The sequence below is a fragment of the Salvia miltiorrhiza genome, chromosome 8 (assembly GCF_028751815.1).
Source record: "Salvia miltiorrhiza cultivar Shanhuang (shh) chromosome 8, IMPLAD_Smil_shh, whole genome shotgun sequence".
NCBI lineage: Eukaryota > Viridiplantae > Streptophyta > Magnoliopsida > Lamiales > Lamiaceae > Salvia > Salvia miltiorrhiza.
The window spans coordinates 50,812,203-51,059,977 of NC_080394.1; the positions used below are offsets into that span (position 1 = coordinate 50,812,203).

Below are 247,775 nucleotides of genomic sequence, written 5' to 3' on the forward strand. Positions count from 1 at the left end.
AGGTGTATGGTATTAGTCTCTGCAGATTTTATATATGGCATAGATTAGAAGTCAATTGTGAAGAGAATTGAAAGATACAGAAAATTCGATCCTTGTGGTTATTACCTTACAATCTCCTGTTCGAAAATGGCTGCCAGAGGAGTGAGAAATGATGAAAGGAAAGTGAAGTTCTGGTGTTGTTTTAAAGAGATGGAAAGGGCTTGTTGGATGAATTGTGATCCATGTATTGCTTAATCACACTTAGCAAAATATCTAAAGATTAAAGAAATATCTAAAGACTAACACATTAATAATTATCCACATAAAATCCATTTGGGCTTGCCATTAACATAAATTAAATAACTCATGGGCTCAAGTAAACAATCGATAAAAGATTCATATTTAACACTTCAGTGTTATATCCCCGATAATAAATTAATGGACTCAAAATATATTTTGAGTGCATCATCCATTGAAAATAAAACTAAATCATCACATATATAAATCATCAAATTCATATAAGTCCGTATTTTATTAATGGATGCTGAACCCTAATTATCATAATAAATCCTTAATCAGTCATTAGAAGATTTTAATCCTCAATTAAAAGTCGGGTCATTACAACACAGGTGACATTTTGTCCATTCACTATTCTTTGCTATCTTAAATCATTTATCCCACATTGAAAACATATTAAACTTTAGCAATTCATTATCTAAATAAAAGGTCATTCATCATTCCTACATTAGACATTCATTATTCCCACATTGATATTATATTAAACTTTATCATGAAAAAATTTTAATTACTATAAAATATAAATTTTTGTATCCACCAAGTGAGTTAAAATTGTATGTTTGTCACATAACTATGACTTTCATTATAATACATCCATAACATAAAATATGAGAAAATAAATTAAATTGCTACAAAATATAAATTTAATAACTAAAAATGACACATTTAAAATATACTCCATCCGTCCATAAAAGAACTTCCTAGGAGGGAGTGACACGGGTTTTAAGAAACAATGTTGTTGAGTGTATTGAGAGTGAATTAAAGGTAGTTGAGTGTATTGGGAGTGGTGAAAAAGTATTATTATTAATATTGAGAGTTGTGAAAAGTGAAAAGTGAAAAGTAAGAGTAATTATAAGTGGTGGTGTATAGTTCAAAAATAGGTAGGAAGTTTTTTTGTGGATGTCCCAAAAAGGAAAGATATGAAGTTCTTTCATGGACGGAGGGAGTATATAATAAAAAATACTCCCTCCGTCCACCAATCAACTACCCATTTGGTGGTCGGCACGGAAACTAAGAAAGCTGAAAAAGGTGGTGTAAAAGTGGTGTAAAAGACCAAAAGGGTAGAGTGTTAGTGTAGTGTAATTACTTTTACTAATCTTTCCTTTATAAGTTGAGTTCTTTAACATTATTTTTATTCCTTTATTTAAATTACTCATTTTTTTAATAAGCTTTATTTGTGATTTATTCTTAAGTAAACCCATTCATAATTTTATTAGTGATGCCTATATTACTCGAGTGTGAATATGGCAGAAGCTATTCATGCAATATTTAAAAAAATGGCACAAGTTTCGGTACTTAAAAAAAACTGCATTGATTAAATAAGCCAAAAATATGGCAGATTACACTAACTACAGAATGGCGCCAGTTTCTGCCAAATTACACAAAATATTTGGAGGGAATAGTTCAAATCTACCTACCAACTTAATGAGTCAATAAATACACAAAAGGGGAGGTTGATGAACTCATTAATTTCAGCCAACTCCACAACATGCCACAAGAAAGAGAGAGTACTAAACTATCTAATGAAAAAAGAAATCAAATTGCGCAGTAGCTTTTGCAACGTAGTTCCAACATTGAAGTACGGCGCCAAGAAAGAAGCAACCAACGTCTTCAATACAAGCTTGAAGACTATTTGGGCAATATGGAAAGAGGCAGCCGCGCAGCAAGCTATCGGGATACCTATACAGTTGAAGAACATGAAAAAGGGATCAACACATAAAGACAAGATGAAAATTGATGTAGAAAAGGTAAAAAACCTAAGTGTACTACAAAGATCCTCACTTAGAGTGATGGCATGTTCTTTAGGAGTTAGTAAGTCACTAGTTCATAAGTGGGTGAAAGAAAAGGAACTTAGACCACATACCAATTCCATCAAGCCCTTTTTAACACCTCAAAACAAAGTAAGAAGGCTGCAATGGAGCCTATCTTAGCTTAGTAGTGTAAGTGAGATGGGAATGAGGAAATTTCAAACAATGTTTAACACTATACGTCAGAGACGAGGCCACCGACAGCAAGCCATGCCTGGTACTCACTATCATCACCGATGAACTCCGAAATACCAACGTATTTCGTGTATTTTTCATCTTCGAACTGAGCAAAGTTGTAAAACAATGCTTCCTCAGCAGATCCGGGTACCGGCGGCGCTAAAGGTGTAGTGAGAGTCGGCGGTGACCACGGCTCTACAGATCCAGGTGCCGGCGTCGAATCTACGAAAGATTCAGTCTCCGGCACCATGGATTCAGTCTCCGGCACCATGGATTCCGTCTCCACCACGAACGACTCAGATTCTGGCACCATGGATTCAGTCTCCGGCACCATGGATTCCATCTCCACCACGAACGATTCAGATTCAGGCACCATGGATTCCGCCTCCACCACGAATGAATCAGATTTTGGCACCAAAGATTGAGATTCCGGCGCCACCCCGTCAAGAGAAGACACATACTTGTCGACGACTTCTTGAAGGAATATTAAATTGAATTAATACTCTAATGCCCGATGATCGTTTCTTGGATTATTATTAATTCATCATACAACGATTAATCTCTAACATGCTCCTATGAATTTAACAGCTGCACCTTGGTGTTAGGAATACTTACTTGAAAAGTGTATGCAGAGGCTGTCGATGATCGAATCGAATGACTCCAGTTCTGATCTTCTGAACTGTATCCCGCTCAGCTTTCACCGTTGGATGGACAACGAACTATGAAAGTCCTAAGCTAGAAAACTCCCACTCGTTTCCTGCGCCTCTACAGCTCTCTCAAAACCCTAATTTTATCAGTGTGTATTTTCTGAGAGCTGACAGCTGTATTTAAATAAGAAATACAGAGAGGGGGCGCAGGTTTAGGGTGTGGGGCGATTTCTAGCCCTTCTTGGGCTAGGAGACTTTGGGCCAGTCCAGGGACCAAATACAAGGAATAAAGATAGGTCTCAAATAAATTAATTATCTATGGTCAGCCTACACCATAATTAATTTATAAATATTAGTTCATTCCACTAGAGAACCAATATTGACTTACCCCTTTATTGTCGGTGATGAGTCGGGGCTTGTATTTAGACTTATTAAATCCCCGTATTTAAAATATCCGACATCCATTAATTAATTAGAGCTCTGACAGCTTTAATTAATTAATCTCTTTGTAATCCTTAAGCAGTACCACTCAAACCTTATTATTGCGCCTGAACTTACTCAACCTGCAGGGTTTAACGCAATAAACATCATTGAGCTCCTTAAGGGGATGTCATTATCCTCTATCGGATACGAGTACTAATACAGATAATCAAATATCATATATTAACCGCTATCACCCAAGATACAGAGTACTCAAGTTACTATATAACTCTCACTCATAGTAAATCAAAGTGATACACGAATTAACATATATATTCGAAATCTTATTAATATTAAGATTTTATTAAGTCACCGAGATCTTGATTCTTCACTTAAGTCAGATAGAAGAATACATCTCACTGTGGTCCTATCAATACGTTATGACGTACCAGTATAGATAAGTAGTCAAGACAAAGTACTTCCATCTATACCGCAACCTAAAACGATGACTCGTCCTAAAGTCATCTCGGCTGTGATTATATTATATCTCTTAAGGTTAATCCAATTATATGGTCTTCTGTGATCTACAACACACCATATAATCTACTTATATAGATATAGAGAACATACATATGCAATCATGAACACAAACAGATAGGAGATTAAAACAGTGAACACATGAATCATTGTATACAAGCATAAAAGGTTCTTGCTTTCAGTATACAAATCCAACACTTCTTTCATGGAGGGGTGGCGGAAAAACCCTCTATTTTCGCCGATTCGACTTTCCATTCGGTGGGAGGAGTGGGATGAGCAGTCGGAAGGTCAGCCATGAAAGTTAATCGGTGGGAGGATCACCTTAATCGGAGAAGGTGAAGAGAGAATCGGCGGAATTTCGAGAGGCTAGGGTTTGAGAAACTTGGGGCTGCTGGATTATTCCCTTTTTAGGGAAAGAATGGTTCAAGTAGCCCTAGATAATATGGGCCGAAAAAGGAAACACAAATATGAAATCAGCCCCAATTAATTAGAGGATATGACCCATTTGTTTAATTAGTTAATTAGGCGATTAACTAATTTAAAGGTAAGAGAATGGTGGGCCATGTAGGTAAAGTGTAGTAATTTAAAAAGTAAGGGAGGCTATATAAGTCCAAAAAGCAGAGTGGGAAGTTAATTGGTGGACAAAATTTTAGAGGCAAATGGGAAGTTGATTGGTGGACGGAGGGAGTAATTACAAAAATAGTAAAAACTGACAAGCCGACTACAAAAACTGATCGTACAGAAACTGATGCTCAAGTTTCTGACGCACATATGGCTGATCCAGAGAAGCAATCTCCACAAGATGAAGCAGCTGCTGAAGAACATACTGAAGAAGAAGCAGAAAAAGCAGCCGAAGAAGAAGAAGGTATCGAAAAGATCGACACGGAACCAATTGCTGATATTGACTCGGATCTTGATATCACTGCTGCCTTAAAGAAATGGAAGCAGGAACCTCAAGGCCCCATCCATTTACCATCACTGGATCTGCTGAGGGTAAACAAGAACAGCTTGAGAAGCTGGTTGCAGTGCAACAGACTGAGATTGAAAATCTCAAACATCAATTGAATGGGAACCACCTCTTTTGAATGAAAATGTGCGAAAACTTCAGGTTCTGGAGCAACTGATAATGGATATCCATGGTGATCAGGTCCTGTACCAGCACACCATCAGCGCCAGTTTCAACATTGTAAAGACAGAATTCTTCAAACTCGCCAGAGAAGCGACTCCAGCTATTGCAAGCTACAACTCCTTGAAGAAGAAACTGGAGTTTCAGAACATCGAGCGCCAGCTTGCTAATACTGATGTCAAGAACAAGTATCTCGATGTAATGACTCAAATCAGCAACCTTTGCAATGACATCCTCACCAAGGTTGATGTTCAAACAATGATCAATGATGCAATTAAACTATTTGCAAATGAGAAACTTCAACCACTTAGAGCAAAGGTGGAGTCGCTGGAAATTGAACTGCGGGAAATCAGAGGATCTGTCAACCTAGTGCAACTCGCGAGAATTGAGCATGACATCGAGCACTTATTTTTCAAAATGGACCTCATCCCTGATTGTGCCAAAAAGGGGGAAAGATACACTGGAAGGAGTCTAGAATTCTCCGCCGGGTCAATTGGCCATCCTCCACGTGAAGAAGGCAAAGGGAAAGTTGCTGCCCTTCCTACACCTCAATATAAAATATCCTCAAAGGATTTGCTAAAGAAGAGGCCGCGCATCGAAGAGAATGATCCTCCATTGAAGAAGAAACTGAAGCTTGGTGATCCCACTCCAACTTCTGTCAATATATTGAAACTGAAGGCCGCCCAATAATTGGCTCCCTATGGAAATGCATGAATTCTGAAGTCCCACGCCACCGGAAACAAATTTGAGCACTGAGACAAGTGGGTGCCCAGTGAATTGAACGATTAGTGGGAATGGCTGAAAGAGATCTACACCAAGTGGTCTCTTGTATGTGCCAATCTTCAAAGGACACCAACACTCAAAGACAAGTGTGGAGATATTTTCTCAACAACTGGAATGAGCAGGATAAAATTAAGAAACTCACTGATGCTGCTGCTGCTGCTGCTGCCAGAATTCAGATGATCCTATATCCATTGTTGATCAAACTGACACCAACCAAGTCCGATGGACTAAGGGTGGAAAGATAGGGTTCGAGTATAGGGTACCCGATTACCCGACCCAAAAAAATCGAATATCGAGTACCCTATACCCGAAAAATTAAGGTTCGAGATCGGGTTCGGGTATTTAGGGTATTAGTTTATCGACAAGTTCCTCACACTGAAGTTAAACAGACTGACTCATTATCAATCTCAGCCTTGAACCATATTATAAACTGATTCTTCCACACATTGAACATCAGTTTCAGTTTGCGAAAATAGCGTACTGGTGTATTATCCCCTATACACCAATTCAGTACCCCACCAGTGTTGGATTTGTATACTGAAAACAAGAACGTTTTATGCTTGTATACAATATTTCCTAAGTTCACTATTCAATCTCCTATCTGATTGTGTTCATGATTGCATATGTATGTCATTTGTCTCTATATAAGTAGATTATATGGTGTGTTGTAGATCATAGAAGATCATATAATTGGAATAACCTTAAGAGATATAAACTGATCACAGCCTAGATGACTCTAGGATGAGTCGTTGGTTTAGGCTGCAGTATAGATGAAAGGAGTTTGTCTTGACTACTTGTCTATACTGGTACGTCGTAACGTATTGATAGGATCAAAGTGAGATGTTTTCTTCTGTCTGACATATGTGAAGGATCAAGATCTCGGTGACTTAATAAGATCTTAATACTAATAAGGTTTCAAATATATATGTTGATTCGTGTATCACTTTGATTTACTATGGGTGAGAGTTATATATTAACTTGAGTACTCTGTATCTTGGGTGATAGCGGTTAATATATGATATTTGGTTATCTATATTAGTACCCGTATCCGGTATAGGATAATGACATCCCCTTAAGGAGCTCAAAAGGTTTATTGCGTTAAACCCTGCAGGTTGATTAAGTTCAGACGCAATAATAAGGGTTGAGTGGTACTACTTAAGGATTACAAAGAGATTAATTAATATAAGCTGTCAGAGCTTAAATTAATTAATGGATATCGGATATTTTAAATACGGAGGTCTAATAAGTCTAAATACAAGCCCGACTCATCATCGGTAATAAAGGGGTAAGTCAATATTGATTCTCTAGTGGAATGAATTAATATTTATGAATTAATTGTGATCTGTGCTGATCATAAGAATTAATTCATTTGAGGCCCATCTTTATTCTTTGTATCTGATCCCTGGACTGGCCCAAAGTCTCCTGAGCCCAGTAGGAGTCGCCTACTACAGTTATTAAGGCCTAGGTCTGTGTTTATCTTTAAATACAGATATCTGCTCTCAGAATAAGACACACAAAGATTAGGATTTTAGAGAGCAGAGCAATAAAGAGGCGTTAATTGTATGGCTCAAATTCTCTAGGAGTTCTCATAGTTCGTTGTCCATCCAACGTTGGGAACTGAGCGGGATACAGTTCAGAAGATCTGAGCTGGAGTCAGATTTTCGCAGGAAACCAAGTTCTAGCAGTCTCCGAAAAAGAGCCATACTTCCTCGACAGAACTCCGATTGAGGTGAAACAGATGGCCACGGAAAGCTCTTTCGAAGACGAAGAAGTCGTATTTCTGCAAAAAATACGATTGGAGGTCGTTTGAGGGGTAAAACGGAACGCTGAAGTTGGCTGACATGTTCAGTGACGAATTGGGTCAGAACTGGAGTCTTTTGATTCAATCGTCAACAGTCTTTGCGTTCAATTCACAAGTAAGTGACTCTAACTCCAAGGTGCAGCACTTAAATTAATAGGAGCATGCTAGGTTTAATCGATGTATGGTGAATTAATATAATCCAAGAGACGATCCTCGGGCAAATCGAGTATTAATTAAATTTAATAACCTTCAAACGGGACCCAACAAAAACCATAATAATTATCTAAAGTTTCAACAATCATTCGAAAATAAATTAATACATCAGCATTCATAAAAAAATATATAAGAATATTTAAAGTTTCAACAATCATTCGAAAATAAATTAATACATCAACATCCATAAAAAAATACAAGAATATTTAAAGTTTCAACAATTATTCGAAAATAAATTAATACACCAGCATCCATAAATATTCAGATTGTGGAAGGATGGGAAGAAAACAAGTCTTGGTTTCCAAGAGAGAGAATAGACGAGGTACTCTCTTAACATCTATCTAAAAAACATGAACACACAATAGCCGAATATTAATGTCATGATGGGCATCATCTTGATGTCTGTGGTTTTATAGGTCTCACGTGGCACTGATAAGTTAAAGACTTGGTTGAGTGACAAGGAAGCTATTCAGGAAAAGTAAGTTTGACCAGTTCTTTCATGTCCATTGGCTCACAACCTTACTTCTTTGAAAAGTAAGCTCTTTTCATTTTAAGGTTTCTACAAAAAAATATTGGAACACAAGAAGTTTTGTTATTTCTCGTTGTATCATTCTTTTCGAAACCTTTCCATGTGTTAAGGCATTATGTCTCCTCTAATAGAACTACCACATTTAGCAAACCAGCTTTCACATCTGATGAAGTTTACGAAAAGATTTTAGATCTCCCAGACAAGGTACTCATCTACAAAGACTACATGTGCACGAATATTTTACATTGATTTTATCTTTATTGGTGCCTAGTTTGTTATTTTGGTTCCAAGCCAATCAATTCATGACGGGCAAGGCTTAGGCTTGGAATTGTAATAATAAAAAAAGATTTTTGAAGTCATTAGTAGGGGCGTTTACTTTCATGTTTGATATGATATATGATTGAGTATTACTTGGTTCCAATCCCGATCTTTAAATGGAATATGAATCAAGCAAAAATGAGCTCAAACATAGAAATTATCATGGGCATTGGGATATGTCAAAGTTCGAATCCACTTTAGCAAACAATGGATTAACCTATATTATGTTTATCTATCTAGGCTAATCCCTTCAAAACTGAATGTGCAAGTATACAATCATTTTTAATCCTTGCTACTTGCCATGGATTTTATAATTCAAGTTACTCATTGATTTTTATTTCTATTTGTGTCCTCATTTATAGGTTGCGAGTGTGAACAGAATCCCCAAAGCCAAAACTAAAAGTTGAGAAACTCGTGGAGGCAGAAGCAGAATGGTGACGATAAAGCAAACAACACAGGCTCTGCATCTTAAGAGAACCTGTCAAGACTGATGCTAAGTCCAACGGTCACAAGCAAAATGGTGACGATAAAGCAAACAACACAGGCTCTGCATCTGAAGAGAACCACTTCAAAAGACCAGACGATGTCAAGGCTGTGAAGCTAAGTCCAACAATCACGATGAGCTGTAATAATCACTTAGGGAAGACGAACAAAATCAAAAGTGCATGTAACAATCATTTAGGGGACACACAAAACCAAAGGTGCTGATGTTCCTGCAAATGCAATACAAGGCATGTTATTATAAAAAAAGCCTTGTATGTCTGTTCCCTTTTCCTTTTCTTATCCATCTCCTTACTATACCAGAACCTCACACAGAAATGTTGACGGGCATATTATTGATGAGGCATTTTGATTTATTTAGAAATTTTATTTGGTCTGCACTACTATTTATATGATTTCGTAGGTTATCTCATGTTTGTCAAATCATGCATTTGCATACTATTTCAAAATAAGAGTACTTTCTGATCAATTCGATACAAGTTCGTTCGAGCTCATTTAATAAACTTTGTAAGCTAAATGAATCAAGCTTAGCTTGACATTGCTTTGCTCTTCAGCTCGTGATTTAGGTATAAAATGTAGAATTGTTGATCAACTACGAACTTATATTTTTATACTATGATTAATAGTAACAAAATATTGATACTTCAATATTGAATAACAAAATATTGAATAAAATAAGTCTCTAATCATTTGATTTGTTATAACAAAATATTGAATAAAATAATCTACTTTTCAAAGAAAATAATTCATACTTCAAATAATAATTCAAATTTAGAGAGTTCGTCTGGACTATAAATTAAGCTCGAATAAGCTTGTAACCATCAAAATATTTTTGTAAATAATCATTATAAATAGTCTCATTTTCCGGCAGCTATATTTAACCTTGTATCATACATTACCTACCAAAGAGCCTAAAGAAATAAAGAGAAACTTGCAATATCAAGATAGGTTAATTGACATTGTTCTCTAGAAACAACAAAACCAAAACAAATTAAATACACTAAAAAATATATAGAAGTTGTAGAAATAACCTGTATGGCAGCGCTAGATTCAAAACCAATAAGTAATGGGGTTTAATGCATTCAGCCATTTTACGGTTTTGTCTATGTTTTTATCTCAAATCAAATCATTAAGTACATGATAAAATTAAGTATGATAACAAAACTGATAGATGTACGTGGAAAAAAACTATAGACAACAGATCAAGAAACTAAGTGATATTACTGCTTGTGCCCAACCGTAGCAGCCTCTTTCGAGGTTAGTGTGGATAAATGGGTAGCTCCATCTTCATTGATGGTAAGTCGGTAAAGATGGTGACGACTCATTGTAAAAATCTCTCCATTAGTCATACTGCATATTTGATCGGTCTCCAACTGAGTTCTTGAAGCAGACACAACTATAGTAAATTTCAGATCGAATCCTTTGAAATTTTCCTTTTGGCTATGGATTCGGATGATCGATGCTACATCAGCCATGTCAACGAGCTTCACAAACTTAGATTTGTGAAGTCGCACTCCGTCCTGAAAGATTTAATTTAGCAGCATGGTTCAGATCGAATCCTTTGAAATTTTCCTTTTGGCTATGGATTCGGATGATCGATGCTACATCAACCATGTCAACGAGCTTCACAAACTTAGATTTGTGAAGTCGCACTCCGTCCTGAAAGATTTAATTTAGCAGCATGGTTGCTTCTTCACATTTGTTGAGTGCTTCTGTGAACAAGTTCACACAGTCCTTGCCCAAATCTAAGTTGCTCTGAATCCATCCAAATTTTTCATCCAAAACTTCTAGATTTGACTTTAGTGATAACTCTCATATCATCTCTTCTATTGCAGTCTCCTTTTTAGTAAGTCCGTCTCCTTTATCTTTCATTCCCAAATACAACTTTTCATCACCATCTTCTTCCTCCAGCTTAAAAGGGATTGCCGTGAGATGAATTTTACCCTTCCTTATTTCTTCTCGAACAAATTCGAGTTCATTTTGGAGGCTCAATTCCATCTTTTTTAACCCAGAAATCCACTGCCTCCTCAACTATTGTCAGCTTCTTTATGATTGTCAAGTAGTGCGAAGATTGCAACAACAGTTTCTGACTCTCCACCCTAATCATCGTCTATGAGTTGTCTGTGTCTACACAATACAGATAGTGAGAAATCAATAAAAAAGCTAAAACTAACAAAAAAAAACAACAACAAACATTCACCTGCTTCTCCAATGATTGTGTGTTTGTTTACCCTTGTTGCTGCATCCCTTGCGTCATTCGTCATCCTTAAAAGCCATCTGATGCATCTGCCTCGACTTGTTCGTGTGTCACCAAGTCCGACATAGCTACGATAGGGAGAAAGGCATAACCAGATTATCATTAATTGAGGTTAGTATGTGCATTTTCAATCAAGAAAACAAAATAATATAATGAAAGATGGGTGCCCCTATCAAAAGATTGTGCACCCATCCTTCTCATCACAAATATTACATGGATTCAAATCAACAACATCACTAGCAATAGAGGTAGAAAGAGGTAAGGAAAATCATTTTTTTGTTTAGCTAAAGAACAATCCCAGTTTCATGCATCAACTATTAATCAAGTTAACACAATCTCTCACACATACACACATGCATCCAAAAAGAATACACTCATTTTCCACACATTATATAAATTTGTACAAACATAACCACTATAGTTTTCAGTTTTTAACCACTTCATAAATCCCAATTTATATTCATGTTCACCAATCATCCTCAAACATAATGTTTTAGGAGTAGTAGTGTATGAAAATAAATAAGGATCGAGAGCCTAACCTTGAACGATTTACTTATGATGGAACCGCAAGTACCACCTGCATCGTAGAGATAAAAGTAAAAAAATACAAATAGCAGAGTTCGAACTGAAAAATATCATAGAAAAGCCCCAACAACACATACAAAACCACCATAGACCCTTCAAATTTCGCACAAGTAACGAAAATCATGTGGATTTCAGGAGAAAAGATAAAAAAAATCCAACAATCATAATATCAAGATCCGACCCGGTGGGGTGTTATTATTTCAAAAAATGGCGGTAAGTAATTATCTGGTTTGCAAGTTCACCCTTGAGCTATTCTCTTTTTGCAATTCGCAGCCTTTAAATTGCTAAAATAATACTTCATCCGTTCCATTAAAAATGTCCCATTACTTTTGAGCACATAAATTAAGAAATGTGTAGAAAGAGATCGAACGTGGCTTCGGAGATCGAACGCCTCGACATCTGGATGTCTAGCTTTCCACAAACACTAATACGATCCAAAACCATGATACAAACACAAACCTGCCAATCAAAGCTTGAAGATTGGGCAAATGGGGAGGGCAATGGGCCGGATCTGAATCGGATCCTACTTTGTCTAGATCCACAGAGTTTCAGGTCTAAACCCGGATCCATATTTCTTTCCCTCCTAAAATAAATTCTAATCTAACTAGACATCAAAATAAAAACCATAATAATTGTCTAAAGTTTCAACTGCTGAAATAGAAATTTTATTGAAAAAGAAAAGAACAAAACCCTTGAAAGCACAAACGCAGACTAAGGGCCGAGCCTCCAAAAGGAGAGCTCAAACGAAAGAAAACGACAAAGCAACAAAAAAACCAAAACAACACTAAGAGAAGAATTGATCGTCCTCATAGAGCGAGTCGTCGTCATCCAGCATATCTCCCCATCTCTTAGAAACTACAGCTGACATAGCTCTAGCTGCGTCTGAAGCAGAAGAACGAACCACAAGCGCTCCTCCAGACTGAGCCTTTGGCACTCTATTCAAGAACTCCACTGGCAACGGAGTGTCAAGAACGGCGCCCTTATTCCTGAGCCGATTTTTGATACTGTCAATCGGATTCGGCGGATCTTGCGTACGTTCCATACCCTTTTTAGGTCGACCCGGTCGACGCTTAGGGTTGTCAACGAGTATTTGCATCCCCTGACTGACCTGCTCCTCTAATTTGCTAATACGACTAGCCAACTCCTCCGGAACAGAATGTGTAGGCTCAATGACCGACCGAGATGCAGAAACATCTACCATGTCCATGGACGGAACGACGGCGGACTGTAAATCCTCAGACCCGGCCGTGTCCTCCCTCTGTGGTCGCTTTGCCGAGCTAGCGGCCTCGCGATCGTCAGCAATGATCTCCTCATCCACGGATCTGTCAGAATCCTCCAAAACAATCGTGTCCTCCTTGCAGGCTTGAGCGACAGCTTCCAAGGGCCGATTCTGAACCGGTTTCATTAAGGACTCCATATTGTCTTCATTCTCTAACTCCATACCCTCTAGTACCTCAAACCGATTTCTGTTTTTCACAGAATTCTTCCCAATAGTAACGTCACGTCTGGGTGAAGACTCCTCCTGATTATCCAGCTTAGCGGCACAAAGCGCCGCGTGCTGTCGAGAACGGCTGCCAATTTTCTTCCAGTGTCGAGATCTATTGCTATGCTTCCTGCCCCGCAAACTATTATCCTGTACTTTTTGTTTAGTCGGGGAGGCAGGCTCAATGCCCGATTTCCTGCAGTCATCAGTGGCATGGCCAATCGCAGAACAAAGACTACAGAAGTATGGCAAATTCTCATATCCAAACTCAATTTCATACATATCATCATCACATTGCACATCAATAGACTCAGGAATTTCCAGGGCCACATTCATCTCAACTAACACCCTAGCAAAATAACCAACTGAAGCCCGAGCAGACATGCCATCAACGAGAATAGGAGTGCCAACATGCCTAGCTATACCAGAGAGAACTTCAGGATGCCAAAACTCATGTGGGAGATTATAGATACGGATCCAAACCTGAGCAGTAGAAGAAACTATCTTGTTCGGATTAAAATTGGGAGTCCATGCCTGAAGGAAAAGAATCCCCACACGAAGACGCCAAGCAGATTTCTCGAAAGCCAAAGCATAATCCTCAGGAGACGAGAACTTCAAAGTGAAATATCCTTTGCCTAGAGGGATAACCTGCCAAGGAGACGACGTTTTCCAGAGGATAGAGAGCTCAGTAAAAAGATCTGCCGCATATCTCGGTAAATCGCCTTTGCGAAGAAAAACCCTCTTTGTAATAGACTAGAACCTTTCGAACTCAAGTGTTGGAGTTCACCTTCTAGTTTAGCTAGTGTTCTGAAGACTGAAGACTGAAGACTGAAGACCGTAGGAATGAAGAATGAAGAACGAAGGACTAAAGACTGAAGACTGAAGAACTCGACTGATGTTCGTGATTAAAGGAGAGTTAAATACTGATTTGACTAAACAAGTTTCTCAACTGAAGAATCAGTTATGACTGATTCACTAATGCATGCCACGTGGATTTAGCAGACTGATACTAAAGTCAAGTATCAGTTAAACTTTTTCCTCGAACTGATACTCCAAAAGTTATAAGGAAGCCACGCACTCCAAGTACAACCACATTAAATGCAGAGATTTTAAGGATCGTCCTTTCTTTGCAGAGCATTCCTTTTTGGTGATTACCTTTTCAGAGACGTCTTCTCTCCTGTTGTTAGGTCCGGAGGGTCTCGAATAGGTGTATGGAGGGGGGGGAATACACCTATAGGCTATTTTTGATCTTTACAAGTGATCAAAACGAAACTTCAAAACCCCAAACTCACACAACCTGTTTACTGAAAAGAGTTTTGACCAAAACAGAGTTGACGACTGATACTGAATACTCTTCAGTAAAGAGTTATCAGTTAAGTTAAAGACCTTAAGTGATACACGTAAGGCTTCAGTCGAGTTTGATAAAAAGAGATGTTATAAATCTTACCGACTATCAGAAGGTAGATCAGTTAGACTGATAACACACACAGCAGAAAACTTTTGTTTCATTTAAAATAACTGATGAGAAATTAGTTCAAAATACAGGAAGAAGGAAGAAACAACAAAGAAGAACCAAAACTAAGAATTAAGGCTTCTGACCATACAAGTTGAAGACTGCCTTCCTGATTTTATCATAACCATCTGAACTATAGTTTGTAGGCACACTCCATATGTTGTAGATGCTCTTGACTTCTCTTTTGATAGATTCTCTGTTGACGCCGTTTCTGATTCTCGGAGGGCAAACCGTTGTCTTCAGGGAATTTGAGATTGGACTTCCAACTTTTCTTTGAGCAGACTACATTATCTCAACCATTGCTCTTTCAGGCCAGTTCACAATAAAGTATTTCCAAGCTTCATTTTGGAATTCTCTACTCTTGTTGAGATTGGCAAAGACAACCCATTTGGTGTAACTTTCTTTCAGCTTTTTCGACCATTCATTCAAGTCAGTTGGTATCCACTGATCTTGTCGCTCAAATTTATCCAAGTAGGATACCAAGAGCGCTTCGCTGATATACTGCTTCACTCTTTGTTCTTCTCGAAGCCTTTGTGGGAAGGGTTGTTGAGTATCTTCGCCTATATGGAGAACCTTCTTGGCCTTGGGCTCTGGGTCTCTAGAAGATGAGCTTTCTTCTCTTGATCTATTTCTGCTGTATTCACTTGAGGCAGAAGGAGCTTGAGCAGAGGGGTTGGTAGCGCGTGAGAAGATAGCTTAAGATTTGGCAAAAGCTTGTGCCAAATCTGCAGGAAGGTCATGCTCCAAATACTCTTCCCCCTTTTTAGCATCATCTCCAAGGAGAGAGTTGACTTTCCTTTGAAGATCTTTGATATCGCAGAGCATCGATTGAATGAACGTTGAGTTTGACGACTCGCGAACCATGTTAAGCTCACTTTCAAATTTTGCAAGGCGAGCAAAGATAGGACGGAGTTCTTTTGCGATCATAAGTTTAGCATCAGTTGCAGTCATGAAATCTTTCATGAACTTGATGCGCAGTTTTCCAATGTGATTTTGGAGATCGAGAAGTTGTTGCTTGGACTTTATTTCTGCTTCCAAGACTTGTTGTTGCAGCTCATTGATGTCTTGTTGGACCTTTTGAAATTTAGCTTGAATGGGAACTAAGTCTTGTTCGAGATTAAGATGAGCAATTTCCGCTTTTAGAACTTTTCGTCAGAGAGAAGTGATGCGAGCATCATGATTGATCATGTCATCTTTAGCCTGTTCTTCAACAGCAATGAGATACTTGAAGAACTTGGCACCATAGATGTCCTGACGTTCTCGCTCATGCTTGAGTGTCTCAATTGCGTACTGTTGGTCAGAGATAACTTCCCGCAATGCATCAATTGGATTTTCAGTGCCTTCAGGAATGATGAACTGACACTTGACATGTTCTCTCCTTTTCCATTCAGTGAGGTATTCGTCAGTGTCGTCGTCTGAGTCATATCGAAAGACTCCTGGTCTGCGAGTGAGTTCGATGAATTCAACTGGTAACTCAGGAGGAACATGAGGAGTCCTTGGTTTCCTTTGAGAAGTTGAAGCTCCATGAGTAGAAGTAGCAGCATCAGTGGCTGTGGTTGGAGCAGGAGGGATGGCGTGTTCATCATCCGTGGGAGAGAAAGGAGCAAATGTGTGTCCTTTTCTGATGTTGTGACCCTCGACTGGAGTGGGCTCATCAGTGGTGAAGACTGGTGGGGATGAAGGACGAGGAGATTCTGTGATGTCCTCAATACATCCTTCCGAAGTAGAGGGATCAGTATCTTCAACTGATGTAATTTCAGCTGCAGGAGGAGAAGTGGGATTTTCAACCTTATCAAAATCACCGGGCTGAATATCTGCAATGAAAGGAGGTATGACAGTGGAGGTTTCTGCCATTGACTGATTAATTTGATCAGTCATTAACTGATCCGGTGAATAAAAACCAGCAGCAGAGCTGTCTTGAGGAGCAGACTCAGAAGCAGGGGCTTCTTGAAGAGTAACTTCAGGCTCTGGACTTTGATGACGAGGAGGCGATAGAGCAACAGAATCATGGATTGGAGTCTCTTCAATGATTTTAGATGTGGATGTGCCAACATCTTTATTAAGACTCAGGGTGTTTCTGGTGTACCCTTGGGATTCGAGATAGTCCATGGCGAACTTGTCAAAGCCATAGATTACATCCCACACTCTGGCGAAATGAAAAATGCTGAGCATGGTGGCTTCTTCAATTTCAAACGAATCTTCAGTTTCAACACTTTGAAGATCGTTGATTTGTGGGCAGGGGGCCGTCTTCAGAATTGTGTAGGTAAGAAGTCTATGAAGGTTTTGATAGACTTCCAGGAAAGTGTCAAAATCACCAAGGAGATGCATTAAGTGATTTGATGCATCTCGTCTGGCTTCAGACTGCATAGCTGCGACTGCTTGGATTTTTGCTGATGAACCAGTGGAAGTAGGTTCTGAAGGAGGCTGTAAGACAGCTTTTTCTTTGGATTTGGGAGAGAGAGGAATTCTCGAGACAATTTTGGATTTTGGTTTGGGGGCCGTTTTGGATGAAGTTTTGGGATAGAGGAGCGAGGACGGCGAGGTACATTTGTGGTATGGGGAATGGGGTGTTCAAAAGTGGGAGGTTCAGGGAGTTCCGACTCATTAGATTCTGGGGATGAAAGAATAATTACCTTTGCCTTCTTGGAAGGCTTAGGTCCACCTTTTGCTACCTTAAAGAGTCGAAAGCTGTCAGAGAATGACTGCATCTCCAGCCAGAAAACTAGAGGGAAGTGCTTTGTCCCTTGAATGATGATTTGAGAAACCCTGTTTCCCTGTCGGAGCAAGTTTGCAGGCTTGGAGTTGCGAGGCTCGCTGAAGAGGAGATTGAGATAAGCCTGTTCCCAGTTGAAGGGTCCTTCCTTCAAGAGAGCGGCCAGGATATTCTTCTGGGGCTGAGACGCCTTGTCTGGAGTTCTCGTCGCACCTATCCAATATTTCTGAATGATTTTGCCTAGCAGAGAGTATCTAGGCTGAAGAAGATAAAGAACAAGAGTCCCTTCAGTGGACTCATTTGGCTCATTCATTGCCATTTTGAGAGCGGCGTTGGCTTCCTCATCTGAGAGGGATGAGAGTGACGGACCACTGTTCGGGAGTTTGAACAGATCTCTGACAATGTTTGTAACATTGAGAGTTTCTTCATGTTTGTCTGAGAAATCTGATGTCGTGAAAACCGTGATTGAGGAGAGGAGTTAACCAGAATCGTTGAATCGCAGATTCTGATAGAATTGTTTGACAGCATCAGTGAGAAGGTAATCTGCTTCTCTGGTAACGAAATTCATCCATCGGTGTTGATCCAGGATCTCTTCTGCTTCTTCGTGTTCCGGCTTCGTCTGAAATGAGGGAGTATCTATCGACTGTTCGTATCTGATTCCTCTGGTGGTGCAGTCGATTTCCTTGGTGCCAGACTTCTTTCCATCGGATTTGGCCATTTTTGTGAATCTGTAGAAAACAAGTTTTGGGACTGGAAAATCTCACAGATGATGGCTGTGGAGTGGAGGTTAGATTGAATGCAAGAGAGAAAGTGTAAACGTGTTGATGAGATGAGAGGCAGACGTGGTGACAAAATGTGATTGTGGAAGATGAACAGTTACTTAGGGCAATTGAAAAGACATCGGCGGTTTAAAATCTGCACGCCAAGCTGAATTTAATGAATTTTTGAAATCCGCAATAAATGCTCGTCAGAAAAATACCTTAAAATAAGAGATTTTAAATGATGAAGAATATTTGATGTAATCTCTTAATCATGAAAGAGGGGCGGAGATCAAATCATGCGAAGATCAGAATATGTTCAAAAGGTAAATTGAATAAATCTTGATTATCAAGAAAAACTTGGTCACCAGTTAACAATTAAACAAAAATCATCTCAGTTCTTATCAGTTACAATTAAGAATATTTCAGTCAAGTTCCCAACAATCAGTCAGGAAAGGTGTGTGTCTCAAATGAACAGCAACTGTAGAGAATTAATATGCAGAAGATAAAAGAACAAGGTTTCCCCTCAGTGTGATAGCCAATTAAGTAAGTGAAAGATTGACTGAAAAAGACTGTCGGTGATAAAAACAAGCAAAACAAACGATCTAACAGTTTCAAAGCAACAACAGTCAAAGTTGTAACACTGGACTAAACGAATGGAGAGCATCAATTCAGTTCAAGAACATCATTTATAAGAGTATGAATTTTAAAGACGAAAGACATTCTGGACCTTCCTTTGTCTTCAGTTGATGCGTAGTTTCTTGCTTGTTTTCTTCTCTGGACTTTCAGATGTCTCTGCAGCTTCATTCCCTTTTCTTTTCTTATATTCTTCAAGATTCTTGTAATCGTGAGACTCAGGCATTGATCCGCTTTTGGTCTGAATTCCCAATTGATGTTGAAGATTCATGACAGTTGATTCAAGGAAGGCAAGTTTGACCTTAAGATCATAGGTCTCATTTTCTTGAATGAGCAGCCTTTCATCTAGCAGTTGAATTTCCTCGTCAGAAGAAGGCTTTGCTGATTTTAGAATTTCATCAGCTGAGTCTTCATTCCTTGTATTTTCATCTGAGGGATGAGTTTGACGATTTGGAAACTTAAGGCGAGTTTCATCGTCATTGTTGAGATCTTCCTTGAAAAGGCCTGTGGAAATCAAGTACTGTCTGAAGTTAGGAGACCAGTCAGGGATTACATCCCAGAGATTTGTGACTTTAAATTTATCAAAGACACTATCTTCGAGAGCTTCCATTTCAGCATTTGAAAGAACTTCGTCAATTCCATGAAACCTAGATCTGGGCATAGTCTTGACGAAGATGAAGAAGAAGTAGCTGACGAGATCTTGAAACTCTTCAGCATGCTTGGTTGCCATGATAGAAGGAAATGTGACAGAGACACAATGTTGAGCAAGGAGCATCAGATAGTTTTTGAGAAGTGCGAGCGGTGTCACTGTGGATGATAATGCAGCATTGATATCAGCAGGCTCAGCATACTTGACCTTCTTGTTGAAGCCTTCGAGACAGAACTGGAAGAATCCTATGAGATGAGGATGGAGCTCTTCTATTGGACTTTCTTTTTTGTCAGCTGCTTGTGATTTGTTTGGTTGTTGTTCTTCTTGGCATTGAGGAGGATCAGCAGAGTTTGACGGTGGTTGATGTGAAGTTTCACCACCCGGAATCGGTACTTCCTCTGATGTCTTCTGAGCAGTTTCCTCAATGTGTTCTTTGGATTGTGGCTGAGGAGAGTCAGGAACGATCTTGACTAGAGTTGCAAAACTGTCGAGGTTCCTTTTGACTGAGCCTCGAGTTCTATAGTGAACCTCTGTTGTTGAAACAAGGGTTTCACTGATCACACTGGGAATCACTCTGGTTGTGCTCTTTTGCCCTTCAAAAAGGTGAATTGTTGAAGGAACTTTGGTGGTGTTCTTCCAGAAGCATTGAATCTGATTCGTGCTGTGCAGGATCAAGGACGACACTCTTGTCCCTTGTCGTAAGTGTCTGGAGGAGTGAGTTTCCCTCTTTTCTTCAGCAAGAATTTGAATATATGCCCTTTCCCAATTGAATGGGCCTTCTTGCAACAGTGCAATCAGCACAAGTTTGTGCGGTCTTGACAGATGATCTGGTGATCCAAGAATGCCAAACCAGCATCTCTTGATCATCTTGGCAATGGGTCTGAGATGAGGATGCAGTCTTGACATGCTCAAGACGTTCTTGATGTTCGTGTTGGAGGAGGCATCATCCATCAGGGCATCTCTCATGAGATTGGTGGCTTCTTCATCTGAGAAGAATGGAGCAGGGCCATCAGCATGGAGATTGAATAGTTCTTTTGATGCTCGAGAGATGTTGACAGTAAACTTAATCGACTCCGAGAAATCTTCGTTGGTGAAGATGTCGATTTCTGCTGAGTAGTCACCAGTCGACTTTTCAATCTGAATGATGTCATAGAACTTTTTGATGGTCTGTTCGTCGAGTAAAAAGTCTGGTGCACTGTGAAGAAACTTTGTCCATCCATGTCGGCTCAAGATCTCATTTATCTTGCATTGTTCAGGGAGCTTCTGAAGAGCCTCAGTTATGACGATGGGCTCGTAACAAACATCTTGTTGAGAGATGGATTTTGAAGATCTTGCCATGAGTAGATTTTGAGATGAAGGATTTTTGCAAAAATCTTGAAAGTTTCTCACAGAGATTGAACTGTGGACTTCACGGTGAGTCAAGAAGAAAGAAGACACTGTTTGATTTGAAGCGAATGAGTTCTCAGAGATTGAGTAAATCTTTTGCAGAAGATGAAGGGATTTTGAAGAGAATATGGAAGATCGTGCACAAGGCGGTTTCAATGATCTTTTGAAATCCGTGCAAATAGAGACGTGACACGTGTGGATCTGTCCGCTTGTTAGTATAAAGGACGGGATCGTACGAACGTGTTACAACCATATTTAGACGAAAATTCTAAACATCACAAATTAAATAAGGAAAATAAATCATCATTACAAATCAGCCTAGTAACAGTTTTCAATGGAGAGTCATAAACGAAAAATAGTTTTTGAATTTATGAACTCATTGAGAGAAACTTACACGTCAGCCAGTTTTGAATTGGATGTTAAGAGCAGTGGAAGTTCCCCTTTAATAGATGACTGATTATTCTTTAGGCATTTCAGTTTTGACTGTTACTGCACTTGCTTCTCTTGTTTCATATTTCTTCTGGTCTGCAGAGTTGCTTCATGGATCATTCCTTCAAACATTTCTGACGTCTTCTTGAAGTTTAATTCTGTATCTTCAAGACGAAGTAGAAGTTCTTACTTCTGAGACTGTAGAAGTTTCAATCTGTTGATCAGTCTGCGTTCTTGAACGTTTCTTCTGTCAGCTTCGACTTCATCTGAGATATAGTACATGACATTCCTCCGAACGTCTTGCACATAGAGAATCTCTCTGATAATTTGCCTGTGCTCCCTAAGGAGATTTTCAAATCTCATTCTCAGGTCTTGATATTCTTGTCGAGCTTGATCATATTCGCAAATTTCTCCTGGAGGTGAGTGAGTTGGACTCTGGTTTTCTTATGGAAAGATGAGTATGTCATTGAGGTCTGTGAATCCAATGGCCCAATCTCAAGTTCGTTGACTCCTCGAAAGAATGTTTTGACATAGTCGCTGGAGGAGTCCTTCTTGGTCCTGTTCATGAGGTAAACAAAAGGAAACACACAGGATAGGAGGAAAGAACATAGAGCATGCAAAATCAAGAAAAATCTTGAAAAGATTTTAAGAGGTGAAAATAACCCTCTGAAGGATCTAGTTCAAATAGAACCTGATCAAAACAGAATTGTTCAAGCGAACAACCTGCTCTGATACCAATTGTTAGGTCCGGAGGTTCTCGAATAGGTGTATGGGGGGAGAATATACCTATAGACTATTTTTTATCTTTACAAGAGATCAAAACGAAACTTCAAAACACAAACTCACACAACCTGTTTACTGAAAAGAGTTTTGACCAAAACAGAGTTGACGACTAATACTGAATACTCTTCAGTAAAGAGTTATCAGTTAAGTTAAAGACCTTAACTGATACACGTAAGGCTTCAGTCGAGTTTGATAAAAAGAGATGTTATAAATCTTACTGGCTATCAGAAGGTAGATCAGTTAGACTGATAACACACGCAATGGAAAACTTTTTTTTCAAAATAGCCTGTGAGTTAAGCACGTTGTAAGTATTAAGGTTTCTCTTCGCTATTAATCAGTTTTCAGTTTACGAAGGGAAGAACACAAGTGAGAAAGTAAATGCTGAAAGCTGTAAATAACACATAGATTTTTATGTGGTTCGGAAAACTCTTCCTACATCCACGGTTGGTTGATCAGACCAACAACTTCATTGGCAAGTGCTTACGGGTGTACTGCAAACCGATGCTCGTGCTCACTGGTGCACATCAAACCTGAATGTGTGCTTGCGGGTGCACACAACCGAAACAACTGAAGATCCAATCTTCAGTACCAACACACCTTGTTGGATTTCTCACTCCTAGCATGCACTGGGCACTAGGATCTCACGGAGATAGAACACCTTTCTAAACTCCTTTACAACACAAACACTCGATTTAGTAGGTTGAAGGGAGGTTTGAAAACTTGCCAACTAAACTTCAAAGAACAAGTTCTTTGCAGTTAGTTTGACCTAGGCTTTGGATAAACAAGGTTTGCCTAAGGTCTAAGAAAATATATGTAATCAGCAGTGACTGATTTTTGGCTTTGGGATTCTCTTCTTCGATTCAAACTTTGGGGAGGCTTGATTTTGCCGAGTAACGAATTCGACAGCGTTTCAGCTTATGTTGTTGAATCGGTGAAGATTGAAGTGATCATCGAGCGCAATTTATAGAAGACGTCTTGAATAGATCCATTGGCGGAGATGGTCTTCAAGATTTCTTCCCTTTGAGAGTAATTTGAACTTGGGTTGAGGCTTCAATCTTCGAGGTTCCTTATTTGGTGAGAACGGCTACTTTGAAGAGTAGGAGATGCGACATCTCTGAAAAGGTAATCACCAAAGAGGAATGACCTCTGCAGAGAAAGGACGATCCTGAGATCTCTGCATTTAATGCGGCTGTACTTCTGGAGTGTGTGGCTTCCTTTGAATGTTGGAGATTCAGTCCGAGGAAGAATGTTTAACTGATACTTAACTTTTGTATAAGTCCGCTGATTCCACGTGGCTCGCATTAAGTAATTAGTCAAGAACTGATTCTTCGACTGATTCTTCAGTCGGCAACTTTAGTCTTCAGAACAGCAACTAAACTAGAAAAAGAACTCTAACACTTGAGTTCAAGCAGTTCTAGTCTATTACAAAAGAAACCTATTGATTTTGGTATCATCAAAACAAGGATTATGATATTTCATTAAATTCCCAACACCTGTACCAGAGTAGCCGTTTCTCACCAAACAAGGAATCTCGAAGATTGAAGCCTCAGCCAAGTTTGAATTTCTCTCCAACGGATGAATTCTTGAAGACCATCTCCGCCAACGGATCTATTCAAGACCTCTCCTATAAAGAGAGCTCGAGGAACACTTCAATCTTCACCGATTCAAATACACAAGCTGAAACGCTGCCAAAATCGCCACTCAGCCAATCAAAGCCTTCCAAAGTTTGAATCGAAGAAGAGAATCACAAAGCCAAAATCAGTCCATTGTTGATTACATATATTCTAGAACCTTAGGCATATACTTGTTTATCCAAAGCCTACTGTTCTCTGTGATCTTGTTGGCAGTTTTCGAACCTCCTTTCAATTGACCGAAAAGAGAGTTTGAGCTGAGAGGAGTTCAGACCAGTGTTCTGGCTCCAATAGATCTTAGCAGTTGTAGAGAAGACATTGTTGTGTCTTAGCGAGCTAAGAGTGGTTGAGAAATCCAACCCAGTGTGTTGGTACTGAAAATCTGATTTTCAGTTGTAAGGTTTGCTGTGCACCCGTAAGCAAAAACCCAGAGGATTTGTCAGTGTGATTAACTGACCGTGGATGTAGGAATTGAATTTCGAACCACATAAAAATCCCTCTGTCGTTTTATCGCTTTCAGTATTTACTTTCTTATCTGTGCACACTCTCTTTGTTAAATGAAACTGATTAACTACAAAGTGAAACTAAAATCTTGATAACGTGTTAATCACAAAGACTATTTCAAAAGAAAAAGTTTTCTGCTACCAGTGTTATAAGTCTAACTGATAAATCTTCGGCTAGTCAGTAAGATTTATAAGACTCCTCTGTTTTAGAACTAAGACTGAAGCCTTGCACATATCAGTTAAAGTCTTGCACTTAACTGATATCTCTTTACTGAAGAGAGATTCAGTATGAGTCTTCAACCTTTGGAATCAAAGTTTACCTTAACTCTTTCAATAATCAAAAGGTTGTGTTTGTTTCGAAAAATAGCCTATAGGTGTATTCCCCCGCCCCCCCCATACACCTATTCTAGACCTTGCATGACCTAACAATTGGTATCAGAGCAGGTTGTTCGCAAGAACAATTTACTTTGACCCGGTTCTACTGAACTAGATCCTATTTAGAAGGGTTGTCAAAAGATTTTGAAGCTTTTCAAAAATTTTCTTTCTTCTCTGTGCTAAGTGTTATCCCTCTAATTTTCTTTCCTTTCTGCTATGCCTTCTAACCCCTGCAGTTCATCCTTACATCCACACTACGGAAAGAATGATGACAAGCAGTTCGAGAAAGGAAAAGCAAATGGTCGAAGAAGGATCTGAAGACTCAAGTTCATCATCAGAATCCACCACTTCAGAACAAGATCTTCTTGAAGTTAAAGAAGTTGATCAAGCTTTAACTGCATACGGTGATCAAATGATGATTCTTGAGAATGTCCTTGTGAAGAAACAAAGACTGGAATGGTCATCGCTAAGTCTACCTTAAGAATGAAAGAAATCTCTCTGATCCCCGCTAGAGATGAAGATGAAGAAGAACTGGCTACCAAGTACGCCAGATTGGAAGACTTGATGCAGACGAGTCAGAATGAGAGAGACCAACTCATTCATCTTCTTAGAGACGTAGATGCAAATCTCATTCGGACAAGAAGAAATCTTGACGAGGTTCTGATGAAAGTGTCAAATGTAAAAGTCAAGAAAGATCAATGGATTGAATTCGGCATGAAGAAAGACAAAATAAAGCTCTTCCCATCCATCTCACGAGAAGATTATCTCAGAATGAAAGAGATTGAAGAGAAGATTGAAAATGAAGAATCAGAAGAGTTTCTACGTCAGAAGATCAGTTAAAGTACTGAAGGTACTAATGAAGTTGCGATTCATGACTGACGCCATCAGTCAACGACTACAGAAGGACTAAACCTCTGTTCAATCGTCATCTGAAATCAACTGATTTAATTAATCAGTTGAATCGTAAGCATCCTTCTCATTCCTAAGAAACTTGATTGAAACTCTTTGGCATTTTAATAAGAATATCTTATGATATCTGCTTTATACTTATGTTGTGCTTTTATGGCTTAATAAAAAACTTCTTAGATTCTATTTTAAGCAGTTAACTCCACGATCTCACGATCCCGCTCTTTTTACTAACAAGCGGAGTCCATGACACGTGTTGATTTCCTATTTGTCCGGATCTCAAAAGATCATTGAAACCACCTAGGACACGATTTTCCATAATTTCTTAAAATCGATTCATCTTCTGCAAGGATACACTTAATCCCTCTGCTTCTAACTCTTCGTAACTCACAGCAGAAGTTATCCTTCAACTCTCTCTCTCTCCTTGATTAACCATTGAAATCCACATTTCATCTACTGTGAGAGAAAGTTCTGATTTTCTGCAGAAAAATTTCAAAAGACACTTCATCATGGTGAAAACACCCAAGCCAGTGGATCAGAAATTTGTTTGCTATGAATCCTCAATCTCTACCGAAGCACTATTGAATCTTGCCAAACACGACAAGATCAACGAGATTCTGAATCGACATGGCTGGCTCAACTTTATACATTCAGTGCCAACCTTTCTACCCGGAGATCAGACCATTAAGCAGTTCTACGATTCCATTACTCTGAATGAAGCCACTGGAGAATACACCGCAGAGATCAACATCTTCACGACTGAAGATTTCTCAACCTTAGAGAAACATACCATAAATGTCTCTCGAGTTGTAAGGGAAATATTTCATCTCCCTTCCGATGGTCCAGCTCCAATATTCTCTGACGACGAAGCTGAAGGATTTAGCCCCACGTGGATCGTTTCTCGGATATCTTAATTCACCATACAACGATTAATTCCTAACATGCTCCTATGAATTTAAGTGATGCACATTGGAGTTAGAATTACTTACTTGTGAATTGGATGCAGAGGCTATTAACGGCTGAATCGAATGACTCCAGTTCTGACCTTTTGAACTGTATCCCGCTCAATTCTCAACATTGGATGGATAACGAACTATGAGAACTCCCACAGAGAATTCGACCACCTAGAAAACGGTGCCCCCTACTGCTCTCTCTAAAACCTAATTTTTGTGTGTATTATTCTGAGAGCAGATAGCTGTATTTATAGACAAAACACAGTCCTAGGACCCCAATAACTGTAATAGGCGTCCCTTACTCTTTACTGGGCTCAGGAGACTTTGGACCAGTCCAGGGATCAGATACAAGGAATAAAGATAGGCCTCTAATGAATTAATTCTTATGATCAGCCCAGATCATAATTAATTCATAAGTATTAATTCATTCCACTAGAGAATGAATACTGACTTACCCCTTTATTACCGATGATGAGTCGGGGCTTGTATTTAGACTTATTAAATCTTCGTATTTAAAATATCCGACATCCATTAATTAATTAAAGCTCTGATAGCTTAAATTAGTTAATCTCTTTGTAATCCTTAAGCAGTACCACTCAAACCTTATTATTGCGCCTGAACTTAATCAGCCTGCAGGATTTAACGCAATAAACCTTATTGAGCTCCTTAAGGGGATGTCATTATCCTATACCGGATACGGGTACTAATACAGATAAGTAAATATCATATACTGACCGCTATCACCCAAGATACAGAGTACTCAAGTTAATATATAACTCTCACCCATAGTAAATCAAAGTGATACACGAATCAACATATATATCTGAAATCTTATTAGTATTAGGATTTTATTAAGTCACCGAGATCTTGATTCTTCACTTATGTCAGATAGAAGAATACTTCTCACTGTGATCCTATCAATACGTTATGACGTACCAGTATAGACAAATAGTCAAGACAAACTATTTCCATCTATACTGCAGCCTACACCAACGACTCGTCCTAGAGTCATCTCGGATGTGATCTATTTATATCTCTTAAGTTTATTCCAATTATATGACCTTCTGTGATCTATTAATCACCATATAATCTACTTATATAGAGATAAATGACATAGATATGCAATCATGAACACAATCAGATAGGAGATAAAATAGTGAACACATGAGTCATTGTATACAAGCGTAAAACGTTCTTGCTTTCAGTATACAAATCCAACAGAAGCAACTAGACTCATGGTGAATGCCCTGAAAGAAGAGGCCCTCTCAGGGTTAAGTATCAAAAATATCTTGAGCATGTTACTACTCTACTCCCATCTCAGACCAATTGCCAAGATAATCATGAAATGTTGGTTTGGTATTCGAGGGTCACCGAATCACATGTCGAGACCCCATAAGATTCTACTGATTGCACTTATACAAGAAGGACCCTACAATTGGGAACAAGCAAATCTACGAGTATTGGCGGAAGAGAAAGGTGAAATTCATTCCACCAAGCACCTTCGGCAAGGAACTAGAGTGTCGTCGATCATCCTTCACAGCACCAGTAAAATTCAATGCTTCTGGAAGCATACGACTGAAGTTCCTTCAACCATCTACCTGTTCGAAGGTCAGAAGAGTTCAATCAAAGCTTCTCCTATTGTGATCAGTGAAGCCCCTGTTCCAACAACTGGTGCTCACCGCGAAACACGAAGCTCATCAAGAAAGACTACAGTCAGCGTTAAAGGTCCAATTGAAATTGACCTTGTCACTCCAAGCTCTCCAATCAAAGTTTTACCCAAAACAAATCCCGAGAAATCTCCTGTTGGTTCACCTGTTCCACTTGCTGAATCATTCCAGCCACCATCACAGTCGCCAGATTTGCCTCCACCAAATCAAGAAAAACAAGCTCCTGATGAGTCACCAGTCAATCTTGCACAGAAAGATCCAAATGAGGAAGCTCTCCCTCCTCTTGTAGGATATTTTCAACATTGCGTTGAAACTTTCCAAGAAAGGGTCAGCTTCACCGACCCAGATGCACCTTCCTCCTCCACTGCTACATCGACAACAGAGCTGAGGAACCACTTCCTAAAGCTAGCCCAACATAGCGTCAATATCTCACTGCCTTCAGTCATGGCGGAAAGATATCCAGAGCTATATCAGGATCTTGTCAGATATCACTTCTACACTTTCGTCAAGACTACTCCCAAATCCCAATTTCAAGGGATTGATGAAATGATGTCTGCCTCGGAGATGGACTCTATCGAGGCTGATATTTTTGAAAAATTCAACGTCACAAATCTGTGGGATGCCATCCATGACTGGGTGCCCAACTTCAAGCAATTCTTGCTTGCTAGAGGCTTACTCAACATTCCTCAAAACGTCGAAGATCCTACCAACGATGAGGAATCTCCTACAGAGATACCTAAATCCCCTTCGAAAACTGATGGCATGAGAACTGAGGAAAAGACAGAAGATATACCAGCTGCTACAATTCAATCAACTGATGCAGAAATTCAATCTATGAAGAAGAGACTTCAAGCTCAAGAGATGGAGATAACTGATCTCAAGGCCAAGTTTGCCTTCCTTGAGTTAACTGTTATGAGTCTTCCGCATCAGAGTAGATATCAAGCAAAGGATGCAGCTGCAAATGAACCTCAAGGCCATCAGGAGGAAAGCAAAAAGAAGAAAGGGAAATGAAAGGAAGAGACAGAGACTGAAAGGAAGAAGAGTGAGGATTCAACTGAAAAGAATTCTGAAGAAAGGTCTACCAAAAAACCTCGCACTGACTAATCTAGGTGGTATGGTAAGATGAAGAGAAAAGTGTGTTTTGTTTGCTGATTTAGTATGGCAAGATAGGTGAAAGGAATTTGTTATGATTGTTTTGAAGTAGTTTGTAATTTCGCGTGTTTCTTATCGCGTTTTTAACTAGTTATGTTTGATAACTGATGTCTTATCAGTTATAGTTTTTCTTCCTTAGATGAATTGAATTCCTTTGTCTAAAGACAAACTCTCATTGTCTCTATCATGTTTAATGTTTGCTCCTGTTACCTTGCTAACGGATAGTCATGAGAAATATAAGGTTATATCTTTCAGGGGGAACTAAACTCATCTGTTCAATTGATGACGTGGAATTGACTGACTACGATGATCAGTCAACTAGTGAGTAACTCAAATTTATGCATTAAACAAGAGTTTATGAGTTAAATCAGTTATGAACATTTATGTTCAAAAATTCTTTTGTCTAACTGATGAGAAATGTTTGAAGCCTTAACTGATTATTAGGAACTGAGACTAAAACATTCTTGCTGGACAAGTTTTTTAAATTGAGTTTAAAAATATTTTAATTTGTCCCGCCTTTGATTTAGTTTATTCACTCCTTTCCATCCTAGAGACTAAACAAAATATCCTTCATCATTTAAATCTCTTATTTCTAAGAAATTTCATTGACGGGCATTTAATGCGGATCTAGAATTTCATTAAATACACCTTGGCGCGTAGATTTCAAACTGTCGGTGTCTTTTCAAAGCCCTAAGTAACTGTTCATCTTCCACGATCGTACACCATCATTAGTTTCTCTCTCATCCTCACATACGATCTTGTTTATCATCTCTCTCTTACATGCAAACTAACCCTTCATTCCACAGCAATCAACTGTGAGATTTTCTGCTTGAAACTTTTCCAATTCTAGAATTACAGATATGGCGAAATCAGAAACAGTGAAACCAGTAGATTGCAGCAACAAGGAAGTGAGATATGAACATTCGATGGATGTACCCTTCTTCCAAACAAAACCAAGGTACATGGAGGCCGAAGAAATTATGTCAAGGCACCAATGGCTTTCCTTAGTCATCAATGAAGCACCTTACCTTCTGACTTCTCTGATCAAACAGTTCTACCAAGAACTGCACTATAACGACTCCGGTGAACTCTTCACAAAATTTCATGTCTTTACCTCTCCGGACTTCGAAGTACAAGAAGAAGTACCAATCAATGTGTCAAAAGTTATTCGTGAACTATTCGCCTTATTGAATAGTGGTCCTAAACCCTCCTCTTTTACTGATGAGGAAGCGAACGAAACCTTAAAGGCGGCAATGCTCACTACTACAAAAACGCTCATAGATAACGGATAAAATCCGTTATCTATGAGACCAAAAAACCGATAAGTATAGTGGTGATATGTATGACACGGTCATACATATCGGTTTTTAAACCGTTATGTATAGTAGTATAGATAACGGTATATGCGCTCATACATAACGATATAAAACCGTTATCTTTAACACTTATACATAACGGTTTATACCGTTATGTATTAATATTTTTTACCGTTATGTATTAGAAATTTTTATTTTTTTCACCATCATAGTTATCGCATTTGTCGACTTTTTATAACGGTTTTTACCGTTATCTTTGTAATTAATAGATAACGGTAATATACCCTGATAGATAACGGATTTTATCCGTTATCTATAACAGTCATAGATAACGTTCACCACCGTTATTAAAGATCATAAAAACCGTTATGATTACATATTCAAGTTATTATAGATAACGTTCTAGTTTCCGATACATAACGGTTTGTTTACGTTATCTTTATTATACATAACAGTATTGTAATCGTTATGTATTGTTTAAATTTCGTTATCTAGTTTCATCATAAATAACGGTTTTTTGTGTTTTACATAACGGTTACTTTTCGTTATCGTTGTTTTACATTACAGTTTGCATCCGTTATGAATGGTTCAAATTGTGTTGTCTATTTTCATTATAGATAACGATTTTCTATTATAGATAACGGTTTTCCTGCAAATTCTGTATTTATTCTCAAATTTTCTTTTATTATGTCTAAAAATGAATAAATAAATTGAAATAATAAAATAACATTAACAAAATAATATTAGCATAGATAACATAGCATCCAAAGATGTAAGTGCTACATATAACCATCCAAACAAGTCTTGTCATACATGTTCTACATAAATAACAAAACGTTGCCATATATGTAGACATATTGACTAATTTACAAGAAAATCATTGAAATCGTTGCTTCTTCAAAACACGGACTGAATATCCACCTGCCATATATATGCACACCTTGAAATAAAAGAAAACCAAGATAGTAAAAAGCGTTCAAGTGAACTATGATACATTAACATATATGTGCCATACCTAAAGATCAATCAAAGGCGTGCTTTATCACACACGTTGCCCATTCCTCACGAATTTCATCGATTTCAGCTAGAGTATACGTCTTCACATTCTTAAACTATAACAGAAATATGTACATAAATATTCTTTAGTAATAAGTACAAATGTTCTGTTAGAAAATTAAATAATCAAGAGTATTACATTTACTTACCATCTATTAGAAAATTAAATAATCAAGAGTATAACGTTTACTTACCATTGATGACAGAGACGTGGGGGCATCAAGGCTATAGTGTGCGATGACATCTTTCATGAACTTCATGACATAAAATCCACATTGGTTCGAATCAGGCTGGATAGGTCCCTGCAATATACAATGAAAACATATATTTTATCCACCCAAAAAACAAACAAACTAAAGCTTAGTTAAGTTTAAAGCCCTGAGTACTAAATAGCAAATTATACATACCTTAACTACATCCCAACTTGCCGATTTCTTGAATTTTTTTCCCTTGCGTGCATTAACAAGGTTCATCGCACTTGATAGCATAGTCAATAAGGCAGTTCATATTAGCTATAAAAACCGATTATAGAGATGATTAGTTAAAGTTTAAGACTTACGTGTCAACGATGGATTTCCATGTCGTATCGCGATTCCGATGAGAAATTGGGTCCATCAAAAACACACGATCTTTCTCAAAATCAATGATTGTCAGAATCCAATGCTTACTATTTTATAAAAAAATTGAATTAGTAGGCGAAGACATGATATACTACACTAACTACTAACTTAGAAGCTTCAACATTTTACATGTTTACTTACCCTACGTTGCAAGGAACGAATACCAACTGATTTGACGTAGCCTCAAGTATCCTATCTGATAATGCACGTGCTCTAGCCTCAACTGATTTTCCACAAGATATGGTAAATGGATTCACAAACATAAACTTTCCTAGAGTTCCATCTTTCTTCATCTTTTCATACAAATGACTGCCAACAAATTTGGATATGTTTAGATAAGAAATAAACATGTTAATATAAATGAGAATAACTTAATAAGTTATTTACCAAACATATGTGATAATGCAGTTCCCCGTACTCGGTTCCAGATTACAGAAGGGAATCACATCATCCTTCTTTAGAATCCAAACTGTAATATCCTGCCCGAAGACTTCAAAGTCTATTTTCACATGTATTCCTACATCCGTGAACGACTTCTCCATCATATAGTATAGTGCTAGCAATGATCCAGGCAATGATGACAAATTCTTCACCACGGAGTCCTTGACAACATTTTTTGCAACTGCCTTCTTATTGCATTTCTAAATAAATGTACACGACATGTCAGAGGTATTAATTAATATGTCCAAGGCTGTTAGAAAAAAACTAAATTACCTCAATTGACTTTAATGGCAGGTATATATTCAAGTTATTATATATGGCAGGTGGATATTAATTACTATGTCCAAGGCTGCTAGAGAATGACTAAAATTACCTCAATTGACTTCTCCATCCTTCGTTTTTCCAGGAATATCTAGCAGTGTACCGATTAGACTTTCCAGCACATTTTTTTCAATGTGCATCACATCGAGTATATGACGAACATGTAAATGTTCCCAATACTCTAACTCATAGAAAATTGACTTCTTCTTGAAACATGAGTTCTCTACGGAAGGCACAGCTGATTCCTTCTTCTTTCTCTTTTTGGAATTGCCTTCAACTGATACTTTTATACCCTTCGTTTTTCCCCACACACATTTGCATGCTTGCATTCTTTCTAAAACCTCTCTGCCATTTAGAGGTTTTGGGGCAGCACGCAACTCTTGTACGCCGTCAAACGCTTTCTTCTGCCTTCGGTACGAATGAGATTCAGGTAAAAATTGTCTATGCCCAGTGTAAGATACTTTTCTACTGTGCGGTAGCCATTTAGAATGAGTTTTATCTGCACAAATTGGACAAGCTTTATACCCTTTAACACAACATCCCGACAAGTTCCCATAGGCAGGAAAATCATTGATTGTCCATAGTAGAACAGATTTAAGTGTGAAGCTTTGATCACGATAAGCGTCATATGCTTGGATCCCCACCTCCCATAACTCTTTCAAGTCATCAATTAGGGGTGCCAAGTATACATCAATATCATTCCCGGGTTGCTTGGGACCAGAAATCAATAGAGTTAGCATCATAAATCTTCTCTTCATACATAACCATGGAGGTAAATTGTATGTGACAAGTACGACAGGCCAACAACTATAGTTAGAACTCATCATATTGTGTGGATTCATACCATCGGCTGCTAAAGCTAATCTAAGATTTCTGGGTTCGTTCCTGAAATCGGGCCATTTGTTGTCTACTAATCTCCAAGCCGGTGCATCAGCTGGATGACGCAATTTACCGTCACGCTTTCTTTCATCCGCATGCCAAACTAGCTCTTTGGCAATTTCCCGAGTACGAAACATTCTCCGAAATCTTGGTATTGGAGGAAAATACCACAAGACTTTCGACGGCACTCCAGACATAGCCTTACCTTTCTTATTCACCTTCCATCTTGACATCCCACATGTAGGGCAATCACTTGAATCTAAATACTCCTTCCGATATAAAATGCAGTCGTTAGGGCAGGCATGAATCTTCTCATAATCTAATCCTAGCGTGCTTAAGGTTTTCTTTGCATCATACAAAGAAAAAGGCATGGAATTGGTTTCAGGGAGCATTTCTCTTATCAATTTCAATAGATCATTGAAACTAATATCACTCCAACCATGTTTCGCCTTCAAATTGTACAATTTAATGGTGGCAGATAGCTTGGTAAATTGACTACAACCGGGATATAAAGGTTTTTCAGCGTCTTCAAGCAACATCTGAAAATGGGTTGGGTTATTTTCATAGACATCATACGCATCTTGAATCATATCTATTGGCTCCTCATCAACACTACATCTCGTATCCCCTTGCCCACCCCGATTAGTATCATGTGTTGGTTGAGATGGTGTTCGTCCTTCACCATGCCATATCCACTTCTTATATGTCATGTCCATACCATTCATTATTATATGTCCTTTAATGACACTACGTTTATACTTCCTAGTATTAGCACACTTTGCACAAGGACACGTGATTAAGTTAGCATCACAACCACTTTGGATTGCAAAATTCAAGAAGGCTTCGACTCCGTCCTCATACTCTTGTGATAATCTATTCTTTGACATCCATAATTTATCCATTTTACCAATTCCTTAATTAACCACAAAATGTACCTAAATAGTTAAAATAATATCAAATAATTAATTAGTAACCATAATAAGACCTATACAATAGTGAATATCAAATAATTTATCTAGATAATGATGTAATAAATAATTATAAAATACTGTAACAAAATTAATAATTGGATACATTGATCCTGTCCAAATATTGAATTAGTTCGCTTTATTATTATTATTATTATTATTATTATTATACAGATGATAATTTTTAACAACATACGTACAGAAAAGTTCACGCCTTGGCAATGAGGGCAAAAAGTTACTGCCAAGAAGAAGGCAAAGATCTTGTAAATGTGACGCATCTAGTTAAAGTTAAATGTATATCTATCCTTTACAATTAAATGTATATCTATCCTTTACAATTTTTGCTTATATTATCACCTAAAATTTTGAATAACTTTCTTAGTTAATGATTATTTTTTTATGACTTGTAAAAGAAAGAGAGAAGCTCCTACCAATCTCCATGTGGCACTCATAATAATAACTTGTAATATGTAATATTTTTTCTATTACATAACTAGCTGACAAATATTCTAGGAAGGTATAATTGTAATATTGTTTCTATTACATTTTCTCAGTTACTAAAACCATGTTTTAAAGCTCGCGATGTACTTTTATTTTTTATTTATGATATTCTAAGGTGGGTGCTATTCCACAGTCACACACCAGGGTGCACTTTGCCGAACACATACATGATAACATAATCAAAATATTTTGAAATGTAAGCAAGGAAATACACAACACAAACACACATAGCACATATAGTCGGCTCCAAGCCATCGCCACAACAACAAATGGAATGGAACGAGCCATTCCCCAACCTACTCTCCATATCAACTACCTAGATACATGCTTATCTAGTTACAAAACCATGGCTGCCAGATGAGCCATGGTGCAAAACTAAAAGCACCTAGATACATGCTTATCTAAATATGGTATTTTCATAACCATGGCTGCTAGTTGAGCCATGGTGCAAAAGTAAAAGTAAGAGTATATAAAACTCACCTTCAAGCTTATCTTTTCTCAATTTCTCTATCACCAAAATTCTTCCAACCTGAACTGGTGCAAAAAAAAAATATTGTAACCAATCTGGTGCATTTTCAAGGTTTATTTTATCGATCATATCTCATAATTAGAGAAAGTGGATAGTCAAAGACACTCATTGCCCGTAGAGATGCTCTTTACAGCAAGCTAATCTATTTAGAGGTATTATATAGCACACATAATCTGTTTAATAAGTTGACTAACTCATTTTGACAGCAAAGATTAGCTTTTCTTGATTGAATGCATGGTTACCAATATCCAATCGAAAAATAAATGTCCACAAAATTATTTACTTATTAGTGATGGGTATTTCAAATAAGATTCATATAGACATGGTTCTTTCAATTAAAGTATTAAAAACATGAAGGAAACAACATGTCGAAGTTTGAAGGAATAAAGGATTCTTATCAGAAAAATATCTCAGCTTTGATTTTTAGATGAATATTATTATTGGATACATAAACAGTACAACTTTTCAAATTAAATCAGATCATGGCAGCACATGGTGAGCTTCTAGGAAGGTATAATTGTAATATTTTTTCTATTACATAACAAGACTATTTATTAGAAACTAAAGATAACAGAACAAGAGTTTGCATTAAAATACCACAAAATGACAAGGATGTGCCACCTATTTAAAAATGCTCACAGTACCACATCTGTTCCCAGCTATCAAACCAGAAAAAAAAATTACCTTTGCAGCTCTGCCCCTTTTTTCAGATTCGTTGCGACGGTGTGGTGCCTCTTTTTTCAGATTCACCGGTGTGAGAGCGAGAGAGACACTAACTGGTTGGGGAAGAAGAAAAATGGAGCAGGAACGACGTCGTTAGCAAGGAGGCTGCCATAGACGAAGACTTTAGAAACTCAATTAACACATATCAGAATTCAATTGAATTCAATTGAAATAATTTAGGTAGAGCGGCGAAGAGGGTGAGAAGGTGGGGCAAATAATACAACTTAGACGAACTAAAACTCAATTGAATTCGAGAACCCTAACTACAGTGGCGTACCTTCGTCGCCGGCGACAGCAGTGGGCTTCAGATGACGGAGGCGGCGGAGGTCTTGGGCGCTACGACGACGGAGGTCTTGGACAGCAGTGGGCTTCAGATGATGACGGAGGCGGCGGAGGTCTTTGACAGCAGTGGGCTTCAGATGACGATGGAGGCGGCGGAGGTCTTGGACAGCAGTGGGCTTCAGATGACGGAGGTCTTGGGCGCTACGAATTCGAGAACCCTAACTACAATTGCCGAAGGGAATGAGCCGCAGAAATTCTGACTGAAGGTTGAGCGGAAATTATGAATGAATGGCGAAAATTTTGAGAGGGAACCAAAACTTTGAGCGCGGGAGAGAACAGAGGTTTCGATTGTTGAAGAAGTCGATCTAACCTTTTTCTCTTTTCTTTGTATTTTTTTCCTTTTGTTACACTTTTATTATTTTATTTTTGGAATTTAAGTATCTAATAATGTATTTAGATTTTGTGTTATTTAAGGATTAAAAAAATGTAATGAATTTTTTTATTTCTCAAAATCTAAATCTAAGAATAGATTCAGATTTTAGAGACAATAATTTATGTATTTTTGTAAATATATAATATAATATAATAATATAATAATATTTTAAAAAAATTATTATACATAACACTTTCAGAGGCGCTGATACATAACAGTTTAATATACCGTTGTTAATGACACTTATACATAACGTTTTTCTTAACGCCGCAATAACCGTTATAAAAATATGCTCATAGATAACGGTCGGCTTAACGGTTTTGTAGTACCGTTATGTATGAAACTAATAGATAACGCTTATACATAACGGTTTAACTTAAACCGTTATCTATTTCCATGGACAACAGTACATAGATAACGGTTTTTTGTGAAAACCGTTATCTTTGCAAAAAAAAGCGCTCATACATAACGGTTTTTGAAAAAAACCGTTATGTATGAAGTGTTATGTATGATGATTTTTGTAGTAGTGGCTCAAGGCGAGTGATTCCTTTGAAGGAACTCTCAAGATCTTGCTCTTCAAGCCAGGCCACAACTTACTGGCCAAAATTATTCAGAAATGCTGGATCAGCGCCACAGGATCTCCAGACAAGGCTTCACAGCCACAGAAGAATGTGTTGGCCGCTCTGATGAAGCCCGGTCCTTTTAACTGGGAGCAAGCATACTTTAACTTGCTCTGCAGCGAGCCTCACAACACAAAACCGGTAAATATGCTCCGTCAAGGAAACAGAGTATTTCAAATCATCATTGCTGGCACCAGTCACCTCCAAGTCTACTGACCGGAGACCTTTCCAGTAACTGATCACATCCGCCTCTTCAAAGTGGCGAAGGGAGGATCTAAAACCACCAAGACAACAAAGGGTATTGTCATCTCTTCACCTCAAACAATTGAGGCTGAACCCCTTGAGTCTCCAACTAAATCTTGTCCCAGGCCTTCTTCAACCCCCACTTAAATTCCATCAAATATTCCTTTTGTCTCTACCACAAACGTGCCTCGCCGCCCACGCTCTACACCCAAAAAGACCTCTACCAAATCCATCTCAAAGTCAACATCCAAACTTACTCCCAAACACACCTCCAAGTCTCAGCCCATGTTGGATTTGTATACTGAAAGCAAGAACGTTTTATGCTTGTATACAATGTTTCCTAAGTTCACTATCTAATCTCCTATCTGATTGTGTTCATGATTGCATATGTATGTTCTTTATCTCTATATAAGTAGATTATATGGTGTGTTGTAGATCACAGAAGACCATATAATTGGAATAACCTTAAGAGATATAATATGATCACAGCCGAAATAACTCTAGGACAAGTTATTGGTTTAGGCTGCAGTATAGATGGAAGTAGTTTGTCTTGGCTACTTGTCTATACTGGTATGTCATTACGTATTGATAGGACCACAGTTGAGATGTATTCTTCTATCTGACTTAAGTGAAGAATCAAGATCTCGGTGACTTATAAGATCTTAATACTAATAAGTATTCAGATATATATGTTAATTCGTATATCACTTTGACTTACTATGGGTGAAAATTATATACTAACTCGAGTACTCTGTATCTTGGGTGATAGCGGTTAATATATGATATTTGATTATCTGTATTAGTACCCGTATCCGGTATAGGATAATGACATCCCCTTAAGGAGCTCAATAAGGTTTATTGCGCTAAACCCTGCAGGTTGATTAAGTTCAGGCGCAATAATAAAGTTTGAGTGGTACTGCTTAAGGATTTATAAAGAGATTAATTAATTTAAGCTGTCAGAGCTCTAATTAATTAATGGATGTCGGATATTTTAAATACGGAGATTTAATAAGTCTAAATACAAGCCCCCGACTCATCACCGGCAATAAAGGGGTAAGTCAGTATCGGTTCTCTAGTGGAATGAACTGATATTTATAAATTAATTATGGTCTGGGCTGACCATAGATAAATTAATTTATTTGAGGCCCATCTTTATTCCTTGTATCTGGTCCCTGGACTGGCCCAAAGTCTCCTAGCCCTAGAAGGAGAGAAGGAACGCCTATTACAGATTCCAAGCGTCCCACACGTATTTAATTCTATTAAATACAGCTGTCAGCTCTCAGGAAAACAGACTGATAAAAATTAGGGTTTTGAGAGCTGTGGGAGGCGCAAAACGTGTGGAGCATTCTCTCTTGGGACTTTCATAGATCGTTGTCCATCCAACGGTGAAAGCTGAGCGGGATACAGTCGAGAAGATCAGAGCTGGAGTTAGATTTTCGCAGGAAACCAAGTTCTGGCAGTCTCCGTAAAACGGCCATAACTTCCTCCAAAGAACTCCGATTCAGACGAATCAGACGGCCACGGAAAGCTCTCTCGAAGACGAAGAAGTCGTATTTCTGGGCGAAATACGATTTGAGGACGTTTGAGGCTTCAAAAGAAGGCGTGAAGTTGTCTAACCTGTTCAGCAACAGATTGACGAATTCTTAGGAATTCTTCAGGTATTCTCTAACTCCAACGTGCAGTTGTTAAATTCATAGGTGCATGTTAGGATTAATCGTTGTATGATAAATTAATAATATTCCAAGAAACGATCATCGGGCAATCGGAGCATTAATTCAGTTTAATATTCCTTCAATTGGTATCAGAGCCCAGGATTAATTTCTTGGCTCTATTATTAATTTATGTACGATTAATAATGTGCGTTGTTTTTACTGCTGTTGTTCTTCGTGGTCTGTTGATTCGTGGGATACGTCGTTTTGACGTTGTAATCGTTTTTCACCGCGAGAAAAATCCGCGGTTAGATTAGGATTTCAATTGTATTTGTTTTTCCATTGTAAATCTGTAAAAACTGAGGAACGAGACGAAGATGACGACGAATCAACAACGAAAGAACGGTGTGAGGAGGACACGATGGGTACGGTGCGGCACGGGCTGCCGGCGCCGAGGGCAGCGCGCGCACGAGCGCTTGCGCGCCGTGCGCCGCGTGCGCCTGGTTAGGCTGCCGGGGTGCCGCGTGCTGCTGTCACCGAGATTACCAAGCGAGGCAAAGCGAGGCGAGGCGGGCTGTGGCGAGGCGTGCGACGGGAAGTAGCCGGCAGGGGCGGTGCGCACCCGGGGCTGCGCCTGCGCGCTCTGCGCGCTGCGCGCCAGGCGGGCGGCACCCTGCCGCTGCTGCCGCTGCTGTTGCCGCATGCTGGGGCTGCTGCCACGCTGCTGTCACCGTCCGTTGCTGCTGCTGGATGCACCGGAGGCCGAGCCAGGCGAGGGCTGCCGCGCCGGGCAGCTGCTGCTCGCACAGGAGGCTGCCGCCGAGGCTGCTGGAGGTGCCACCGATGCTGCCGGGCGCTAGAGCTGCGCGCTGTGCTGCTGCCGCTGCTGCTCAGCGTGGTTCTGCGCTTGACGGAAAAGGGGCGGCAGGGCAACCGCTGCCATGTTGTTGCTGCTGCCGGAGCCGAGCACGAGGAGGAGACGGGCGGAGGGGCAGCCGCCGCCGTGAACTGCTGCTGCTGCCGTTTTTGGGTGGAGGCGGAACCTAGGATTTTCGAACCCTAGGTGTTTTTGCTTGCTCCTCAAGTTAACCCTAGGGGGCCTAAACCCTATTTTTCAAAGACGGGCCTGTTTGAAGCGTTTCGGGCCGAGTTTACGTTTTTGAGTTTTATTTCTTTTTCTTTTCTGTTCTATGTAATAGATTAGAAATTTGGGGTTCCACGAATGGGTCACGAAGAACTTTATTGTTTTAATTCTGTTCTTTGCATGTCGTGGTGTTAATCCTTTATGCTCTTTGCATGCTGTTTTTGTCTTTGCTTGTTAATATGTGTTTATTAACTGCGCTTAGACAAGCATGCTAGGTTTATCGTTTTCTTAAGCATGTTTTAGAATTCTGCGAGCATGTTTTACATGTTGCGTTCTAGAAGAGCATGTTTAGGATTATGTGTTTGAGCATGATCAAACCTTTTGAAAGTAAAAAGACTAAGCTGTATTAATAATTTTATAGATGATTAAAAATTATTTAAATTTCCACAAACGGTCTCAAGACAAAGTGTTTGAGAATATGAGTAAACGACCACACGAACGTGGCTTACTTCATATTTGATTTCACAAGTTTGTTAAGTTGAGATTTCTATTAAAAATATTTAAATCCATTTAAGTAGTGGGAGTTATACGGTAAACGTCCACACGAACGTGGCTTACTCGTGTAATTTTCATAAGTACTTTAGAGGATGGATTTTAAATAAGATAACTAAGAAATTAAATTGAATGCGGCATGGTCCTAGTGAGTTTGTCAAATTCGAGAATTTAATTTCAAAGTTAGATTGTGGTTATTACTAAATAATTTTTATTCTTAAAATTATGTAGACCTCCACATGCGGTCTCAAGACAAAGTGATTGAGAATATGAGTAAACGTCCACACGAACGTGGCTTACTTCATATTTGATTTCACAAGTTTGTTAAGTTGAGATTTCTATTAAAAATATTTAAATCCATTTAAGTAGTGGGAGTTATGCGGTAAACGTCCACACGAACGTGGCTTACTCGTATGATTTTCATAAGTACTTTAGAGGATGGATTTTAAATAAGATAACCAAGAGATTAAATTGAAAGCGGTATGGTCCTAGTGAGTATGCTAATTTCGAGAATTTAATTATCAAGGTTAAATTGTGGTCATTGCTTAGATATCATTTCAAGTACAATGTACAACTCCCCAACGGAGTCCCTTCTTGAATATGATATGGTCTAGTTAAGGTCCAACTATTAATTTCCTTTGTCAAAAGGTTAAGTTGACATGGATGGAAATTAAACGACTAGGTGAATAGTCTGGTTGAGGGGTTCATGTGTAAACGTCCACACGAACGTGGCTTACTCGTGAGATTCCTTGGGCAGTTGGAGGTTTCATTAATATTGTTTTATCAAAAGGTTACAATATTATTGTTACGAATTATGTGCTTTATGTTCGTTACTTTCAGATATGTCTATGTCTCTTATTGTTTATTTTTTCTTGCACAAAGTCTTTTAACCGGTCCACATATATAAAATGGAAACGTAGTTTTGGATTTCTATCTTTATCACAAACTAACACAATTTTTGTGTTGCTTACTACTCCACGTTCTTATGGTCCGAACAATGAGTTAACTGATGAGAAAAAGGAATTACATAAAAGGTGGCATGAGACGAATAATGTGGCTATATGCTATATTATGAGTATAATGTCACAAACCTTGTAGCTCCAACATCAGGGCATGGACGATGCTATTAGCATCATGCTGAATCTCAAGAAAAGTGTTCGGAGAGTCGGACTGAGCTGCTCATTTAAATTTGATAAGAGTAATCTTGTTATTTTTATGAGTGAGCACAGCTCAGTACACGAGCAAGTCATGCAATTTTTGACAGACTTGACTTGCTCAGTGGGAGTATCGACGGTGAGGCAAAAGTTGATATTATCCTGAACTCTCTTCCCAAGTCTTTTAATTAAGAACTTCCGCCTCAACGCTGTTGTGAGCAAGAAAGATAATACTTCTTTTGAGTTGTTGAATGCTCTAGTTACGGCTTAGGAAGTTGTGGGAAAGAGATGTACAAGCACTTGTTATTGCCAAATGAGAGCCATCTTTTTCGTCGAATGACGGGGAGAAGAAGGGTCCAAGGGGCAAGAAAGACAAGGGAAATAAGTGGGAGTAGTGGTGTGATAAGATTGAGTATTGGAGATTTTTCTTTCAATACTCAAGGCAAAGGGTTAAGGTACTTCACTTGCTATAGTAACTGAGACATATCAGCTCATTTTCTACTCAGTTGTGAGTAGTGGATAACGAGAGAAACTGATAATGATTGTTACACCTTGCATGGCCTTTTTTTTTTAAGCTGACAAGGAAGCTGAGAAGTGATGAGATGATTATCTTCATAGGCAACGTGACTAGAGTCGCAGTTGTTGCAATTGAAGCCTTGTCTTTAAGTTCTAAAGACATAGTTTAGTTTTTGAGAGTTCCTTATCATGTTCCAAAATTTTGAATAGATGGATCTTATGTCATTTTTGATAGTGGTGTTTCTATCATAAGAAATGACAAAGTTGTCTATTCTGGTATTTTGAACATCTCTCTTCATACTATAACTTGTCTACAAAATACCTTTATATTGCATTTACATCATCGAACAAAAGAAAGAGAAAAGTTAAGGCTAATCTCTCATGAGGATCTTACACATATATTGATACCCTAGATTAGGTCACATCTATCTTAACAGGATCCAAAGGCTCGTGTCTAAATAGTACATTGGATTTAATCCAGGTTGTACCATTTGGAACCTGCGAATCCTGTATAGAGGAAAAGATGTAGACCGGGTCATTCATGGCAAAGGGGATAAAGGACCAATAATGTGTTAGGAATGATCTTTTCTGATTCATTGTCAGTGTTTGGGATTCCAGCCCAGTTTACTACACCGTGTAATCCCTATATAAGATGGTGTGGTGGAGAGAAGAAATAGGTCACTCTTGGAAAAATATGTCCGATGATGAGTTATGCATCTTTGCAATTAGTCCTAAAGAATCAGAAGGTGGTTATTAGCAATGACACATGATTCTTAGAAGTGGACTATGGGAATAATCACTAATCCAAGTCAGATAGTGTGCTTCAAGAAATTGAAGACATTAGACAGGCGATTCCATCACCCAAGCCAAGTGTGTAAGAGTTTTGTACCACAAGACACTGCACGCACTGTTGACACACATGTGCCACCACAGATCCATTGTAGTGGGAGGATTGTGGGACAACCCGATCGATTTATGTTCTTGGGAAGATCTTTGGATTCAGTCCCTGGTAGTGAATATAAGAGAATCGACCCAGATATCTACTTGGAATTAGTGGAAGACGAGAATGTAGATTCCTGGCACCCCTCAATGGAGCAATCCATTAAGAATATGGTTGTATACTAGAAAATCTTGCTACCAGGAGGCAGTAAAGCCTTAGGTTGAAAGTGAGTATACAAGATAATGACAGGCCCGAATGAGCAAGGTCGTAGCTTCCGAAGCTAGACTGGTGGCGAAAGGTTATGCCCAGTGTAAGGGTATAGGTTATGATGATATTTTCGCCAGTGCCATGCTCTGAACATTCGGAGCATTTTACCCATAGCAGCTCACTTAAACCATCGAGGCCTGGCAAATGGATGTCATATACATTACCTTGGAAAAGGTAAGGACATCCATGTGCAACAACCTGAAGGTTACGTGAGGGAGGGAGAGAAGCATCTCGTGTCAATCGCTCTCGTGTCATCAGTGATGTGGTTTATCTTGCATTTTATGTAGATAATATCCTCCTAATTGGCGACAATATGGAGCTATTGTCAAGACATAAAGTAATGGTTATCCGAACAGTTTCAGATGAAAGACTAAGGAGGTATAGTATACATCTTTGTGATCAAGGTTATAAGGAATCACTAGAAAAAGATGTTGGGCTTATCTCTAGTGTCTTACACTGATACTGAGAATACTCGTTTTAGTATTCACCGCCAAGAAAGGATTGCTACCTTTTAGATATGGCGTTCCTTGATCTAAAGACTATGTCTTGAGATGCCTATTGAGGTTGAGGAAATGAAGGCAGTTTTCTACATTTCCGCAGTAGATAGCTTCATGTATGGATTGCTATATACGAGATCTTATATTTGCTATGCAGTTAGCATGATTGTAAGATATCAGTATAGTTCTAGTTAAGACTGAACTGTGGTAAAATTATATTCTCAAGTCCTTGACTAGAGAATAAGGGTAGTTTACCAGTTAGACAGTTTAGTTTCCTTTTTGGATTATACGGTTTCGGATTTCCAGGCTGACCGGAACAAAGAATAATTACCTCGAGCTATGTGTTTTCCTTGGGAGGTAAAACCTTTTGGTTTGACCACTACCTCCAGGGTCTAAGAGTGATTCCTAGTTTGCGTGAGAGCATCACCTTCGTGGTACCTCAAGTGCAGTTGCAAACTCTAAGGAATCCTAGAACCACAAGGGGTCAAACACATGGAGAGTAAGTACCAAGTTATACGATTATTCGTAAATCGAGGTTATGTGCTCAAAGAATAAATTCTCACATATTGGAGAAACCTACTGATCTTTTCACAAAAGGCTTATCGCAAATGGTCATTGAAAGATGAGAATGCGATTGATGCCAGATTGATGCCACCCACTTAGGAAACTTTAAGTATAAGTGGGAGAAGTGTTAGGTGATTGGTAAATAGACGCATTGTATACTAAAAGTTTGCTTTAGTATAAGTGGGAGATTGTTGGATTTGTATACTGAAAGCAAGAACGTTTTATGCTTGTATACAATGTTTCCTAAGTTCACTATCTAATCTCCTATCTGATTGTGTTCATGATTGCATATGTATGTTCTTTATCTCTATATAAGTAGATTATATGGTGTGTTGTAGATCACAGAAGACCATATAATTGGAATAACCTTAAGAGATATAATATGATCACAGCCGAAATAACTCTAGGACAAGTTATTGGTTTAGGCTGCAGTATAGATGGAAGTAGTTTGTCTTGGCTACTTGTCTATACTGGTATGTCATTACGTATTGATAGGACCACAGTTGAGATGTATTCTTCTATCTGACTTAAGTGAAGAATCAAGATCTCGGTGACTTATAAGATCTTAATACTAATAAGTATTCAGATATATATGTTAATTCGTATATCACTTTGACTTACTATGGGTGAAAGTTATATACTAACTCGAGTACTCTGTATCTTGGGTGATAGCGGTTAATATATGATATTTGATTATCTGTATTAGTACCCGTATCCGGTATAGGATAATGACATCCCCTTAAGGAGCTCAATAAGGTTTATTGCGCTAAACCCTGCAGGTTGATTAAGTTCAGGCGCAATAATAAAGTTTGAGTGGTACTGCTTAAGGATTTATAAAGAGATTAATTAATTTAAGCTGTCAGAGCTCTAATTAATTAATGGATGTCGGATATTTTAAATACGGAGATTTAATAAGTCTAAATACAAGCCCCCAACTCATCACCGGCAATAAAGGGGTAAGTCAGTATCGGTTTTCTAGTGGAATGAACTGATATTTATAAATTAATTATGGTCTGGGCTGACCATAGATAAATTAATTTATTTGAGGCCCATCTTTATTCCTTGTATCTGGTCCCTGGACTGGCCCAAAGTCTCCTAGCCCTAGAAGGAGAGAAGGAACGCCTATTACAGATTCCAAGCGTCCCACACGTATTTAATTCTATTAAATACAGCTGTCAGCTCTCAGGAAAACAGACTGATAAAAATTAGGGTTTTGAGAGCTGTGGGAGGCGCAGGAAAACGTGTGGAGCATTCTCTCTTGGGACTTTCATAGATCGTTGTCCATCCAACGGTGAAAGCTGAGCGGGATACAGTCGAGAAGATCAGAGCTGGAGTCAGATTTTCGCAGGAAACCAAGTTCTGGCAGTCTCCGTAAAACGGCCATAACTTCCTCCACAGAACTCCGATTCAGACGAATCAGACGGCCACGGAAAGCTCTCTCGAAGACGAAGAAGTCGTATTTCTGGGCGAAATACGATTTGAGGACGTTTGAGGCTTCAAAAGAAGGCGTGAAGTTGGCTGACCTGTTCAGCAACAGATTGACGAATTCTTAGGAATTCTTCAGGTATTCTCTAACTCCAACGTGCAGTTGTTAAATTCATAGGTGCATGTTAGGATTAATCGTTGTATGATAAATTAATAATATTCCAAGAAACGATCATCGGGCAATCGGAGCATTAATTCAGTTTAATATTCCTTCAAACCTAAAACCAAGGGAAAAGAAGTACAACCATCCTCCTCTGTGCCAGTTCATTTTGGCACTACAGAAGGCTGTCATAGTCTTGAGAGCAGAAGCCAAGTGGGATGCTACTCAACACCTGAATCTTTTGCTCCCTGGCTTTGATACCTCCCTCGAAGTCTATAAAAACCTTCATAGACTTCTCACTTTCACCTTCCTCAAAAATGTACCTTGTTATCAGATCAACGAACTCATTCTCGTTGAAAATGACGGCTCCTTTATTTTTGAAGAAGCCAGATTGTACAGTATCTTCGACTTTCCCAAATTGTGGAATGTCATCTATGGTTTTGACAAGTTTTTCTTAGACTATCTTAAGTCACAAGGCTTCACAAAAGGTCCTTTGATCACTCACACAAATGTAGGGACTTCCACCTCCAAAGCTGCCGAAGAGCCCACTGATGCTGCTCTTCAAGAAACTTATGTTTCTGCTGATCATGTTCAACAAACTCTGGTTTCTGCAGCCATTCCTCAAGAAACTCCTGCCTCAGAACCTGCTCCTCAAGAAACCTCAGTTTCTACAGCACAAGATCAACCGATGGCTGAACCCATCAATCATCCAACTGAAGCAGAGCCCTTTGAAACCCCTGTATCTATTGGTTCTGTAGCCCCAGATCAGCAAGCTTCACCGATAACTGAACCCATCCGTTATCCTACTGATGAAGAACAACAGCTAATGAACTTTGACCAAACTGGAGTCTCTACTGATTCTCCTATAGTGGAAAACATGACATTTGATGTTCCGTCTACTCCTGAAGGATATGTCGAGGACATAATTGATGAACTTATGCAGTCATCCACACCACAAGAATCATCTGCTGATCCTGCTCAAGAAGAGGAAGTCACCCACATTTACAGACTTCCCTACTTTCCACTCAACTTTATAGATGATGTACAGGTCATTCATGCTGGTCAAACATCCACAAAATCCTCCAAGGATGCATCTGTTGATATGGCTTCTGATCCTTCTTTCAAGAAGCCAACTGATGCTCCTTCTGGACCCTATGTCCAAGCAACTGATGCTGCTTCTTCCACTTCATCTCAAAGAGTTTCGTCATCCAAGAAGAAATCCAGGGCGCCACACATCCCTCCAGAGCTGCCCGTGGAGCACATTGAAATCACACGAAAGCCTTATCTGATTTATGACTCTGATGACGAGATAGATGGTCGGATCACTGTCTGGAAAGCAAAAGAACCGAAAAAGGTTGTCTTCGAGATTCCTGAAGGAACTAAAGATCCAATTCAGATGATGTTGGATGTAATCTCAGACCAACAAACTAAGATCGAGCAACTCAAGCATGAGAAAGAGTGCCAAGACATATACGGCACCAAGTTCTTGAAAAAGTTGCTTGAAGTGGAGTCCACCGTGACTGTTGACATGGTAGAACACGATGTTCGAATAGGTGTTCTACGTCACAGGTTTCGCAGAATCCAGCAAGAACACTTCTCACATGTTGAAGAACTTATACCCATCAAGGTCACTGTCCCCAAATGAAGGACTATTAAACTGAATTAATGCTCCGTTTGTCCGATGATCGTTTCTTGGATTATTATTAATTTATCATACAACGATTAATCCTAACATGCTTCTATGAATTTAAGTGCTGCACGTTGGAGTTCCGGAATACCTGAAGAATTCGTCAAATCGCAGCTGAACAGACCAGTCAGCTTCAAGCCTTCGTTTGGAGCCTCAAACGTCCTCAAATCGTATTCTACCCAGAAATACGACTTCTTCGTCTTTGAGAGAGCTTTCCGTGGCCTCCTGTTTCGCCTGAATCGGAGTTCTGTGGAGGAAGTTATGGCCGTTCTCCCGAAACTGCCTGAACTTGATTTCCTGCGAAAAATCTGACTCCAGCTCTGATCTTCTGAACTGTATCCCGCTCAGCTTTCACCGTTGGATGGACAACGTTCTATGAAAGTCCCAGGAGAGAAAAACAGCTATGCACGATCGGCGCTTCTCACTGCTCTCTCAAAAAACCTAATTTTATTTGTTGTGTTTTCCTGAGAGCCGACAGCTGTATTTATAATAAAATAAATACGTGTGAGGCGCCTGATCTCTGTGCTAGGCGTTTTCTTCTCCATCTTAGGCTAGGAGACTTTGGGCCAGTCCACCAGATACAAGGAATAAAGATGGGCCTCAAATAAATTAATTATCTATGGTCAGCCCAGACCATAATTAAATTATATATATCAGTTCATTCCACTAGAGAACCAATATTGACTTACCCCTTTATTGCCGGTGATGAGTCAGGGCTTGTATTTAGACTTATTAAATCCCCGTATTTAAAATATCCGACATCCATTAATTAATTAGAGCTCTGACAGCTTAAATTAATTAATCTCTTTGTAATCCTTAAGCAGCACCACTCAAACCTTATTATTGCGCCTGAACTTAATCAACCTGCAGGGTTTAGCGCAATAAACATTATTGAGCTCCTTAAGGGGATGTCATTATCCTATATCGGATACGAGTACTAATACAGATAATCAAATATCATATATTAACCGCTATCACCCAAGATACAGAATACTCAAGTTACTATATAACTCTCACTCATAGTAAATCAAAGTGATACACGAATTATATTCTCTTAATGGATCTGTGGTGGCACATGTGTGTCAATAGTGCGTGCAGTGTCTTGTGGTACAAAACTCTTGCACACTTGGCTTGGGTGATGGAATCGCCTGTCTAATGTCTTCAATTTCTTGAAGCACACTATCTGACTTGGATTAGTGATTATTCCCATAGTCCACTTCTAAGAATCGTGTGTCATTGCTAATAACCACCTTCTGATTCTTTAGGACTAATTGCAAAGATGCATAACTCATCATCGGACATATTTTTTCAAGAGTGACCTATTTCTTCTCTCCACTACACCATCTTATATAGGGATTACACGTTGTAGTAAACTGGGTTGGAATCCCAAACACTAACAATGAATCAGAAAAGATCATTCCTAACACATTATTGGCCCTTTATCCCATTTGCCATGAATGACCCGGTCTCCATCTTTTCCTCTATACAGGATTCGCAGGTTCCAAATGGTACAACCTGGATTGAATCCAATGTACTATTTAGACACGAGCCTTTGGATCCTGTTAAGATAGATGTGACCTAATCTAGGGTATCAATATATGTGTAAGATCCTCATGAGAGATTAGCCTTAACTTTTCTCTTTCTTTGTTCGATGATGTAAATGCAATATAAAGGTATTTTGAAGACAAGTTATAGTATGAAGAGAGATGTTCAAAAATACCAGAATAGACAACTTTGTCATTTCTTATGATAGAAACACCACTATCAAAAATGACATAAGATCCATCTATTCAAAATTTTGGAACATGATAAGGAACTCTCAAAAACTAAACTATGTCTTTAGGACTTAAAGACAAGTCTTCAATTGCAACATCTGCGACTCCAGTCACGTTGCCTACGAAGACAATCATCTCATCACTTCTCAGCTTCCTTGTCAGCCTAAAAGCCATGCAAGGTGCAACAATCATTATCAGTTTCTCTCGTTATCCACTACTCACAACTGAGTAGAAAACGAGCTGACATGTCTCAGTTACTATAGCAAGTGAAGTACCTTAACCCTTTGCCTTGAGTATTGAAAGAAGAAATCTCCAATAGTCAATCTTATCACACCACTACTCCCACTATTTCCCTTGTCTTTCTTGCCCCTTGGACCCTTCTTCTTCGTCTTCTTTCCGTCTTATGACGAAGAAGATGGCCATCCCTTGGCAATAACAAGTGTTTGCACATCTTTTTCCCACAACTTCCTTAGTCGTAACTAGAGCATTTAACAACTCAAAAAGAGTATTATCTTTCTTGCTCATAACAGCGTTGAGGCAGAAGTTCTTAATTAAAAGACTTGGGAAGAAAGTTCAGGATAATATCGACTTTTGCCTCACCGTCGATACTCCCACTGAGCAGGTCAAGTCCGTCAAAATTTGCATGACATGCTCGTGCACTGAGCTGTGCTCACTCATAAAAATAATAAGATTACTCTCATCAAATTTAAATGAGCAGCTCAGTCCGACTCTCCGAACACTTTCTTGAGATTCAGCATGATGCTAATAGCATCGTCCATGCCCTGATGTTAGAGCTACAAGGTTTGTGACATTATACTCATAATATAGCATATAGCCACATTATTCGTCTTATGTCACCTTTTATGTAATTCATTTTTCTCATCAGTTGACTCCTTGTTCGGACCATAAGAACGTGGAGTAGTAAGCAACACAAAAATTGTGTTAGTTTGTGATAAAGATAAAAAAAACCAAATCTGCGTTTCCATTTTATATATGTGGACCGGTTAAAAGACTTTGTGCAAGAATAAATAAACAGTAAGAGACATAGACATATCTGAAAGTAACGAACATAAAGCACATAATTCGTAACAATAATATTGTAACCTTTTGATAAAATAATATTAATGAAACCTCCAACTGCCCAAGGAATCTCACGAGTAAGCCACGTTCGTGTGGACGTTTACACATGAACCCCTCAACCAGACTATTTACCTAGTCGTTTAATTTCCATCCATGTCAATTTAACCTTTTGACAAAGGAAATTAATAGTTGGCACCTTAACTAGACCATATCATTTAAAAGAAGGGACTCCGTTGGGGAGTTGTACATTGTACTTGAAATGATATCTAAGCAATGACCACAATTTAACCTTGATGATTAAATTCTCGAAATTAGCATACTCACTAGGACCATACCGTTTTCAATTTAATCTCTTGGTTATCTTATTTAAAATCCATCCTCTAAAGTACTTATGAAAATCATACGAGTAAGCCACGTTCGTGTGGACGTTTACCGCATAACTCCCACTACTTAAATGGATTTAAATATTTTTAATAGAAATCTCAACTTAACAAACTTGTGAAATCAAATATGAAGTAAGCCACGTTCGTGTGGACGTTTACTCATATTCTCAATCACTTTGTCTTGAGACCGCATGTGGAGGTCTATATAATTTTAAGAATAAAAATTATTAAGTAATAACCACAATCTAACTTTGAAATTAAATTCACGAATTTGACATACTAGGACCATGCCGCATTCAATTTAATTTCTTAGTTATCTTATTTAAAATCCATCCTCTAAAGTACTTATGAAAATCATACGAGTAAGCCACATTCGTGTGGACGTTTACCGCATAACTCCCACTACTTAAATGGATTTAAATATTTTTAACAGAAATCTCAACTTAACAAACTTGTGAAATCAAATATGAAGTAAGTCACGTTCGTGTGGACGTTTACTCACATCGCCAATCACTTTGTCTAGAGACCGCGCTTGTGGAAATCTAAATAATTTTTAATCATCTATAAAATTATTAATACAGCTTAGTCTTTTTCTTTCAAAAGGTTTGATCATGCTCAACACATAATCCTAAACATGCTCATCTAGAACGCAACACGTAAAACATGCTCGCAGAATTCTAAAACATGCTTAAGAAAACGATAAACCTACTATCATGCTTGTCTAAGCGCAGTTAATAAAAACATATTAACAAGCAAAGACATAGAAAAGAAGGTAAAGAGCATAAGGGATAAACACCACGGCATGCAAAGGACAGAATTAAAGAATTAAATTCTTCGTGACCCATTCGTGGAATCCCAATTTCTAATCTATTAAAATAAAAAATAGAAAAGAAAGCCCAAAAACATAAACTTGGACCGAACACTTTAGGCCCGTCTTTGGAATTAGGGTTTGGGCCCCCTAGGGTTTGAGATACGCAGCTAGGGTTTGGAACCCTAGCTGCCGCCGCCTTCCTTGAACAGCCGCCCCTCCACCGCGCAGCAGCCGCCCGGCGCTGCAGCAGCGCCCCAGCGCTGGCAGCAGCCTCCTCGGCGTGCAGCAGCGGCAGTCGGCAGCACTCGGCGCCTCCAGCAGCAGCGGCCCTCGGCGCCTCCAGTAGCAGCAGCGCACATCCAGCAGCAGCGGCAGCGCGTCGCCCGCTGGGCGCGCAGCGCGTAGGTGCCGCCCCGGGCGCGCACCGCCCCTGCCAACTACCTCCTCTCCGTCTCGCCCAGCCACCACACGCAACAGCCCGTGCAGCAGCAGCGTGTACGGCGCACGACCAGATGCGCGCGGCGCACGGCGCGCAAGCGCTCGTGCGCGCACTGCCCTCGGCGCCAGCAGCCTTTGCCGCACCGCACCCAGCACGCCACCTCCATCCACCGTTCTTTCATCATTGATTCGTCGTCGTGCTCGTATCGTTCCTCAGTTTTACAAAGGAAAAACAAATACAATTTGAAAAACCTAATCTAACCACGGATTTTGTCGTGGTGAAAAACGATTACAACGTCAACGACGTATTCCACGAATCAACAGACCACGAAGAACAACAGCAGTAAAAACAACGCACGTTATTAATCGTACATAAATTAATAATAGAGCCAAGAAATTAATCCTGGGCTCTGATACCAATTGAAGGAATATTAAACTGAATTAATGCTCCATTTGCCCGATGATCGTTTCTTGGATTATTATTAATTTATCATACAACGATTAATCCTAACATGCTCCTATGAATTTAAGTGTTGCACGTTGGAGTTCCGGAATACCTGAAGAATTCGTCAAATCGCAGCTGAACAGACCAGTCAGCTTCAAGCCTTCGTTTGGAGCCTCAAACGTCCTCAAATCGTATTCTGCCCAGAAATACGACTTCTTCGTCTTCGAGAGAGCTTTCCGTGGCCGCCTGTTTCACCTGAATCGGAGTTCTGTGGAGGAAGTTATGGCCGTTCTCCCGAAACTGCCTGAACTTGATTTCCTGCGAAAAATCTGACTCCAGCTCTGATCTTCTGAACTGTATCCCGCTCAGCTTTCACCGTTGGATGGACAACGTTCTATGAAAGTCCCAGGAGAGAAAAACAGCTATGCACGATCGGCGCTTCTCACTGCTCTCTCAAAAAACCTAATTTTATCTGTTGTGTTTTCCTGAGAGCCGACAGCTGTATTTATAATAAAATAAATACGTGTGAGGCGCCTGATCTCTGTGCTAGGCGTTTTCTTCTCCATCTTGGGCTAGGAGACTTTGGGCCAGTCCACCAGATACAAGGAATAAAGATGGGCCTCAAATAAATTAATTATCTATGGTCAGCCCAGACCATAATTAATTTATATATATCAGTTCATTCCACTAGAGAACCAATATTGACTAACCCCTTTATTGCCGGTGATGAGTCGGGGCTTGTATTTAGACTTATTAAATCCCCGTATTTAAAATAGCCGACATCCATTAATTAATTAGAACTCTGACAGCTTAAATTAATTAATCTCTTTGTAATCCTTAAGCAGTACCACTCAAACCTTATTATTGCGCCTGAACTTAATCAATCTGCAGGGTTTAGCGCAATAAACATTATTGAGCTCCTTAAGGGGATGTCATTATCCTATATCGGATACGAGTACTAATACAGATAATCAAATATCATATATTAACCGCTATCACCCAAGATACAGAGTACTCAAGTTACTATATAACTCTCACTCATAGTAAATCAAAGTGATACACGAATTAACATATATATTCGAAATCTTATTAGTATTAAGATTTTATTAAGTCACCGAGATCTTGATTCTTCACTTAAGTCAGATAGAAGAATACATCTCACTGTGGTCCTATCAATACGTTATGACGTACCAGTATAGACAAGTAGTCAAGACAAACTACTTCCATCTATACCGCAGCCTAAACCGATGACTCATCCTAAAGTCATCTCGGTTGTGATCATATTATATCTCTTAAGGTTAATCCAATTATATGGTCTTCTGTGATCTACAACACACCATATAATCTACTTATATAGAGATAGAGAACAAACATATGCAATCATGAACACAAACAGATAGGAGATTAAAATAGTGAACATAGGAATCATTGTATACAAGCATAAAAGGTTCTTGCTTTCAGTATACAAATCCAACACCCAAACTCCAAAAGGACCTCAAAGATTTACAAACACAAGTACTGGTTGCAGAACTTCAGTCAAAAGAACAGCTTCTTGACACTCAACGTCGTCTCGAAAATCTTTGCATCAAATTCATGAAGGAATTCATGATTGCAACAGACGTTAAACTCCTTATTGCAGAAGAGCCTCGACCAGTCAACATCAGAATTGAAGTTGAGCTCTGTGCAGTTCGTGAGTCATCCAACAATGCTCTAATCCAGAAGATGATCACTGACATCCAGGACCTCCAAGTAAAAATTGGCTTTCTCCCTGGTGATGATGCCAAAAAGAGGGAAGAATACTGGGGCCCTGAACCAGTTTTGGAAGAAACCAGTTTCGGATGAGTATTAGGGTCCTGAACTTGCTCAGCTTCCATCTGAACCTGCAAAATCTCCTGCTCACTCTGTATCAAAAGAATACAGAAAAAGATCCAGAGAGGACGATGCATCAAGTGTGCATGAGCCAAGAGCCAAGAAAACACTCAAACTTGGCGACTCAGCTCCTCCTCCTCGCTTCTTCTTACAAATCAAAGAAAACCAGCAGCTGGAGCACTACATTAAAGAAGATCTTCTTGTATCCCATCTAGCAAAATGTGATAGAATTGACAAGTGGGTACCTGAAGATATGAATAACTGGTGGGAAAGGACAAAGGAAATATACACCAAATGGGTAATTTCAGCCTGGATCCAGAATATCAAAGACAAGCTTGGAGACACTTCGTCAACAACTGGTATGAAAGAGGAATGTTCCAGAGACTTCAGAAAGCTATCGAGAAAGCAAGAATTCAGATGATCCGCTACCCTCTGTAGGAATTTGTGAGCCCTCCAAGAATCAGGAATCTTACCAATCGAGAGGCCATCAAGAGGGAAGCCAATGCTCTATGCAGAATCTAGGGAGTAACTGAGAGAAATCATCTTGGAAACTTCAAAGACATCAAAAAAACTATTTTTGGTTTGTATAGGGAAATGCCTTAGAATGTTTTTCTTTGTTTTTGTTTCTATTTGATCTGTATCACAACTGATTTCTCATCGGTTATTTTGAAATGAAAATGAATCTTCTTTTGATCTCAACCTGAAGACAATATCTTTTTGTCCAGGCTCTGATTATTTATTTCAGTTTTGTCCTCGTTATGCTTTTCTTTTGTTGTGTCTTTACTCTGAGTGCAAGTTTTTAGGTTATCTTGTTAAGGGGGAATAATATTCACCCTGGTTAGTAACTTCCTTTCTAAGTTCAGTCGCTTATTGTCTTAGAACTGATTGTACGGTTTTGGCATCATCAAAAAGGGGAAAATTGTTGGGAACTTAGTGAAATATGCTAACCCTTGTTTTGATGATACCAAAATGCTTAGGTTTTCTTTGTAATAGACTAGAACCTTTCGAACTCAAGTGTTGGAGTTCACCTTCTAGTATAGCTAGTGTTCTGAAGACTGAAGACCGTAGGAATGAAGAACGAAGGACTAAAGACTGAAGAACTCGACTGATGTTCGCGATTAAAGGTAGAGTTAAATACTGATTTGACTAAACGAGTTTCTCAACTGAAGAATCAATTATGACTGATTCACTAATGCATGCTACATGGATTTAGCGAACTGATACTAAAGTCAAGTATCAGTTAAACTTCTTCCTCGGACTGATACTCCAGAAGTTATAAAGAAGCCACGCACTCCAAGTACAGCCACATTAAATGCAGAGATTTTAAGGATCATCATTTCTTTGCAGAGCATTCCTTTTTAGTGATTACCTTTTCAGAGACGTCTTCTCTCTTGTACTAGAGTAGCCGTTTCTCACCAAACAAGAAACCTCGAAGATTGAAGCCTCAGCCAAGTATGAATTTCTCTCAAACGGATGAATTCTTGAAGACCATCTCCGCCAACGGATCTATTCAAGACCTCTCCTATAAAGAGAGCTCGAGGAACACTTCAATCTTCACCGATTCAAATACACAAGCTGAAACGCTGCCGAAATCGCCACTCAGCCAATCAAAGCCTTCCAAAGTTTGAATCGAAGAAGAGAATCACAAAGCTAAAATCAGTTCATTGCTGATTACATATATTCTCTTAGAACCTTAGGCATATACTTGTTTATCCAAAGCCTAAGTTACTGATTAGAGAGAGCCTGTTCTCTGTGATCTTGTTGGCAGTTTTTGAACCTCCTTTCAATTGACCGAAAAGGGAGTTTGAGCCGAGAGGAGTTCAGACCAGTGTTCTGACTCCAAGAGATCTTAGCAGTCGTAGAGAAGACATTGTTGTGTCTTAGCAAGCTAAGAGTGGTTAGAAATCCAACCCAATGTGTTGGTACTGAAAATCTGATTTTTAGTTGTCAGGTTTGCTGTGCACCCGTAAGCACAAGCCCAGAGTGTTTGTCAGTGTAATCAACTGGCCGTGGATGTAGGAATTGGATTCTGAACCACGCAAAAATCCATTTGTCGTTTATCGCTTTCAGTATTTACTTTCTTATCTGTGCACACTTTCTTTGTTAACTGAAACTAATTAACTGCAAAATGAAACTAAAATCTTGATAACATGTTAATCACAAAGGCTATTTCAAAAGAAAAAGTTTTTCGCTGCCAGTGTTATAAGTCTAACTGATAAATCTTCGGATAGTCAGTAAGATTCATAACACTCCTCTATTTTATAACTAAGACTAAAGCCTTGCACATATCAGTTAAAGTCTTGCACTTAACTGATATCTCTTTACTGAAGAGAGATTCAGTATCAGTCTTCAACCTTTGGAATCAAAGTTTTCCTTAACTCTTTCAATAGTTAAAAGGTTGTGTTTGTTTTTTATCCGTCCAGGGCATACACGAGTATTTTGATCGTACCGCACGACAGGTGCGTGTCAAAATTGGCGCCGTTGCCGGGGAGTGACGCGCAACAATTTTACTCTTCACTTTTCATCTTTCGCTTACTGTGTGACGCGGTACGGCGAGACGCGGGATGGTAGTTGCTGCCCCGCAGGCCATACATACGTCAGCTGGCATACCCGGCTGACCTGAACTTGAAGCCCAACCTGATCCAACTCATGTAGGGATGGGCAACGTCGAGCTCAAGACAATAAACAAGAGCGCTGACTGGGAGGCAACCCAGAATAAGGTCGTTGGTATGACCATTACTGCTTTATTTCATGTTTCTTTTATTTTCCCTGTGTTTTGTGTTTCTTGGAGGACTAACCATGTAGATGAGTTGAGTGGGACCCTATGCATTGAAGATCAAAACCCACTTTGCGAAGCAAAGTGTGTAGGTGGGGCCGGTGGAGATACAGTAGGTGGTCAAGGGATTACCGCATCAGCAGTATGATTGGTCAGGGTCTGCCCAACTGGCAAGACCTTTGCATTTTAAAGGATCGGAAAATTCATTCGCCCACTCTCCACCACTCCATAGCTGCTACACATGATCTCTACTCCATACTGATGTCAATGCAATTTTGTTGGACATTTGGGATGCATTCCATCGAGTCCTCACACTCCATGAATAAGTTTTCTCTCCCTAGTAGTCTTTGTTTTTCTTTTGAGTCTTGAGTTAGAGTCTGTCTGCACATGTTGTTGGTATTGGTGATTCATGCATGCTATTTGGTTTGACTGGTTTGTTGGTATGATGAGCATGATCACATGAAAGCAGTAGTGAGCATACTGAATACTCCCACCTGTGAGATCTGAGCCAAAACTGCATTTATTTTCTGTGTGACTATGCTGCTTGGTAACCCCAGAACTTGTTTATGGATTTTAGCTAGTTGGTATAATTTACATGATTTGGGCAATTTTCTTCAAATTAGAGCCCCAGAATTATTTCCTTGAGCTTTAAATGATAAACCTTTGCTAAACCACTTTGAGCCGAATGAAATTTTTTTGTAAGCCCTTGAATTGAAATGGATGAAAAGGTGTGCCTTCCACACCATACAAAAGATAAAGGGAAGCTTATTGCTCTAAGTGAAAAAGCATAACTTGAGAAAGGAAGGTCTGGGCACAAAAATGAAACAATAAATTTGCTTGAATTGAAGAAGTTAAATCAATCCCTGCTGAAAATAAAGGGAGAAAATGAAGTGGGTGTGCTAGTACTGAAGAAGATAGGTCGGTATGACTGGAACCAAGTTTTAAGCTACTTATCCAGAAATCCTTACCTCCACTCCGTATGCCCCACTACAACCTTTAAAAGACCCTTTGATGAATTATACCAATTTGAACACTTGCTATGAATCCGTGATCAAGCTTATAGGCGAGCTAATGCAGCATAGTATGAGAGTATATACTTAGCCATACACTTGAGTGTGTGAGAGAAACTGCTATTTCTACATGTGATTTTTCTGCTCAATGGTTTGCGGTATGACATTACGGATGATGCATGCATGTTTGATCTGAACTGATAACTGTGCAGTTTCGTGTCTTGAGTCTTTATTTCTTTTCTTTCTTCTCTTTTCGTCGGTGTCTTTTGTGAATCCATCTGCATACTTGAGGGCAAGTATGGTTTAAGTGTGTAGGTGTGATGCGTCTTCGACTTTTGGGCCATTTGGCCCTATTTTTCTCTTTCTTTTGTTTTGTTTGAGTCGTCTTGGGGAGAAAACAGGTATTCAGGAGGAAGAAGGCTCAGTCCAGGGCATATGCACGAGATATGGTCAGAATGGGCATTACCGGAAGAAAACTATCCAAGCTTCCAGAAGTGAAACTTACCAGGAAGAGAGCTCGGCGAAGTACCCCTCAGAACCATTCGAGGCGCGGGAATCTCCGAAGTGTACCACCTGGTGTGAGGATAACCGAAGGAAGCAGTTGGTAAGGCCATAACAACAGTCGCAGTCAACACAGATGAGCTACATATGAACCAGGAAGAGAGCTCGACGAAGTACCCCTCAGAACCATTCGAGGCGCGGGAACGTTCGAAGTGTACCACCTGGTATGAGGCCAACCGAAAAAAGAAGCTAGTATGACCATTCCCGTCTACAGCAGTCAGCAGCTGGAGCTATATATGGAAAGACGTGTGGAGGAGATTGCCCGGAAGATTCTGGCGAATTCTAGCAATGGAAGGATCTGGAATAATGTGGAATCAACCCCAAATCCGCTGGAGATCCATTAGCTATCAAATCAAATCAAGGATCAAGCTAAATATGGAAGGAAATAATCTGCCAGATTTGGTCTGCCGGCTAGGGTTTACCGAATTGCTATATAAACTTCAGCATGTGTGGCTGGCAGAGGGCAGTTTGATAGGAGTTGCAGGGTAGTTTTAGAGGAGAGTGATCCACGAGTTTTTCATTACTTGCATAGTAGTTTTAGTATTCTTCTAGGCTTAGACTTTTGTTAGTTCACCAAGAAAACAATTTACTTTTAGTTCTTTTACATTTTTCGCACCAAACACTTTATTTGTTTTTCGTATTTCAATTCCGTTGTGACGAACAAAGCCGAGGTTGTTGCCTTAGGTATTTTTATATTAAGTATTTCGAATTTCCTTTCATTCATGTGTTTATTTTATTTCGCATTTATGTTTTCCATTATGTGTGAGTAGTTCCTTTGGTGAGGTTTAAGGGGTGGAAATAATTGTTGTCAATATGTAAACATTCGTGAGGTATTTGTTCTTTCGGTTGAGTCTCGTGGTTTCGGAAGGATCTGTTCGAAACCATGGGCAGTAGGGGCCTAACGGGTGATCTCCGTTCGGTAAAACGCTGTCCGTGTCAAGCAAAGGCCAGGGTATACCAGGGCGTGACAACCGGTATACCCAAGACCGAGTAGCTGAGCAGCGTCAACAAAAGGCGTTGTAGATCCAGAAGGTGGGGAAAGGATTGATGGGATACACTGTCCTTCCTCAGTCTTGGGCTTCTCTAGAGACTATCCATCAACTGTGACGAGGCATAAAGCCATGGTTATCAAACGAGGAAAGCAATCTCGGCGCCGTAGCATGTCTATGACTGGTCGGCTGACAAAGCCGGAAATAGTTGAGTCCAGGAGGCATGTGCCACTAAAAGCGCGGAGTTGGGGACCTTGGGAGAGAAGGTTGGTGAGGGCCATACTTGGTGAGTAACGGGTATGGCTACTATCTACGGAGAAGTGAAGCACTGCCTTGTGACCGGGGAATGTGTGACCTTCGGACCAAGTGACTACAATGGACTCAACCATCCTAAGTGTGAAGTATAACCTCTTGAAACGCCCCAATGTCTTTGGGCCACGCCTTGAGTTTATACGGATCATGGACGGATCATCAGTATGCCTATGACCGAAATAAATATTGACAACAGTTATGACCTAACCGTAAACCTTACCCCTTGTTATATTTGATCTTTGTTTAAGTTTACTTGTGCAGATAAACAGGTTGAGACCGTGACAACTCAATTTGTGCACCCGAAGAGTAAAGTAGTTCCTCACTCTCTGTGGGATCGACCCTATACTTGCTGCTAAGACTATTCTTTGGTTGCGAGCAATAGGAGCGTGTGCTGTCCGTCTAGGGCAATACACAAATATTTTTGATACCGCGCGCCGGGCGACGGGCGCGCGTCCCATCAGTTTTGAAAAATAGCCTATAGGTATATTCCCCCCCCCTCCATACACCTATTCTAGCCCTTCCGAGACCTAACATAATCACTTAGGGAAGACCCACAAAATCAAAAGTGCCTGTAATAATCATTTAGGGGACACACAAAACCAAAGGTGCTGATGTTACTGCAAATGCAATACAAGGCATATTATTAAAAAAAAAGGCCTTGTATGTCTGTTCATTTTCTTATCCATCTCCTTACTATACCCAAACCTCACACAGAAATGTTGACGAGCATATTATTGATGAGGCATTTTGATTTATTTAGAAAATTTTATTTGGTCTGCACTATTTATATGATTTCGTAGGTTATCTCATGTTTGTCAAATCATGCATTTGCATACAATTTCAAAATAAGAGTGCTTTCAGATCAATTCGATACAAGTTCGTTCGAGCTCATTTAATAAACTTTGTAAGCTAAATGAATCAAGCTTAGCTTGACATTGCTTTGCTCTTCAGCTTGTGATTTAGGTAGAAAATGTAGAATTGTTGATCAACTACGAACTTATATTTTTATACTACGATTAATAGTAACAAAATTTTGATACTTCAATATTGAATAACAAAATATTGAATAAAATAAGTCTCTAATCATTTGATTTGTTATAACAAAATATTGAATAAAATAATCTACTTTTCGAAGAAAATAATTGATACTTCAAATAATAATTCAAATTTAGAGAGTTCATCTGGACTATAAATTAAGCTCGAATAAGCTTGTAACCATCAAAATATTTTTGTAAATAATCATTATAAACAGTCTCATTTTCCGGTAGCTATATCTTGTGTCATACATTACCAACCAAAGAGCCTAAAGAAATAAAGAGAAACCTAAAATATCAAGAGAGGTTAATTGACATTGTTCTCTAGAGTCAGCAAAACCAAAACAAATTAAATACACTCAAACATATATAGAAGTTGTAGAAATAACCTGTATGACAGCGCAAGATTCAAAACCAAGAAGTCATGGGGTTTAATGCATTCAGCCATTTTACGGCTTTGTCTATGTTTTTATCTCAAATCAAATCATTAAGTACGTGATAAAATTGAGTATGATAACGAAACTGATAGTTGTACGTGGAAAAAAATATAGACAACAGATCAAGAAACTAAGTGATATTATTGCTTGTGCCCAAACGTAGCAGCCTCTTCCGAGGTTAGTGTGGAGAAATGGGCAGCTCCATTTTCATTAATGGTCATTGATGGTAAGTCAGTAAAGATGGTGACGGCTCATTGCAAAAATCTCTCCATTACTCATACGGCATATTTGATCGGTCTCCAACTGAGTTCTTGAAGCAAACACAACTATAGTAAATTTCAGATCGAATCCTTTGAAATTTTCCTTTTGGCTATGGATTCGGATGATCGATGCTACATCAGCCATGTCAACGAGCTTCACAAACTTAGATTTATGAAGTCGCACTCCGTCCTGAAAGATTTAATTTAGCAGCATGGTTGCTTCTTCACATTTGTTGAGTGCTTCTTTGAACAAGTTCACACAGTCCTTGGCCAAATCTAAGTTGCTCTGAATCCATCCAAATTTTTCATCCAAAACCTCTAGATTTGACTTTGGTGATAACTCTCCTATCATCTCTTCTATTGCAGTCTCCTTTTTAGTAAGTCCGTCTACTTTATCTTTCATTCCCAAATTTAACTTTGGGTTAATTGTAGTTTACGGTCCGAACTTTTGAGCCATTTGTAAATATGGCCCGAACTTTAAAAAATACAAAAAAATAGCCTGAACTTTGAATTCATTTGTAAAAATGACCCGGACTTTAAAAATACAGAAAAGTGACATAAACTTTGTAGTCATTTGTAAAAATGGCATGAACTTTAAAGTCATTTGTAAAAGTGGCATGAAGTTTAAAAAAATATAAAAAACTGACATGAATTTTGAAGTCATTTGTAAAAATAGCCAAACTTTAAAGTCATTTGTAAAAATAACACGAATTTAAAAAAAAATACAAAAATAATTTGAATTTTGAAAATTTGTAAAAATGGTCTGAACTTAAAAAAAATACAAAAAATAATTTAAATTATGAAGATTTGCAAAAATGACCAGAATTTAAAAAAATCTAAAATGGTTCGATCTTTCGTTGATATCAGACTTTAATTATTTGTACGAGAGAAAAATTCTTATCACAAGAGAATTAATTATCATACTTTATTATAAATATTCCAAGTGAATTTATAATTTTCATATAATTTTCACGTCAATGTCGGACTTTCCACGTTGTCATAATTTGATTCCGAAAATGTAAGTTCATGTCATTTTTATACATTTGATAAAAATTGAGTCATTTTTTGTATCAATATAGTTCGTACCGTTTCTACAAATGACTTCAAAGTTCATGCCATTTTTTTGTATTTTTTAAAGTTAATGTCATTTTTACAAATGACTCCAAAGTTCAGGCCATTTTTACAAATGATTTCAAAGTTCAGGCTATTTTTTTGTATTTTTCAAAGTTCAGGCTATTTTTGCAAATGATTTCAAAGTTTAGGCTATTTTTTAATATTTTTTAATGTTCGGGCCATATTTACAAATGACTCCAAAGTTCGGGTCATAAACTACAATTAACCCTTTAACTTTTCATCATCATCTTCTTCCTCCAGCTTAAAAGGATAGTCGTGAGATAAATTCTACCATTCCTTATTTATTCTCAAACAAATTCGAGTTCATTTTGGAGGCTCAATTCCATCTTTTTAACCCAGAAACCCACAGTGGATCAACTATTGTCAGCTTCTTTATGATTGTCAAGTAGTGCGAAGATTGCAACAACAGTTTTTGACTCTCCACTCTAATCATCATCCATGAGTTGTCTATGTCTGCACAATACAAATAGTGAGAAATCAATAAAAAAGCTAAAACTAATAAAAAAACAACAACAAACATTCACCTGCTGCTCCAATGATTGTGTGTTTTTTTACCATTGTTGCTGCATCCCCTGCGTCATTCATCATTCTTAAAAGCCATCTGATGCGTCTGCCTTGGCTTGTTCATGTGTCACCAAGTCAGGCATAGCTACGATAGGGAGAAAGGCATAACCAGATTATCATTAATTGAGGTTTGTATGTGCGTTCTCAATCAAGAAAACAAAATAATATAATGAAAGATGGGTGCCCCTGTCAAAAGATTGTGCACCCATCCTTCTCATCACAAATATTACGTGGACTCAAATCAACAACATCACTAGCAATAGAGGATTGCGTGGACTCAAATCAACAACATCACTAGCAATAGAGGTAGAAAGAGGGAAGAAAAATCATTTTTTTTGTTTAGCTAAAGAACAATCCCAGTTTCATGCATCAACTTACAACTATTCATCAAACTAGTTTTGCTCCCCTGCGATGCACGGTAATAGTTATTAAACTAAATTACTTAAAAATATAAATAGTCTATACTTTTTAAAGTTGAATGTCTTTTTATATTATACAATTATATAAAATTAGTAATATTTTTATAACTTAAAAGATAACATTTATAATTTTTTAAAATTTGTAAGACAAACTCACTAATACTATAATTGTTCAAATAAATGTGACTTTTATAGTTGTATCATGTATGTGAGTCAAATCAATGACCAATATCTCAATTAACAAAATATTTTTATCAACGATCATTATTATCTAGTTAAAATGTCCATCCAAATATTCATCTATTTTTTATTTTAGGTTTCTACTAAGCAAAGAAGATTTTCTAAAACTTTTTTTATGCATATTAGTAACAAAGATTTTCTAGAACTTCCTAATATGTCCATATTTATTATTTGACAATACATTAATGCTAGAGTTAATCAAAGATTTGAATAGAGATATATTTGTAAATAATTTTAAAATGCATTACCTTTTATGAAAATCGACCTATATTTTGGGATATTTGGAAAAAGAAAAATAAGCCTATTTAATTGAGATGAATATAGTATATTTTATCAACTCAGATCAGGACAATAAAGATGAGAAGAAATTGGATGATTGTTTTGAGCACACTAAAATTTGTACTCTTTTGTCGGTGTGATTTTTTTTTTTTTTTGAGCACATACATATATATTTTATATTTTGAAATATAGAATTCGGTAAATTGTATAAGCAACAATAATAAAAATATGTATCAAAAGTTTGATGTCCACTAAATTTCAAATTAAGAAGCTTTTAATTTCAGTCAGTTTGATGTCCAATAAAAATACGGAAGATCGCGATGGGAGCCACGCCCACGATTCTGGCCGCGGGTACGTACTGAATCGGACGTCATTATATTGCGGTCATGATCACGGCCGCAGGTCCTACCGTGGTCTTCCGTACACAAAATTGTGCTCGAAATCGTACATGACAGTGTGCACGAAATCGTAGACGAAGTGTACACGAACCATACCATGGTCAGGCTCATGCTCTTCAGTGCACAAGCTTGTACATGAAAATGTGCACGCGATCATACACGATATGTACACGAACTGTACATGAAATCATACACGGCTATGATCTTTAGTACATGAAATCAAAATAAACCTACTCCACAACAACAACAACCAACAAAGCTCCAACAATTCATCCATCCACAATAACAACATAGTCCAAAATGCGAGAGGAAACACTCCCTCATTTCCATCCTTTGTCACAGCGACAAATAAAATGTCTTTATTCTTTCTCTTCAAATGGGTCCCGTCTACCATGATAACCGGTCACAAATGATTTTCGGAAGCATTCATACTATGTCCAAGAGTAAGAAACATATATCGAAACTCGTCATTAGGGGCAGTCTCAATATCAAGAAACATATATCGAAACTCGCCATTAGGGGCAGTCTCAATATCATATACGGTCTATGGATTAGACTCTCTCAACAAATACAAATATGAAGGAAGCATCTGATAAGGCTGGTCATAATCTCCACATATCATCTCTATTGCGATGTTTCTTGCTCGGAGAGCAAAGTTGTAATTGATCTCAATACCAAATAGTCGCTGCATCTCACTAACCATCTCTTTCGGCTTAAGTACGACCCCCTGGCTTACTAATTTTCTAGAAAAATACTTGTCGATAACCTTAGCAGGTACCTGTCTTGGAGTAGTTCGATTCAAATCAGTGTGGCAAGTAACGACTCGTGCACATAATATGTAGCTTGAAATATTAAAATGCATTATAGTAACAACAAATCAACCAAAAAGCTAGGTTTGTGGCATAAAAATGCAGTTGTGCAGTGTTCTATGTATTCCTTCGTGTACTCAAGAACATTCGACCTAAGAATTTCGTGTCCTACTGTAACTAAAATCTAAACTAAATGTAGTTCCAATTGAAAATGTTAAAATATACACTATAGTAATAATAAATCAATAAAAAAACTATGTTTGTCGTACGGAAATAAAATCGTGTATGATTTCGTGTATTACTTTCTGTACTCAAGAACATTCAACCTAATGTTCCGTGTTCTACTGTAATTCATAACTAAATGTATGATCCATACATCATCCACCTTCAAATATTGAAGCATGCATTATATTAACAAAAAAAAAAAAAAAAACAACTAGAAAACTATGTTTGAGGCATAAATGTGCATTCATGTACATTTTCATGTACTCGAGAACATGCATTTTTTTTCAATTTTGTTTACGTCCCTTAACTGAAACGAAGCTGAATCTTCCAGAATCAATTATATGTTCAAACTCTAGCTCTCCATATTTTATTTCAAATTTTATCTCTCTAAAATATATTCTTTTGGATTTTCAAATTACAAATGAAAGTGTATGGCTTTTGATTCTAGTTAATAAGCTTGTACTCCCTCCGTCCCGCAAAACTTGAGCAGTATTCATTTTTGAATTGTCCACGAAGCTTGCAGTTTCTTTATATGACAAAAGTTTTTCCCTTTATTCACCTTTTCACTTTTTCACCTACCACACTTAACACACAAAATACTAACTCCTTAAAACCCGTGCCGAAAAGAAATTGCTCAAGCTTCACGGGACGGAGGGAGTATTTACTAAAGGGTTAACAACCAAAGTTAATGTAGCACTCTGACTCAACCCAAAACGCCTCGCAATCGCATGAGGTCATTCTAGTGTGATAAGCTAACCCAAGTCGTAGTCTCAAGGAAGGCTAAGCAGGGAGTTCACTCATGTTACACACAGAAACCAGTAAACCTAAACACTCTAAAGTCTAAACATAGGTTTGGGTCTGTCACTCCTTATCTGATTAACTAATATGAAATTGAAAGGAAGCAAATAAAATTACCTAGGCGATAATTCAAATAAGCAAAATAAGTCATTGATAAAAGCATATAAATTAGGGTTTTAAGCTAGGGTTTAAGGAAACAATAATACAAGGATATAAATCTTAAATCGAAAGTTAACAACTTAATAACAATTAATCTTATGATAATTCAATAATATTATAATCTATGATAATTAAGCCAAGGCAATCTAAAGAAATAAGCATGAACCCGGGAATACACGATAAATGATAACAAAATGACAAACACAATTCAATTAGGTTAATTCTAATGGATTAAACGATTTCCTATGTAAGTAAATTAATAAGTATAGTATATTATCGGGTTATTAGCCCGTAAATACACAAACTTTTTATATTTTCTGAAATTTAACATGATTTTTATTTTTAGCCCACAAATACACAAACTTAGCATTTTTTCTGATGAGGCACTCTTGCGTGCACCCAAGTGCACGGTGCACCCGGGTCAAATTTGACCCGATATAAGACAAATGATATATATATATATATATATATATATATATATATCAAATTTCGGCATTATTTAACATGTGCATAGATAGTCCATCTGGTTTGAACCCAAGCCTCCGAGATGAAGGTTGCGAGTTCAATTCTCACTACAAGCGCAATTGGTGGTTTATTTTATTTCATGCTTTTCAGTAGTGTAATATATGAGTAAATATATATGTCTTGTAACTGCTGAATATTTGGTTTATTTTATTTCATGTTTTTCAGTAGTGTAATATGAGTAAATATATATGTCTTGTAACTGATGAATATTTGAAGAAAGAATTGAGATGAAAGATTTGGGAAAGACAAAGTTTTGTCTTGGTTTGCAAATGGAACGTATCCATGGAGGAACGTTTATCCATCAATCCACATATACAGAAAAAGTGTTAAAACGCTTTTACATGGATAATGCACATTCATCACCAATGGTCGTTAGATCTATTGATACTAAGAAATATCCATTTCGACCAATTGAAGAGGGTGAAACAATACTTGGTCCTGAAGTACCATATCTAAGTGCAATTGGAGCGTTGACTTATCTGGCTAATAATACTAGACCAGATATAGCTTTTTCTGTCAATCTTCTAGCAAGATTTAGCGCTGCACCCACTTTGAGACATTGGAATGGTATTAAGCACATTCTACATTATCTAAAGGGGTACCATTGACCTTGAATTATATTACTCCCTCTTCTTGTTTTCCTTTTTGGGTTGTCCCACTTGAAATGTCCTGTTTCCTTTTTTGGCAATACACTCTCTCTCTATACTTAATATTTAAATAATTTTCACCAACCCACTTTATCTACTTTATACACATTTCTTAATCTCCGTGCCGAAAAGAAACAAGACATTTCAGCTGGGACGGAGGGAGTATCAAGAAAAATCTGATAATACTCTAGTGGGGTACTCGGATGCAGGATTTTTATCCGATCCACATGAAGCTAAGTCACAAACTAGATACATTTCACATGTGGTGGAACTGCTACATCATGGAAATCTGTGAAGCAAACCTTGACTGCAACATCCTCAAATCATTCTGAAATCATTGCAATCCACGAAACAAGTCGAGAATGTGTATGGTTGAGAAATGTGACGAGTCATATCCAAGATTCGTGCGGGTTAGCTTCATCAAAGGCCAAACTAACTGTTTTATATGAAGACAATGCTGCTTGCATCGCGCAACTTAAGGAATGATACATCAAAGGTAATAGGACGAAGCATATTTCTCCCAAGCTCTTCTATACACACGACCTTCAAAAAGGATGACGATATCGACGTTCAACAAATTCGCTCAAGTGATAATCTAGCGGACTTATTCACCAAGACATTACCAACATCGACATTCAAAAAGTTGGTACACGAGATCGGCATGCGTCGACTCAAAGATATTCAATGATTTCAAGTTCAAGGGAAGCAGTTGTACTCTTTTTCCTTCGACTAGGTTTTGTCCCATTGGGTTTTCCTAGCAAGGTTTTAATGAGGCAACATTTTTGTTTTAGGGATTGGTCAATCAAGGGGAAGTGTTGTAAATATATCTTCTAGATATATATCTTATGTGTGTTGACCAAGAAATCTCCCTAAAACCCTAGCTTCCTACTTGTATAAATAGAGGCCTTTGGCCCTCATATTGAACACGCTCAATACGTATTATATTCTCTATTCTCTCGTTTCTCTCTAGTTTATAATAAGCAGCTTTTTTTTTCCTTCTTTTTTCTTGCAATTTTTTTTCCTTTCGTTTTTTCTTTTTCTTTCTGCATTTTTTTATTCTTCTTTTTTCTTTCCTTTCGTAATTTTCTTCTTCCTTTTTCTTTTTTTTAGTTTTTTTAAAATTATATTTCGATTTTATTTTGTTTTTTTTTTATAAATAACACTATTTTTCTTATTAAATTACACTATATTCATTAATAAATGATACTTATTATATTTATATTTAAATAACATTATTTTTATTAGTAAATAACACTTTTAACATATTATATAAATAACACTATATAATGACACTATCATATTATAAAAATAACACTATCAACAAAATTGATAATTCAAAGTTTAAAAAATTATTTTTAATAATTTAGGATATAATTGATAGTGCGAAAATAGTTTGGGGTTTAAAGTGATATTCACTTTTTTTTTTTAGAGTTGTATATTGTTGTTATGTACGTTAATTAATGATACAAATCTTTATCTTTATATATATAAAGAGCAAAGTAAATGTAAATAAGTTCAATTAGAAGGATATAATTGGAATTGGAAAAAAATTATATAACCCACGATCAAATCTTTTTTTACTACATTTTAAAAAGGAAAAAAAAAAAACCAGTTGCATTCACGTATTGACTCCTTTTGTAAAAGTAACACAGTTTTTCTTTCGTCCAATCCACAATCTAAATTTTTTTGACTACATTTTAAAAAGGAAAAAAAAAAGTTGCATTTTCACGTATTGACCCTTTTGTTATAAGAGTAACTGTTTCTTTTTTTTTTTTCATTCAATTTCCTTTTTAAAATCCAAATCATATGTTTTCCAATTTTTTGTAATATTTTATTCTAAAATAACATGTAATATACATTTTAAATAAGTTTATAAAAATACCTTTAATTTGATATAAAATGTATGAGAAATATTTTAAAACAAATATGCTTTGAGCATTTAAAAAAATATTTCTATTCTATCATTCCAATTATTTTTTTTCAGTTAAACATTGCCGTTATTCAATTTTTTTCTTTTCTATTTTCCTTTTTATTGTTTGTTTTTTCTTCTTTTTGACTATTCGATTGTTTCTATATACTATTTTATCATAGTTTCTTTAGGAATATGTGCAATCTATTTATCTTTTTTTTTTCATAAATATGTTAATCTTAATCTTAATCTTAAATTTAATTATAGAAGGTAAATTAATCGATACAATTCTATACAAATATGCAAAATGTATATATAAAAATATAATAATAATTTGTATATAATAGGATCTGTAATTTTAACTTTTGATGCAACGATGACATGTTAGTGTTGAAGTTACATGTGTATTCTCGATTACAACTTCTATATTTTTTTTATAAAATTTAATTATAATAATTTTAGAAAGAAACTATATAATTTTCACATTGCAAAAGGATGTTTGTTGTAACAATATCAAGATAATAATACTTGATCCATTTTGGTTAGAATGGACTAATAATTTGTTTAAATAAATTGATATTGAAATAGTTATAGTTAGTATGTCAATAAAGTGGGAAGTGAAAGATTTATATTTTGACTACAGAAATACAGATTTTAAACACGTGGCAACCAACGATTTGCACTTTTCAAATGTTATTATTTGGGCATCGAAACCAGATTAAATGGGCCTTAGCATTAAATATTGTAAACAAGTCCTTTCATAAGATCAGGAAATCAATAAACAAATGCTATATTTTTTTGCATGTTCAATTTTTTTGTTCTTAGCTCTTAGCTCGATTTTCTTCATTTTTCATAAATTTGTCGTTAAATCTAATACCCAACTCAACATTACACGAGTCTAAAATTATAATCGCCGCGCATAGCGCGGGAGGTACACTAGTATATATAAAAAGCAAAGTAAATGTAATTTACTTCAATTGCAAGGATATAATTGGAATTTGGAGTGAAAAATTATAAGCGGAAAAACAAAGAAACCACCAGCTTATGAGCTATATATACGCTACAAACTAAAACTGCACCAGTTGGATTCAATTCACTTTTTTTCTTATTTCTTTTTCAATAAAATCACCAATTAAAAAACTATAAAATTTATAAGTGGTCAAGAATAATTTTTTTTTTGAAACGAAGTGGTCAAGAATAATTGTGTTTCAAATATTTTTTATTTTCCTTTTTCTTTCTTTCTCAAATCTAATATTTTATTTTTTTTTCAAAATATTTATTTGTATTTACTATATATATTAAAAAATATTAATAGAACATCATGTAATTATGCTAAAACATTAATTGGTCGAGAACAATTCGCATGGTAAAATATGTGTTTTGTGTAAAGAATAATAATAATAAAAATATTGTACACACAAAAAAGAATTTATATACTCCCTCCGTCCCGGCTTTTGGTATCCAGTTGAGAACGGCACGAGTTTTAATAAAGTGATTGATGTGTTGTGAGTGGAATAAGGGTCCCACATTTTACGTGAGAGTTAAAATAATTAAAGTGGAGTAAGGGTCCCACCTACTTTTACCAAAAATAGAAATGGATACTAAAATGTAGGACGGCTAAAAAAAGGAAGTTGGATACTAAAAGTTGGGACGGAGGGAGTACTATAATAATAATAATAATAATAATAATAATAATAATAATAATAATAATAATAATAATAATAATAATAATAGTAATTTCGATTATAAGGGTAAAATTATCATTTGAAAATCTTAATAAAATTTCGATTATAAGGGTAAAATTATCATTTGAAAATCTTAATAACTAGTGTACCTCCCACGCTATGCGCGGTGAATGTAATTTTAGAAATATAAAAAATAGGATAAGAAAATAAATCAAATTCATTAAAAGAAAGAAGAAATATAAATTTAAAAATAGTTTGAAAGATATTTAAACATGTTACACATTTGAAGGAAAATTAGAAAATATTTATTTTTTGAATATGGTTAAACTTTAAATGATAACAACTTCTTTATTTTCGATTAATTTTTGATATATTATATACCAAATTGAAGATCTTTTTATGATCTTTAATTTAAGATGCATTTTATATATTATTATATTCATAATAAAGTTGTAAAATAAATAGAAAAGAAAATAAGTGTTGTGTATTTTTTTAGACGGAAATATATTTTATATATATATTGAATGAGAACAAAAAATAGATTGAGAAGTAAGTGGAATCGATTGAAACAAATAAATTAACCACTAATTAAATATTAATTATTAAGATTTTTTACAATTAAAAAATTACCCTTTAAATTGATTTTATTGACATTTATTTCTCTTATTGAAAATTAAGAATATATATATATATATATATATATATATATATATATAAATTCATACAATATAATATATTGCAACATATACATATAATATATACGCTTTTGAGAAATAGAAAATTAATAACAAATATACATCTAATCACTAATATTCAATTAAAATCATTTATTGTATATAAATTATACTCCCTCCGTCCCAGCTTTTTGTATCCACTTTTAGTAGTATTTACAACTAAAAGTGGATACAAAAAGTTGGGACGGAGGGAGTAATTTTTTTTTCTTGTCAGACATGTAATCTAATTTTTATCGAGATAAAATAAATAATAAAATTATTAATTTAGATTATATGTAAGTTAATATTATTATTATATATATATATACATTTATTATTAATTATATTTAATAAGATTAGTTTTTATCGAGATAAAATAAATAATAAAATTTATTATTTTAGATATATGTAAGTTAATAATAATAATAATATTATTATTATTATATATATACATTTATTATTAATTATATTTATTAAGATTAATGAATCTTTAGATAGAATGTAATAGTTATTAATTAATAAATGATGAAGATTATATATGTTAAATTTTGAAATGGTGAGATTCTAGATATGCTACATAGGTTAAGGCTTAATCCTATTATAAAGAAGATATATATGTGCGCCCATATATATTTCAAAAAAATTTACACTTTTATCCTTCTTAATAAAAATAATAAATTTAAAAATATTTATATTTATTTACAACACATATGTTATTCTCCGTGCATCGTACGGGAGGCGTACTAGTTCAATATTAATAAAGTATATATCTTCCGTATTTTCCTATCGAATAAACGGGACAAGGGGTATTCTAGTAATTTGGTAAAACTGAGGTTAGGGTTTAGGCCCATGTATAAATTATGTCACCCACCCACCGCTCCACCACTCTAGCGATTTCATCTGCAGCGCTGCCGTCACTCCGCCATCAGGTACGACTACCTGATTCAGTAGTGGCGTTGCATTTGCAGATTTTGTGAGCTAATTATCACTGATTTCATGTTGACTCATTTGGGACTCAACTGGATTTTATTGCATTGTTGGCTAATTGCTGAGTTAGGGATCAGTCGGATACTAATAAAGTTTCGATTAATTTTTCGACTTTTCCAATTCTCGTTGAAGCTTGTAGACTATTTTCAGTTTATTTCAGTCAAAATGGCGAATTTATAAAGATTTTTTTACTTCGTTTTATTTTCTTCTCTTTTGCGCTAATTTTGTTGGTTGTTTACTGTTGACAGCAGGTTAGCAGCTTCGGAAGTCGGTATCTGGAAGAAAAATGTCGGGGTAATTGGATAGTTTCTTTACTATGTTTTTGAGTCAAATCGCCAATTTCAAGTTTCTGCTTAAAAAATAAATTTGTTCTCATAAATCTTGGTCTTCATTTATTTTAATTTGCCTTTTGATATTCGGTGGCTGTTTTAATTATTTGGATGTTTATTATAATTTGTTTCCATTCACTATTCTTTGGCACATTCGTGTCATTTACTTTATTTACTATGCTATGAACATCTGGTAGGTTTGAAAATTTGATAAGGTTTGTGAATGATGGCTTCATTAGTTTACCTGTTATACTTCCTAGGCTCTTTCTTTTCCTAACATGTCTAACTTGTCACTTGACAGTGAGGATGCTGTTATCGCTGAGGCTCCAGCTCCTGTTCCAGCTCCAGCTCTTGGGGAACCTATGGATATCATGACTGCTTTGCAGCTGGTTCTGAGGAAGTCGAGAGCCCACAGTGGTCTTTCTCGGGGGCTCCATGAAGCTGCCAAGGTCATCGAGAAGCATGCTGCTCAGCTTTGTGTCTTGGCAGAGGACTGCGACCAAGCAGATTATGTCAAATTGGTGAAAGCACTTTGTGCTGATCATAATGTTAGCTTGATAACTGTACCTAGTGCCAAAACTCTTGGCGAGTGGGCTGGAGTAAGTGACATTACTGCATCTTTATATATGCGCGTTATCATTCTTGAATAGTTCATTTTTGGTTCAACTAAGGATGTATTATTGGATTGGGCACATGGGGCTGAAGTTTGACTCTTTGGCACTTCCACTGCCTTGGAGATGAATGCAGCGCCCAATATCAACTTATTCCTAAAGTTGAATTTAGATAGATATCCTATATATCGATCTGAACATCTGAGGGAGCAACATCAGTTTTTAACTTTCTTACCTATACCCTCTACCTGAAGGCAGGAAACTTATGGTTTCCACTTCTTTTTGTTCCTAATCAGTGTTTTTGAAAGATTTATAAGGATGAGATAGCAATTAAATTGAGAGAATGAGTGTATGACGAAGTATCTCAGTAGGTAGTGTTAGATTGTTCATTGTCTTTTGCTCTAGTTATTTCTTTTGGCCTGACAGCCTTAACTTATTCATTGTGCGTGTGCATCCAAAGGATGATTATGGATTCAAATTTCTCACGACGGTCATCTGAGATACTTTTTGTATCAATATTGATGTGATAATCCATTTTTCTGATGGATCCATCCTCTATACATTTGTCCAATATGTGTAAAAAAAACTATGTTTTTACCCTTTTTTAAGCCTAGTTGTTTGGAGAATTTATAGTGCGAGTGGATTTCATGTTACAGATTGAAAGCCCCAAGTTTTTTAAATGCTCATCTTTAGTTTCACATCCTGTGCATGTTTCTATTGTTTGCATCTTTTAGGAGCTATCTTATTTTATCTTTAATTTTCACACCTTATTGTCTTATTTTGTTCAGTTATGCAAGATCGACTCTGAAGGAAAAGCAAGGAAGGTGGTGGGTTGTGCATGTGTTGTTGTGAAGGTTCGTGCTTTGGCTTTATGTGAAATCTAGAACCACTTTAAATACCCGAAAAACGAAATAACCTTTATTATTCATATCATTTTGCAGGATTACGGTGAAGAAAGCGAGGGTCTGCATATTGTCCAGGAATATGTGAAATCACATTAAACGGTTTTTAGGATGTTGAACCCTCAGACATGAAGAGCTTTTGTGATTGTGATTCTAGGTTTCTAGTGTACTAGTTTCATTCATCATCTAAAAAGTCACTGAGGCACTTGAGTTTTGGGATATCTGTTGATGCTGGTCCAAGTTTGACCTATTTGGTGCCTCATAGTCTACAGAGATTGAATCATTACTTTATATCCCCAGTTGTTTATGCAAGTTCTCTTCAATCTTTACCTATTTTATCATTTTATGTTGGCTCGAGATTGTGCTATCAATGAATGAATGCTGATATGGAACACATGAAACTTCTGATTGCTCTTGAAATAATACCTAATAGTATTGAATAACTAAAGTAGTATCTAACTCTAAAATGTTATTAGAAGATCTGAAAAAAAAAATTGCACTCTTATGTTCACCTAAACCGATTACAGGTATAACTTAATCCTCATATTCTGTCTCTTCGTCGTCATCCTCATTGTTGTCGGCGTATCTCCATCCATCTGCTGCAATATTCTCTCGTTCCTCTTCTGTCTCTTCACTATCTTCTTCTTCTTCGTATATTTCCTCCTTGAGAGGCCGATGTTTCTTCACTAGATTCAAGTTGACAGGGGAAACAATGGAAGTCTTCCGGTGAGAAACTTTTGAAGGTGGCAGCTTCAAGTTTGGCTTGGGCCTGCTCTGCTTATGGAGTTTACCGTTGCCACGTTTCCCAGCAGCAGCGTATGCATCTTGATCGCTACCTTCATCCATCTCGTGTTCGGTGTTTGGTTGGTTGGCCTTGGCATTCTCATCTGGAAAATGGCCAGGATGCTCTCTCCTCAGGTGAAGATTCAGCTTGTATTCATGGATGTATGCCTTCTCACACCCTTCATACGGACACGCATACGGCCGGTCTGATGATGCAGGGCCCGTTGTAGACTTGGGCGTTTTCACGGGCTTTTCTGGAGGCATCACGTATTTGGGGGTTTCCATCACATTCTGCATCAATCAGAAATATAAGATGCCATGTTTCCCAGCCCAACAACAACAACCAAACATGCAAAGACAATGAATCTGTAACTGACCGCCTTCTCGTGATGAGATGCAATGTGATTCTTTAGCTTGTATTCGTGGGCATATCGTTTCCCACAATCAGCATACGGGCAAATATGATAGTTCTCCTGCGCATGTGTTTTCATATGCGACCTGAGGTTGAAGTCCAACGAGAATGCCTGCATAGCACAATATTGTAAGATGCGAGTTGACATAGATAGCAACTGGAAGTAAGCAGTGTCATGCAGATTCCGCAGGGTATTTTTTCACCATGAACGCGAAGAATTAGCACACCACTCACACTTGTAACGAATAAGACCCCAAACAGAAAGACTGATGGCTCATAGAGAAGATGATTAGATGGACCTTCTGTGTAGGATGGCCGTGACACAAACTCGTTTGAGAAGCTAGTTTACTCACCTTACCACACCCTTCATGTGGACACACAAAGTCTCTCTCCCCAGTATGAATTAAAAAGTGCCTCTTTAGTTTTGAACTGTCCAAAAATTTCTGCAAAAGCACACGACAGAATTAAGATGACAAAGAGGCAGTATGAAGAAATGAGCAACATCGTATGATAAAAAAGGCACATGACTCTCTTTGAATATCCATTATCTACAAACCAACTTGCTTAACAACAATTTTCCTATCCATTCTAAAAGTCCCTTTCAGTAGAGATGCAAGATAAAACTCTCATGATACCTAGGAAATATGCTGAAATACATAGATTCAGATTCCTGTGTCCATAACTCCATATTTGCTTAAATCAGTAGCAACTCAACAAACCAATTATAATCTTGCATACACTACCAATTCACAAGTGTAGTTGTCCCAAAAATTCCAGAGTAATAAATAAAAAAGAAAAGGAACCAGCAGACACAATATAGTTGTATCCCAAATTTTGGCCAAACTTAAAAATAAAATAAAATGAACAATAGGAAGATAGTTTAGAAGTAAACGTTAGAGCAGGAATTTCCTCCCAACTTCTCACTCTACTTTCTTTCAATTTCGATGAGATATTGATAACAGTTAACTGAATTCCAAGGTAGTACAACAGGTTACAGGTTCCTTAGTTTTCTTAAGTAAACAACTCATATTTAATGTTATGCAATCTAATGTCTGTTAAGGTGGAGAGCGTTCGGCTAATTCAGGGCATTCGCTTAGATGACGAGTTGATGACACAATTCTGATTCCCTCCACACAAAGCAAACTATTAGGATAACATCTAGTAATCAACTTTTGGTTTAAATAGCTCTCCTCCTATTTTATGGTTTAAAATATACAGATGCAGTATGTTCCACTTCTCTTGAACCAAATAATATTAATTTCAGGTGCTTTCATGCTCTAATAAAGATATGATCATATTATGGTAAAAAGGCAAGTTAACCTACTTATATAGTCATGCTAGAATTCAGTAAAGCATACTACCTTCCCACAATTCTCATAATGGCAAACATATTGTCTCTCCCCATGAATATGAGAGTGCTTCCTCAATGCTCCAGCATCTATAAATGTCTTTCCACAGCCTTCATAACTGCACAAGAAGAGCACTTCCGTTGTCGGTTCAGGCTCGGGCTCCACCACATCTGGCTCCTTCGACTTCTCCTTCATGGCCCTCAACGTCGCCTCTGAAATCGAGTACAAGCATCTTTACAGGTCAAATATATTTGGCATTCTCTGCCAATCAAGTATCACACCACACAACAGGAAATCATATATTCTATGCTATTTCCATGACAGTTTCTACAACAATCAATCACATCGATCAAGAATATGACAGAAAAATTAAAACAATCATTGATACTCACCATTAACCCATTTCAAGACAAGGCATTTCCCACCATTTGAGACAATATCTTGCGGCACCCTGAAAACGATTTAATGAAATTAGTAGTTTTTTACATTGACGAAAATTTGGGGGAAAACCCTGCTCCACCCAACTCATCATCTAACATACAATTGAAAAACAAAATTTTCCCCAAAAGGACTGGGAATTTGGGCAGAAACAATTGAAAGTTGTCTTCTTTTACCACTCTTTGAACCATTTAACGGCGGGGCCTCTAGAGCGGGATATGGGCCGTCTGTCAAACAGACTATGGCTGATGTGAGTCTCCATTGCTTCGGTTATCGCTCGCCCTCAATTTCTTGAATCAATAGGAGAAGTAGTACTTCGGCAGCGGAAATTAGGGTTAGGGTATGAAGGGTTGTGCGAGAGAGTAAACTCGTATCAGAATATAGAGAGTGAGCGCTGTGAAGTTTATAGAGAGAGAAAGTAATGAGGAGTGTTTTAATCCGCCATTGTTTCACTTCCAACACCGGTTCGGGATTGCAAGAGACAACCGGTCCGACCCTTTTTATTTATCGATTTTCCTTTTTTGTATCTAAATAATTGAAACTATTATTAGTCTAAAACATAATTAATCTAAACATAATCTTGATTATTTTTCATTTTCAATTACTTTCAAGAGCTCATTTATTAAATTTTGATGGCTCGGAAATATAAACTTTGCAATAAATGAATGGGAAATTTGCACCAAAATACACAAACTTTCCCGAAAATCCATATTTGACGCGATGTTAGGATTTTACATTTTAATACACCAATTTAACAACTTGTTCAATTTTGACACAATTTTGAATTCCGGCGACCGGGATATTAACGTGGCAGCCGGAATCGTCACGTCATCACCACGTCACACACACACACACACTCCACTCTCTCTCTCTCACACCCCACTCTCTCTCTCTCTCCACACGTCAGCTCCCCCACCCCACCCCCCGGTCGGACCCCTCCTCCTCCCCACACCGCTGCCGTCGCACCCACCGCCGCCCCTGCTCTCTCCACCACCACACCTCTTCTCTCCCCCACCCCACCCCTCGGTCGAACCCCTCCTCCTCCCCACACCGCCGTCGCACCCACCGCCGCCCCTGCTCCCTCCACCACCACACCTCTTCTCTCCGCCACCACATCTCTTCCTCCACCGCCTTCCCCACCACCATCACAGATCCGCCGCCCCTGCTCTTCCCCACCACCACACTTCTTCCTCCACCGCACTCCCCACGACTCTCTCCCTCCACCGCCCTTCCCCACCAAGAAAATCGACAAGGGATTAGGGCTCGATTTCTCCTCAAATCCAAAATCGAAAACCCGAATTCACCTCTGCAATTCTCCGATTCGGTACTCCGACGATGGGCTCGGTGGTTGTGGGGGAAGTGGTCGCGGGTGGTGGGGGAAGAAAAAGGGTCCAACGCGGTGGGAGAATGAGGAGGGTCCGACGGCCGGTGGAGGAAGAGGTGTGGTGGTGGAGGAGGAAGATGGCTGACGGCGGGAGGGAGGGTTTGCGGCTGGGGGCTCGCCGGCAGCGGTGTGAGGAGGAGGGGTCCGACCGGGGGGTGGGGTGGGGGAGCTGACGTGTGGAGAGAGAGAGAGTGTGGGGTGTGAGAGAGAGAGAGTGGAGTGTGTGTGTGTGTGACGTGGTGATGACGTGGCGATTCCGGCTGCCACGTCAATATCCCGGTCGCCAGAATTCAAAATTGTGTCAAAATTGAACAAGTTGTTAAATTGGTGTATTAAAATGTAAAATCCTAACATCGCGTCAAATATGGATTTTCGGGAAAGTTTGTGTATTTTGGTGCAAATTTCCCTAAATGAATATATAAACAATTTTATTATTATACTATAGGAATGAGATCATGTAGTATCCAATGCTTATAATAGATCTGTAGGTCCAAATCTAGACCACACATTTATGACATGTGGCGCATCAAGATGGTGACACGTGGCAAGGCATTTCAAGGTAAAATCTGGAAAGGGGTAAAATTGGAATGTAATTTTTGAAATTAAAAAAAAAATAGATTTTCTCAATATAGGTATATTTTAGATGCATAAAGTTTCATACGAGAATGCATGAACTTTCATATAAAAATGCATAAAGTTTCATATAAAAATGCATAAGATTTCACCCCACCCCAACCCCACCCCCCACACCCCTGAACCCCACCCCACCCACCCCCCTCAAATTTTTTATTTTTATTTTTTATTTTTTAAAAACAGATTTTCTGACCACTGACCCACCCCTACCCCCCACCCCACCAATTTTTTTTTTCTCAAAAACTGATTTTCTGACCACTGACCCCCCCCCCCCAACCCACCCACCCTCCTACCCCACCCCCCAAAAAAAATTGAAAAATTGATTTTTACATGCATAAAAAAATTACATGTTTTACATGCATATACTTATGTACAGAAATGCATATACTTTCACACAAAAATGCATATACTTTCACACAAAAAAGAATTACATTTTTTGAAAAAATGTAATTTTTTTTTGGGCTGGAGGGTGGGTGGGGGGTCAGCGGTCAGAAAATCAGTTTTTGAGAAAAAAAAAATAAAAAAAAAATGGTGGGGGGTGGGTGGGTGGGGGTGCGGGGGGGGGGGTGGGTGGGTCAACGACTCAACAATCAGAAAATCAGTTTTGAAAAAAAAAAAAATTGGGGGTGGGGGTGGTAGGGGGTCAGTGGTCAGAAAATCAGTTTAAAAAAAAATTGGGTAGGGGGTGGGGTGGGGCAGGGGTGGGGTGGCGAAAATACCAGATTTATTAAAATGAAATGCATTTTTTGTATAATTTAATGCATTTTTATGTAAAATCTTTATGCACTTTTGTTTGATTTTATATGCATGTGAAACATGACTATTTTGGGGGTGGTAATGGGGAGGGTTGGGGGGTGGTGTGGGGTGGGGTGGTGAAAATACCAAAACTGTAAAAATCAAATGCATTTTTATGTTCAAAGTTATGTATTTCATGTGAAAACTTTATGTATCTTTGTGGAAACTATATGGATCTAAAATATATCTATTTTGAAAAAATCTAAAAAAATATATATATTTTTTAATTATTAAATCCGAAAATTACATTCCAATTTTACCTCTCTCCAGATTTTGCCTTGAAATGCTTGGAAACTCCTTGCCACGTGTCACCATCTTGATGCGCCACATGTCATAAATGTGTGGTCTAGATTTGGATCTACGGATCTATTATAAGCTTGGATACTACAGGAACCCAACCCTATATATATATATATATATATATATATATATATATATATATATATATAATCCATAAATTTTATATATTAGATGGACCATCAAAAATTCAAAATCTATAACTATTCATCTTAATATAATTAACGCTTCTCTCGTTCTTTCTGATATGATTATTTAAAAACATAAAATTATACTATCTTCGTCATACTTATGTTGACACATTTATTTTAGACACAAAAATTAAAAATAAATGATTAAGAGTGTAAAGTAGATATGACCCACTTATTTTATGTGTGTAGAAAATATACATACTATTTTTGAAAAGTATCATAATAAATAGGACAAATTAAAAAGAAAAATATGCCAAGATAAGTGAAACGGGATAATATAAAGATGTGTGCAGTCATATTAAAAAAGACAAAAAGTTAAATAGGACATATTTAATTATCATATCATTTAACTTAATTCTTTTTGACACGATTATTTAATAATATAAAAATATGTCAATATATATTTAATGTAATTATTCAAAAAAGACAAACAAAGTCAAATAAGAAAACTCGGGAAAACCTCTAAAAAAAAACTCAGGAAAAATAAAAAAGGACCAACATAAGTATGTACTAGGACCAAATTTATAAGGGTAATTTTATTCACAGTCCCCATTTTACTCACCATAACCCCTTATATAAAATAATATTAAAAAATATTTATAAATTTACTATTTTAACCCATTAATCATAGCCCTAAATTAAATAATTTATTTTTGCATCTAACGTGTATAGCCCCAAATCTGCAGAAGTGTCTTTGTTCCTAAATCTCTAAACGAGAAGTGCAGAAGCTCCTCCCATTCTTCCTAAATCTTTCATAGCCGTCTCCTCCTATTCCGGCGAAGGTCGCCGCCGCTTCGACCACCACCACAGGCGCCTCTCCTTTTCTCCTTCTAAAACTCTCTCTCGCGATCTTCAATACACGCACACACAAAGAGATACCGTCCCACCATTCTTCTTAAATCCTCCGCCACCGCCCCCTTTATATTCCCGTCGGGCCGCCGCCGTCAGCCTTGTCGTCTCTCGTCTCTTGTTCTCTGACTCGCGTTACAATATCTCTTTGAAACTTTCGATCCCCAAATCTGTCACTGCCTCTTCCCTCAATTTTCGGTGACGGCCTCCACCTCTTCCCTCGATTTCCAGCGACTGATTTCTCCTTCAATTTCAACGAAGGCCACCGCCTTTACCCTCTCACGGTCAGAAAAATAACAATGGCGAGTGAAGCCGCCGTCGGTGCTGTCGGCCAACAGCAACCAAAACAGAGGAACAAGTTTGCAATATATACAAATTTTGTCTATATATATATATATAGCTCATACACCCTCTCAAAAATCAATTTTCTTGAATCTGCTTCTCTCTCCAGTTATAGTCGCCTTCTATTCCCTTTAAACAATTATGAGCAGGAGAGAGATAAAATGGGTAGAAGGAAGTTCATGGGCAGCCGACTGGCCGCCACCGTTTCTCCACCTCTGAAGAGAAGATTAGCTCTGCTTGAAATTTAGATTGAAAATCCTAACCTGGTTGCTTGATGCAGATGTAGAATTTGCTGTATAATAGAATTTGTAATTTGTAATACTAATAGAATTTGTGATTGCTTGATGCAGATGTATTGGGCTATACGAAACAATAAATTTTAATTTAACTGTAAAATAAATTATATATTTAATTTGAGGTTATATAATTAAAGGTTAAAATTGTAAATTTATAATTATTTATTATTATTATTTTTTGTGGTTGGCTATATTGAGTAAAATGGGGGCTGTGATTAGAATCACCCAATTTATAACTCAGGACTTTTAATTATTGGGCCCAGAATTGCTCTTGAGGCCCATAGTTTATAAATATTTTAGTGGGCTGCTATTATACGATCGGAGTTAAGAATCTAGGGAGAATTTAGATAATAAAATTCAAATAATTATCTGATAATTAAATTTTAAATACGTCCACTAAAATAAAGCTTGTAGAATATAGACTATTATTATCCCTACAAATCATAATCATATTTAGGGCTGTCTAATTGATTATCGGATTTTGGATAATCCGTTAACCGAATCGAAATTTCTGGGTTTGGGTATCAAATAATCGAATTTTTTTGGTTATCGGTTCGATTTCGGGTATCATTTTTAGAAAAATTTCGGGTATCGGTTAACCCAATAATCGATACGGGTTAACCGAAATAACCAAAAATTATTATATATATATATATATATATATATTATATTTTAATTATTAATTCATATATATATATATATATATATATTTTTAAAATCAAGTCTTAGCTAAAATAAAATTATGATATATTTAAAGTATAAGAATTAGTTTTAGTCTAGTGGTTAAGTTGCTTTGTGTATTTTTTAGAGACTAAGGTTCAAATCCTATGTCTAGCAAATTATTTAAATTTTAATTTTTTAAATGGGTATTTCGGATACCCAAATAATTGAATCGGGTAATCGAAGCGGTTATTGGATAACCAAACACCTAAAACGGTTAGTGAAATATGACAATTTCGAATTCAGGTAACCGAAAATTCGGGTTCGGATAACCGAACCCAAACCGATCGATATCCGAACCCAAACCGATCGACAGTCCTAATCATATTGACGATGGAGAATCGAATAAATTTTCTTGCTTAATCTTGAAGTTTCATTCACTTGGTTTATTAAAATATTTTTTGGCAGGGTACAAACCTTTCTATTTTCTAGAGAATAAGTTTATACTAAAAAAATATTTATATATATATATATATAACCACTGGGCCCCCCTTGGGATTCTAAAAAGTACTAGGATATTTTTGTAATTTTATATTAAAAATAAAAAATATATAATTTTATCTACATCATTATCTTGTTGAGCTATTTTATACTGTAATTGATATGTAAACTTTAGAGTTAAGACTTTTAGAATAAGTAAAAACATAATTAATTTATGCATATCATGCTTAGATTGGATTCTAGAGATTTTTTTTTTGAATTTGATATTGAAAGTTACTTTGCCTTACAAAGTTTCATGGGAGTTTGGAAAATAAAATCACAAACTATTTTAAATTTGCAATTTTAACGTCTTTTGAGTGTGGCGAATTAAATCACTATTTTTTTCAAGTTTTGCAATTTTGTCCCCCTGTTTTTTTCGATCGCTAGAGTATTGAATTGGAGCTTACATGATTAGTAAAAACGACGACGTTTTTGTGAGGCTTAAACGACATCGTTTCGTACCATTTCAATTAAAAATTTCTCCAAATTAGAGACTGTATCATGTATTTGCATAGGCCATTCGATATGAGCGGAAGAGAGCTAACTCGATATGAACGTGAGTGGTCTCGTAATGAACTCAGTATGTGTAGCTAAGCCCCATACCCAAAGAGGAAAGTCCAATCCCTCCCTGAATATAGATAGAAGTTGAGCCAGAAAAAGGGCGGCTTGCCGGATAGATCAAAATTCAACCGGATAAGCTCACCACATGTTCTCTGGGGCCTGCCGCCGCTAAATCACCTACCTTTCTAACTCTTCGTCTTAAGAAATATATAATATTCAATATTTAGTAATTTTATTATAAAATACATTGTAACATGAATATGAGCTTATAAATCTGTTAAAATGTGTTTTTTGTAATTTAAATAATATTATAATTGTGTTATTGATTATCATTTTTTTTAATTTAATTTAATTTTTAATTTTTAATTTAATTATTAATTTTCTTTTAATTTTTTTTTTGGGCCCCCTGAATCGAAAGTCTGGCTCCGCCCTGCTCAGTAGATAAGCTTAATTGGCGAAAGTCATGTTGATTAAAATAATAAAGTTTGGATAGGGGAATATTGCTCAAGATTAATTATGTGGTTGCTTTGCTTTTTCTGGAGAAAGACAATACGTTTATAAAAATTTATAGGGTATCCTTTTCTTTTTCAACTGCCTCCATTGTTTAATTGTCAAAGTTATTTAGTTAACATTATCCCTTAAATATTTAATATTTTTGCTATCTTTTGAATTGGTAGCGATACACTCGTAATAAGATTTCTCAAAAAAAATATTCTTGCTAACTACGATATAACATATATATGATTATATTTTATTCATGGCTAAATATCATGAAAACCCTTTAACTATACTCACTTTATTAAAAATACCCTTAAACTTTTAAAATGTTTTCTAAACTCTCAAATTATGAGTTTTTTATCAAATATATCCCGCATCTATTTTTCGGTTACCAGAAACGTGATGTGGCTCGTCGGATGCCACAATGTAATTTATATTCTATTTTTTTTTGAATGACATGGAAAAAATGACTTCGTTTTGTACCATATTCTATCGTGTTTATCTCTAATTCTAGGTTATAAGCGTGAATTTCAAACACGATAAAAGTGAATTTTAAATTTCATTGTGGATTTTTTTAATGATATGGTACGAAACGACGTCGTTTTTGCCATTGCATTTACAAAAATAGAATATGAATTATATTATGGCATCTAGCGAGCCACATCACATTTTTTGTGACCGGAAAATAGATGCGGGATATATTTGATAAAAACCTGATAGTTTGAGGGTTTAGAGAACATTTTGAAAGTTTCATGGTATTTTTGATAAAGTGGGTATTGGTGAATCACGATTGTGTGGATGGTGTTTTAATCAGTGGATTATGGTTAGATCGTGAATTTACCTAGTGTAGAACGTGGAAGTTGCGAGAAGAGAATTGAATTGCTGAGAGAATAATGAAATTGCTGTAGTATTGAAGAGCACGTTGTTTACATAGCAGGGGTGCATGGGGTATTTATAGAATACATTTGGGGGGTAGAATAGTAATTTCATCGTAGAAGTCATGCTCCTCGCATGGTCAGGGGCATGGTGGTAATTTTGCCTGCCTTTGCTCACTCCTCTGCTCGGGGATAAAAAAGCGTATGTATCGCAGAGCTTTGGATTCCTCTACGAACGAGTGATTCCTCTACTCTGGCGTTTCCCGGGTGAAGCGGTCTTTTCTACCGTTGACTATCTCGCGGGTAAATCATCCCTCTGACTTCCGCGATTCCTCTGGCTCCTGTGATCCCTCTGATCGAACCCATTCCTCTGGCCCAAACGGTTTCTTTAGTCTGAGCCTATTCCTCAGCCTTGATATCCACCAGCGATGTGTGTAACATGATCGAGTTGTTCCCAAGAAGGGAAGGTTTTCAGACAAAGATTGGGTCATCTATGAATGAACAGACCAAAGCGGAACTGATTAAGTGTCTTCAGAGGAACGCGAATCTGTTTGCCTTTAGCACAGCTGACCTAAAGGGCATTGACAGGGGACTGACGGAACATCGCCTCAATGTAGATCCCAATGTAAAATTGGTGAAACAGAGAACGAGACACTTTGGGGCTGAGAAAGACGTTGCAATCAAGGAATAGGTCCAGGGATTACTGGACGTCACATTGAGGAAGTACAATACCCAGAATGGATCTCCAACGCTGTTATAGTGGCTAAGAAAACAAACATCTGGCGCATGTGTGTGGATTACAGAGATTTGAATGCCGCGTGCCCAAAGGACTATTATCCTCTGCCGATGATTGACCAGCTCGTGGATTCTACTTCAGGCTGCGCGTTGTTATCTATGATGGACGCTTACCAGGGATACCATCAAGTCAAAATGCGTAAGGACGATATTGCTAAAACGGCTTTTGCCGTCTGTTGTGGAGTATTTGGGTGGAAAAGCATGCCTTTTAGCCTAAAAAATGCAGGGGCTACGTATCAAAGGATGATGGAAAAAATATTCAAGGAGCAACTTTCAAAAAACATATCAGTGTACGTGGATGACATGCTTGTACGAAGTGTCAGAGCGGAGGACCATGTCTCTGATCTGGAGAAAATATTCACGGTTATCCGAAAACACAGGCTCATGCTTAACCCAGCGAAGTGCACCTTCGGGGTCACTATGGGGAAATTCTTGGGGTACAAGGTCACCCCTGCGGGAATCGAGGTTAATGCCAACAAAGTCAAGGCCATCATGGATATGACACCACCCAGAGGAATCAAGGTGGTACAGACTCTGAATGGGCGTATCACTGTCCTGAGCAGATTTATCTCACGTTCGGCAGAGCAAAGCTTACCATTTTTCAAAATTCTGAGGAAGGGGATAAAATTTGAATGGACCGCGGAATGTCGAACAGCCTTTGAAGATCTTAAGGCATACTTGGCAGAGCTCCCGACTCTGACCAAACCAATTCTGGGAGAAGTGTTATACTTATACATAGCAGTGGGGGAGGAGTCAATCAGCTTTGTCCTCATCAGAGAAGAGGGGAGTCATCAGAGGCCAATCTACTTCATCAGTCGGGTGATTCAAGGGCCCGAATTAAATTACTCAGAGATCAAAAGGGCTGCTCTGGCAATCATGGTCACAGCTCGGAGATTAAGACCTTACTTCTTATCCCACCGCGTGGTGGTTCGAACCGCATTACCATTCAAACAGGTGCTGGGAAGGCCAGATCTATCAGGGCGCATGGTGAAATGGGCTGTGGAGCTAGGGGAATACGATGTGGATTATGAGCCAAGGGTAGCCATCAAAGCCCAAGCCCTTGCAGACTTTATTCAGGAAACTACTCGTCGTCCTGTGCAGGAATTCTAGATAGCCTTTGTGGATGGATCGGTTACGAAAGAGGGATGTGGAATCGGGGTGTATGTAGTCTCTCCGAGTTCAGAGGTGTACCAATTCGCCATTAAGTTTACTTGTAAAATGTCCAACAACGAAGCCGAATACGAGGCTGTGGTCAGAGCAGCGCATATTTTGTCAGAGCTGCGGGCTGAGTGTCATTATTGATTTATGCTTAATTAGGGCTGTATACGAACCGAGCCGAGCCGAATACCTCCAGGCTCGGGCTCGGTTCGTTAAGATTTGGTTCGGCTCGAGTTCGGCTCGAGCTCGAATTCGAGCCTAAAAATGAGCTCGAGCTCGGCTCGCTTATATAATACCAAACTCGAGTTTGGTTCGAATTCGGCTCGTTAATTATTCGTTTATCTCGAGCTCGGCTCGTTAATTATTCGTTTATCTATAGCTCGGCTCGAATTTCAAGCTCGATTTCAAATTCAAGCTCGAATTCGAGCTCGGTTCGAATTATTTATATATTAATGTTTCATTAAAATAAAAAAATTATATTTGTTCATATATTACTAGACTATTTATGAATCATAATTTATAATTTATTTTTAACAAATAGATAATTTATCAAGTTAGTAGTAAATTTTTTTTAATTATGAGTGTTATTTTTATTATTTAAAAAATATTTAACAAATAAAATATATATAATTATTATTTAATGAACCTATTCGCGAGCCTATTCGCGAACATATTCGTAAACCTATTCGTGAGCCTATTCGCAAACATATTCGCGAGCCTATTCGCGAATAGGCTCGCGAATAGGTTCGAGCCGAACATGTTCGCGAGCTCACGAGCCGAACATGAACAGGCTCGAGTTCAGCTCGATAATTTTATCGAGCTCGGATTCGGGCTCGAGTTCGGCTCGTTTAGAAAACGAACGAATTTCGAACGAGCTTTTTTCGAGCCGAGCCCCGAATAGTTCACGAACGGCTTGGTTCGTTTACACCCCTATGCTTAATTGTTCTAATTTTAGGGGTTTGCATATGCATATTTTAAGTTAAATCTTCTAGAAATTGGTGCGTTTTATGGTTTGTTTTATGCTTTGCAAGAGATTTAGGTTTTATAGATGGAAGAGTGCAATTTTGGAGATTTTGGATTAAGAATGGCGTTTTTAGGATAGCTCTTTCGCTAGAGCTGAGCTGCGAGGACAGCTCTGTCGACAGAGCTGAGCTGCGAGGATAGCTCTGTTGCCAGAGCTGAGCTGTGAGGATAGCTCTGTCGCCAGAGCAGAGCTGCGATGATAGCTCTGTCGCCAGAGCAGAGCTGACTTGCAGAGTCAGAGCCGAAATTTCCAGAGCTGAACTTTCCTATGCATAGCTAAAATCTTCAGAGAAGAGCTGAATTTGCCAGAGCTGACGCACCAGAGTTCGCTTAATTTCCAGAGCAGAGTTACTCTCGCCAGAGCTAAATTTCCAGAGCTGACTTCCAGCTCTGCTATGACCGCCAGAGCTGAGTTCCAGCTCTGCCATGACCGCCAGAGCTGACTTCCAACTTTGCCATGACCGCCAGAGCTAACTTCCAGCTCTGCCATGATCGCCAAAGTAAATTTGACGGAGCAGAGCTAAGGATCGACAGAGTCAACTTATGCAGAGCTGACTTTTCAGCTCTGCACTTTTTCAGAGCTCGCTAATGCAGAGCTGATTTTCAGCTCTGCACTTTCCTTTCCAGAGCTGAACGTGCTGAGTAGCCAATTTCTCGCCAGAGTTGAAGATAACTTGCAAAGCACGATTTTGTTGGACTTACCTATGTTTACACGATTCTATTCCTTTTAGAGTCCAGTTTTGCATGGCAAATTGATGGTGATCAAGATTAGATTGAAGTCTATAAATAGGGCCATACTTTTCATTGTAAAAGACACATTCCCCTTGCCCTAATCTTTAGTTTCCGCTAGGCACCCAAAGTTAGGTTTACATGCTTCCTTAGTCTTAGTTTCGATTAATGTTCTTAGTTAGTTTATTTTAGTTCATTCAATTCATGTTTTAGACTAGTTCTTCGTTTAGAGTTGTAATTACATGACAGATTACTTCTCGAGACGGTTTTACGATATTTCTTTAATCAAGTTTATTTATTTGTTTTTACTTGCTTTCTTTAAATTCTGCAATTTAAATTCTGCCTTTTTAATTATGCAATTTAGTTTATGTGTTTTTATGATGCTTTCCTTTAAATTATGCAATTTAGTTTCATGCCTAGATTAGAAGCTTTTAAATTACAAGTATTTAAATTCCTAGTTAGTATTTAAATTCCAAGTTCATTTACTTTAATCGCGTTTAAATCTTGCCTAGGGTTTTATAGTTTTTCGCCTAGATAATTTTAAGATTAAAGTTTTAGTTAAGTTTAATTTCATGTTAATTTACTTTCCATATTTTAGTTTAATAATCCTTACTTTACAGTTTTCGTGTGACATAATTAATTGCCCTTTAAAATCTTCCTTGAGAGATGACACTGGGTCAACTTACCATCACTAGGATGTCCTTGTTCTATTGCAAGTCAAACTAGAGGTGTTTCTAGTTGAGTCAATTATCAGGACTGACTCACAGCTGGTGGCTCAGCAGTTTTCAGGAGGATATCATGTTAAAGAAGATCGGATGCGGGCTATCATAACAAGATCATAGAAATGAAGAAAAAATTCATGGAATTCAGAATAGAACAACTCTCCCGAGAGGAGAACACCAAAGCGGACTTATTGGCACGAGTTGCCAGTGCAGTGGAATAGACGTGGAGTGATGAGATCACGCTGCTCTGCGATACCAGAGAAATGGGGGCTTCCCAGGTTTTAGCGGTGGAAATCCGGGATGATTGGCGGGCTCCAATTATACATTTTCTCAGAACAGGGGAGCGGCTGAACAAAGAATCCAATCAGAGGGCTCGATATGAGAATTATTGCTTGATCAATGACCAACTCTACAAGCATTCCTTCACCCATCCCTTGCTAAAATGTTTATCTCCTGAGGAGGCTAACTTTTCTTTGACAGAGATTCATGCAGGTTGTTGTGGCAGGCATACGGGATTTAGGGATCTTATACGAAAAACCATTCGGGCAGGGTTCTATTGGCCAACCATCACTAAGGATGCCAGAGAATTCGTTCGCAAATGTGAAGCCTGTCAGAGGCATGCATGCAAGATCAACGTTCCAGGAGAGACTATGGGAGTAATGTATGCTGCCTGCCCATTTGACAAATAGGGCATAGATATCGTTGGGAAATTGCCTACGGCACCGGGGGGCAAATGTTTTCTCATTGTGGCGATGGATTACTTCTCCAAATGGGTAGAAGCCAGGGCCGTGTCATAGATCGATGAAGCAATGGTGGAGCGATTCATCTGGCGAAACATATGCTGCTGGTATAGAGTCCCTAGAATCATCGTATCAGACAATGGAACCCAATTCACAGGGCAGAGGATCGCCGATTTTTGTGAGCGCATGGACATAACACAGCGCTTCGGATCGGTAGTCCATGCACAAGCAAATGGGCAGGTGGAGTTGGCAAACAGAACAATTTGTGAGGGGATCAAAAAGCGGCTGAGTCAGAGCAGAGGGAAGTGGGTCGAGGACTCGAGGAGCTAGACACAGTACTTTGGGCTTATCGCACCAGCCCAAAAACGGCAACCGGAGAAGCACCATTCACTCTGGTATATGGATCCAACGCGGTGATACTAGCAGAGGCCAAACTGGAGTCATACCGTATTACGACGTATAACACAGAGCAAAATGCAGAACTCCGCAGAGCAGAGCTAGACCTGGTGGAAGCGCAGATGGATGAAGCCCAAGTCATAGCAGCGAAATACAAAAACATCATTAAGGCCGGATATGACAAGAGGATCAGATCGCGAAAGCTATCAAAGGGCGACCTAGTTCTCAAGAGGGCCGACGCTTTGAAGCCAGTGGGTAAGTTCGAACCCAATTGGGAGGGCCCTTTCATCGTCACAGAGGTTTTGGGTGGTGGAGCATACACATTATCAGATCCAGACGGAAGAGCTCTCCCAAGACCGTGGAATATCAACACCTTGAAAAAGTTCTACGTGTAATTTTACTTCACAAAATACGAAATTGTAGACCAAATACTCTTTTTCCCCACAGGAGTTTTAACGAGGTTCGGGGCCATGTTATCAATAAAATTAGATGTGTGGTTTAAAGGAATTCTGCGGTGTTGACTCGTTTATTTTACTTATTTCATGATTACATTGCATACTTTACTTAAACATGTTCATGCAGAGCATTGCACATGTCACTAGAGGGGGGAGTGGGGTATATACCCATAATTCATAATCTCAATCCAAAATTGCTGCTTAGCAAGTCAAGGGGAAGGTAAACATCCACGAAAAGGGAAGAGCAGAGGGTTCTCTTAATCGTAAGCCGCGAAAGTTGGATGCATCCCCCGGATCATCCATGCTCCGCGCAGAGGGTTACTTATTAACCGTAAGCCACGAAAGTTGGATGCATCCCCCAGATCATCCATGCTCCGTGCAGGGTGTTCTCTTAATCGTAAGCCGCGAAAGTAGGATGCATCCCTCGGATCATCCATGCTCCGCGCAGAGGGTTACTTATTAACCGTAAGCCACGAAAGTTGGATGCATCCCCCGGATCATCCATGCTCCATGCAGGTTGTTCTCTTAATCGTAAGCCGCGAAAGTTGGATGCATTCCCCGGATCATCCATGCTCCGCGCAGAGGGTTACTTATTAACCGTAAGCCACGAAAGTTGAATGCATCCCCCGGATCATCCATGCTCCGTACAGGGTGTTCTCTTAATCGTAACCCGCGAAAGTTGGATGCATCCCCCGGATCATCCATGCTCCGCGCAGAGGGTTACTTTTTAATTGTAAGCCGCGAAAGTTAGCTGGGTCCCTATGACCAGCTATGCTCCGTGCAGAGTGTTCCAGCCAGTACGAGGGAAGCAGCAGAGAGGCGCTTAGGAGGGAAACATTAGAGGAATGCGTAGGAGGGAAACATCAGAGAAATGCGTACGAGGGAAACATCAGAGGAATGCGTAGGAGGGAAGCATAAGAGGAATGCGTAGGAGGGAAGCGTCAGAAAATCCTCAGAAGGAAGCGTCAGAGAAATGCCTAGAGGGAAGCGGCAGAGAAATCCTCAGAAGGAGGCGTCAGAGAAATCCCATGAAGGGGAATTAGAGAAATCCCATGAGGAAATAGTTGGACAAATACACATAAGGGAGAGTCAGAGCAACGAAAGGAAAGGTCAAAGCAGGGCATGCTAAAAAGAAGTCAGAGCCATGAAAGACGGAAGAATCACAACGATCTCAACAACACATTCAGAGGAAAGCTGACCAGAAGAATCGCGAACACTCCAACAGAAAATCAAAAATCTACTTTCTACAAAGAAAATAGCAGTCACATCCCGGAGCACCAGAGTACAATTCATATCAATTCAAAAGCAGGACAACAACAACAAAACAATACGAGGGAGAAATTAATGCAAAGCTGGATCAAGAAATGAACTCATACCATTTCAGAATGAGAGAGAAACTACAATGGGAATTCATCAATGGTTCAGAAGTGATAAAACTTTACATAACAGCGAAATAAAAGAGTATCATCCAAACAAAGCAGGGTATTTACAAGTTAAGATTTACAAATTCTGACAAAAAAAATGGGAAGACAATGATAGCAGGCAGGAGGAGGGATCAGCAGTCAAGAGGGAGGAGGAGCAGCAGTGGAGTCCGGAGCAGCAGCTTCAGGAGCCACGTCAGAGGCCTCGGTAGAGGAGCCCCCTTCTTCGAGCACTTCCAGTGTCTCGGAATCGTCCACCTCACGTAGTCGTTGTTCCATGTCCAGCAGCTTCAGGGCTTCCTTAGTATACTCTTTCTCGTCCCGGTACAGAGCCAGAAGCTGGTCCACGGAGTCAGAGGCAGAGACAGAAGTGGAGGCATCGAAGGTGGAGGGCAGAGGAGGCTCCATGTTGTATTGCTTGAATTCCCGGGAGCTAGTGCCCACCTGGCCCCTCAATTGGCCCACGAACGTCTTCAAAGAAGTGCAAAGAGAGGGCTCATACTTGGGAGCAGTCGGCACCGGATCGAAGCAGACTCCAAAGGCGAATTGGGAGAGGGCCTTCTCCAGAATCGGGTACCACCACGCAGGCTTCTCCGGGGAATTAGCAGGTATGCCCATCAGCCGGTTGAGATCTTTATCCTTGATGTTGTCCATCAAGGCCTCCAAGTTCAGGGCAACGGCCTGTTCCTCTGATGCCCCCAGCATCTCCGCCGTCTTCAGGGCAGTCTCTTTAATAACATGGGCAAAGAGCTGGGAGAACCCCTCCAGATAGTCAGGGGTCCTTTGAAACGCCGCCAGAGTATCCTCCAGCATGATATCCAGGAACTGCTGGCCCCGAGGGGAGAGGAAGTACTCCAGCCGATGGTCCCGGGCCCCCAGCGCATAACCCTGGTTCAAGGCACCCTCGCAGGCCGACTTTCATCGGCGTTTGGATTCCTTGTACTCCATTTGATACCGGGCCCGGTACTTAACCAGATTCTCATATCCCTCCTTTTTGGACCTCCCTAGCTCTGAGACCAGAGAGGCCTTCTCCACCTCCAATTCCTCAATTCTAGCTAGCAGCGCGACCGCCTCCGTGTCGGCCTTGCTGAAGCGCTCCATCAAAACTGTGACCTCCTGGTCATGCTTCATCTGCGCCACCCTCTCCTTCTCCAAGTCTTTTTCCAGTGTATCGTAGTCGTCAATACACTGGATGGCCTCACCAACTTGGGACTCCAGCTGCAGGGAATCAGGGGGGAAAATGTCAGAGCAAAGCAACTAAAAGGTAAACACCAAACACCAACAATGTAAATATGAATGCAGGGTACCTGAATCCACAACTGGCCAATGCTGCTGGCTAACCTCGCCTTCTTCAACTTGGAGGCTGCTTCCCGATCTTTGGGGTGGATCTGGGACAACAACTTCCGCACAAAGTCCTGTCCCTTCATGGATGAGACAGACTTGAAACCGGAGGCCTCTGATGCCTCTGCGGTGAGGGCCAGAAGACTCCCCCCCTCGGCATCCACGGAGGTGGCCCCCGTTTCACCTACCGGTCCTTCTTCCTCCACCAGCCTGCTGCCCTTCTGCAAGCTCTCCTTCCTCCTTTTCTCTGCTAGGGCCAGCAAGGCCCCCTTTCTTTTCTTCCTTGTAAATGCAGGAGTCGGGATGTCTTGGACTTGCTCGGGAGCGGGGGCATCCTCAGAAATGTCCACCACAGGGATGTTACTCCCAAAAATGGCGGACCCTCCCTCTGCCCTGCCAGAGCCAGAGCCAGAGCCACCAACCCTCTGACTGTCCGGGCTGAACAGGGACAAAACCTCCATGGATTTTCCCTTGCTTGGGGAAAATCTCTGAGTGGGGGTAGTCACCCCAGCGACGTCTGACACCGTCCGGGAGGTGTCCATCCCAGAACCAGCAGGCTGCTCGGGTGTATCCGTCCTGGAGCTGGCATCTCCAGAACCTTGTCCTCCGGGGCCAGAGGGACGGTCGGCTAAGAGGGTGGCTCGACACTTCTCCCTCCACGACATGCCTGCAGATAAATAACATTATATCATCAGAGTCAGAATAATGATTATATATGTACGTACTTATTAACACATGATATTACCTATGGCTGTGGGTGGATACAGGGGGAACAGGTCATTGGCTGCTAGGGCCGAATTGCTGTCTGTGAGCTGTTTGTAGGGGAAGGGATCTTGGTCATTGAGGGCATTTAGTTTGGCTATCACCCCCAGATCAAAGTCACTAGGGGTTCCCTGGGAGGCAGGCGTGTGCTTGGTCCGGAGTTCATGCCACCGTAGTTCTTGGGCACCATATTGGCACCAAGTACCCTCGGAGGTCACCACAAAGCAATAAAAGGGCAGGAAGCCCTTGTCCTGGGAATTGAGGGAGCTGAGGAAAGTGGTGGGATAGGTTTTGCTGGCGGCGAAGCTATTCAGAGGGCCACCCTGCAGTCTCAAGGACTGGTTTGAATGAACAATTTTTTGGTGTCTACAACACCGTGAGCTCTACATAATATAAGAAAACAAAATAACCTCCGAATGACGAAGGGAGTTATTTGGTAAAAGGGGATTTAGAAATGGTTACAAACCTCCACCAAGAGTGGAAGAGGAGGAGGCCTTAGGCCGGCGTCAATCTGGGCTCGCCAGATGGCCGCGGTATTCATCGGCATTCTACGAAGGGGCTCTAAGGATTTGGACTGGGGTTCAAATCTTAGGCCGGCGGGGTTTCTACATTTTTCGGCCATCCGGTGTAGGTCCGCTATATCCAACCTAGAGTCGGGGACGGGTTTTGGCATTTTAGGGGCAGGAGGAGGAGATTCGGGAGAGGCCGCGGGATTTTGGGGGTTCGGAGTAGTGGAAGAAGGAGGGAAGTCCTGGGGATTCTGGGGGTTAGGGGAAGAAGGTGGAGAAGCCGCAGGAGAGGGAAAGGGAGAAGGAGAAAAGGCAAGTTGGGCGGCGGAGGAAGAAGCCATGGATATCAAATTCTAAGGTTTACACGCTCAATCAGACCACCAACAGAGTTAATATGACTAATCTACACCAAATGTAAGTACCAGGGGATGGAGATGCGCGTTTTACCTAGGTAAGTCGGCGGAGGGGACTGGAAAAGGAAGGTCACGAGATATGCGCCGGAATTGAAGGAGGAAGATCGCCATAAATCGAGAGAACAGTTGAAGCGGTTCGAAGTGAAAGTGAAGAAGATGGAAAATAAAAATTAAGTTTGAAATCAATAAGGTATAGCATACGCGGGCATCTGTAAATTAGCGGGATGAACGACACGTGGCACCAGGGAAAAGATCGACGGTTGAGAATTTTGAAAAGGTAACCTCGGGATACGGGAAAGTACACTGCAAAAGGGCGAGCATTTAATGCGGATGATGTCAGCCACGCGGGCGAACACTCTGACTAGTTACTTTGCCTCAAAGCAACTAGCCAGACCAGAGAGGGGAGTAGATGATGAGGAGTAATATATGCAGAGCAGAGGAATGAATGTGTCACCCAGGGAGCATCAGAGGAATGGGCTCAGACTAAAGAAACCGTTTGGGCCAGAGGAATGGGTTCGATCAGAGGAATCACAGGAGCCAAAGGAATCACAAAAGTCAGAGGGATGATTTACCCGCGAGATAATCAACGGTAGAAAAGACCGTTTCACCCGGGAAGCGCCAGAGCAGAGGAATCACTCATTCGTAGAGGAATCCAAAGCTCTGCGATACATACGCTTCTTTGTCCCCGAGCAGAGGAGTGAGCAAAGGCAGACGAAATTACCACCATGCCCCTGACCATGCGGGGAGCATGACTTGATGGTATCCATGGTAAGCATCCATCATAGATAACAACGCGCAGCCCGAAGTAGAATCCATGAGCTGGTCAATCCTCGGCAGAGGATAATAGTCCTTTGGGCACGCGACATTCAAATCTCTGTAATCCACACACATGCGCTAGGTGTTTATTTTCTTAGCCATCATAACAACGTTGGAGATCCATTCCGGGTACTGTACTTCTTTAATGTGACCCGCGTCCAGTAATCCCTGGACTTGTTCCCTGATTGCAGCGTCTTTCTCAGCCCCAAAGTGTCTCGTTCTCTGTTTCATCGGTTTTACATTGGGATCTACATTGAGGCGATGTTCTGCCAGTCCCCTGTCAATGCCCTTTAGGTCAGCTATGCTAAAGGCAAACACATTCGCGTTCCTCTAAAGACACTTAATCAGTTCTGCTTTGGTCTGTTCATTCATAGATGACCCAATCTTTGTCTGAAAACCTTCCCTTCCTGGGAACAACTCGATCATGTTACACACATCGCTGGTGGATATCAAGGCTGATTTCTCTGAACTTTCCCGAGCATTCGATAACTCTGCCAATTCCCGCCGTTTCTCTGCCAGGGCAGTAACATCACCCGTTTTCTCTTTCTTCCTAGAATCTGACCCCTCTGTCACCCTGTCCCTTTTCTGACCCGAGAAGTGTGTGAGCATACGCACGTGGCATTCCTTCGACATTTTTTTATCTCCCCATACCTCCCTAGAGCAGGGCGCCCAAGTATCACATTGTAGGACGGTTTGGGCATATCCACCACCAGGAATCGTATCATCCTGTTTTTACAAGCGTCTGCCCTTCCCAATGTAATTGGCAGCTCCACAAACCCTAGCGGCATGACAATTTCTCTCCCAAATCCGAACAAAGGGGAATTCGTAGGTTCGATGTTGGCTTCGATCCCCATATTCTGGAGACACTCCAGGTATAGAATGTTCACGGCACTCCCCGAGTCTACAAAAATGCGGTGTACAATGCAGGTTGCTATATCCGCCGTAAAGACCAATGCATCGTCGTGGGGGTACATGAGCGTTCTTAGGTCCTCTGACCCGAAAGTGATGACCGGCTCCTCTGCCATGCCCGTAATCTCCATCACTTGTTTGGGATAGTATCCCGACTTCACTGCCCGCACTACCTGCTTCTTGGCCCTATTGGAGGTTGGTATCCCATTCTCGCCGAAAATTATATGTACTTCCCTTCTGGCTGGGTGGGGAGGTACCCGACCCTGTACGACCCCTCTATGCTGGTCGCAATTTTCCTCTGGACGTCGGTCTCGATCATTTTCCTGCTCCTGCCTCTGATCGTTTCTCTAGGGCTGTTGACCCTGACCCTCATTCCCTCTGGCAATAAACTGGTCCAAGTTGCCTTGGCGCACTAGGAGTTCCAATTGATGCTTGAGATGTCCACAATATCTAGTGTAATGCCCATAAGCATTATGGTATTCGCATAACTTGTTGTTGGGCCCTTGTTGCGGCTGCCCGTCCCTATAAGTGCCCGGTGCTCGGAAAAATGACTGATTCTTGATCAAATGGAATATTTTCTCTTGTGGTTTATTTAGGGGAGTGTACTCAGTGAAACGATTGACCTCGTTCATAGTGCGCTGTTGGCGGGGTTGTGCCTCTGCTTGAGGAGAAAGTACCCTGGGGGGCAACCCTCTGAAAGGTGCCCGGTCCTGGTTCTTGGTGTTCTATTCTGGCGCGGCCTCGACCCTTCTGGCCCTGTGCTTATCATTTTCAGCCTTGCGTGCTATCCGGGCATCCTCCAATTGCAAGTACCCCGGTAACCTTGCCATGATGTCATCGAAGTCCCTGACCGGTCTGATTTGTAACTCATCGAAGAAAAGCCCGGGCTTCAACCCTCTGATGTATGCACAATTTTTGATTTGTGACTTCGCCTCTGGAACCTCCAGAGCAGCGAGGTTAAACCGGGCAGTATACTCCTGTAGTGTTTCGTTCTGATCATGCTTTATGTCCATCAGGGAAATGGCTCATTTTCCCACCCGTCGCGAACTCGCAAACTGTCTGAAGAAACGCATCCGCATGTCCTCAAAAGAGTGGATAGAGTTCGGAGGCAACATCCCGAACCAGAGTTGGGCTGGTCCAGACAGAGTGGTAGAGAATATGCGGCACTTAATGCCCTCGAAGTACATGTGCAGTGTGACCAGTCCCTCGAACCGATTGAGGTGTACCTCGGGGTCAGTGGTACCATCATAATCCAGTGAGATAGGCTTGTAATTCCTTGGCAAGACATCCGCCAAGATATCCACGGAGAACGGGCTCCGACTGTTGGTGGTTTTGGGCTTAGACGTTTTGGCCCGCTTGTCATCCTTGTATCTCCCTTGTTCCCTTCTGTCCCTCGGGGAGTCACGAGCGTGGTGGCGTTTGTGGCTTTTGTGTTCATGTTTGCCAGAGGTATACTCCTGCTCTGGTTCCTCTGATCGCTCAATCCGGTGGGACTTCTCTGATCGATACGATTTCTCTGCCCTGCGGGATTTCTCTGACCTTTCCAATTTTTCGACCCTCTGAGACTTCTCTCTCAGAGTATCCTCCAGATCTCTGAGTTGGTTTTTTAGTTGCGACACTTGGTTTTTCAGCCTTGCAGTTTCCCTTAGTTTTTCTCCTTCAAAAACAGGGGTAGCGGAGTCACTATAGGACTCACCCACCCTTTCTTTCCGAACAATGCTACGTAGCACCGTGCGGCTCCCTTCTGGTTTCCTCTCCGGTTCCCTGTCAGCGGGGAACTTCTGTGTTTCCTTGGGCAGCGCGGGCTGTTTGCCAGTGACTTATTCATTTGCCTCCAGAGCAGCGTGAGGTAAGAGCCCAGTGCCCTGTTGGTCAAGCCTTCCCGTCATAGGAGTGGCAGTGGGGACAGTCGGTGCGAGCGAATTACCCAGCGCCTGACGCGCAGCGGTGTAGTTCAGCAGAGCCATCAGTTGCTCCGCCAAAGCGAAGTTTAATGATCCACCACCAGACGTGGGGATTAGGCCTTGTAGTTCAGACCCAGCAGTAACCAGAGCAAGCCTCTGGAGAGTGACATTCTGTCCTGACAGCGGGGTGGTGGAGATGTTGGGGAAGCCCGGCGGTGTGGAAAAGACAGCGCTGACCGGCAGGCTGGTTAGCAGAGATATGGGAATTTCAGTAGGGGCAGCGGAGTTGAGCCCAGTTCTGTCGAAGTCCTTTTCAAGAGTGCGACGAACATCAGCGGAGTCCATGGTACCTACACGTAAAAAATGTGAGAAAAATCCCAACAAAAAACAGATCGACCCATCCTGTATCAGAGGAATCCTTGATTATAAGAAATCCAGTACACTGGCGCGAAGGCCATTATGAATTTCCACATGCTAGTCTAGAGACCATTACGAATTTCTGACCCAGATACATCTACACACCGGGAAATAAACCCAGGGCATAGATCTAAACAAAGAAGGCGAATGACAGAAATTTCCCCTTAGATTCGAATTCGAACTCAACGGAAATACGTTAAATATGGCAAACAACAGAGATCATACGAGAAAATACGAGAATCACACACAATTATCATAACAACATGGAGGATAAACATAAACCAGCACCCAATTATCGATCTCACCCACTTTCCAAACATGCACATGCGCAAAAACAACAAAATCTACGGATTCATAAATTTTCAGGCGGATCGGAACAGAAAATGTGGATCTATTGTCCCGAATCCACCTAGGTACTCGGATCATCGAATGAATTGGGGCTTGCGCACACAAATCCGCATGCAATTACAGGTCTGCATGCGCAAACCAGACTCACGCCTTAAACTCATAGCTTTCCCACAGACGGCGCCAGCTGGTGAATCACGATTGTGTGGATGGTGTTTTAATCGGTGGATTATGGTTAGATCGTGAATTTACCTAGTGTAGAACGTGGAAGTTGCGAGAAGAGAATTGAATTGTTGAGCGAAGAATGAAATTGTTGTAGTATTTAAGAGCACGTTGTTTACATAGCAGGGGTGCATGGGGTATTTATAGAATACATTTGGGGGGTAGAATAGTAATTTCATCGTAGAAGTCATGCTCCCCGCATGGTCAGGGGCATGGTGGTAATTTCACCTGCCTTTGCTCACTCCTCTGCTCGGGGACAAAGAAGCGTATGTATCGCAGAGCTTTGGATTCCTGTACGAACGAGTGATTCATCTGCTCTGGCGCTTCCCGGTTGAAGCGGTCTTTTCTACCGTTGACTATCTCGTGGGTAAATCATCCCTCTGACTTCCGCGATTCCTCTGGCATCTGTGATTCCTCTGATCGAACCCATTCCTCTGGCCCAAACGATTTCTTTAGTCTGAGCCCATTCCTCTGATGCTTCCTGGTGACACATTCATTTCTCTGCTCTGCATATATTACTTCTCATCAGGTATACTTCAGATGTGACGCCCCAATTTTCATTAAAATAATAAAGTGCACTTTGAATAACATAAATAAGATTTTAATACTTAAATAACTAAAACTCAAATCCAACTGAGAAAAGTAAATAAACATCATAAACTGAGTCTTTATTCCAATTGAAAATAAAACATTATTTCTTCTTTCATCTTTGACCATCATTCGCCCCGCCTTCCATCGCCCGAGTCATCTCCTGAAAAAGATATTGTTTTGGGGTGAGTACAATAAACTCAGTGGGGTGCATTTATCCATATTATAAGAATCACAACAAAATATAAGTGCAATAAAAACTGTCTGCTCTTTCATATTGCCCGAAAGCAATAACTTTCTGTCTCTTAGCCCGAAGGCTATATAACTTTCTGTCTCATATAGACCATAGGCTATAACTTTCTTTCTCATATAACCCGTAGGCTATAACTTTCTGTCTCATATAGCCCGTAGGCTATAACTTTCTGTCTCATATAGCCCGTAGGCTATAACTTTCTGTCTCATATAACCCGTAGGTTATAACTTTCTGTCTCATATAACCCGTAGGTTATAACTTTCTGTCTCATATAACCCGTAGGTTATAACTTTCTGTCTCATAACTTTCTGTCTCATATAACCCGTAGGTTATAACTTTCTATCTCATATAACCGGTAGGTTATAACTTTCTGTCTCATAGCCCGGAGGCTCTGCCTGCTTCTCACACATATAAATTGAGTAAACGTATAATAAGGATAAATGTTAAATGCAACGTTATAACCCCACCTTTACTTCTCTGTGACACGTGTAAAGTAATTAAAGATTAAGTCTTGCGCGCCTCGCCTAAAAATTAAATAATAATAAAGTCATAATTAAAATACGATCAAACAATGATTATACATCCACATAAAAATATATACATATATATATAACTATTCTGTCCAAAACCATGTATCGATATTTTAAATGAAAATGATTTTTCTAAATAAGAACATTATTCTAACCCTATAAGTATATATATGTACACGTTTGCATCATAAAAAGTCTATATATATACACTTGTTTTTGTAAAAACACAAATGATTAATTATTAAATCACTAAAGCAGACATTTGTACTCCAACAGGATATATATATATCTATACACGTATATATATATATATTATATGTTTAAACATAAATAAATTTAAAAACATGACTTGATACATGCATTTAAAAAAGAAGTCTCGTAGCTATCACCTATACACCTATACATAATATATATATAAAGGACAAAAGGTCAAACTAAAATTGTTAGTAGTTATATATATATATATATATATATATATATATATATATATATATATATTCATGGGAAACATAAATGATATACTGACAAGACAAAAGGGAATGATGGCTTCAGTAGGAAATGAGATTTACAGTTCTTCAAGGAAATAAAGTGAATACAGAGGGAAGGGGAAAAAGACATAGACCAGGCGAAGGAGAAAAGAAAATGCGAAGGAAGAGGAATACCTCACCCTGAAGAAGGAACGATGTAATTGTTTTTCTTTGGGTGTATGGAAGAAGGGGTTAAGAGCAGCTATTTATACTACGAATTAGGGCTTTATTTTTGGGAATAAGCATCAATCAAACAAATCTTTCCATAACTTCATGATCATCAAGAAGGAAGGTGAATTAGGGTTCTCTGATCTTCCTCAAACAATTCACGTGGCTGAACAATAAATTATTATGGGCTTAAGCAATGGGCTTCAATAAAAGAATTTGGGGCTTTATTAAAAGAGGTAATTAGTACCTTGTAAGAAAATGAAATCCCCCAACATAATAATAATAATAATAATAATAATAATAATAATAATAATAATAATAATAATAATAATAATAATAATAATAATAATAATAATAATAATAATAATAATAATAAAATGCTTAGAATTTATTATGATTAAATGCTCATGCTCATGAAATAACTAGGCGCGACTTATAAGACTTAAAATTTAATTAACGAAAAAAAATAAGAATAATAAAAATAAATTTCTTTGTAGTTAAAAAAAATTTTGGGGCACTACAACCTTACCAACTAAAAAAAAATTTCGTCCTCGAAATTACTTAACTGAGTCAAACAAAAGAGGGTATCTAGATCTAATGTCATCTTCCTTTTCCTATGTCGCCTCAGTATGATCGTGTCTATTCTATTGGGTTTTGACTAAAGAGATTTCTTAACTTCTTAACACATGAACCTTTCTATCCAAAGTGGCTATCGGGTGCTCATCATAAGTTAGGCTTCTATCAAGTTCTAGCTCGATGTGATTTTCAATGTTGCCCGGGTCGTGGACGAATTTTCTCAAAGACGAGACATGGAAGACATTATGTATCGAAGTAAAGCTTGGCGGCGACGCTAACCGATATGCTACCTCACTAACTCGTTCGAGAATATCATAGGGCCTGATGTAACGAGGTCTTAGTTTTCCTCCCTTGTCAAACGATCTATTCCCACCACCTTTCCTGAGAGAATTCTTACCTTCAAGGGTTGTATCAGCTTTTCGTAAAATCTCCTTGCGATAAACGAATGCGAAGCACTGGAATCAAATAGTATTATAGCAAACTTGTCCAGAACGGGTAAGATACCTGACATAGTTCGAGCCTCTCCATCCATCTCTTCCTGGTTCATGGCATAAACTCGTGCCTCTCCCTTGCGGGCACCATTGTTGTTGTAGTTCAGGTTCCTCCCCATATTGTTGTTGTTGTTGCCGTGATTTCTTCCCCAGTTATTGTCCTTATTTCGCCAAGTTGGGACGTTGTTGTTGTTCGGGACATTCGTATTCCGTGCTTCTGGGCAGTTCATCGCCATGTGTCCTCCTTTGTGACATCGGAAGCATACGTTCTCGCCAGATTTGCACTCTCCAAAATGGTAACGCTGACAACGTGGACAAAGAGGTTTGTGCGGCGCCAATTCTTGGACGTCTCCCTCATTACTCCTTGGTTTCTTTTCTGGCTGGGAGTTTCTCATTTTGTCTCTATCATCCCAGTGCCTCTTTTCTCCAGTATGTTGAGGTTGAGCCACAGAGTTGTCCAGTTTCAGGCGTGATGTGACTGCTTGGGCTCGTTCTAAGATTTCTGAGTATGATGTGATGTTGAGAGCCGCCAAATGTCCACCAATCTCAGGGCGTAACCCATTCTCAAACCTCCATGCCTTCTTCTCATCAGTGTCCACCAAATGAGGGGCAAAACGGGCTAGTTGGGTAAATTTCCGCTCGTATTCCAGCACGGTCAGGTTCCCTTGCTCCAGGTTCATGAGCTCTATCTCCTTTTGCTTGCGAAAAGCCTTTGGGAAATACTTCCCCATCACTTTCTCCTTGAATGTCCGCCAGGTGATGGCTCTCACCTGCTCCTCAGTAAGGCTAGCAGTTTCTGACTCCCACCAATGCCCTGCATCATCTATAAGTTGGAAGGCCGCACATGTCACCTTCGAGTCATCTCTACAACGCATGTAGTTGAAAATACGTTCCATCTGGCGCATCCACTCCTCGGTCCCTAAGGGTCCTTCATTCCCCCTTAGAATTGGTGGCGCCATGCTTCGAAATTGGGCTACTACTCCATTTCCACCTTCTGCTTGAGGTTGATGCGGTTGTTGAGGCAATACTCCTCTCAGTGCTTGTGCAAGCACGTGGGCCAGCGTATTAACATCATTTCGATTTCGATTCCTATTCCCCATCGATTGAGTGGCTTCGCTATCAGATTCTTCGTCTGCCGGAGGTCTCCTGTTACCCCTTGTTCTGGCCATAATCTAAAATATCGCGGTAAAAAGTAAGAGTTGTGCGACAAAAACAGCGATAGGTACTAATTCTCATTGATACTAAGAGATTCGTCGTCCCATTTTTTTTATACACGTGTTGGCACTGCTGTACTTATTCTACAGGTTTTTGCAAGTTCTAATCATCTAGATAAGTAATCTCGAGGACATGAGAAGAAAAAAAAAATGAAATAAAATCTAACTTCATCAAGAAAACTTAAAGCATCATAAATATACTTTTGACTTTTACCTCACTCGGTAGCGATGTGGCGGTTGCGATGATGGTCATTTTTCTTAAAAAAAAAATTATTGCATGTCTACAGAAACGTAGACCTGCTCTGATACCATACTGTGACGCCCCAATTTTCATTAAAATAATAAAGTGCACTTTGAATAACATAAATAAGATTTTAATACTTAAATAACTAAAACTCAAATCCAACTGAGAAAAGTAAATAAACATCATAAACTGAGTCTTTATTCCAATTGAAAATAAAACATTATTTCTTCTTTCATCTTTGACCATCATTCGCCCCGCCTTCCATCGCCCGAGTCATCTCCTGAAAAAGATATTGTTTTGGGGTGAGTACAATAAACTCAGTGGGGTGCATTTATCCATATTATAAGAATCACAACAAAATATAAGTGCAATAAAAACTGTCTGCTCTTTCATATTGCCCGAAAGCAATAACTTTCTGTCTCTTAGCCCGAAGGCTATATAACTTTCTGTCTCATATAGCCCATAGGCTATAACTTTCTTTCTCATATAACCCGTAGGCTATAACTTTCTGTCTCATATAGCCCGTAGGCTATAACTTTCTGTCTCATATAACCCGTAGGTTATAACTTTCTGTCTCATATAACCCGTAGGTTATAACTTTCTGTCTCATATAACCCGTAGGTTATAACTTTCTGTCTCATAACTTTCTGTCTCATATAACCCGTAGGTTATAACTTTCTATCTCATATAACCCGTAGGTTATAACTTTCTGTCTCATAGCCCGGAGGCTCTGCCTGCTTCTCACACATATAAATTGAGTAAAACGTATAATAAGGATAAATGTTAAATGCAACGTTATAACCCCACCTTTACTTCTCTGTGACACGTGTAAAGTAATTAAAGATTAAGTCTTGCGCGCCTCGCCTAAAAATTAAATAATAATAAAGTCATAATTAAAATACGATCAAACAATGATTATACATCCACATAAAAATATATACATATATATATAACTATTCTGTCCAAAACCATGTATCGATATTTTAAATGAAAATGATTTTTCTAAATAAGAACATTATTCTAACCCTATAAGTATATATATGTACACGTTTGCATCATAAAAAGTCTATATATATACACTTGTTTTTGTAAAAACACAAATGATTAATTATTAAATCACTAAAGCAGACATTTGTACTCCAACAGGATATATATATATCTATACACGTATATATATATATATTATATGTTTAAACATAAATAAATTTAAAAACATGACTTGATACATGCATTTAAAAAAGAAGTCTCGTAGCTATCACCTATACACCTATACATAATATATATATAAAGGACAAAAGGTCAAACTAAAATTGTTAGTAGTTATATATATATATATATATATATATATATATATATATATATATATATATTCATGGGAAACATAAATGATATACTGACAAGACAAAAGGGAATGATGGCTTCAGTAGGAAATGAGATTTACAGTTCTTCAAGGAAATAAAGTGAATACAGAGGGAAGGGGAAAAAGACATAGACCAGGCGAAGGAGAAAAGAAAATGCGAAGGAAGAGGAATACCTCACCCTGAAGAAGGAACGCTGTAATTGTTTTTCTTTGGGTGTATGGAAGAAGGGGTCAAGAGCAGCTATTTATACTACGAATTAGGGCTTTATTTTTGGGAATAAGCATCAATCAAACAAATCTTTCCATAACTTCATGATCATCAAGAAGGAAGGTGAATTAGGGTTCTCTGATCTTCCTCAAACAATTCACGTGGCTGAACAATAAATTATTATGGGCTTAAGCAATGGGCTTCAATAAAAGAATTTGGGGCTTTATTAAAAGAGGTAATTAGTACCTTGTAAGAAAATGAAATCCCCCAACATAATAATAATAATAATAATAATAATAATAATAATAATAATAATAATAATAATAATAATAATAATAATAATAATAATAATAATAATAATAATAATAATAATAAAATGCTTAGAATTTATTATGATTAAATGCTCATGCTCATGAAATAACTAGGCGCGACTTATAAGACTTAAAATTTAATTAACGAAAAAAATAAGAATAATAAAAATAAATTTCTTTGTAGTTAAAAAAAATTTTGGGGCACTACAACCTTACCAACTAAAAAAAATTTCGTCCTCGAAATTACTTAACTGAGTCAAACAAAAGAGGGTATCTAGATCTAATGTCATCTTCCTTTTCCTATGTCGCCTCAGTATGATCGTGTCTATTCTATTGGGTTTTGACTAAAGAGATTTCTTAACTTCTTAACACATGAACCTTTCTATCCAAAGTGGCTATCGGGTGCTCATCATAAGTTAGGCTTCTATCAAGTTCTAGCTCGATGTGATTTTCAATGTTGCCCGGGTCGTGGACGAATTTTCTCAAAGACGAGACATGGAAGACATTATGTATCGAAGTAAAGCTTGGCGGCGACGCTAACCGATATGCTACCTCACTAACTCGTTCGAGAATATCATAGGGCCTGATGTAACGAGGTCTTAGTTTTCCTCCCTTGTCAAACGATCTATTCCCACCACCTTTCCTGAGAGAATTCTTACCTTCAAGGGTTGTATCAGCTTTTCGTAAAATCTCCTTGCGATAAACGAATGCGAAGCACTGGAATCAAATAGTACTATAGCAAACTTGTCCAGAACGGGTAAGATACCTGACATAGTTCGAGCCTCTCCATCCATCTCTTCCTGGTTCATGGCATAAACTCGTGCCTCTCCCTTGCGGGCACCATTGTTGTTGTAGTTCAGGTTCCTCTCCATATTGTTGTTGTTGTTGCCGTGATTTCTTCCCCAGTTATTGTCCTTATTTCGCCAAGTTGGGACGTTGTTGTTGTTCGGGACATTCGTATTCCGTGCTTCTGGGCAGTTCATCGCCATGTGTCCTCCTTTATGACATCGGAAGCATACGTTCTCGCCAGATTTGCACTCTCCAAAATGGTAACGCTGACAACGTGGACAAAGAGGTTTGTGCGGCGCCAATTCTTGGACGTCTCCCTCATTACTCCTTGGTTTCTTTTCTGGCTGGGAGTTTCTCATTTTGTCTCGATCATCCCAGTGCCTCTTTTCTCCAGTATGTTGAGGTTGAGCCACAGAGTTGTCCAGTTTCAGGCGTGATGTGACTGCTTGGGCTCGTTCTAAGATTTCTGAGTATGATGTGATGTTGAGAGCCGCCAAATGTCCACCAATCTCAGGGCGTAACCCATTCTCAAACCTCCATGCCTTCTTCTCATCAGTGTCCACCAAGTGAGGGGCAAAACGGGCTAGTTGGGTAAATTTCCGCTCGTATTCCAGCACGGTCAGGTTCCCTTGCTCCAGGTTCATGAGCTCTATCTCCTTTTGCTTGCGAAAAGCCTTTGGGAAATACTTCCCCATCACTTTCTCCTTGAATGTCCGCCAGGTGATGGCTCTCACCTGCTCCTCAGTAAGGCTAGCAGTTTCTGACTCCCACCAATGCCCTGCATCATCTATAAGTTGGAAGGCCGCACATGTCACCTTCGAGTCATCTCTACAACGCATGTAGTTGAAAATACGTTCCATCTGGCGCATCCACTCCTCGGTCCCTAAGGGTCCTTCATTCCCCCTTAGAATTGGTGGCGCCATGCTTCGAAATTGGGCTACTACTCCATTTCCACCTTCTGCTTGAGGTTGATGCGGTTGTTGAGGCAATACTCCTCTCAGTGCTTGTGCAAGCACGTGGGCCAGCGTATTAACATCATTTTGATTTCGATTCCTATTCCCCATCGATTGAGTGGCTTCGCTATCAGATTCTTCGTCTGCCGGAGGTCTCCTGTTACCCCTTGTTCTGGCCATAATCTAAAATATCGCGGTAAAAAGTAAGAGTTGTGCGACAAAAACAGCGATAGGTACTAATTCTCATTGATACTAAGAGATTCGTCGTCCCATTTTTTTTATACACGTGTTGGCACTGCTGTACTTATTCTACAGGTTTTTGCAAGTTCTAATCATCTAGATAAGTAATCTCGAGGACATGAGAAGAAAAAAAATGAAATAAAATCTAACTTCATCAAGAAAACTTAAAGCATCATAAATATACTTTTGACTTTTACCTCACTCGGTAGCGATGTGGCGGTTGCGATGATGGTCATTTTTCTTAAAAAAAAAATTATTGCATGTCTACAGAAACGTAGACCTGCTCTGATACCATACTGTGACGCCCCAATTTTCATTAAAATAATAAAGTGCACTTTGAATAACATAAATAAGATTTTAATACTTAAATAACTAAAACTCAAATCCAACTGAGAAAAGTAAATAAACATCATAAACTGAGTCTTTATTCCAATTGAAAATAAAACATTATTTCTTCTTTCATCTTTGACCATCATTCGCCCCGCCTTCCATCGCCCGAGTCATCTCCTGAAAAAGATATTGTTTTGGGGTGAGTACAATAAACTCAGTGGGGTGCATTTATCCATATTATAAGAATCACAACAAAATATAAGTGCAATAAAAACTGTCTGCTCTTTCATATTGCCCGAAAGCAATAACTTTCTGTCTCTTAGCCCGAAGGCTATATAACTTTCTGTCTCATATAGCCCATAGGCTATAACTTTCTTTCTCATATAACCCGTAGGCTATAACTTTCTGTCTCATATAGCCCGTAGGCTATAACTTTCTGTCAGATATAACCCGTAGGTTATAACTTTCTGTCTCATATAACCCGTAGGTTATAACTTTCTGTCTCATATAACCCGTAGGTTATAACTTTCTGTCTCATAACTTTCTGTCTCATATAACCCGTAGGTTATAACTTTCTGTCTCATATAACCCGTAGGTTATAACTTTCTGTCTCATAGCCCGGAGGCTCTGCCTGCTTCTCACATATATAAATTGAGTAAAACGTATAATAAGGATAAATGTTAAATGCAACGTTATAACCCCACCTTTACTTCTCTGTGACACGTGTAAAGTAATTAAAGATTAAGTCTTGCGCGCCTCGCCTAAAAATTAAATAATAATAAAGTCATAATTAAAATACGATCAAACAATGATTATACATCCATATAAAAATATATACATATATATATAACTATTCTGTCCAAAACCATGTATCGATATTTTAAATGAAAATGATTTTTCTAAATAAGAACATTATTCTAACCCTATAAGTATATATATGTACACGTTTGGAAATACTCGTTAGAAGAGAAGATCGTATCTTGAAGGCAACGTTTTGAGTCTATCGGAGGCGGCAGAGGTGTGTGGATTGGCCCCCTCCGACCACCTCCTCCTCCGCCGCCTCAGTTCAGCGTCGCCTTCGATGCACTCCACGCCTGGATGGCCACCTTTTCAGACGACTTTCAAAGGCGTCTTCTCCGACCCATCGATTTGATGGGCATTTACCCGATCTACCGATCTGCCGAGCGCCATCAGCCGATCTGCAGCAGATCTGCAACAGGTGCCTCTCCTCCGGCTCCGGCTCCATAGCCGATCTGCAGCAGGTGCCTCTCCATGGCCGATCTGCGCGTCAAAATTTTCTCCGATGGAGAAGGAGATTTTTGAGCGAGATCGTTGACCCACCAACCTTCCGCTTCCCACCCAGCAACGGCGACCCCGTCGGCCGTTGCCGTTCCCATCGAATCCACCCCCACCGGCCACCGAGACAGTCGCCTCCGCCGCCAACAGTCTCCACCGCCGAGCTTTTGAATACTCTCTCCATCGAGACCCACCCACCTTCAGCGTTCAGCGAGATCGTTGACCCACCCAGTTCGAAGGAGCTGCTGTGAGATCTGGGCCGCCGTCGGCCTCGATCGCCCGCCCCGCCTCCTTCAGCCGCCGGCAAAGTGGTGGTGGCGATACGCCTCGCTCACCGCTTTAACCCCATCTTTAACCGCTTCTCTGGCGACTTCCACGCCGCGGTTTCTCTCGTGTTCTCAGGTTTAACAGCTTTCCCGGTCCGAAGCTGGGTTGAAGTTGGTTTTCCGATTTTCTCCGGCAATAGGAGTGGCTGTCGGTTTCCACAAACATTTGTCCGGTGACGGCACTCCTCCCAACAAAGGCAGTCAATGCTCCTTTGTTCAAAGCATGCTTTTCTGTTTTTCTTCTTGGGGGTTGCGCTCTTTTTGACTAACGCACTATCCGCTCAAGAGTGGGCGCCAGAGTTGAACAAGTGCGGTGGCTCCTTTTTTTTTTTTTTTAAAAAAAAAAAACGATCTCTTTTTGAGTTTCGTGCCCTTAGTCTGCGTTTTGTGCTCTCAAGGGATTTTTATCTTTTTCTTTTATAATAAACCTCAATTTAATAATATATGTACACGTTTGCATCATAAAAAGTCTATATATATACACTTGTTTTTGTAAAAACACAAATGATTAATTATTAAATCACTAAAGCAGACATTTGTACTCCAACAGGATATATATATATCTATACACGTATATATATATATATATTATATGTTTAAACATAAATAAATTTAAAAACATGACTTGATACATGCATTTAAAAAAGAAGTCTCGTAGCTATCACCTATACACCTATACATAATATATATATAAAGGACAAAAGGTCAAACTAAAATTGTTAGTAGTTATATATATATATATATATATATATATATATATATATTCATGGGAAACATAAATGATATACTGACAAGACAAAAGGGAATGATGGCTTCAGTAGGAAATGAGATTTACAGTTCTTCAAGGAAATAAAGTGAATACAGAGGGAAGGGGAAAAAGACATAGACCAGGCGAAGGAGAAAAGAAAATGCGAAGGAAGAGGAATACCTCACCCTGAAGAAGGAACGATGTAATTGTTTTTCTTTGGGTGTATGGAAGAAGGGGTCAAGAGCAGCTATTTATACTACGAATTAGGGCTTTATTTTTGGGAATAAGCATCAATCAAACAAATCTTTCCATAACTTCATGATCATCAAGAAGGAAGGTGAATTAGGGTTCTCTGATCTTCCTCAAACAATTCACGTGGCTGAACAATAAATTATTATGGGCTTAAGCAATGGGCTTCAATAAAAGAATTTGGGGCTTTATTAAAAGAGGTAATTAGTACCTTGTAAGAAAATGAAATCCCCCAACATAATAATAATAATAATAATAATAATAATAATAATAATAATAATAATAATAATAATAATAATAATAATAATAATAATAATAATAATAATAATAATAATAATAATAATAATAATAAAATGCTTAGAATTTATTATGATTAAATGCTCATGCTCATGAAATAACTAGGCGCGACTTATAAGACTTAAAATTTAATTAACGAAAAAAAATAAGAATAATAAAAATAAATTTCTTTGTAGTTAAAAAAAATTTTGGGGCACTACATCAGAGGTTTTCATGATATTTATCCTTTATTCATCAATAACTAGTAAGTAACCTGTCGAAATTCGACAGGTCTATTAAAATATAAATTTATGAAATTATTAATGCATTTTTTGTTTCGTGAATTATTTTTCACAAAAATAGAGAATTTAATAAAATTGTTTTAAAGTAAAAAAGTTATACTCCCTCCGTCCACCAAAAAAAGTCTCATTTGGAGTTCGGCGCGGGTTTTAAGAAAGTTGTTAAAGTAGGAATAAATGGAGTAAAAATAAATTTATAGGAGTAGTGTTAATGATAATTTTAATTGCTTAATCTTTCAAATTACAAATAATTAATTAACTATCGAGTAAATAATTTCAGCAAATTGCAAACAATGTCAGTGAATGGATAAAGAAATCCAACAAATTTAGCAAATTTCAAACAAATTCAGTAGATGGTAAAGATTTTCAACAAATTCAACAAATTTCGAACAGAAATTCAGTGAGAAGCCATAGCCAAGAAGGTGGAGCAGAGAGATTATTTTGACAGAAATTTCCCAGAATCCATTCTCATTTCTTTGCATCTCCCAAACCCCATCGCCTAAAACAAATATGCCAACATTAAAATCAATTCCTAAAAAAAATACACCACCATCTATCTTAACCAGAAAATCACCGATGAATCAATTCCTAACAATTGCACAGCCTACCCAAATCCCCGAATCAATTGCACTTTTGAAACAACTCCCCAACTCAAAACTCTTTTACCCGTCGCACACCCCCCTCCATCCGCCCCGCCCCGCCCCTCTCTCATTTCTCCACCATCACCCCACTCCCACGCCGCCGCCTTAAGAGCAGGAGAGCTTGCAGCTCTCGCCGGAATCTCTCTTCCTCCCGCCGGAGACAAAGGTCTCGTCGCTGAAGGAAGTGCCCTTGAGCGCGAGGATATTGAAGGGCTGCAATGCCCTTCTGATCTCTTTCTTTCGTGTCACCATGGTTCAAGAGGTAGTAGGACGAGAGCGAAGGGACTTGCGAGCTGGTCAAGATTTAGTTTCACTTTGCAGTTAGTCAGTTTTAGTTAACAAAAGGATTTTGCACAGATAAGAAAGTAAATACTGAAAGCGATAAACGACAAAGGGATTTTTATGTGGTTCGAAATCTAATTCCTACATCCACGGTCAGTAGATCACACTGACAAACACTATGAGCTTATGCTTACGGGTGCACAGCAAACCTTGAACTGAAACCACATGTTTCAACACCAACACACTGGGTTGGATTTCTCAAACACACTTAGCGCGCACTGGGCACTAAGCACTCTTTGGAGTCAGAACATTGGCCTGAACTCCACACAACTTCAAACACTCTTTTCGCTCAGTTGAAAATAGGTTCGAAAACTACCAATTAGATCACAGAGAACAGGCTCTCTGTAATCAGTAACTTAGGCTTTGGATAAATAATATTTGCCTAATTAAGGTTCTAAGAGAATATATGTAATCAGCAATGAACTGATTTTTGGCTTTGTGATTCTCTTCTTCGATTCAAACTTTGGAAGGCTTTGATTGGCTGAGTGACGATTTCGGCAGCGTTTCAGCTTGTGTATTTGAATCGATGAAGATTGAAGTGATCCTCGAGCTCTATTTATAGGAGAGGTCTTGAATAGATCCGTTGACGGAGATGGTCTTCAAGAATTCATCCGTTGGAGAGTAATTCGAATTTTGTTGAGGCTTCAATCTTCGAAGTTCCTTGTTTGGTGAGAAACGGCTACTCAGGTACAGGAGGTAAGGCGCTTCTGAAAAGGTAATCACCAAAAAAGAATGCTCTGCAGAGAAAGGACGATCCTCTATATCTCTGCATTTAATGCGGTTGTACTCTGATTGCGTGGCTTCCTTTTAACGTTGGAGTTTCAGTCCTTGGAAGAATGTCAACTGATACTTGACTTTAGTATCAGTCCGCTGATTCCACGTAGCCAACATTAGATGAATCAGTCATAACTGATTCTTTAGTTGAGAAACTCGTTCTAATCAAATATCAGTATTTGACTTCTGCCTTTAATTGCGAATATTCAGTCGAGCTCTTCAGTCTTCAGTCTTCAGTCCTTCGTTCTTCATTCTTCATTCCTCCGATCTTCAGTCTTCAGTCTTCAGAACATTAGCTAAACTAGAAAATGAACTCCAACACTTGAGTTCACAAAGTTCTAGTCTATTATAAAGAAAACTTAAGGATTTTGGTATTATCAAAACTAGGGCTAAGATATTTCATTAAGTTCCCAACACTTTGTATAGCTAGACGGATCAAGAAAGCTGAAATAACTGAAGACATCATCTCGACTGAAGAAGTGTTTGACAAAAAGGCTCCACACGAGTCTAGAACACGCGGAAGATGCAGACTCAAATGAAAGCTCCTAACTGAAGAAAACTGCATCAAGAATGACTGAAGAAAGAAAGGCCACATGGATAACTTCCAAGACACGCCGCAGTTAATGAAGAAGTCAGAGGCATTGATTTTAGAAGAATGTCCTTTTCAATACCCGAGCAAGAATAAAGACGTTATCTCCAACGGTAGGATTTGAAGAAGAAGATCTCCGCCAACGGATATATTCCTCAGAGACGCCTATAAATAGCTAAGAAGATCTCTCAAGAAAGGTGTGAGTGATGAGAGGTGAAGAAAGAAGATTTCGATTCAATCCTCAATGCCAAAGCTACAGTAGAAAATCAATTAGAGCTCAATATTCCTTAAGTATTGAATCGATGAAGAGAGTATTTCACTATTGTAAAATCAGTTCTACTGATTACCTAAACTCTCTTAGTATAACTAGGAAATTTTCATAGATAGATCATTAGCCTAGTTACTGATTACTTGAGATTCTGTACTCAGTAATCCTAGTTGGTATATTACAATACCCCATTTTCAAAAGAGCGAGAAAAGTGTTTGTATTCGAGTTTGAGACTTAGACCGAGCTTAGTGGTTGTTTAGTACCAGTAAACTAAACAGTTAGGTTGCTTAGCACCCGCAAGTTAAGTACGAAAATCCAACTCAGTGAGTTGGTTGCTGTAAGGTGTTTTCCTTATCAGTACAGGTCGCTTTGCACCCGTAAGCATTGCAGTTAGGTTTGCGTTGCACCCGTAAATATCGTGGCTAGGTTTGCTATGCACCCGTAAGCATATGTCCAGAATATTCGTCAGATTGATCATCTGGCCGTGTATATCGGAACGTTATTTTTCGAACCACGTAAATATTCCTTGTGTTCTTACTTGCTTTTATTTTCAGTATCTGCGCATATCTCTGTTTCTATAATACTGACTAACTGAAAAGAGTAACTAAGGGATTCTCTGTGAAGAAAATCTTTCAAGGCTATTTCACTAAGTTTAATATTCCGCTACTAGAGTTATAGGTTCAACTGATCAATCTTTCGATAGTCAGTTAGATAAATAACTCTACTTTGTTTTACTTACGACTGAAGCCTTGCTTGGACTAAAGTTAATTGACCAGTTCGATTAACTGATGTCACCCACTGAACCTCTGTTGCAGTATCAGTCGCCCATCTCTTGTTAACTGAAGCACGCATTTTCAAAGCACTAAAACTGTCTTTCAGTACAAAGACAGTTTTAAGTAACCTCCCAAAAATAGCCTACATGTGTATTCCCCCCCCCCCCATACATCTGTCCTTTCAACCCTCAGTGGATCCAACAATTGGTATCAGAGCAGGTTGTTCGAAAGAACAATTTGTTTTGATCCAGTTCTACTGAACTAGATTCTATTCAGAAGGGTTGTCAAAAGATTTTCAAGAGTTTCAAAATTTTCTTTTCTCTATGTGCTATGTGCTCTTACCTGTCTGTGATATCTGCTTTTTACACAGTCGCTAACCCGCTCTTTCAGTTCTCTCTCTCTCACCATGAACGACTCAACGACTGAAGTCAAGAAGAGAGTCGATTCACACCGATGACCAGATTAGTCATCAGAAAGAAATCTCTGCTCTAAAAATTTTACATCTAATGGATTTCTCGTAGTATTGTCATCCAGATAAGATTGCTCTTTTACTTGAAGGGATGTTCAATAATCAAGGATAGACAAAGGAATGAGGAAGCAAATTACACCAAGTCCATTCACACACACTCATTCAGCCGAAAGATGAAAGCTCCATCAGAAGCCAAGTTTCATCAAATCTGAAGAAAAATGAGCTGATCAAGAACCACTTCAGAAGATGTCAGAAATGCAACTGAAGGATCAGAAAGGAAAGTCAAATCTACCAGCTGCATCTCAGTCATCTAAAGAAGTTCTTCAATTGAAAGAATATTCAGTAATTGCAACTAAACAATCATCAGTCAAATTTACCCTGCCATCAGTTAAGGGGAACCAGAAGAAGCTACCAAGGATTTTATAAGAGGTATTGACTGATTACAACATTCAGTCGACGAGTAAGTGTTTCTATTCCAAATATTCTATGTGTTGTTGTAATAATGTTGAAAGATATATTTTCAACTAAAAGTGCGAATTTTAACCCGCCCTTTTTGCAACTTATCGGATAAAAAGTTTTTCAAAATCTTACTACTGTTCACCCACGTCAGCACGTATTAACTTGCTCCACCTTTTAGGCTCACGATTTAGACGGTGACTTAATGCGGATGCAAAAATTCTCTTTAATCGGATTTAATGACCAAATCCGAACCGCAGCTGTCAAATCATTATGCCTTTTTACCTTCCACACTATTTAGCCATGCATTTTCATCTTCTCTCATTAGTCTTTCCTTTGCTTAGAAAATTTTCATTTCTCTGAAAATTCCTCTTTAGAATTTTCTCTCATTGGACTAACCTTTCATATCCACGAAATACTTGTGAGATACTTTTTAAACCTTTCAGAAAGGAAGTTTTGATGAATCCAGAACAAGAGAAGGTACTTATTCGATGGAAGGATGGTGATGATCAAAAATCAAAAGATCACTATCTTATCAAAGAAGATGAAAGCTCGCCGGACCAGAGGATAGAAGCATTGAAGATCGAAGATCCAAACCAGTCATGTGTGTCGCGCTTAAGACGTGATCCAGACGATTGTTTCAAGTCCATCCTAATGACCGTCTCAAGGTCACAAATCATACCTTATGTACATCCCCAGGAGAAATCAGCTTCGTCCAACCTGCCTGGGATGTGAAGCCATCCGATTGTTGGAACAATCCGTTCTGCAGGAGTATTCTACGCAGTCGGTGGCCAAGATGGACCATTTCTCATCTGCAAGTGACTTGGAGATAAGAGTGGTTTGGGAGGAATCATTCTCCCAGGATGTAGGGCTGCAGTTTGTACCAAATGCATCTGCTAGGTCGCCCCTACATTTGTCTTTTTACAGTCATCTTCCTACTGACACGTTCTGTGTCTCCTCACCAAATGGGAATCAGCATAAAGAAGACCGTGTGGAATCCCCCACACAACGAAGGTTGCAGCAGTCCCCTTTGAAGCAAACTGCTACTCCGCAACCTTCCCAACCCCACTCCGACGTGATCAATCCACTCCTCCACCCATTCACGCGGAAAGTCTCTGGGATCCCTGACCAAGATCTCTATAGCAAAAAGTCTGAGTCCAACTCTCTCATCATGGACTCAAGTAATATCATATAATTTGGGAGGTGGTCTCCTGTACACCCGGATTGTATCCGACCCGGATCCTAACCCCCTTTTTTTTTTGAAATGACACTACAATAACATAATACTGGAATGACACTAACACTATTTTATTTTACAAATGACACTATTTGTTTTACAAATGAGACTAACACTATATTGAAATGACACTAACACTACATGTAAATGATACTAATATTATATCAAAAGAACACTAACACTTGATATTCGAATAGAATAGTCCAGTTGAATTGGATTCGGATCGGATACGACTCGGATGTACGCAAGTTTTTGTTTCAAACCAAATCAAATGAGAGTTTACAATATCTCATAACCAAAATACAAAATTTGGCTTCCATGTACTAACACTATGAGAAACCACAGCAGAGGCGGCTTACTCGTGCTCCGAATATGATAGAAATCAATAACCACATACTTGTGTGTATGCTCGAAACTCGAAAGCTTCCCAAATATCGTCGCAAGGTAAATTCGAACCACCTCTCTCATCCTAAAGGACAATATCTTGCTGAAGCTAATAAGCAATCGCAATTATTATCGCGTGAAGAGTAAAACCAATGAAGCGAATCTCTATTAGTGAAACCAACCCCCATCTCCTATCCATCCACGTCAAGCCGCAAGCAACCTTGTTTTGACAATGCACCTACACTTGTAATTATCAACATTGCATGTCTAATTAAATTCAATTAAATTAGTATTAATTTATATATAAATATAAAAAATAACAAATATTTTTCTGTGCATTGCACGGGATGCAAATGCTAGTACTATATTAAAAAGAGAGTTTTCAATTTGAAATAATTTCAAATCAATTTTAAAATTGAGTGACAATTTTGTAGTTATAATAAAATTGAAGCTTTATGTTTAAACTATATATTTTTCTTTTTATTTTCATTTTCTTTAACTTCTTATTTGTTGTTACATTTCTTTCTAAAATTGTGAAATTCAATTGATTATAAAATATTTAATATGCATATCAAATTAAATATCACGATAAGAACTTTAATATGATATATTTTATGAAAATATTTGATTTAAAATGTAAAAATTAAATTTGTTTAAATATTAAAGTTTTCTAAATTTCTCTTTCCTCTCTCATCATTTTTGAATAAATATATTTTTAATTCTTTTTAATTAGTATTTTATTTTAAATTTTTTTTAACTTATTTTTTTGTTTTTGTTTTTCACAATATCAAATTTTATAATTATGATTTTTTTATTTTTTTTAATATTCAATTAAAATTAATTTTGTACTCCCTCCGTCCCTGAAATGGCTTCCTCTTTGGGGACGGCACGGGTTTTAATACAAAGTTGTAAAGTGTATTGATAGTGGAGAAAAAGTGATATAATTATTATTGGAAGTTGTGAAAAGTGTTATAATTAGTATTGGGAGTGGTGAAAAGTGAAAAGTAAGAATAAATAAAGTATTATTAGTGGTGGGGTAGGTTTCCAAAAATGGAAAGAAAGAAAGAGGAAGTTATTTGGGGGACGTCCCAAAATGGAAAAAGAGGAAGTTATTTTAGGGACGGAGGGAGTATTATATTTATAAGTATAATAATTAAATTAGTATTAATTTTATATAAATATAAAAATTTAAAATATTTTTCCGTGCATTGCACGGGATGCAAATGCTAGTTATCATGAATAATTGACACTAACAAATTAAATTAAATTCGGATCCTCTCCCAACGGTAGTCACAAACAAAATTCATTGTGATTCGAGACGATGTTGTGTTAAAAGATTCAATAGTCCACCATGCTTAAGAAAAATCTAAAGTCAATTAATTCGATCAAATCCTTTTAACTTTGAACTACTATTTGTATATGTCATGTATGAATGCATTTCATTTGACTTAGAACAACAGAACCCCATAAACCAAAAAATTCAATTCGAATCAAGACAAAGCCAATGTATGATGATTTTGAAATATGCGTTATTTTTGAAAACTTTCTCATCTATATAGAAAGAAAGGTTCCATTGAGAAATTAATTATTTTGCGAAATTGTGAAACATTGAACAGGTTAATAATTTTAAGGAACAGACGATAAAAATCTCGTCACTCCAGAATTCGAACACAAAACCAAAATGTTTGTTCATCAAAATTATTAACCTATTATTCTCAATTTTGTAAAATATTTAATTTGTCAATACAATCTAACTATATATATACACAAGTATAGTTGGTGGTGATAGGTAGGTCAGAAAGAAAAAAAGTCTACATAAAAAAATGGGGAAGGATCGAACTAGTGAAGTGTAACATCAGGGAAGAATGAGACTCCCATATTTAAATTATGGTTTGATATATTCCCACTTACTCTATATTTTTGGGAATCTAGTGTTTGGACCATAATTGTCTTTTCTTCAACTAATAGTTTGACATTCCTTATTCCAACCTACACATTTACACACACGTAAATATAGTTGATCAAGTTAAAATGACTAAGTGCCACGAGAAATAAGAATGAATTTGGCACGTTAGACATTCAAATTCTATAACTAATATTCCCTCCGTTTCAGCTTTTATTTTTTAGTATTCAACTTTTCTTTTTTGGCCGTCCCACATTTTGGTATCCATTTTTATTTTTGGTAAAAGTAGGTGGGGCCCTTACTCTACTTTAATTATTTTAACTCTCACATAAAATGTGGAACCCTTATTCCACTCACAACACATTAATCACTTTATTAAAACTCGTGCCGTTCTCAACTGGATACCAAAAGCCGGGACGGAGAGAGTATTAATTTATGTAAAATAACAATAATAAATAAATTAATATAAATCCACGAATAAATTAATATATAAATCTACGGATAAGTAGCTTGTAATACATGAATAATCATTTAAAGCTATCTTCGAATTATGAGGTGGGCAAAAATATTACCGTATTAACTGAATATGCTATTCGTGTCATTTGTAATACACGAATAATCATTCAAATTTAAGTTTCAAATCATACAAGAGATTAAAATAGTACCATATTAACTTAATACGCTATTTATACCTTACAAACAACTTATTCGTTATACCCAAGCGTTATCACGAAAATAATCATTTCTAACTTCCAAATTTCCAAAAAAAGAAACAAAAAAGGAAGATCTCATCATCCTCTCCGATCCATAACTGTTGACTTCTGCTATAGCTTCACTACCACGGCATATTTCAGTTGACAAATGAACACAATATGCATAATAAATTAAAAATATTGGTGCTATATTTCCTACACAACAATAAACATAGCACTGAACATGATTTAATAATATGAATTCATCTAATCGTTAAAAACAAAAACAAAAAACACAAACACAAGTGAAATAGGAAATTAAACTAGCCAAGTTGTCATTTCAATGTAATATCAGCCAAGATTTCCCTAACTAGCAATCTCCCTTTCGAAAAACTATCACCACCACCACCACCATTATCCGCACACGCCTCATTAGTCACTATCGCCACACATTTCCCACTAAACCTAGCTTTTTTTCGTCTCATCATCGATCCAATCATTTCTCTAACGCAATCCATCGTCCACGAATACCGATTCATCGGAGTCATCTCCAAATTCGACACAACCTCTCTCATCGACGGGCGATCACTTTCCCTGGGGGCCAGGCAACGCGCCGCCACCCCCAGCAACTTCGTGATCGCACGTCTCGTGTATAGAGGCATGCGGATCCTTTTGTCGCAAATCTCCAGCCCCCGGCCCCGCTCGATCAGTGGGACGGCCCACTCCACGAGCGAGGCCGGGGACCGGGTCACGTCGATGACTCGTCGAGCGGCCACGAGCTCCAACAATACCACCCCGTAGCTGAACACGTCGATTTTGACGGTCAGCATTCCCGGGGCGGTATACCCGGGGTCTATGTACCCCAGCGTGCCCGCGGGCAGCTTCGACGCCACGTCATCGCCGTCGCACAATCGGGCGGCCAATCCGAAGTCGGCCAGCCTGGCGTTCCAGTCGCCGTCAAACAAGATGTTGGCCGATTTCACGTCGCGGTGGACGATGCTAGGGTTGGAGTCGTGCAGGCGGCGGAGGGCGGAGGCGAGCTGGAGCGCGATCCGGAGGCGCGTCGGCCACGGCGGCGGCGCGTCGGAGAGGTGGAGGAGGTGGTGGAGCGTGCCGTTGGGCATGTAGTCGGTGACGATGACGTTGCCGGCGGCGGCGCCGACGAAGGCGACGGTGCATGGATTTGGAGGGATGGAGGAGAGGATGAGGGCCTCGTTTCGGAGCTTGGTGTCGTCGCGGAGGTTCTCGAGGGCGAGGGATTGCTTCTTCACGGCGACGACGCGGCCGTCTTTGAGGACGCCGCTGTATACGCTGCCGTGGCTGCCTTTTCCGATCAGCCGCGACGGCGAGAAGCCGTCCGTGGCGTCTTCGATTTCTTGCGCTTCAAACTCGTACATTTTATTTATTTATTTTAGTCACATTGAGTTTAGTTATAGTAGTAAAAAGTGTGTGTGCATGTTGAAATATACAAATTTGTTCATCAATATTGAATAAAGAAATATTCAAAGAAATGAGAGAGAGGGAATCAAAATCTTTAGTTTATTTAATGGGAATAATTAATAGAAAAGCGAAAGGGTATTTCGAGAAAAGGCAAAGGTGGGCTGACGAAGTCAGAATATTGCTCTATTAGCTGTTCTTTTGAGGCCCCATTTTCCTTTAGCTTTTTCTTCTTTGCCTTTTGTGAAGAAATGAGGAGTTTTTGGGGATACCCAATTTTTTTTGTATTGTTGTAAATATTTTTTTAAGGTAATGAGTAGCTGCTTTTCTTACTAAATCATCTGCCAAAGTTTTGCTTGTCTATTTATGTCGTTTAATCGATTGAATTAATTCATAATTTATGTCACTCCCAAGAAAGAATCAATAAATTGTGTCATCACTGGAGTATATTGGTGGATTATTTTTGGAGTTATATATTGGTGTTGATCTTTATCAAATCAGATTATTTGCTACGTCTCATTCTTAATTAATTATATTTTAATATAATAAAAAATAATTAACAAAAGTTCACACATTGAAAGATAATCTTCCAAATGGTCAAAAGGTAATAAGAGAGATTTTGTGAAGTGAAAGTATAAAAATCTCATCGACTGACAATTCATAATTAATCATATCGATTTCATGCAACGGAACGCATCGCATTCAAATGTATATGGATTATTAATTATATCATGAATAAGTGGCCTACATAGTTACATTAATTAAATATAAGGGTTATTAGCCTGTAAATACATGAACTTTTTACATTTTCTGAAATTTAACATGACTTTTATTTTTAGCCCATAAATACACGAACTTAGCATTTTTTCTGATTTTTGACATCGACATGAAAAAAATCTATTTATTGTTGAGGTGGAGACCGGAATACATGACGTGGACTACGAAATATGCACTTGAATAGAGTAATTTGATTCATTGTTTTGATTAGAGAGTGAATGACATGGTATACCAACCTTCACGTTAATAGTAAATTAGAATTTTTTCTTGTCGATGTCAAAAATCAGAAAAAATGCTAAGTTCGTGTATTTGTAGGCTAAAAATAAAAGTCATGTTAAATTTCAGAAAATATAAAAAGTTCGTGTATTTACAGGCTAATAACCCTAAATATAATATCAAGTAGTCATACAGATTATTTTTAGATTAGCAGTACTCAGTTTCCATAACCAACAAGATATTTTCTACTAAACAAATCATACCAATCATCCCGTAATAAATGGATTATTGCCAGAAAATACCTCATCTTTGCAAATTTATATCATGACTTCTTACTTTTTTTTTTCTTTTTTTTTTTGCCAAAAATACATTTATTTAATATTAATTCTGAACCATTTCACGGAGGACAGATTCACTCAAATCCAATCTATTGTCGCAACGAAAAATTACAACTCGTTTGACTATTCAAATTAAATCTGGGCCTATTCCGCCCTATTACTGGTCTACAATGTTGCTTAAACCCCCTAATCATTGGATTATTCAAATTAGATTTGGGCAAATTTGCCATATACAGAACGGTTTAGAATCAATCTTAAATTTATATATTTTTTGATAAAAAATAAAAATTATGATACAAATCAAAAAAATTGACAAATTTTAGGTATTTTCCGACAATAACCCTAAATGGAGAACTTGAAATTCCAAAGACATGCTTATATTTCATGACACAAAAAGGCATCTCTACCTCCACATAGGACTTTAGCCAATGTTCTAATTTCGAAACACAAATCTAAATATCACAAAAAAGCATCTCTTCCCACACACACACACACACACACACACACAGAGTGATCAGGAAACAATATGGACTACAAAAGAAACAAAAAAAGTATCTCCATAGCATAGTCAGCAGCAGGAAATGGAAATAAACTCTACACATGCAAAGTTAACTACATAAATGAAAAATTGATTGTGACATGGCAAATTTCAGGCAAGTAACAACCAACTTGCAGGAGGCAACAGAAATGGGAAGACGAAGATTAATCACTCAACATACAACAAATCTAGCATTTTCGGGTGATAACCACCTCGGGTGAGTCGTCCGCCAGAACTCGTAATTTCGGGCGAGGACTACCAGGCGCACATGGCACTAACCTTAGGAGAGATGATGGTATTGGTCGCTTACAGTTGAAAAATAAGGAACAAAAGGAAAAACAGAAACACAAGCAACACAAGCAGTTGCGTTGTAGCACAGGACCGCATGACCAGTCTGGCTTTCTTCCCATGTAAGGGGAGTGTTTTTGGTCATCAGCATGCATCGTCAGTTGAGAGGACTGGTTAGAACTTGGAACACACAATAAGAAGTCGAGAAATATTACTCTACATATGAAGCTGGCTAGAGAGAGAATCCTGACCAGAACTCGTTTCCTTGAGTTTCAGGGAAAGATTTGCCAACTGTTGATCGAGGTCTCTGCTCTTGGCACGTCGATGGCTAGAAGATATCTGCTGCTGCGGTTGCGGCGGCTTCTGCTGCTGCTGATATAGGCCTCGCAGTCTTCCTGCTTCTCTCTCCAATACCTCATGCTCGACTGCACATGCATCCCAAAATGAGGTCAAGAAATACATGGATAAACTTCCAGGGCTTAAATCTTCCTATGCATTTTAGAACTTATTTTTTAACTTCTAAGCCATGAAGTGGCCTTATTTATGCCCTAAGAAACATGTTGCCTTTTAACAGTAGAAACAGCACTAATAGTTTACCAAGCATGAACTTGAGACCATTTCGCAACACGTCAATCTCAAAGTGAATATACAATAAAAAATGGACCCCGTTTACGTCATAAACCTCCTATCACACCTGGTTCTCTGTTTTTTTTACGTAACTGAATCACCACTCATCAGTGAACAATATGTACATATCTTGAACTGATACTGTAAACTACAGAACAAAATTTTCTGTAGTACTTTTAAATACAACCAGGAAAACTTGATGAAGAAGCACATCTATGAAAAATATATATGGTAGGCGAAAACTCACAATACTTGATTAGCTGCTCCTGAGATAAACTTTCTAAACGTTGCTTCAGGGCTTTATTTTCCATGCTGAGAATAAGGTTTTGCTGGTTGAGAAATTCAAGCTCAGCAGAAATTTCAGAGCCTTCTGCCTGCAACTATGAAAGCATAGTTATATCCCAAACCTGGACTATAAGCAGATTATACATTTTAAGACTTGTAAGCAATGTAATACTTGCCTGTAGAGCTTGAACGTGCCTCTCAAGTTCAGCTATGTATTGAAGCTTCCGGACACGTGAACGTTGAGCAAATTGCCTGCATTAGGCATTGACAAATACATTGGGCACTTGTAGAGCATATTGTATAACAGAAAATTGTCTGAAAGAAATGACAACTTCAGAAAATGCACCAAATTCTTTCAGAATATAGCTTTACACTTTTCAATCATGTGATTAGAATATGCACCTTGAGTTAGTAACAAACTCAGAAAAACATAAATTAAAAAAAAAAAAAAAAACATAGAAAATCGAAGAGTATGTATGCCTTATATTCATCTTGTTAACAGATCCACTGAAGCTCAATATGTTTACCTAGCAAAACACAGGAGATAAAAGCAGTAGATTACATTCATATCCATAAAGCAACAGCACTGTCACACTCCAGACTCATAAGTTAGGCCTCATGTGTCCATATAGACAACAAATGTTTACATTTGCAAAGGACTAGAGGCCCATAACCACTTAAAAACTATATAAAACTATTTCCCACAACCTATAGGAGCTTTAGCATCAACATACATTAAAACAATGACACTAAACAACCATCATAATATAGTTGAACAACTGATCAAATTATATTACGACTCATTTAAGATAGTATTGAAAAGAAATCTCAAGGACTGGTTACCAATAAGACAAACATCAAGTCGTCAAGAATATAAATTTTGACATTTTAACCAAATTTTCCAACTTGGAGACATCAGTTACATCATAAGAAGAACGTGATCAGTTTTTTCTAAAAAAAAAAAGAAAATGATCTTTGAAAAGAGAACTCGTTCTTATGTAGAAAGGGCGCGACGAGAACTTAGCTACCTATGGCAGTGCAGCTAAGAGTAAAACTAGAGAGAAACTTGTACCCAATGGTAAAGACAATTACTCCTTACTACTCCCTCCGTCCGCCAAGATTATGCCACTTTCCTTTTTAAGGCAATGGTCCCACCATCCTCGTTAATATTTTATCCCTTACTAACACTCTTTATTTACAAAAAAACACACCCAAAATTCAATCTCAACCACACATCTCATAAAGTGGTGGGACATTTTCTCCACTACATCAAAATCATCACCAATTTTATTAAATCTTGTGCCCAAGCAATTTGACATAATCTTGGCGGACGGAGGGCGTATAATATAGCATGATCAACCTGATCATCTATCACTGCAGAGGATGTTTAAGGAATTTCAAGACAGGTGTTTCAAGCAATTTTCTGCTCAACCTGTCACTTAACTTTTGGTTTAGACAATTCACCAGGTTTTGAATCATTTAACTATATACTCCCTCTGTCCCCCAAGTGCATACCAATATTTCCTTTTTGGTCCGTCCCCGAAATGCATACCCATTTCCTTTTTAAGTAATATACCCACACAATCCACTCACACACACTCAACCAATTTCTTAAAACTCGTGCCATTCTCCAATGCGTATGCACTTGGGGATGGAGGGAGCACAAGATTTAATGATTTATATACATAGTTAAAATGGAATAATGCCTATCAAAAGCATCAGACAGTGTTGATTCAGTAAATGACTAGACCTCATAATTGGACTGATTGAGCCCCATAATAAACATAGGCATCACCCACGCACAAGTTGGAGATATCCAATAATATGTAATCAAATTGATGCCATCAAATTTAAGCATAAAAGGATTCAATTGTGTATTTCACAATTTAACCATAATAGCAAACTTAAAACTAATAAGAGAACACACAAATTAAAAAGGGTAAGGGAAAACAAAAAATGAACTTGAAGTTCAAAACTTTGTTGAGCTTAAAAACCGCTCAATTCATATGAAATGAAGAGGGGTGCACTTACTGCTTGGCTCGTTTCGTGTCTGTTTCTGATGCCAGATTCTTGACATGAGTATCTTTTTTCTCAAATGAGCCTTTTGGATCTTGAGAGACAGATTCAACGTCTGACTTTTGAGCAGACGAAGTTGGATTTCTATCAACATCTAGTGAGGTGTTCACTGTTCCGGCATTCTGGATGGTGGCTACATCCCTAGAAGGAAGGCTGCGAGGAGGTGCAATTGAATTTACAGGTGCATCCCATGGCTTGTTCTTGGTTCTGCCAGAAGGGTTTGAATCCAAATAGAAAGAACTTTGCCGCATATCCCTCTGAAAATCAAAGTCTTGAGATCCCCATGAAGGCAATGGAATCATATTCTTGAACTTGATATCATCTTGAGCTGCATAGTTCATGCTTCCTGCATTAGTTGTATCAATATATGCAAAAGAATCACTTGATGAGCGACGATGGCCTCCTTTACGCACAGGCGTTTCTGGTTCATCAAGGAGTTCATCTAGCCAAGACGGTTGTTCCTCTATCAAAAAACTTTCAGAAGAAGTACGTTGATGATGTGGACTTCCGTCTCTGGGCTTTGGAAGAGCTTTTGGACCAATCACTGAAGTAGGAATGTATTCAGCATATGATGGAGATATGCTAGGAAATGGACTTTTAGGAGGCAATAACGGATTCTTCCCATTGTACATCATGTTTCTAACAGTAGATGGTCCCTTGGAGTTTGACATAGCTGAGGAGGCCAGTACCTGTAACAAACATTTAACGTATTATATGAAGAATGTACTTTCGGAATTGAACATTAGAGCAGGAAACCATATCAAAACACAAAGCTGCAGGATTATCTAAGAATAAATAGAAGGTAGAAGAATCAATGAATCAAAATGACTAAACAACAATCAAATTTCTATAAACAGCATCCCTTTCTTGACATACAAAAGAATTTCAAAATTGAAGGAATTTTTCCCCAATCCACCACCACAAAAATCAACTGGTCGTACGAGAATCATCACATCCAACCATCTTAAGCAGATTAGAGGTTCATAATCACAACCTCTCCTTCTGCACGGCATTTCTACCAACCAAAACCCTCTCCCTCTCACCCACATCCCTCAATCTTGCATGACAAGAATCGTAAGATCAGTAGCGTAGACGCACCTGATGATAATACCATCAATTAACTTGAACTTGAGCCATAGAATTATATTTAAACAAAATCAAGGTCAAGTTTCAGGCTTACAGCTGTAGAAGCTAAGTGAAGCACATCAAACAAAAAAAAAGGATGAGTTTTGGACAAAAACATAATACCTACAGGCCTTCAGACGCATTCAGAAAAGATGTTAGTGTATAAGGAAATTTATCACCACTATGTGATTTAGTAACCTAAATTTAAATAATCTCGAAATCTTTTTACTGTTTGAAAACTATATTTATGTTCAGTTCTTTCCTTCATATTTTTTGCAATGAAGACCAAGCAATAATAACTTTATAGAAAAAATTATCTACATATTAGATCATCAAAACAGTGAGATCCAATCCTAACCTTCAATATTCATGGATAAAGATATTTGCAATCTCACACGCAGACCCAACAATAAAAAAAAAAAGACTGAATTTAAATGAGTTTCTGCTTTGATACATAGGATTTCATCTTTTCCCGAAACCCCCTATCCTTTGGCTGGCTTCTTTTATTGCCCACTATCTTTGCCACTCTCTACCCTATTGCAGTTAGCTGGACTCTTACATGAATTTAACTACCTTCCATTAACAGTTTTGACAACTCAACATGATTTGTTATCTTTGTTGCTTTCTACCAGTTTGATACAGATCCAGCACAAAGCCATAAAGATTCTCCACCCACTGGCACATGATGTGTCTACACATGTATCCTTCATCTCACATACAAATAAGATGATGTAAGATGCACCAACTGCAGAGCAACCTATGAAACACATTTTTAACCAGCTCAAAAGCCAACTGGCAAAAACTACTTTTGCATTTCTTTGGGCATTTGGATAGAGAAATGTACATCGGGAAGTGGGTTTGGGGAACATATTGAGAGTAGAAATGTGGACGGTTTATTAAGGAAAAAATTAATGCAATTTACTTGGAACATAAATTCAACTTTTAGCAGGCAAGAAGGAAAAACATCCGTAAATGATATCAAAGATACAGTAAATGCTCCAGATATAAAATTGATACAATCAATCAGATCCATCTAAATGGAAAATGATCGAATAGAAGTCTTCTTAGCATGCCAAACTAGGAAACTCAGGGGCAATTCATCACTTTACATCACAAAGGTAGGAAAAAACTGTTCCCAACAACTGGCAGACCCTTCTCTATACCATGTTCCCTTTATGAATTGTCAAAAGGGTAGAAACTAATTATCATAACCTATATTTATGTTCCCTGTTCACCAATACCTCTAGAAAATAAGAATTTCATCATAATCCTGATTTAGTATCAGTTCCAAGTGCCTCCCTCTCCAATTCTCTAAATGGAAACATAGATGACAGCAAATTATCCATGACAGCAATTCGTTATTAATGCGACTGATATATAGCAATGATCACTTCCAGTCAAAATAGCACCATTTTCAGATAACCAAGATAAGTACTGATACCAAACCATACATATAAGCCTAGATATAACTAATCCTCCACAAAAAGTTTTAGACTCCTTTTTCTTCTCCCAACAGTAACTCGAGAATGTGATTCAAAACTACCTCAACTACCAATCTGCAAACTTGACAATTTACATTAACATTTCCATCTTAGAAAAACTATCCACAACATTTTTCTGCTAATAATTGCTCCAAGAAACTGGGAAGCTAAAGGACTTATACAAGGATATCACCATGATTTCCAGTTCAAACAATGGTACAATGATGTCAATTCGACAATATCCAACTAAATGAAAAGCCTCTGTTTTTGAAGTATCCAGTAACAATTATTTTACACGAACAGTAATGGAAAATTTATAATCTTGATTTAAGCCCCTAATTATACTAATCCTCTTTTAATCAGTCCCAACAATTCCGCCAGAATACATAGAATTAGTTTCAAATTTTCTTAACCCACATTGTTTTGAAGCCTCACGAGCTAAAATCAGTATTAGACCAGACACAGAAAACAAAACCCCATAAAATCAAACTCAGAGTGTGCAATTAATCACGAATTAATAGATAGATTCGGGTTAACTGAATGCTTACCTTAGACAATTACGAAGTAAGATCTTGACAATGTGAGATATAATAAACCAAAAATTGAAAATAATCGACACACAAAATAAATAAATCCTATGGTTTCTTCTTCTCCGGAAGCCCTCTCTGAGATGGTTTTTGGTTTCTTACTGTAAATTTCTCTCTCTACACTACTTGCAGAGGGTTGACGCCTTATGGTGAAAAAAGAGTAGGAGAATATTGAGCTTTGCCCCTTGTAGTTTTAAGAAATTTTCCCAAGACCCCAAAGGTTAATAATAGCTTGCAAACTTCTCCACTTTGTTCAAGCATCAGCCACTTTTGTAATTACTAGTAATATTTAGTATTTAATTTCAGTAGTGTGAAAATTTTAATTTGTTGCAATTCTTCGATATTCAAATTTAAATCTGGAAAAAAAAAAAAAAAAACACTAAACTTAATCCCCAAATTCTGCAGAATATGAACACCTAAATCAATTTAATATTTCAATTTAATGCTACAGAATTTGGAGGATGTCACCCTCGACCAAAATGATATGAATCATATGATGAAACTTTTCAATTTTGACGTATGAGAATGTTAATTTTTTTGTAAAAGTTTTCATTTTTGTACTTTTAACCAAATTTATCCTCGATTTGTCGAAGCTCATATATGATATTTAGGGTGAGTTCTATATATACACTTTCAATAAAACATTTTAGATGGATTATGGTTAAGATATGATATTTAGGGTGAGTTCTATATTGATCATTAGCCTCAATTTGTGGTAAATTTGAAGGTGCACATGTACGGCTGCAGAACGAGTCGGGTCTAGCCGAATATTAGTTAATTTGAGTTCGTTTCATTTAAATATTCAAGTATTTGAGTCTATTTGTTGAGCGTGATTTGAGTTTTTATTTTATTGATTGAGCTTGGTTCGTCACTTAATTATCAAGTTCGAGTGCAGTTCAAAATACGCTCGTGTGATACTTGATAATATTATATTCAAGTTTGGCTCGTCTAATATTCATATAAATGATGTTTGAGTTTGTTAAAAGCTCGTTAAAGGCTAAAAAAAATATTCAAATTATGTTCTTAATCAACATATTGCTCAGAGCTCGAGTTTGGCTTGTTTGAATGCTCAATTCAAGCAAATGTGTTGAACATTTTCGCAAGCCCAACAAGCCTCTCTGTCTTGGCTCGAACTCAGGTCGATAAGATTATTGAGCACAAGCTCAACATATTTACTATCGAATCGAGTTCCAAATAAACTTTTTGTCAAGTCGAGCCTCGCACTACAAGAAAAAGCGGTCGTAACGACCGAAAAATCGGTCGTTGGACCCTAGAAAACGGTCGTTAAAATGGTTAACGACCGTTACTGGTGATCGCCATTTCAATCGTCGTCCAGCTTTGTAACGACCGTTTATTTCGGTCATTGAAATTAACGACCGTTTTTTTTTAACGATCGTTTTTTGGGTCTTTAATAGCTCTGGACCGTCGTCAAACGGTGACATCGCGGGAAGGTTAACGACTGTTTTCTCGGTCGTTAACTAACGATCGAATGGAGACGGTCGTTGACTTCGCTGAAGGTATAACGACCGTTTGTGTTCGGTCGTTAGGTAACAACCGAAAAAACGATCGTTGATTTCAGTTTTTACGGTTGACGGCTACTGGAGTTAACGACCGAAAAAACGGCCGTTAGTCTCCGTTATACCTCTAATGACCGTATTTTCGATCGTTGTTTTTTTAATTAATTAATTAATTTTTTTTCTCAATTTTTATATTTCCTGTTTTCCAATTATATAACAATATAAATCAAACTAATCAAAAATAGCCATCAAATAGTATTAACTAGAAAGTCATCAAACTAAGTTCACAAGTTCAGAAATTCAGTATTCATAGTGACAAGTCATGAAATAAAGTGTACATCAAAAGAGAGTATAGATAATCAAAGGTCTGGGTGAGTCGCATCCGAGGCATTAGAGCTATCCGGTGGTCGATATGATCACATGAGCATCACAATCTATGCCTGCATCTGCGCGATAACCTTGTTCCAAGCCTCCTCATTTCGTCTGCTCTGCTCTAACTCATCCCTCAATGTAGAGAGCTCAGCCTGAGAAGCAACACCGGGGGAAAACTGGGAGGTACTGGTGGACTGCGTGCTCGTGCCGGTGTCATGGGAAGAAATTGAAGGAATATTAAATTGAATTAATACTCAACTTGCCCAAAGATCGTCTCTTGGATTATCTTAATCCACTATACATCGATTAAACTTAGCATGCTCCTATGAATTTAAGTGTTGCACGTTGATGTTAGAATCACTTACTTGTGAATTGAACGCAGAGGCTGTTGACAATCGAATTGAAATACTCCAGTTCTGACCTTCTGAACTGTATCTCGCTCAATTCCCAACGTTGGATGGACAACGATCGTTGAGAACTCCCAACAGTTTTCGCCCTCACAGTGATCGGCGCCCCCTCTCTCTTTGCTCTCTAATATCCTAATTTTTGTGTGTCTTATTCTGAGAGCATATATCTGTATTTATAGATAAAACACAGACCTAGGGCCTTAATAACTGTGTTGGCCGAAAATTACCATTACTAGGCTCAGGAGACTTTGGGCCAGTTCAGGGATCAAATACAAGGAATAAAGATGGGCCTCAAATGAATTAATTCTTATGATCAGCCCAGACCATAATTAATTCATAAATATTAATTCATTCCACTACAGAATCAATATTGACTTACCCCTTTATTTCCGAAGATGAGTCGAGGCTTGTATTTAGACTTATTTGACCTCCGTATTTAAAATATCCGACATCCATTAATTAATTAAAGCTCTTACAGCTTATATTAATTAATCTCTTTGTAATCCTTAAGCAGTACCACTCAATCCTTATTATTGCGTCTGAACATAATCAACCTGCAGGGTTTAACGCAATAAACCTTTTGAGCTCCTTAAGGGGATGTCATTATCATGTACCGGATACGGTTACTAGTACAAATTACCAAATATCATATATTAACCGCTATCACCCAAGATACAAAGTACTCAAGTTAATATGTAACTCTCACCCATAGTAAATCAAAGTGATACACGAATCAATATATATATTTGAAACCTTATTAGTATTAAGATCTTATTAAGTCACCGAAATCTTGATTCTTCACTTATGTCAGACAGAAGAATACATCGCACCGTGATCCTATCAATACGTTACGATGTACCAGTATAAATAAGTAGTCAAGACAAACTACTTCCATCTATACTGCAGCATAAGCCAACGACTCGTCCTAGAGTCATCTCGGCTGTGATCAGTTTATATCTCTTAAGATTATTCCAATTATATGGTCTTCTGTGATCTACAACACACCATATAACCTACTTATATAGAGATAAAATGACATACATATGCAATCATGAACACAATCAGATAGGAGATTAAATAGTGAACTTAGGAAACATTGTATACAAGCATAAAACGTTCTTGCTTTCAGTATACAAATCCAACATAAATAATGACCTTCGACATCCTCATACCTAATCCCATGACGTGCCCTATCAAATCAGGAGTGACGACCTCTCGGAAGACATGATCCACGTCCTCGGGCGTGACCACCCCCTATATCTCACGCAGCTCTGCCAATCGTCTCTCGACCTCCAACTACAATACCAAAAAAGTTAGAATAATTGTAAAATATATTATTCAAACAAAACAAATTAAATATAGTAAATTAACATCATACCCCGTGCTGCACAGGTCGTCCAACGATATAGACTCCATTCTTATAATGGATCCGACGAAAAGTAGCCCAAGTCGCCCCGTCAAGAGGGATATTGCTCTCCCGAGCCTTCAAAAACACATTAAAGTAAAATTAACAATATAATAGACATAAAAACTATAACTAAAATAATCTAAAGTAGTTACCAGATGCTTAGCATGATCAAGAGCACTACGCGACCCTCCATGATGGATAGCCATCCCCGTACCTGGACCGCATGGCTCTGAGTGTGATAACACTCATGTTTCCATGGTTTTTAATGTTCGTATAATGTTAATTTTGTAGGAAATTGAGTGTTGGATGGTTATTTTGTGCTAAAATTGCTTTATCTTGTGAAATATGTTACTTGTTCGTACATTGATGATTTTTACAGAAATATGAAGTTCAAATTTGGACCAATAGTCTTAATGAAAGTTGTAGTTCATCTCGATACGAGTTCGTAGGTGTAAACGGATCGTGAATCGGAATTCGGACGAGGAAGATATGGCCAAAACAAGAAAGTCACGCGCAGCCGTGAATAGTGCCCGACGGAAATTTTTGAATTTTCAGGATTTTGCGGGATTTTTGGATTTTATCAGTATTTTCGAGCGATGTACTGTATTTATCTCCTGTGCCTATATATAGGTCCTTTTTCCTGACCTAATAGACACATCTCTTTACCTCATTTTCTCATCTTTTCATATTTTCAGTTCCCAACTTTATTTTTTAGTTCTCAACTTTAGTTTTTCAGTTTTATAGCTTTAGATTTCTATTGCTTTCCAGTTTTTAGAGCTTGGATCGGAATTCTGCAAGGATTGAAGATTCAAGATTGTTCATTAGTTTTATTTAGAGTTTTATTTAATTGAGTTCTTTCAATTGTGTTCTTATTAATTATGTTTATGCTTTCTTTTATTATGTCTGGCTAGTTTCGTTTAGCTAATTCTAGGGTTTGTAAATAGTTGATTAAATTTATGTAGTTAATTTGTTAATACTTGTGTGCCTTCCAGTTTATGATTCATAATTCTTAGTGCTTGATTTCTTGTGAATTATCTGATCAATGGTTTGCATGTTTAGCTATTCGGTTTGAGACCTAGCGGAGATAACTGTTTAGCGGATTCAGGAATGTATGATATGATTTTAACCTTGAGACCTAGCAGAGATAGGTGGATCATAGGGAGCTATTCTTATGCGCTTTTGGGAGTTAATAGATTTTCTTGAGACCTAGCGGAGATAGAAAATATGCTAATCTACGATCGTTGCTGCTCTAGTGAGAGTAATTGATTAATTAAGTGATCTATTATCATAACTAGATTAAACTGGTACATAGGATTAATAAATTAATTGTGTAGATTTAGTTAATGAACTTACCACTCTAGGATCAGTTGTCTTTCTTTATTTGATTTAGATATTTACTTTGTTTATTCTTTTGTTTACATTTTTTTGAGTAATTCAGCCTCTATTTTTCTGTTGCCTGTCTACTTTTTTTGTTTGTTTAGGAGATAGCTAGAGTGATTTCGATATTTCAATCCCTGTGGAGACGATATTTTTACTTGCTATTTAGTATTACAATTGCACCGTGTTAGTTGCAGTTTAGTTGCTAAATAAATTAGTGATCAGAGCAGTGATTCCTGGACGCTTGAGCAGACCTTGCCTGAATCTCGGGTAATGCCCAATAAGCCCTCCAAGCAGCCTTAACTTCAGGGTGAAGAGCATCAATCTTTTTGTTCCACAAGGTATGGATCTTTTTGCACGTGGAGATATAATCTTTATATGCCACTCGAGCCTCCTTAACCCACGCCTTCTTAACTTGCTCCCTGGTATATTTAGTTTTATCCCAACAAAATACTTTCTATTTAAAAATATTGCAAATAAGAGTAAAATTAGTATTTGTGAGTGTTAATTTAGAAGACCACATAATTATATATAAGATGATCCTACCTCAAACTCATTGAAATACAAGTAGTTCATCTCCTCAGTCAAATTCTTCCAATTCGTGCCACTTGCATATGGCATACCTTGGAAGCTATTAGTTGCCCTAGCCCGAATAGGCCCACTCGGCCTCAAAATACTTAAATATTTGAAATTAAGATTAGAATTAATGTATATTAAAATTTGAAGTAAATTGATACATTATGAAACGTACCCACTCGTGAAATGCACCCATGTCCGCCCATCCTCAGCAACATTGTACGAAGGAGTCAGGGTCACCTCCCGATCATCGGTCGAATGACCCTGATAGTTGTGTTTTAGTTGTTTAGATTCGTGTTGTTTGCCGTGGATTTTAAATGATATTACCTAAGTTTGTGGTACTTTGGCGCAGGAATTTCATGGATGGAGAATAGAAGTTCGTAGATGCTGGGAGATGATGAAAGTCGAGTTCTTGATGGAGATGGATGATTTTGAAGAGGAGATTAGAGATCGGGCTTGGATTAATTATTCTACATTTAATTAGGCTCAAAACTCATGCTTTTATTATATTTTGAAGAGGGCCGAAAAGCCCAAGGTTTGCTAGGGATCGGCTACTTAGACTATCTTTATCAATAACCTTAACAACCCAATCTTTTAATAAAAAAATAATTTCTCTCTCTTCTACATCTACAATTTATAATTTATTTAAATTCTACAACCTTTACACTTTATCAATAACCCATCACAAATTAAATATTTTTTTTCTTTTCATATTATTTATTATCATATTTTTTTAATAATACAATGCCAAGTGGCATCTATTTATTGAATGAAAATGGTTATCCCCAAGGTTGGTCTGCAATTTGCAGACTCAACCGGTCGTTCACTTTCCATTTTTTTAATCATTCTTTTTGATTTAGAATATTTATTTTATTCCACGACCGGTTGTCCGGTTATTAATGAAGTTAGCCTTAGGGATTTAATCCCTTGAATTTGATTATTCACACATAGCCGCCACCTTTTATTCCAAGACATGAGATTTGAGATTTGACTTTAGTTTTGTTACATAGCTTTTAGTCTTTAGTTTAAAGATAGTAGATTTCGAGAATTAGCTTTTGGAGAGATTAGAGGTTGACTTTTAAATTGAAGAATTGGCAGACTTCGAGTTTCCTCAATTGAAGATTGGTTTGGTTGTTTTTGTTAGTTATTTTCGCTTATTGCATGTTCAATTATTTTATGTTTGTTTTAATTTATTTGATTGTTCTTAGTTTAATTATGAGTAGCTAAATCTTTAATTCGGCGAGAATAATGAAGTATTGATTTAATAATCTGTGAGACGTAATTGAGCTTACAATTGATTCATGTTGATTCCGATTTATTCCTTGTGTTTAAAGATAATTCTGATTTTATTTAAGCCCGATCAACTTAGATTTAATTGGATTAAAGTCAATCGGGTCTTGCCAATCCGTAATTGTTGGAATATGGCTGATTAGTGATAAAGCTACCATGTTCATAGTAGGGATAAATTGGTAGACGAATTATTACTTGCATTATTGAGTAATTTGTCTAAATCGGTTTCCTTCATCTTAATGCTATTAGAATATTAAATCTAGATCTGGCGTCTCCAACTAGGTTATATTTTAATAAGTGAAATAAGCAGGTCTGACGTCTCCAGCTATTTATCGACACAATAAGTAGAAATTGTGGTACGTCCGTTGCGTTCACGGTATCCTATAACTGGTTGGTTGATAGGGATTAATTTATCTTTGCGTCGATGAACAAATTTATTAAACTAGTATGGATTTATTTGAGCTGAGTTACTTTTCATTGATTATTTTCTAGAGTTATTTTTGTTGATTTGTTTGTTTTCTTAGTTAATTAATATTTCTCTCAAATTAAGGCGTGGTGACTACACCGATTATAGATCTCTAGGAATTTGATTGCGATTACTCCGTTCTCTATGGTTCGACCCTACTTGCTACTATATTATTCTAATTCTTAGCTATTGCAGGAATTATTTGGTGGTATACGACGTCCACCAGACCCAAACCGGAGGGAGTAGAAGTAGACATCTATATGAAAATTCGAAGTAATTAATACATTAGTTTCATTGTTTATTGTTGACCACATTAAATACTTAAATTGACAAATATATTTACTCAATCAAAATCAGTATTTGAAGAGTCGAGGGATTCTAAGAAATTTAGTTGTCATCTTTCCAAATGGTCTTCCAATATACTTGAAGATAGACAACATGTCAGGGTGCACATCAACACCACTAGATGGCCCACTACCTTCAAAGTTTCGAGGTACATTTCGTTGCTTTGTCTTAACATGATCTTCAAAGTAATAAGAACATAATGTTGTACCTCTTCCACAAGGTATTCATTTGTAATTGATCCTTCAACTTTGGCTTTGTTTTTAACCGTTTTCTTCAACTTTCCCAAGTACCTCTCAAATGGATACATCCATCTATATTGCACGGGGCCTATCATCAAGGCCTCATCGGCCAAGTGAATTGGAAGATGCTCCATAGAGTCGAAGAAACTTTGAGGGAAGATTCTTTCCAACTTACAGAGAATGACAGGAATGTTTTTTTGCATCTGAAGAAGATTGTCAACTTGAATGGAAGATGATGTCAAATCTTTGAAAAAGAGACAAAGATCTGTGATTGCTTTCCACACATTGACTGAGAGAAGTTCTTTTAATGCGACCGACAATACTCGTTGCATCATCACGTGACAATCATGACTCTTCATACCAAACATTTGAAGTGTACTCAAGTTGACACATCTATCCAACGAGGATACATAGCCATCATGAAATCTAAGCCCTTCAATCCACTTAAGTAAGATTCTTTTCTCATCATTATCAAGCATATAACATGCTTTAGGGTACTTTCCTGTTTGTCCATTGGCTTGTAACTCGGGTCTGCGACAGAACCGATTCAATTCTTCACGAGATTTGCCTGTATCCTTTGTTTTGCCTTCAGTGTTCATAATGGTGTTGAACAAATTATCAAAGACGTTATTTTCAATGTGCATAACATCAAGATTATGACGTATAAGCAATGAACTCCAATACGGCAAATCCTAAAATATACTTTTTTTCCTCCAACCAAATTCATAAGGTCTTTGTCGTTTAGATATCCGTAATCTAGTCTCTTCAACTGTTAATTCTATTACTTTTTTTTTATGCCCAATCCCTCAATCTCAGCCAACACCTTATGCCCAGTTTTTGTTTGTGGATGACCTTTTATTACTTGAGAATTTTTTATAAACGCATTTTTGTTGCATCAAAAAGGATGATCGGTGGGTAAGAACCTCCTATGATAGTCAAACCAGGATTCTTTACCACTCAAAGGTAATCGAAAAGAATCTGTATCATCAAGACAACGTGAACATGCCAATCTACCAGCTGTACTCCAACCAGAAAGCATGGAATAGTCGGGAAGTCACAAATTGTCCATAAAAGTGCATCATGCATTTGGAAATTATTCTTCAATGATATGTCATACGTTTGGACACCGACTTCCCAAAGATGAGATAGCTCAGCAATTAGCGGTTGAAGAAAAACATCAATCATATCCTTTGGATTGTGTGACCCAAGGACAAAAGCAGTGAGAAATATGTGTTGTTCTCTCATGCACATCCAAGAAGGAAAATTGTATGGGGTAAGTAGGATTGGCCATGAGGAATATTGCTTTCCAAAATTGTTAAATGGCGAGAATCCGTCAGTACAAAGCCTCAATCTTACATTTTTGACTTCAGCCGCAAAATTAGGAAATGTATTGTCGAAATGTTTCCATGCAGGTAAGTCTGCAGTGTGTCTCATCACACCATCATTAATTGATGTAGTATGCCATCACATATCAGCTGATGTTTCTTTAGATGCATATAACCTTTGCAATCTTGAGGTGATTGGAAAGTAATGCATCTGACTGACTGCAACTAGGCGTCGTTGGCGACTACCACTAGGACCAGAAGATTCTTTATAATGTTTTGCATCGCAAAACTTACACTCATTCCCCTCCCCCAAAAAAACATACAATTTTTGCGACAACAATCAATCTTTTCAACTGGCAAACCCATCCCACGAAGCAATTTCTTTGCACTGTAGAAATCTCTTGTAACTAAATTATCACCGGGAACTATTTCCTTAATCAACTCCAAAATCTGATCTAAACATCGCTCTGACATATTATTCTCAGATTTTAAACTTATCAATCGAGCTACAAGAGATAGTTGGGTATGAGCTTTACAGCCAAGCCACGACTCTCTATCTGTCGCCTTTAACATATCATATAAATGTTGGTATGTTGGGTTTGGAGGTTCTTCAATTAAATTATCGACATTGTGAAATTGAGTTGTTGCTACATTCATCACCATCGTCTCATAACGATTTACTTCTCTATCTTGTTCAATGGTTACAACTCGCCTAGCAACATCAGGGACTTGCACTAACACTTCACCATGCATCGTCCATATATGATATCTAGGGATGAAAAGTGAACCCTCACAGTCATTGGAGTATCAAATTTTTTGTTCTTACATTTCTTGCACAGGCATTTGATTTTATTTCCAATCATTAAGTCTGGTCGAGAAAGTGCATAATGGATAAATACTTCAAATCCATCCATGAACTCCTCTGTTAGACTACCTTGAGCATAACGCCTATACATCCGCCCTGATCTTAACTCATGTTCCAAATTCCTGCATTCATTTATTAATAAGAATTTAGTTTAAAAAATAGATTTCAATTAAGGATTTGATTTTAAGAACTCAAATTTCACGAATAGATGAAGTTTAATGTTTAATTAATGATTTCATTTTGAGAATTCAAATTTTAAGAATAGATGAAGGTTAATATTTGAATGATAGATGTAGATTACGATTTGAAGAAGATGAAGATTAGGATTTAACGGAGGATGAAGATTGACATTTGAAGAAGGATGAAGATTAGGATTCGAAGAATGATAATTCAGGATTGGAATTTCAATACAACAACAAAACCAGGGCGGTAGTCATTGCTACCGCCTCCGCCCCCCCCCCCCCACCTCCAATATATTATGCATGTAGGAACCATATTATGACATATGATTCACGTGCCCGTGATCCATTCAGGTTATCAAACGAATACATACAAAAATCAACGTGCCTATTACAAGAGAATAAGATCTTACCTGCAAATCCGGCTATAAGAGACTCCAAAGTGAATTTTCCGACTTGTTTTCCAAGGCAATACTTGACATTGGATGGAAACAAGCTTCAAGTCCTCTCCACCTCTAGGAATGTCTCTCTCTCTCTCTCTCTCTCTCTCTGTGTGTGTTCTCACAGAATTCTTTCTTTTTTAGTTTTGCGTGAATACAGAAGTAATTAGGTTTTAGGGTTCTCTTATTATTTATACTAGATATTAATCATACCTAAATAGTAAATCCCTAAACTTAGTTAAACCAAACCAAGTCCAAAGGCCTAAGAGATGTAGAGGGGACGCCCCCTATGGAATACAACCTTTATTGGGCCAAGCGGGGATCTACTAGCTTGAAGGGATCTACTAGCTTGAATAAAGTATGGCCTTCCAGTGCTCGATTTTCTTATTCAGCCCATAACAAAATCGAGACATAAGTATTGATTTATTCCACTAGAAAATTAATACTGAATTACCTCTTTATTCTTTAGGTGAGTCGAGGCTAGTATTAGACTTAATTAATCTCCATATTTAAGATATCCAATATCCATTAATTAATTAATTCCTCTAACGATCAATTAATTAATTAATCAGTCGTTTAATAATAAACGACATCTCGAGTGCTACCACTTAAACTTATTATCATATTGGAACTAATTCCACCTACAGGGTTTAATACGATAAACTTATTAAGTTCCTCGAGAGGATATTATCATCCTATTATTAGCAGGACACAAATCCTTATTGCAATATAATCACATGTCAAATAATAATTGCTATCACCCAAAGTATAGAGTATATTGAGCTTCAATAGAACTCTCACCCTTGATAAATCAAAGCAATAGTCAATTAATTATTCTCACCGATTAATCCAATTAAGGTTAAGACTATTTAACTCACAGAGATCTTGATTCTTAATTAGTAAGAATTCATCTCATTGTGATCATGTTCAATACACAAGTGTACTAGCATAAATAAATAGTCAAGACAAACTATTTATCCATTTATGTTACAGTTTAAACTAACAACTTGTCCATGGTTACCTTGATTGTGAACTCAATTTATATCTCAACTTTGTCCGATTATATAATCTTCTATGATCTACAACACACCATATAATCTATAGTATGAGATAAATTGGACTATAATAGGATTATGCAATAACAATATTTCAGATAGAAGAATCGCAGTGAACTAAGAAATCAATGTATACAAGCATAAAAGTCTTGCTTTCAGTATACAACCCTTCAATTCCCCCACTTATACTAAAGCAAACTTTTAGTATACAATGTGACTGATAAATTGATAAGATCCTCTTGGTATTACAAAATATCTCCCATTTATACTAAAGTTTAATTTAGTATAGGGAGGTCACGAACTCCAAGGCCTTCAACATGCTTGTTGAACACCGCACCAGGAAGACTCTTCATGAAGGGATCAGCCAGATTATCAACTCCCGCAATATGCATCAAAGCTACATCACCATGCTTGACCACAAATCGAATGTAATGATACTTGCCATCAATGTGTTTCATGGATTGATGACATCTTGAATCCTTGCTATTCGCAATTGCAACCTCGTTATCACAATAAATTGTGATGCACTTTGGCAAACTAGGAATCACATCAATCTCAATTAGAAGTTCCTGAGCTATACAACCTCTTTAGCAGCTTCACAAGCAGCTACATACTCGGCTTCCATGGTGGATAGTGGATTACATTTCTGCTTTACACTTCTCCACACAATGGCTCCACCTCCAAACGTAAACACATAGCCAGTAGTAGACTACCTCTTATCTTTATCACCTTGATAATCGATGTTCACATACCCTACCGGTGTCAGATCATTAGACTGGTAAACTAGCGCATACTCCTTAGTCAGTTTAAGGTACTTCAGTATGTGCTTTACAGTAGTCCAATGAGCTTGACCTAGATTCGCCTGATATCTTGCTACAATGCCAACGGCAAAACAGATATTAGGCCTGGTACACTGCATCGCATATATGAGAATTCCCACAACTGAAGCATAGGGAACTATCTTCATGCTCGCTATCTCTTCAGGAGTTGTGGGACACAATGCCTTAGATAGCGGAACACCATGTTTGAAAGGTAGAAAACCTTTCTTGGCATTCTGCATACTGAACCGCGCCAATACAGTATCAATGTAGGTTGTTTGAGACAAACTCAACATTCTCTTAGATCGGTCACGACCGATCTTTATTCTAAGAATATATGTTGTCTCTCCCAAATTCTTCATTTGAAACTGTTGGGATAACCACTCCTTAATGCCAGACAATACATTCACATTATCGCTAATGAGAAGTATGTCGTTCACATAGAGTATGAGGAATACCAAACTCCCATCGTTGACACATTGCTCAAAACCATAAGTTTTGATCACGTCATCAAAACGTTTGTTCCAGGATCGTGAAGCTTGCTTGAGTCCATAAATGGACTTCTTAAGCTTCCACACTAGATGCTCTTCACCTTCCTTGATGAACCCTTCTGGTTGTAGCATATAGATAGCTCTATCTTCCTCAAGATACTCATTCAAGAATGCGGTCTTGACATCCATTTACCACACCGCAAGGTTCATATGGGCAGCCATGGCCAAGAGAGCTCGAATAGACTTAAGCATGGCTACTGGCGAAAAAGTTTCCTCATAATCGATACCAGGTCGTTGAGTATAACCCTTCGCCACTAGTCTCGCTTTGAAGGCCGTAACCTTCCCATCCGATCCTCTCTTACGTTTATATACCCATTTGCAACCAATGGCCTTTCGACCCACAGGAAGCAAACATTTCTCGTATACATCCACGGCAGTTATGGATTCATATTCAGAAACCATACATGCTTCACATTCAAGAGCATCTGGATCTGCTAGTGCTTCTAAGTAAGTCTAGGGATCTTCTTCGACAAGCCCATCGTCAACCAAATCCGCAGATTTGTTGACAAACGCATATCGACTGAGCGGTTTGCCCTTTGTTGCCCTCTCACTACGATGTAGCACTATTGCAGATTCAATATCGACAGCCTGTGTTTTTTCTGATGAGACTTGTGGTACTACATCTTGCACAATTGGCTGAGTTGATTGACTTGTCGTGCCAATCTCTTTGACCTCACCAAGGACGATTTCGCTCCTACTTTTGTCGTTATTTACATAGTCCTCTTCCAAGAATCTTGCGTTAGTGCTAATAACAAATTTCTGATCCTTAGGACAATAAAAATAACCACATTTCGTTCATCTAGGATATCCTATAAACAGCTTTACTTTAGTTCTAGAGCTCAACTTATCGGTATCCTTGTTCAGCACGTGTGCTAGACTACCCCAAACCCGAATGTGGTTAAGAGAAGGCTTGCGCCCTGACCACAACTCAGATGGGGTCTTTGCGACCACCTTAGAAGGCACTAAGTTAAGAATGTGACCAGCTGTTTCCAAGGCATATCCCCAAAACGGAATAGGTAAAGTAGCGAAACTCATCATTGAACGAACCATTTCTAGAAAAGTTCTATTTCTTCTCTCTACCACACCATTCTGTTGGGGTGTACCCGGTGTAGTCAACTGAGATATAATCCCAGATTCTAACAAGTATGCTCTAAACTCGTTACTGAGTTATTCGCCACCGCGGTCAGATCGCAATGACTTGATACTTTTACCTTGTCATTTTTCTACTTGCGCCTTGAATGTTTGAAACTTGTCAAAGCATTCTGACTTGTAGCGTAACAAGTAAATGTACCCGTACCTTGAGTAATCGTCAATGAAAGTGACAAAGTACTCGTACCCTCCATGAGCTTGAGTGGACATAGGTCCGCTCAAGTCATAGTGAACCACTTCTAACACTTCTTTGGCCCTATACCCCTTGGCCTTGAAAGGCCGAGTCATCATCTTTTCCTCTATGCAGGATTCGCAGACTGGGATTGGTTCTACTTGGAGAGACTCCAAGATACCATCGGTAACCAGTCTTTGGATCCTCCTTAGATTGATGTGACCCAATCTTAGGTGCTAAAAAAGAGTTTGGTTTTCTAGAGAAGAAACATTTCTCTTCTTTTGGTTTGTAGTCAAAGTATAAGAAGATGAAGAATAATCGAATGGACATATAAAAGTATAAAGAGAATTAGTTGTACTTTTAAATAAAACTTGACCATCTTTAATGAATGCTGCACTGTCTTCTAAAAGAATAGAATATCCAAACTTGCGTAATTGAATGGTAGAAATCAAGTTTTTCCGAAAACCCGGAACATAAAGTACATCCCTCAAAACCAAAACATGTCCATCAATTAATAAATTCACATCTCCAATTGAAACAACATACAAGCTTAGTTCATTTCCCATGGAGAGTGCCAACTCGCCTCTACTCAGCTCTCTTGTCCATAGGAACCCCTGCAAGGTGTAACAAACATGATCAGTTGCACCCGAGTCAACAACCCATTGTTAGGAAGATCTCGAAACCGAGTATGTTTCCGTTACTAAAGCAGTAGACATACCTTAAGCTTTCTTCATCAAGGGACAGTCAGATTTCCAATGTCCTACTTGCTGACACTTGAAGCATTTTTCTTTCCCCTACGCCTACAGACGTGCCTAGCTTATTGCACCCACTTTTTGCTTGGCCTTTCTTGCCATAGAGCCCTTTCTGCTTCTTCCAACCTTTCAGTGCAAAGCTAGGACCTTTATCAGTAGCCAGAGCTTGTGGTCTCTTTCCCATAACCCCCTCGGCTGTAACCAACTCATTGAGCAGTTCATTTAAAGTGAACTTTTTCTTGCCCATGACTGCATTGAGATGAAAGTTCTCATAGGATTTGGACAGAGTGTGGAGGATCATATCAACCTTAGTATCATACGCGATACTTCCACCAAGCACATCTAGCTCATTAAAATGATTAATCATTTCGAGCACATGCTCGCGCACAGGAAGAACCCTCCGTCATCTTTGAAGACATGAGTTTCCTCATAAGTTCAAAACGGATTGACCGGTCCGATTCCCCAAAGAGCTCCTCGAGGTTTTTCATTATTGCAGCTGCAATCTCCTTTGATTGATGATACAGCTGCAACGCGGAAGACATAGTGGTCATCATGTAGGTTTTCGCCATACTATTCGCCCTATGCCACCGCTTGTGAACCTCCCTTTGCTCCTCGGAAGACCGAGCAGTTAGGTTCGCAGGAGCTGGAGTAGTAAGCACAAACTTATACTCTTTCGCGTCTAGGACAAATCCCAAATTGCGCTTCCATTCCAAAAAATTTGGACCGGTAAGCGGCTTAGCAGATAAAATATTCAACAACGGAGTAACAGTCATATCTGAAATATAAACAAACAAGCGCACATCAGAAAACACGTTAGTGCATAAAGATTCGTAACAAGAATATTGTAACCTTTTTCTAAAATAATATTTTTCAAACCTCCGTTAGCCCAATCGAATTACACGCAAGCCATGTTCGTTTGGACATTTACGTGCTCCTCGTTTGACCAGACACCCAGTCTTTGATCTCATTCCCTTGTCAACTAACCTTTTGACAAAATGGGACCAATAAACGGACCTAACTAGACCACGCAACTTCAAGAAGGGACTTCGTTGGAGAGTTGTACTTGAAATTAACATCTAAGCTATGACCACAGTTTAGTCAACTTTATGACTATCTTTTATTTTAACCCTTCCTAGAATAATCTATGAAAACTAATCCGTGCAAGCCACATTCATGTGGACGTTTACACGAAAAGCTCCCACTATTCACAAGGTTAAAATAATTACTTTAATCTTTCCTAGAATAACTTGCAGGAATTAATACATGCAAGTCACGATAGTGTGAACGTTTACATGCAAAACTCCCACTTATTCACAAGATTAAAGCATTTTTAATTTAGAAGTTTAACTGACAAAAGCTGCAAATTGAGAACGAGTGCAAGCCACGTTCGTGTGGACGTTCACACCAATTATCAATCTATTTCATCTTAAACCAACCGTGGAGTTCTATATCAATTAAAAAAATTGAATTATTCGCTTAGTCTTTTACTTCAAAAGGTTTGCAAGGTAAATCACGTTGACATAGAAAACCTAAGCATGCAATTCTAGAACACATGTAATAAAACATGCTCGCTTGGAATTCTAAAATGTGCTTAGTGAAAACGTGATAACACCTAACATAATTTTGTATGCGCATTTAAAACAAATAACGCAAATAAAAATGTTAGGTCCGGAGGGTCTCGAATAGGTGTATAGAGGGGGGAGGGAATACACCTATAAGCTATTTTTCAAAAGCAAGATCTCAATATAGAGATCAAAAGCGAAACTACAAACACAAACTCAGACACCTGTTTACTGAAAGGAGTTTTGACCAAAACAGGGTTGATGACTGATACTGAAAGACTCTTCAGTAAGGAGTTATCAGTTAAGTCACAAGAACTTAACTGATGCACGTAAGGCTTCAGTCGAGTTTGATAAACAGAGATGTTATAAATCTCACTGACTATCAGAAGATTGGTCAGTCAGACTGATAACACACGCAACGGAAATCTTTTATTTCGCAATAGCCTTTTGAGTTGAGCACGTTGTTAGTCTTAAGTTTCTCTTTGCAATTAATCAGTTTTCAGTTTATGAAAGGAAGAGCACAAGTAAGAAACTAAAAACTGAAAGCTGTAAATAACACAGAGATTTTTACGTAGTTCGAAAAATACTTTCTACATCCATGGTCGGTTGATCAGACCAACAACTTCACTCTGTAAGTGCTTATGGGTGCACTACAAACCGATGCTAGTGCTTACGGGTGCACAACAAACCGAACTGTGTGCTTGCGGATGCACACAATCGAAACAACTGAAGATCCAATCTTCAGTACCAACACACCTTGGATTTCTCACTCCTAGCACGAACTTGCACTAGGACCTCACGGAGACAGAGTACCTTCCTGACTCATTTGCAACTCAAACACTCGATTCTATCGGTCGAAGGGAGGTTCGAAATCTTGCCAACTAAACTTCAAAGAACAAGTTCTTTGGAGTTAGCTTGACCTAGACTTTGGGTAAACAAGGTTTGCCTAAGGTCTAAGACAATTTATGTAATCAGCAGTGACTGATTTTTGGCTTTGGAATTCTCTTCTTCGATTCAAGCTTTGGAGATCTTAATCTTTTGGCTGAGAAATAATTTTGGCAGAGTTTCAGCTTATGTTGTTGAATCGGTGAAGATTGAAGTGATCATCCAGCGCTATTTATAGGAGAAGTCTTGAATAGATCCGTTGACGAAGAAGGTCTTCAAGATTTCTTCCGTTAGAGAGTAATTTGAACTTGGGCTGAGGCTTCAATCTTCGAGGTTCCTTGTTTGGTGAGAACGGTTATGTTGAAGAGCAGGAGATGCGACGTCTCTGATAAAGTAGTCACCAAATAGGAATGATCTCTGCAGAGAAAGGACGATCCTGAGATCTCTGCATTTAATGCAGCTGTACTTTTTGGAGTACGTGGCTTCCTTTGAACGTTGGAGGTTCAGTCCGAGGAAGAATGTTTAACTGATACTTGACTTTAGTATCAGTCCTCTGATTCCACGTGGCACGCATTAAGTAATCAGTTCAAGACTGATTCTTCGACTGATACTTCAGTCGGCAACTTCAGTCTTCAGTCTTCAGCCCTTCGTTCTTCAGTCTTCAGAACAACAACTAAACTAGAAAAAGAACTCTAACACTTAAGTTCGAACAGTTCTGGACTATTACAAACAAGGCCTACGGATTTTGGTATCATCAAAACAAGGATTAGGATATTCCATTAAGTTCCCAACAAAAAACATGCTCTAAAACACCTTAACGGTGATTAAATCCACGACATGCTATCAACGACAAATATAAACGAAAAATTGTCGTCTTATCGTGGAGACTGGAACTTGTTCGTCCCTGCCTATTTTATTACAAATTAATAAAATAAACGAAAGAGAAACTAATCTATTACAAAAAAATCTCTTCGTCTTTTGGTACCTCTCGTCATCTTCGAAAAACTCCCACTTCGCTCACGGGGGTCAACGCTGCACAAGGCATCGCTCCCATAACTGGCATCTAGGGTTACCACGCCTTAAAAAAATGAGCGCCCCCTTAGCCACGAAACAACACAGCAGCATCGTGCCAAAATGAATGCTGCCGCCGCGACCACCCACGTATGCGATGCACACGTTGTCGCCGTGAAGCGTCGTCTCTCGCCCACACACTACTCCGACCGAATTTGTAGTTGGATTGAACACCATAGACGCCGGAGCAAAAGCTCCAACAAATCGGATTCCATTCATTCATCAACCATGCCACGGCTGAACACGAGTAGGTGGAAAAGAGGCGTCGCTAACTGCTGTTTCACCGCTGCCACCCTCATCTTTTTCGGTGCGATCATAAAGCTTTCTCGACCCGTACAAACGAAAGTACGAATACAACGGAAAATTATATTAACCACAGATTTTTTTTTGTGGTGCAAAAAATGGCCAAAACGGCAAAATCAAAAACAATAAGAGCATCCCACGATAAAACGACGAAATAGGTTATAAACGATAAACCTTATTGATTTTACTATTCGTTTATCTGATAGATCCGGAATTCTGGAACCAACGGCTCTGATACCAACTGTAGGAACCATATTATGACATATGATTCACGTGCCCGTGATCCATTCCGATTATCAAACGAATACATACAAAAATCAACGTGCCTATTACAAGAGAATAAGATCTTACTTGCAAATCCGACTATAAGAGACTCCAGAGTGAATCTTCCGACTTGTTTCCCACAGCAAGACTTGACGTTGGATGGCAACGAGCTCTAAGTCCTCTCCACCTCTAGGAATGCGTCTCCCCCTCTCTCTCTCTCTGTTCTCACAGAATTCTCTCTTTTCTGATTTTGTGTGAATAGAGAAGTAATTAGATTTTATGGTTCTCTTATTATTTATACTAGGTATTAATCATACCTAAATAATAAACCCATAAACTTAATTAAACCAAACCAACCCCAAAGGCCTAAGAGATGGAGAGGGGACGCCCCCTATGGAATACAGCCTTTATTGGGCCAAGCGGAGATCTACTAGCTTGAATAAAGTTTGGCCTCCCGGTGCTTGATTTTCTTATTCAGCCCAGAACAAAATCGAGACATAAGTATTAATTTATTCTACTAGAAAATTAATACTGAATTACCTCTTTATTCTTTAGGTGAGTCGGGGCTAGTATTAGACTTAATTAATCCCCGTGTTTAAGATATCCAATATCCATTAATTAATTAATTCATCTGACGATCAATTAATTAATTAATCAGTCGTTTAATAATAAACGACATCTCGAGTGCTACCACTTAAACTTATTATCGTATTGGAACTAATTCCACCTGCAGGGTTTAATACGATAAACTTATTAAGTTCCTTAAGAGAATATTATCATCCTGTTATTAGCAGGACACAGATCCTTATTGCAATATAATCACATGTCAAATCATAATTACTATCTCCCAAACTATCGAGTATATTGAGCTTCAATAGAACTCTCACCCTTGATAAATCAAAGCAATGCTCAATTAATTATTCACACCGATTAATCCAATTAAGGTTAAGACTATTTAAGTCACAGAGATCTTGATTCTTAATTAGTCAGAATATAAGAATTCGTCTTACTGTGATCTTGTTCAATACACAAGTGTACTAGCATAAATAAATTGTCAAGACAAACTATTTATCCATTTATGCTACAGTCTAAACCAGCAACTCGTCCATGGTTACCTCGATTGTGAACTCAATTTATATCTCAACTTTGTCTGATTATATGATCTTCTGTGATCTAACCTATTAATATCCTAAGATTAATTTAACTAAGTTCTTCAAACCAACCTAGTAATTACCAATTATATTCATGCTTAACATAAATTCACAAAATTATCATGCATAATTAGATACCATAAGTTAATTCATAATTATCATGCATAATTAGATATCATAAGTCAATTATCTAATAAATCATGCATAATTAACACATAAATTATCATGCAAAATTATCATATAAATTCATGCTTAACCTAACCTAATTAATCTAACATACATTCATAAGCTAACATAATTTAACCTTTAATTCCTAAATTAAACTACAAAATAGCATATATTAAAAAACTAACCGGAAATAGCAAATTCCGGCAAGGGCAGAGGCGGTCCGGCGAGGGCAGGGGCAGTCCGGCGATAAGAGTGGCTGGGAATTAAAGGAAACTACTTAAATGTATTAAAAAAAACACACACACACACACCAAGAACACTTATCGCCTGCGGCAGCGGGTGTCCAGCGGCGGCGAGGGCGGGTCGGCAGTAAGGGGCGGGACGAACGGCAACAGGCAGGCGACGGTTGGCGGACGACAGCAGGCGGGCGCGGACAGCAACCGCGGTGGGTGGACGGCAGTGGCGGGGGCGGAGAAACAACGTCGTGGGCGTCGGTAAAGGTGGCCGTTCGTCGGGGACGGCGCAAGCAGTGGAGGGGACAGAGGGACGGCGGGAATTGACGGCAAATTGGTAAATCGGCGGCAGGGGCGGAGAAATCGACGGAGGGGAGGAAGAAGAAAATGGGGGGAAAAAGAGAAACACTAAGTATAACCCGCAATTGCAACGACCGAAATTCAACTTAACAACCGATATTTTGGTCGTTAAATTTTTTACATTTATTATTATTTCCTCAGAATTTTAACGACCAAAAAAATCGGTCGTTATTGTAACAGCCCGGCTTCAAACTTGACGGCTGTCCCCACAAACCAACAGAGTCTTTTCTAACGTGTTTTGTCCTCACTTGCACGCTCCCCGAGAAACTTTCCAGGGGGTCACCCATCCCAGAATTGCTCCAAGCCAAGCACGCTTAACCTTGGAGTTTCTTCCACGTTGGCACCAGAAAAGAAGATGCATCTTGTTGATATGAGTAGCACCTATCAAATCATTTAAGCTCTTCTCGAATATGCAGTCTCATACTTGCATATTCTCGGAATCTCTCTCGTTCGGGTGTGTGCAGGTTCATCCCTATGCCCCTCCGTTTGGAAGTTTTAATCGGAGCCGCTTCTTATCCGTGCCTCTTTTGCACCGACGATCACTCCTCACTTCGTCCCCGAGCGTCACAGTTATATATAATAAATTATTATTATTATTATTATTATTATTATTATTATTATTATTATTATTATTATTATTATTATTATTATTATTATTATTATTATTATTATTTCAATACTAACGACCGTTTATAACGGTCGTTAAGATAAAATTAAATAAAAATAAATAAAACTTTAACGACCGAATTTTGGTCATAATAACTGTCGTTAAATGTTAACGACCGATATTTTCGGTCGTTACTTCTAAAAAAATTAAACACAAAAAAAATACTACGATCATTAAAGTTTAAAATTCGGTCGTTATCGTCGCTTTTTTAGCGACCGAAAAATTCGGTCGTTAAATTCGGTCGCAGGAGCTGTATTTTCTTGTAGTGTCGAATTGCTTGCGCATAGTGACGTGGAGTAAATCCGGAACCAAGCATTGTCCTTTTCAGGACTGATTCTATAATTATTGATATTGTAATTATAATGAAGATAGGGGACCCAAGCTTATGAATTTTATCGTTATTAATAATTCATATATTTTTAACAGCGGTGATACCAAAACACGAGACCAAGCATGGGGAAAAAAAGTTCTCATTTAAATAAAGGACAACCTCGACAACAGAGGCGAGAAAAAAGAGCAATCATTAACGAACACATTCATCCCTGAGGTGTCAGGGCGGGCCAGTGATATTTCACACAAAATACGTGGTTCGAAATCAATAGCCTTGAGGCATAAGTGAACAAAATAGTTAGTTTTTAGTCGAATTTAATTAGATTTACAAATATTGTGATCAACTCATGTTGTGTACGTGAGATATTGAGAAAGATCATTTTGCCATGGTACTTTGAGCACTATAAATAGGGGATCAGATATGTGTATATTGTAAAACTATGCTCGCTCAATAGACTGAAATTCTATTTTTGCTACTCATTGTCTTCGGGTGTTTTTCGTTGTTTGTGGGATTCAAAGGCTTATAGCTTATTTGTTCCTCTCCTCCTTCATCATTTTCGACACCTAGTTAACAATTTTCTCACGATTTTATGGGTTTTGGGGATTAATAATTCATGACTTCATAGGTAACTATGTTAATTTACAACTCTATGTGTGCATATGGCGGCATGCTCCGATGTATCCCGATTTCACTACGTATGATGCCATTTCACATGGATATGTAATTTTTCTCTCTCCTACAAATTACAGAAAATATATAATCACTCTTAAAAATTCAGACCTAATAGAATATATTAATAAGATTCGAATTTAATACATTTGTACTAAAAAAATGTCTACTTTAATATTAGTCCGTCCTAAAGAGACAAATTTCTGAATATTAGTATTTGGTACGAAACTTTCGTATCTACATGGTTTTACATGAGAAAAGTACCCCACTAAGATGTAGGCATAAATTTGTTTCCCATGAAAGCATGTAGCCGTGCATATATACACTTAGGGGGGGTGTATTCGTTTAGGACTTTAATAGATTTCTGCACTTTTAAAATCTGGGTGTATTCGTTCAAGACTTTTAAAAGTCTGTGAAAATCTAAAGGTATTTAAAAATCTATGGACTTTAAAATTGGAATGACTTTCATTGATTTCGTTCAAAAAATACACATGAACAAATCAGACCACAGACCACGAGAATTCGGAATTCTTCAGATTATCCAGCGCTCGTTGGGTTCCAGCGGACGTGGCTCAAAAAGCCGGCGCAGGCTGGCACTCAACGGTCGATGCTCACAAAGCCAGTGATGACTGGGCCCTAGCGGCCACTTGGAGAAGCCAGCGATCCCTGGGCACTAGCGGTCGCTGGGCCCAGCGACATCTTTATAAATAGTAGCTTAGTCGTGTTCAGTTTATTTCATCACACAAAATTTGAAGCAGACTCGAAAAAGAACACAAGTTTAGGGTTCTACATTGGCTATTACCAAGGTATTCTCTCATAAATCTTGTATCTTCATATTATTTTCTTATTCAATTTTTCTATTGCATAAATCTTATATTTTTATAAATTGTTAGCAGCCGTATTCTGTTTTTCTATTGCATGTGAGTTGATTCCAGTTTTTGTTGTTTTTCTTTATATTTTCTTTCATTCGTTGTTATAGTACTATATACGTATATATATTTTGTGTCTAGTAATATTATCATGGGAGATTCTCAACAACAAGATACAAAAAAGAGGGCAGTCTATGAACTATGGACTAAGGAACAAAGCGATGTATTGTTAGAAATTTTGGTTTAGTCTGCGAATCGGGGATGGCGTGATAATAGTGGTATCTTTAGCAAAGCAACTGTTGAAGAAAGGATAATTCCTGTTCTTAATGAAAGAATTGGGTGTAATAAGACTTATAACCACTACCTAAGTCGTATCAAATGGTTTAAGAACCGTTGGTTAGCTTATTCAACACTCATGAAGTTTAACTCTGGTTTTGGCTATGACAACAATGCTAAAAAGTTCACGGTCTCAGATGAAGTATGGGAGGCGTACTGTCAGGTAAACTTGTTAGCAATTATTTTTTTTAATAATGTTATTTAAATAATATAGTTAATTAATAAATTTGTTCTTTATTATATTAGGCTCACCCAAAAGATGCATACTTGCGCTTGGGGAATTGTCTGGATTATTATGAGTTGGGAATTGTTGTTGGGAATGGTGTGGCTGTAGGAAAAAACTCAATTGAATTGGGTTGTGCTACTGATGCTAGGACATTAGGAGTTGATGAAAATAGAGCTCCGCACATAGAAGAATTGAATTATGATGCTGAAAATGAGGCGTTTGTAGGACTAGCTCAAGATGATCCACCATCATCTCGATCCAAATCACCTTTAGTATTCCCTGAGGTGCCTGACGTCTCCACTCAGAAATGAGCTGCTGCCAAAAGAAGTAGAGCCCAGTTTGACATAAATTCTGGTCATACTGAAAATAGTTCGCATCATGATTTCATGGCAGAAGCTAAAAAAATAACTAACACTTTTGATGTAGTTCATAGCCTCTTAGAGAAACGAGATACTATGCAAAGAGAAAGATCTTATACAACTTGGGATGCTATAAAAGAAATCTCAGATTTGGATGAAGACGTTCGCATCAAAGCATTTGACTTGCTTGATACCAAGACAAAGAAAGATGGATTTTTGAAAATGACTATTGAGGAACGAGCACGTTGGATAGCTTACAGGATTAGAGGATAGTGATGATTTCAGTCATGTTTTGGAAACTATATTTTTTTTTGTTTGATCATCTTTTTATAAGTACATTGTTTTGTTGGTATTTGGTTTTCAAACTTTCTTTTGATCATTAATGAATTCATTTTTTTATTTTTGTATTTTAGTAAAATGTCTTTATTATTGTTTCATTGTTTATATGGCAGCATGAATTATGAAGATGAAATTGAAACAGAAAAGGAGCTTGAGCTTTATGAAAAGGTTAAGCTCTTGATGATGGCAACTAAGACATTAATAATTTTATTAGGAAATGTTATGATGATGCCGCGCACTATTGACAACTCTTTGATGCGACGACCAAAGACTCGGGAAGGATACCATTTTGTACGTAATATGCTCGACGGAGATCCAAACAGTTTTCAACAGTTGTATAGAATGTATCCGGATGTGTTTATGAAATTATGCCGGATCATTAGAGAGAAAACTCATGTTTCAGATACACGATACACAACTGTTGAAGAAATGGTGGCAGCATTCTTGATCATTGTAGGACACAATGATCGATATGGTAATGTTCGTCAAAGGTTCGGTCGTTCGCATTTTGCTACTAGTCAAAACTTCAATAAAATCTTGAAAGCATTGAACACCATAGCACCGGACATGATGGTTAAGCCGACTACAACATTACCGACTAAAATTCGGGAAAGTACAAGATTTAATCCTTTCTTTAAGGTATGGATCATTTCGATATTATATTATTTAGGTGCTTTTAGATTATTGTAGTGTGATCTATTGTTTTCATGAAAAAAAATTAATCATCGTAAATATATGAAATTGGTATTAATTAATGCTTTTCGTTGTATATACAACAATGTTTTATTTTATGTTCATTAATGCTTTTCGTTGTATATTAAATTGTTTCTCTTGTAGTATATCAAATATTTTAGCTTTCTTATATAACATATTCACTTTATTGTAGGATTGTATCGGAGCTATAGATGACACTCATATCCCGGCAATGGTAACAGCTAGAGACGTATGCAGTTATCGTAACCGTCATGGTGTGCAATCACAAAATGTTTTGGCAGCTTGCAACTTTGTTTTGTAGTTCATCTATGTGCTTAGTGGATGGGAAGGCTCGGCCCATGATTCAAAACTTTTAAGTGACGCATTATCGAGACCAAATGGACTTCATGTGCCTCAAGGTAAATATTTCCTAGTGGATTGTGGATTTCCTAACCGACGTCAGTTTTTGGCTCTGTTACGTGGTGTTCGATATCATCTTAAAGATTTTGGTGGTCAAGGTCGTCACCCAAGAAATGCAAGTGAGTTATTCAATCTTTGTCATGCATCATTGAGAAATGTGATTGAGATGATTTTTGGTATCTTTAAGTCGCGATTCACAATTTTCAAAATCGCACCTCCATTCCCATTTCGCACACAAGCAGAGTTAGTATTAGCTTGTGCTGGATTGCACAACTTTCTTCGGAAAGAATGTCGTTCGGATGAATTTCAAGTCGAAGATGAAGAAGAGAATGTTGCACCAGATCTTGAAAACGATGCAGACAATTTGAAATATCTTTCTAAAAGCCAACTGTCTCAAAGAAATGAAGCTAATACATGCAGAACAAGTATTGCTAATGCTATGTGGGAAAATAGGTCAATGTATGGAGACGATGGAAATGAAGATGATGAGACCGAACATAATGTTTAGGGAGGTGTTTTGGTGGATTGTTATCCGGATGTCGTTGGATTTTTTTTATTTATGAATGTTGGATTATTTTTTTCATGGACGTTGATGAATTATTTTATATATTTAAAAGTGTGATTTAGAACTAGCAAAACAAGGCTGACCTGAGTTCATATGGATAGATTTACCTTTAAAAGTATAAATTATTATGCATGAGATAAATTTATTTAACACTCACCTAAAATAAGTTGCAGGTTCCTCTCATCATTAACTTCAACAAAATCTCAATAATGAAGTCTTTATTAATTTGTTAGCACTCTTTTATAAGAATTTTTTTTTTGAAATATAACTAAAATTTGAATAACAGAGATAAATAAGTCGTGCAATGATATAAATATTAAACCACAAATTAGCATGTGTGATCATCCGCACAATGTAAATCACTCATATATATATTTATGATTTTTTCAAGTTTACAAATAAATAAAATATAATTTGATGATTGTAAATATAAAGTTATAACTAACCAATTAAGGCTTAATTAGTTATGACAACCAAAGTCAAAACTAGGAACTCCAATTTAAAAAAAATGTAGATCATCATCACATGAGGTAATTCGATGATGAGATAAAATAAGATTGAATAATTAATTAATATGTGGCATGATTAACCTAAAGATATCAATATTATTACAATCAATTAAAATCACCCAAATTCAAAAACAAATTCAAACATTCATCCAAATTCAAAAAACAATCCAAACATTCATCCAAATTCAAATTCAAATACAAATTCAAATTCAAAAATAAATCATCGAAATTCAAAAACAATCCAAACATTCATCCAAATTAAAAACTGAAAAAGATCACTTCCGAGGTCTCCAAGCATCCCACTAGCGCTGTAAATCGGCCATCTGCTGGTCATGTGCATCAAAGCGAGCATTCATCTCTTGCCTCAATGATCCAATTGAAACGTCGAAATGATTTTGGAATGCTCCAAAAGAAGAGTCAATGTGAGTACGGAATGAGGCCAAATCATTTTGAAATTTCCGATAGTAATCTCCCGACATTGAACCACCAGATTGTTGATCTTCATTCCCCCCTTCCTCTTTCTCTTGATCTTCATCTTTGTTCTCCTCTTCTTCATTGCCACTAGCGGATGTACCGGTTCCAGAAACAGTAAAAGTGGGAGGACGACGATCCGCTGCAATTTCGAAGTGTATGAACGTACTAACACAATGTCTTTTTGCAGGAGAAACTAAAGTGTATCGATCAGAAATCAACTGATCTCCTTTTAGCTCACTAAAATCAATGAAATAAGGGGCGAGTTCCTCATAACCATCCTGATTGGCCGTTGTGTCAGTTAGAACTCCGAATGCATACGCCAAACCAGTGACAATGGGACAAAAAGAAGCATGGGCAAAAGACCGTTTCTGCATCTGAGTCATAGCCGTCCAAATAAAGTTTGAAATATAAACTTTTGTGCCATTTAAAGCACAAGACAACAGATACACTTCAGTTGCATTCACTTTATTTGCCTGCTCCTTTCCAGACACATTATATGCAATAAATTTGTGCACAATGGCTAATGCCGAATCTCTAATGTATCCATTCGGCATACCAGAAGAATTCTAATTATCAAACCCCATCAATTCAGTCCAAACTTGATTAGCATTAAATGAACTAGGTCTCTCATTTACCCCACTAATGGAAAATCCAAATACAGATTTCATTCTTGCCAAACTAACATGATAATCCCTCTCATTCATCCTAACTTTAATCTTCTTCTTATCACCACTCACAGACATGGTAGTCAAGAATTCATAACACAGAGGATCATATAAAAAAAATATTCTTAGCATAATTATCCATCCCCAAATGCTTCAAATATCTAATTACTCTACCCTCAAGACAAAGATCCCTAATCAAATCTCAATCCAAATAATGAGGATGAGCAATCTCTGATTCGTTGAATTTCTTAAATACTGTGCCCTCCCATTCAGAAATCAATTGAAACGGACACATGTACCTTTCCGTGAAATCTTCCTCCTCCTGCTCAAAATCTTCGTCTGCCCTGATGTTAGCGTTTTTGGTTCGAACCATGTTGCCAGCGGTCGTTGGAGGTGAGCGACGGTGGTAGAGGCGGTGGGGATCTGGCTTCATGCGGTGGAGGAATATTGGAATAAAATAATTTGGGGAAGAAGAGGAGCTTGGAAGAAAAGAATTTGGGGAAGAAGTGAAGCTTGCGGCGCTGGGTGGAGAAAGGGCAAATTAGGGCCGGGTTCCAGCGCCTGCGGGGTTTATATAGCTCGCTGGCACCCAGCGATCGCTGGGCGCTGGGTCCAGCGCTCGCTTGAAGCTCACAGATGCTTGGATTTTTGGTTTCAAATCCGTAAAAATCACGTCAAATTCTTGATAAAAATTCATCCAAAGTTTGTGCAGATTCCTATTAGAATTCCAAAATACACGAAGAATCTGTGTGAAATCCATAGACTTTTAAAATCCTTGGATTGTAAAAATCTACAAAATTTCTAAACTAATACACCCTCTTAGTATATGATATACCACGATTTATTTATTTTTATATGTTCAACATATTTCAAGTTTTATATTTCAGAACCATACGTATTTTTCTTAAAATTGGAATTTAAAAGAAACACTAACTAAAAAAAATACGACATAAAGATGACATAAAAATTACTATAAGTTTGTTATCTATACAAATTTATATCTGTTCAAACTCTTCATTTTCGTCAGATTTAATCCATTAACTTGAAATTTGAAAAAGGAAATTAAGTTCTTTTTTTTTCTTTCTTTCCCATAATCATTATATAGATATAGTACGTATATATGTGTACAACCTTGAAAGCGTAAAGTCACCTAAAAATCACCCAAAATTGCATCTTTACTTTTACTCTACAAAATTAAAAAATAAAACCATCTATTCTTTTAATAAATTGCACATGGCAATTTAATTTAAAATTGTATATATCTTTGATTTTCTTAAACATTAAATCAAAGGATGATTTCACCATAGCATGGATGTTCGAATTTGATTACATATATTCAAAGTCCAAAATGTTCGATGAATAAATAACTACTAGAAGTTGATTCATATTACATGCATTCAAATTATATTGCACCCAATCTCTTGGCACAAGCAATGCTATCATATATAATCTTATCGGCATCAAATTTGTAGTGAAATCCCAATTCCTCCAGCTTTTTTGAACTCCACTTTGTTTCTCTCTTGGTGTCTTCAATAAACCTAATAAATCCAATCAATTATATTAAACTCAAAACATATATAATAATTTAAACAAAAAACCCCTACAAAATTCAACAAAATTTTCCAACAAAACTAAACTCTCTTACCCTGGGAGAATGGTTATGTCTGGATAATGTTTCATAATGAGAGATGCAATCTCAACTGATTTCAAGAAATCACTAGCAACAAGAAATCTTCCATTCATGTCTGAATTCTCCATTGCAAAAATATGTGCATCGATTACATCCTGTATGTGTGCAATTGGAACCTTCGAATCCAAATCTTCCAATGCTCTCAAACCTTTGTAAAATGTTCCATCACTCAATGCCTGTGAGATTAAGGTTGACATGCTGACGGAGAGGAAAGATTGGATCGTTTCACCTCCGACGAGCCCACAGGCGAGGCTCACCACTTCTATCCCAAGACCGTTATAGCTCAGGATCTCTTTCTCTGCTAATGTCTTCGAGTTTATATAGTCCTATCCGAACATGCATGAAAAAAGTCACATTAATTTTTTTATTACAATTAATTGTAATAAAAAAAATTAAAGGAAACCAACTTCAAAATTTTACACATACGGAGAACATTTCATAGGAGAGATCGAGAGGGGTCCAACAAGACTCGTCCATGGTATCTTCGTAGCCGGAGGCGTCGCTTTTTGAGGGCGACGCCGCCACCACGGAGGCGGTGTAGATGAGCTTCTTCACCGTCTTGGATTTGAGGCAACTTTCAGCTATGATCTTCACCGCAGCCACTGCTGCCTCACTAGTACTCTTGTACTAATTATTACATTATTACAAGGATTCAAGAATCATATGACGATCCTAATTTTAAAATTATTGGAAATGCAAGTTGGAAAAACTAAGTCTCTTGAGAAATAAAACTTCGATATTTTTATTGTCAGCTAGAAATAATGAATAATCATTTTTCATAGTTGTGCGATTACATAACTTTAGTCTATGAAATGCAATAAACAAAAAACAATCATCAAAAGGTTATTGAAATAATTAAGATCAAGTGTTTATAATGCCTCATTTTAATGCATACAATTATTTTGTTGAAACTACCATAATTGTTATAGTTAACAATATTTTGTATGCAATAAAAACACTAGAAAAGTAATATAGTACTCCTGAGAAGTTTTAACAAGCTCAAGAACTTCATCAATCGAATTTATTATGACAGTAACATATTTTATAGCTAGCACTTGCAATTCAAAAAGTAAATCTTCAGGATCAATGTCAAATAATATTTTTTTAAATAAATTTTGAATTAATAAAAGTATTAGAATACAATTAATGGGATTATTTTATAAATCGAAATTTAAATTAAAACCTGGCCGCCGTCGTGCTGCAATGGCGTAGCTACGTGAAACACAAACTCACAGCCATGAATAGCAGCTGCAAATTCAGTAGGATTATATATATCACCTTCAAACAGTTTCAATCTTGTTTCTGCATGATCAAGCCCTTTCAATAATCCCACTTTTGAAGCATGGCCTTCAAATCAACCACCAAAAATTAAACTATAAACACTTAATTAGTAGTAATTGTATTTTTTTTTAATAAAAAAAGGTAAGAAATCAAAAACAGACTCAAACTTCGAAGAGTTGCATGAACAGTGTAGCCTCTCTCTAAAAGATGCTTGATGAGAAAAGAGGCAATATAACCAGCACCTCCAGTTACACACACCTGCACACTCTTCTCCATTTCTTGATTCTGATTTCTTAATTTGACAAATTTTAGTCCAATATATTATATCGTATCCAAATATCTGTTGAATTCCTTATCGAGTATGTGTGTGGGTACAAATAAGTGTAAATTTGTGTGCATAATTGAGCTTGGTGGGACTCAAGGATAATTTGGTGGGATCCTACCTATTACTTGTTTTACTTTGGTGTATTAGTAATTCATACGTGCTTTCCCCTAAAAAAGATTGAATTGGTCTCATGTACATTCGTTCACACCGTGCACACGATTCGCCCAATTCGATTTGATCTTTTAATAAATTATATTTTATTAAATACAAATGATACATTGAAAATTATACTTTTTATAAAAGAACAAATGACACTTTTAATAACAGAAAATGATATTTTTAATGTATGCAAATGAATTTTTTTATAAAAATTAAATGATACTTTGTATAAAATAAATGATAGTACATTCTAAATGACACTTTTAATGAATAAAAATGATATTTTTAATGAATGCGAATGTTATTTTCAAATTGATCGAGAAGAATATATATGGGAAAATAATAATTAAAAAATAAATAAAAATCGGACAAACCAAATCAAATTGAACTGGATGTAAATGAGAATTTGCCAAAAAGATTTACCATGAGGGATGCACTTAAGTGTTTAGAGATTCTGTGAGATTGAAAGATTTAGTAACAAAATTACTGTAAAGTTCAGGTCTTCTTGAGTACCACTTTTAGTGTCCTGTTGTTATCTTTTTAGTTTTTAGTCATAATTTCATATGTTTTAGTTTATTAATTATTAATTAGTGCTTATTATAGGGATTATACTTATTTTTCAATATTTAATTTTTGTTTTTGTAGTCAACAATTGAATATCAACGTCATTATTTCATAACTATATTTTATACAGTGAGAGAATAAGGGTTATGTTAATGTCAGAAAGCTATTTTTCGTGATAGATAATAATAATGAACTAGCTTCTATATAGTATTGCATAAGCTGTTTGTAATGACTGAATAATAGTATTCAACAAATTGATAAAAAATTTCGCTCTCTCCCGGATAAATATGAGCTATAAGATTTTAAAAATCTAATTGTTACAGATTTATTTTTATTTCTCACTACATTTGTCTATTCTCATTTGATCTTCTTCTTATATATATATTCTTAAAAAAATTAGTTTTTAGTAATAAACTAGAATGTCCATTCGTGCGATGCACGACGAACATCGAAATTAATGATATATTTAAATAAATATAAATAAATGTAAAATATATTTTAAAATTAAATAAAAATAATTCACGTCAAGTATACAATAAAATCTTGAATTTAAAAATTATATTAACAACTTTGTATAAAGTGTAATAAAAATTATTCAATAACAAAAATTAGCATTTACACATTATTATTATAGAGTTACACGTCATAATAAATATTTTCATATACAAACATAAATAAAAAGTTATAAAATTTTAATGAAAGAGAGAAAATAAAATATTTAATGAAAAGAGAGAAAATAAAATATTTTAAAATTTTCATAACTTATTCATTTTAAATTGGGATTATAGCCAAAAAATACACGAACTTTGATAAAAGTTGCAATTTTCACCTGAACTTTCAAATTAGCCAAAATATACCTGAACTTATATTTTTTGTTGTAAATTTCACCTGAACTTGCAATGATTGAACTCCGTCGAGGTGAAATTTATAACAAAAAATATAAGTTCAGGTATATTTACAACAAAAAATATAAGTTCAGGTATATTTTGGCAAATTTGAAAGTTCAGGTGAAAATTGCAACTTTTATCAAAGTTCGTGTATTTTTTGGCTATAATCCCTTTTAAATTTATTTTTGATGTTTTTATACAATAGTACTAAATTTAAGATGCATATTGAAAAAAAATCATGAATTAAATTTGACAATATTTACAAAAGAATTAAATTATGAAAAACTAAAAGAAAAAAAGAATGAAAAATTGATGGAAGAAGAGAGAGGGAAAAGATGGAGTGAAAAACTCATCTTTTATATATTATATAGATATTTATAATGAATCATTATATTATAATTATTTTATTTTTATAAATATTATTAAAATAATAAATTTATAATTGCACTTTGTGAATCATTATATTATAATTATTCCTTTTTGGGTTGTCCCACCCATAATGACTCGTTTCTATTTTGGAAAAGAATTAGGGGTCAATTAACAAATTAATAAGCCCCTAATTACACCACCTAAAATCATTTCACATCCGAAACTCTCTCTCCCACACTGCAATCATATCTCTCTCAAAGCACTAGTCTCCATCGCTGGCCCGCCGCCGCCTCCACTCACGTCGTCTCTCATCGGCCTTGCCGCCTTCTCCATCTCGCCCCTCTCTCCACCACCCCACCGCCGAAGAACCCACTCTAGTTGTGTCAATTTGTGCGAGGAGAAGCTCGAGGTGATCCGCCTCGATTCGTGCCGAAATTCCACTCCAGCCACCCCATCTAAGTGAAACCCTAGCAGCGGCGGGGCGCGGCTGAGTCCGAGCGACGATGGCTTGAGCGAGAAGACGTTACAGAGGCTCGAGGCGATCCGCCGCGATTCGCGCCAAAAGCCCACTCCGACTGCGTCTATCTATCGTCCACCCCTTTGGGTGTAACCCTAGCAGCGGCACGGCGCGGCGCGACAGAGTGCAAGCGGCGGTGGCTTGAGCGAGAAGATGATCCAGATATGTTCTTAAGATTTCTCTAAGTTTGATTGAAATTTTCGATTGATTTGTTATTGAGATTTCTCCAATTGCTTGATTTGTTTGATTTGTTTTCGTTTTAAAATTTTCGATCTCTCCCAATTTCATTCTCTGTTCCTGAGATTTCTCCAATTTTGTTTGATTTGTTTGAGTTCGATTGGTTTTGTTTCTGAAAATTTTGATTGATTTCATTCTTTGTTCCTGAAATTTTTGATTGACTGGTTCGATTGCTTTTTTTTTTAGCCAAGATTAGTTCGATTGGTTTTGGTTTCGTTGAATGAATGTGTATCTAATTTGTTGAATCAGTTTGAATTATTAACTCATTACTAAACACATGTGAACCACACCTCTTTTTACTTAATTTTCTTCTCCTTAATCTCCGTGCCGAAAAGTAATGAGCCATAAATAGCGGGACGGTGGGAGTAATAAATTTCTGTGACGAATATTTCTATTAATTAATAAATTTATCATAGGAAAAAAGAGGGATAGCATTTCTCTCTTTAAATTTTGTGTTTCTTTTTCCTCATTTTTTATAAAAAAAGAATTTCACCATTTCTCATTCAATTTTTTTACTCCAAGAAGGGATAATATTATCCCTCTGTTTTTAGCGTGATAATATTATCCCTTCTTCAAGTGAAAATGATGAATGAGAAATGAAGAAATTTTCTTTTGTATAAAATGAGGAGAAAAAAGAGAGAATTTTAAAAAAAAATTATTATTTCTTATTTTTTTCATAATAATTTTATCAATTAAAAGAACACAGCCTAATCTATCTATTATTAAATAGAATACATATTGAAGACATCTCCTTCATTCTCTATCCTATGTGGCACTCCCACAAGTGAGTATTTTGATCATTCTCAATTCTATATTATATGGCATTTTTACTCATCCATCCCACATTGAAATTATCCTAAACTTCATCAATTCATAATCTATATAAAAGGCTCAATCTTCATGTAGACATTAGGCCATCTATTTTTTCCACATTGATATTATATTTCATCATTGAAAAATATAGATAAAGAAACACTTATAATATGTATTTCAAATAAATAGTTTTCCACATATTTTTATAACTGCAATAGATTTTCACATTAAATTTATAATAAACTTCATAATTCAAAATATAAAAAGTCGAAATTAAATTTCAATATTTGCAAACCTAATTAAAAGTATAGATGTTTTTGAAATAAATAGGTTCTTAAACTGAACTTGGTTAAAGTAAATAAAATGATCGTTAGATATATTTTAAATAAATAAGTAATTTAATTTAATTTGGTCATATATATTAAATAAATAAGTTCTTCAATTTAGGGGGGTGTATTCGTTCCGAATTTTTATAGATTTCTGCAGACTTTTAAAATCCGGGTGTATTAGTTCAAGACTTTTAAAAGTCTTTTAAAATCCGGGTGTATTAGTTCAAGACTTTTAAATGTCTTTTAAAATCCGGGTGTATTCGTTAATCTACCGACTTTTAAGTTGGAATGACTTTCATTGATTTCGTTCAAAAAATAGGCATCACCAAATCCGACCAAACACCACGAGAATTCACAAATCTGCCAAAATCACGCGCTCGCTGGGTTCCAGCGCCCGCGGCAAAAAAGCCAGCGGCCGTGGGTGCCCAGCGCTGGAGCCTGACTAAGCCAGCGGTCGCTGGCATGCAGCGCGCGCTGGGTTTGCCGCTGGCTCCGCAACTGAAATGCTTGCTCAAATCTTTCCCTACTCGTACGCCTCACACCAACGAGGACAATATGCATCCTCCTCATCTTACAGAAAGAAAAAAGCAGCAATCGTGCAGGAGAGATCATGTTTCAATCTGGGCATCTTCATCAATTAATGGGGAAGATAATGGTGGGACAGCTAATTCATCGGAACAGATAATGTTGAAAGGTTTACCATGGGAGCATAGATCCGCGTTAAGATTCCTTTTCTCGACAATTTCAAATTTAGAGCCCTATCAGTCCACACAACATGCTCGCGGTACCTGTTGCAGAATTAAGATATAATGGATGTTTCAAGAGAGAGAAATACAAGCAATTGGCATTCTATCAGAACCAATTCGTTCCACAATACTACAAAAGCTATTGGTGTTTTGTCAGAAGAAGCCAGCGCTCGCTGGGTATCCAACGGTCGTGGCATGCTAGCGGCCGCTGGCTTCGTTTTTATCGCCCGTGGGTGCCCAGCGCTCGCTGAATTTGTGGAATTCAAATCCGAAAATATCACGTCAAATTCCCGCGAATTCATTAAAAATCCTATCAAGAATTCATTCAAAATCATGAGAAATCTGTCAGAATTCTATAAACTTTTAAAATCCACGGACTTTTAAAATCTATAAAAATCCGAAACGAATACACCCCCTTAATTTGATCATGTATATAATTTGAAATTATCCTCATTTTCACATTAAACTCATAACCTAAATAAAAAGCTTAATTTTCATTCATATTTTAGCTTTCATCATTCTCACATTAATATTCAATTGAACTTAATCACTGAAGATCTAGATAAAGACATACTTAAATTATGTTATTTCAAGCACATAGTTTTTCATATATATTTTTTTATAATTGCAATAGTTTTCCACATTCAATTGAATTTGGATATATAAAATAATAAAATGATACTTGAATATATTTTAAATAAATAGGTTATTCAATTTAATTTGATCATACAGGTGTGGATTTATAAATTCAAAATGAGTTTAATCAATTGTATAATATCCAAATATGTACCTTAAATTTGATTTTTTATATTTTGTTAATTATCTATGTACTATATCAATTATCTACATACTGAGAGGTCTCAACTATTCTTTATCCTATGTGGCACTCACACAATTTATATTTGTTTCACTCCCAATTCTACACCATATGACATTTATACATTTGTTTTCATCTATCTCACATTGAATTTATACTAAACTGAATCAATTCATAACCTAAATAAAAGGGTCAGCCTGCATGAATATATTAGCTCATCTATCTTTCCAAATTGATATTCTATAAAATTTAATTATGGGAAAACCTTGATAAAGAAATACTTATGATATGTATTTCAAATAAATAGTATTCCATATTTTTTTTATAGTTGCAATAGTTTTTCATATTAGATTTATACTAAACTTCATAATTCGAGTCTAAGAAAATTATAATTAGATTTCATATTTGGAAACCTAAATAAAAGTATAGATATTCTCGAAATAAATAGATTATTCAAATGAATTTGATCGTATAAAAAAATAATACTTAAATGTATTTTAAATAAATAAGTTATTCAATTTAATTTGGTCATATAAATAAAGAAAATGATACTAAGATATATACAAAATAAATAATTTCTTCAATTTAATTTTGATCAAGTAAAATAATTTGACATAAACTTCACTCCCCCACTAATCTCATAAAGATATATCTAAATAAAAGGTATAATCTTCATTCATATATTAGCCTATCATCTTTCGAGTTTTTGTTGAGACGGATGATCAGTTAAGGTAACAAATTATATTTAATTATCTATATATTTCAATAACTTAAATAAGTATGAGTAGTAGTGGGTATTACTATAAATTGGTCCTCAATCAAAATGTATAGTAAATAATTCTTTATTAATTTTCAAACGAAAACGGGGATGGATTTATAAATTCAAAATGGGTTTAATCAATTGTATAATATCCAAATATGTACATTAAATTTGATTTTTTATATTTTGTTATTTATCTATGTACTATATCAATTATCTACAGATTAGAGAACTCTCCACTATTCTCTATCCTATGTGGCACTTGTGGGACAGATAGATGGGCTAATGTATTCATGGAGATTGACCCTTTTATTAAGGTTATGATTGATGAAGTTTAGTATAAATTCAATGGGGGATAGATGAAAACAAATGTATAAATGTCATATGGTGTAGAATTGGGAATGTATTCATGGAGAGTGACTCCCAATTCTACACCATATGACATTTATACATTTGCTTTCATCTATCCCACATTGAATTTATACTAAACTTCATCAATCATAACCTTAATAAAAGGGTCAATCTCCATGAATACATTAGTCCATCTATCTTTCTCACATTGATATTCTATAAAATTTAAAGAAATATTTATGATATGTATTTCAAATAAATAGTATTCCATATTTTTTTTTATAATTGCAATAGTTTTTCATATTAGATTTATACTAAACTTCATAATTCGAGTCTAAGAAAATTATAATTAGATTTCAATATTTGGATACCTAAAAGTATAGATATTCTCGAAATAAATAGGTTATTCAAATTAATTTTGTCAAAAATAAGTTATTCAATTTAATTTTGTCATATAAATAAAGAAAATGATACTAAGATATATACGAAATTAATAATTTCTTCAATTTAATTTTGATCATGTAAAATAATTTGAAATAAACTTCATTCTCACATTAATCTCACAACAGTTTTTCATATTAGATTTATACTAAACTTCATAATTCGAGTCTAAGAAAATTATAATTAGATTTCAATATTTGGAAACCTAAATAAAAGTATAGATATTCTCGAAATAAATTGGTTATTCAAATGAATTTGGTCGTATAAAAAAACAATACTTAAATGTATTTTAAATAAATAAGTTATTCAATTTAATTTTGTCATATAAATAAAGAAAATGATACTAAGATATATACGAAATTAATAATTTCTTCAATTTAATTTTGATCATGTAAAATAATTTGAAATAAACTTCATTCTCACATTAATCTCACAATAGTTTTTCATATTAGATTTATACTAAACTTCATAATTCAAGTCTAAGAAAATTATAATTAGATTTCAATATTTGGAAACCTAAATAAAAGTATAGATATTCTCGAAATAAATAGGTTATTCAAATGAACTTGGTCGTATAAAAAAATAATACTTAAATGTATTTTAAATAAATAAGTTATTCAATTTAATTTTGTCATATAAATAAAGAAAATGATACTAAGATATATACGAAATTAATAATTTCTTCAATTTAATTTTGATCATGTAAAATAATTTGAAATAAACTTCATTCTCACATTAATCTCACAATGATATATCTTAATAAAAGGCTTAATATTTATTCATATATTAGCTTATCATTGTTCCCACATTGATATTTTGTCATTTCTGCATTGATCTTTATTGAACTTCGCCATTAAAAAATAAAAATAAATTCAAATAAATTTCCATTGCCGAATTTGGTCATATAAAATAAAGGGAAAATTGCACCAAAATACACAAACTTTGCCAAAAATCCAAATTTAATGCAAACTTAGGATTTTACATTTTAATACACCAATTTAATAAGTTGTTCAATTTTGACACATTTTTCAATTCCGGCGACCGGCATTCTGACGTGGACGCCGGAATGCCAATGTCTCAGCCACGTCACACACCCACTCTCTCTCACTCTCTACACGTCACCTCCCCCCCTCCCCCCGTCGGACCCTCCCCCTCCCCAGAACCGCGTCGCACCACCGCCGCCGAGCCCAGCCTCCCGCCGTCAACCACGACTTGGACTGCGACGCTGCTGGATTAGGCGACGGCGACGGTTGTTGCCAAAAGAGGCCGTGCTGGTGGCGATGGAAAATAAGTGCGGCGGAACCGAGGAAAGGCCGCAGCGGTGGTTGTTCCCAATCGGATCTGAGAGAGAAGCCTTGATGTCCTTGGAAAATCACAGAACCCTACCGGAAAAGATGCGTCCCCTCCCTGATTTCGTGGGTCTTCGATTCAGAGGTTATTCTAGCCGATTCGACGATGGAATTAGGGGATCCAGAACATGGTGCCGACGGAGACGAACTCCAATGCTAAAGCACTACGGCGGCGATTGATTCAGTGGCGGGTGATGAATCTGGAAGCGGCGATAACAGCAGTAGGGGTGATTTGATCGGACGATTGCTCCCTGAGTTTTGAATCGGGGGTTTTCGGAGCCCTCCCTTCATTTGCGTGGAAAATCCCAACAGCCGGATAAAAAGATGTCCGACTTGATTTCGAGATGTGCAGGCGTCGCGGTAGCTTGGGATGCTGCGAAATCGGCCGGATTTTTGCCGGAGAATGAAAGAAGAACAGCGGCCTTAGATGATTCCTTTTTCCCGATGAACAGTCACCATTCATGAACAGTCCCCATGAACAGTCACCATTCATGAAACGTGTATAGAGAGAGAGAGAGAGATAGAGTGGGGTGTGAGAGAGAGAGAGAGTGGAGTGTGTGTGTGTGTGTGACGTGGTGATGATGTGGCATTCCGGCGTCCACGTCAGAATGCCGGTCGCCGGAATTGAAAAATGTGTCAAAATTGAACAACTTATTAAATTGGTGTATTAAAATGTAAAATCCTAAGTTTGCGTTAAATTTGGATTTTCGGCAAAGTTTGTGTATTTAGGTGCAATTTTCCCTAAAATAAATAAAATGATGCTTAGATGTATTTTAAATAAATAATCTATTGATTATATAAAAAAGCTACATATTGAATAGTTCTTCACTATTCTCTATCACAAGTGGCACTTTCACAATTTAGTATTGTTTCACTCTCAATTCTACACTTTATGATATTTTTACATTTGTTTTCACATATCCCACATTGAATTTTTACTAAACTTCATCAATTCACAACCTAAATAAAAGGCTCAATCTTCATGAATACATTAGATTATCTATCTTAAGGTTTGAAAATAGACAAGTGGTGCAATGATACAAACTTAATAATTCAAGGTTTGAAAAAAAAATTATAATTAAGGATATAATTGATAGTGTAAAAATAATTTGAGGTTTAAAGTAATACTAGCATTTGCACACCGTGCAATGCACGGGAAACTTTAAATTTTTATATTTATTAAATAGAGGTTTTTTATAAAAGAAAAAGTAAAAAGAATCCCTTGAGAGCACAAAACGCAGACTAAGGGCACGAAACTCGAAAAGAGATCGTTAAACAAAGAAACCTGAAGACACTAGCGATCCCATAAATCAGGATAGTCGTCCATCTCATCTGACCAACGTCTATGAACTATGTTATTCATTGCATTCATGCTATCACTATTGCTATAATCAACCACAAAGTTCCTCGGATTGTAGCTCATTTCCCCCGCACTCCTGAGGCGACCTTTTATGCTACCTTCCGGAACTGCTTGCATGGGCTCACTTCCCATTCCCTTTCCCGTGCCCTTTGGACGGCCACGTCCCCGCTTGGTCGTCTTGTCCGAGAGTAATTGCATCCCCTGACTAACCTGCTCCTCTAACCGACTAATGCGACTAGTAATATTGTCCGGCCCAAGAGCGGACAAATCCTTGTTACCTTCATGCGAAACACCCCCGCTTTTGTCCAAAGTTGGGTCATGTTCGAGAGCAACAGCAGTTTCGTCAATAATCGGTTTGTTCAAACCCGTGCCATCCGGAGCCTCCATTTCCAAAGTTTCCTCCACATCAGAGTCCTCCTCGTTAATGACCAAGTCACTATCTTTAATCACATCTTTATTCCCCTGAATCGGAACCAGTATTTTGTCCAACAAATCCGGCTCAGATAAATGAACCCCGAAAGACGGTCCAGAAATAGGATCCACGCCCGTATCCAAACAAGTCTCCGCATTATTCTCCAAGTCCAGAGCCTGAAATGCATTTCGTGTCTCGACCGCCTCTTTCTGAAGAACCGGAACAACAATCTGTTTTTTTATCGCCTGTTCGGCAATCTTTGACCAAGCCGCAGCAGGTTTAGCTGCCGATTCCGTCGGAGCAACCTGCTGCTGCTTCTTCAAAGTGGCAGCCTCCTGCATATTTGCAGCCTGTTCATTTGAGGTAATCGCCGCCTGCCAATGCGGCCCATTGTTAGCCTTGTCATTGACAGTGTCATTCTGCTCACTCATCCCCCCAAACTTCGACTTGCGGCATCTATCGGGGGAGTGTCCCGTAATCTTGCAACGACCACAATAAAGAGGGAGATTTTCGAAAACAAACTCAATATGAAAAGAAAAATCCTCCATATCAATAAGAAGAGTATTAGGAAGAGGGTGAGACATATCTATTTCAACAAGAATACGGGCGAAATGTCCAAAATCTCTACCTGCCGAAGCACCATCGATCTTTAGAGGATGGCCCAAGTAACGACCAATTCCAGAGATAATTTGTGGATTCCAATACTCGATAGGAAGATAATGAATTCGCACCCAAACATTAGCCAAGTGAGAGTTTTCTTTGAATGGATCAAAGTTGCGAGTCCACTCTCGGAGCCGAAGAAGACCCTTTGACAACTCCCAGATCACCTTTGCCTTTGCCGTAGCTTTTATCAGTTGCTGTAGTAAAACGGAGCGTGTAAAATCCCTTTCCCAGCGGAATCAGTTGCCAGTCAGAATTTATACCCCAAATCTGTTGAAGCTCCGATTTCAACTCCATAGTTGAACGTGGCTTATCGCCTTTCCCCAGCAGAAGTCGTCCTGTTAGTGCATGCTCAAAAGCTTGGACCTCCTTTAAATATAAAGCCTTAGGAATTTTGAGAGAGAATTGATCTCCTTCCTTTGTTAGACGCAAATCATGAAAAACATGAGCAGCTAAATCTTGCCGTTTAACGGGCCGCTTAACAGTAGCACTGGCATAAGAAATCCTAGCGTTATCGGCCACGCTAGGATTTACAGAATTCATATCAACTGCCGTGCAATCGGCATCACAAGGTTTTGTGGCCGATGTCTTCCCAGCGGCATCCTGGGCCTCTGTAGTCTTCACCGCGCTGTTACCAACCGTGACAGATATAGATCGAGCAGAAGAAGATGAATGTTTAGGGTGTTCAAAATTCGCAGAAACAGATGGGAGATTTAGGAATCCCTTATCTTGAGTTCCGGCTGATGAGGTGGCCCGAGTAGCCGAATGAGTCATGGAGTTAAAGCTTGATGGAGGAGTTCTTGAAGCTCCCTTATCATGAGCTCCGGCCGGCGAGGCTGCCGGAGCAGCAGGATGATGATCCAGTCCGGTGGCGGCTAGGGTCGGCGCTGATGCTCGTTGGCGGCGGAGCTCAAGGAGGTGCGCAGCCGCCTCGCTCAGGAGCAGCCCGTCGTCCGTACGTCGCTTCTCAGGATGGTGCGCGGCTGCCCCATCTGCTGCTGCTCGGTCCAACCGGCGAAGATGCTGAACGGCGAGCTCTCTCGGCGATGAGGCGGAGCGGCGACTGCTGCTGGATCGGCGAGCGGATCGGCGATGAATCTCGACTCTTCCACTACTGCTGCTGGATCTCTCTCCAGCCTCTCCGGCACGTCGATCTTGATGGAGGCGCTGTGGAGGAGCTGCTGGAGGCGCTGCTCTCGTCAAGTCAGAGATGAACAGTGCAGATTGCGAATGAAAAAGATGGATGAACAGTAGAGCGCTGCTCTCGTCTCTTAAATTTTTATATTTATATAAAATTGATATCAACTCAATTGTCATATTTATAAATATAATTAAAAAAAATAGTTTTAACTTAATATATTTGAAATGCATATTGAAAAAATAAAAAAATTACAATAATAAAAATTTATATAATGAAAAGAAAAAAATTACAATATATATTGCATACTGCATTCAATCCAAAAGTTTTTAAGGATAGAGATATTTTGGAGTTACCAACGAGATGATTATTCGTGTAAATTTTGTCGAGATTATTAACCAATTATTGATTTATGTATTTTATTTATTTATATACATATTTTATAAATTTAAATAAATTCAAGAAATTAATTGATATTACACACACACACACACACACACATATATATATATATATATATATATGTGTATATATATGAGTTTGGGACGATAATAATATTAATATCATCACATATATAATTAAAAAATGGAATACTCCTATGTAGCATCACCGTATTTTTGCATTTTTATCTATCCTATTTCTCCAAAAAAAAATCACATTTATTAATTCTTATTTATCTAAATCTTCTCATCACACATTAATTTTTTATGAGATTTCACCAAAATAAAACCTATATAAAAGGATACTCTTACTTTCTAAACCAAAAACTCACAGTTAATTGGTGGAATGATTGAGATTAGAATAATTTGAATTGCTTTGTCAATTTAAGTTGATCAAATTTATTTGGTTAAATAAAAATTATTGAATTTTAATTTTTTAAAAATAAATACTTGTAATTAAATAAATTATTTCTTCATTTTAATTTGGTCATAAAATAAGATATATTGCACAATTTTTTTCTAAAAAATTAGATTACACATTGAATTTTTTATGAAAATTTACCAATTGAAATACTAAATAAATTGATATCATATACTTTGAATCTCGTATCAATTTTTTAAGCCTTAGACGAGATGATTTTCAAAACTTAGTTATGGTCTTTCAAATTTCAAACAAGGTGATGCTTACTAGCCAATTTTATTCTTTCAAACCCCAAACGAAATGATGCTTGAAACTCAGTTATTCTATTTTAAGCTCCAAATGAGATGATGCACATAACTCAGTTATGGTTTTTCAAGCTCCATACAAGATGATGTTTAGAAGTTAGTTATGATCTTAGAAGTTAGTTATGGTATTTTAAACTCCAAATGAGATGATGCACATAATCATGTTATGGTTTTTCAAGCTCCATACAAGATGATATTTAAAAGTTAGTTATGATCTTATAAGCTTCAGATTGTATAATCTCACAAGTCAGTCCTGGTCTTTCAAGCTCCTAATGAAAATAATGTTTAGAAGTAATTTATGATATTTAAAGTATCAAATAGTGATGTTCAAACGATTGACGCATAAAAGTCAGATATATTGTTTCAGGGTTCAGACGAGATAATCCTCAAAAGTTTGGCGTTCAAAAGTTAATTATTGTCTTTCGAGTTCTTGATGATCTTCTGGTCTTATAGAGTTGAGATGAGATGATGCTTATATGGTATATGAGATCTTAAATTAATTTTTATCCGTCAATATAAAAAAATTATACAAAATTTATATTAAAGAGTATTTTTATTATTCTAACAAAAAATGAACATTTAATTGACGAATATAATTGAAATTAATATAAATAATTTAAATCAAAATTTAAAGTCCCGTCGAATTTCGACGGGTTATACACTAGTTAGAGCTAAAAAGATCGAAAATCACTATTCATGACATAAAAGCAGGTTTCCAATTTTTGTGAAAGATGAAATGAGACAGTTGGGCTTCAAATTCAATTGTTTTTGGACAGCCATGATGACCCAAGAGAGTGTATAATTTGGAACTGCAAGATAGTATACAAAATGTGTATTTTAAAATAGATTTGTGCAACATGTTACAAAATTTATTTATGGGAAAAGCTGTTTGATCATACTGTCATGGCTAGCCATATTATGACAAAATATTATTATAAAATTTATGTATTTAATTTTTATATTTAGAATAAAAATAGAATTTAGTTAGTTTTTTTTTACACATTGTAGCTATTTTTAGAATTTTTTTATTTTAAAAAAATACAAAAAAAATGCAAAAAAAAAAAAGATTACAATGTGTACTAAATAATAAAACTAGCAACATTCTATTTTTATTTTGAACAAAATATTTAAATACATTAAGTTTAAAGCTATTATGGCCACCCATATTATGGCCAAATATTATCGCTCTTTATTTATATAGAATTGTTTTTTATCAGATCCCAGTCTGGAATATTATCATAGTCAATAAATGTATTATGATTGTAATTTAACTTCTAATTAGAAGTTGATTACATGAAACTCGGATATGCATTCAAATTATATTGCACCCAGTCTCTTGGCACATGAAATGCTATCATATATAATCTGACCAGCATCAAATTTGTAGTGAAATCCCAATGCATTCAGCTTTGTTGAACCCCACTTTGTTTCTCTCTCTGTATCTTCAATCAACCTAATAAATCCAATCATCAATTAAAACTCATAACATATATAATAATTTAAACAAAAAACCATATAAAATTTAATAAAATTTTTAGATAAAACTAAATTCTCTTACTCTGGGAGGATGATTATGTCCGGATAATATTTCATAATAAAAGAAGCAATCTCAGTTGATTTGAGGAAATCACTAGCAACAAGAAATCTGCCATTCATGTTTGAATTCTCCATTGCAAAAATATGTGCATCGATAACATCTTGCACGTGTGCAATTGGAACCTTTGAATCCAAATCTTCCAATGCTCTCAAACCTTTGTACAATGTTTCATCACTCAATGCTTGTGAGATTAAGGTTCTCATACTTCCAGGGACTAAAGATTGGATCGTTTCGCCTCCGACGAGCCCACAGGCGAGGCTCACCACTTCGATCCCAAGGCCGTTGTAGCTCAAGACCTCTTTCTCAGCTAATGTCTTCGAGTATATATAGTCCTGTCCGGACATTAAAAATGATATGAGTGATTAGGGTATATAATATAACTATAACACTCCAATATCTTAAGTAGTACAAAACACATGATCCTTTATAAATTCAAAAGCCCGATGAAATTATACAAATTTGTATGATTCTGCATACCACCTCTGAGGCAGTATGTAATAGACAATAATTTATTATTGACTAAATTTCTCTAAAATAGTTTAATTATAAGGATATTTTAGGAACTAAAATTTTATATATAATCTTAATACATCATACTCCCTCCGTCCCACTTATCTTGGCATACTTTCCTTTTTTACTTTGTCCCATTTATAATGGCACTTTCCAAAAATAGTATGCGGTCTCTACATTCTCTACACACATAAAATAAGTGGGCCCTACCCACTTTACACTCTTCACCCTTTATTCTTAATTTTCATGCTCAAAGCAAATATGCTCAAGATAAGTGGGACGGAAGGAATATTACATTCTAATTAATAATATAATGCATTCTGTCAAACATGATATTATATCTCAGTCAAATATATCACACCACTAATTTTAAAATTTTATACATACAGAGTGCATTTCATAGAAGAGATTGAGAGGGGTCCAACAAGACTCGTCGATGGCATCCTCGTAGCCGGAGGCGTCGCTTTTCAAGGGCGACGCCGCCATCACAGAGGCGGTGTAGATGAGCCTCTTCACCATCTTGGATTCGATGCAACTTTCAGCTATGATCTTCACCCCAGCCACTGCCGCCTCACTAGTGCTCTTGTACTAATTAATTACACAAAAAAGATTGATTAAATCAAGAATCATAAAACTAAAACATATAACGTCCAACAAAATCGAAATCTAATTAATTAGATTAAAACCTTGCCGCCTTCGTGTTGCATTGGCGTAGCTACGTGAAACACAAACTCACAGCCATGAATAGCAGCTGCAAATTCAGTAGGATTATATATATCACCTTCAAACAATTTCAATCTTGTTTCTGCATGATCAAGCCCTTTCAATAGTCCCACTTTTGAAGCATCGTCTTCAAAGCAACCACCAAAAATTACATTAACAAGATTAGTAATTGTATTTTGTTAATCAAAGAAAAATTTGAAAATTAAAAAAATAATAATAAAAAATAAATAAATAAACATACTCAAACTTCGAAGAGTGGCATGAACAGTGTAGCCTCTCTCTAAGAGATGCTTGATGAGAAAAGAGGCAATGTAACCTGCACCTCCAGTTACACACACCTTCACACTCTTCTCCATTACTTGATTTTTATTTCTTTGACGAAATTTAGTTCAATATATATATATATATATATATATATATATGTGTGTGTGTGTGTGTGTGTGTATGCTCTTCATTTGCTTATTCATATTTGTGTGTGTATGAATAAATGTTGTGTTGTACATGTGTGTATAAATGAGTTTGGTAGGACTACGTACGACATTGAATAGTAGCTACCTAGCTATCAGTGTGGTGTATTAGTTAATTACTAGTATACGCCCACCTGTCACCTGTGCGTTGCACGACAGATGTTATTCTTATATAATATTTTAAATAAATAAATGTAAAAATAAATTGAATTTTAAGTTCTCACCAATTTTATATTCTTGATAGCACAACATACAATTAGTCATGTGTAGAAAGAGGTGGTCTTCGGTACAATCGAGTGTATCGTACATTCGGGTTGCACCTGCTCTCAAACCCTGGTCCGCACCCTGACCTGAACCCACATCCTGACCCGAACCGTGTAAATGATACTATTCTGAGTGCGAATCAATTCGATTGTACGGTACACTCGATTGCACAGTGTAGAAATTGGTCTTGACAAAAATAAACTAACATGTGAGACCGATTAATATTGACTTTTATCGTCATTGCTTAAATGACAATTAAAGGAAATTAATTGTCTCCATCTACACTAATATATTGGTACTTTTTTTATTTTTTAACTTATTTTTTTTACTTTTCATAATATCAAATTTTATAATTATGAATTTTTCTTTAATTTTTTATTTTTTCAATATTCAATCTAAATATATTCAGTTAAAATTAATAGTTTATTATATTTATAAGTATGATAATTAATTAGTACTAATTTTTTATAAATATAAAAATTTAAAATGTATTCTCGTGCATTGCACAGGGTGCAAAAGCTAGTTCAAATTTAAATGACAATCTTAGATCAACATGAGTCAATGACATTCTTATAATCTTTTTTTTTGGCATTATCTCCTATAGGAATTTGCGCTTCCAAAACATGATATTTAAATCTTGTTATCATGAATCGAATTTCTTTTTGCACAATCCATTTGCATGATCAATGTTTCTCACCAAAAGTACAATTGGAGTTCCAATCTTTAAATATATTTTACGATTTGGTACTCATAAAACTTTGATGGTATTCAAGAATTTTAGTGTATTTGTACCAAAAACATAAATAAAATTAACCAATATTTGGTTTTCTAATTTAAAAATATACAAGTATTAAGTTATAAATATATTTAATTATAAAAAAAACATATCAAAAAAATCATTCAGCTAAATTATTTTCTTGGCCCAACAGATTTTGTTTTATTTACAAAAACTTATAATGTTTTTAGTAATTTAATATTAAAACTATAAATATAATATAGAATAAATTAATAAATAAAAATATATAAAAAATATTTGATATAAGAAACACATTTGAATTCGTAACTTGAAAATATATTACTAAATAATAAAGTATAAATTTATTATATACTTAATTTAAATTTTAAAAAATTATTATTTATCTTATATAATAAACAAAAGTATAATAAAATCAATAAAAATTTATTGGGATAAACCAATTATGATACGTTATCAATTTGATGATAACTATATAAATAGCATATATATCATAATATTATACAAAAACATTATAAGAAATACTTATATACAACATCACATGCACATAACCATTGAACTGAATCAATTCTTTGTAATAATATATAAAAAAATAATAAATAATAAGCAATAATATGAAACAAAGTGTAGTCTAAAATAATAATAATAATAATAATATATTATACAATTATATATTATATGCCATACAATATTACACAACATATAATACGAAATAATATGCAATAAGTATTCTTACACAATAAAATGCAATAATTGGTAATCTTAAAAACACATATCTGGGCTTTAATATTGATGTAGTTGATTGTAGTTATTTTTCTATTAGTATAAACTAAAGAAGCATAGTGGCTTAGTGGAGACTGGAGTTATGAAATCGTGGCTGCTATAAATAACTGACAAAATACAATGAATTTTAACAATTTAAAAATATTGCCGATTAATTTTCAACAATTCGAAAAAGATTTGAATTTAAACTCCAACAAATCGATTTTAAGTAAGGCTTTTCAAATATTCAGTCAGTTATGGTTTTTAAATATTGGCGGTAGTGGTGGCGGGAAAATATAGCCGTTACTGCTCTTTTATATAATATATAGATTAATACAGTGGCGGTTCTGAGGGTGGGTGTGCGGGGTGGGCGACCGCACAGGGTCCCGAAAAATTGAGGGCCCCCGATTATATATAGGTCTATATATTTATATATACTTAAATAATTGAAAATTAAATAACTTTATTAACTAGTTCAGTGAAAAGATGCTCTCTTCAAGTTATGTGGAATCTTGTTGATGTAGGTTCGATTCTTGAGAGTTACAATTTTACATTTTTATTGCTTTGGGGCTCTTTTCCTTCATTAAGTGGCGTGTGAAATTAATTATCAAAGCGTTATTAGTGATTTTGTTTCAAAATTTACAAGGAGAGCAACACTTCTCAAGTAAATGTTTTAGTTTTTACATGCTTATTGTGTAATAAAATAATAATAATAATAATAATAATAATAATAATAATAATAATAATAATAATAATAATAATAATAATAATAATAATAAAAACTATCGCTCGGTAATATATATTTTTTTGTTTTATATTTTTGATACATTTTTAGCTATAAAAAGGGCCCGATTTTAAATTTCGCACCGGGCCTTCCGTAGGTTAGCCCCGACCCTGGATTAATACGTATTTAAAAGTAAAATTCCACAAGGGATTTACTAAGTAATTATTATAGATTAGGGATACAAGAAACGTGCCATGTTATAAAATGAACACATATTACAAAATAATTCGCAACGCAATAATTAAATAACTATCACTTTTGGTGTAACGTTACAAATTTTTTACGTTTTTTTTTTTTTTTTTGCATTCACAATTTCATACATGTTTTAGTTTATATTTCATTTTTTTAATGCTTCCTTATATATAGGGTTTATACCTTTTTTCTATTTATATATATTATATAAGATTGGGTTATTAGCGCCTAAATACACCAACTTTGGGGTTAGTTTGGTTTTGCACATGAACTTTAAAAGGTGTAAAAAAATACATGAACTTTAATGTTGTAGCAATTTTATCACAAATTCAAATATTAGATATTTGAACTCCATAAAAATCTTACGATTTACGAGTTTAGAGATGTCTTATACGATATCTTTTACAAATGTCTTATACGATGTCATAAATTCATTTTTTTCTCAAATTAAAGATGACGTGGCAAGTCGAAATATCGACGTGTATTCAGCGGATGTTTTAAAAAAATACATCATATAGGACATCTGTAAAAGATATCGTATAAGACATCTCTAAATCCGTAAATCGTAAGATTTTTATAGAGTTTGAATATCTAATATTTGAATTTGTGATAAAATTGCAACAACATTAAAGTTCATGTATTATTTTACACCTTTCAAAGTTCATGTGCAAAACCAAACTACCCCCAAAGTTGGTGTATTTAAGAGCCAATAACCCTATAAGATTTCAGTTTTTAATAATAGATGTTTATTGTGTATCATTATATTACTCCCTCCGTCCCACTCCAAATGTCTCACTTTCCATAATGAGGTGTCCCGCTCCAAATGTCTCATACCTTTTTTGGCAATACACTCTCACTCTCTATACTTAATATTTAAACAATTTTCACCAACGCACTTTATCTATTTTATACCCACTTTATCTACTTTATACTCATTTCTTAATCTCCGTGCCCAAAAGTAAGGAGACATTTAGAGCGGGACGGAGGGAGTATTAATTATTTTATTTTTATAAATATTTTTAAATAATGAATTCACTATTGGATTCGAGTGACAAAAAATTCGATTACATGGAGTAATTTTCACCAACCAACCAATTTGTTAAATTTTAATCTCTGTCTCAATTAAAAAGAAAAAGAGAAAAAAAATACACAATCTATAAACACAAAGAAAATTAATTATATATATGTCGTTTGATATGGACTTGAATACTAAATATTTGAGCTGACTGACGAGTTAAGATTCATTAGACGATTTTACACAAAATTTTACTATGAAAGAATGATTCTAAATCTAAATTCCATATATTTTTTATTTTTTGGAAGAAACTTCTAGATCTTATAATTAAAGCTACACAGAGAATCACTTTTCATGGTACAAAAGCAGGCTTTCAGTTTTTGTGAAATGAGACAGTTGGGCTTTAATTGTTTATGGACAGCCTCATTTAATTATGACCTAACTGGTGAGGGTATGATTTGGGGGTGATTCTATTCATAGTCATAGCCACAGTTTTACTCACTATAACCCCACAATCAAAATAATAATAATAAATAATTACAAATTTACTATTTTACCCTTAATTCATAGTTTCAAATTAAATATATTAAATATTAGCCTATAACCCCCCAAATAGCCCAAGTACGAAAAATACATTGCTCTATAATTTTGAAACCAGACCTCAACTTACCTCGGCTTCAAGCTTAATATTTCTGCCAAAGTTTCCTTCTCTCTTTGTATTTCATAAAATACATACAATATTATTCTTGTCTCTCTAACAACTAAAAAATTGAAGATTTATGATTGCATACAGGGTTTAAGGTGTGATTTTCTTTTAAGCTTTCTTCAAGAAGACGAGACTGCATTCTTCTCCGGCGGGCCTCCCTTCGGGCTCTCGCCATCTTCTTCTTCTTCTTCCATGCATTCTTCTTCTGTTCCTGATGAGGGCACTTGGTTTATGTCCAGCTCTTTCATTGTGCTTTCCCCAACAAATTAAATATGCCTTTAGTTACTTCATTGCCCTTGCCGTGAAAAAACTGCTTGGCAAATCTTTTTCTTGAGCTTCTTTCCGACATGCTCGAGGAATTTGGAGATCTGATTATAATCAGCAGTCTCGAGTCCATAGCGGCGAGAGTTAGAGGCCATGTTGGCGGAGGGAGTGGGCCTAACAGGAAGCTTGGGAGCGATGGCGTCCTCCTGGATGGCTAGCATCGCGACGTCCTTGTCGTAAATCGGCTCCACCATCTCCTTCCTTTCGACCTCAGCCTCTTCTCCATTTTCAATCTGATCAATTTCCCCATCGCTATTTACTTTCTATGTTAATTGAAAATTATATTCCTCCGGCCAGCAGCGCCGCGCCAAATTTTGCTGCACAACAAATTTAGGGTTCTGACCTCTGGTAAAGGAGAAACAACAAAAGGCCGGCAAGGTTGAGAATGGAAGCGGTGCGGCATAATCAGAGAACCAGAAATTAGGAACTGATGGCCTGATTCAATACCGATGGGTTCTTCTTCTTCGGTTGCTGAACGGAATAGCAGAGGCAATTTGGGGGCTACAATTTGAGGATTATACGATGTATAGCATGTATTGTATTTAATTTGTGAATGTAAGCAAGGGATAAAACAATAAATTCACAATTAATTATTATTATTTATTTTAAGTGGAGGCTATATAGAGTAAAAATGAGGCTATGAATAGAATTACCCATGATTTGGAACTGCAAAATAAATTCTACAGAAAATGTGTACTTTGGAATATAGATTTCTGCAACATGTCGCATACTTATAAAAATTATTATATGTGATATATCACTACAAGAAAAATACACATAAATAATGGAGTTTCTCTGCTATCTATACAAAAAAAAAAATTGTCATATATAGTAGTGTCGTCTATGATGCGCTCATACGTAACAATAAAAAAATTGTTATCCATTATATTAGATAACAGTACGATGCACTCATACGTAACAGTAAAATACCGTTATCTATATTTGAATAGATAATAGTACGATGCGCTCATACATAACGGTAAAGTACTGTTATATATAATTGAATAGATAACAGTACAATGCGCCCATACATAACTCTAAATTATCGTTATCTAATGTATTATACATAACAACTTCATGTGCTAAAATGTAACACTTGTGTACCGTTATCTATAACTGTTATAGATAACGGTTGTGACTGTTATCATAGAATATATCAATCTTTATGTATTCCAACTACAACTTTTAGCATATTTAATTATTTATTTCTCAATTTTCCTGTTATTTATCTAGAAAAATAAATAAATAATTTTAAAACAAAAAAAATGATAAAATCATCAACAACATATATTATATTTAATCCAAAACAACCATACATTATCATCCGAATATACCAAATAACAAGTGCATATCATCATTGTAATTATTTTGATTCGAAATTGAAAGTATCATCAAGTATCTTATAGCTAAGACGGAAATCTATCATACTATATGTGTTTCATCAAGATATTTGTCCACTCAACACGAACTTTATCAATATCCTTTCAATCATAAGTCCGATTGCCCTCGATTTTGTAGTCTTTGGTAGTCTTGTCATTACCAAGCTGTTTGCTAGCATAAATGAGCCTACAATGTAAGTGAATTGGTGAGTTTATATGGATTAAAATCTCTTCGTGGATAAAAAGAAATACAAAAAATATATGGATTATAATCTTAGAAAAGGCAATTTACTTGATAAATTTGAGCTTACATGATAATAGCAATGGTTGCTTCATGATTTGCAGATCCTCTTCTTCTTGAACAAGAAATCATAGTATTATGGCTTAAAAAAAAAAATCAGAGTTTGGTGCACAAAAATCAAACTTAAGAAGCCAAAGTTTCATCCCAAAAATTGATTTATGGTTTTGTACCAGAATTTGAGTTTGTTGCGGCTCACTCAACTTCATAATCTGATGTAACCTTCCATTTTACCAAATTCTGAAAGTCAAAATCCATTACTAAAAATGTATCAAAACTAATGGAAGATTGGTATTGTTTTGGCAACTAAAAATAAAAATCATAAATTCTAGACTGGTACACAGATAAGAGCATCTGCATCGGTCTACCCGATCCCACCTACTCAAGTAAGGTGGAAATCGAGTAGGCCGATGCAAAGGCCTCCTACTCGATGCCTACTCGAGCGGTCGAATGCTATTCGATGGTGTTTGGCTCAAACAAAAAAAAAAATCCTAATTTTGCTGCCAATGGCTACTAAGCCGATTTTCAAGTTTTTTTTTTTTTTTAATAAGCAAAGGCTATTTTAGTCATTTGAAAGTTTTTTTTTTTTCCTATTTATAAATACCCCTACACTGCTTTATTCACACAAAAAATGCTTTGACGTTGGTTGGATTTGTTTTGATAAAAATGACAGCAGAAATCCCACTCTTTTAAATTATAGAATTCCTGCATAGATTTAGTGATCACACATGCTAAGACGTAGAATTAGAAAATATCAAAACTAAGATAATGCCAAAACAATATAAAAAACTATCATCAGAAGTCAGTGATTGAGATAAAGAAATTCTATAATAACCCGCTCTTCGATTTGTTTTAAGAACCCGTAATGCGATATTATTTATCGCATATTTCAGTAAATGAAAGGCGCAGTAATTATTTATGTTGAATTCGGCTTATGATACTGAATTATAGAGACAGAGTTATTATTTATGCCTATCAACTTCGCGTGAGATAATCACAATATGAATTATCGAGCCCTTCTATAATTATTATTTCCAGAACTATAACTGGCCTAGCAAAGTCATGTTATTAATTATTTGAAATAGAAATATTATTTTTATTTATTATTTTTATTATTATTTAAGTCGTGGATTCATTCCAACTTGTTAAGTTAATTAAATTCGCGAATTTAATTTAGATTTATTAAATGACACCAAGACTGAAGGATTTTGTTTGTACAATCACCATCTTTCTATTCCTACTTCCTAATATACCATCTAGCTATTAGAGAAAAAGGAAGAGAAAATGAGGAAGAACGGCAGTAGCTCCCTTCCTTCCTCAGCAGTTGTACCTAGCTTCCATCCCTTGTCTGCGGCAAGCCACACTCCATCCTTTCAGCCAAACCATGTCTAAGGCTATGTTTATCAGCAAGACAGCAACCATCCAACCACCTTTAATATTTAATTAATTTCTCTCTCTTCCACATCACTAATATTCATTCCAACTCAATCACATCTGTTTTTGTTCATTTATCAATGACTACCCCAACCACCCAACTACAACATAATTTTATAATAATTATTATTATTTTTAATCATAATAATTTTAATAATATTAAATATAAATTAAAATGAAATAAAAATAACAAACTAATAAAAATTAAAATTACGACAAACTAAAAATATAAGAATTTGAAGGTGTGTTGAAATATAGCAAGAGTGGTCTCTATTTAAAGAGAACGAAAAAAATATAAATTTTGGTATAATTTTTTATTTTTTTTAATATTTTATATAAAAGATATAATATTTTTTATCAATTATCTAAATAAAATCTACTGAACCAATTATATGTTAACAAGTGTCACCACCTCAATGGATGAGATAAGAGGAGAGAAAGAGACCGAGAGTGGTCGGTTTTTTGAAGTGGTCGACCACTTCTAATTCCTCTACTTTCAATTGTTATTTTTTTTTCATAGTAATGAGGTGGCGGTGACCTGGTCTCATGAATTGAGACCGATAAGACTAGGATTATCGGTGCATATGAAGAGACCAGGTCTCTTGCCACCTAGGATAATTGAAATAAAAAAAATAAAAATTTAAAATGGGGTGAGCTTGAGGTGGTCGACCAAGAGAAATAAGAGACCATGGGTGGTCTCTCTCTCTCATCTAGCTTGGATGAATGGTGGAATGACATTTGTCAAGATTTAATTAGTTCATTAGATTTTATTTAGATAATTGATAAAAATCATTATATCTTTTATATAAAATATTAAAAAAATATAAAAAAATACCAAAATTTATATTTTTTCGTTCTCTTTAAATAGAGACCACTCTTGCTATATTTCAACACACCTTCAAATTATTCCATTTTTAGTTTGTCATAATTTAAATTTTTATTAGTTTGTTATTTTTTTCATTTTAATTTTTTTTGTAATATTTTAATTTATATTTAATATTACTAAAATTATTACGATAAAAAATAATAACAAAATAATTATATATAATGTTGTGGTTGGATGGTTGGGTGGTCATTGATAAACCAATAAAAATGGAAGTGGTTGGGTTGGGATGAATATTAGTGATGTGGAAGAGAGATAAATTAATTAAATATTGAAGATGGTTGGATGGTTGGATGGTTGGGTGGTTGCTGATAAACTTAGTCTAAAGATGGTCTAAGGTACAGCAGGTGGTCAAGTCAGCCACCCTACACATGCTGCCCTCTTTCAAGGGACGTTCCATCCTACATCAAATGCACTACATGAGGTCCGCTGCGATCGTGCCACGTGTAAAGTGGGTAAAGTGAGATTTTTGCTTTTCTTTTAATGTGGTAAATGAGTTTACCACAGTCACAATTTGAACCATGGTGTGACACACATTTCGAGAGCTGCTTTTATTTATTTCTTTTGCTTTTCTTATTCATTTTATTTATTTTGTCCTCATTTAAAACCCTTTTTGTGAATAATGATTTCGAGATCTACATACTAATAAGTAATGTTTTGTGAATAAAAAATTAATAGGTCTGATAATTATTTATTTAGTACTCCCTCCGTCTCACTTCAATAAGCTCATTTTTTCTTTTTGGGATATCCCACTTCAATAGGCCCATTTTTCTTTTTGGGTAAAAAAGTTGTACTTAATTGGTGTGGACCACACCACTTTCTACTAAAAAGTAAGTTTTCTTAATTTCCGTGCCCAAAAGAAGTGAGCCTATTGGAGTGGGACGAAGGGAGTACTACATATTAACAAACTATTTAACGATAATTGTCCATTTATGTTATGTGTACTCCCTTCGTCCCACGAATCTTGACACGTATTTTTTTTTTGGGCCGTCCCACGAATCTTGACACATTTCTAAATAAGGTAATAATTATTACATTCTCTCTCATACTTTATCACTTTTACTATCTTATCCCTTCTATTTTATCACTTTTATTATCTGTTCTCTCCTACTTTATCATTTTTATACTTTATTAACTACACACTTAAAACACTAATCTACAATTCTTTAATTCTCGTGCCGAGACCAAACATGTCAAGATTCGTGGGACGAAGGGAGTATTATCTAATTATGTTTAATTTTTTATTTATTGATTAAATAAATAGGTGTACATAAGTTTTATTATAAAACTTATAATTCTAATGAATATCATAATATGCATATTCTATAAAAGTAACATGTTGCATGCTTACCAACTATCATACAAGTAACTTATAACATTATTACTTTTACATTAGACTAAATACAACCTACCAAATTATAATCATCATTTATGCAAAACTTATACTATCCAAAAAATACAAATACATAACTACAAAATTAATAGTGGTAAGCACATGTAAATTAAGAGTTGAAAGTTAAATTTATTTATAATAATACGTTTAATCAAAACAAACAACCCACTGCCTTCAACAATTGATAATTAACATATTAATTAATCTAATATGATGGGGTTTAGTTCGTGGCTGCTGATGACGATGCTATCAAGGCGGAATCTGGATTTATTCCAATTGGATCCTGGTTCTTCCTTCACACTGGAATATTTTATTTTCCTCCCACGCGAACAATATTCGTCATGTCTATCCGGCTTCCTTTTTATACAGCATACTTTGAAAATCAGCCGCTCGTTGTTGACATCTTCCAACACAAAGACGAGGATGTCTCCGACCTTGAACTTCGTATATTCCACCAAATCTTTAATTGAAAAATATTTCTTGCCAGGGGATGCCTTGTATGTAGTCTCGATCACTTTCCCATATTTCCGACCAACCACAAGGCTAACACGGAGAGTCTTCCTCTTTACCATTTTCTGGATTTCCACTGGCATACACTGAAACCACCACAATAAAACTATGAAAAAATGAGACTAATGCTTCGAAGACAAAAAAATTAAACATATTTCATAATAACTTACAAAGTAGTAAAGGTGTTGAAGATGATGTTTTTTTAACCAAATATCAAACAAGGGCTTTCGGGTAACAATTTTCTTGATCCATCCACTGCACGACTAAAATAAGATGGAGGCAATCATGATTATTTATTAACAGCGAAGGCGTCGCCGCTTTCCTCTTCAATTTCGGTGAAATCCACGATCTTCTCCTTCCTCCCTTGCTTTGACCAACGACAGCCATTGCCTCAGCGGCACCGCCTTCTCCTCCAGTCTACAACAACGCCCTGCTCTATCTCCCTCGACCGACGGGCAGCAGAAGCCCTCAGGCTGTTGCAGCAACCGATCCCTCTCTCCACGGCTCGACAACAGCCACACCTAGGGCTGGAAAATATACCGAAAATTTGGTATACTAGTCATACCGTACCAAAAAATATCGTAAAATATCGAACTTAAGGTATATCGAATTTTTCGGTAAGATATGATACCCCGGGTATACCGGTGTATACCGATACCGCTGTATATATCGAAAAAATTAATAAATACCGTATTAAAGGAATATACTGGAACATGGTATGATACCGTATTACCGGTATATATACCGTCTACCGCTAATGCGGTATGATAACCTTGTCTGGTATACCGCAATTTACGGTATATACCGATAATACGGTGTCATACCTTGTCCGGTATGATACCGCAATTGTCGGTATACCGAAAATTATGATATATACGATATCAAAATCTATACTTTTAAAATATATAATATATATTTTTATGTATATACTTTTAAAAGTATTGATTAATAATATTGTAGAATGATGTATATAATCTACATAGTTTATTATACAATTTATTATAATATATGAATATACATGTATGACAGAATATAAATATCATCAAACTATATAAAAATGAACTAAATGTAATAAATAATTTATATAATTTAATATAATTGAATTATAGCATTTTTTATATTAATATTATAATATTGTTATAATATAATAAGGGAAAAGGTGCAGATAAGCCCTCCTAGGTGTAGCCCTTATAGCGTATACCTCCCCATTCTCACTATGTGTGCAACTAAACCCCCCAACTCAAGAAAAAGGGTGCAAATACCCCCCTCGCCCTAACCTCCGTTTTCTCACCGTTAGTCAGCATTATTTTTTTTTATTTTTTATTTTCTCAACCCCGTTTAAACCCTCTTCTTCAAGCCTGCTGCTGCCTTCGAATTGTTTCAAGAGAATTCCCGCCGTGAGGTCGACGAGCGGCCGGTGGCGGTCATTTGTGGTGGGTATGGAACCATCCATATTCGAAGATAAATGTGTAAGTTTTAAGAATTACACGAAATTCATACAGCAAAAAGGATTTGGAACCATCCACAATCCCTAATTCTTGATGCTTACAAAGAGCTCAACTCAAACAGGAAACAAATCCCAATTCTCCTTTCTTAGATAACATCACCACAAAATTGCGTTAGTTTCTCCTGCACCTAAATTCATTCTACAACTGCTATCTAAATAGTTCGACATAGAAAATGATGGCAGATTTGAGAGTCAGCTGAAACTAGCTCAACTAAGGGGCGAGATGGTAGTCAACATCCCTCCATTTCTTTGTAATTTCCAAAAATAATGTTCATAAAGATAAAGTATTTGCACAATTCCTCCAAAAATCTCATGTTGCTTCGTATATGACCTACGCATGAACATACACACATAAACATCAATCTCCTTCCAAACAGAAGGCATACGCCAGAATACCATAAAGAAGACTAATTATTACTTGCTTAACTTTCCTACACTCAATTTCTCAAAAGAAAGAAAACTTCGCAAGCGCAGAAGGTGTTCGACGGAAGACCTGAAATAAAATAAGATAAGAAAAAGAGCGATACTCACGATGGGGAAATCGAGAGCCGAACGGCGGGTCATCTTCTCTTCATCGGGAGCCATACCCACCACAAATGACCGCCGCCGGCCGCTCGTCGACCTCACGGCGGGAATTCTCCCAATTCGAAGGCGGCAGCAGGCTTGAAGAAGAGGGTTGAGAAAATAAAAAATAAAAAAAATAATGCTGACTAACGGTGAGAAAACGGAGGTTAGGGCGAGGGGGGTATTTGCACCCTTTTTCTTGAGTTGGGGGGTTTAGTTGCACACATAGTGAGAATGGGGAGGTATGCGCTATAAGGGCTACACCTAGGAGGGCTTATCTGCACCTTTTCCCATATAATAATTACCTTATATGAGTTACATAGTTATGATATAATAATAGTCTTATATCAGTTACATAGTTATAATATACATGTATAAGAATATGATATTATAGACTTGTACTGATTTGAAATTGTTGAGACATAAACAAACTTTGTGAAGTTTATTTTATTGTGTTTGAGTTTTATTATTGAAGTTATTATATATGTTAGATGTTGTTCATTAGGTAAGTAGGTTTAAAAAAAATAAACTTATCAGTAATACTGGACCGAAACTTATCAATTTTAATATACTAATTATTTTGGTATATCGTGAAAGTGCAGTATATTGAAATATGATACGGTATACCGAAACACTGTAAGGTATACCGAAACAAAGGTACGGTAAATGTATAAGACTTTTCCATACCATTCTTTAAGGTATATCGAACTAAGGTATACCGTAGGTAAAGGTATGCGATTTTTCCATATCGGAGGTAAATGTATGTTATAAGGTATGGAGAATTTAGTAAGGTATACCGTACCGTCCCATCCCTAGCCACACCAACAACCTGCCGCCACATGAAACCAAGCCCCCAAATCCATTCTACAGGCCCAAGCGATACACATCAAGAAGTAAGCTAAAAAAGATTGAAGTTATGTTGTTCACTGTTGCAGCAAGGTCGCCCGCACAAGCAGCTCTGCCAGTGACTCTTGTCGGCCTCCTGAAGCTTCCCCCCGTTGACCTCCTCTGGTTCTTCTACCAAGTGCACTTAGGGTTTTCAATTTGTGTTTTATTCTAAGTTAAATAATTTATTTTTAATTCTTAATGAAACAACATTGTTTTGTCTAAGAAATTGACACATCAGTTTTGATTTCACCAGAGCCTCTCGTCGTGGGATAATTGTGAAAAAATTACTATTAATTAATGTATTTAATGATCAAATTAAAATGTTATTATATAAATCTGACAATAGAAAAACCCTTGTATTTTCTGACTATTATCTTTAAATTATATTACACCCAATCTCTTGGCACAAGCAATGCTATCATATATAATCTGAGCAGCACCAAATTTGTAGTGAAATCCCAATTGCTCCAACTTTGTTGAACCCCATTTTGTTTCTCTCTTTGTATCTTCAACCAACCTGACAAATCCAGTCAAAACTCAAAATATATCTAACAATTTAAGCATTGAACCTCACAAATTTCCAGAAAATTTTCAGACAAAATTAAAGTCTCTTACTTTGGAAGGATGGTTATGTATGGATATTGTTTCTTAATGAGATACGCAATCTCAACTGATTTCAAGAAATCACTAGCAACAAGAAATCTGCCATTCATATTCGAATTCTCCATTGCAAAAATGTGTGCATCGATCACATCTTGCACGTGTGCAATTGGAACCTTCGAGTCCAAATCTTCCAATGATCTCAAACCTTTGTACAATATTCCATCACTCAATGCTTGTGAGATTAAGAGTGCCATGCTGTCGGAGACGAATGATTGGATCGTTTCGCCTCCGACGAGCCCACACGCGAGGCTTACCACTTCTATCCCAAGACCGTTGTAGCTCAGGACCTCTTTCTCGGCTAATGTCTTAGAATGTATATAGTCCTGTTCCAACATGAAAAGAGTCACGTTAATTCTTTTTATTACAAGTTTTTAATTAAAAATTTAATGTACCCCTTTTTATGTTCGAAGATTTAAAAAAAAAATCAATAAATAGTTTACTTATGCCTCATCTACGATATATTCAGTTAATTCAATTTAAAATTTAAGGATTTTATTTCGCGAAAATGCGATGATGAGATTTTTAAAAATGTTCAATAAATACTTAATTTATCATCGAAAAACCATCATGAAGTATAATAATTAACAAGTTCAATACTTGCCGTCGTTAATTTTCGTAATTAACTACCCAACCTGGTTGGAGTTGGCATGGCGACCTTTTATAGGTCAGCTATTCACAACATAATGTTAAAACATGGTATTATCATAATGCATAGAGAAAGATAAAGAGAAGCAAATGATTGTTATTGTATTGCTTGATGTATTTCTTTAGATTACAATGCATCCTTTTATAGTGTAAGGATGAATCAAATGTCAAACTAAAATCCCTTAAAATCAAAAGCTAAGATTTTGTCTTTGAATTATTATTCATGATCTTTGAATAATAATCTTTGACTTATTCTTTTTCTTATTTTCAACAGTCCCCCTCAAGTTGAGTGACGGGATTTCCGATACTTAACTTGGAAAGAACTTCTGAAAAACTTTTGAAGTCCACAGCCTTGGTTAAGATATCAGCGAGCTGATCTTCGGACCTCACAAATGGGAGCTCCACAATCTTTTCCTCAATCTTTTCCTTGATAAAGTGCCTATCCACTTCGACATGTTTAGTTCTATCATGTTGAACTGGGTTCTCAGATATGCTGATGGCAGCCTTGTTGTCGCAGTACATTTGGCACGTCTTTGTTGGGTGAAGGCCTAATTCCATCAACAATCTTCTTAGCCAAAGGACTTCGGTTAACCCACTCTTGATTCCTCTGAATTCTGATTCTGCACTTGAGAGAGCAACCACCTTTTGTTTCTTGCTTCTCCATGAGACAAGATTTCCTCCAATAGATGCAAAGTATCCAGCTGTTGACTTTCTGTCATTCGGGTTTCCTGCCCAGTCAGCATCAGTGTATGCCTGTATCTCGAGATGTCCAGTCTTCCTGAACAGTACTCCATAATCAAAGGTTCCTTTCAAGTATCTCACAATTCTGAGTGCTGCTTCCATATGGTCAGCTTGTGGTTGGTGCATAAACTGACTCACAACTCCAACAGCATATGCAATATCAGGCCGAGTATGGGAAAGATATATAAGTTTCCCTACCAAACGTTGATATTTTCCTCGATCCGCCAATTCAGCTCCCTTCACAATCTGTAGCCCATGATTGACAGCCATAGGCGTCTCAGCTGGCTTGCAATCTAGCATCCTAGTTTCTGCAAGAAGGTCAAGAGTATACTTCTTCTGATTGATAAAAATCCCTTTCCTCGATCTGAGTACTTCGATCCCGAGGAAGTACTTTAGTCTCCCAAGGTCCTTCATTTCGAACTCCTTGAAAAGATTTGCTTTCAACTTCTGGATTTCTTCTAAGTCATCCCCTGTTATGATCATGTCATCAACGTAAATGACTAAGCAAGAAATAAGATCACCTCGTTTCTTCAAGAATAAGGTGTGGTCTGAATTGCTTTGCTGGTACCCGAACTTCTTCATAGCTGTGGTGAATCTTCCAAACCAAGCTCTGGGAGACTGTTTGAGCCCATATAAAGTCTTTTTCAATCTGCATACCTTCCCTTCCTCGAACTCATCTGAAAAACCTTGGGGTGCATCCATGTATACCTCCCGTTCTTCTTCAAGCTCACCATGAAGAAAGGCATTTGTAACATCAAACTGATGAAGATCCCAATCCTTGTTTGCAGCAATGGAGAGGAGCACCCTGACAGTGTTCATCTTTGCCACAGGCGAGAAAGTTTCTGCATAGTCGATCCCATATGTTTGTGTGTAGCCTTTTGCAACCAGCCGAGCTTTGTATCGCTCAATAGATCCATCGGGTTTTCGTTTGATTGTGAAAACCCATCTGCATCCCACAGTTTTCTTCCCTTTCGGCAACCGACACTTTTCCCATGTATGATTCCGGTTTAGGGCTCCTATCTCTTTCTTCATAGCATTTCTCCAATGCTCGATCTTCAGGGCTTGCTCTGCTGTTTGTGGAATCTCCTCATCATATAAGGCCGCTTCATAGGCTGTGGCATTTTTGGACAAGTTTCCCTTGGCGATATTCCCAATTGAGTATCGCGAATTCCTCACAATTTTCTCTGGGGTATACCGTTTAGGAGGTACACCCCGATTACTCCTGGGTGGTAGCACATATCTCCCAGTATCTCCATCTACTGTATTATCCTCCTGTTCTTCTTCAATGACTTGAGAAATATTATCAGCAGAATCAGAAGCCACAATAGTAGGTTCAGAAGATCTTACCTCAGATATTAGTGGCGGAGAAGATATAGGCTCATGCAGCGGACTAGATTGTTCTGGAGTGGATGAAACATGCTCGGTGGTTAGGTTAACTTTTTCTGTTGGATCTGCTTCCGGGACTGGCATTGGTAACCAACTTAACAAGTCGATCTCACTCTTATTCTCACTTTCACTCTCCCCCTGACTGTTAGGGTGGTTACTGTAAAAATACTCAGTTTCGAGAAAGTCACAATTCATAGTGGTCACAATTTGACGGTTTTGAGGGTTGTAACATCTATACCCTTTTTTATTGACCCCATAGCCCACAAACACACACTTGATAGCGCACGGAGAGAGTTTTGTCCGCTCATGTTTGGGAACATGAACGAATACGGAACAACCAAAGATTCGTGGTTGCAGCGTAAGGGCAGTGGGTATATTAGCCAAAGTGGATAATTTTTGTAATGGGGTTTGAAGTTTGAGGGTTCTAGTGGGAAGGCGGTTTATAAGGTAAACTGAGGTTGCGACAGCTTCGGGCCAAAAATGGCTGGGTACCTTAGACTCAATCATCATAGCTCGGGTCATTTCAAGCAAGATTCTATTCTTTCGTTCGGCAACACCGTTTTGTTCAGGGGTATTGGGACAAGTGGTTTGATGAATTATCCCTTTTTGTTGACAAAAGTTCTGCATGTTATGATTGACAAATTCACCCCCGTTATCAGTTCTAAGGACTTGGATATTTTTCTGGAATTGATTTTGCACCATGGCGAAAAAATGACTAAATTTATCAAAAACTTGAGATTTATTTTTGAGAAAATATGTCCATGTCATTCTAGTGCAATCATCAACAAAAAGCAGAAAATATTTAAACCCTTGACCCCCGGCAACAGGTGAAGGACCCCAAACATCAGAGTGAACTAAAGAAAAAATAGAATCGACTTGAGTATCACTGGGTTTAAAAGGTTGTTGATGACTTTTAGCCAAAACACAAGTTTCACAAGACAAAGTATTATTTTGCATAATGTTAGGGAATAAAAGTTTAAGGTAACCCGTGGATGGATGCCCTAACCGACGGTGCCAAAGCCAGGCTTCCCGGTCAGCAGTTCCGTGAGCCAGCATCACCTTGCCTTGTTGAGCTATCTCATCCACATAGTACAATCCATCCCGCTCAGTGCCACGCCCAATAATCTTCCCCGTTCTGATATCCTGAAGTAAACAGAAGTGAGGATGCATAAGCATGGTACAATTGAGCTCTTTAGTAACATGGCTAATAGATAAGAGTTTGTGTGAAAGAGACGGGACATAAAGACAATTTGAGATATGTAAAGTAGGGGAAATTTCTATAGTTCCGGCTCCTTTAACACGAGTCAAATCACCGTTTGCAGTCTGAACATGCGTACGATGTGATGTTGATGACTTAATAATATCAGTTTTATCAAAAGTCATTGTATCAGTGGCTCCACAATCAAAAATCCACCCTTTATCTCTATCCCTATTATCACAAGAGGTTTGATATGCAGCGGAAGTATTTAGGGAATTTCTACATAATTGAGAGGTGTTTTTAGTATTATGTAGAGGTTTGGGGTGGTTTTGTAATTTATGGAAATCCAGGGGGTAGTTTGCATAAAGTGGGGCTCTTTTTGCAATTCAGGATAACCCAGGGGTGGTATTTGTAATACTCCAGAATTCGGAGACGGGCAAGACATGGGGTCTTTTATAGAAATAAGGAGAAGTGGGAGGGTTTGGTGTGAAAACACCAAACCCTATACCTGAATTTTGCCTCACCAAGCCTCCCCCATCCTCTCCAGTCGCCTCCCCCTCAAATCGGCCTCCACCATTCTTTGGTCCTGCAGCCTCTGCCGGACGATCCACAGCTGCTCGGTCCACGGCCGGTGCCGCCGCCCCCACGGTCAGCGGCGACTGATTTCCAGCCGCCGATATCTCCCTCGCGCCCCACGGTCCAGAGGCTGCCAGTCGGTCGACAGCCATGGCCGCCGCTCTTGCGGCCCACGCCGGTCGGTTCTCGGCCACTTTCGATCCAGTCGGTGTTGCTCCGATCTGTTCCGAATTTCCTCCATTTCCGTCCGCCATTTTCCCTTTCGCAACCTTGGAATTGTTTTCCCACCACTCTGGTGGGTTGCCTCTGCCGGCGGCGGTGTGTGGCGGTCGGACTTCAGGCCGCTGAGTAGGGCGGTGGGTGGCGGCGAGTCCAGCTCCGACCCCTCCCGATGATGAGGTGTCGATGTCGGCGCGGTTGGTTGCCGGCTGCAAGATTTGTAGTCGGGCAGCCTCCCTTCTCACTTTTGAGAACGCTGACTCGACTGAGGGAACGGGAACTTTCTTGAGAATGTCCCGACAAAGTTTATCATATCTGCCATCTAATCCAGGGAGGAACTGAAATAATCGGCAATTTCCGATTAATTTCCTGCTCTTATTAATCCCTTCTTCATTGCAGTTGATTGGATTTGGGTCTCTTCGACCCATTCTGTGGATTCTGTTTGGATTTGGGTTATTTGAATCTGTTTGGTTTATGGTTTCAATCTCTCCTGGCATTTTTTTTTCAGGAAATGAAGAACAGGTCGTGCCTTGATTTGGTGAATTGGCTAAGAAAGGTTTTGGTTTGGGATTATGAACGATGATGATTTGTTTCTGAGTTCCTAGGATTGAACCTGCTCTGATACCATGTTAAAACATGGTATTATCATAATGCATAGAGAAAGATAAAGAGAAGCAAATGATTGTTATTGTATTGCTTGATGTATTTCTTTTGATTACAATGCATCCTTTTATAGTGTAAGGATGAATCAAATGTCAAACTAAAATCCCTTAAAATCAAAAGCTAAGATTTTGTCTTTGAATTATTATTCATGATCTTTGAATAATAATCTTTGACTTATTCTTTTTCTTATTTTCAACACATAAGCATAGGTGCAATTTTAAAAAGGGTTATGTAGAAATACACTCTAATGTTTACAATGAAAATTAAATAGGTCTTTAACATTATGAATCATGCAATAAGTCCCTATTGTTTATAAATCGAATCAAATAAATCTCAATGTTCACAAATTAAAAATAAGTCCCTCCATCTAGCTATTGTTAACTCCCCACTAGAGAGAGGGACTTATTTGCTTTCAATTTATGAACTAGATTTGCCCTTCGTGCGATGCACGACAATAATTATACCACAATTATATAGGTTGAATTAAAACATATTTAAACTTTCAAAAGTATATATTATAAGAAATCTAAGTATGAAACATATAATCATATCACCAAAAATTTAGACATATAAGAATATTTTTTTTCAGAATAAAATGAATACAATATTACAACTGCATCCAAATAATTATATGTACATTTTGATAAAATGAGTAGAAGTGTTGGAAATTTTAGAAAGAAATAACTAAAATAATTTTTATTTAGTCACTCTAATGTATGTATATATATGGAGAAGATCAAATGAGTCCAAGTAAAGAAAAGTAATTTTTTTTACTTGAGTAGAGAAAAATAAAATAAAAAATTAGTTCAAATAAATCGTTAACACAAATTAGAAAAATTAATTATTCAAAAGAAATTTAATAACAAAGCTCAATCTTTCAATGATGATAACTATATTTATTTTTTCCATATTACATATCAAATTAAAATTATTATCGTAATCTTTAATTTGATAGATATATTAAACTTTGGTCATTAATTAGTGAATTTGTGTATTTTTTGAAATAAAGAAAGTAAAAGAAGAAAAATATAATTAAGATAAAATGGAAAGAAAAAAAAATTTAGTGACGTGATATTCTCTCTCCCTGTTGAATATGGTTACAATTTGGAGAATGACATTCTTTTTAAAAATATTTACAAAATTACCATCTAAATCAATTTGAAATTGATTTCAAATTGAAAACTCCATTTTTAATACAGTACAGATGTTAGAGATCTAATTGTACAAAACATAACATTATAAATTTTATTTGCTTTTCACTATAAACATTAGGAATGTGTTTGCTACTTAACCCTTTAAAAATAGTCAAATAGTAAAAAGTAACTCGATACTTACAAAGTACATTTTATAGGGAAGATCGAGAGGAGTCCAACAAGTCTCATCCACGACATCCTTGTAGCCAGAGGCGTCGCCTATTAAGGGCGACGCCGCCATCACAGATGCTGTGTAGATGAGCTTCTTCACCGTCTTGGATTTGATGCAGCTTTCAGCTATGATCTTCACCCCAGCCACTGCTGCCTCGGTGGTATCTTTGTACTAGTTAATTACATAAACACCCACATAATTGAAAACACTATGTTACATTAATCTTAAAAGAAAATTAAATATTCACACTTATATATAAGTTTCAAACCTGAGGATTGTTGTCATAGTGGTGCAAAGGCGTAGCCAAGTGAAACACAAATGCACATCCTCGAATAGCAGCTGCAAAGTCACTTGGATTGTATATATCAGCTTCGAATAGCTTCAATCTTGTTTTAGCATGAGCTAATCCTTTTAGCAATCCCACTTTTGAGGCATTGCCTTAAAAAAAATGGCATAAATAAGTATAGATTAAAGAGACAATCTTTTTTTATATAAAAATCAAAATTCATGAATGAAATAATGTTTGAAAAATTAATACTTAGATCTCGAAGAGTAGCATGAACGATGTAACCCCTCTCTAAAAGATGCTTGATGAGAAAAGAAGCTAAATAGCCTACACCGCCTGTCACAAACACCTTCTCCATCTCTTTATCTTTTCCGTAGATTAATCAAACCTATATATAGGCAAATAAAAATAAATTTATAAATTAATTTTTTTTTGTGGGGTAATTAATATATGCATGTATATGCGTGCATGCATGAAGTGCGGTGGGCTTGTATTTTTTGACAAATTAACCAATGGAAATTTGACAAATTTTTCTTGCTATTTTTTGGCCACACCGCTTAAAAGCTCAAATACTTTGTATTATATTCCAAATATTGATAGAAGTGAAGTGAAGTGACGAGTCATGGAGAGGAGATGATGCAGTTGGCCTATCAAAGTTTTATTACTACTATTTGTTTTTTCATATGTTTTGTACCATCATGTGGTAGCTTATTTTTTTGCTTCTTTTACTAAAACTTGTAATGTTGAATAGTTATGAATGACTTTCAAATTTTTACTCCATGGGTGAAGAATTTGAATACTAACTTGAGTAATATTTTATTTTATGACTTGAGAAAAAACTATGTTTTGCTCCTTTTTTCTTTTCTCCTAGTGTGCGTGTGTTGGTTAAACGATAAGGGGTCCTAAGGTCAAAGGTCTTGGGTTTGAGTAACATGTGGCGCAGCCTTTAGATTTCTTTTCTGCCAACTAATTTATTTGATTATGCATTTAAATTACCGGCTAGAATTGGGTTAAATAAATCTCATACTCACTCTGCCTCATCGACTTGAACCTATTTATTTTCGACATGATTATTTGAAAGAGTAAGATTGCAGTGTAAAAGTGTGTAAGCTCATATTTAATGTAGTGTAAAGTGATTATCCAAAAAGAAAACAGATCAAATCAAATAAGATAGCCCCCAAAAAATACAATCAAATCAAATAGGACGAAGAAAATATTATCTTAATTAGTATATCTTTATTTATTTTAACTACTATCTAGAGGTGTTAAATCATCATGTGAGCCGACCCAACACCTACCCCATTAGAAGTGTAAAAGATCAATACCCTACTTACACAAAGTATAAAGTTTTCAATGACTTCAGCACTCGTTGTGAAACAAATATCAAACATGCACAAAACTGTAAATTAGCATAGGAGAACTCTAAACATTCTGTTAACAAAAGAGAGAACATATCTTTCACAATGCTTATGAGAAAACTAAGCAAACAAGACTAAAAAATGACATGCATATTTCACTTGAGTCTTCACACACATATATTATAATTAAGGTGAAAAGATTCTTACTTAAAAAAATTGCTTCACAAAAGAAAAGTTTCCAACCACTGTAAAAAGAAACTGCAAGGGACTCTGTTATTGGAAGTTGAAAAGATACTTGTTGCTAATTAATTGAAATGAGTACAAGAGTCCTCCTATTTATACTAGTGTAGGGATAAACTAATTCGATGTACCTATACAATACATATATTTGGATTAAATAAAATACATGAAACTTTGATCATAGGTTCACGAATCTTAGGAAAAGACATTAAACTGTTACGTGTAGCCTTCTGGAAAAATATCTACATAACAAACTAAGAGCGTCTGGCCAAGAATTGGTTTAGGAAGTCTTGGGACTCTAAAATCATGAACCGATCTTATGATAATTGGGAATAGTCGGTTCATGGGAACATTCATCTAAGAATAAAGAAAGGAATGCACATCATATATAAGAATACAAATAAAAATTACTCCCTCCGTTCCACCATTTTAGTCCCCTCCCACTTTTCACACATATTAAGAAAATGCATTTAATTTTTATATTTTTATCTTTTATATCCTTATTTATTATTTTCACACATCCTTTTCACATTTAAGTGAAGCATTAAATAAGGTTAATTTAGTAAAAACAATATTTTTATATAGTACTCCCTCCGTCCCGCTATTCAAGTCCCATTTCTTTTCGGCACGGAGATTAAGGAGAAGCAAATTAGATGATTTAAGAGTGTGGTCCACATGATTTAGTTTGTGTTTAAGGAATAACAAATTATTTCTAATTTATTATTATTAAAAGACTTAATTTTTTTAATTTATTTTTATATAATCTGTAATTTTATTGATATTAATTTTATGCTTGTTTGATGAAATTTTTACCTGCCTAAATTCAAAATTAATGGGCATAAGTTGACAAATTAAAACCAAAATCTGCCTAACTATATGTACTGCATGAACTTTAAAAAATTGAAACACATTTCAATGCACAAAAAAATAGCGGCAGTTGAAAAAGCATGAACTTCAAAAGAACCTTTAGCATTAAAAATTGGCCAACATTCAAATTTCCCACAATTTTCCCAAGTTTCAGATTGCTACGCCCTTTATAAATAGGGCAGACAACACATTCACTAAACTAAACTCCTAAAAAATAAAAAACAATAAAAAACTCAGAAATTGCTCCACATGGCTGGAAGGAATGATCTTTCTTCCTTTGAGAGGGCTGCCATCATCCAGTTTCTGCTTGAAGGAAGCCAAAATGGAAAGCCATCTCGAGGGAAGATTACTGCTGCTGTTCAAAAATGGAGCTGCTGCCGGCAGACGATCAGTCGTATTTGGGCAGCTGCAAAAGAACAAAGAGCAAATGGTGAGGTAATGAGTTCGGTGAGTAAGAAAATGTTGAGACCAAGGAGAAAACTTGTAGCTCTGGATTTACAGTTAATTGCTAGCCTAGATTTGTCAAAAAGATCAACAATTAGAAAGCTTGCATGTGGGGTTAAATGCAGTAAAAGCACAGTGGGTAGATGGGCAAAATCTGGACTGATCAGGGCTCATTCAAATGCAATAAAACCTGATCTCACAGCTCCAAATAAGTTGCTTAGGCTACGATTTTCCTTATAAGCTCTAGAATATGAAAGGATTATGAGGAGTTTGACATTTAAAAGCATGCACAACACAGTCCACATTGATGAGAAATGGTTCTACATCACAAAAAGTGCACAAAGGTTCTACTTAACTCCTGAAGAGATAGAACCTCATAGGACATGCAAGAACAAGAAGTTCATCACCAAGGTGATGTTCATGTGTGCTGTATGTAGGCCAGTTTTTGGGGCTAGTGGTGAGTGCTTGTTTGATGGAAAAATTGGAATTTTTCCATTCACTGAACTTGTTCCAGCAAAAATGAATAGTAAGAACAGGGCTGCAGGCACTATGGAGTGGAAGCCAATTCAAAGCATCACCAAACAAGTGGTGAAAGACTGCCTGATATACCAGGTATATAGGGTGAATGAGATATGCCCTAAATGTAAGAATAACATGTTCCAAGTTCAATTTATTTCTATATATGCTTAGATGATTTGAGACATGCAATGCACTGTGTATGTATGACTGTGTGTATGCATAGCATCAGCTTTGTAAGGTGTAATGCAGTGGGTATTTAAGAATGAATGCTGAGTTAGTTTCATTATTTTTTTTATGGAAAAACACAGATAATTCCTGCTAATTCCTGCTATTCCAGCAAATGCAAGCAAAACCATCTTTATTCAACAAGATAATGCTAGGCCTCACATTCAAGACTCAGACCCAGATTTCAGGGCCGTTGCTTCAGCTGATGGCTTTGATATTCACTTGGTGCATCAACCACCAAACTCCCCAGACACAAACATTAATGATTTGGGGTGGTTTAGGGCAGTACAAAGCCTCCTAACCGAATCCATGTCTACAAATGTGGATGGTCTAGTGAATGCAGTGATTAATTCATTCAATGAGTTAAGCCCAACTACTTTAAATAAAGTGTTCTTAAGCTTGCAAAGCTGTAAGGTGGAAATTCTGAAAGTGAAGGGGAGGAATAGCTATAAGATCCCTCATCTAGGGAAGGATGCTTTGATTAGGCAGGATATGCTGCCCTTGAATCTCCAAGTTCCAAGTGAACTTGTAAGGGAGTGCATATCCTACCTAATTGACAATGGAGCATTGTCAATTAGTGATACACTAATGCAGAATTTGGGAGTTAATGCAGGTTGCACAGATGAGGTTGAGTTGATGGTGCATCAACTTCAAATTCAAGCAACTAAGGTTATGTGATATGGGAGTGCAAGGTGGATGCTTTTTGTAAATGATGATAAACTTTTTTGTAGATGCAAACTGTGATGAAAGGTTTTTTTTTGTAAATGAATGTTGTGATTGCAGTCTGCATGTTCCAAGACTGCAGTAGTAAGCATGTTCTATTTTGTAAATGTAGGAAGAATGATGTGGATGTTATAATGCTATAATGTGATTGCTATAATGATGTGATTGAATGCACAAACCAATAACACCAAATCAAACAGCAGCAGCCACCCACCACCATCAGTTTCAGCAACCAACCAATAACACCATCAAACAACAGCCACTCAATAACACCAATTCAACCACACCTAACCAACAGCCACACATAAACAACACCAGACACCCAAAACATAAACTAGAACAACTGGACCACACAAGCCAGTAAGAACAGAGGAACAAGTAAGAATCAGGATCTTATCATAGTCAAAATAATGCCATTTAATCATAGATCATCGGACCAAACCAAGTAGGGACGTATAAAGTTGAGCATCAATCATCATTTCAGACCAATGGACCACACATACCACATATGACTAACACTGCAAAAACCCACATGCAACTTCCTAAACCAAACCAAATCCCACACGAGATCGCCAACAACCAGTAATTGTAAATGAAGATTGTTAGAGTATTTCTATACTCTATTTTTTAGTTGTCATTGTGTAGACTAAAGTGAGTCTCTTCAGAAGTTTCTCGGACTGTTTCTACCAGAGTTGCTTCTTCAGTCTCTTGTCTGGCAGTTTTTCTCTCTCTACGGGTTTTTAGTTTGAGATTGGCTTGGGCCTTCAAGTTTGCTAAGGAGTCTTTATTCCTAGGGCTTTTATGAACCCTATTCAGTGCTATCTCAAGTAATCCTTTCGATGAGCCGCCGTCTGGAGCCTGCAGCCCGCCAAGAGCGCATACTTCCAAGAGCCCAAACTTCTTCTAGGGTTTGGCTATTTATTGGTGATGAAGAGATTTCATTTGGGTAGCTGTGTTTTTGTTACTCTAATTATTTGAGAGAGTATTTTCATGCATACATGAGAGCATACAGTTTGTGAAGGTGTGCTATTGATTTTCGCTTTATCTCTTTGTAAGCGTGAGTTGGTTTCTGTTCTTCAATATTACTTCAGCCTGTTGGAGTGTTATTTTTCATTGGTGTTGAGCGTGGATTGAGTAGCAATCACGCGTTAAGAGTAAGTTCTATCTTGCTCTTCGTTGTTCACGTAGGTGACGGTTTGGGAAAAAATAGAGGCTAGGAAGATCGAGTCTTCGCGTGTAAGTCCTTTGTATTTCTTATCATCACTAGTGAACTGTTGGAACTGGGCGTGGCCCCCCAGACGTAGGTGTTTTATCACCGAACTGGGTAACCATTGTTGGTGTCTTGTGTTATTTACTTTCCGCTTGATTTTCTTTGAGTATCGTTGCTTACTCTATTTGTGTGTGGCCGAGACGTATGTTTGCTGGATAGGTACAATTTCAAAGATTAGGGTAGATCTCACCAGAAAAAAATCAGGGAGCATGGTTTTCAACATCAACAACACAGCATCAGACATATCCCTGTGTTGCCAGTTTTCCTCACACAGAAAAAAAGAATCAGGGTAAGTGATTTATGCTTAATTGTTCTAATTTTAGGGGTTTGCATGTGCATATTTTAAATTAAATCTTCTGGAAATTGGTGCGTTTTATGGTTTGTTTGATGCTTTGCAGGAGATTTAGGTTTATAGATGGAAGAATGCAATTTTGGAGATTTTTGGGCTAAAAATGGTGTTTTTAGCAGACATCGACATAGCAGAGCTAAGTGCCAGAGTCAACTGCCAGCGCTGACCATTTTCAGCTCAGCTCATAACTGCCAGCGCTGACCATTTTCAACTTAGCTCAAAACTGCCAGCGCTGACCATTTTCAGCTCAGCTCATAACTGCCAGCGCTGACCATTTTCAGCTCAGCTCATAACTGCCAGCGCTGACCATTTTCAACTTAGCTCAAAACTGCCAGCGCTGACTATTTTCAGCTCAGCTCATAACTGCCAGCGCTGACCATTTTCAGCTCCGCCCATTCTTGCCAGCGCTGACTACTTTCCAGCTCCGCCTATTTCGCCAACGCTGACTACCTTTCCCGAGCATAATCATCGGAGTTTACTTTCCAGAGCTATGTTTATTCTTTCCAGCTCCGCATATTCTTGCCAGCACCATTACTTTCCAGCTATGTTTATTCTTGCCAGCACCGATTACTTTCCTGCTTATTCTCACCAGAGCTAGGTCTATAAATAGGGTTTCATTTCTATTGTAAAATCATCTATCTTTTGCTCTAGTTTTAGACTCCATCTTTGAGATCTCTTGGCATCTGAAATTTAGAATTTATTGCTTTCATAGTTCTTTTTCATAGTATTGAAAATTCATTGTTTTTAGTTAGTTTTCGATTTAGTTAAGTTTTTAGTTATTTATTGGATTGTGATTGCGTGACACAATTACACGTTCAAGATATTTACGGTATTTCGTATTTCAATTCAATTTATTTTCGTTTAATCATGTTTATGTTTTTAGTTCATGTTTATGCTTTCTTTTTAATTATGCAATTTAAATTATGCACTTTAGTTTCATGCCTAGATTAGTTTTATTTTTAATTTACAAGTACTTAATTTCTTAAGTTAGATTTTATTTAAGTTGTTTTAATTCTGCCTAGGGTTAATAATTTAATTCGCCTAGTAATTTTACAATTCGGTTTTAATTCAGTTTTAAGTTTCAGTTCTAGATTAATAATCAAACTCTTTACTGCTTTCTTTTATTACTTTTTCCCACGATACTACTAGAAGCCCTTTAAGACTTTCCTTGAGAGATGACACTGGGTCAACTTACCATCACTAGAATGTCCTTGTTCTATTGCAAGTCAAACTAGAGGTGTTCTAGGTTGAGTCAAATTTTGGCGCCGTTGCCGGGGATAGTTTTAGGCGTTTTAGTTGTGTCATTTTTACTTGCTTTATTTAATTTCCAGTTTTTCTCGGTTTTGTTTTTACGTTTCTTCCACTCGGTACGCGTAATCCGTTTGTTCAGTGTTATGCATGCAGGGACGCCGTAGTCTTAAAGGCAAATTGGTGTCTCCAACTGACGATTTCTACTCTGGCTCTGAATCTGAACCTGAAATTCCAGAGCACACCGTAGAGACAAAGGAGGAAGAGGCCAGCCCTGCCTTCAAGTTCTTCGCTGCCGAAGTCAACGCTGCCAGCTCTGCCGAAGTCAACACTGGCAGCGCTGCCGAAGTTCGCACTGCCAATTTCAGCACAGACCAGGCCAGCCCTGCCAACTTCCGCACTGAGCAGAAAACCACCAAGGAAGAAACCAGCTCTGAACAGGACAAAGTTGAGCAGAATTTAAACGAGGAGAAGAAGGAGATGGCCCAGAACATGGAATACATGGGAGACTTCACCAGACCTGTGATTGGAGATACCAACACGTCGGCAATCGTGCTCCCCACTGCTGTGAGAAACTACAATCTCAAACCTAATGACTCGAGTTTACTGCCGGTGTTCCACGGGATGCCAAGCGAGGATGCTCTGCAATTCATCCGAGATTTTTGCACCCAAGTGCAAACAATTCCTTTGCTTAGTCTCACGGAGGACCAACTCAAGCTCAAGTGCTTCCCCTATGCACTTAAAGACCGGGCGAGGACGTGGATGCTATCTCTGCCACCCAACTCAATCACTACGTGGGGAAATGCTTGTGAAAAATTCATGCTGAAATACTACCCAAGCCATAAGACACAGGAGTTGAGAACAAAAATAATGGAGTTCACCCAAGGAGCGGACGAGCCTTTGCATGAAGCTTGGGAGAGATATGAAGAACTCCTCCGTCAATGCCCTCAACATCAATTCACTAATGTTATGTTGATGCAGTTCTTTTACGATGGGTTAGTGCAAACTGCCCAATTTATGGTGGATAGCACGGCAGGAGGTAACATAGCTCGGAAGACAGCAACTGAGTTAAAAGGGATTTTTAAAACTTTAGCTGAGAGCTCCCAACAAAAATCCGTCCGTGGAAGAAGAGTTGAAGCCAGCGCAGTGACGAATCAATTTGAAATACAACAACAATTGGCTTCAATCATGCTGGACAACAGCTGAAGATGGGCAAGATGGATACACCTTCCGTTCCGGTGCAAAATTTAGCTCTGCAGAATGCAGCGCTGCCGACGCCAGCTCTGCAGAATGCAGAGCTGCCGATGTCAGCTCTGCCGAACCCAGCTATGCAGAATATGGAGCCTTGTGGTATTTGTGGAGATTTCAGCCACGGAGCTAATGAGTGCCATAGAATGGGAGAGTTTACTCCGGAAGGACAAGCTGAGGTCTATGCGGCACAAGGATTTCAAAGTTATAATCAAGGGCTAAGTAGACCATATGGGCAGAACATGAATCAAGGGCAACAGAATGTCAATGGAGGATGGAGAAGTCAACCGAATGCTGGATGGGGAAATCAAAATTTTGGGGGGAATCAATACCGTCGACCACCCCAAATGGGCTACCAACAGCAACCACAATATTTCCCTCCGCAGCAAAGCTCCTCTCAACCATATAGACCGCAATACCAACACCAACAATCAGCCCTGCAGCAGAGTGCACAGCCCATGCCACCACAGAAAACATCCCTAGAGGATACCTTGCAAGCTTTCATGGAGATTAGTAAGCAAAATATGGAGATGACTAAGCAGAATATGGAGTCCCAAGCATCTACCATAAAAAGGCTTGAAACAACTGTCGGTCAACTTTTCGGTACTTTGAATCAAATCCAACAACAACAGCAGCCCGGAAAGTTTCATGGCCAACCTGCTCATCCGCATCAAGCTCTAGCTGTAACTGTTCTTCGTTATGGTAAGATGGTGGATAACAAAGTGGAAGTGCCAGCGCTGCCAAGATCATCCCTGACGAACTCAGCATTACAGAATCTCTCAAAGTCAAAGTCAGCGCTACTGCAGTCAGCGCTGCCGAATCCAGCTCCGCCGATGTCAGCGCTGCCAAGTCCAGCTCTGCCTAATTCAGCTCTGAATAGCTCTGCCTTCACAAGAGCAGAGCTGCCGAGCTCAGCACAGCCCAGACCAGAGATGCCGAGCTCAGCTCTGACCAGCCCTACCAATGGAGAGAAGGCAGATCAACAAAAAGATGGAGAGATGGAAGAAGAAAAGGAGAATAAACTTCATAAGTCTACCACACCCTATCGACCTCCGATCCCTTTTCCTAGCAGATTGAAGAATGAAAAGCTGGATAAACAGTTCGCCGACTTCTACAACATGCTTGCCAAGGTGAACGTGAATCTTCCTCTCCTTGATGTGATAAGAAAAGTACCGGCGTATGTGAAGTTTTTCAAGGAGTTGGTTTCCAACAAGCGAAAGTTCGGGGACAATGAGAAAATTTTAGTCTCGGAAGTAGCGACCTCAATCATGCAGCAATCCTTACCACCAAAGCAGCGCGATCCAGGTAGCTTTGTGATTAATATTGCTTTGGGAAATGGTAAGAAGGCCACGGGTATGTTAGATCTGGGAGCGGGAATTAATTTGATGCCTTACTCTATTTTTCAACAATTAGAGTTAGGTAATTTGAAATCCACTCGCATGTGTCTACAACTAGCTGATAGGTCCGTTAGGTACCCCCGTGGGATAGTAGAGGATATTCTGGTTAGAGTCGGGGGTTTGATTGTGCCTGTTGATTTCGTAGTGCTTGAGATTGGGGATGTGCATGAGAATGGTAGAGACCACACTCTACTATTAGGAAGACCCTTTATGGCGACCACTAACACTTTGATAGATGTTAAACATGGAACTATTAAAATGACGGTGTTAGGGGAGTCGGTGTCTTTTTCGGTGCATGAAAATCGTGCAATGCCTTCTACGAATTTCATAAATGAATGTTCATATATAGATGCTATTAATGGCTTGGTTGAGAAGGTATTTATTCAGGAACAGGAGTATATGGAAGCTTTTGCTGGATCGGCCGACATGGAGGAATTAGCTAAGGAAGCTGAAGAATCAGCGCTGCCTGAAGAGTCAGCGCTACCGCAGCCAGCTCTGCCGACTCCCGCGCTGCTACAGTCAACTCTGCCGAGCTCAGCACCCTTCAGCACTGCCCAGCCAGCTCTGCCACCCTTTAGCGCTGACCAGTCCGCTCTACCGAGCTCAGCGCTGTCCAGCCATACCGAGCTGCCCTTTGATGAACAGATGGAAACCAAGAGGTCAGCGCTGGAACTAAAGGAACTCCCTGCCAATCTCAAGTATGTATTTTTAGAAGCAGGTGAGGAGAAGCCAGTGATCATATCTTCCACGCTGACTTGGGAGCAAGAGGCAGCGTTGCTCAAGGTATTGAAGAGAAACAAGGCAGCGTTGGGATGGAGCCTGGCAGACATACGTGGCATAAGTCCAGCCACATGCATGCACAAAATCAACCTATAGGAGGGAGCAACACCCAAGCGAGACGCCCAGCGACGATTGAATCCTATTCTGATGGATGTCGTGCGCAAGGAGATCCTTAAGCTGCTGGCCGAAGGGATCATCTACTCTGTCGCTGATAGTGAGTGGGTGAGTCCCGTGCATGTCGTGCCAAAGAAAGGAGGAATGACGGTTGTGCGCAATGACAAGATGGAGTTGGTACCGACGCGTCCTACGACGGGGTGGCGGATGTGCGTTGACTATAGGAAACTCAATGCCGTCACCAAGAAGGATCACTTCCCTCTCCCTTTTGTTGATCAAATGTTAGATCGTTTAGCTGGGCATGATTTTTATTGTTTTCTTGATGGTTTGTCAGGATATTACCAGATCGCGATCGCCCCGGAAGATCAACTCAAGACTGCCTTCACCACTCCTTTTGGGACGTTTGCATGGAAGAGGATGCCGTTCGGGTTGTGCAATTCACCCGGGACGTTTCAACGATGCATGATGTCCATATTCTCTGAAATGATTGGTAAATTCGTGGAGGTTTTTATGGATGATTTTTCGGTTTTTGGGCAGTCCTTTCATGATTGTTTGACGAAGATTGATGTAGTGTTGCAAAGGTGCATTGAAAGTGGCCTAACCTTGAGTTGGGAAAAGAGTCATTTCATGGTTACACGTGGTATTGTCTTGGGTCATGTGGTGTCTAAGCATGGACTAGAGGTCGACAGAGCTAAAGTGGAGGTAATCCAAAAGTTGCCACCCCCTATTGATGTTAAAGGAATTAGGAGTTTCTTAGGTCACGCCGGTTTTTACCGACGTTTCATTAAAGATTTCTCTAAAATTAGCCAACCTCTATGCAAACTGCTAGCTCAGGACATTCCGTTTAATTTTGATGACTTTTGCATGAATGCCTTTGAAACATTAAAACTAAAATTGAGCTCTGCCCCGGTGGTGATTGCGCCTGATTGGTCATTGCCCTTTGAAATTATGTGTGATGCGTCTAACTCTGCTGTAGGAGCTGTGCTAGGTCAGCGTGTGGATAAGATGTTACGTGTAATTTACTATGCTAGTTTAACTCTGAACAGTGCACAAGTAAATTACACCACTACTGAAAAAGAGATGCTTGCTGTGGTCTTTGCCTTAGATAAATTTCGTGCCTACATCATTGGGTCTAAGGTTATTGTTCATAGTGACCATGCTGCGCTGCGATATTTGATGACTAAACCTCAAGCTAAAGCTCGTCTGATCCGTTGGGTTTTACTGTTGCAAGAATTTGATGTAGAGATCAGGGATAGGAAAGGGAGCGAGAACCATGTAGCTGACCACCTTTCACGCTTGGATAATCATCGGATAGAGTCGAATCTTAATTGCATCCCTGAATCTTTTCCTTTTGAGCAAACATATGCATTAACCTTTGACAAGTGCAGCGCTGCAGAGTCCAGCTCTACCGAGCCCAGCTCCACCGAATGCAGCGCTGCCCAGCCCAACACGGCTCAGTTCATCCCTGCGAGCCTTGTCGAAGTCAGCATTGATCAGCTCAGCGCTGTCCAGCCCAGCACTGCCAAACTCAGCGCTGCTCAGTACAGCCTTGCGAGCGCCGAGCCCTGGTATGCCGATATTGTCAATTACTTAGTTTGTGGTATTCTACGACCTGAGCTGACATCGCAGGAGAGAAAGAGATTTTTAGCTCAGTGCAGGCACTACTATTGGGAGATTCCTCACCTCTTCAAGCTTGGAAAGGATGATGTCATTAGACGGTGTGTGCCGGCAGAGGAGCAACAACAAGTGTTGAAGATGTGCCATGAAGATCATTGTGGTGGACACTTTGGGGGGCAGAAAACAGCACATAAAATTCTTCAATCAGGTTTGTTTTGGCCTTCCATTTTCAAAGATGCACACATTTTCACTCTTGCATGCGATAGGTGCCAGAGAGTAGGAAATATCGGCCGCAGGAATGAGATGCCTCTCCAAAGCATATTAATTGTTGAAATTTTCGATGTGTGGGGCATTGATTTCATGGGGCCATTTCCTACTTCGCATGGGTTTCAATATATTTTACTTGCTGTAGATTACGTGTCCAAGTGGGTTGAGGCTATTCCCACGCGAACATGTGATGCTAATGTGGTACTTAAGTTTGTGCAAGAGAACATTCTTTCTAGATTCGGATTTCCTAGAGCCATCATTAGCGATGGAGGCAAGCACTTCTGTAACAAGTTGTTTGCAAAGCTCATGAAGAAGAATGGGATCACGCACAAGGTAGCAACACCTTATCACCCGCAGACCTCTGGCCAAGCCGAGACGAGCAATCGACAAATCAAGGGAATTTTGGAGAAAACGGTTCAACCCTCGCGCAAGGACTGGTCCGCAAAGTTGAATGATGCTCTTTGGGCGTACAGAGCTGCCTTCAAGGGCGTGCTTGGGATGAGTCCGTACCGTCTCGTCTATGGCAAGGCCTGCCATCTGCCGGTGGAAATTGAGCATAAAGCTTATTGGGCGATCAAGGCTGCTAACTATGACTTGGACTCTGCTGTGAAGCAGCGCACGCTACAAATGGAGGAGCTAGATGAGCTACGCAATGAGGCGTATGAGAATGCGAGAATTTACAAGGACAAAGTGAAGCGACTCCACGATCGCCGCATTTGCCACAAGAATCTTTGCCCTGGAATGAAGGTGCTCTTGTTCAATTCTCGACTTAAGTTATTTCCAGGAAAGCTGAAATCCAGGTGGAGCGGTCCATTTTTACTCAAAGAGGTGTTCGAGCATGGTGCGGTAGAGCTGTTGAACGAGCACACAAAGGAGAGTTTCCGAGTGAATGGCCATCGAGTGAAGCCGTACTACGAGCACCAGAGCTCGCCTATGGAGGTGGAGTCTCAAGCTCTGCACAACCCTAGCTGAAGTTCAGCTCTGAAGTCGGGCTGGAGACTTTAACTCTAGCGCTTGGTGGGAGGCAACCCACCTTTGGTTTGTTTTTAATTTTTATTTTTCTTTTGCTTTCTTTGTTTTCGTTGTTTGTTTTGAGTCTTTCCTCAGTTTTGGTTGCCAACGCCGACAAAGGGAAGAAGGGAGCCAACGCTAAAAAAAAAAAAAAAAAAAAAAAAGGGAGGGGAAGGAGTAGCGCTGGATTAGAAACTAAGAAAGGGCCAACGCAGCTTTGGCTAGGAAATTACGTCAACAATTGAAGTTAAAAGAGTCAGCGCTGGCCAAACGTCGAATGGAGCGAGCTAGCAAAAGAAGGAAAAGTCACAAAAAAAAAAAAAAAAAAAAATTGCAAACCGCCAGCGACGCCCAGCCTGCCCAGCCACGCACCCGTCAACGCTGCACGCCTCGGTCACATTCCAGCCCACCCGCCAACCGCAGCCCACCCCGTCAGCGCTGCCAGCACCGCCACCCGTCACGAGCGTCGTGTCAGCGCTGCCACCCCGAACCGCCCAGCACACCCGCCAACCGCAGCCCACCCCCGTCAGCGCTGCCAGCCCGTTCAGCGCACACGCCAGCCCGCCCAGCCGGCCCAGCCACGCCAGCGCCGCCAGCGCTGCCAGCGCGCCAAGCCCGCCCAGCCACACCGCCACATGCCAGCGCTGCCAGCCGCCAAGACCGCCCAGCCACGCCCTCGGCAGCGCTGACACCCGCCAGCGCTGCCACCCCGCCCAGCCACGCCCCGCTCAGCCACCCGCCACATGCCAGCGCTGCGAGCCCCGCCAAACGCACCCGTCAGCGCTGCCTCATGCCCGGCGCTGCCCAGCGCCTTGCTCTCGCACACCACGCCATCGCTGCCGCATGCCGAGGCTGCCCTCTCCTCGCCCAGCTCTCCACCCGCAAAGACTACAACCCCAATGAATCCCTCTACGCCACCATCATCCACAAGCTCGCCCTCGCCAACAACTTCGACGCCATCGAGTCACTGATGCAGCAAATCAAGGCCGAGCGCAAATGCCGCCTCTCCAACAGCGCTGACCATCTAGCCCGCTGCGCTCTGCTAAATGCCAGCGCCTTCGCTCTCCAAATCCAACACGGCAGAACGTCAGCGCTGCTACATGCAAGCGCTGCCAGCACCTTCACTCTCCATTTTCAGCGCGGCATAACGCCAGCGCTGCCAAATGCAAGTGCCTTCGCTCCCAAAGATTCGGCCCTGCTGCCACCCCGCCCTGCTGCGCCCTTCACCCGTCAGCGCTGAACTACCCAAGCGTGGGGGAACTCGTTAGGCGACTTGATTTCGAATTTGGCGATGGCGTTGAAAGGCGGGGCTGACGGCGCGCATTTGGCGATACCCAACTGCTTCGTGGTGTCGCTCTTCAACACGCTGAGTCAGCGCTGCCTTTCTATTCTGCAGCTATCAATGCTGCCACTCTCCACTTGCAACAGACAAAGCCCTTTCTTAACCGCCTCTCACGATGCTTCAGTTTTTCAATGCCGATAATCAGGGACGTTTTCTAAACTATTCGTATTTCTTTTCTTCCCTGAGGACATGGCATGCTTTTAGTGTGGGGGTGTTTTCTTGTGCTTATATTAAAAAAATATATAAATAAATAAATAAATAAATAAATAAAAAATGGCGAGATTAGTCTTTGCTTAGTTTTTGGTCTTTGTCTCATGCGAATTTTTATGAATTTGTGGAAGAGAAGATGGCTTTCGATGTGCATTTAGGGTTTGTGAATGAATGGTGGTTATTCTTGTTTTATTTTTAATATGCGTCTCTTGATTATGCAAAGAATTATGAGTTTTGTTGCAACATGATTGTAAGTTAGTAAAACGTGATTTGTCCGGTAGATACTAGAAGGAGTATTGTCAGTGTGATTACCTACGATTGTATCTTATCTGTAAAATGTGAAAAATGTTGGACGAATTGCCAACTCTGAAAATTCCAGCTCTGAAACATCTGGCCTGTTCTGAAAACGTGACAGCTCTGAGTCTCTGCTCCTCTAGACTAACTATGAGCATGGGAAACCACGTGAAAAGACTTTGGATTACATCCAAATGGTTTTATTTCATGAATTATGGCTCAACTGTTGAAAATCTTAAGCACAAAAAGTGTGAAAAATGGGGATATTGATTATAAAGGTGATCACATTAGGGAATTCACTTCTAGCGGAGAATCGGGTCTGATCGAATTACTTGCATTACTCTTTTGTTGCGTCTTAAACTTTGAGTTACTTGCATGATCGAGAGATGTGTGTTGTTGATAAATTTTTGAATTGACTTTGTGAATGTTTGGATGGAAATTTGCATTGTTGAAATCAATCTCTTCCTAGGATTCATATGGATTTTGCTTGAGGACAAGCAAAAGGCTAAGTGTGGGGGGGTTCATTTATGCTTAATTGTTCTAATTTTAGGGGTTTGCATGTGCATATTTTAAATTAAATCTTCTGGAAATTGGTGCGTTTTATGGTTTGTTTGATGCTTTGCAGGAGATTTAGGTTTATAGATGGAAGAATGCAATTTTGGAGATTTTTGGGCTAAAAATGGTGTTTTTAGCAGACATCGACATAGCAGAGCTAAGTGCCAGAGTCAACTGCCAGCGCTGACCATTTTCAGCTCAGCTCATAACTGCCAGCGCTGACCATTTTCAACTTAGCTCAAAACTGCCAGCGCTGACCATTTTCAGCTCAGCTCATAACTGCCAGCGCTTACCATTTTCAGCTCAGCTCATAACTGCCAGCGCTGACCATTTTCAACTTAGCTCAAAACTGCCAGCGCTGACTATTTTCAGCTCAGCTCATAACTGCCAGCGCTGACCATTTTCAGCTCCGCCCATTCTTGCCAGCGCTGACTACTTTCCAGCTCCGCCTATTTCGCCAACGCTGACTACCTTTCCCGAGCATAATCATCGGAGTTTACTTTCCAGAGCTATGTTTATTCTTTCCAGCTCCGCATATTCTTGCCAGCACCATTACTTTCCAGCTATGTTTATTCTTGCCAGCACCGATTACTTTCCTGCTTATTCTCACCAGAGCTAGGTCTATAAATAGGGTTTCATTTCTATTGTAAAATCATCTATCTTTTGCTCTAGTTTTAGACTCCATCTTTGAGATCTCTTGGCATCTGAAATTTAGAATTTATTGCTTTCATAGTTCTTTTTCATAGTATTGAAAATTCATTGTTTTTAGTTAGTTTTCGATTTAGTTAAGTTTTTAGTTATTTATTGGATTGTGATTGCGTGACACAATTACACGTTCAAGACATTTACGGTATTTCGTATTTCAATTCAATTTATTTTCGTTTAATCATGTTTATGTTTTTAGTTCATGTTTATGCTTTCTTTTTAATTATGCAATTTAAATTATGCACTTTAGTTTCATGCCTAGATTAGTTTTATTTTTAATTTACAAGTACTTAATTTCTTAAGTTAGATTTTATTTAAGTTGTTTTAATTCTGCCTAGGGTTAATAATTTAATTCGCCTAGTAATTTTACAATTCGGTTTTAATTCAGTTTTAAGTTTCAGTTCTAGATTAATAATCAAACTCTTTACTGCTTTCTTTTATTACTTTTTCCCACGATACTACTAGAAGCCCTTTAAGACTTTTCTTGAGAGATGACATTGGGTCAACTTACCATCACTAGAATGTCCTTGTTCTATTGCAAGTCAAACTAGAGGTGTTCTAGGTTGAGTCAGTAAGAAATAGGGTTTCCAGTTGAAACTGATACATCACCGGAGGAAGAACTAGGTGTAGACAAACTAGGGGTAGATGAAATCACTTTACCTTCATGGATCTCAGCCTGGCGACGCCAATCTTTGCATCCATCTTCAATCACCAACAATTGGATCCAAGTCTCCAACTCAACCATCCATGCGAAATCGGACTTCTCTGTGTATGATTTCGACATTGAATTGGTGGAATCCCTCAGAAAAATAGATGAAAGAGTATTATTCGACCAAAGGCGACGAAATAAAAAGCGAGAGAGAGAGAGAGAGCTTCAGATTTTGACGGAGTTAAATCACAGGGATTCAGATGGGTGAGAGACGAATGCAGAGGAGCGGCGGCTGAAACCCAAGAAAGTCGACGGCGGAGCGTCGGAGAATCGGAGAGGCAGAGCGCCGGTCGCGATGCGAGAGAGAGAGTAGTTTTAGGGTTTCAGACTTGCGGCGGACTCAAATGGAGAAAAATTGGGAGAAAATTAAATGGTGGGTTGAAGTCAGGTAGGTTAAAATTGAAATTAGTGTGATAATTAGTGATCTCATTTAATGTTAAGCATCCCCTTATTATTTACTTTTTAGGAAACGGGACATTATCGGTGGAACAACCCAAAAAGGAAAACGTGACTTGAATAGCGGGACGGATGGAGTATTAATTAGAAAAGTGGACTATCTTTTTGGGACATCTCAAAATGGAATAAGGGACTAAAATGGTGGGACGGAGGGAGTATTAAATACATCTATGCTTGTATAATTTAATTGGGGATATATATATAGGGGTGCACTCCAATGAGACCCTCTATTTTTCGTGAGACACTAAGTACAATGAATAAGTCATATATACTGATAAACAATGCAGTATATAGTATATACTGATGAATAATAAAATTTAAAATATTTTGCTCCCTCCAAGATTCGAACCCTGCGAAAAAAAAAATCTCCCTCCAGATACAATATGAGCCATATGATTGATAAAATAATTGTACCAGATCGTACCCTAGATCTCACTAAAATTAGGGGATCTTATTGGAGCGATCCCCTATGTGTGTGTGTGTGTGTGTGTGTGTGTGTGTGTGTGTGTCATAAAAGTGGTATTTAGAGCAAACTTCTGAAAAGCTACGTCTTATTTTTAATTGATTAGAAATACACTGATTTATGCTTAATTGTTCTAATTTTAGGGGTTTGCCTGTGCATATTTTAAGTTGAATCTTCTGGAAATTGGTGCGTTTTATGCTTTGTGTTGGGAACCTTGTGGAATATCCTAATCCTTGTTTTGATGATACCAAAATTCATAGGTCTTAATTGTAATAGACTAGAACAGTTTTGAACTCAAGTGTTAGAGTTCGTTTCTAGTTTAGTATGCGGTTCTGAAGACTGAAGACTGAATGACGAAGGACTGAAGACTGAAGACTGAAGATACCAACTGAAGTATCAGTTGAAGAATCAGTTTGGAACTGATTACTTAATGCGTACCACAGACTGATACTAAAGTCAAGTATCAGTTGAACATTCTTCCTCGGACTGATCTTCCAACGTTCAAAGGAAGACACGTACTCACAAAAGTACAGCCGCATTAAATGCAGAGATCTCAGGATCTTATCTCTGCAGAGGTCATTCCTATCTGATGGTTACTTTATCAGAGACGTCACATCTCCTGTCCCTCAAGAGAGCCGTTTCCATCAGACAAGGAACCTCGAAGATTGAAGCCTCAGCCCAAATTCGAATTGCTCTCCAACGGAAGAAATCTTGAGGACGGTCTATGCCAACGGATCTATTCAAGAGTTCTCCTACAAATAGCGCTCGAGGATCACTTCAACCTTCACCGATTCAACGACATAAGCTGAAGCCCTGCCAAAATCGCTACTCAGCCTAAAGCTCAACCTCCCCAAAGCTTGAATCGAAGAAGAGAATTCCAAAGCCAAAATCAGTCACTGCTGATTACATACATTCTCTTAGACCTTAGTCAAACCTCTGTTTACCCAGAAGCCAAGGTCAAACTTGCTACAAAGAACTTGTTCTTTGCAGTATAGTTGGCACTCGTTCAAACCTCCTTTCCAAAAGAAAGATTTGAGTGTTTTGAGTGATTCGGAGTTCAGAAAGGTTCTCTGACTCTAAGAGTCTTAGCGCAGGTTGTGCTAAGCAAGAGAAATCCGACACGAGTGAAGTGTGGGTACTGAAGAAGGGTTTTCTTCAGTGGTACGGTTGTGTGCACCCGGCAAGCACACGGTTTGGTTTGCAGTGCACCTGTTAAGCACTTGCGGAGTGGATTATTGGTCTGATCAACCGACCGTGGATGTAGGAAAGGGTTTTTCCGAACCACGTACAAGTCTCTGTATTGTTTACAGTTTTCAGTTTTACTTTCCTACCTGTGTTGTTTCAATTGATAAACTGAATACTGAATAACTGCAAAGAGAAACCTAAGACCAACAAAGTGCTCAACCGAGGCTATTGCGAAACTAAGTTTAATTTCCGCTGCGTATGATATCAGTCTGACTGATCTATCTTTTGATAGTCAGGAAAAGTGTTATCATCTCTATTTTGACAAACTCGACTGAAGCCCATAAGTGCATCAGTTAAGTTCCAGCAACTTAACTGATAACTCCTTACTGAAGAGCTTTCAGTATCAGTCGTCAACCTTGTTTGGTCAAAACTGCTTTCAGTTAACAGGCGTCTGTGTTTGCATGAAAAGTTTCGTTTAGATCTCTATCTTGAGATCTATTTCTTTGAGGAAAAGAAAAATAGCCCATAGGTGTATTCCCTCCCCCCCCCATACACCTATTCGAGACCCCCGGGACCTAACAATTGGTATCAGAGCAGGTTGTTCGCAAGAACATTCTGTATCTGATTAGGTTCTAACTGAACTAGATCCTAATGGGGGTATTTTATTTTTGATCAAAATCTTTTCTCAAGCTTCCCCTTGAGAGTGTTTGCTCCATGTTCTCTTCTTGCTTTCTGTGTGCTTCTCCTTGCCCTCCCTCAAATGTACAGGAACAAGAAAGACTCCTCCAGCGACTATGTCCACACATACTTTCGAGAAGTCAACGGACTTGAGATTGGGACGTTGGATTCTGACCAAGACGACAGATTCATCTTTTCAGAAGATAATCAGAGCCCAACCCACTCACAGTCAGAAGGAACAAGCAGATATGATCAAACTCGACAAGAGTATCAACACCTAAGAACGAGATTTGAAAATCTCCTTAGGGAGCACAGACAGATCATCAGAGAGATCGATCATGTGCAAGATGCTCGAAGGATCGTCATGCGCTACTTCATTTCAGATGAAGACGAAGCTGACAGAAGAGATGTTTAAGAGCGCAGACTGATCAACAGACTGAGACTGCTTCAGTCTCAAAAATAAGAACTTCTACCACGTCTCTAGGAAACAGTGACAGAATTCAAAAGGACGTCAGAAGTCTTTGAAGAAGTGATTCATGAAGAAACACTTCAGTTCAGAAGAATGATGAAACGAGAAAAGAACGTGCAGCAACAGTCGACAGATTAGTAACCGAAGGAGAACCAGTCATACATTCCAGAGGGAACTTGCACTTCAGTCAACGACCTATCTAGTGATAGTCACGGTGTAAGCTTTTCTCAAACAGACTCACTTGTATTTATGACTGATTCTCTTTATCTTATTCGATTGAAATGTGCTCAGGCTGACGTGTTATTGTATTTACATTTTCATTCCTTTTATTTGACACGTGTAAACTTCGTTCAAAAATGGGTGACACACGATCACATGATCCCGCCCTTTTTACTAACAAGTGGATTGATCCACGTGCCACGTCTCCATTTGCACGGATTTCAAAAGTTTATTGAAACCGCCTTGTGCACGATCTTTCACATTCTCTTCAAAAACGTTTCATCTTCGGAAAAGGATTTACTCAATCTCAGAGAAATCTTTTGTGCGAAAACTCTTTGAGTGTGCTATCTCTTCCTGATATCTCTTTAAGGCTAACAGTGAAAATTCACAGTTCAATCTCTGTGAGAACCAATTTACAGATTTTTGCAGAAATCTTCTTCACTCTAAATTCCACATGGCAAAATCAGCATCTCAACAAGTTGTATGTTACGAATCCATTGTAACATCTGAGGCACTCCAGAATCTTGCTGAGTTCAACAAGATTAATGAAATCTTGGAACGCCATGGATGGACGAAGTTCATTCAATGCTCAACGGAGTTTCTTCTCGACAAGTCGATCATCAGAGAATTCTATGACAACATCAAGACTGATGAGTCAACTGGTGATCTCAGAAAAGAAATCACTGTTTTCACCGATGAGAACTTCTCAAATTCCACGAAGGTCTCCATCAACATCTCACAAGCTGCAAGAGAAGTGTTCAACCTTCCAACTGACGGACCCGCACCATTCTTCGCCGATAACGAAGCCACAAATCTCATGAGAGATGCGCTGATGAGTAATGCTCCTGCCGACCTCAACATCACAAATGTTTTGAGCATATCAAGAATACATCCACATCTCAGACCAATCGCCAAAATGATCAAGAAATGCTGGTTTGGCACTCTTGGATCTCCTGGTCATCTCTCGAGACCACACAAACTGGTGCTGATTGCCCTGATCCAGAAAGGCCCATTCAACTGGGAGAAGGCCTATCTTCAAATCCTTGCTGAAGAGAAGAAGGAATCTCACTCCACCAAGCATCTTCGTCAGGGAACCAGAGTTTCATCACTGATTCTTCACAGTGTGAAAGAAACTCGCTGCTTCTGGAAGAACACCACTCAAGTGTCTTCCACCATTTGTCTGTTCGAAGGACAGAAAAGCTCAAATAAAGAGAACGTCAATCTGACAGCTGAAACCCTGTTATCCACTACAGTGCCACGCTACAAAACTCGAGGCTCAATCAAAAGAAGCCTTGACAGTTCGCCATCTCCAGTCAAGATCCTTCTTGACAATCCTCAAGAGTCTTCCAAAGTGGATCCTGAAGAAGCTACACAAAAAGCTTCAGAAGAAGTGCTGATTCTAAGCACTGAAACTGTTGGATTTGTATACTGAAAGCAAGAACCTTTTATGCTTGTATACAATGATTCCTATGTTCACTGTTTTAATCTTCTATCTGATTGTGTTCATGATTGCATATGTATGTTCTCTATCTCTATATAAGTAGATTATATGGTGTGTTGTAGATCACAGAAGACCGTATAATTGGAATAACCTTAAGAGATATAATATGATCACAGTCGAGATGGCTTTAGGACGAGTAATCGATTTAGGCTGCGGTATAGATGGAAGTAGTTTGTCTTGACTACTTGTCTATACTGGTACGTCATAACGTATTGATAGGACCACAGTGACATGCATTCTTCTATCTGACTTAAGTGAAGAATCAAGATCTCGGTGACTTAATAATATCTTAATACTAATAAGATTTCAGATATATATATTAAGTATCACTTTGATTTACTATGAGTGAGAGTTATATAGTAACTTGAGTACTCTGTATCTTGGGTGATAGCAGTTAATATATGATATTTGATTATCTGTATTAGTACCCGTATCCGATATAGGATAATGACATCCCCTTAAGGAGCTCAATAATGTTTATTGCGCTAAACCCTGCAGGTTGATTAAGTTCAGGCGCAATAATAAGGTTTGAGTGGTACTGCTTAAGGATTACAAAGGGATTAATTAATTTAAGCTGTCAGAGCTCTAATTCATTAATGGATGTTGGATATTTTAAATACAGGGATTTAATAAGTCTAAATACAAGCCCCGACTCATCACCGGCAATAAAGGGGTAAGTCAATATTGGTTCTCTAGTGGAATGAACTAATATTTATAAATTAATTATGGTCTGGGCTGACCATGAAGAATTGATTTATTTGAGGCCCATCTTTATTCCTTGTATCTGGTCCCTGGACTGGCCCAATGTCTCCTAACCCTAGAAGGAGCAGAAGTCGCCCCTCACTAGAAACTGGCGCCCCCTCTATGTATTTAATTATTTAAATACAGCTTTCTGCTCTCAGGAAAAACACACACTAATTAATTAGGGTTTGAGAGAGTAGAATAGGCGCCCCACACGTGAGAAGCTTTTCTGCCTTGGGACTTTCATAGATCGTTGTCCATCCAACGGTGAAAGCTGAGCGGGATACAGTTCAGAAGATCAGAACTGGAGTCTTTTGATTCGATCATCGACAGCCTTTGCATACACTTTACAAGTAAGTATTGATTTATGCTTAATTGTTCTAATTTTAGGGGTTTGAATGTGCTCATTGTAAGTTAAATCTTCTGGAAATTGGTGCGTTTTATGGTGTATTTGATGCTTTTCAGGAGATTTAGGTTTTAATAGTGGAAGAGTATAATTTTGGGGATTTTTGGCTAAAAATGGCGTTTTTACGCCATACCAGACCAGAGCAGAGAAATCGCTGGCCAAAGCAGAGAAATCGCTAAGTCAGAGAAGTCGTGACAGAGAAGTCTCGCCAGAGAAGTTACAAAGTCAGAGAAGCCTCGCCAGAGAAGTCGTGCCAGAGAAGTCGCGCCAGAGAAGTCCCGCCAGAGAAGCGAAATTTGCCAGAGCGGAGAAATCCGCCAGAGAAGTCGATCTACAGAGCAGCGGAGTCCGCCAGAGAAGCGAAATCCGCCAGAGCAGAGAAATCCGCCAGAGGAGAGAAAAGCGCCAGAGCGGAGGACGCGCCAGAGGAATCAAGGCGCCGGAGGAGTCAATATGCCAGAGGATAGAGATACGTCAGAGGAATCAATACCAGAGCGGAACCCATTCCGCGGACAAGATCAGAGAAGTCATCCGTTCCTCTGGCGATAGCCATTCCTCTAGCGAGAGCTGCGATTTCCGCCCGAGTGGAGATTACTTGCTGAGCGCGTCCTAGCTGGAGTTACCTTATCATCTACGATTCTATTCCTTTTAGAATCCGGCTTTGCATGGTAATTTCCATGGTGATCCAGAAGGAGTTAAAGTCTATAAATAGGGCCATAGTTTTCATTGTAAAAATCATCCAAATCCTTTGCCCTAGTTTTAGACGCCATCTTTGCAATCTGTTGGCATCCGAAGCTTAGGAATTTACTCGCTTTCATAGTTTCAAGTTTTTATTGTTCTAAATTAGATTTTAAATTCGTTTTTAGTTTAGTTCTTGGATTGTGATCGAGTGACACGATTATACGTTCAAGACAATTACGGTATTTCGTATTTAAATTCAATTTACTTTGTTTCATCATGTTTATGCTTTTCGTTTATGTTTATGTTTTCTTTTTAGTCATGCACTTTAAATTATGCACTTTAGTTTCACGCCTAGATTAGAAGTCTTTAAATTCACAAGTATTTAATTTCATAAGTAGGTTTAATTCAAGTTCTTTAAATTCTTGCCTAGATTAAGTTTAAATTCAAGTCAAGTTTAATTCAAGTTTCAGTTTTTAAATCAAAACCTTTACTGCTTTCTTTTATTGCTTTTTCTTACGATACTACTAAAAGCCCTTAAAGACTTTCCTTGAGAGATGACACTGGGTCAACTTACCATCGCTAGGATGTCCTTGTTCTATTGCAAGTCAACTTAGAGGTGTTTCTAGTTGAGTCAAATTTTGGCGCCGTTGCCGGGGATAGTTTTAGGCGTTTTAGTTGTGTCGTTTTTAATTGCTTTATTTAATTTCTGTTTTTCTCGTTACTACTTTCCTTTCCCTTCCACCCGGTGCGTGTAATCCGTGTGTTAAGTGTTGTGTATGCAGGGACGACGTAGTCTGAAAAGAAAACTAACTCCCCCGCTGGATAACACTCGCACACTTCCCAGAGCAGACGTGTTATACTCTGACTCTGATTCTGAGGCGCACTCTGAAGCCAGCTCTGACCGTATAGAGCAGACTTTAGACTCGGCAGATCACAAGGTAGAAAAGAAGGAGGAAGCCGCTGGTTCTGAATTTGACCAACCAGTGCAGAACACACACGAAGAGAAAGAAGTCATGGCACAGAACATGGAATACATGGGAGACTACACCAGGCCGGTTATCGGTGATACCAACACGTCAGCGATAGTGCTCCCTGCTGCTGTGAGAAACTATAATCTCAAGCCGAATGATTCGAATTTGCTGCCGGTATTTCACGGGATGCCAAGCGAGGATGCGCTGCAATTCATCCGAGATTTTTGCACGCAAGTGCAAACGATCCCTCTGCTTACTCTCACGGAGGACCAACTCAAGCTCAAGTGCTTCCCCTATGCACTTAAAGACCGGGCAAGGACGTGGATGCTATCTCTGCCGCCCAACTCTATCACTACATGGGGAGATGCTTGTGGAAAATTCATGCTGAAATACTACCCAAGTCACAAGACACAGGAGCTGAGAACAAAAATAATGGAGTTCACCCAAGGAGCGGACGAACCTTTGCACGAAGCTTGGGAAAGATATGAAGAACTCCTCCGTCAATGCCCTCAACATCAGTTCACTAATGTGATGTTGATGCAGTTCTTCTACGATGGGTTAGTGCAAACTGCCCAATTTATGGTGGACAGCACGGCAGGAGGAAACATAGCTCGGAAGACTGCGGCAGATCTGAAAGAGATTTTCAAGACCTTGGCCGAAAGCTCCCAACAGAAGTCAATCCGTGGACGGAGAGTGGAGGCTAGTGCCGTGACAAACCAGTTTGAGCTGCAGAAGCAAGTTGCCGATCTTGTGCGACAAGTGGAGCATCTTAAGATGGGAAAAATGGAAACTTCAGCTGCGGTGCAGAATCCAGCGCTACCGACGTCAACACCGCCAAATCCCGCCATGCAATACGTTGAGCCTTGCGGTATATGTGGAGATTTCAACCATGGAGCCAATGAGTGCCATCGTATGGGAGAATTTACCCCAGAAGGACAAGCTGAGGCCTATGCGGCACAAGGATTTCAAGGCTATAATCAAGGGCCGAGCAGACCTTATGGGCAGAACATGAATCAAGGCCAACAACATGGCGTTGGAGGATGGAGAAATCAGCCGAATGCTGGATGGGGAAATCAAAATTTTGGGGGGAATCAATTCCGTCGACCACCCCAAATAGGCTATCAACAACAACAACAGTATTTCCCACCACAGCAAGGGTCTTCTCAACCATACAGACCACAATACCAACAGCAGCAATCCATTTCGCAACAGAGTGCACAGCCGATTCCACCACAAAAATCCACGCTCGAAGAAACACTGCAAACCTTTATGGAGATCAGCAAACAAAGTATGGAGGCCCAAGCATCTACAATCAAAAGGCTCGAGACAACAGTTGGACAACTTTCTGGTGCCTTGAATCAAATCCAACAACAACAGCAGCCTGGGAAATTTCATGGCCAACCTGCTCAGCCACATCAAGCTCTTGCTGTAACTGTTCTCCGCAGTGGTAAGATTCTGGATAACAAAATGGAGGTTCCAACACAAACCAGAGCAGAGGAACCGTCCCGTCAGAGTAGAACCGATTCCTCTGACCTTGTCAGAGCAGAGGAACCGTTCCGCCAGAGCAGAACGGATCCCTCTGGCTTTATCAGAACAGAGCTGCCGAACTCTGCTCCGTTCAGACCAGAGCTGCCGAGTTCAGATCTGCCCAACTCGACTGATGGAGAAAAGGGAGACCAGCAAAAGGAAGAAGAGAAGGAGAAGGAGGTCAAGCTCCACAAAGCTTCTACACCTTATCGACCACCGATTCCCTTCCCGGGCAGATTGAGCAACGGAAAGCAAGACCAACAGTTCGCCGACTTCTACAACATGCTTGCCAAGGTAAACGTGAATCTTCCTCTCCTTGATGTGATCAGAAAAGTCCCAGCATATGTGAAGTTTTTCAAGGAATTGGTCTCCAACAAGCGGAAGTTCGGGGACAATGAGAAGATTCTAGTCTCAGAAGTAGCGACCTCAATCATGCAGCAATCCTTACCACCAAAGCAGCGCGATCCAGGTAGCTTTGTGATTAATATTGCTTTAGGAAATGGTAAGGAAGCCACGGGTATGTTAGATCTGGGAGCGGGAATTAATTTGATGCCTTACTCTATTTTTCAACAATTAGAGTTAGGTAATTTGAAATCCACTCGCATGTGTCTACAACTCGCTGATAGGTCCGTCAGGTACCCCCGTGGGATAGTTGAGGATATTCTGGTGCGAGTCGGGGATTTGATTGTGCCTGTTGACTTCGTAGTCCTTGAGATTGGGGATGTGCACGAGAATGGTAGAGATCACACTCTGCTATTAGGAAGACCCTTTATGGCGACCACTAACACGTTGATTGATGTCAAAAATGGAACTATTAAGATGACAGTGTTGGGGGAGTCAGTGTCTTTCTCGGTGCATGAAAATCGGGCTATGCCTTCTGCTAATTTCATAAATGAATGTTCATATATAGATGTTATTAATGGCCTGGTTGAGAAGGTATTTATACAGGAACAAGAGCGTGTGGAAGTTTGCGCTGGATCAGCCTATATAGAGGAGTTAGCTCGGGAAGCTGAAGACTTCGGCTCTAGACCCGCCAGAGAAATCCCCATTCCTCTGCCTTGCAGTTCTGCTCAGACAGCCATGCCGAGCTCAGTGTTGTCCAGCCATACCGAACTACCTCTCGATAATCAGATGGAAACCAAGAGCCCAGCGCTGGAACTAAAGGAACTCCCTGCTAACCTCAAGTACATCTTTTTAGAAGCAGGAAAGGAGAAGCCAGTCATCATCTCATCTACGCTGACTATAGAGCAAGAAGCAGCGCTGCTTGAAGTTTTGAAGAGAAACAAAGCAGCGCTAGGATGGAGCCTAGGTGACATACGTGGCATTAGTCCAGCCACATGCATGCACAGGATCAACTTAGAGGAAGGAGCTGCACCAAAGCGAGATGCCCAGCGACGCTTGAACCCTATGCTAATGGAGGTTGTGCGCAAGGAAATCCTCAAGCTTCTTGCCGAAGGGATTATCTACTCTGTCGCCGATAGTGAGTGGGTGAGCCCGGTGCATGTCGTGCCAAAGAAAGGAGGAATGACAGTTGTGCACAATGAAAAGATGGAGTTGGTGCCGACACGTCCTACCACGGGATGGCGGATGTGCGTCGACTACAGGAAACTCAATGCTGTCACCAAAAAGGATCATTTTCCCCTCCCTTTTGTTGATCAAATATTAGATCGGTTGGCAGGACATGATTTTTATTGTTTTTTAGATGGTTTGTCAGGATACTACCAAATCGCAATCACACCGGAAGATCAAGTCAAGACTGCCTTTACCACGCCTTTTGGGACATTTGCATGGAAAAGGATGCCGTTCGGATTGTGCAATGCACCCGGAACGTTTCAACGATGCATGATGTCCATATTCTCTGATATGATTGGTAAATTCGTGGAGGTTTTTATGGATGATTTTTCGGTTTTTGGGCAGTCCTTTCATGATTGCTTGACTAAGATTGATGTAGTGTTGCAAAGGTGTATTAAAAGTGGCCTAACCTTGAGTTGGGAAAAGAGTCATTTCATGGTTACTAGCGGGATTGTCTTGGGTCATGTGGTGTCTAAGCATGGACTAGAGGTCGACAGAGCCAAGGTAGAGGTAATCCAAAAGTTGCCGCCCCCTATCGATGTCAAAGGAATTAGGAGTTTCTTGGGTCATGCCGGTTTTTACCGGCGTTTCATTAAAGATTTTTCTAAAATTAGTCAACCTCTATGCAAACTGCTAGCTCAGGATGTTCCTTTTAATTTTGATGACTCTTGCATGCATGCTTTTGAAACATTGAAACTTAAGTTGAGCTCTGCCCCGGTTGTGATTGCGCCTGATTGGTCATTACCTTTTGAGATCATGTGTGACGCGTCTAACTCTGCAGTAGGAGCTGTGTTAGGTCAGCGTGTGGATAGGATGTTGCGTGTAATTTACTATGCTAGTTTAACTCTGAACAGTGCACAAGTAAATTACACCACTACTGAAAAAGAGATGCTTGCTGTGATCTTTGCCTTAGATAAATTTCGAGCATACATCATTGGGTCTAAGGTTATTGTTCATAGTGACCATGCTGCACTGCGATATTTAATGACTAAACCTCAGGCTAAAGCTCGTCTAATCCGTTGGGTCTTATTGTTGCAAGAGTTTGATGTAGAGATCAAGGATAGGAAAGGGAGCGAGAATCATGTAGCTGACCACCTTTCTCGCTTGGATAATAATCTGATAGAGTCGAGTCTTAATTGCATCCCTGAATCTTTCCCTTTTGAGCAAACGTATGCATTAACTTTTGACAAGTGCAGTACTGAAGATTCCAGCGCTACCGAGCTCAGCCCTTCTCTTGTCCACTCTGCCCAGGCATCTCTACCCAGCCAGAGCAGCCCCGCCCGCTCTGCCGAGCCCTGCTCTGGCAAAGTCCACTCTGACGACTCCAGAGCAGCCAGCTTCCCTCTGGCCGGTTCCACCGAGATCACCTCTGCCAGCCTTGCCGAATTCAGCGCTGCTCAGTGCAGCTCTGTGAGCGCCGAGCCCTGGTATGCAGATATTGTCAATTACTTAGCTTGTGGTATTCTACGGCCGGAGCTGACGTCGCAGGAGAGAAAGAGATTTTTAGCTCAGTGCAGGCATTACTATTGGGAGATTCCTTACCTCTTCAAGCTTGGAAAGGACGATGTCATCCGACGGTGTGTGCCGGCAGAGGATCAACAACAAGTGTTGAAAATGTGTCATGAGGATCATTGTGGTGGACACTTTGGGGGTCAGAAAACAGCGCACAAAATTCTTCAATCAGGTTTGTTTTGGCCTTCCATTTTTAAAGATGCACACACTTTCACTCTTGCATGTGATCGGTGCCAGAGAGTAGGGAATATTGGCCGCAGGAATGAGATGCCTCTCCAAAGCATTTTAATTGTTGAAATTTTCGATGTGTGGGGCATTGATTTCATGGGGCCATTCCCTACTTCACATGGGTTTCAATATATTTTACTTGCTGTAGATTACGTGTCCAAATGGGTTGAGGCTATCCCCACGCGGACATGTGATGCTAATGTGGTGCTTAAGTTTGTGCAAGAGAACATTCTTTCTAGATTCGGATTTCCTAGAGCTATCATTAGCGATGGAGGCAGGCACTTCTGCAACAAGTTGTTTGCAAAACTCATGAAGAAGAATGGGATCACGCACAAGGTTGCCACACCATACCACCCACAGACCTCTGGACAAGCCGAGACAAGCAATCGGCAAATCAAAGGAATTTTGGAGAAAACAGTGCAGCCCTCGCGCAAGGATTGGTCAGTAAAGTTGAATGATGCTCTCTGGGCGTACAGAACTGCCTTCAAGGGCGTGCTTGGGATGAGTCCGTACCGTCTCGTCTATGGAAAGGCCTGCCATCTGCCGGTGGAGATTGAGCACAAAGCTTATTGGGCGATTAAAGCTGCCAACTATGACTTGGACTCTGCTGTGAAGCAGCGCACGCTGCAAATAGAGGAGTTAGATGAGCTACGTAATGAGGCGTATGAGAATGCAAGGATTTATAAGGACAAAGTGAAGCGACTCCATGACAGCCGTATCTGCCATAAGAAGCTTTGCCCTGGGATGAAGGTACTTTTGTTCAATTCTCGATTGAAGTTGTTTCCGGGAAAGCTGAAATCTAGGTGGAGTGGTCCATTTTTACTCAAAGAAGTGTTCGAGCATGGTGCGGTCGAGCTATTAAACGAGCACACAAAGGAGAGTTTCCGAGTGAATGGCCATCGAGTGAAGCCGTACTACGAGCACCAGAGCTCGCCGTTGGAGGTGGAGTCTCAAGCTCTGCACAACCCTAGCTGAAGTTCAGCTCTGAAGTCGGGCTGGAGACTCTAAATCTAGCGCTTGGTGGGAGGCAACCCACCGTTGGTTTGTTTTTAGTTTCTGTTTTTCTTTGTTTTTAGTTGTTTGTTTCGTGTCTTTCCTAAGTTTTGGATGCTTTGCGGATACTTTGATGCTTTGTGAGCATGTCTTATTTTCAGCGCTGAAACTCTTATACAGCCGCCAGCGCTGCTGCCACCACCTCGCACGTTGCTTCAATGTCTCCATGCCGATAATCAGGAACGTATCCTCTATTCTTATTTCTTTTGTGCCCTGAGGACATGGCATGCTTTAAGTGTGGGGGGTGTTTTATTGTGATTATGCTTTCAATTGGGCGAGATTAGTCTTTCTATGCTTAGTTTTGGTTTCGAATCTTGCTAATTTTTATGAATTTGTGGAAGAGTAGATGGTTTTCGATGCGAGTTTCGGGTTTGTGAATGAATGGTGGTTATTCTTGTTTTACTCTTGATATATGTTTCTTGATTGTGCAAAGAATTTGAGTTTTGTTGCAACATGATTGTAAGTAAGTAAAACGTGATTTGTCCGGTAGATGCTAGAAGGAGTGTTGTCATTGTGATTGCCTACGATCGTATCTTATCTGTGAAATGTGAAAAATGTTGGACGAATTGCCAACCTCAAAATTGCCAGCTCTGAAACATCTGGCCTGTTCTAAAACGTGACAGCTCTGAGTCTCTGCTCCTCTAGTCTAACTATGAGCATGGGAAACCACGTGAAAAGACTTTGGATTACATCCAAATGGTTTTTATTTCGCGAATTAGGGCTCAACTGTCGAAAATCTCAAGCACACAAAGTGTGAAAAATGGTGATATTGATTATAAAGGCGATCACATTAGGGAATTCACTTCTAGCGGAGAATTGGGTCTGATCGAATTGCTTACATTACTGTTTTGTTGTTTCTTAAACTTTGAGTTAATTGCATGATCGAGAGAGGTGTATTGATTGTAAAATTTTGAATTGACTTTGAGAATGATTGGATGGAAATTAGCATTGTTGAAATCAATCTCTTCCTAGGATTCATATGGATTTTGCTTGAGGACAAGCAAAAGGCTAAGTGTGGGGGAGTTGATTTATGCTTAATTGTTCTAATTTTAGGGGTTTGAATGTGCTCATTGTAAGTTAAATCTTCTGGAAATTGGTGCGTTTTATGGTGTATTTGATGCTTTTCAGGAGATTTAGGTTTTAATAGTGGAAGAGTATAATTTTGGGGATTTTTGGCTAAAAATGGCGTTTTTACGCCATACCAGACCAGAGCAGAGAAATCGCTGGCCAAAGCAGAGAAATCGCTAAGTCAGAGAAGTCGTGACAGAGAAGTCTCGCCAGAGAAGTTACAAAGTCAGAGAAGCCTCGCCAGAGAAGTCGTGCCAGAGAAGTCGCGCCAGAGAAGTCCCGCCAGAGAAGCGAAATTTGCCAGAGCGGAGAAATCCGCCAGAGAAGTCGATCTACAGAGCAGCGGAGTCCGCCAGAGAAGCGAAATCCGCCAGAGCAGAGAAATCCGCCAGAGGAGAGAAAAGCGCCAGAGCGGAGGACGCGCCAGAGGAATCAAGGCGCCGGAGGAGTCAATATGCCAGAGGATAGAGATACGTCAGAGGAATCAATACCAGAGCGGAACCCATTCCGCGGACAAGATCAGAGAAGTCATCCGTTCCTCTGGCGATAGCCATTCCTCTAGCGAGAGCTGCGATTTCCGCCCGAGTGGAGATTACTTGCTGAGCGCGTCCTAGCTGGAGTTACCTTATCATCTACGATTCTATTCCTTTTAGAATCCGGCTTTGCATGGTAATTTCCATGGTGATCCAGAAGGAGTTAAAGTCTATAAATAGGGCCATAGTTTTCATTGTAAAAATCATCCAAATCCCTTGCCCTAGTTTTAGACGCCATCTTTGCAATCTGTTGGCATCCGAAGCTTAGGAATTTACTCGCTTTCATAGTTTCAAGTTTTTATTGTTCTAAATTAGATTTTAAATTCGTTTTTAGTTTAGTTCTTGGATTGTGATCGAGTGACACGATTATACGTTCAAGACAATTACGGTATTTCGTATTTAAATTCAATTTACTTTGTTTCATCATGTTTATGCTTTTCGTTTATGTTTATGTTTTCTTTTTAGTCATGCACTTTAAATTATGCACTTTAGTTTCACGCCTAGATTAGAAGTCTTTAAATTCACAAGTATTTAATTTCATAAGTAGGTTTAATTCAAGTTCTTTAAATTCTTGCCTAGATTAAGTTTAAATTCAAGTCAAGTTTAATTCAAGTTTCAGTTTTTAAATCAAAACCTTTACTGCTTTCTTTTATTGCTTTTTCTTACGATACTACTAAAAGCCCTTAAAGACTTTCCTTGAGAGATGACACTGGGTCAACTTACCATCGCTAGGATGTCCTTGTTCTATTGCAAGTCAACTTAGAGGTGTTTCTAGTTGAGTCAAGTATTCCTAACACCAACGTGCAGCTGTTAAATTCATAAGAGCATGTTAGGATTAATCGTTGTATGATAAATTAATAATAATCAAAGAAACGATCATCGGGCACTAGAGTATTGATTCAGTTTAATATTCCTTCAGAAACATCTCAGCAACAGTCTCCCACTGCTCATCCACAAGATGAAGAAATTCAACAGCCGAAGGAGACACGAGCAACTGACAACAGAGGAACTGATACAGAAGAACCTCCTCTCAGAGGATTCTTCCACTACTGCCTGGAAGGATTCAACAAGAAAGCGAAGTTTAATGAGCCTGCTGACATTAATGCTGCATCCTCATCCTCTAACAATCAAACTTCTCTTCTCAGAAACTTTGTGACACAACTGGCCCAACACTGTGTCACAACCACCTTTCCCTCAATCATCGCAACCCTGAATCCTGTAGAGTTTCGGGATCTTGTCAACTACTTCTTCTTCATCTTTGTCAAAACCTTGCCCAAATCTCAATACAAGGAGATTGATGAAGTTCTCACTGAAGAGGAACTGGAAGCTTTAGAGAACAGCGTCTTTGAAAAGTTCAAAGTCACTAATCTCTGGGATACTATCCATGACTGGGCACCCAACTTCAGACTGTACCTGATTTCCAGAGGACTTCTCAAAGAAGATGATGCCGAGGGCACTGAAGTCCATCATGAGTCTCCACTGCGTCAGACTGCTCCCTCCGACGCAAGAGTTGAAGACGATGCTGCTGAAGATCAAACACCTGCAAGACCTCTCACCAATGAGGATATTCAAATGTTTGACGAGAGGCTGATCATTAAAGAAGATACAACTTATGAGCTGAGAGTCAAAATGGTTATTCTTGAATCAACAATCATGCATCTTCAACAGCAACTGGAAATGCAGAATAAGTACAACGGTGTTCCTGAGTCCGATGACAAAGACAAACGAGAAGAAGACAAGAAGGGAAAAGGAAAAATGATTGAAGAATCAAAAGGAAGTCCTCCAAGGAAACCAAGCAAGAAGCTCCGCATCAACTAAGGACAAGGGAAGATCCAGGAATATCATCTGAACATAAAATTCTCATTTTGTAAATGATGTTCTTAGAATTGTTTTGTCCAAATTTCCTTGCTTTGTGTTTTCGTACTTCATGCAACTCTGCCATTGAATTCAGAACTGATTTACTTTTGTTATATTTGCTCAATCGTTGTTCCCTGTGCCTCAATGTTTTAGTTGATTATGGATTATCCAATTTAGGGGGAACTCTGCTTGAGTATCATCAGTTTTTGATTATTTTTCCTAACTGATTGTTGGGAACTTGTGTTTATCAGTTTTTATATCATTGACTGATAAAGAAAATTAGGGCTTGTGTGATATTTTGATTAACTGGCGACTTTGCGTTAGGTTTCAGACTTTTAATTTCTGAACACCTCCTTTTGGACTTATCTTTTCAAATCATTGCATGCATTGTACGCCGCCTATTTTCGGCAAGAGATCATGTCCAATATTCCATATCAGTTTAAATCTCTTATTTTAAGGTATTCCTCTGACGGGCATTAATTACGAACGTCAAAATTTATTGAACCTGACTTGGCACGTAGATTTCAAACCGCCCATGTCTTTTCAATTGCCCTAGGAAACTGCTCATCTTCCACGATCACACTTCCTTCATTACACCCACTCCTCCATCATCCATTACTTTTGCACTCTCTCTAATTCCAAAATCCACAGCACTCTACTGTGAGATTACTCTCGGCAAAATTTCTCTTCTTCACAGATTTCAAACTCGAAATGGCCAAGACCAACATCAAGAAGAACGACAACAAGAAGGAGCCTCCGATCAAGAAAAAGGTCAGATACGAACAGTCCGTAGACAAGGACTCTTTCGAAAAGAAGCCTGAATACACGAAAGTTTCGACAATTCTCAAATGACACCGATGGACCAAGTTCGTCACCAGCGAGGCACAATATCTACTTGACGATGCAGTCAGAGAATTCTATAAGAATCTCAAATTCAACGACTCCGGAGAGCTTATCTCCAAAGTCAGTGTCTACACCACGGCAGATTGTGTTGAAGAGACTCTTAACGTCACCAAGATTGTCAGAAAACTGTTCGAGCTTCCGAACAGTGGAACTTCTTTTTCCAGCCTGACTGATGAAGAAGCCAACAAGACTCTTAAGTCTGCTCTGAAGGATGAATCTGAATCAACAGAAAGCCAAGTCACTCTTTCCCATCTACATCCTGAGTACTCCATGCTGGGCAAGATCATCCAGAAATGCTGGATAGGGGCTACCGGAACCCCCGACAAGGCCTCTCAACCCCAGAAAAATGTCATGGCAGCTCTTCTGAAGGATATATCCTTCAACTGGGAAGAAGCTTATCTGAAGCTTCTCTTCAACGAAGCCCACAACACAAGACCTGCTACAATAGTTCGACAAGGGAACAGAGTCTCTCATATCATCATTCAAGGAACGAAGAAGCATCGGTTTTTGCACTGGCCGAAGATGATTGATTTCACCAACCGTCTTCGACTCTTCAAAACTGGAAAATGAGAACCCAAGCCTTCTTCAAAGTCGAAGGTAATAAATATCTTCTCTCCTCTGTCTTCAGATTCAAAAGCCCCTGAATCTCCCTCATCAAATCTTCCTGACCACACAAATGTGCCACGACGATCTCGCTCCACCCTCCCCCAAAAATCATCCAAGAAATTCTCCAAACAAACACCAGCATTTGCCTCCAGAAAACCTATCTCTCCAAAATCCAAAGGCAAAGCTGGCTTGGAAACTACCCCTGAACCAGTCTTTACTGGTCTTTCAGAGAAAAATCAGGAAATCGTTGAACTGCATTCAGAAGTTGAACGAGATGCTACAAATCACCTTCATCGTCTCCTTGGTGATTTCGATACATCACTTGAAATCTATCAGAATCTACACAGACTTCTCACGTATACTTTCCTGAAAACGGCATCCTGCCCCCAGATCAACAGTCTTTAGAGCACTCAAGCCGAAGACTCATTCGAAATGGAAGAGGCATCTTTGATCAGCCTTTTTCAAATTGAGAAAGTTTGGGACGTAATTTATGGCTTTGACAGATTCGCCATGAATTATCTGAATACTTTCAATCAGTCCAGACATCCCACCTCTTTCAATGACAATTCTGGCACATCGAAGGCGTCTGCAGAGCCCTTCATCTCTGAACGAGTAGCTGTTTTACTCAGTTTGTCGCCCCAGAGCCAGGATCCCCAAGAAGCATCTGCTCTTGAGATTACTCCTCCAGTAGAATCTACAGCCAACTTTGCTTCTGAACAACGGATGACTGATCCGATCAGTCAGTTGAATTTGGTGTCAACTCCTCCACCAACCTCTACTGAAGTAGACCAAGACGGTGTCATTGAAATAGATGCACCCTTCTGCTCATCGCCCGCAGCAGAACTGGAATCAGCCGGCAATGCTGATCCCCCATCCCCTGAAGGACGAGTCAAAGATATCACAGAGACTCCTCAACCTTCATCATCACCCCTCTTCAACACTGATGAGCCTACTCCTCTTGAAGGCATCACCATCAGTCAAGAGCGGACAAGTTCTCAGCTCCCTGCTGAAGAAGAAGTTGAATGCCCTGCTCCTCCGAACAATACCGGGGCATCCACCTCAAAAGCCCCCGTTGACAGTCAGCAAGCGAAGGCCCTTTCTGATGAATCAAAAATACCAATAGAACATGTCGAGCTTCCTCGCCCGACAGGACCTGTTCTATTTGACTCAGACGAAGAAATTGATGAGCTCCTAACCATCTGGAAAAACAATCGACCGCGCAAGAATCAGTTTCTGATTTCCGGAGATGTAGAAGATCCGATCGTTGTCCTACTCGAGCACATCTCCAATCAACAGCATGAAATCGAGTCACTTCATCATGAACTCGAACGTCAGAACATCTACGGAGAAAAGTTTGTGAGAAAACTGAAAGAAATTCAGCAACAGGCAACGGACGACATGATTCATCATGCCAATCTGATCTATAAGCTCAAAAATGACTTGCTAAATTAGGAAATTGCTCATATCAATTTCAAGAAGTAAATGATTGATCCAGCCGAAGGTCTTCCCAAAATCAAGAAGGATCACAATGACTTGTGTAACCTCTTTCTTGAGACAGAGATCCAGACAAAGACGCGACTTCATGAGTTCAAAACTCGGGTTGACAAATTGGAACTCGAATTTTTGCAGACGTTCATGCCTTCAACTGAAGTCAGACTGCTCGTTGCAGAAACAATACACCCTGTCCTGACTCACCTTGCAGCAGTTGAACAGCAACTTCAGCATCCCCGAGAGTCCCCTGACTCTGCCCTTCTTCAGAAGATACTTGACAACATTCACGAGCTGAAAAGCAGACTTCCTCCCAATATGCCAAAAAGGGGGAAGAGGATATGAAGAAGCGCGACCGAAGGAAAGAGGATTGGATTCCCCCATCCTTGAAGAATGACTTTAACTTTGCCAAGGCTGATGATCTGATCTCAAAGCTTGCTCCTACTACTGCCTCAGTTGATCTCAACAGAAAAAGAGCCAGAGAAAGCTCTTCAAAAGAGCCAGAGCCAAAGGTCAAGAAGACGAAACTCGATTTCTCATCAAGTCTTCTGGAAGGTCAAAGGCTCCAGCACTACTTGAGCGAAGATCTGATGGTATCGTACTTGGACAAGTTTGAGCGTCAAGACAAATGGATACCATCTGATTTGAATGACTGGTGGGAGTAGACAAAGGAATGTTACACCAAGTGGATGGTTTTTGCCAACATCCAATGTGATAGAGACTACCGGAATGATGCCTGAAAATATTTCCTGTTGCAGCAGCCAGAACGAGATTTGGTCTTGAAAATACAAAATGCTCAAAGAAAACTCGGAACTAGCATTCCTGATCCAATGAAGAAGATGGTGGCTCCACCAAGGATCAAGAATGGAGTCAACAGAGACAAAATCAAGGCAGAGATCAGAGCCATCTGCAAGATCTGGAATGTGAATCCAGACTCCCATGCAGCCAACGAAATCAGGGAAGCAGTCTTCAAGTTGTATAATCAGAAACCTTGAGTCTTTTGGTTGTCTTCTACTTTTCTGTGTTGTTCTTTTCTGTTCAAAATTGTAACTTAGACTGATGGCTTATCAGTCTTTCTTTAATGAAAATAACTTCTTTTTTATCTCAACCTGAAGACAATGACTCTTTGTCCAGGCTCTGATTATGTTTTTATGTCTTCTCCTGTTCTGTTTTAGAACTGTTTCGTTCTTAACTCTAAAGTTTTTAGGTTCTATTGTTAAGGGGGGAACTGTATTCACCCCAGTATTAGAACTTGTGCTGTGAGTTCAATCTTTTTGTTGTCTAGAACTGTTGTATGGTTTTGGCATCATCAAAAAGGGGGAAATTGTTGGGAACCTTGTGGAATATCCTAATCCTTGTTTTGATGATACCAAAATTCATAGGTCTTAATTGTAATAGACTAGAATAGTTTTGAACTCAAGTGTTAGAGTTCGTTTCTAGTTTAGTATGCGGTTCTGAAGACTGAAGACTGAAGACTGAAGACTGAAGATACCAACTGAAGTATCAGTTGAAGAATCAGTTTGGAACTGATTACTTAATGCGTGCCACAGACTGATACTAAAGTCCAGTATCAGTTGAACATTCTTCCTCGGACTGATCTTCTAACGTTCAAAGGAAGCCACGTACTCACAAAATTACAGCCGCATTAAATGTAGAGATCTCAGGATCTTATCTCTGCAGAGGTCATTCCTATCTGATGGTTACTTTATCAGAGACGTCACATCTCCTGTCCCTCAAGAGAGCCGTTTCCATCAGACAAGGAACCTCGAAGATTGAAGCCTCAGCCCAAATTTGAATTGCTCTCCAACGGAAGAAATCTTGAGGACGGTCTACGCCAACGGATCTATTCAAGAGTTCTCCTACAAATAGCGCTCGAGGATCACTTCAACCTTCACCGATTCAACGACATAAGCTGAAGCCCTGCCAAAATCGCTACTCAGCCTAACGCTCAACCTCCCCAAAGCTTGAATCGAAGAAGAGAATTCCAAAGCCAAAATCAGTCACTGCTGATTACATGCATTCTCTGAGACCTTAGTCAAACCTCTGTTTACCCAGAAGCCAAGGTCAAACTTGCTACAAAGAACTTGTTCTTTGCAGTATAGTTGGCACTCGTTCAAACCTCCTTTCCAAAAGAAAGATTTGAGTGTTTTGAGTGATTCGGAGTTCAGAAAGGTTCTCTGACTCTAAGAGTCTTAGCGCGGGTTGTGCTAAGCAAGAGAAATCCGACACGAGTGAAGTGTGGGTACTGAAGAAGGGTTTTCTTCAGTGGTACGGTTGTGTGCACCCGGCAAGCACACGGTTTGGTTTGCAGTGCACCTGTTAAGCACTTGCGGAGTGGATTGTTAGTCTGATCAACCGACCGTGGATGTAGGAAAGGGTTTTTCCGAACCACGTAAAAGTCTCTATGTTGTTTACAGCTTTCAGTTTTACTTTCCTACCCGTGTTGTTTCAACTGATAAACTGAATACTGAATAACTACAAAGAGAAACCTAAGACCAACAACGTGCTCAATCGAGGATATTGCGAAACTAAGTTTAATTTCCGCTGCGTATGATATCAGTCTGACTGATCTATCTTTTGATAGTCAGGAAGAGTGTTATCATCTCTATTTTGGCAAACTCGACTGAAGCCCATAAGTGCATCAGTTAAGTTCCAGCAACTTAACTGATAACTCCTTACTGAAGAGCTTTCAGTATCAGTCGTCAACCCTCTTTGGTCAAAACTGCTTTCAGTTAACAGGCGTCTGTGTTTGCATGAAAAGTTTCGTTTAGATCTCTATCTTGAGATCTCTTTCTTTGAGGAAAAGAAAAATAGCCCATAGGTGTATTCCCCCTCCCCCCTACACCTATTCGAGACCCCCGGGACCTAACAGTTTGTTTTATGCTTTGCAGGAGATTTAGGTTTTATAGATGGAAGAGTGCAATTTTGGAGATTTTAGATGAAAATGGCATTTTTGGAGTACTCTGGTGTACAGAGCTGAAAAGCCCGTGCCAGAGCTGAAAAGCCCGCGCCAGAGCCGAAAAGCCTGCTGCAGAGCAGAGTAGAGAAGCTCGTCAGAGCAGAGCTGCGAGGATAGCTTTGTAGCAGAGCAGAGCCGATTTGCAGAGTCAGAGTTGAAATCTCCAGAGCTCAACTTCCCTATCAGAGCTGAAATCTCCAGAGCAGAACAAACTTGTCAGAGCAGAGCTAAACTCGGAAGAGCAGAGCTAAATAGACAGAGCTGACTTATGCGCCAGAGCTAAAGATCGACAGAGTCAACATATGCAGAGTCAACTTTACAGAGCTGACTTTTCAGCTCTGCACTACTCGCCAGATCTGAACTTTGCAGAGCTGACTTTCAGCTCTGCCATGCCTTTGCAGAGCCGAGTTTCTAGAGTTTGCTTAATGTTGCAGAGCTACGATTTTTACCAGAGTTGAGGTGTTTTGCAGAGTGCGTTGCCAGCTGGAGTTAGCTTTGCCTACACGATTCTCTTGCTTTTAGAGTCCAACTTTGCATGGCAACTTTGATGGTGATCAAGAGTGATTTGAAGTCTATAAATAGGGCTTAGTTATTCATTGTAAAATCATTCCTTTGCCCTAATTTTTGTCCGCCTTTGAGAATCTTTCTTCCGTTGGCAGCCGAGACTTAGGCATTTATTTGCTTTCTTAGTGTTTTCATAGTTTTCGAATTTCATTGTTCTAAGTTAGGTTTCGATTTAGTTTTTTTTAAGTTTCTTCTTGGATTGTGATTGAGTGACACAATTACACGTTCAAGACGTTTACAGTATTTCGTATTTAAATTCAATTTATTTGTTTAATCATGTTTACGTTTTTTTCTTTATGTTTATGCTTTTCTTTTCAATTATGCACTTTAGTTTCACGCCTAGATTAGAAGGTTTTTAATTTACAAGTCTTTAAATTCTTAAGTTAGGTTTAATTTAAGTTGTTTAATTCTTGCTTAGGGTTTTTATAGCTTCTTGCCTAGATCAAAGTTTAAATTTAAGTTCAAGTTTAAATTCACGTTTAAGTTTAAGTTTAAGTTTACTATTTTTTTTAAAATCAATTCTTTACTGTTTTTCCTACGATACAATTAGAAGCCCTGTAAGATCTTCCTTGAGAGACGACTTGGGTTAGCTTACACGTTACAATAGATCTCATCCTATTGCGAGTCGATCTAGCGTAGTGTTTAGGTTGAGTCATACACCATCAAATATAAGAATAGTTATCATTTTATAATTAACAAATACAAAATTAAATACATTGACGTGTTTCTTGAATTTTCTTTTGCATCTAATTTTATGTAAGGTATATTAATTTCTTCAGATACATTATTCATTATGTCATGGTATGTTTTGCATTATAATTGTAATAAGATTTGTTGCATCTTGTATAAAAATGTATTTTGATAATGCCACAACAAATTCTCCATCATCAAGACTTTTACCGACAGTAGTGTCGCCCACTTCAAGTATTCATTCTGTAAATTCTTTGGTTTCTTCTGCATCTGAACCAGTAGCATTTGCTTGATTTTTATGAGAAAATAATTATATGTAATATGTATTTTTGAAACACTAAATATACATTTGTCAAATAATTAAACAATCTATGTAAATATTTTCGGTTTTCACCTCTCCAAGAATAACTGCAAATAAATGTAATTTAAATCCAAATTCATGAATGATATAAGCAAATTATAGAATAAAATAATTAATAATTTTTTATATAATATATTATACTTACCCAATACCAATTTGGGATCATATGAGTGGATATTATAAATGAAATCAAATCCATTCATTGTAATATTCGGTCGTTCATTAGATTCAGAAGTAATGGTTAAAACTAAAACTGATCTTCCACTCATGACTAATTTTTGCATGCATGCTGGAAGTTAATTAGGTTGTTTTCTAGTACTTGAAAGTTTTTAATAACTGTTATTTGTCCCTCTTTAAGAAATTCATGAAACTTTTACTCGTACCCTATCAAGACAGATGCTAAAAAGCGCCAAATTTTCCACGAAAACACATAAAATGAACAAAACAGAAGCACTATCAAGAAACAACTATTTATAGCTAGTGATATTTTAGATTTAAAGTTTATAAATTATTTTTATGTTTAACAAATATAAAGATTCAAACATGTTGTAAGATTTACCTATAAATTTGTATGATTATTTAATGGTTTTCAGATGTAGAGAATGATTCAAAAAAGAATAAATGAGAATTGAGGAAAATTGGAATTGAGTGATTATACAGCGACACATAAAATATGATTTTATATATATATATAAAACCTCAATTTAATAATAGATAGATGCTATCAATCTTCAACTACTCAGGGAGTCCTACTTAGCATTTTAACATCTTTCATTTTAGAGGACGTATTAATAATCAAATTAATTATTGTACAATAATGCTAATGAGCAATGGACTGGTCGAACAACAATTCACACTCAATAATGGTTTTATAACTCGTCAATGTTCTCGTAATTAATAAAGATTTCCAAACCCTAGAACACCAAATTGGGAGTTGGTATAGGCTGGGAATATTGATAGTTAATTAGAATGAGATAGTTGGAGGTGAAACTAGAAAAATATATGGGCCCAAAAAAGAGGACTTTAAGTTAGCATAAAAATCGAATCCTTCTCTTTTGGCAGTAAAGATAGGATCTTTTAAATTATATTACTCACTCCGGCCACGAAAGAACTTTCTAGGAGAGAGTGATAGGGATTGTTGAGTTGAGTAGGGCATGTTCGGTTCACCTGATAAAAGCCCATGATTTACTGAAGCTCATGTTGGGTTGATAGTATCAGATCCATAACTTAATTCAAGATATTATCCATGATGATTAGTCTCCCGTTTTTGAGTCGGAGCCTCACCCCTCCGATTAATTTAATCATTCTCGTTGGTTACTCTTTTGCCCTTCACTTTTGTGGTATAAATTAGTGCAATGTAGTATGAAATAATTGTACATTTGTGAATTTTTTATTTGCATTATAATTTGAGTATTTTACTACTCATTATTAGGCTTTCAATAAAGGGGTCCAAGATTTTAAATACCACATTTTAAAATAGATATGTTTTAGAGTAATCCCAGCAGATCACCTAAATGCATCACTAACTCTAAATTTAGGCTAAAACAATTGAAAATGAGATAAAAAATGCATCCAGCAGATCCCCTAAATTGGATGGAGCCCACAAAATTTTTTACACCTACCTAAATTCAATCTTAAATTTACACCCACTCTAAATTTATTTTAAGCTTATAATTAGTAGGGCCCACATATAATTATTGTTTTTATGTAGAAAATAGGAGATCTGGTGTATGCATTTATAAAATCGAGATCCTAAAATTAAATAGGAAAGCTTTAGGGAGGAATATAGGAGCATAATTTTGAGATTTCTGCTGGGAGTGCTCTTATAGCCCCAACTTAAAAACAACTCTTTTGTATACCAAAATGAGTTAAATGACTAAAACACCCTCATATTATATCATTAAAAAAAGGGAATCAAGATTTTCGTCCAAGTCAATCGCCCCCCTTCCCCCCCCCCCCCCTCTCCACCCTCAAATTCAATTTTCATCCCTCTCTATCTCACGACACACTCACGATCGGAGAAATCTCACGACCGAGCACCACCTCACGACGACATCGAGATGGGCGACCGCGACCGGAACGACGAGGAGTCAGCGTCGGTGTCGGCAACAAGCTCCGACGACGCATCCTATTCCTCCGGTGAGCCCTAATTTTCGCCCCTTTCAAATTTTTAAAAAATTGGAGCTTAAATGCATGTATGTGTGTTATAATACTTTGAGAATCATGTTTAGTTGGTAAATAACTTGAGTTTCTTGAGATTTATTGAAAATTTATTGAGAATTAAGTTTTTTTTTTTTTTCGAAATTTCCGGCGGTTTCCGGTGAGATTTGTTGTTTGGGGATGATGGGGGGAAGGGGGGCGACCATCGTGGACACGATGGTGCCCCACGATGGCTGCCATCATGTCCACGATGGGAGCCCCCATCGTGATCAAGACAGCCCCCTTCCCCCCCTCCCCCCACCTCCTCCCACCTTTTTTTTTAATTATTCTATTATTTCTTTCAAATGCATGATTTTCTTTCTAATTGTTTTTAATACATTGATTTCGTAGGTTAATTGTGATTGGAAAAGACCTACATTGATCTATGTGACCCGTGGGGTTAATATTTATTTGAAGGCCGAAATATTCAAGGATGTGAAGGAGATTTTACTTGATATTGAAGGTCCTATCAAGAAGTATAAGTGGCTTGTAGGATTTAGAATATTTTGTCTTACCCAACTTTGAAACATATTGAGACTTAGTTTGAGACTTATTGAGACATATTCCATGTTATTTGTTTTTAGTTTGGTATGTTGTTCACTCTATTTGTTATGTTGATTTTTGTATATTATTGTCTTGAGAAACAAAAGCAAAACAAAAAAAAAAATATCGGTGGCTGCCGTGATCACGATGGGGGCTTCTCATCGTGGACACAATGGCAGCCATCGTGGGCCACGATCGTGGTCACGACGGCGCCATCGTGGGCCACGGTCGTGGTCACGACGGCGCCATCGTGGGCCACGGTCGTGCCCTCGCCCCGCCCCATCGTGCCTTCGCCCCTGTCGTGCCCCGCCCTCGCCCACGCCCGCCATTCGCCCCGTCATGTCCACCATCGTGTCCTACCATCGTGGACACGACGTTAGGACACGATCTTGCAAGATCGTGTCCTACGGTCGTGTCCACGATGGTAGGACATGATGACTCTCACGAGTCATCGTGTCGTGTGGTTATTAAAATCATTTAATTTCGAATTTAAATATGATTATTGACTTGTTTAATGTATTATATTATGTTTAAAATCACAATTTAGCAATCAAGTTTGATTTGTAATCAAATTAAACGAGTTGGAGTTATATATACATCGAGATCTATGAATATCTACTTGAAAAATACTTATAACATTTCATGGA

The 247,775-nt window shown here is 38.1% G+C and overlaps 11 protein-coding genes, 2 long non-coding RNA genes and 1 other non-coding gene across 23 annotated transcripts; 4 read left to right on the forward strand and 10 right to left on the reverse strand.

The window, feature by feature from the left end:
- Positions 1-34,574: 34,574 nt before the first annotated feature.
- LOC130998897 (uncharacterized) lies at positions 34,575-37,486 on the reverse strand. Of its 2 annotated transcripts, none has more exons than XR_009093324.1 (4): positions 37,147-37,486; positions 36,831-36,974; positions 36,098-36,151; positions 34,575-35,083 (listed from the first exon to the last, which is right to left on the reverse strand). It is a non-coding gene; the product is annotated as an uncharacterized LOC130998897 (long non-coding RNA). The 2 variants fall into 2 exon arrangements; XR_009093323.1 differs by having other exon boundaries at positions 34,578-35,083; positions 36,098-36,146.
- A 36,936-nt stretch (positions 37,487-74,422) lies between these two features.
- Positions 74,423-76,788, forward strand: LOC130998899 (40S ribosomal protein S12-like). Of its 2 annotated transcripts, none has more exons than XM_057924333.1 (5): positions 74,423-74,555; positions 74,862-74,907; positions 75,244-75,541; positions 76,342-76,407; positions 76,495-76,788. In XM_057924333.1, the coding sequence occupies exons 2-5, from the start codon at positions 74,900-74,902 to the stop codon at positions 76,552-76,554; spliced, it is 432 nt and encodes a 143-aa protein (XP_057780316.1). In that variant the 5' UTR covers positions 74,423-74,555; positions 74,862-74,899; the 3' UTR covers positions 76,555-76,788. The 2 variants fall into 2 exon arrangements, with proteins under 2 accessions (XP_057780316.1, XP_057780317.1); XM_057924334.1 differs by having other exon boundaries at positions 74,865-74,907.
- Positions 76,006-76,101, forward strand: LOC131002063 (small nucleolar RNA Z161/Z228). The gene has a single exon (XR_009094144.1). It is a non-coding gene; the product is annotated as a small nucleolar RNA Z161/Z228 (small nucleolar RNA).
- Positions 76,789-76,837: 49 nt separating the features above from the next.
- On the reverse strand, positions 76,838-79,927 carry LOC130998898 (zinc finger transcription factor YY1). 4 transcript variants are annotated; one of them, XM_057924331.1, is made up of 6 exons: positions 79,614-79,927; positions 79,392-79,450; positions 79,012-79,211; positions 78,004-78,093; positions 77,616-77,762; positions 76,838-77,529 (listed from the first exon to the last, which is right to left on the reverse strand). In XM_057924331.1, the coding sequence occupies exons 1-6, from the start codon at positions 79,697-79,699 to the stop codon at positions 76,990-76,992; spliced, it is 1,122 nt and encodes a 373-aa protein (XP_057780314.1). In that variant the 5' UTR covers positions 79,700-79,927; the 3' UTR covers positions 76,838-76,989. The 4 variants fall into 4 exon arrangements, with proteins under 4 accessions (XP_057780314.1, XP_057780313.1, XP_057780315.1 ...); XM_057924330.1 differs by having other exon boundaries at positions 77,619-77,762; positions 77,950-78,093; positions 79,614-79,907; XM_057924332.1 differs by having other exon boundaries at positions 77,619-77,762; positions 79,614-79,904.
- A 29,577-nt stretch (positions 79,928-109,504) lies between these two features.
- Positions 109,505-110,827, reverse strand: LOC130998628 (uncharacterized). The gene has a single exon (XM_057924039.1). It carries the CDS (start codon positions 110,825-110,827, stop codon positions 109,505-109,507), a length of 1,323 nt encoding a protein of 440 aa, XP_057780022.1.
- A 12,345-nt stretch (positions 110,828-123,172) lies between these two features.
- On the reverse strand, positions 123,173-124,708 carry LOC130998900 (serine/threonine-protein kinase-like protein At5g23170). Its single transcript, XM_057924335.1, has one exon. The coding sequence runs from the start codon at positions 124,334-124,336 to the stop codon at positions 123,275-123,277; it is 1,062 nt and encodes a 353-aa protein (XP_057780318.1). The 5' UTR covers positions 124,337-124,708; the 3' UTR covers positions 123,173-123,274.
- A 1,594-nt stretch (positions 124,709-126,302) lies between these two features.
- LOC130998902 (uncharacterized protein At4g06598-like) lies at positions 126,303-132,903 on the reverse strand. Of its 5 annotated transcripts, none has more exons than XM_057924341.1 (6): positions 132,676-132,866; positions 129,477-130,210; positions 127,618-127,697; positions 127,408-127,530; positions 126,785-126,958; positions 126,303-126,703 (listed from the first exon to the last, which is right to left on the reverse strand). In XM_057924341.1, the coding sequence occupies exons 2-6, from the start codon at positions 130,190-130,192 to the stop codon at positions 126,678-126,680; spliced, it is 1,119 nt and encodes a 372-aa protein (XP_057780324.1). In that variant the 5' UTR covers positions 130,193-130,210; positions 132,676-132,866; the 3' UTR covers positions 126,303-126,677. The 5 variants fall into 5 exon arrangements, with proteins under 5 accessions (XP_057780324.1, XP_057780322.1, XP_057780320.1 ...); XM_057924339.1 differs by having other exon boundaries at positions 127,408-127,540; positions 127,622-127,697; positions 132,676-132,851; XM_057924337.1 differs by having other exon boundaries at positions 126,303-126,958; positions 132,676-132,903.
- Positions 132,904-148,009: 15,106 nt separating this feature from the next.
- Positions 148,010-148,790, reverse strand: LOC130998629 (uncharacterized). The gene is made up of 2 exons (XM_057924040.1): positions 148,406-148,790; positions 148,010-148,359 (listed from the first exon to the last, which is right to left on the reverse strand). The coding sequence occupies exons 1-2, from the start codon at positions 148,788-148,790 to the stop codon at positions 148,010-148,012; spliced, it is 735 nt and encodes a 244-aa protein (XP_057780023.1).
- Positions 148,791-156,965: 8,175 nt separating this feature from the next.
- Positions 156,966-157,423, forward strand: LOC130998630 (uncharacterized protein At2g29880-like). Its single transcript, XM_057924042.1, has 2 exons — positions 156,966-157,049; positions 157,133-157,423. Exons 1-2 carry the CDS (start codon positions 156,966-156,968, stop codon positions 157,421-157,423), a joined length of 375 nt encoding a protein of 124 aa, XP_057780025.1.
- A 4,993-nt stretch (positions 157,424-162,416) lies between these two features.
- LOC130998903 (protein BRI1-5 ENHANCED 1-like) lies at positions 162,417-164,548 on the reverse strand. Its single transcript, XM_057924342.1, has 5 exons — positions 164,269-164,548; positions 164,010-164,173; positions 163,253-163,453; positions 162,782-163,152; positions 162,417-162,674 (listed from the first exon to the last, which is right to left on the reverse strand). The coding sequence occupies exons 1-5, from the start codon at positions 164,381-164,383 to the stop codon at positions 162,539-162,541; spliced, it is 987 nt and encodes a 328-aa protein (XP_057780325.1). The 5' UTR covers positions 164,384-164,548; the 3' UTR covers positions 162,417-162,538.
- A 14,039-nt stretch (positions 164,549-178,587) lies between these two features.
- On the reverse strand, positions 178,588-180,818 carry LOC130998904 (noscapine synthase SDR1-like). Its single transcript, XM_057924343.1, has 5 exons — positions 180,579-180,818; positions 180,301-180,464; positions 180,002-180,202; positions 179,066-179,436; positions 178,588-178,960 (listed from the first exon to the last, which is right to left on the reverse strand). Exons 1-5 carry the CDS (start codon positions 180,691-180,693, stop codon positions 178,825-178,827), a joined length of 987 nt encoding a protein of 328 aa, XP_057780326.1. The 5' UTR covers positions 180,694-180,818; the 3' UTR covers positions 178,588-178,824.
- Positions 180,819-192,954: 12,136 nt separating this feature from the next.
- On the reverse strand, positions 192,955-193,844 carry LOC130998905 (uncharacterized). Its single transcript, XR_009093325.1, has 2 exons — positions 193,541-193,844; positions 192,955-193,340 (listed from the first exon to the last, which is right to left on the reverse strand). It is a non-coding gene; the product is annotated as an uncharacterized LOC130998905 (long non-coding RNA).
- Positions 193,845-194,759: 915 nt separating this feature from the next.
- On the reverse strand, positions 194,760-203,857 carry LOC130998907 (anthocyanidin reductase ((2S)-flavan-3-ol-forming)-like). Its single transcript, XM_057924344.1, has 6 exons — positions 203,769-203,857; positions 202,456-202,591; positions 202,186-202,355; positions 201,888-202,088; positions 195,077-195,447; positions 194,760-194,978 (listed from the first exon to the last, which is right to left on the reverse strand). The coding sequence occupies exons 2-6, from the start codon at positions 202,559-202,561 to the stop codon at positions 194,843-194,845; spliced, it is 984 nt and encodes a 327-aa protein (XP_057780327.1). The 5' UTR covers positions 202,562-202,591; positions 203,769-203,857; the 3' UTR covers positions 194,760-194,842.
- A 1,540-nt stretch (positions 203,858-205,397) lies between these two features.
- LOC130998631 (uncharacterized) lies at positions 205,398-206,534 on the forward strand. Its single transcript, XM_057924043.1, has 2 exons — positions 205,398-205,755; positions 205,969-206,534. Exons 1-2 carry the CDS (start codon positions 205,398-205,400, stop codon positions 206,532-206,534), a joined length of 924 nt encoding a protein of 307 aa, XP_057780026.1.
- The last annotated feature ends 41,241 nt before the right edge of the window (positions 206,535-247,775 follow it).

Coding starts and splice junctions, on each gene's coding strand:
- LOC130998904 (XM_057924343.1), bottom strand. CDS start 180,693: ATGGAGAAGAGTGTGAAGGTGTGTGTAACTGGAGGTGCAGGTTACATT. Junction 180,203..180,300: donor TGCAACACGAAGGCGGCAAG/GTTTTAATCTAA, acceptor GTAATTAATTAG/TACAAGAGCACTAGTGAGGC. Junction 178,961..179,065: donor GACATAATCATCCTCCCAGA/GTAAGAGAATTT, acceptor TGGATTTATTAG/GTTGATTGAAGATACAGAGA.
- LOC130998630 (XM_057924042.1), top strand. CDS start 156,966: ATGAAGTTTAACTCTGGTTTTGGCTATGACAACAATGCTAAAAAGTTC. Junction 157,050..157,132: donor TATGGGAGGCGTACTGTCAG/GTAAACTTGTTA, acceptor TTATTATATTAG/GCTCACCCAAAAGATGCATA.
- LOC130998898 (XM_057924329.1), bottom strand. CDS start 79,699: ATGGAGACTCACATCAGCCATAGTCTGTTTGACAGACGGCCCATATCC. Junction 78,094..79,011: donor ATTATGAGAATTGTGGGAAG/GTAGTATGCTTT, acceptor GTGCTTTTGCAG/AAATTTTTGGACAGTTCAAA. Junction 77,763..77,949: donor ACGGCCATCCTACACAGAAG/GTCCATCTAATC, acceptor TGTGCTATGCAG/GCATTCTCGTTGGACTTCAA.
- LOC130998903 (XM_057924342.1), bottom strand. CDS start 164,383: ATGGAGAAGAGTGTGCAGGTGTGTGTAACTGGAGGTGCTGGTTATATT. Junction 164,174..164,268: donor TGCAACTCTTCGAAGTTTGA/GTCTGTTTTTGA, acceptor GTTGATTTGAAG/GCCATGCTTCAAAAGTGGGA. Junction 163,454..164,009: donor TGCAGCACGACGGCGGCCAG/GTTTTAATTTAA, acceptor TGTAATAATTAG/TACAAGAGTACTAGTGAGGC.
- LOC130998631 (XM_057924043.1), top strand. CDS start 205,398: ATGCACAACACAGTCCACATTGATGAGAAATGGTTCTACATCACAAAA. Junction 205,756..205,968: donor GAATGAGATATGCCCTAAAT/GTAAGAATAACA, acceptor CTGCTATTCCAG/CAAATGCAAGCAAAACCATC.
- LOC130998907 (XM_057924344.1), bottom strand. CDS start 202,561: ATGGAGAAGGTGTTTGTGACAGGCGGTGTAGGCTATTTAGCTTCTTTT. Junction 195,448..201,887: donor TTCCCTATAAAATGTACTTT/GTAAGTATCGAG, acceptor ATGTTGGAACAG/GACTATATACATTCTAAGAC. Junction 194,979..195,076: donor TACATAACCATCCTTCCAAA/GTAAGAGACTTT, acceptor TGGATTTGTCAG/GTTGGTTGAAGATACAAAGA.
- LOC130998899 (XM_057924333.1), top strand. Junction 75,542..76,341: donor CTCTTGGCGAGTGGGCTGGA/GTAAGTGACATT, acceptor TATTTTGTTCAG/TTATGCAAGATCGACTCTGA. Junction 76,408..76,494: donor GTGCATGTGTTGTTGTGAAG/GTTCGTGCTTTG, acceptor ATCATTTTGCAG/GATTACGGTGAAGAAAGCGA.
- LOC130998629 (XM_057924040.1), bottom strand. CDS start 148,790: ATGACTGTTACTCCGTTGTTGAATATTTTATCTGCTAAGCCGCTTACC. Junction 148,360..148,405: donor GATGACGGAGGGTTCTTCCT/GTGCGCGAGCAT, acceptor TTAATGAGCTAG/ATGTGCTTGGTGGAAGTATC.
- LOC130998628 (XM_057924039.1), bottom strand. CDS start 110,827: ATGGCCAGAACAAGGGGTAACAGGAGACCTCCGGCAGACGAAGAATCT.
- LOC130998902 (XM_057924336.1), bottom strand. CDS start 130,192: ATGTCAAACTCCAAGGGACCATCTACTGTTAGAAACATGATGTACAAT. Junction 127,698..129,476: donor GACACGAAACGAGCCAAGCA/GTAAGTGCACCC, acceptor TGCCTAATGCAG/GCAATTTGCTCAACGTTCAC. Junction 127,541..127,621: donor GGCACGTTCAAGCTCTACAG/GCAAGTATTACA, acceptor ATGCTTTCATAG/TTGCAGGCAGAAGGCTCTGA.
- LOC130998900 (XM_057924335.1), bottom strand. CDS start 124,336: ATGTACGAGTTTGAAGCGCAAGAAATCGAAGACGCCACGGACGGCTTC.